Here is a 288,358-nt window from a genome sequence, read left to right as displayed (position 1 = left end):
CTATGGAGCAAGGACGTAGCCTCAAAAATCAACCTTTGCTCTATTTCTTTCAGAGGGGAATACGTGTTTGGGCCAGCCCTAGCTGAGTTACTAGAAAAAGCGAAAGACAAAAAAAAGACGCTGCCAGAACATTAGATGGCAAAAAAGCTGTCCTTTCGTCCCCCACAAAGTCTGCTCCCATATTATAGGGGAAGAGGGAAAACAAGACCCTGAAGCTATTCCAAGGCAGGTAGAGGCAAGAACATCCTATTCTCCCAGGGACAACATCAAAAGATACAATGACGTCAGAACAGTTGGGCTTTGGATCTCCAGATTCCTCTCCCAGTGGCAGCTGCTGACCCCAAATCAGTGGGTTCTACAATCTGTCCAAAATGGGATAAGGATTGAATTTTTGTCCAAACCTCCACAGATCTTAAGAACCTCTTTCATCTCGGGAGTCAAGGAGCGCCTTAACATTGTGGCTCAAAAAAACTCCTAACCGCAGGGGTAACCCAGTACCAGAAATAGTTTGCGGGGAAGACCATTTTTCTTGTGAGTTCCTTATGAAGAAGCCAAATGAGACCCACGGAATAATAAACTTAAAACCACTAAACATACATGTACGATACAAAAAGTTAAAGATGAAATCGCTGAAGATCACCATTCCATTAATAGAACAAGACTTTGTGATGGCAACCTTGAGCCTTCAGAATGCTTATTATCACATCCCCATTCATCTAGCACATCGGAAATATCTAAGGTTTACAGTGGGCCTTGGACATCGGAACTTCACTATCAATTCAATGTCCTTCCTTTCACAATTTCATTGGCCTCCCCAGGTATTCACCAAAATCATGACGGAAGTGATAGCATCCATCAGAAACCAGAATATTTGTGTTGTTCTGTACCTCAACGACTTGCTGGTAGTAGGCCCATAAGAACCAATTCTACAGGATCACATACGAGAGATTCTTCAGCTCTTTACACCCCTGGGGTGGCTGATTAAAGTATCAGAAATCCGATCTGATCTCTTCCACGAAGAAGATCTTAGGGATACTGCTAGATTTTCAGGAACAGATGCAATAAGAGATGCAAATCCAGATACGATCCAAGATAACAACTCTGCAAAATCAGAGGAAAACATCTCTAAGATTCACAATATCAACCTTAGGTTCCATGCCTTCTTACATCTGGCGGTGGCTTGGGCCCAGGCCCACACAAAAAGCTTACAAACCCACATCTTATCTTGTTGGGATGGTACCCCGGGATCCCTAAGCAGAACTATCCACCTATTGGGCCAAGAAAGAATATCACTCAGCTGTTGGCTCCATCCAAGAAATTTGAGCAGAGGAGTAGCCTGGGATCCAAATCCACTATCAACCGTCACAACAGACGCCAGTAGGAATGGATGGGTAGCCACAGTTTCCCATACCTCATTCCAAGAGATGTGGTCTCAAAACATCAGGTTTTGCTCATCCAATTTAAGGAATTAAAAGCGGTAGAGGAAGCAATAAAAGCTGCAGTAAACCTTGTAGAGAAAACTTATGTAAAAATATACTCGGACAATATAACCACAGTGGCTCATCTATGTTACCAAGGAGGCACGAGACACAAAAGCCTAAAAGCAATTTCAAGCAGGATTTTTGCTTGGGCAGAACTCTGAATCTGAACGACACCTGCCTGGCAGTGGATGCTTTCTCTCACCGCTGGAACTTCAAACTGGCATATGCCTTCCTGCCAATTCCTGTTCTGCCAAGAAAGTTGCAGAAAATCAGGAGAGGCAAAACAAAATTGATTCTGATAGCACCTTACTGACTGAGAAGAAGCTGGTTCGGCACCTTGAATAGTCTAAAAATAGATTGGGTTCCCTGGTTCTTCCATCAACCAGCAACCTCCATCAGGGGCCGAATTATCACCCAGATCCTCAAGCCTTAAAGCTTGCAGCCTGGCTTCTGAGTCCATCATCTTAAGGGCTAGGGGTCTCTCAGACAAAGTTGTAAATATACTCCAAAATAGCAGGAAGCCGGTAACCAATTCCATTTATAGCAAGACCTGGAAAACTTTCATATCCTGATGTGGCTCTAACACCGCAAATCTTTTACATCCGAACATGGCTCAAATTTTGGATTTTTTTTGCAGAGCGGACTGGAGAAGGGCCTAAAGACTAGCACTTTAAAAGTCCAAGTTGCAGCCTTCAGCTCATTCTTGGACCAGAGTCTAGCAGACCATCGCCGGGTGAAAAGATTTATGGTTGCATTGTTTCGGTTACAACCCCGAGTTGCCTGTTCATTCCAAACCTTGGATTTAAATGTGGTTCTCAAAGGGCTCACAATACGTCCATTTGAGCCTAGAGATGACATAGACTTTGCTAACAGGAAGGCTGTCTTCTGGGACAGTTTATTAATCACAACAGCAAGGAGAATGGATGAACTGCAGGCCCTCTCAACCAGAGAACCCTAGCTAAGAACTCTAAACAATAGAATCATTCTTTGAATGGATCCATCATATATGCCTAAGGTAATTTCGGAAATCCATATGTCCCAAGAAAGTGTTACCTTATTGTTGTCAAAATCCATCTAATAGCTTACTATTAGTAATTACTAAGGAATTCCGTATGAATGACTGTCGTCCATTATCTTCAAAGATCAAAATCCTGGAGGAAGGCTCAAAACCTCTTCATACTACATTGTGGACAAAATAAACACAAAAAGGCTTCAAAGAGCACAATGGTGAACTGGATCAAGAAGGCAATATGTGCAGTTTACGAAAACCAACAGCTGGTACATCCAGAAAAGTTCATGGCACACTCCACCAGAGGCGTATCTGTCTCATGGGGTGAAAGGGCAAGCGCCACTACTGAGCAGATCTGCAGAGCCGCTACATGGTCCTCGGTCCATACCTTTTCAAAACATTATAAGCTAGATCTGATGTCTAATACTGATTTGGCCTTTTGGAAGAAAAGTTCTCCAGGCCATTGTCCCTCCCTAAGAATTATTTGGCATTCCTCCTGTGGTGCTGTTGTGGAGGGTGACTAGAGAAAATAGAATTAGACTTACCGGTAATTTCATTGCTAGGAACCTTCCACGACAACACTTGTAATCGCAGCCTACTATTTCATTGTATAATTTGTTTAATGTAAATACGTTTTGAAGCATTCTTGCAGGTTTGGTCCTTTTATAAAAACACTAGGGAGAGGAAGTGCAGAGGGCTGTCTGACCTTTGTTTTTCATGTCCCTATTAGGGCAGAGAGTATTCTCCTGTGGTGCTGTTGTGGAAGGTTCCTAGAAATCAAATTACTAGTAAGTATAATTCTATTTTTGGCCACCAAGGTAAACGCTATGTCTGGCGCCAAACCAACACAGCTCATCACCCCAAGAACACCATGTGATAAGGTAGAGGCAGTATCATGCTTTGAGGATGTTTTTCGGCAGCAGGGACAGAAAAATGGTCCGAGGGGAAGATGAATGGTGCGAAAAACAGGGATATTCTTCAGCAAAACCTATTCCACTCTGTTAGTGATTTGACATTCTTTGCTCAAGAATATCCCTGTTTTTTGCACCATTCATCTTCCAATAAGACAATAAAGCATACTGCTAAAGCAACACTTGAGTGGTTTAAGGGGAAATGTGTAAATGTTTAGGAGACCTTAATCCAATTGAGAATCTGTGTTCAGACTTGGAGATTTCTGTTCACCAGAGGAAGCCATCTAACTGGAAGGAGCTGGAGCAGTTTTGCCCTGAGAAATAGGCAAAAATCCCAGTGGCAAGATGTGGAAAGCTCATAGAGACTTTCTCCAAACAACTTTCAGCTGTAATTACCGCAAAAGGAGGCTCTACAAAATACTGACTTTAGGAGTTTGAATAGTTACAGTATGCACACTGAAGTTTTCAGTTATTTTGTCCTATTCCCATTTTGTTCACTGTTGTAGGCAGGTTCTTTACAGGAACTAATGCAAACCCTAAACAAAAAAACACTGAAATTCCAGATTGTGAGGTAGCAAAACACAAAAAAATGTCAAGGGGGTTGAACACTTTTGCAAGCCACTGTCAATGTGAATGATGGCTACTGGGAAGAGACCCTTACTAAATATTAAAGATCCAGTATTTAAAGTCAATCTGACTCCATTCATGATGCCCAAACCCCAGGCAGCCTGAATCTGCTCCAGCCTATTGCACAATTGCAGCTCATTTTTTCTTTCTCTGCGGTTCAGAGAAAATATAAATTGATGATCCTGCCAGGGACCATAGAGAGAGACCGGACTAGTCCAGCTCCGCCACCCACTGGTTTCTCACCACACCTCTCTAAATGATTGACGGGTCTCTCTCATGTGACTAGTCTTGCCATGCTGAACTAGTCAGGTCTCTCCGGTCGCTGGATGGCATTTAAATCCTTGTTTTCTCTGTAACGCTGCAATGTTTTAGATAATACAAACCCAGCTGCCTGTGAATCTAGTGACAGGCTCCTTTTAAATGTTTTGTGATACTGTTCACTGCTTCATCAGAAGGGAGCTACATTGATGCAGTTATGACCCCACATAATTTGCACCATTAACTTGCGCCGATCAACCCCTTTCTAAACTTTTTTTTTTTCTTCTTCCTGAACAGATGCAAAATCGCTTGGTAAATTTTTAAGTTGGCCCTTGCTGGTCTTTATTCACTTAGATGTAATGATATATTCACGTGACCACTGCAGCCAGTCTCTGTTGCAAAATGAATAATTGGGCCTTGCGTTTATGCAGCAATCAGGAAGACATGTGGGCAGGGAGGACTTGGCACATTACGAAATCTCAGGAGCAGCAGGACAGATGAAGTGGAACCCAGCAGGGAAGGAAACGCAGGAAGTAGAGCACACCAAACATAGATGCCTAGAGACTCAATCCCAAGACACAGGAGTGTGTGTTACAAGTGGGCCTTAAATGGATCTAGTAAGATGTCATTGGTCCACGCAGGGCAGCCTGCAAAACCTGACATGGAGCACAACAGAGGGCCACAGAGACCCAGGAGAAGGAAGCAGAGTCCAAGTTAGATTTGTAAGGCTGCCGTCACACTAGCAGTATTTGGTCAGTATTTTACATCAGTATTTGTAAGCCAAAACCAGGAGTGGATGATAAATGCAGAAGTGGTGCATATGTTTATTATACTTTTCCTCTAATTGTTCCACTCCTGGTTTTGGCTTACAAATACTGATGTAAAATACTGACCAAATACTGCTAGTGTGACTGCAGCCTAACTTGGGACATTTCAATATTTTTTTTTATACTATGTCCACGCTGAACTTTCCTCTCATCTTGCATCTAACTCTCTCTTCGACAGCCTACAATCTGGCTTCCGTCCCCACCATTCCACTGGGACTGCCCTGACCAAACTTACGAACAACTTACAGCCAGAGCTAACAGACAATTCTCTATACTCCTCCTTCTAGCCCTGTCCTCTGCCTTCAACACAGTTGACCTCTGCCTCCTACTACAGATCCTCTCTTCCTTTGGTGTCAAAGACCTCGCCCTATCCTGGATCACCTCATACCTCACCAACCGCACATTTAGGGTTTCCTACTCCCATACTACCTCTTCATCTCACCCCCTCTCTGTTGGTGTCCCCCAAGTCTTTGTCCTAGGACCTCTTCTCAATCTATACCCTTGGGCTGGGACAACTCAAAGTCCTATGGCTTCCAGAACCATCTATATGCCGATGACACTCAGATCTACCTCTCTAGCCCAGATGTCACCTCTCTGCTCTCCAGAATCCTAGAGTGTATATCAGCCATATCCTCCTTCTTCTCCTCTCACTTCCTCAAACTCAATGTGGACAAAACCGAACTATTTATCATTCCTCCATCTCACACATCTTTCCTACCTAATCTATCACAATAAATGAAATCACACTTTCCCCTGTCCCGGTAATCCGCTGCCTCGGAGTAACCCTTGACTCTGCCCTGTCCTTTAAACTGCACATCCAAGCTCTTGCCACCTCCTGTCGCCTCCAGCTCAAAAATATTTCCAGAATCTGTCCTTTCCTCAACCCTCACTCTACCAAAATGCTTGTGCATCTCCCGTCTCGACTACTGGAACATCCTCCTTTGTGGCCTCCCTTCTAACACTCTCGCATCCCTCCAGTCCATCCTTAACTCTGCTGCCTGCCTAATTAATCTCTCTCCTTGCTACACTCCTGCTTCTGCCCTTTGCAAATCCCTTCACTGGCTCCCATTCCCCAGCATATCCAGTTTAAACTACTAACACTGACCTACAAAGCCATCCATAACCTGTCTCCTCCGTATATTTCCGAACTAATCTCTCAATATCTTCCCTCATGTAATCTCTGGTCCTCTCAAGACCTCCTTCTCTCCTCCACGCTTATTCGCTCCTCACCCAATTGCCTCCAAGACATCTCCCGAATATCCCCCATCCTCTGGAATTCTGTGCCCCAACACGTCCTTTTATCCACATTTGGATCCTTCAAATGCAACCTGAAAACCCACCTCTTCAAGAAAGCTTACAACCTGTAATGACCACATGACCACCTCAACACCATCGGAGCTACTGCAACCCTCAACCTACTGTCTCCTTCCCCAGAATCCTGTAGAATGTAATCCCTCTGTATCAGTTTGTCATTGTTAGTTTTGTTTACTGTAAGTGATATTTATATTTTGATGTAACCCCGTGTCATGTACAGCACCATGGAATTAATGGTGTTATATGAATAAAAAATAATAATAATACTATGGATAAGTGGACCCAAAAAACTGCTGAAAATTGTATCCAGCACACTGATTAGAATTAGCATTTATTTTTTTATTTTCAAGAAATTAAACTGATGTTTGAATGGGGCCTTGGATGCCACAGTCAATACTTTTCATTGGACCCCCAACTTTTAAGTGGCCTGTGGTGTAGTAGATTGTTCTTCGTGTATCAAGGGGTCTACAATTAGTATATATAGGAGCAAAGTTCTCCTCTTTGAGATAGAGAGATGTTTTAATCTAACAAAATGAAGTAGAATTTTATTTAATGGTGAGTGCGACCCTTTTCATTCTACACCATATTATCGGTTCTCAGTTTCTTTGGGTGGATTCAGATAGCGACATATCCCTCTGCAGAATCTCTATTCAGGTTGTGTGGTGAGACAACTCTTTTTAAATAGTTGAGATTTGTCAGTAGTTGGGTTTAGTATTATTTGTACAATTTACATTCATTTATTTTACTCCCTTACATAGCACCATTAATTCACTTTACAGACATCACTGTCCCCATTGGGGCTCACAATCTAGATTCCCTGTCAGTATGTCTTTGGAGTGTGGGAGGAAACCAGAGTACCTGAAGGAAATCCACGCAAACACGGTTAAACTTCTGTAAAGATATAGCTTCCAAATCCTGCACGCAGTGACATAGTGTGGTGTCACAGTAGAGCGATAGTGGGCACTAACATCACAGTACAGGTCTAATGCAACCAATAAAACTTTAGATTGTGAATCATGCAAATAGTCCATCTGGCTCGATCCCACATTGATCAATCAGAGCTTGCTGCGCAGTGCCCATGCTCTCCAATATCATCTTTTTCAAGCACCTACAAAGGACCGGAAAATGGCGCAATGGAAGAAAGTCGCCTTGTTTAATGAATAACACTTCCTTTTTATACCCTGTGGGCGCTCAAATGTTCGTGTGTCACTTAGTTTGGAAACGGATGGCCTAAGGGAAGAAGACCATCGGTTAGATCCACAGATGGCGGAAATTGTTTTCTCTGCGCAATTTCAGAAAACATGGCAAAAATACGCTAAGTGTGAACTTAGACATTTCCATAAGGCTGCAGTCATCAATGCATCCATGTTGGATGGCCAAGGAAAGGAAGAGTTGCATTTTGTTATATAATATTTATTTTCAGTTGTTTTTTATATGCTGGATAATCCCTGGTTTGTTTTATACTTTTTGGATGCATTTATCACGTACCTAGGAATAATAGACTCATCATGCACTACCTTTATGCCTGAGTGGTTAGGCCTCCCCTGGTAATAAATTAACTATGGCGATGTCATCTGACATGTGGTGAGAAATTGGTACAGTAAGGTACATATATTACAGAGTATCTGTCATGGGGGGTGCAAAATAAGATTCAGACCTCCAGAGCTTTTATGGTTTCTCTATAAGGGGTAACATTTCTTCTTTCGGAGAGTGACATGCCCAGCCTGGCATGTCAGAGTAAGGAGACTTATAAGCCATGCAGTGCTCCTCTTGGAAAGTAAATATACAAATAGTCTCTGCAGAGAGGAAGAGGGCTAGAATTCTACCAGCGCTGGAGTTCTAGTACCTTTCCTCTCTGAAGAGACTATTTGCATGTTTTTTGTATACATTACATTTATATTAGTTTTGTAAATGATCAGGACTTAGACAACCACGTAACAAAATGTGTACTGTCCTCATATGACCTGCTACTATGGCAGGATGAATGCATCTTTATGTAAGGGTGTTGACCAGAAAAGTTCCTCCACACCCCCTCACAAAAAGATGCATCACTGATCTGTATTATTGTATTGAACCAGGGAAGTTACTTGCTCCCCGAGGTATGTTCTGACTTGTTACATTAACTTCTATGTTTCCTAGTGTTTTGCGAATTAATCCGGGTGCTACTTCTTTATTATAAGGGCATTTTATGTAAAATACAATTTATTTTTTATTATGTATACCCCTCCTCACATGTAAAGCGCCAGGGAATAAATGGCGCTATAATAATAAATAATAATTGTTCTGTAGGCTTTGTGCTTTGATTTACAGCCTAAACGGTTGTGTTAAGAGTTTACGTGATAAGGTGGATATTCTAAGCGTGAGATCAAGGTGAGCAGCACGGACCAGAGACAATGATTCAGCAGAAAAAGAGAGCAAGTGGATCAGAACTGGGACAGCAGATGGGCAAGTGAAGCTGGAAACACTACATGCAGCTGGAGGATGGTCACATAGGTGCTGTTGGAGGATAGTCACAGCTGAGACATATATGCAGTCCAGAACTTGCAGCATGGATATAGATAATAGCAGAGAGATGTATATTCCAGAAACTTGCAGTAGTGATATGGTTGATAGCAGAAACCTATGCAATTAGTTGAGAGGGTAATCACAGGACTGAAGCCAGGAAATACAAGTTAGCTGCTGGTGAGATCACTAGTCTCCTATGCCTCAAGACTAATCCAGACAACTGTCTAGCTCCTAAAAACAAAAACGCATGGTAACTAGGTAATATACTTTCCTAAATACTAAGGCAACTGACTGAGCCAACAAAAAGCTTTGGATATGATGCCAGAGGAGTTTGTTGTGTTCCCAAAGTAACCAGGAGCAGACTAGTATAGAGGGAGCGGCCATAGAAGAAGCGAGCAGGGCTGACTCTGGGGCCTGGACAGGTGTGTAACATTACCCTCCCATCCTTTTAAGGACCCTCACAGAAGATTTATTAAATTAAGGAAAGGTTGCGTGGTGTGAAATCCTTTTAGGAATCCAGCATCTTTACCACTTTATCCCTTTAAATCAAATAAAAATTCTCACAACTCTTCTTACTGTTCAGGAATTTAGTGGCTCTCATACTCCATGTCAGGATCAGTGGCAAAAGTAGAAGCGGTCTTGACTATAGGAGATTATTTTTAGAGGAAGTAGTAAGGAGACCTAAAAAATATTGGGATTTTTTTTTACCATAGAAAGTAATTTCAGACAAAAATAATTGGATTGATTTGTTCAATAATTTGAAATAAACCAATGGTCTTATGATCCAATATTTATCACCAACTTTTTTTTTTTTTTTTTGTGCCTTGGCTGCATCTGCTGCCAAATTGGATTGCACTTCTATCCAAATGCCATGAATGTCCTGAGTGCAATGATTCCTAATTGGAGGTAGACACTTAGTAGTCCCAATTTAGCAAGACTAGCATTGTTTGTGTCGGTCTTGATGAGGTGGCGTGCTGGACACAGGTTCACGCTCGTTCCTGAATCTGGAGCAGCTGACGAGTGGTGTGTGCATCTATTTGCTACACCAGAAATCTGACTCCAGTGAGTGCTTGGAGAAACTGGTGTAAAAACACCAAAGTTGCAAAATGTAGGTGCAACTCCACATTGCACCTAAGTTTTGCATTTTTTTCCTAAGCTTTTACACCAGTATTCTGTCGTGATAGCTTTGATGAGTCAGACCCTTGGAGGCTGTCACCTGTATAGGTGTTTAATTGATATTTATTATCATTGGTGTGGTCCATAGAATCTTAGCGAATACCCGGTCCTGGCTGACATGTATTAGGCCGGGATCACACATACGCGAGATATGGCTGAGTCTCGCAGGTGAAAACCCAGCTCTGGCACCGGCAGTCCGGAGCGGAGCGTGCAGCTTCATGTATTGGTGTGCAGCTGCATGCTCCGCTCTGGAGTGCCGGCGCCAGAGCTGGGTTTTCACCTGCGAGACTCAGCCGTATCTCGCGTATGTGTGATCCCGGCCTTATAGTAAAGGGAAAACATAGGCAGTGACCTATTTCAGATTACACAAGCCTCCGCAGATTTTGGGATAATATTGGAGTCATATAAGGAGATTTTTGTTTACTTACCGTAAAATCTTTTTCTCCGAGCCACTCATTGGGGGACACAGGACCATGGGTGTTATGCTGCTGCCACTAGGAGGACACTAAGTAGACAGAAAGATTAACTCCTCCTCTGCAGCATACACCCCTTCACTGGATACAATTTGAACCAGTTCGGTAGTAAAGCAGTAGGAGCATGAACAAAGACAACTATGTCAAAACCAAAGAAGTAACAACAAGCCAAAACAGGCTAACAGGGTGGGTGCTGTGTCCCCCAATGAGTGGCTCGGAGAAAAAGATTTTACGGTAAGTAAACAAAAATCTCCTTTTCTCCTACGCCTCATTGGGGGACACAGGACCATGGGACGTACAAAAGCAGTCCCTGGGTGGGGAGCAATATGCTAAAACCCCATGTACCACTGGCTTACGGCTTAAGGAACTGCCGCTTGCAGAATGCGCCTGCCAAGGGCAGCGTCTGCAGAAGAGATGGAATGAATGTGGTAATGCTTGGTAAAAGTGTGCAAACTGGACCACGTCGCAGCCTTGCAGACCTGCTGTGCTGACGCCTGGTGCCGAATGGCCCACGAGGCGCCCACCGACCGAGTAGAATGAGCCTTGATCCCAGCTGGAATGGGAACACCTTTGACACGATAGGCTTCTTGAATGGCTGACCGAATCCATTTTGCCAGAGTGGCCTTTGAAGCAGGAGAACCCCTCCTGGGCCCCTCTGGAAGTACGAACAGGACGTCTGACGTGCGGAAGGGAGCCGTTCTTGAGACGTACCGACGAAGAGCCCTCACCACATCAAGAGTGTGTAGAGCCTTTTCGATGCGATGAACAGGAGCCGGGCAGAACGAAGGTAGAACAATCTCCTCATTGAGGTGGAAAGAGGAGACGACCTTGGGCAAAAAGGTGGGAGAGGTCCTCAATACCGCCTTGTCCGGATGAAAAATGAGAAAAGGAGGGTGGCAGGAGAGCGCAGCCAACTCCGAAACCCTTCTGATGGACGTGACGGCTACTAGGAAGACTACCTTCCAAGAAAGGAAGGTCAAGGAAACGTCCTGTAGCGGTTCGAAGGGATTCTCCTGAAGGGCTCCGAGAACCAAGTTGAGATCCCACGGATCCAAAGGTGACTTGTAGGGAGGCGCCACACGGGAAACTCCCTGGAAGAAGGTTTTCACCGGCAACCTATTGGCAATCTTCCGCTGGAAAAGGACTGACAATGCCGAAACCTGGCCCTTTAGGGAGCTAAGGGCAAGTCCCGACTCTAGTCCGGATTGAAGAAACTCCAGTATGGAAGGAATAGAAAATACTAGAGGAGATCGTCCCTGTGCATCGCACCATGAGAAAAAAAGTCGCCAGGTACGGTGGTAACTACGCATGGAAACAGGTTTCCTAGCTCTGATCATGGTGGAGGACACCGTGGGAGAAAACCCCGCTTGACCTAGAATCCAGGACTCAACGGCCAGGCCGTCAAAGACAGGGCCCTTGAGTTCTGGTGGTAAATTGGGCCCTGTGAAAGGAGATCCACGCGATCTGGAAGACGCCGGAGGACTTCGGACACCAACTGAACCAGTTCGGCGTACCATGCCCGACGCGGCCAGTCTGGCGCGACGAGAATCACCGGTACCCCCTCCGCCCTGATCTTTTTGATGACCCTCGGTAGCAGGGGAAGAGGGGGAAAAATGTACGGGAGACGGAATTGACGCCAAGGTAGGACCAGGGCGTCTACCCCGAGGGCCCGTGGGTCGAGGGACCGAGCAAGGAACTGAGGGACCTTGTTGTTCATCCTGGAAGCCATGAGGTCCACATCCGGGGTCCCCCAGCGATGGCAAATCTGCTGGAAGACCTCCGGGTGGAGGGACCACTCTCCGGAAGCGATGCCCTGGCGGCTGAGGAAGTCCGCCGCCCAATTTTCCACACCTGGAATGTGGATCGCCGAAATGGGCGAATGGTTCGACTCCGCCCAATGGAGGATGTGAGACACCTCGAGCATGGCCGTTTTGCTGCGAGTTCCGCCCTGACGGTTGATATATGCCACGGCCGTGGCATTGTCGGACTGTATTCTGACTGGATGACCTGCCAGAAGTCGGTGAAAGTGAAACAATGCCAGCCTGATAGCTCGAATCTCGAGGATATTGATGGCGAGACGAGACTCCTGAATGGACCACCGCCCCTGGGCTGTGTGCTGGTTGAAAACCGCTCCCCAGCCTATGAGACTGGCATCGGTGGTCACCACCAGCCACCGTACTGGGAGAAAGGACCTTCCCTGGGTTAGGGAGGACTTCAGCGTCCACCACCTGAGAGCCTTCCTGACCCGAGGGGACAGGATGAATCGCCGGTCGAGAGAGGACGGGTTGCCGTCCCAAGCCGACAGTAGCGCATGCTGCAGGGGACGGAGGTGAAACTGCGCAAATGGGACCGCTTCCATGGTCGCTACCATCTGCCCGAGAACTCGCATGCTGGCGCGAATGGAGTGGGATACTGGACGAGAAAGACGCTGGGCTCCCTGCTGCAAGGCCAAAACCTTGTCTTGAGGGAGTATGACCAGACCGCGGAAAGTGTCCAGTATCATCCCCAGGAAGGAGATTTGTTGAGCCGGAATTGGAGAAGATTTTTTGAAATTTATCTTCCACCCCAGGCGACAAAGAGTATCCACCGTAAGAGCGACGGACTCTTCGCACGCTGGGTAGGAAGGACCTTTTATCAATAGGTCGTCCAAGTACGGAATTACCACCACTCCCCTGGAATGAAGAATGGCCATGGCAGCCGCCATGACCTTCGTGAAAACTCTGGGAGCGGTGGCGAGACCAAAGGGCAAGGCCACGAATTGAAAGTGCTCCCCGCAAAAAGCGAAACGAAGGAACTGCTGATGCGGAGGGAAGATCGGTATGTGCAGGTAGGCGTCCTTGATGTCTATGGATGCCAGGAATTCTCCCTTTTCCATAGACGCGACCACAGAACGGAGGGACTCCATCCTGAAGTGTCGGATTTTTATAAATCTGTTTAGTAGTTTCAGGTCTAGGATCGGACGTAGTGATCCGTCCTTCTTTGGGACCACGAACAGATTTGAATAGAAACCCTTGAATCTTTGTTCTAGGGGGACCGGAATGATGACTCCGTCCCTTAGTAGTGCCCGTATTGCCTGGTGAAACGCTGTGTCCTTTGACCTTTGAGGGCAAGACTGGAAGAAACGTGTAGGGGGGAGGGAGGAAAATTCTATTTTGTATCCGGTGGACACCAGTTCTCTGACCCACTCGTCGGAAACGACTGAGAGCCAGGCCTGACGGAACAAGAGTAGGCGTCCGCCTACTTTGTTGGAGTCCACCGGATAATGCAAGGAGTCATTGGGCGGAGGATCCATGGGATGCGGATCCCTTAGGCCCGGGAGGTTTAGGTCTGGGTCTCCAGTTACGATTAGGTCTGTAAGAGACCTGGGTGCCTCGGCCACCGCGCGAACCTCTACCTGATGCGGGGGTAGAGGATGTAGAAGACCAGTTGGTATTGGACCGAAAAGGCCGAAATGGAGGTTGCTGCTGGTACCGAAAGGGCCGGGTAGGCTTTTGCTGGGGAAGAAATTTACTCTTCCCTCCGGTAGCATCCGAGATCATTTGATCCAATTTTTCTCCAAATAGCCGACCAGCCTGGTAAGGCAGGGCTGTTAGAGAACGTTTAGAAGCCGAATCTGCTCGCCAATCCCTGAGCCACAGGGCTCTCCTGATGGAAATTGTATTGGCGGCTGCCTGTGCAGCGCAATTGGCTGCGTCCATAGAGGCGTTGACTATGAAGTCTCCGGCCTGCGCTATCTGGTTAACCAGGATGCTGGCTTCTGGAGGTAAATCACTGGCTTGGATGTTAGAGGAAAGAGTCTCGGTCCAAGAGACCATAGCCTTAGCCACCCAAGAGGCGGCGAAAGATGGGAAGAGAGACGCTCCTGAGGCCTCGAAGGCGGAACGAGCCAGATAATCAATCTGGCGATCGGAGGGATTCTTAACGGAAGAACCGTCCGAAAGAGACAGGATGGTCTTGGACGCGAGGTGTGACACAGCAGGGTCCACCGAGGGAGACTGCAGCCAGTCCTTGACTAATTCCCGAGAAAAAGGGTATTTGGCCTCGATGGACTTTTGTCCAATGAAGCGTTTATCTGGGCGATCCCTATGTTTTTGTACAATCTCCTTAAAGTGAGGGTGAGTAACAAAAACATTTTTAACACGTTTAGTCTTTTTGAAAGACACCACATGTTCGGGCTCTGAAGCAGAGTCCTCAGTCACCTTCAGGGTCTTGTTTACCGCCTCAATGAGAGAGTCAAGGGACTCTTGGGAGGAGGGGGGGTCCTGAACGTAGGAGATGTCGGACTCATATTCAGAGTCATCCGAGTTTGGGGAAGGGGACCTGGAAGCAGCGCTTGCAGGTACTGAAGGGCCCGCTAGCTCTTGGTCAGGGGATGAAACGTGAACACGTTTTCTGGGACCCCGGGTAGAAAGTGAACGGGTACGCCCCCTACTGGTAGAAGAATCCATACCGTCGCTCCACGGTCCGACCTGGAGGGGGGCCCCGGAGGGAGTCAATTGCCCTGGCTAGGGAAGCCACAGATCGTGACAGAGAGGTTGCCCACTCAGGGGGGCTAGGCCCTACCGGGTCGACGGCTGCGGCATCGGTGACGGTACCGGCGTCGGCAAGGAGCGGCTGCACAGAGGGTGAGACGCAATCTGCACACAAAGGACTAGTGTGGGCTCGGGGCAGGGCCGCATTGCAGGTGGCACATACAGTGAAAAATACTGTGTGCTTCTTGTTACCCTTTTTTGTCTCCTTGGATTGAGACATAGTGCCTTAAGAACAGAGCGGGCAGTATTGCAGAGAAAGGGTTAAGCTTTCTTGGAGCAGCTTACCCACGGTCCTGTCTGTGTCCCCAGAGAGAGATATGGCGGTTCTTTCCAGGAGTTCTCCTTGGAGCGCTTGTAGAAGCGTGGGCTCCGTGCAGAGAGAGAGGAAATATGGCCCCCGAGATTAGGAGGGCGCCTCTCGTCCCAGACGAGAAGCGCCGATGAAGGGGGCGGAGCTACGGCCGTGGGAGTGGATTTGTCCCTTGCGGCCTACTCCGGCTGGAGAAGCCGGGGACTAAATTTATGAGGCCTGCCGACGATGTGCGGCGGCGGCCGCGACGGAGCGCCGCCGAGCACCACCGACCCCCGGTCGGCGGTGCCTCTCCCTGGGGACCCGGACCGCATCGCTGCCGCTGAGGGGGAGCAGGGGGGAGCCCCCTGAAGGTACTTACGGCCGCTATTGTTCCCGGATCTCACAGGTCTGCAGGGCGCTGCTGTGAGGATGTCATCTCAATCCATGCACCCTGGATGGGGATGGAGAGGCCCCTGATGTGCTGCTGTAGCAGAGGGGGGCTGCGGCACAACATCCCCTCCGGACTGCATACCCAGATTACATCGCTGTAATGCAAGGTCCTGGAGGGGGTTGGGGGGAAATCGGAACCAAAAAAGGAACCGTTGCCCTGGCGCAAACCTTATTCGTGCGCCATACGTCGCAGGAGAGGGACGGGGAGGTATACTCGCCGTGCTCGCCTGTTGATGGTTCGGGGGAGAGCGGACCTTATGAAAAAAAGGACCCGTCGCCCCCTTCACTCCGTTAAATAAAAAATTAAAAATTTACAGAAAATTAAAAATTAAAACAAAGTTGGGGTCTGGAAAAAAAGACCCAAGTGCCTCCTAAGACACTAAGCAAGAACTGGTTCAAATTGTATCCAGTGAAGGGGTGTATGCTGCAGAGGAGGAGTTAATCTTTCTGTCTACTTAGTGTCCTCCTAGTGGCAGCAGCATAACACCCATGGTCCTGTGTCCCCCAATGAGGCGTAGGAGAAATGACTACGTACAGAAAAAAAGTTTTGCAGTGACGCATTACTGAACCCAACGTGTGCATTGCGTTTATTTTCCCGAAGAAAAATATGTAGCCTTTTAAACTACCAGCAAAGTGAATGAAATTTCTGAAATCTGCACACGCAGCTTATTTTTTCCTTGCAGATCTGAATCTTTAAAGCATTTTTTTGAAAAATCTGCAATGTGTCGGCTCTGGGGGAGGGAGGTGGAAATGCATGCAAAAAACGGGTGCATTTTGCCTGCCAACACTGTTTTTCCAGCAGAGAAATTTGCTGCAAATACTAAACATGTGAACATGTCCTTGTAATATGCGGTAGCTACATCCATAAAATACAGGCCATCTGCCCCAGGAATAAAATCAAGATAAGCAAATCTATCTTTGGAGACTTTGGCGTCTCAACTTGGGTGAGCAAAAAGTAAACATACCCTCCCATTATGATCAGTAACTAAATTTTGTAGCTCCAAAACAAAAAACTTCATAACCTCTGCCTTATATCAGATCAATAATCCACTATGAAGAATTATATAGCCAAGCCGAGCATACATGTGTATGGGTTGTCTGATCTCTGTATTTAGATTTATAGCACCTTTCCTGTGTAAGCTGCTTATGCCATAAGCACTACTGAAAAAGAGATGCAGAACTGTGCGCTGATAACAAGCTAGATGGTCCCCCTCCAAGATAACAAGCTGGATGGTCCCCCTCTGAGAACTAGCTGAATGTCTGCCCAACCCGATAATGAGCTGGACGGCCCCCTCGCAATATCCCCCCCACCTCGAGTACACAGGACATGGTGTCCATGGTTTCCATAATGTTTTTTTTTTACATTTTGATTCATCTGAGCTTTCCATTTTGCCTCCGTCCATTATGAGTTTTGCCCAGAGAAGACTGTGGTGTTTCCGGATTGTGTTAACAAACTGTTTCTTCTTTGCTTTCACTTACATTTGTGCATTGCTCAATGACAATGATTTATGGAAGTATTCCTGAGCCCATACAGTAATCTGAACTACCAAATCAGGTCTGTTTTTAATGCAGTGCCACCTGAGGGCCCCTAAATCACAGGCATCTGATATTGGCCTTGACCCATATGCATAAGGGTTTCTCAAGAATATCTGAGTCATTTGATATCTACAGTCATGGCCAAAAGTATTGACACCCCTGCAATTCTGTCAGATAATACTCAGTTTCTTCCTGAAAATGATTGCAAACACAAATTCTTTGTTATTATTATCATTTAATTTGTCTTAAATGAAAAAACACAAAAGAGAATGAAGCAAAAAGCAAAACATTGATAATTTCACACAAAACTCCAAAAATGGGCCAGACAAAAGTATTGGCACCCTCAGCCTAATACTTGGTTGCACAACGTTTAGCCAAAATAACTGCGACCACCCGCTTCCGGTAACCATCAATGAGTTTCTTACAATGCTCTGCTAGAATTTTAGACCATTCTTCTTTGGCAAACTGCTCTAGTTCCCTGATATTTGAAGGGTGCCTTCTCCAAACTGCCATTTTTAGATCTCTCCCCAGGTGTTCTATCTGATTCAGGTCTGGACTCATTGCTTGCCACCTAAAAAGTCTCCAGTGCTTTCTCTCAAACCATTTTCTAGTGCTTTTTGAAGTGTGTTTTGGGTCATTGTCCTGCTGGAAGACCCATGACCTCCGAGGGAGACCCAGCTTTCTCACATTGGGCCCTACATTATGCTGCAAAATTTGTTGGTAGTCTTCAGACTTCATAATGCCATGCACACGGTCAAGCAGTCCAGTGCCAGAAGCCGCAAAGCCACCCCAAAACATCAGGGAACCTCCGCCATGTTTGACTGTAGGGACCATGTTCTTTTCTTTGAAAGCCTCTTTTTTTTCTCCTGTAAACTCTATGTTGATGCCTTTGCCCAAAAAGCTCTACTTTTGTCTCATCTGACAAGAGAACATTCTTCCAAAACATTTTAGGCTTCTTCAGGTAAATTTTGGCAAACTCCACCCTGGCTTATTTATGTCTCGGGGTAAGAAGTGGGGTCTTCCTGGGTCTCCTACCATGCAGTCCCTTTTCATTCAGATGCTGATGGATAGTAAGGGTTGACACTGTTGTACCCTCGGACTGCAGGGCAGCTTGAACTTGTTTGGATGTTAGTCGAGGCTCTTTATCCAACATCCGCACAATCTTGTGTTGAAATCTCTTGTCAATTTTTCTTTTCCGTCCACATCTAGGGAGGTTAGCCACAGTGCCATGGGCTTTAAACTTCTTGATGACACTGCGCACGGTAGACACAGGAACATTCAGGTCTTTGGAGATGGACTTGTAGCCTTGAGATTGCTCATGCTTCCTCACAATTTGGTTTCTCAAGTCCTCAGACAGTTCTTTGGTCTTCTTTCTTTTCTCCATGCTCAATGTGGTACACACAAGGACACAGGACAGAGGTTGAGTCAACTTTAATCCATGTCAACTGGCTGCAAGTGTGATTTAGTTATTGCCAACACCTGTTAGGTGCCACAGGTAAGTTACAGGTGCTGTTAATTACACAAATTAGAGAAGCATCACATGATTTTTCAAACAGTGCCAATACTTTTTTGTCTACCCCCTTTTTTATGTTTGGTGTGGAATTATATCCAATTTGGCTTTAGGGCAATTCTTTTTGTGTTTTTTCATTTAAGACAAATTAAATGAAGATAATAATACCAAAGAATTTGTGTTTGCAATCATTTTCAGGAAGAAACTGAGTATTATCTGACAGAATTGCAGGGGTGTGAATACTTTTGGCCATGACTGTATGTCCTGTAAATGGTGGTATATTCAAAGTGTTTACAATTTTAAGTTGAACATTTTTCTAAAATTTTTCCACACCTTTTAGATGCAGTTGTTCAGATTGGGGAACCTCCGACCACGTTTTCTTCTGAGAGAGACTGCCCCTCTAGCATACTCTTTTTATACAGTCATGTGACTTAATTGAAAATTAACCCTCCAGCTGTTTTTCATCAGTACCACTTACTTTTCCAGCCTTTTGTTAACCATGTCTCAACTTTGAGATGTGCTGTCGCCATCAATACTTTTTTTTTTTGCTGGGTACAGTATTGTGGAGAGCGCTTAGCTGCTGACTCCCCCCCGATTATGCTGACTGTTAGCCTAGCAGCCAGGTGTCAGTTGTATATGATTGCTGCTGGCAATCATATGCCAGAAGAAGTCACTCCATTCTGTAAGGCAGCATGTACAACAGTATTAAATGCATATAGTTTAGGATAAAACAATATAATACCATTTATTCTGCAGCACAGATACAACATCCATCTGACTAAAAACAAAAAAATAAAGTCCATTTTATTGAACATAGAAATGAGATTCTTCTCTAGCGAACTGGCAAATTACTCTTCTCCCATCCTGGCTGACGACATGGTGTAAGGTTGCAATGTGGAGCTCATCCACAACCAATAATCATTTCCTTTTAATAAATCTTCTCCGTTACCCTGTAAATGGTCTCCCTTCCTTAAGAGATGAGGTGTACAGAGTAGCCCAGATAATCTGGGTGGCCAGTTCATAACTCAGACAAGTCCACAATTAATACAGCAGCTTCACTGTGTCATAGTACCATTTTTCTCATGCTTCACTTTCAGGAACTCTGCCATGCTGGAAAAATATTTCTGATTCGCCTCAGCCACCTTCTTCTCTGCAGCGTGTGGGTTAACAATCTCGAGACCCTGAAGTGATACAATAATAAAATAAGTAGGAATACATAATACATGAAACATCAACATAAGCTGAAAAGAAAGTGCCAGCTCCTATAGTGCTGGCAAAACGCAGATAAAGAGCAACCACTTACTCAACAGGAGAGTGAATGTACCTCATATAAATTATTAACGGTTGGAGTTTATTTTTTTTTTCTAAGCCAATGTGGTCAAGGGTGGATACAAAACTAAAGAGATATTTCTTACGGAGTAGCAATGCAAAATATAAAGCGATGATAATAAAGTTTAATACAGCAGAGCTTACCTGAAGGGGCGTAAAGGCTACACTGGAAGCAGTACCCGAAGATCTGTCCCGTACTGTGGACTTTCCTCCATAAACCATGCTCTGCTTCTGTAGTGTACGCTGTTAAAAATGTGAAGATTGGAGGGAATGGTGAATGCAATTGTTAGAAGGCACAAACTAAATGAACGGTAAATGCCTGCGTTTCTCAGCTTACCTGTAATGTTTTAGAGATTCTGGCTTTGGTTGCTTCATTAACTTGTGCTTGCCGTATTCTTCCACTTCCAGACTTCCCAAGATGTCCTAAGCTGAAGCCCAAGTCTTCCTGATAGGCATCTTCTTCAATCTATGAGAGTCAAAAATCACATAAATTATTCTTTTATAGCATAGTTATATATCATAGTTAAGAGAAATAATGCATGATGCTAATAATTTTGCTTAAGTGGTGCTGTCCATGATGCTGGCCATGAATACCACCAGAGGTATAAAAAGTGACCCTGGGATAGAGAGCAATATGGTGACTGGGTTACTGTGCTACTATCCATCATATGGTTGTTTACATGGTCCACTTGATCTCATTTCTCACATTATGAATCTGCAAATCATTGGACATTGGCAGGAGTAACATGCTGGGAAGGGAGGAAAAGAAAGTGTCAACTCCTATAGTGCTGGCAGAATGCTAATGGAGAGGAACTGCTCACTCAAAAAGAGTGGATGGCAAATTACGGAGCAGGAGAATATGCATGGTTCCTGGACATAGACTGGCGAGTGGATGAAAAGCAGTTTTAACGTGTGGAGGATGAAGGCACAGATACCATGTTTTTCCACAGGTGTAGTGTAAATTAACAGGTCCACTTTAGACAGAGTTCACAGGTTGTGTATTTGTTGTGCACACAAAGTGGATGGGTTTTACCTTAAAGGGTTATTCCCATCTCCATCGATAGATAGGGTCAGATAGTCTTTTGCAATTTACTGCTTATTAATAGAAATGAGCAGATCACTTCATGCAACAGTGATCCATTGTCCAGGTCAGCGCTCTCTGGCCGTGGACAAGAACTCTGTGACTCCTTACCTTCTGGGATGCCACGCTTACTTATGATTGGCTGGGCTGACAAGATGTCACCAGAGGACGTTATACCAAGCCCAGCGAACCAAATGCCACGATGGGGAACCAGGACGCTCATGCCAACTGCAGATGTGTAGCTCATAAGCACTGCACTGTTTTTGAGACTTTTCACATGTCTTAGCCTTAAGGAACTGGGCAGACCGCTCTCCCACTGTTACGTTGAAACATCTTTGTGGGTAATGTGGCAAGTATCCCCATTTAAGATACCTGAAGACAAACTTGTGCTAACAAGCAGCCAGATAACAGCATGGCTGACCATAAGTGCTCACCTCCCCAAAGCTCATTCTATTAGCCTGTTTGCGGATTTCAGTCAGTCCAAGTCGTTCTTTCATTTTACGGTACCTGGGGGGGGGAGGGGGAGAAAGAATATATCATAATTGCATTGTTAAATATAGAAAAATAAAGAGAGTTAAAATACACTTTACCGGCGCCCGCCTCGTTTCTTTCTCTGTCCATCAAGAGGTGCTGGCAGAGGCTTCACCTGCTTGACAGGAGGAGGTTCTTGCCACTTATCAAACTTCCTTTCAATCTCCTCTTTTAGATCATAGCCGACCTGTAAAGATGAAAATCTAAGTGGTCAAAATCTACAAAAAATTATACATCTGTACATTATAAGAAAATAATTCATGAGACATGAAGGGACATGGGCACAACTATTATAGTCTGACAGCAAGACGACACGTCCACCAAGACGAGAGTCTTTTGTCACACCGTCCCCTCTGGATTACATGGATGTAATCAAGGACAGGGGTTAATATACGTGTAGCAAGTCCTGTTGATACCAACCTTTCCCTCAGTACTCTCATGAAAGCTGTCTACTCGTGCGGCCAAGGTGCATTTTGCAGACACCAGTCGTGCTGCCTTTCGATGCAAGTCCTAAAATGACATTAAGACAAAATACGTTCAGCCTCGACCACTACAGCTACAGCATGCAAAGCTTTCTATTGCTTACCGAGGGCAATAACTGGACGATGTCACTGTGGTAAATATAACCTGTATGAGGAAGGACAGAAGTGCTAGAAAAGCCAGATAAGGTTTTCCTCTGAGCTCCCAGGAGCATGACATTGCAGGCAGGCATCTTAGAGAGGTTTGTAAGACCACCAGCGATACCTGAAGAGGATGTGTTGTTAGTACACCTATGACCATCAAGTGCTGCACATATGATGGAAAAGTAGTACAGGACAATAAGCTTCATACATTACCCATTATCTTGGCTGCAGTTGAAGCCCCAACAATAATGGAGAGATTGGGAGCAATGAAGGACATGCGAGACTCCACGTACTCATAGATCCGGTGTTTGGACTGGTTTAGCTCCAGCGCCATGTCACATGCTTCTTCAATGCGTTCCAATTCCTCAAAAGTCAGCTGCTGCCTGTATACAAACCAGACATTAACAAAAATACAGCCGTAAGCACAGCATGGGATACAGAAAAGAACTGCCTGTGTATGGGCTTACCCCTGGGTAGTGGAGGCTGTTACACTCACAACCATGATGGTGGCATTGGTCAGAATTTGCTGGAGATTCTCATTATTCTTACATTTATCCAGATTGTTGCCCAACTCCTGAAATATAATAGTAAAATAAGGTTCATATTAGATGCAAGATCAGCTGCTCAGACCCGAATATCAGCTTTCATACAATGTCAGTGAACATTATAAATGGATTAACTCTGCATCCCTATCTTGAAAAAAAAAATAAGCAGAGGTTAGCCGGCACCTTCTTTGCTTTCAGGAGCTAAGCCTTCATTGTCTATGGGACTGCCGAGTGTGGTGGCGCTTGACTTTCCGGCAGTCTCATACAATGAATGGCGCAGAGGTCACACATGTGCACCTCTACTTTCAGGATGGAGCTGCGGAGCCCCGTACTGTGGATCGACAGGGGTCCCATCAATAGAGGAGAACTTCATATTTTGTGAATAAGCTTTTAAAAAGGGATATTGCATCTCTGTATTACACATGTTACTGTTTGGTTCAGGAGCCTCGTTACTGGTCCACACACTGCAGGCTATTTACAAAGATCTGAATTTAGACCCTCCCAAAAAAGTGAACAACAGATATGTGCACCTTTTTGACCCTTCACGTTAAACGGCACACCTACCTTCACTGTTCTTATGTAGTCCAAGGCATTTGGAACCAGAGACTCCAGCTCAGGAAACCGCTTTGAATACTTGTCTCTGATGAACTTGTGGATAATATCTAAATAAGAAAAAATACCTTACACGTCATAGAGTAGAGTTTGGCTCAACTTGTGGCTGCATCATATTGTAGTAAGAACATTAAAAAATGGTCCTGGACAACACCTTCTTTTTATTTATTTTTCAAATATGGACCTAAAAACTGACCGGCAGGTGGTTAACAGAGAAAACTACCTGCCTGTTCTACTGGACTGGCTCAGAGTGATCCCCGACTGCTCCACATCAACAGAACAGCACTTCTTCCGGGCGGCTCTGATGATGGGGCATGACGGGTGACATTATGCCAATTGACAGCCGGCTCCTCGCAGTTAGACAAAAGGAAGCTTGCTGTCAATCAGCATGTGGATGTGATGTCCGCAGAAGCCACTGAACTGCCAGTAGGAGCCGCCTGTGACTGCTCTGTACTGGTAGATTGGCACCGGGCACAACACACAGATAGTTAGCAACTACTTGCATGTTAGTTCTAAGGCCCATAGCAAAAAAAATAGTCATGGATAACCCCTTTAACCCCTTAGTGACCACCAATATGACTTTTTACTGAACTGCGATATAAGAGACTAGCATCCCCCGACGGGTGACAATCCAGCAGCTGTCAGCTGTACACTACAGCTGACAACTTGCTGCATCAGCCATGATCAGTGTTGTTACCGACTATAATCGTTTAACCCCTTAAATGCTGCTATCAATGACTACAAAATCTAAATGGATAACAGAGTGTGGGGGTGCCTTCTTTAACCCCATCAGCACCCTGAGACCTCTGATAGTCTGGTCCTGATGTTCACGGCCAAATAACGGCATTAAAGTCTGCCGGCTATAGCAGCCTGTTCAGAAGTCACCAGCATTTAGATTGTAAAAATACGTTTCTTCATTTCTGTTATGCCACTTTGCATTAATTCCTGAAAAGCACCTGAAGGGTTAATGAACTACCTGAAAGCATTCTGGATATGTTGAGGGGTGCGGTTTTAAAATAGTATCACTTTTGGAGGTTTCCAATGTATAGGACCCCCAAAGTCAATTCAAAACGTAATACATACATAAACACAGAAAATACAAACATAAATTTACCATTATCATAAAATACAATGTGTCACAAAAAAAAATAATCTCAAAATCAATGTGATATGGTGAAGTGTTCCAGAGTTATTACTACATAAAGTGACACTGGTCAGAATTAAAAAATATGGTCCAGTCACTGAGTGGTTAAAAGGCTGCACATGTGACTGCTCAGAATAAGCTGTCATGTCCTTACATGAGGAATAACACTTTCTGGCCATTACATTACTTCTATCCTGCATATTTTTTATTTTTATTTTTAAGTTTTCTCTCTGCTCTAGAAGCCACCACCTTTTTATTGTTTCCTTCCAGTTTCTCCCCCTCCCTTTTCCATAGGGTAGTATAGCGGGAGTAATTTTATCCCTTGCTGCAGACAAATTTGTAGACATATTTGAGCAGTTTGAGAATGAATGATCAAAGCAATAGACTAAGTCATTATTAAGTGGGAGAAAAAAGAAAAAGCACATTCCTCTAATAAGAGATTACCAAGCTTTTTATTTTTTTAATCTTCACTTGTACTGTTCATTTACGTGGAAATAAATTACTATTTAAATTTGTGACTTCATGTCTTAAATAAATATTTTAGTCCACCCTGATGAGCTTACTTAATTCATTTTCTATTTCCACAGTCAAATTGTTTGCATCCACAATCACTTTATACTCAGGTGCTGCTTCCACAGGTCCCATAACTGCAAGTCAGAAAAGAAAATCACATTAATACAAAGATATAAACAATCGTAATATTAGAACATAATTCACACTGAACAGGAAGCGACAGCAAATCTTGATATGCCATCAAATCAGGAGAGGCGTAAACTTCTATCATGTTATATCCCCTTCCTAATACAACGTAGGCTAAAAATAAAGGAGTTTTGTCAGCTTCTTCTGCAGCAGCTTGGAGGCTCCCCGGCCTCCTGCTCAATGACATCATCGCATTACATGCATGAAGTTTGCGCTCTAAGATGTGGCAAGAAGCAGCAGCTTTGCCTCTCCAGCTTCAGAAAAGCGCAGTCACTGAAGGTGGCAGAGTACAGTAATCAGATGAGTGATTACAAGCTCTATATCAAAGAGTTTGTAAGCATTGCACTCTGCCTAGGAGACTGCCCACCAATGACATTGCAGTGGTGGCCAGTAACCTTGGGTAAGAAAATAATTCCTCTGTTCTTAAAAACGAAAAGCATCTTTAAAGTGGTTGTCCAGTCCAAAATGATAAGCCTGTAGTCACTCTGTGTGACTGCAGGCTTATGAGTCCCCCAGAGCATGCACTGTGAGCTGTGGAAATTCACCTGTTTCTGAGACATTACCGAGTGTATGTTTGCGTTATACAAACTCTAGGCCAGAACCTCATTCCATACACTTGTATTATAATAATAATAATCTTTATTTATATAGCGCCAACATATTCCGCAGCGCTTTACAGTTTAACAGTTTCAAACAACAATCATAGGTAACAATGTTAGCAATACAATAATAAAGCACAATAAGATGACCCTGCCCGTGAGAGCTTACAATCTACAATGAGGTGGGGGAGATACAAAGTACAGGTGTGTATTTACAATGATGTATTTACAATGATGGTCCAGCCATCTTCAGGGGTGGGGGATAGATGGAGATTGTGAAAGGGTTACACACACACACACACACACACACACACACACACACACAAACATAAAATGACCTTGATTAGTTAATGTGGTAGGCAGCTCTGAACAAATGTGTTTTGAGGGAGCGACTAAAACTATGCAAGTTGTGGATGGTCCTAATATCTTGGGGTAGAGCATTCCAGAGGATTGGCGCAGCAGGGAAGAAGTCTTGGAGTCGGGAGTGGGAGGTACGGATTAATGCTGAGGTTAGTCGAAAGTCATTTGCAGAGCGCAGTGGTCGGTTAGGCCGATAGACCGAAATGAGGGAAGAGATGTATGGGGGTGCCGCACTGTGGAGAGCTTTGTGGGTGAGAACAAGAACTTTGAATTGCATCCTGTAATGAATGGGCAGCCAGTGTAATGACTGACGAAGAGCGGATGCATCTGAGAAATAATTAGCCAGATGGACAACCCTGGCTGCTGCATTAAGGATGGACTGGAGAGGGGAAAGTCGAATTGATCCAAGGCCGTGGCCACTAGTCAGCCACGTCCACCAGACGGCTGTGTCTCCAGTTGGGGTGTAGTGTCGGCTCAATACAAGTGTATGGAGCGAGGCCGCACCCACTAGTCGGGTTCTGGCCAGGAGTATGTATAACGCATACATACCCCTTGGTCCAGGCTCAGAAAACAGCGAATCCCCGCAGTCTGCAGTGTGTATGCTGGGGGGAATGGATAAGTCTGCAGTCACACAGAGTGACGGCAGACTTATCATTTTGCACCGAACAACCCCTTTAATAAGTAAATTGCAAAGCTGCTTGTTTTTAAAAGAGCTTTGCAATTGTCACCACTTATGATGATGTTGGGGATAACCATTTAACAATACCTTCAGATGCTTTTGGTTGTCTTTGGACATATTCATCGATCTTGTCAAGAATGTCTGAAAACTAAAAATATGAATCAAATTAGTATTCATTTTATCTTGAAAGAGTTTGAAAAATATCAACTACTAAAAGCAACAAAGATTAAAAAAGAAAAAGAAACACATCAAGGAGCCAATGTGCCTGAAACAAAAGTGATGGTCTTCAAACAAATTTTACTCGACCAGAAGTACAGAGGTGCACGCCACTACACGTCTTGCCCAGTTCACTGCGTGTACCTCTTAATTAATAAGGAGAATCCATCCCAACTCACCCCCTGATCAAGACCAGTGAAAAAAATTGCCGACCTTGATGAATCGGGGCCTTTGCTCTGAGGCTTCTTGGTGTCTGGATATTGTATGTGATGGTGTCCAAAGGAAAGCACAAAAATTGTGATGCTAGTCACTACTCATGTACAAGCCATGAGGTTGGGTAGTCAAGAGGATTCATCATGAACAAAGGGAAAAGGCAAAGGCATACTCAGATCACAGTCCGAGGTCAGAATTCCTGGAAGGATGGTCAATGGCAAAGTCCAAGGTTGGGCAACAAAGATCAAATACAGGAACAAAGCACAGAGCAAGTCCACATCATTTGAGCAAAACTGCCCAACCCTGATCTTTTGCCTTGATTAGTTTCCTTCCTGGAATTCTGACCTTGGACTGTGACATGACTACTCCTTTGCCATTGATCTATTTTGTACTCCTTTGCCTTGTCTCTTTGTATATGACGAGCCCTCTTGGTATCTGACCCCGGACCTCGTGACTACCCAAGCCTCAAGGGTTGTCAGTGAGTAGTGACTAGCATTACAGTCGGGAGATTTGACAAGTATTTTTCGACTTTTCTGAGACTCACCTGTTTGCTATCCCATAACTTCGCTATACTTTTCACTGACTCAGCATTAACATCCACCTGCATTTCCTCCTGTACTTCTTCAATGGTATCCAAGTCATCCTCATCTATTAAGTTGTCCTCTTCTTCATCTGCAGCCTCCTCCAGATCAGCTAGCAACTCGTCCGCCAGAGACATGTCTTATCACTGCGAGAAATAGCGAATTATGCTTTATAGCATTAATTCACTCATAGAAAAAACTTTTTTATCCTTATTGCTATGAATGTAGTAATACATCAGTAACCAGATTATACAGCTTTTATGTTACATACAAACCCAATAAACAGTGCTGCAGCACCACACAAGTCCTGTAACCAATGCAGCAGCACACCCACCACCCACATCCTGTAACGGGTGCAGCAGCAGCACCCCCACATCCTGTAACCGGTGCAGCACCACCACCCCCCACATCCTGTAACCGATGCAGCAGCAGCAGCAGCACCACCACCCCCCACATCCTGTAACCGGTGCAGCAGCAGCCCCCCCCCCCCCCCACACACACACATCCTGTAAACGATGCCGCAGTACCACCCCCCACATCCTGTAACCGTTGCAGCAGCAGCAGCACCACCACCCACATCCTGTAACCGGTGCAGCAGCACCACCACCACCCACATCCTGTAACCAGTGCAGCAGCAGCACCACACACATCCTGTAACCAGTGCAGCCCCACCACACACATCCTGTAACCAGTGCAGCAGCACCGCACACGTCCTGTAACAAGTGCAGCAGCACCACACACGTCCTGTAACCAGTGCAGCAGCACCACCACACACGTCCTGTAACCAGTGCAGCACCACCACCACACACGTCCTGTAACCGGTGCAGCAGCAGCACCACACACATCCTGTAACCAGTGCAGCACCACCAGCACCACACACGTCCTGTAACCGGTGCAGCAGCAGCACCACACACGTCCTGTAACCAGTGCAGCACCACCACCATCACCACCACACACATCCTGTAACCGGTGCAGCAGCACCACCACACACATCCTGTAACCGGTGCAGCACCACCACACACATCCTGTAACCAGTGCAGCAGCACCACCACACACATCCTGTAACCAGTGCAGCACCACCACCACCACCACACACGTCCTGTAACCGGTGCAGCAGCAGCACCACACACATCCTGTAACCAGTGCACCACCACCACACACATCCTGTAACCGGTGCAGCAGCAGCACCACACACATCCTGTAACCAGTGCACCACCACACACATCCTGTAACCAGTGCAGCACCACCACCACCACCACACACGTCCTGTAACCGGTGCAGCAGCAGCACCACACACATCCTGTAACCAGTGCACCACCACCACACACGTCCTGTAACCGGTGCAGCAGCAGCACCACACACATCCTGTAACCAGTGCACCACCACCACACACATGTCCTGTAACCAGTGCACCACCACCACACACATCCTGTAACCAGTGCACCACCACACACGTCCTGTAACCGGTGCAGCACCACCACCACACACATGTCCTGTAACCAGTGCACCACCACCACACACATCCTGTAACCAGTGCACCACCACCACACACATCCTGTAACCAGTGCACCACCACCACACACATCCTGTAACCGGTGAGGCAGCACCACCAACACCACCACACACATCCTAGAACTGGTGCAGCAGCTACACACACCTCCGCCCCACATTCTGCCATGATAACGCTCCGACATTATATCCCACTAGCAGACATCAGCGCAACATTTACCAATAGCAAGAAGCCTGGGAACAACTGGCAAAAATCTGTCCGACTTCTGTTCAACTAGAACCGGAAGTTGAGGCACGAAAATATGACGTCACTGCAGCGACAGAATCCGGAATGCTATCTGGCTTTCCAATTGGTCCGCAGATGCGCATGCGTACTCAAGCGAACGCTTTTATTGGTCGATCAGCTGATGTTTTTTTTTCTTTTTGTATGGTGTAACTTTATTTGTATACACCAGTGTTGCTTGGCTTCGATCACGCTGCACTTGGGAAGAAGGAGGACAGACGATGTGAACAGGTGCGTGCGGAGGAGGAGGATGACACGGTCCTGTCCTGTGGTGTCGGGGTAATGAGTGGAAGTGGCGTCTACCAGTGCTGCTGCTCGTGTGTGTCACAGAGACGTGTGTTGTGTCCAGTTGTCACCCCGCTCTGGCAGTAGTATCTCCCCTGGTGCAGGACCTGCTCCCATAAACGTGTGTATGGACTGGAGCACTTGCAGAGTAGGGGTAGATCTGTACATGTAAAATGTGCAGTGGGTGCTGGCAATGTGGGTGAGAGGGGTAACCTCCTCTGTGATCACCGCCACAAATTTGCAGCAGGATCCACAGGAGGATTAGTGGCGGATTCTTCCTTCCTAGTGGAGATGACATAATGGCGCCACACTGGGCTATTCCTTGATTTGCCTGAAGTCACAGCATAGAGGCTGTCAGTCAAGCAGGAGGAAATAGAGCTGGAGTGACAGATGCTTCAGATCTACCATAGCTCTTCAGCCTCATTTTGCATATCGATTCCAGCTTTGATTCCTCAATATTGGAGGAACCATGTAAAGGTATCACTGGGCTTGTCTGTAAAGGGCTACATGCACATATAATTAGTTTGGGAAGTGAAATCTTACAGAATCCCTTTAAATCACCAATCCACAGGTGACATACTAAGAACATGATCACTTGGGGTCCAGCTACTAAGAACCCCTGATCCCAAAGAACAATGTGAATTAATGGGGTTGTCTGGTTACAAGTTATCTCCTATCCACAAGAATGGACAACCTCATGTCCCATTGCTGGAATCCACACAGATTGGCAGAACAGGGAACTTTTATCCTCAGGTCAGATGTCGACTGCTGCTCCATTCATTCTCTATGAGGCTGCCGGAAAAAAGGCGAGTGCGGAATGAATGGAGCGGCGATCAAGCTTCCACGCTGCCGATAAAAGTTCCCCATTCTACCAGTCGGCGTGAGGGTCTGTTGATAGGTAATTGCTTGTTTTCACAGGACATCTCCTTTTAAGCCTAGAAAATCCCTTTAATTAAGGTGAAGGAGGGTCCACTGCTGCACTATCAGTATGGACAATGAACTGTGCAGCTGTCGCACATGCTCACTAGGACTGGGGACTGTGGCACTCTGCCCTTTTGAATGGGGGGGTCACAGCAACTGGACCCCCAGCATTTCTACATTATCTCTCCTGTCCAATAAAGTTGCTTCCCTGCAGCTTCCATTGTCAGACACAAGATGTCTTCTAACAGTAGAGTTTTGTATGGATGTGCTCCTGGACCTGGTGGTGTCCACCTTATAAAGGGGGCAATTTCGATAAGAGCTTTGAGGGCAACACCCTGAACCACATGTCTGCAAATAGAGATTCTGGTTTGGCTTTTATCCTAAGTCTTGTCAAGGCTCGTTAAAGGGTCGATATTGACTTGTAAGATTACTACTACTAATAGGTGGCGCCAGATTTCTAGTCCCCTTACTCTCTTAAGAGGCAATTTGCATATTTAACTTCCCAGACGAGCATTGCATGGCGTATAAGTCTCCTTACTCTAACATGCCAGGCGTGTCACTCTGCACAAGTAGAAACGTTACCCCTTAGACCCCACTCCAGAACCTCTCACCTAGCCAAATCCGATCTCATACTTTGCACTGATGAGGAACAACACCCTGAAACATGTGGCTGGAAATAGAGGTTCTGATTTGGCTTTTATCCAAAGTCACATGGCAAGGCTCGTTAAAGGGTCGATAATGATTTTTAGAATTGCTACTTCCAACAGGTGGCACTATAGAGTTCTAGTCCTCTTCCTCTCTGGAGAGGCAATTTGCATATCGCTTTTCAAAATCCAAATTAGTGAAGCTTCCAAGTAGATGAAGGTTGTGTTGGACTTCACGCTGTATAAATCTAAAATGCCCCCTTTTTTTTTTTTTTTTCTTTTTTTTTTGGTGTCTTAGAATTTCCATCATGGCTGCTGTAAACTTTGAGGAGTTTTCTGTGCCACCTGGATCTGAGCTCGCTCTTCCACCTCTGTTTGGTGGTAATATTTTAGAAAGTGAATTGGAGACAGAGGTTGAGTTTGTTGATGGAGGCCTGAGTGGCGACAACCTACAAGACGAGGAGGAAGAAGAGGCGCAGCAGCGCATGAGAGAGCTCAGTAGGAGAAAGTTTCTTGCCTTGAATCGCCGCTGCAAAGAAATTGAACAGGTTCGTACATGACTGTTTTTGCTGCCATCTTGCTATAATTTAAATATGTCCCGATTCATCATTTACGTATGTATGTGTGTGTATATGTATATGTGTGTATATATATATATATATATATATATATATATATATATATATATATATATATATATATATATATTATTGCCTAGAATACTACTTCCTGCAATTTGTGCCAACTTCCGTGGCTTTGTCCGGAGCTAATGTCCGGAGATAAGTGACGTCACCAGTGTCCTACACCCAGGCAGAGCACAGGGGCCCCAGGCAGCATATGGGGCCCCAGGCAGAGCACAGGGGCCCCAGGCAGCATATGGGGCCCCAGGCAGAGCACAGTGGTCGCAGGCAGAGCACAGGGGCCCCAGGCAGCCTATGGGGCCCCAGGCAGAGCACAGTGGCCCCAGGCAGCATATGGGGCCCCAGGCAGAGCACAGGGGCCCCAGGCAGCATATGGGGCCCCAGGCAGAGCACAGTGGCCCCAGGCAGAGCACAGTGGCCCCAGGCAGAGCACAGGGGCCCCAGGCAGAGCACAGGGGCCCCAGGCAGCATATGGGGCCCCAGGCAGAGCATATGGGGCCCCAGGCAGAGCATATGGGGCCCCAGGCAGAGCATATGGGGCCCCAGGCAGAGCATATGGGGCCCCAGGCAGCATATGGGGCCCCAGGCAGAGCACAGGGGCCCCAGGCAGAACATGGGGCCACAGGCAGAGCACAGGGTCCCCAGGCAGCATATGGGGCCCCAGGCAGCATATGGGGCCCCAGGCAGAGCACAGGGGCCCCAGGCAGCATATGGGGCCCCAGGCAGAGCACAGTGGCCCCAGGCAGCATATGGGGCCCCAGGCAGAGCACAGGGGCCCCAGGCAGAGCACAGTGGTCCCAGGCAGAGCACAGGGGCCCCAGGCAGCTTATGGGGCCCCAGGCAGAGCACAGTGGCCCCAGGCAGAACATGGGGCCCCAGGCAGAGCACAGTGGCCCCAGGCAGAGCACAGGGGCCCCAGGCAGAGCACAGTGGTCCCAGGCAGAGCACAGGGGCCCCAGGCAGCCTATGGGGCCCCAGGCAGAGCACAGTGGCCCCAGGCAGAACATGGGGCCCCAGGCAGAGCACAGGGGCCCCAGGCAGAGCACAGGGGCCCCAGGCAGCATATGGGGCCCCAGGCAGAGCACAGTGGTCCCAGGTAGAGCACAGGGGCCCCAGGCAGCCTATGGGGCCCCAGGCAGAGCACAGGGGCCCCAGGCAGCATATGGGGCCCCAGGCAGAGCACAGGGGCCCCAGGCAGAACATGGGGCCCCAGGCAGAGCACAGGGGCCCCAGGCAGCATATGGGGCCCCAGGCAGAGCACAGCGATATTTTGGACCACTGTGCGGTGTTTCAGACCCCCTGTGTGATGTCTGGGGCCCTGTTCTTAAGTATATTAAAGATTAAAGTAACGTATATTAAAGTATATTATAGATCAAATTTGACACGTTTATGAGCACCATTGAGTGATATACTCAAGAATGACATAATTTTTCAACATTTTATGGTTTCAAACTGTAAACACTCAGTTTTTTTTACTTCAACCAGAAAACCTTAACGGTTCATAAAAAAACTTGACTGTTCAGGATATGATAAAAGTCATAGTATTCTGAATCTTTAACTTATAAAGATACCTTTACATGGGGTGATTATTGGTTCCAGAGAGGCTTTCGGCCGATAATCGTACACATGGCTGGTGACAGGACAATACAATATAAACGTTCAAAGGTAAACACTGATAACATTAAAATCTAATATATAATTGCCTAGAATACTACTTCCGGCAATTTGTGCCAACTTCCGTGGCTTTGTCCGGAGATAATGTCCGGAGATAAGTGACGTCACCAGCGTCCTACACCCGCTCAGGGTGGACAAAGATATATGCCTTCGTGGTGCGCGGCACTTTTCTGATTGGTTGCCGCCTGCCGCGAGCGACCAATCAGAAATGTGCCGTACTGTCAAGAATTGTCAAGAGCTGGTGAGTGCAGCCATTTTTTGTTCTTTCTTACTATTATTTATTAATTGTATTATTCTTACATTTGAATAAATAAAGTATATATGGATTCTAGACTCCCGATTCTTTAGAATCGGGCTGCCATCTAGTGTGTATATATATATATATATATATATATATATATATATATATATATATATATATATATATATATATATATATTTATTACAGTACAGACCAAAAAGTTTGGACACACCTTCTCATTTAAAGATTTTTCTGTATTTTCATGACTGTGAAAATTGTACATTCACACTGAAGGCATCAAAACTATGAATTAACACGTGGAATTATATACTTAACAAAAAAGTGTGAAACAACTGAAAATATGTCTTATATTCTAGGTTCTTCAAAGTAGCCACCTTGTGCTTTGATGACTGCTTTGCACACTCTTGGCATTCTCTTGATGAGCTTCAAGAGGTAGTCACCGGGAATGGTCTTCCAACAATCTTGAAGGAGTTCCCAGAGATGCTTAGCACTTGTTGGCCCTTTCGCCTTCACTCTGCGGTCCAGCTCACCCCAAACCATCTCTATTGGGTTCAGGTCTGGTGACTGTGGAGGCCAGGTCATCTGGCGTAGCACCCCATCACTCTCCTTCTTGGTCAAATAGCCCTTACACAGCCTGGAGGTGTGTTTGTGGTCATTGTCCTGTTGAAAAATAAATGATGGTCCAACTAAATGCAAACCGGATGGAATAGCATGCCGCTGCAAGATGCTGTGGTAGCCATGCTGGTTCAGTATGCCTTCAATTTTGAATAAATCCCCAACAGTGTCACCAGCAAAGCACCCCCACACCATCACACCTCCTTCTCCATGCTACACAGTGGGAACCAGGCATGTAGAGTCCACCCGTTCACCTTTTCTGCTTCGCACAAAGACACAGTGGTTGGAACCAAAGATCTCAAATTTGGACTCATCAGACCAAAGCACAGATTTCCACTGGACTAATGTCCATTCCTTGTGTTCTTTAGCCCAAACAAGTCTCTTCTGCTTGTTGCCTGTCCTTAGCAGTGGTTTCCTAGCAGTGGTTTCCTAGCAGCTATTTTACCATGAAGGCCTGCTGCACAAAGTCTCCTCTTAACAGTTGTTGTATAGATGTGTCTGCTGCTAGAACTCTGTGTGGCATTGACCTGGTCTCTAATCTGAGCTGCTGTTAACCTGCGATTTCTGAGACTGGTGACTCGGATAAACTTATCCTCAGAAGCAGAGGTGACTCTTGGTCTTCCTTTGCTGGGGCGGTCCTCATGTGAGCCAATTTCTTTGTAGCGGTTGATGGTTTTTGCCACTGCACTTGGGGACACTTTCAAAGTTTTCCCAATTTTTCAGATTGACTGACCTTCATTTCTTAAAGTAATGATGGCTACTCTTTTTTTCTTTACTTAGCTTCTTTTTTCTTGCCATAATACAAATTCTAACAGTCTATTCAGTAGGACTATCAGCTGTGTATCCACCAGACTTCTGCACAACACAACTGATGGTCCCAACCCCATTTATAAGGCAAGAAATCCCACTTATTAAACCTGACAGGGCACACCTGTGAAGTGAAAACCATACCTGGTGACTACCTCTTGAAGCTCATCAAGAGAATGCCAAGAGTGTGCAAAGCAGTCATCAAAACAAAAGGTGGCTACTTTGAAGAACCTAGAATATAAGACATATTTTCAGTTGTTTCACACTTTTTTGTTAAGTATATAATTCCACATGTGTTTATTCATAATTTTGATGCCTTCAGTGTGAATGTACAATCTTCATCGCCATGAAAATACAGAAAAAACTTTAAATGAGGTGTGTCCAAACTTTTGGTCTGTAAAATATATATATATATATATATATATATATATATATATATATATATACACACACACACACACACACACACACACACACACACACACACACACACACACACACACACACACACACACACACACACACACACGTATTTGATCCCTTGCTGATTTTGTAAGTTTGTCCACTGACGAAGACATGAACACTATAATTTTAAGGGGAAGTTAATTTTAACATTGACAGAATATCAAAAATAAAATCCAGAAAATCATATTATATGAACGTATTTGCATTTTGCAGTGAGAAATAAGTATTTGATTCCTCTGGCAAACAAGACTTAATACTTGGTGGCAAAACCCTTGTTGGCAAGCACAGCAGTCAGACTTTTTTTGTAGTTGATGATAAAGTTTGTGTTACATGTCCACTCCTCTTTGCAGATCATCTCTAAATCATTAAGATTTTGAGGCTGTCGCTTGGCAACTCGGAGCTTCAACTCCCTACATAAGTTTTCTATGGGATTAAGGTCTGGAGACTGGCTAGGCCACTTCATGACCTTAATGTGCTTCTTTTTGAGGCACTCCTTTGTTGCCTTGGCTGTATGTTTTGAGTCATTGTCTTGCTGGAAGACCCAGCCACAACCCATTATTAATGTCCTGGCAGAGGGGAGGAGGTTGTCACTCAGGATTTTACGGTACATAACTCCATCCATTCTCCCATTGATGCGGTGAAGTAGTCATGTGCCCTTAGCAGAGAAACACCCCCATAATGTTGCCACCTCCATGCTTGACTGTGTTCTTTGGGTCATGGGCAGCATTTCTCCTCCAAACTCGGCGAGTTAATGCCAAAGACCTCAATTTTGTCTCATCTGACCCCAGCACCTTCTCCCAACCACTCACAGAATCATCCAGGTGTTCATTGGCAAACATCAGATGGACCTGCACATGTGCCTTCTTGAGCAGGGGGACCTTGCGGGCACTGCAGGATTTTAAACCTTTACAGCGTAATGTGTTACCAATGGTTTTCTTGGTGACTGTGGTCCCAGCTGTCTCAAGATCATTAACAAGTTTCCCCCGTGTAGTTTTAGGCTGATCTCACACCCTACTCATGATGAAGGATACCACACAAGGTGAGATTTTGCATGGTGCCAGATCGATGTTGATTGACAGTCATTTAGTATTTCTTCCATTTTCTTACTATTTTACCAACAGTTGTCTCCTTCTCACCCAGCATCTTACTTATGAGTTTGTAGCCCATTCCAGCTTTGTGCAGGTCTATGATCTTGTCCCTGACATCCTTAGAAAGCTCTTTGGTCTTGCCCATGTTGTAGAGGTTAGAGTCTGACTGATAGTCTGTGGACAGGCGTCTTTTATAAAGGTGACTATGTAAGACAGCTGTCTATAATGCAGGTAACGAGTTGATTTGGAACATCTAACTGGTCTGTAGGAGCCAGAACTCTTAATGGTTGGTAGCGGATCAAATACTTATTTCTCACTGCAAAATGCAAATAATGTATATAATTATACAATGTGATTTTCTGGATTTTATTTTTGATATTCTATCTCTCAATGTTAAAATTAACCTACCCTTAAAATTATAGACTGCTCAAGTCTTTCAGTGGGCAAACTTACGCAATCAGCAAGGGATCAAATACTTATTTCCTTCACTGTATAAATATATGTAAGTGTGTGGTTAGTACAGAGGGCGGCACATGACTTATTCCTTCCAAAGACCATATTGATATAGAATGAAGACCTGATGGAGAATGTTTTTTCTCCTACGCCTCATTGGGGGACACAGGACCATGGGTGTTATGCTGCTGCCACTAGGAGGACACTAGGTAATACAGAAAGAATAGCTCCTCCCTGCAGTATACACCCTCCTGCTGGCTCTCAGTGAACCAGTTCTTGCTTAGTGTCTGTAGGAGGCACTTGGGTCTGCTTTCAGACCCCATTTTTATTTTAGTTTTTTACTTTTTATTCTATTTTTTTCCCTTAACGGAGCGAATGGGGGCGACGGTTCCTTTCTAGGTTCCGATCTCCCCCGAATCATCAACAGGCAAGTACATGGAGCGTTCCTCCCATATCCTTTCCTGCAACGTTGGATGCCAGCCCTGAGCTCACCTTATGGGCGACGGTTCCTTCGCGTTCCAATCTCCCCCCTCCATAGCAGGCGACCACATGGAGTAGCCCTCCATCTACCTCTCCTGGAGCCAGGTGCATAGCCGGACATATGTATGGCGTCCGTGCAGCCCCCCTCTGCATCACCACTGATATAGCGGATGACACAAGGTGGCAGAAGCTCTCCACCCCCTCCCTGACTATGGCGACGGTGGATTGAGCATCGGCCCACCGCATCTACCGTGAGTACACTGCAGGGGCCGAGGCGCTAGGGGGGTCTTGGTCCCCGGGGTATGGAAGGTCCGCACCTCTAGCAGGGCATAAAGCCCGGACCCGTGGGTGGTCCGCAGTGCGGCTTTGCTATGAAGGAGCACGACTCAGGATGGCACTAATAGCGGTCGCGACGCTGCAGGCCACAACCACAAGTTTTTCAAATTTAGTCCCCGGCTTTTCCCCTTCATACAGGCCGGAGTTCTAGGCCATGCCCACCAGCAATTACCGCCACCCATCTTTTCTAGCGCTTCTCGTTCCCTGAGAAGCGCTCTCACAGATCTCGGCGGCCATCTTGGGACACCCACAGCGCTGATCCTGCAGCGCTGCTCCAGCTCTCCTAACCACAGCCTTCAGGACCATATATTGCGGACCTTCCCTGGGGACTCAAGACACAGGACCTGGGTAAGCTGCAGATACATAGCTTAACCCTTCGCCTTCTAGTAAGCGCTCTCCTCAAGGCTACTATATCTCAATCAAGGCCTCAAAAAGTCTGGGAAAACCCACACTGTATTTTTCGCTGCATGTACCTCTTGTAAGGTGTCATTACCCTGGGGTCACAATACTGCATTGTGCACAGCTTGTGAACCGGTGACCTGTTCAGGAATCACCTGTTACTGATACCGAACCCAGTGAGCCTGGTCCCCCTGAGTGGGCTACCTCTTACCCGGTCTATGTCTTCCCTGGCAAAAGCGTTAGACTTGTTCCGAGACCCTTCCTCTAACCAGGGCACTCTTACGGACGATGCTTCCGATCCTCAAAACCCCTCGTACTCTAGGGGTTGTACATTGCCAAGGAGCTCTCGCTCTTCCAGGAAAAGGACTCATGCCATTTCCCCAGACCATCACCGGGTTTCGGGTTCTGAGAGCTCCATTTCTCGCTCCCCTTCCATTGGGGCTAGCAGAGAACCTGTTTCAGAGGATGATTCTGACACGTCCCTAGATCAGGAATTTCAGCACGATCAGGAGACTCAACTCTCTCATTGAGTCAGTGAATAAGGTTTTGAAACTTGAGGAGGAACCTTTATCTAAAATGGATCATGTCATGTCCTTTAAAAGGACCAAGCGAGCTCAGAGTGTTCGCCACTCATCCCGAATTTAATGAAATCGTTGAATCTCACAGGATCCGTCCCGATAAACGATTCACAGGGCAGAAGCCCATGGAGTCAAAATATCCCTTTGCCCAGGATCTAAGAAAAGATTGGTCACAATCTCCCCCAGTAGATCCTCCGGTATCACGCCTGGCTACTAAATCTATTTTATCCTCTTCGGAGGGCGCCTCTATTAAAAACCCAACACGTTGGGTATGGCACGTTCAGCCTTTGAAGCCTCAGCAGCCGCACTCTTCCCATCTTTTTCTGCTACGTGGGTGGCTAAGGCTATGACCCACTGGGCTGAGGTCTTGTCTGCAGTGGTGCTGGATACCAGTCTTCCCCCCGAGATAGCAGGCCTCGCTACTCAGATGGCAAGAGCTGGAGATTTTGTAGTTACCGCGTCCCTGGACCCTGCTAACTGTGCTTCACAAGCAGCAGCAAACGCCATCACCATCTTATGGCTCAGGGGCTGGCGCGCGGATTCGGCTTCCAAAAAGTCATTGACTTCCCTTCCATATCAGAGCAGTCACCTTTTTGGCGAAAAGCTTGACCAATTAATTTCCGACGCCACTGGAGGGAAGAGTAAATTTCTTCCACAACAGAGACCCTTTCGGAACCAGCAGCAGCAGGCTCGGTCCCGATTTTTTTTTTTTCGCTTCAACTCAAATTGGTCCTCTACTTCCACATCTTCTGGACCTGGTCGGGCAGAACGTAGGGATAGAGGTCCCCAGACCTCTTTCAAACCTCCCCCTTCTTGGAGAGGCAGGCCTAGGCAGTCAGGGTCCAGGGGATCCAGACCGGGCAGGTCTCCCACACAATGACTCCCTGCGGTATCCGGAGGACACCCTCAAAGTATGCGGCCGCCTGCCTTCCTTCAGCGACGCGTGGCTCTCTGTCGTTCACAACGAATGGGTCTGCGACCTAGTGTCCTCCGGATACAAGATAGAATTCTCCTCTCTTCCACCAAATCGCTTTTTCCTATCTTCTCCTCCCAGGGCAAAGGCATCAGAGTTCTTCCAGGCCATAAGCTCTCTAAATGAAGACTGGGTTATTATCCCGGTTCCTCAAAGCAAAAGGTTTCAAGGTTTTTATTCAAACCTGTTCATTGTTCCAAAGAAGGAAACTGTACTGTACGGCCCATACTGGACCTAAAACTGCTGAACAAGTTCGTCAGGGTGCGACGGTTCCAGATGGAATCGCTTCGCTCTTTCATCGCCTCCATGGAGAAAGTAGAGTTCCTGGTGTCCATAGACATCCAGGACGCGTACCTCCACATTTCTATATTACCTTTTCACCAAAGGTTTCTTCGCTTTGCAGTTCCAGAAGATCACTTTCAGTTTGCTACTCTGCCCTTCGGCCTCGTCACCACTCCCAGGGTATTCACCAAGGTCATGGCGGCCGCCGTGGCCATCCTTCATACCCGAGGTGTGGTGGTGTTACCGTATCTAGACGACATCCTCATCAAAGGCCCCTCTTTCCGCACCTGCAAGGAGGCCGTGACCATCACAATAGATACTTTCTCGCCTGGGTTGGAAGATAAACTTCAAAAAATCTTCCCCAGTACCGGCTCAGCGAATTTCCTTTCTAGGAATGATACTGGACTCATCCCAGGGGTTGGTGCTTCTTCCCCGGAAAACATTACAATGGGAAGCTCAGAAGCTCTCCCAACCTCATACTCACTCTCTATGTTTCAGTATGAGAGTCCTCGGCAGGATGGTAGCTGCTATGGAGGCGGTCCCATTCGCTCAACTACACCTCCGCCCCTTACAACATGCTCTCCTGGCTGTGTAGGACAGGAACCCGTCCTCTCTCAATCGTCGTTTCCTCCTTCCCCAGCGAGTCAGACAGTCTCTCAGGTGGTGGACTTTGAAGTCCTCCCTGAATCAAGGGAAGTCTTTTTTCTCCCAGTACATTGGCTAGTTGTGACAAAAGATGCCAGTCTTCTGGGCTGGGGAGCAGTGTTCCACCATCACACTGCTCAGGGCCGCTGGTCTCTTCAGGAAGCACGCCTGCCCATCAACATCCTGGAAATACAGGCAATCAGGTTGGCTCTTCTCCAATTCCATCCCTTCCTGGCGGGTCGTCCCATCAGGATTCAGTCCGACAATGCCACGGCAGTGGCATACATCAACCGTCAGGGGGGAACACGCAGCAAGGCAGCCATGACCGAGGTAGGCCACATTCTCCGTGGGGCCGAGGAAAAACCGCTCAATGATCTCAGCGGTTAAAATTCCGGGAGTGGAAAATTGGGAGGCAGACTTCCTCAGCCGTCAAGGTCTCGACCCTGGAGAGTGGTCTCTCCATCTGCAGATCTTCCACCAGATCTGCTGTCGTTGGGGAACCCCGGATGTGGATCTGATGGCCTCACGGCTAAATTCCAAGGTTCCCAACTTCATAACTCGGTCCCATGATCCGGCAGCCATCGGGGCAGATTCACTCGTGGCATCAGTTCCAGCTTCCGTACATTTTTCCCCCACTTCCTTTACTGCCAAGAGTCATCAAGAAGATCAGAGCGGAGGGGATACCAGTAATCCTGATTGCGCCAGATGGGCCGCGCAGGGCCCGGTACGCCGAACTAGTTCAACTAGTCGTCGATGGCCCCTGGCGATTACCGAATCACACAGACCTCCTTTCACAGGGCCCCATTTATCACCAGAACTCCGAGGCACTGTGTTTGACGGCATGGCCGTTGAGTCCTGGGTGCTAACACAGGCAGGCTTCTCTCAGAAAGTCATTTCTACCATGATCAGCGCTAGAAAGCCTACGTCTATGCGTATATATCATTGCATTTGGAAGACCTTCTTCTCATGGTGCAAGGACCAAGGACGCTCTCCTCTTGAATTTTCCATTCCTTCCATCCTCGAATTCCTTCAGTCGGGTTTGGACTTAGCTCTCGCCCTTAGTTCTCTCAAAGGGCAGCCTTGTCAGTCCTGTTCCAACGTAGAATTGCCAACAGAATACAGGTGAAGACGTTCATTCAGAGAGTCTTCCATGTGGTGCCGCCCTATAAGATGCAGTTGGAACCATGGGACCCTAATTTGGTCCCCGGAGTCTTGCAGGAGGCCCCTTTTGAACCTCTGTAGGATGTTCCCTTGTCTTTTCTGTCATGGAAAGTTGCCTTCCTGGTTGCGGTCAGGTCCATCCGACGAGTCTTAGAACTGGCGGCTTTGTCTTGTCAAGCTCCTTTCCTCATTTTTCATCAGGATAAGGTGGTTTTGAGAACATCCCTGTCTTTTCTACCGAAAGTTGTCTCATCTTTCCACCTCAATGAGGAAACTGTCTTGCCTTCACTTTGCCCGGCACCAGTACATCGCACCGAGAAGACTCTTCACACACTGGACTTGGTTAGAGCTCTTAGGAAATACGTCTCGAGGACGGCGTCTTTCTGCAGGTCAGATGCCCTGTTTGTGCTCCCGGAAGGGCCAAGGAAAGGTCAAGCCGCTTCCAAAGCTATGATAGCCAAGTGGATTCGTTCAGCTATCCAGGAGTCATACCGAGTTAGAGGTCACTCCGTCCCAGTAGGGATTAAGGCTCATTCTACTGGGTCAGTGGGTGCGTCTTGGGCCATCCGGCACCAGGTGTCGGCAGCACAAGTCTGCAGAGCTGCGACTTGGTCCAGCCTGCATACGTTTACGAAACATTACCATGTCCATTCTCAGGCCTCGACAGATGCGTCCGTCGGCAGACGAATTTTACAGGCGGCAGTGCCGCATCTGTAACTTGTGGGTACAAGGAGGAATTGCAGTGGATTGTTTCCCACCCAGGGACTGCTTTAGGACGTCCCATGGTCCTGTGTCCCCCAATGAGGCGTAGGAGAAATAGGGATTTTTGTGTACTCACCGTAAAATCCTTTTCTCCGAGCCAATCATTGGGGGACACAGCACCCACCCTGTTAGCCTATTGGCTCTAGTTTTTTTCTGTGTTGACTTGGTTTTGACATAGTTCATTCTTGTTAAATGTTAAACTGCTACAGCTTTGTTACCGAACTGGTTCACTTAGAACCAGCAGGAGGGTGTATACTGCAGGGGAGGAGCTATTCTTTGTGTTAACTTGGTGTCCTCCTAGTGGAAGCAGCATAACACCCATGGTCCTGTGTCCCCCAATGATGATGGCTCGGAGAAAAGGATTTTACGGCGAGTACACAAAAATCCCTATTTTTTGCGACCTATATAACCAATTTCCACATCCATACCCCTGATTATATAATAAGATGCTGTTTGGTTTTTGGTTTTCTAGGTCAACGAGAGAATCCTGAACAGACTTCACCAGGTTCAGAAAATAACACGAAAGCTGAAACAAGAAAGGAGGTTGGTACTTTTCCATCACATTAATAAGAGTAGACCCTGTGCACACCACGCTGTATTCATCTGTCCAAGAATAGAAGACTTCTGATGGGTCAAGGTCCTGCACATAAGCGCATTCAAAGCAAGGGTCAGCATTGGCCCAGTTCAAGTGTGAGGCAGATCTCGATTCACCCTGATCTTTCCAACTCTTCCTTTGATCCTGAAAGTCATTATTTTTTCCCCCAACTATGCTGAATTATTGATCCCGACCATCCACAGAAGAGGGGACCCTTTTGGACACATTAGTGAAGGGCTATATTGCACAGATCTCATTCTCTCTTGCTTTGTACATATTTCAGATGCCTCATGAAAATCTTGGACTCCTACGGAGATGATTACAGACAGAGCCACCTCACCTTCTTACTTGAGGTATGACTACTTATGAGTTTTCTAAATTCATCCAAGATGGCCACCATCACCTGCAAACCGTCCTAAGCATAAATGAAGACTGGCTGTAGCCTGAAGAAACGCTGCTCTGGATGTGTCTCAACGTGTCGGGCTGAAGAGCTGCATTGCAAACTGATCTGCTCACTCCAACGGAATAGGACTACTAGGAAGAAAGCTTGGAGGCTTACGGAGCAGAATTACTTTTTCTCGCCACGTCTGTGTCCCTGTTGCAGACCTGTCAGGCGGAGTGTGCAGATCGGTTATGCCTGATCACAATCCTGCTCCTCAGCCTGACAAGGAAGACACAGTGTAATTAGCATTTCGTTAGGCTGCAACCTGTCCTAATGCATAACTGCTCCTCCTCTCCACACGGTGAGAGATGAGGCACTCAAGAATCCTGTTTTTCCTCACCCTAGTGCTGGATTCACATTACACTGCTCAGTACTGCTGTATGTCTTAAATGATGATGTTCCTTTGTCTGTACTACAGAATCAGGAATCCCTCTGTGTGTGCGCTGTTTATAGGAGACGACTTCACTCCAATGCTGGATTCACAGCTACACTGCTCAGTACTCCTATAATGTCCTAAATACTGCTGCTCTTCTCAGTCTGTACTACAGCAGCAGGAATCCCTCTTTGTGTGCGCTGTGCATATGAAACTCCTTCATGCCAAAGCTGGATTCACAGCTACACTGCTTAGTATTGATGTATAATGTATTCCTTGCTACTTCTCCTCCTTAGTCTGTACTACTGAGAAACAAGCAGGAATCCATCATGTGTGTGCTGTGGACAGGAAACATCATAACAGCTAGTCTCCATCCATTAGCTCAGAGAGAAAATTAGAGCCTGCAGAGAGGATACAGGTGACATGGCTAGGAATGGCATTTTTTCCATGTATACTAGATTTTTGAAAAGTTACAGGTGTGTTTTCAATTATAAACTACTTTGTAACCAATTTCTATACATTTACCAAGTTCCCTTAATTTTTTTTTTACAGGATGAAGGCACCCAAGCCTGTAATACACTCACCCCAATAAACTCTGAAAACGAGTTCCCAGATAATGAGGACTTAGCGAGGTGTCTAAGCGGACCTCCCCTTGGCTTAGAGGCTACCAGTCCAGAAAGCTCACCTCTTGTAGAAGGACCGCCAGCTAAAAAACGGAAAAAGATCAAAGAGGAGAAAGACCATGGGAAAAAAATAAGTCCGTCTCTTCTTCCATCAGAGCCACTTTTAGCACAGGTAAGGCAATGCAGAGTATACAGTAGGCATTCCCTTTAAGGGAATGTGTCATCAGAAAATCACTTATTTACATCAGGTCTTTGTATTGCATGTACACTTTAAACCCTTCACGACGTGACGTAAATTTAATTCATATGTAGTGTTCCTCCCTCCAACTGTCACGTGCAGGTAAGTATGCGTGTCCCGCATCTTTACCCTCACATGGCAGCTGATTTAATCAGCTGTCATGTGCCTTTAACAGGTGCGGGTGGAGCTCCACCTACAGCTGTTAACCAGTTAACACGCACCAGCCAGGCGAAAGTAGTAAATCTCACCCATCGGCGCCTGCTTCACGTGATTACGGGGTGCTGATGGCTTGCCTCGATCTGCAGAAGACCCCCGGTGACTGTCATTATGATCCTCCTGTGAACGCCGGCGTTCATAGATCGTGATTTTTGCTATACATAGCAGTGCTGGAGCACAGTCTCCTAAGGAAACTATTAAAGTTTTAAAAAAATATGAAAAAAATAAAGTTCAAATCACTCCCTCTTTTGTCCCATTGAAAATGCAATAAAAAAATACATTTAGTTTTGCTGCGTTTAGAAAGCCCGATCTATTCAAATATGAAGTAATAAGATCGGTAAAAAAAATAAAAACGCCAGAATTGTGTTTCTTTTGGCCACCGCAACATTGCAAAAAAAATTAGAGGCAATCAGAAGATCATATCTACCCCAAAATGGGATAAGTAAAAACATCAAATGAAGGCGCAAAAAAAATAAGGCCTGACATAACCCCATATCTTGAAAAATGGCGACAAGTCAAAAACTTCTTTTTTGTACAAATTTCAGAATTTTTTTCATCACTTAAATACTAAACAACTATACATGTTTGGTATCTGCGTACTCGTACTGACCTGAGGAATCACATTGCCAGGTCAGTTTTACCATATAGTGAACATAGTAAATAAAACAAAAACCACAATTGCACTTTTTTTGCAATTTCACCACGCTTGGAATTTTTTTTTTTCCTGTTTTCCAGTACCCTATATCAGAGGTGTCAAACTGCATTCCTCGAGGGCCGCCAACAGGTCATGTTTTCAGGATTTCTTTGTATTGCACAGGTGATAATTTAATCACCTGCACAGAATGATTCCAAGCACCTTGTGGAATGCTAAGGAAATCCTGAAACATGACCTGTTGGCGGCCCTCGAGGAATGCAGTTTGACACCTCTGCCCTATATGGTAAAAGTAATGGTATTGTCCAAAAGTACAACTCGTCCTGCAAAAGCAAGCCCTCATACGGCTATGGTAAAATATACATTATGGCTCTTGGGAGAAGAGGTGGGAAAATGGCCATGGCATGAAGGGCTTAAGATTTTATTTTCCATATCACAATCTGTATTAAAAATAAAAGTAAGAAATTCCAGTTTTCACACCGATCACTAGGACTTTTAGTTTTCTGTTTATTTAAAGGGGAAAACTTTCTCATATGCGGTTTTTACCATCCTTAAGTCCAGTGCCCAATCTCCACTGTGTGGAGACCCAATAATGGATGTACCAGTACATTCAATGTCAGGAAGGGTGTTGTGAATTTGCTTTTTGGCTCCCTCTAGTGGTTACTTGTGATTTGACTCTGGGTATGTCAGTCATCCCTTGTATGCTCACCTGGGCCGTTAGTTCAGGGGTGTTACTATATAAGCTCCCTGGACCTTCAGTTCTATGCCTGGCAACGTTGTAATCAGAGCTAATCTGTTGTGCTCTTGTCTACTGATCCTGGTTCCTGCTAGATTAAGCTAAGTCTGCTTTCTTGCTTTTTGCTATTTGTTTTTGTTTGCATTTTTGTCCAGCTTGTACTTAATCTGTATCCTGTCCTTGCTGGAAGCTCTAGGGAGCTGGTGTTCTCCCCCCGGGCCGTTAGACGGTTCGGGGGTTCTTGAATTTCCAGCGTGGATGTTTGATAGGGTTTTTGTTGACCATATAAGTTATCTTACTACATTCTGCTATTAGTAAGCGGGCCTCTCTTTGCTAAACCTAGTTCATTTCTATGTTTGTCATTTCCTCTTACCTCACCGTTATTATTTGTGGGGGGCTTGTATCCTACTTTTGGGGTCCTTTCTCTGGAGGCAAGAGAGGTCTTTGTTTCCCTCTTCTAGGGGTAGTTAGTCCTCCGGCTGGCACGAGACATCTAGCGACCAACGTAGGCATGTTCCCCGGCTACTTCTAGTGTTGGCGTTAGGAGTAGATATATGGTCAACCCAGTTACCACTGCCCTATGAGCTGGATTTTTGTACTTCGCAGACTTACCTATTTCTCTGAGACCCTCGCCATTGGGGTCATAACAGAAGGGGTTAATAGGGATGCCCTCCATTGAGTGGAGGGATATTCTGCACGAGCATAGTAATTTCGATCAAGAACAACATATCCAGCAGTGCCGCCATCACATGATAAAAGAATGGACATAGAGTACTTCTATGTAAATGTCAGATTATTGAATGATAGGTAGCCAAGCGTTTTAAGATTGGGCGCATCCTTTCTTACCAAAACCACTTGATTAAAATCCCTGAATACATGGGTCAAAGATTAGCTGCAGCTTTTGCCTGTGCCAATGATAGTTATATGGGTTCGTTCATGATGGGGTCTGCAGCAACCCTCCATTCTGCCTCGCAGAAGTTAAAGGGATTCTCCAGTGAAAACAAGTTATCGCCTATCCATAGCAGAGGTGATAGTGATTGATGGGGATCAGCACCAATTGGCAGAACAGGGCGCTCTTATCCCTGATGCAAAAGTTGGATGCCCGACCGCCGTGTCATTCATTCAGTGGTTCTGCCAGAAAAAGCCAAACACATTTCCTAGGAAAGCAGCGGTCGGACATCCAATCTTTTGCAATGGGGATAAAAGCACCCTGCTCTGCCGCTCGGCTCAGACACCTACCAATTTGAATAGGGAGCATTAATTCCTTCCTCCATTACTCACGTCTGTATCTCTCTGCTCCAGGTTAAGATTGAAGAGGATTACTTATGCGATGGAGACGAGGAGCTTAATCTGAGTTGGCGTCCTCTCAGTCCACGAGACAAGATTCTGCAATACACAAAGTTTTCCAGCCCGGATTTCGATTGATACATAAACCTACAATGTGATTACTACAGAAGTTGTGTTTTCAGCCGCCCTGGCAGCCATCGTTCAGTCTGGCAAGATCAGGTGGAATTCTGAATTAACGGACAAATGCGCCAATTTCTAGAAATCTGTGGTCGGCGTCTCTGGACCCGGATTATATGTGGACGGTGTCAGACAAGAGAAGCCTCCAACCCCTCGTCTGTGCATAATGATTGGTCTCCTGCTGCCCCCAGATACATTTCACCTCCGACGTGCCCTGTTATTTCAGCCATTTATCTGTCCACTATTTCAATACTATGAGAAGGGATCAGCGCGGGGCAGATCCGGCTTTTATACTTTTCTATGTGGATGTAATGTTTTCTGTACAGTCAATGTAGAGCGTCCGTGTGCACACATTTCATGGTGTCCAACGTATCTAATCTTATTTCTGTATGTTGCGACTTCCATCCTGGTATAATGGCCATACATCACTATGAAGAACACTTTCTTAAAATGCCATGATTTATTTTCTATACTATATTAAAAAACCCTCACGTGGCCGACTGTGCATTAAAGTGGTTAGGCACTTTTTTTTTTTTTACTTAATTGCATGTATTTGAGGGTACAATTCATTTTAGTAATTGGGTTTGATTAAAAAAAAAAATTGTACCATTTGCCTTTATCGCCGCTGTGATGCACTGTTTTATTTATGAGGTAACTCAGAATCCATCAGTGAGCTCCTTCTGGCAGGCCAAGAATTTTCTAGCTTTTTTTTTTTTTTTTTTTTTTAAATCTCAGCTGACTTATCACCACAGATCAAAGTAAAGTGTAAAGGAAAATAGTGCATTTTTTTTGTAGTTTTTAGCCCCAACTATAAATATTTCAAGTAAAAAAAAAAGCTGAACAGGAATGAATGGAGCTGTGGTCCCTTCTAACAGTTTGTCTAATGGATGGATATGGAGCAAGTTTCCAAAGCGCATCTGTCTGGAACAGTATCTGCTCAGGTTGAAAAAGCCCTTCCACTATCTGAAAGAGGACATACAGAGGATTTCATTGATGGAATCAAGATATTAAGAGATGAGCGAACCTGAACTAAGTTCATGGTTCGTACCAGACAGCCAGTGTTCAATGCTGCACTCCGAATCCCGGAAGTCTATTATAGTGTTCAGATTGGTATTCCGGGTGCACAGATGTCACTCGAATCCACAGTAACATTTTTCCATGGATTCGTGTGATGTCAGCGACCTGGAACGTCAAAATGCGTGAGAGGCGACGATGCCCATTACTGAAATAAATGAAGCACACCCCTATGACTAAATGAGCAGGTACGATCTATACATATCAAGTGCTTTTTGGACATGATTACAGTGCCGGTTTTAATGAAAAAAATGTTAGTGATGCACATTGCATCTCTAGCAACTCAATGGGGACAGTTCACATGCTAAAAATGATGTGACCGGTTCCCTTTCATTTTTTTTTTAGGGATTTTTCATGTTGTTTTTATTTTTGAGAAGGCACCAATCCTATAAACTGAAAAAGCGGTGTGCACATTCACTAATAAGGGATTTTAAATTTGGTTTAGAAAACCAGACAGTCCAATGAATGAACAGATATCACCACATTCACACAGCCAAAATGGATTCTTATGTCCCCCGCCCCCATACATAGTAGACTAGCGTCGGCCGCACCTGTATGGGAGCCTCAAACAATTTATTGTTGGGGAAATATTGCCATGTCTGATTTTGGACTGCTGATCATATGGTCTCCGAGAGACAAGCCGCTGCCAGATCTCTCTATAAGGCCAGGATCACACATACGCGAGATACGGCTGAGTCTCGCAGGTGAAAACCCAGATCTGGCGCCGGCACTCCGGAACGGAGCGTGCAGCTCCATGTATTGCTGTGCGGCTGCACGCTCCGCTCCGGAGTGCCGGCGCCAGAGGAGGGTTTTCACCTGCGAGACTCGGACGTATCTCGCATATGTGTGATCCCGGCTTAAGAGAGATGGCGGGTGAGCGATGGATCGCATGACAGCCATCTAATGTATATGGCGGCCTATAGAGCCAGCATATAATATAATAACATTACAGAGTAAAACGAAGCGTGCCTTCTATTGGGAAAGTAGGTTTATTGTGTTAACGATACCACAAAGGTAATTCTGGAAAACCGTATGTCCTTTACAAATCGCTCTTCCAGAAGAATAATTTACTCATATTTCTTCATTCCTGGCTGATGCCGTGCTTGGGTGCTGTGACCATCGGAAGTGATAACAAGCGGGAGTCCATAGAAGATTTCTGATGAGACACAGATGGGATCGTCACAATTACAGGTTCTTCAGCCAATCCAAATTAGGCCCAAGTTTATCACAGGGATGGCTGGGGATATCCGGCATGTTCCCGTCATCCCGAACTGGAACTGATAGAAAAGTACATTAATGAAACTATTAAGTTTATGTTTTAATCTTACTGTATCCCTGCCTGCAAAGAGGCAACCTGGTCTTGTATGTTGCATAAGCCCAACACCAAACTTTTTTTGGGGAAGCACATTAAAGGGCATCTGCGAGTAGGATCAGGCCGTCTACATGGGCATGTAGGTCATAAGAAGCTGAATAAAATGATACCTTGATATTGGAGATCAGACGTCTTATTCCAGGGAAATCCCTGTTTTTCTTAATGAGCTGTTAAGATCTATGTCCAGCCTATAGATCTTAAAAGCTCATTTACATATTAAGAAAAGCATGGATTTCTGGGGAATAGAACATCTGATCTCAGATATTAAGGTATCATTTTATTCAACTGTCCATCACCTACACTTTTTCAGGTATTTTTGGAGCTGACCGCCTTTAAAAAAAAAAAAAAAAAAAAAGTAGTGAAGTAAAAAGTATGAATATGGTGAAAATACAGTCAGTGATGTATTTGTCAACTTTTTTTTCTCCAAGAACTAGCAGAAGTTCTTGCCCAACACATACACTTCCATTCGTGGGTGCTGGTGCCCTTAGTACTGTCCAGTCAGAGACAGGAGACCTCTTACCTGGGTAACTGTAGGGTACAGCTTTGTTGTACATGGAGGCGTATTTCATATATGGACTAGCCAAAGGAACAATAGCGGCTGCAATGACAAAGATGACAAGTTATTTGGTCAGGACACGGCACACTCATGTACAATGGCAGTATGGGAGCGCTGACAAGCCCCCATACCTGAAATTAAAGGCGTTGTCCAACTTTAGGGACTTTTTTTTATTTTTTTATTTTACTTTTGTAATCAGGGCTAAAAATTATTTTTGCAATTGGGTTGCATTTAACATTTTGCACCATTTGTCTCCTATAGCCGCTGTACTGTACTGTCTATGACTGGCTGTAGAACGAGTTAACCGAGAATCTGTCAGTGAACCCACTTCTATGTTCTGCAGGTAGGGTTTAACTCTTAGACTTTTTCTGAGCTGATTTGTCACGTGCATCAGAGGTGAATGTGAGGTGAAAAAAAAAGCCCGTAAGAGCAGAACGGTGGAACATTTTTGATCACTTCCAATTGGCAAAATTACTTTTAGCCCTAAATACATGAATTTAGGTAAAAAAAATTTTTAAAAAAGTCCCCAAAAGAGAAAAAAAAACCTTTAAAGACAATCAATTGGGGCACACCAAGAGCGTAGGTTACCTCTGGTATTGTTGGTAATCTATGATAGAAAAGCCGGGGATGTTCACAGAGGTCAGCACCACTAGTGACATGACATCAAGATCTTGTGGTTAAAAAAAACCAAGATGTCAGTAAGATGAGCCCCCTGCAGCCCCCTCCAAACCCAATATATGGGGTCATGCAGGTCTTTGAAATGTAAAACTATAAACACCTTTATATCTTCTATCTGTTGCTGCCTTCCCAAATAACCAGTGTTTTCATTCATATGAATATGAGGCTTTAAGTGCTCTGGGTGTGACAGAGCACTCTCGGAGCCTCAGCCTCCAGAGGTTCTTTCCCCACCCAGCAGCAGCCCCTTTAGGTTGATTGATAGCTCACTGTCTGTGCGATATCAGGCAAGGGAATCAGATATAGATCTACCAATCAAGCTAAAGATTCTGGTGCTGGGCGGGGAAATAAGCTGAGAAGTGCTTTGTCATGCCAGGAGCACTTAAAGCCTCATTTGCATTAAAACGCTGATTTCTCAGGAATGCAGCAACAGATAGAATATATAAAGGTGTTGATGGAGTTATATTTCAAAGACCATATGTGCAGTTTGGGGATGGGAGGGGAGTTACCCTTACTGACAGATTGTGTTTAAATTTATAGCAATAAACTTCCAAAAAATGGCTTCTTAACAGTAATCGAGTATTCTCTCCTGCCCACAAGGTTCTCCTGACATGTCAGGTTTAATAAATACTGTACTTGGATGCCTCATGAAATGCTGATTTTGGGGCATCCTTTCCAGAACTCTACCTCGTGCTGTTCCTCCGTTATTACTCCTGGTAATGTATCAATGAATTGACAGCTGGGCGCCCGAGTCCCTTTGTGGGCAGGAGGAGTCCTTAGACTCTGCCAGCACTGTTTGGACCGTGCCTGCGCTATCTAGAGCAAGTCCCTATACACTCAGCCTTTATAACTGAACACCAGGAGGTCTTACCCAAAATCCCGATGCCAACGGACACAGTTACGACGGGTTCTTTGTTCCAGGCATTTTTGAGGAACGCTCCCATTCCTTGAGAAACAAAAACAAGAAAACACGATGAAGCGATTGACAGCAGCTGTGAAAGGATCAGGCACCAAAATTCAACATGCCCAATCATCTCTGCGACGGTCTTCATAGTTGGAGCCTAGTCCAGCAGCCATGGACTACTGACGGGAGCCCTGCAGGCCACCTCCTACCTCCAGGCATTCGCGGCTCCGCGACATCATCATCGAGGCATGAGGAACACACAACGTTCCGCAAAGCCAACCAGTCAGGAGAGAGGACTCCGACAGGTAGAGGGCAGTGTGCTGGGCTGCCATCCCGAGGGCAATGAGTACAGACCGGAGCGCTGCGCCAGGATCCTGGGGATTTATCTGCTCATCTTTCACTCAAACATATTTAAAAACATTTATAGGGAGTGTCTGTGTATGGGCGAACGCCTTTAAGACTGCTTTTCCTCACAAACGTGTGCCTGTATGTGTCTGATATAAATTACAGTGGTGTTAGAATTCATTGCTAATAAAGCTATTACAAAAAAAAATGCTATTGAGGAGAATCCCTGCTGCTGTCAGTACAGACAGACGGGCAATGACATGTCGTCACGGAGCCCTCTCACCCGGTGCCCGGCCGTGTACGAGCCAGCACCATGACGCCCATCACCTGTGAAGCACAAGAGTCTCCTTGACCCACACTTACTGGAGAACACAGCCATCTTTTTCTGCCACCGGAAGCGGAAGTGCGGCGAGGACGCGCTATGACTGCCGGGAATTGTAGTCTTCTATGTGTCAGAGGGCGGGGCTTATTTTCCGGACTCAACCTGGCAGTCTTGGTAGTGTAGATACGTCCGTCCTGACGATACAGAGACCAGAGGAGAGGGGAGTATTTAATTTTTTAATCAATGAGAAAATTATCTGGGCCATTATACTGTTTGGAGTGTATTATACTGTATGGAAGGCAATGTGGGGCCTATTATACTCTATGGAAGGCAATGTGGGGTATGTAATACTCTATAGAAGGCAATGTGGGGTCTATTATACTCTATAGCAGGCAATGTGGGGTCTATTATACTCTATAGAAGGCAATGTGGGGCTTATTATACTTTATAGAAGGGAATGTGGGACTTATACTCTATAGAAGGCAATGTGGGGCTTATTATACTCTATACAAAGCAATGTGGGACTTATTATACTTTATAGAAGGCAATGTGGGACTTATTATACTCTATAGCAGGCAATGTGGGGCTTATTATACTCTATACAAGGCAATGTGGGACTTATACTCTATAGAAGGCAATGTGGGGTCTATTATACTCTATAGAAGGCAATGTGGGGTCTATTATACTTTATAGAAGGGAATGTGGGACTTATACTCTATAGAAGGCAATGTTGGATCTATTATACTCTATAGAAGGCAATATGGGGCTTATTATACTCTATACAAAGCAATGTGGGACTTATTATACTTTATAGAAGGCAATGTGGGACTTATTATACTCTATAGCAGGCAATGTGGGGCTTATTATACTCTATACAAGGCAATGTGGGACTTATACTCTATAGAAGGCAATGTGGGGTCTATTATACTCTATAGAAGGCAATGTGGGGTCTATTATACTCTATAGAAGGCAATGTGGGGTCTATTATACTCTATAGAAGGCAATGTGGGGTCTGTTATACTCTATAGCAGGCAATGTGGGGTCTATTATACTCTATAGAAGGCAATGTGGGGTCTATTATACTCTATAGCAGGCAATGTGGGGCTTATTATACTCTATAGAAGGCAATGTGGGGCTTATTATACTTTATAGAAGGGAATGTGGGACTTATACTCTATAGAAGGCAATGTGGGGCTTATTATACTCTATACAAAGCAATGTGGGACTTATTATACTTTATAGAAGGGAATGTGGGACTTATACTCTATAGAAGGCAATGTGGGGCTTATTATACTTTATAGAAGGCAATGTGGGACTTATACTCTATAGAAGGCAATGTGGGGCTTATTATACTCTATACAAAGCAATGTGGGACTTATTATACTTTATAGAAGGCAATGTGGGACTTATTATACTCTATAGCAGGCAATGTGGGGCTTATTATACTCTATACAAGGCAATGTGGGACTTATACTCTATAGAAGGCAATGTGGGGTCTATTATACTCTATAGAAGGCAATGTGGGGTCTATTATACTTTATAGAAGGGAATGTGGGACTTATACTCTATAGAAGGCAATGTTGGATCTATTATACTCTATAGAAGGCAATATGGGGCTTATTATACTCTATACAAAGCAATGTGGGACTTATTATACTTTATAGAAGGCAATGTGGGACTTATTATACTCTATAGCAGGCAATGTGGGGCTTATTATACTCTATACAAGGCAATGTGGGACTTATACTCTATAGAAGGCAATGTGGGGTCTATTATACTCTATAGAAGGCAATGTGGGGTCTATTATACTCTATAGAAGGCAATGTGGGGTCTATTATACTCTATAGAAGGCAATGTGGGGTCTGTTATACTCTATAGCAGGCAATGTGGGGTCTATTATACTCTATAGAAGGCAATGTGGGGTCTATTATACTCTATAGCAGGGAATGTGGGGTCTATTATACTCTATAGAAGGCAATGTGGGGTCTGTTATACTCTATAGCAGGCAATGTGGGGCTTATTATACTCTATAGAAGGCAATGTGGGGTCTATTATACTCTATAGCAGGCAATGTGGGGCTTATTATACTCTATAGCAGGCAATGTGGGGCTTATTATACTCTATAGAAGGCAATGTGGGGCTTATTATACTCTATAGAAGGCAATATGGGGCTTATTATACTCTATACAAAGCAATGTGGGACTTATTATACTTTATAGAAGGCAATGTGGGACTTATTATACTCTATAGCAGGCAATGTGGGGCTTATTATACTCTATACAAGGCAATGTGGGACTTATACTCTATAGAAGGCAATGTGGGGTCTATTATACTCTATAGAAGGCAATGTGGGGTCTATTATACTCTATAGAAGGCAATGTGGGGTCTGTTATACTCTATAGCAGGCAATGTGGGGTCTATTATACTCTATAGAAGGCAATGTGGGGTCTATTATACGCTATAGCAGGGAATGTGGGGTCTATTATACTCTATAGAAGGCAATGTGGGGTCTGTTATACTCTATAGCAGGCAATGTGGGGTCTATTATACTCTATAGAAGGCAATGTGGGGTCTATTATACTCTATAGCAGGGAATGTGGGGTCTATTATACTCTATAGAAGGCAATGTGGGGTCTGTTATACTCTATAGCAGGCAATGTGGGGTCTATTATACTCTATAGAAGACAATGTGGGGTCTATTATACTCTATAGCAGGGAATGTGGGGTCTATTATACTCTATAGAAGGCAATGTGGGGTCTGTTATACTCTATAGCAGGCAATGTGGGGCTTATTATACTCTATAGAAGGCAATGTGGGGTCTATTATACTCTATAGCAGGCAATGTGGGGCTTATTATACTCTATAGCAGGCAATGTGGGGCTTATTATACTCTATAGAAGGCAATGTGGGGCTTATTATACTCTATAGAAGGCAATGTGGGGCTTATTATACTCTATAGAAGGCAATGTGGGGCTTATTATACTCTATAGAAGGCAATGTGGGGCTTGTTATACTCTATAGAAGGCAATGTGGGGCTTATTATACTCCATAGCAGGCAATGTGGGGCTTATTATACTCTATAGAAGGCAATGTGGGGTCTATTATACTCTATAGAAGGCAATGTGGGGCTTATTATACTCTATAGAAGGGAATGTGGGGTATGTAATACTCTATAGAAGGCAATGTGGGGCTTATTATACTCTATAGCAGGCAATGTGGGGCTTATTATACTCTATAGCAGGCAATGTGGGGCTTATTATACTCTATAGAAGGCAATGTGGGGCTTATTATACTCTATAGAAGGCAATGTGGGGCTTATTATACTCCATAGCAGGCAATGTGGGGCTTATTATACTCTATAGAAGGCAATGTGGGGTCTATTATACTCTATAGAAGGCAATGTGGGGCTTATTATACTCTATAGAAGGGAATGTGGGGTATGTAATACTCTATAGAAGGCAATGTGGGGCTTATTATACTCTATAGCAGGCAATGTGGGGCTTATTATACTCTATAGCAGGCAATGTGGGGCTTATTATACTCTATAGAAGGCAATGTGGGGCTTATACTCTATAGAAGGCAATGTGGGGCTTATACTCTATAGCAGGCAATGTGGGGCCTAATATACTCTATAGAAGGCAATGTGGGGCTTATTATACTCTAAAGAAGGCAATGTGGGGTCTATTATACTCTATAGCAGGCAATGTGGGGCTTATTATACTCTATAGAAGGCAATGTGGGGCTTATTATACTCTATAGCAGGCAATGTGGGGTCTATTATACTCTATAGCAGGCAATGTGGGGCTTATTATACTCTATAGAAGGCAATGTGGGGCTTATTATACTCTATAGAAGGCAATGTGGGGCTTATACTCTATAGCAGGCAATGTGGGGCCTATTATACTCTATAGAAGGCAATGTGGGGCTTATTATACTCTAAAGAAGGCAATGTGGGGTCTATTATACTCTATAGCAGGCAATGTGGGGCTTATTATACTCTATAGAAGGCAATGTGGGGCTTATTATACTCTATAGCAGGCAATGTGGGGCTTATTATACTCTATAGCATGCAATGTGGGGCTTATTATACTCTATAGAAGGCAATGTGGGGCTTATTATACTCTATAGAAGGCAATGTGGGGCTTATTATACTCTATAGAAGGCAATGTGGGGCCTATTATACTCTATAGAAGGCAATGTGGGGCTTATTATACTCTAAAGAAGGCAATGTGGGGTCTATTATACTCTATAGCAGGCAATGTGGGGCTTATTATACTCTATAGAAGGCAATGTGGGGCTTATTATACTCTATAGCAGGCAATGTGGGGTCTATTATACTCTATAGCAGGCAATGTGGGGCTTATTATACTCTATAGAAGGCAATGTGGGGCTTATTATACTCTATAGAAGGCAATGTGGGGCTTATACTCTATAGCAGGCAATGTGGGGCCTATTATACTCTATAGAAGGCAATGTGGGGCTTATTATACTCTAAAGAAGGCAATGTGGGGTCTATTATACTCTATAGCAGGCAATGTGGGGCTTATTATACTCTATAGAAGGCAATGTGGGGCTTATTATACTCTATAGCAGGCAATGTGGGGCTTATTATACTCTATAGCATGCAATGTGGGGCTTATTATACTCTATAGAAGGCAATGTGGGGCTTATTATACTCTATAGAAGGCAATGTGGGGCTTATTATACTCTATAGAAGGCAATGTGGGGCTTATTATACTCTATAGAAGGCAATGTGGGGCTTATTATACTCTATAGAAGGCAATGTGGGGCTTATTATACTCTATAGAAGGGAATGTGGGGCTTATTATACTGTTTTCAGGACTATGTGGGGCCCCTTATACTGTATGGAAGGCTATGTGGGGCCCTTTATATTATATAGAGAGCTATGTGGGGGGTCATTGTAATATTTGGAGGTTTATGTGGGGGTCATTATACAATATGGAAGGCTATGTGGGGGTCATTATACTATTTGTAGCTCTATATGGGGGTCATTTTACTGTATGAAAGGCAATGTGTGGCCCAGTATACTGTACGGAAGGCAATATGGGGATCTTTATATCATATGGAAGGTTATGTGGGGCTCTTTATACTATTTGGAGGGCTATGTGGGGGCCATTATAATATTTAGAGTGAGATGTGAGTTGTGAGCCTGTCAAGTATTATTAATATATATATATATATATTTTTTTTTTTTGGGGGGGGGGGGTCCAATTAGAACGTGCGCTATGGAGCCCCATGATTTCTGTGTATGACCCTGGCCCGGAAGTAGAAAAATTATACACACCCGCCCCACCTTATAAGGTACAGGACAGGAGAACATATCAGATTGTTAATGACCCTGTTCTTTAAAACTGATGACCTATCTATGCCATGAATATTATGTTAGGTGGGTGTAACTCAGTGCCCCTGTAGAGCGTTGGTGCGATTTGGCTGTGTCAATCCGGTAAATTGCATATTGCTTATGTGTCCCACACAAAGTCAATGTATCGTTAGTGGCCATTCTGGTGGCTTTGTCATATACAGGTGAATGGGATGTAAGGTGCACAGGGTGATGGTCATGGATGAGGGGCTGCTGTGTTCCCACACCCTGGCACCCTACAATTAATGAGTGTCGCATGTGCTATACATGTGGTGCAGACACTCTAGTTTCAGCCGCAGGCCTCCTCTGTCTCCAGGCTCCTGGATCCTGGAAAATCAGCACACAAATCAGGGGATGCCCACTTCTTAACAAACAGTTCAACTTTACTTAGCATCTTGAGGTCATTTGCAGTTACAGCACAGTACATTTCCACGTTCTCTATTTGTTCTGCTTGAGCTTTTCTCACTGGTATCTATGACCCTAGTGATACTTTGTCCGGCTTCACAGTTTCTATGGGTCCTGTCCTGTCTCTGTAATTGTTTTCTTGCCCGGCTTCCACTTGTTGGAAGGGAATAAGGCATGTTTCCCAGTGCCTGGTTCGGGCCGTAGGTCCCGAACATTGCAGGAATGTCCGCTGAGGACAGATGCCGACGTTCTCATACTAAAAAATAGTCCGTACTTCTCTGCCCTCCAGCCCTCTGGCCTTGAACTTCTGCTAATACTTTATCTTAGATTTAATCTCCAACTCACATCTGTCTCAGTAAAACCAGTAAGTGTTTCCTTATTAACTGACCCTGTCCCGTCCATTGGCTGGGGCTGACCCCAACTATATTAACTGTATAGTAACCTGCAAACCCACTTCCTATATCTAATATGTCCACAACTGAATCTTTCCTAATTTAAACTCTGAGCCCTATCCTATGCCTGATACTCGAAACTTAATCTTGTACTTCCCTCGATATGCTACACATAAATACCGTATATACTCGATTATAAGCCGAGATTTTCAACCCAAAAAAATGGGCTGAAAGTGCCCCTCTCGGCTTATACTCGAGTCATGGAAGGCGGGGGGTTGGCGGGTGAGGGGGAGCGACGCCTGTCAAATACTCATCAGCTCCCAGCGCGGTCCCCGCATGTCCCACACTCTTCGGGCGCTGCAGCTTCTTCCCCTGTCCAGCGGTCACTGGTACCGCTCATTAAAGTTATGAATATGGACTCCACTCCCATAGGGGTGGAGCCGCATATTCATTACTGTAATGAGCGGTGCCACGTGACCGCTCACTACAGAAAGAAGCTGCCGCTCCCGGAGACGTGGGACATGCAGGGACCGCGCCGGGAGCAGGTGAGTATGTCATATTCACCTTTCCGCGTTCCACCGCCGCCTCGTCTTCCGCGTCCTCTGCAGTGACTGTTCAGGTCAGAGGGCGCGATGACGTACTAGTGTGCGTGCCGCCCTCTGCCTGAACAGTCAGTGCAGAGAGACGGGATTCTGAGGAGCAGCGACGAGAGGTGAGTATGTCATTTTTATTTTTAGTGCAGCAGCAGCATTACATGTGGCACAATGCTTTATGGAGCGTCTATGGGGCCATAAAGAACTGTATGGAGCATTATATTGGGCATCTATGGGGCCATAACTGCATGGAGCATTATATGGGGCATCTATGGGGTCATAACTGCATGGAGCATTATATGGGGCATCTATGGGGCCATAACTGCATGGAGCATTATATGGAGCATCTATGGGGCCATAACTGCATGGAGCATTATATGGGGCATCTATAGGGCCATAACTGCATGGAGCATTATATGGGGCATCTATAGGGCCATAACTGCATGGAGCATTATATGGGGCATCTATGGGGCCATAAAAAACTGCATGAAGCATTATATGGAGCATCTATGGGGCCATAATGAACTGCATGGAGCATTATATGGAGCATTACATGGGGCCATAAAGAACTGCATGGAGCATTATATAGGGCATCTATTGGGCCATAATGAACTGCATGGAGCATTATTAGGGGCCATAAAGAACTGCATGGAGCATTATATGGGGCCATAACTGCATGTAGCATTATATGGGGCATCTATGGGGCCATAACTGCATGGAGCCTTATATGGAGCATTAGATGGGGCATCTATGGGGCCATAAAGAACTACATGGAACATTATATGGAGCATTACATGGGGCCATAAAGAACTGCATGGAGCATTATATGGAGCATCTATGGGTACAGAACTGCATGGAGCATTATATAGGGCCTATTTTGTATGGAGCATCTTATGGGGCCATAATGAACTGTATGGAGCATTATATGGGGCTCCTGATTCAATATGGATATTAACCCCTTCATGACCTTGCCGTTTTTTGCAATTCTGACCAGTGTCCCTTTATGAGGTAATAACTCAGGAACGCTTCAACGGATCCTAGCGATTCTGAGATTGTTTTTTCGTGACATATTGGGCTTCATGTTAGTGGTAAATTTAGGTCGATAATTTCTGAGTTTATTTGTGAAAAAAACGGAAATTTGGCAAAAATTTTGAAAATTTCGCAATTTTCACATTTTGAATTTTTATTCTGTTAAACCAGAGAGTTATGTGACACAAAATAGTTAATAAATAACATTTCCCACATGTCTACTTTACATCAGCACAATTTTGGAAACAAATTTTTTTTTTTGCTAGGAAGTTATAAGGGTTAAAATTTGACCAGTGATTTCTCATTTTTACAACAACATTTACAAAACCATTTTTTTTAGGGACCACCTCACATTTGAAGTCAGTTTGAGGGTTCTATATGGCTGAAAATACCCAAAAGTGACACCATTCTAAAAACTGCACCCCTCAAGGTGCTCAAAACCACATTCAAGAAGTTTATTAACCCTTCAGGTGTTTCACAGCAGCAGAAGCAACATGGAAGGAAAAAATGAACATTTAACTTTTTAGTCACAAAAATGATCTTTTAGCAACAATTTTTTTATTTTCCCAAGGGTAAAAGGAGAAACTGGACCACGGACGTTGTTGTCCAATTTGTCCTGAGTACGCTGATACCTCATATGTGGGGGTAAACCACTGTTTGGGCGCACGGCAGGGCTCGGAAGGGAAGGAGCGCCATTTGACTTTTTGAATTAAAAATTGGCTCCAATCTTTAGCGGACACCATGTCGCGTTTGGAGAGCCCCCGTGTGCCTAAACATTGGAGCTCCCCCACAAGTGACCACATTTTGGAAACTAGACCTCCCAAGGAACTAATCTAGATGTGTGGTGAGCACTTTGAACCCCCAAGTGCTTCACAGAAGTTTATAACGCAGAGCCATGAAAATAAAAAAATAATTTTTCTTTTCTCAAAAAAGATTTTTTAGCCCACAATTTTTTATTTTCCCAAGGGTAACAGGAGAAATTGGACCCCAAAAGTTGTTGTCCAGTTTCTCCTGAGTACGCTGATACCCCATATGTGGGGGTAAACCACTGTTTTGGCACACGTCGGGGTTCGGAAGGGAAGTAGTGACGTTTTGAAATGCAGACTTTGATGGAATGCTCTGCGGGCGTCAGGTTGCGTTTGCAGAGCCCCTGATGTGCCTAAACAGTAGGAACTCCCCACAATTGACTCCATTTTGGAAACTAGACCCCCAAGGGAACTTATCTAGATGTGTAGTGAGCACTTTGAACCCCCAAGTGCTTCACAGAAGTTTATAACGCAGAGCCGTGAAAATAATAAATGTGTTTCCTTTCCTCAAAAATATTTTTTTAGCCCAGAATTTTTTATTTTTGCAAGAGTAACAGGAGAAATTGGACCCCAAAAGTTGTTGTCCAGTTTCTCCTGAGTACGCTGATACCCCATATGTGGGGGTAAACCACTGTTTGGGCACATGCCGGGGCTCGGAAGGGAAGTAGTGACGTTTTGGAATGCAGACTTTGATGGAATGGTCTGCGGGCATCATGTTACGTTTGCAGAGCCCCTGATATGCCTAAACAGTAGAAACCCCCCACAAGTGACCCCATTTTGGAAACTAGACCCCCCAAGGAACTTATCTAGATGTGTGGTGAGCACTTTCAACCCCCAAGTGCTTCACAGAAGTTTATAACGCAGAGCCGTGAAAATAAAAAATAATTGTTCTTTCCTCAAAAATTATGTTTTAGCAAGTAATTTTTTATTTTTGCAAGGGTAACAGGAGAAATTGGACCCCAACAGTTGTTGCCCAGTTTGTCCTGAGTACGCTGGTACCCCAAATGTGGGGGTAAACCACTGTTTGGGCGCACGTCGGGGCTTGGAAGGGAAGTAGTGACATTTGAAATGCAGACTTTGATGGAATGGTCTGCGGGCGTCACATTGCATTTGCAGAGCCCCTGATGTGCCTAAACAGTAGAAACACCCCACAAGTGACCCCATTTTGGAAACTAGACCCCCGAAGGAACTTATCTAGATGTGTGGTGAGCACTTTCAACCCCCAAGTGCTTCACAGAAGTTTATAACGCAGAGCCGTGAAAATAAAAAATAATTGTTCTTTCCTCAAAAATTATGTTTTAGCAAGTAATTTTTTATTTTTGCAAGGGTAACAGGAGAAATTGGACCCCAACAGTTGTTGCCCAGTTTGTCCTGAGTACGCTGGTACCCCAAATGTGGGGGTAAACCACTGTTTGGGCGCACGTCGGGGCTTGGAAGGGCGGGAGCACCATTTGACTTTTTGAACGCAAGATTGGCTGGAATCAATGGTGGCGCCATGTTGCGTTTGGAGACCCCTGATGTGCCTAAACAGTGGAAACCCCTCAATTCTAACTTCAACACTAACCCCAACACACCCCTAATCCTAATCCCAACTGTAGCCATAACCCTAATCACAACCCTAACCCCAACACACCCCTAACCACAACCCTAACCGCAACACACCCGTAACCCTAATTCCAACCCTAATCCTAACCCTAATCCCAACCGTAACCCTAATCCCAACCCTAACCACAACTGTAACCCCAACACACCCCTAACCCTATCCGTAACCCTAACCACAAGCCGAATCTTAACCCTATTTCAAACCCTAGCCCTAATTCCAACCCTAACTCTAATTCCAACCCTAACCCTAAGGCTATGTGCCCACGTTGCGGATTCGTGTGAGATTTTTCCGCACGATTTTTGAAAGATCTGCAGGTAAAAGGCACTGCGTTTTACCTGCGGATTTACAGCAGATTTCCAGTGTTTTTTTGTGCGGATTTCACCTGCGGATTCCTATTGAGGAACAGGTGTAAAACGCTGCGGAATCCGCACAAAGAATTGACATGCTGCGGAAAATACAATGCAGCGTTTCTGCACGGAATTTTCCGCACCATGGGCACAGCGGATTTGGTTTTCCTTAGGTGTACATGGTACTGTAAACCTGATGGAAAACTGCTTCGAATTCGCAGCGGCCAATCCGCTGCGGATCCGCGGCCAATTCACTGCGGATCCGCGGCCAATCCGCTGCGGATCCGCGGCCAATCCGCTGCGGATCCGCGGCCAATCCGCTGCGGATCCGCGGCCAATCCGCTGCCGATCCGCTGCGGATCCGCGGCCGATCCGCTGCCGTTCCGCTGCCGATCCGCGGCCGATCCGCTGCCGATCCGCTGCAGATCCGCTGCCGATCCGCGGCCGATCCGCTGCCGATCCGCTGCAGATCCGCTGCCGATCCGCTGCCGATCCGCTGCGGATCCGCTGCCGATCCGCGGCCGATCCGCTGCCGATCCGCTGCGGATCCGCGGCCAATCCGCTGCCAATCCGCTGCGGATCCGCGGCCAATCCGCTGCCGATCCGCTGCGGATCCGCGGCCAATCCGCTGCCGATCCGCTGCGGATCCGCGGCCAATCCGCTGCCGATCCGCTGCGGATCCGCGGCCAATCCGCTGCCGATCCGCTGCGGATCTGCGGCCAATCCGCTGCCGATCCGCGGCCCATTCCGCTGCCAATCCGCTGCGGATCCGCGGCCAATCCGCTGCGGATCCGCGGCCGATCCGCTGCGGATCCGCGGCCGTTCCGCTGCCGATCCGCGGCCGATCCGCTGCCGATCCGCTGCCGATCCGCTGCCGATCCGCGGCCGATCCGCTGCCGATCCGCTGCCGATCCGCTGCCGATCCGCGGCCGATCCGCTGCGGATCCGCGGCCGATCCGCTCTGTGTGCACATGCCATAACCCTACCCCTAACCCTACCCGTAACCCTAACCCTACCCCTAACCCTACCCCTAGTTCTAACCCTAGTTCTAACCCTAACCCTAGTGGAAAAAGAAAAAAAAAATATTTTCTTTATTTTATTATTGTCCCTACCTATGGGGGTGATAAAGGGGGGGGTTTATTTATTATTTTTTTATTTTGATCGCTGTGATAGAACCTACCACAGCGATCAAAATGTACTTGTAATGAATCTGCCGGCCGGCAGATTCGGCAGGCGCACTGAGCATGCGCCCGCCATTTTGGAAGATGGCGGCGCCCAGCGAGGAGACGGACCGACACCGGGAGCCTCGGTAAGTATAAGGGGGGGGAGATCGGGGCACGGGGGGGGGGCGCGTCGGAGCACCGGGGGGTGACATAGGAGCAGGGGGGAGCGGGCAGGAGGACGGGGGAGCGGAGCACAGGATGGAGGGGACCGGACCCCATAACGGAGCACTGGGGGGCGATCGGTGGGGTGGGGGGGGGTCACTTCAGGTTTTCCAGCCATGGCCGATGGTATTGCAGCATCGGCCATGGCTGGATTGTAATATTTCACCAGTTTTTTAGGTGAAATATTACAAATCGCTCTGATTGGCAGTTTCACTTTCAACAGCCAATCAGAGCGATCGTAGCCACAGGGGGGGGGTGAAGCCACCCCCCCTGGGCTGAAGTACCACTCCCCCTCTCCCTGCAGATCGGGTAAAATAGGAGTTAACCCCTTCACCCGATCTGCAGGGACGCGATCATTCCATGACGCCACATAGGCGTCATGGGTCGGGAAGGGGTTAAAAAACACTTAACCTACTGATGTCTCAATTAATTTTACTTTTATTGGTACCTATTTTTATTTTTGACATTTACTGGTAGCTGCTGCATTTTCCACCCTAGGCTTATACTCGAGTCAATAAGTTTTCCCATTTTTTTGTTGCAAAATTAGGGTGGTCGGTTTATACTCGAGTACAGGTCCTTCTCAAAAAATTAGCATATAGTGTTAAATTTCATTATTTACCATAATGTAATGATTACAATTAAACTTTCATATATTATAGATTCATTATCCACCAACTGAAATTTGTCAGGTCTTTTATTGTTTTAATACTGATGATTTTGGCCTACAACTCCTGATATCCCAAAAAACCTGTCTCAATAAATTAGCATATCAAGAAAAGGTTCTCTAAACGACCTATTACCCTAATCTTCTGAATCAACTAATTAACTCTAAACACATGCAAAAGATACCTGAGGCTTTTAAAAACTCCCTGCCTGGTTCATTACTCAAAACCCCCATCATGGGTAAGACTAGCGACCTGACAGATGTCAAGAAGGCCATCATTGACACCCTCAAGCAAGAGGGTAAGACCCAGAAAGAAATTTCTCAACAAATAGGCTGTTCTCAGAGTGCTGTATCAAGGCACCTCAATGGTAAGTCTGTTGGAAGGAAACAATGTGGCAGAAAACGCTGTACAACGAGAAGAGGTGACCGGACCCTGAGGAAGATTGTGGAGAAGGACCGATTCCAGACCTTGGGGAACCTGAGGAAGCAGTGGACTGAGTCTGGTGTGGAAACATCCAGAGCCACCGTGCACAGGCGTGTGCAGGAAATGGGCTACAGGTGCCGCATTCCCCAGGTAAAGCCACTTTTGAACCATAAACAGCGGCAGAAGCGCCTGACCTGGGCTACAGAGAAGCAGCACTGGACTGTTGCTAAGTGGTCCCAAGTACTTTTTTCTGATGAAAGCAAATTTTGCATGTTATTCGGAAATCAAGGTGCCAGAGTCTGGAGGAAGACTGGGGAGAAGGAAATGCCAAAATGCCTGAAGTCCAGTGTCAAGTACCCAGTCAGTGATGGTGTGGGGTGCCATGTCAGCTGCTGGTGTTGGTCCACTGTGTTTCATCAAGGGCAGGGTCAATGCAGCTAGCTATCAGGAGATTTTGGAGCACTTCATGCTTCCTGGCACCTGCTCACAGTGCCAAAACCACTGGTAAATGGTTTACTGACCATGGTATTACTGTGCTCAATTGGCCTGCCAACTCTCCTGACCTGAACCCCATAGAGAATCTGTGGGATATTGTGAAGAGAAAGTTGAGAGACGCAAGACCCAACACTCTGGATGAGCTTAAAGGGACACTGTCACCTGAATTTGGAGGGAAAAATCTTTAGACCTAGGGGCGGGGTTTTCGGGTGTTTGATGCACCCTTTCCTTACCCGCCGGCTGCATGCTGGCGGAAATATTGGATTGAAGTTCATTCTCTGTCCTCCGTAGTACATGCCTGCACAAGGCAAGATAGCCTTGTGCAGGCATGTACTACGGAGGACAGAGAATGAACTTCAATCCAACATTGCCGCCAGCATGCAGCCGGCGGGTAAGGAAAGGGTGCATCAAACACCCGAAAACCCCGCCCCTAGGTCTAAAGATTGTTCCCTCCAAATTCAGGTGACAGTGTCCCTTTAAGGCCGCTATTGAAGCATCCTGGGCCTCCATAACATCTCAGCAGTGTCACAGGCTGATTGCCTCCATGCCACGCCGCATTGAAGCAGTCATTTCTGCCAAAGGATTCCCGACCAAGTATTGAGTGCATAACTGAACATTATTATTTGATGGTTTTTTTGTTTGTTATTAAAAAACACTTTTATTTGATTGGACGGTTGAAATATGCTAATTTATTGAGACAGGTTTTTTGGGTTATCAGGAGTTGTAGGCCAAAATCATCAGTATTAAAACAATAAAAGACCTGACAAATTTCAGTTGGTGGATAATGAATCTATAATATATGAAAGTTTAATTGTAATCATTACATTATGGTAAATAATGAAATTTAACACTATATGCTAATTTTTTGAGAAGGACCTGTATATACGGTAGATACATTAATCACAATACATTACGTTAACTGAGTACATTAGTGCCTATGAAACTCTATGCAGTTTTACATTTTAATACAATTACAAAAATACAATAAAATCACACACTTTGCATAAACACTGTTTTGAGAGGCATATGACTGCCCCTGTCACACCCTTAGAGGGACACCACTGCCAATGCCAAGAGCAGACACTTCTAACCTTGCAGCACTGTGCAGTACAGAACAGTCACAGCCACTTCCAACAGTAGATTTAGGGTATGTGCACACGTTGCGGATTTCTTGCAGAAATTTCCTGAAGAAAACCGGAAATTTTCTGCAAGAAATCCGCATTTTTTTTTTTGCGTTTTTTTTCCGTTTTTTTCGCGTTTTTTTCGCATTCTGCAAGCGTAATTAGCTTGCAGAATGCTAAAGTTTTCCAAGCGATCTGTAGCATCGCTTGGAAAACTGACTGACAAGTTGGTCACACTTGTCAAACATACTGTTTGACAAGTGTGACCAACTTTTTACTATAGATGCAGCTTATGCAGCATCTATAGTAAAAGATAGAATGTTTAAAAATAATAATAAAAAAATAAAAAAATGCTTATACTCACCCAGACATCTCCTCACCGGCGTCCGTTCGTCTTCCTATATCTGGTCTGTGCGCACAGGACCTTCCGTGACGTCACGGTCACGTGAGCGGTCACATGACCGCTCACGACCAATCACAGGACAGTGACGTCATCGGCAAGGTCCTTCGCCGCACATCAGCTACAGGAACCGAAGCGACAGCGTGCAGTGGAGGCGGGAAGACATCGAGGGTGAGTATATCGCTATTTTTTATTTTAATTCTTATTTTTTGACCACTTATATGGTGCCCAGTGCGTGGAGGAGAGTCTCCTCTCCTCCACCCTGGGTACCAACCGCACATAATCTGCTTACTTCCCGCATGGTGGGCACAGCCCCGTGCGGGAAGTAAGCAGATCAATGGACCCCTAGGTGTGCGGAATCCCCTGCAATTCCGCATTTTAATGAACATGTTGCTTTTTTTTCCGCGATGCGATTTTTTCGCGGAAAAAAAGGCTACATTTGCACAAAAAATGCGGAATACACTTAAAATAATGGGAGGCATATGTAAGCGTTTTTTTCGCGTTTTTATCATGTTTTTATAGCGAAAAAAACGCGAAAAATACTTAACGTGTGCACATGGCCTAAAGGGGGTCTCCGGTGACACGTTATCACTTACCTAGGGAATAGGTGATAATTTGATAATTAGTGGTACAACCTCTGAGACTGTCACTGATTGGCCAATCGGATAACTTTTATTTAGTTGGAATGGCAGTGAGCGTGCTGGACTGCCGCTCCATTCTTATTAATGTGTTTGGCTTTTCCAGCAGCCCTATAAAAAATCAAAGTATCGGTTCTTGGGGAAAAAGTCTTCCCCTTCTGCTGATTGGTGCGTGTCTCAGCAGTCAGACACCCTGAGGCCATGTGCACACGTTCAGTATTTTTCGCGTTTTTTTTCATGTTTTTTCGCTATAAAAGCGCGAAAAAACCCCTAACATATGCCTCCCATTATTTTCAGGGTATTCCGCATTTTTTGTGCAAATGTTGCATTTTTTTCCGCGAAAAAATCGCATCGCGGAAAAAAAAGCAACATGTTCATTAACCCCTTCACCCCCGGAGCTTTTTCCGTTTTCGTTTTTCGCTACCCTCCTTCCCAGAGCCATAACTTTTTTATTTTTCCGTCAATTTGGCCATGTGAGGGCTTATTTTTTGCGGGACGAGTTGTACTTTTGAACGACATCATTGGTTTTAGCATGTCGTGTACTAGAAAACGGGAAAAAAATTCCAAGTGCAGTGAAATTGCAAAAAAAGTGCAATCCCACACTTGTTTTTTGCTTGCCTATTTTGCTAGGTTCACTAAATGCTAAAACTGACCTGCCATTATGATTCTCCAGGTCACTACGAGTTCATAGACACCTAACATGACTAGGTTATTTTTCACCTAAGTGGTGAAAAAAAATTCCAAACTTTGCAAAAAACAAAACAAAACAAAATTGCGCCATTTTCCGATACTCGTAGCGTCTCCATTTTTCGTAATCTGGGGTCAGGTGAGGGCTTATTTTTTGCGTGCCGAGCTGGCGTTTTTAATGATAGAATTTTGGTGTAGATACGTTCTTTTGATCGCCCGTTATTGCATTTTAATGCAATGTCGTCGCGACCAAAAAAACGTAAATCTGGCGTTTCGAATTTTTTTCTCATTACGCCATTTAGCGATCAGGTTAATGCTTTTTTTTATTGATAGATCGGGCGATTCTGAACGCGGCGATACCAAATATGTGTAGGTTGGGGTTTTTTTTATTGATTTATTTTGATTGGGGCGAAAGGGGGGTGATTTAAACTTTTATATTTTTTTTATTTTTTTCACATTTTTAAAAACTTTTTTTTTTTACTTTTGCCATGCTTCTATAGCCTCCATGGGAGGCTAGAAGCAGGCACAGCCCGATCGGCTCTGCTATGCAGCAGTGATCATAAGATCGCTGCTACACAGCAGATTTGCAGGTGTGCTGTGAGCGCCGACCACAGGGGGGCGCTCACAGCCACCGGCAATCAGTAACCATAGAGGTCTCAAGGACCTCTATGGTTACAATGGAGGAGCATCGCCGATCCCCGATCATGTGACGGGGGTCGGCGATGCGCTCATATCCGGCCGCACGGCCGGATGCGGTAGTTAAATGCCGCTGTCTGCGTTTGACAGCGGCATTTAACTAGTTAATAGCGGCGGGTGATCGCGATTTCACCCGCCGCTATTGCGCGCACATGTCAGCTGTAAAAAACAGCTGACATGTCGCGACTTTGATGTGCGCTCACCGCCGGAGCGCACATCAAAACGGGGGTCCCGACATGTGACGTACTATACCGTCACATGTCGGGAAGGGGTTAAATTTGCGGAATTGCGGGGATTCCGCACACCTAGGAATGGATTGATCTGCTTACTTCCCGCACGGGGCTGTTCACACCATGCGGGAAGTAAGCAGATTATGTGCGGTTGGTACCCAGGGTGGAGGAGAGGAGACTCTCCTCCACGGACTGGGCACCATATAATTGGTAAAAAAAAAAAGAATTAAAATAAAAAATAGTGATATACTCACCTTCGATGGCCCCGGAGTCTTCCCGCCTCTCAGGTGCATGCTGCCGCTTCGGTTCCTATAGCTGGTGTGTGGTGAAGGACCTGCGATGATGTCGCGGTCTTGTGGTTGGTCGCGAGAACGGTCATGTGACCGCTCACGTGACCGCGACGTCATCGAAGGTCCTGCACACACACAGCATCTATAGGAACGGACGCCGCTGAGGAGATCGGCTGTCTGCAGGTGAGTATAACCATTTTTTTAATTTTTGTAATTACTTTTAAACATTCTATCTTTTACTATAGATACTGCATAAGCAGCATCTAGAGTAAAAAGTTGGTCACACTTGTCAAACACTATGTTTGACAAGTGTGACCAACCTATCAGTCAGTTTTCCAAGTGATGCTACAGATCGCTTGGAAAACTTTAGCATTCTGCAAGCTAATTTCGCTTGCAAAATGCTAAAAAAACCGCGAAAAAAACGGGAAAGAAACGCAAAAAAAAAAAGCGGATTTCTTGCAGAAAATTTCTAGTTTTCTTCAGGAAATTTCTGCAAGAAATCCTGACGTGTGCACATACCCTCAGATCAGTCATTTATCTCCTCTTCTACGGCTCAGAGATAACATTTTCACTAGATTATCTGCTAGGGTGCAAAAAGTTGGTCAAAAAGATTAGCAGGACTTTAGTCTGTGGGCACAAGACCTGACCCTGTGAGGCTCTATCACACCATTTTTGTCAGAAACCCAGGCTCTTCATTCAATTAAGTCATTGTTGCAGCTCACAGGGCTGGCTAATCAATTTCACTGTAACTAATTAGGAGAACTATACTACATTTCTAATTGGAGATATTTGCTAATATTACTACACCTACTACATACTGGGATAGGATCTTGGAGATGGAAATATAGCTTTAATTACATAGTTTCCTCCTTGATTGTATATAACACCCTCCTTGTTACATAGCATCCTTTCTAGCTATATACTGCGCCATTCCTCCTCATGGGTCTGATAACGGGGGTGTACATGATATCAGTGTCCTGACTGCAGGGGGCAGCGTTGCAGCAGATCCACATCCCCCGCTGTGCCGCATCCAGTGTATCCAGTCCAGGCAATGCTCTGTGAGCTGACTAGTTCCCTGCTGCACTGACACAACGTAACAAACCCTCTCCTCTATTATATCACAATTTTCTGATTTAAGAAACCTATTCTCTGTTCTTTGAGGTGATTCTGAGGTAATAGAGGACGGAGCGGCTCAGTGTTCTCATTTATTACCCGAAATGGAGGAAAGCCCCAGCGTCTCCTGCTGAGGACCCGACACTCCCAGGAATCAGAGCAATTAGCTGATTTATCCCCATAGGATATAACGATATCGGGGCTCATCCAGCTTTATCTCATGTGTGACAGTGATCCCCAAACTCCAGTCCTCACGGCCCCAACACATCATGGTGTCAGGATTTCCTTCATTTTGCACCGGAGATGGAATTATTATTGAGGCCTCAGAAGCTGCCGCAGGTTCTCTCCCCCGAGAAATACGAAGGAAATCCTGGCACCATGATGTGTTGGGGCCGTGAGGCCTGGAGTGTGGGGGACACTGCTGTATGCGCCCACCAGACATAGGGGGCAGTATAATAATGACTACATGGACGAGCAATGGAATAAAGACAACACAAAGATATAGGGGTAAAAAGAAGATTTTATTTATAAATGAGCTTATTATATATTATATATTATGTATATGTGTAAATTATTCATCTGTCAGACTAAACCTATCTATGGGCCGTGTTGGTCCAAAGGAAGGCGAAAACCCCCTGTGAGGAATCGGCCAATTATCCTCATATCAGGGGGGAAAATTCCTTCCTGACCCCAAATAAAGTATGGCAGTCAGAATAAATCCCAGGATCAAGGGCTGATAGCTAATGTGTATATGTAAGTTTAATTTAAAAATATATATTATTTCAAATTAAAAGTAATTTCTATTTTTGAGCTAATTTACGTTTATATTTGTGTCGACTAAATTATTGTAAATACAAAATATTATATTATTATTTTACATAAATTATATTTTTTTTATTATAAACATAAGAAACTACTTATTTATTCTATTTTACTAAACCTATTTATGGGCCGTGTTGATCCAGAGGAAGGCGAAAACCCCCTGTGAGGAATCGGCCAATTATCCTCATGTCAGGGGGGAAAATTCCTTCCTGACCCCAAATATGGCGATCAGAATGAAGCCCAAAGATCAAAGGCCGATACCTAACCTGTGTAATGTACCTAACCTGTGTAATGTACCTGAGCTATGTAATGTAACTGTCATGAGAAAAAAATAAAAATAATTTTTATTTACATGTACTAATTATCATTTATATTTTTGGGAACTAATTTTTCTATTAAACAAAGAAAATTAAATTTTTTATAATTTTTTTTTTTAATGTTACTAGTGTGTGTGATTCTACTTATTAATCTTTTATACTAAACCTATTTAGGGCCGTGTAGATCCAGAGGAAGGCGAAAACCCCCTATGAGGAATGGGCCAATTGTCCTCATATTAGGGGGAAAAATTCCTTCCTGACCCCAAATATGGCGATCAGATTAAATCCCAGGATCAGAAGCCGATCTATGTCCTACATCTATGTGCTGATATGTACTGTGTGCTATGTGTGTGCCTGTACTGATGATGTAGTGTGGGGACCTGCACTGACCATGTAGTGTGGGTGATGTGTGATGGGTGCGATACTTACCAGGCCTGTGCTAAGGTGAGTTCAGGGATAATGGCCGCTCCTTACATGCTGCTGCTCAGCGGCCCCAGGACTGAAAGGTGCGACTATTGTTCCTGAACTCACCAGATGGAAACTTAGCACAGGCCGCTCCTGGGGTAGACGATCTTCGGGCTGGAGGGATGTTAGATGCCAGCCCAGGACGTCAAGGGCCTGAGGCAGCAATGGCAGTGGTCCGGCATGAAGATGGTATAGAGAGATGATGTTGAAGGGCAGCCGAGGTGACGTACAGCAGCAGAGATGTGAGGCACGGGTCAGGAGGCATGAAGTTCTGGGCAGTTGGCACGGGCTCATCCTGCAAGACATAAGAGGAAGACAGTAAATCTTCTATCTACGGGATCTTCTGTTATATTAGGGGAATGGTCTTTATAATGAACCATTCCACTATATAACATCAGATACAATGTACTGATATAATAGGTGTCTTGTGGGTACATCGGTCACTCACCAGATGGTCGTGGATTCTTTCACAGTCCAGATCTTTTCATCCACCTAAGAAAAATAGAAACATAAAGTCACTGTTAGAAAAAGTGAAAAAAGGCAAGATCGATGATGATGATCATCACAATGGGAGAACAGCACCTGATGAGTGTTATCCCCAGAGGAGGAGATACTTACCGGGTCCAGCTTGGTGACGCATACGTAAATCCGGCCACGGGGTGAAGGACTGTGTGCTCCGGCCACTGCAGATGGTGGTTCTCCAGAACTGGCCTGAATGGTGTAAATGGTGGCTCTACTCTCCTTTCCTCCAGATCCTCCCAGCCGATGGTGGTAAAGAATCGATGTTCTCTGATGTTCCCGCTCACACCCAGGCGTGTCTGAGGGTCTTTGCGCAGCAGCTTCTTGATGAGATGTTTCGCGTCAGCATCAAGCCAAGATGGAAATTTTGGCTTCTCATTGATGATGGCTTTGAAAACCATTTGTTTGACGGGGCCGTTGTAAAATGGGTATCGTCCTGCTGCCATCCTGGACACCACGATCCCCAGGCTCCACCAGTCCACTGCTGCGCCGTATCGTTTTCTGCGATGCACCTCAGGGGCCATGTAATGGAAAGTGCCCGTCACTCCAGAGATGTTTTTGGAGGAGGAGACGCCATCTTGGGCAAGCCCAAGGTCGATGATACGGATGTGGCCATCTGCATCCAACATGATGTTATGCGGCTTTATGTCTCTGCAATGAAAGAAGAAAACAAAATAAGAAATCTGTCCAGTGATACAAGAGATGGAAAATGGGTCACTACAAAATACGGCAGAATAGGCGGCAGGACACCAGGGAAGGCGGGGGCCATATCTACAGCATGTAAAGGGGGCAGAGAGAAGGAGGAAAGTTCTGCTTACCGGTGGACGATGTTGTGTCCGTGGAGGAACTGGAGGCCACTTACTATCTCTGCTGTGTAGAATCTGATGGAGAGAACAGAGTGCAGAATCAATGTCATGAAATCCTTCTCTGGCAATCCCCAAATACCATGGCACCCCACCTCCTGCTCCCAGCACCCTAAATATATGCCCTGCCAGTGCTCCCCTAGCTGCACCCGGACCTCAGTACTTTTCCCATCTCCTTAGTTCTGTTTTAGGCACATTTTCCTCTTTCTCACCTCACATTGCTGATGTTCAGGCAGCCGCACATCCTGATCAAATCCTCCAGGCTGCCACCGGACAGGTACTCCATGATGAAATATGCCCTGTGCTGAGACTGGTGTGCGGCATAGAGTTGGCACAGGAATGGGCAGTGTCTGGCCGCCAGGAGTATCCGCCGCTCTCTCATGATGGTGTCCTCATTGTCCCTTTTGCTGATCATTTTGACGGCCACGTTGATGTTACTGCCGGGGACAGATGCCAGGACCACCTGAAAAACACAAATGGAGAATACTTAGAAGGTGTCTGCAGGGGTGGAAGGATCTGGATTTTATAGTCCACAAGGCGTATGAGAAAACTGAGTGGTCGCTCAGTCTGCTGGTGACCAGGACCATGTAGAGGAGCAGATCTATCAGCACAATGCACTGCCTGCTCCATGGATGGGCTATGGAGAGGTCTTAATGAACATTCATCATTTTTATCTGACAAATCAATAATACACATAAAAATTAAGCAATTTTTGTAATACATTTTTTTAAGAGAAATCTGCTTCTTTCTTTGCCAGGGCTGATTTTCAGTTTTAAAAATTCTCTTATTTCCTGGTAAAAATCTACATTCAGTGAAGACAGACCGTTACATTACTGAGAGGAGATGACAGTTGGTGCCAATAATATGCTATTTAAAAGGAATGGGGGAGGGAGGAGTTTTGCATTTAGCCCCTCCCCTGTACATAGAGTACTATCAGCACCAACTGTCATGCTTTGATTTGGCATTAGTATGGTCCTGATATCATTGATTATCTAGATTTAATAAAAACATAGAGACAAATGTATGTACAATATGGCAGCCTGATAGGAGCCAATATGGACGATGACATGTAAAACAACAATGTCCCCTGCCCTCTACAGCTGTGACCCCTGAGATGAACTCTCCAGTATACAAGAATACCCGGTTATAGCAGCACTAGCCCTAACTATGGTGATGTCTTATACCTCATCTCACAGTAAAACACTACAATGAGCAATAACAAAGCAAGACATGGCTGATAACAGTGAGCAATGCATGGGGATATAACACAGATATAAGCTTTCAAATAAATACACAAATATGTAGGCCTTACTTTGCCAAAGGCGCCTCTACCCAGGACCTGGTGGATGTTGAAGCGGCTGATGTTAAGCCTGGCATAGGGGCCGGATGATCCAGGGTCTCCGCTGCATCCAGGTGTTGGCTCCTCCAACCCGTTGTCTCGTCTCCTCTTCTTCGTGATCTTCTGTAATCCGGTCACGCTGTCCTCTTCTCTCTTCCGCTTCTCCTCGCTCCTCTTCTCGCTCTCTTCTCCTCGTCCAGTAGTCGCCATTCTCAGTAATCTCTTCCCGCCTGTAGACCTCGGTCCAATCACTTCAGCCGACAGTTGAAAGTAAACGGCAGTTGGTCGTGTGCAGGTGACCAGAGGTCAGAGGTGACGGAACCCTCAGGTGGCTCCTGCCAGGCAGCGGCTCCTGGCCCTGCTCTGCCCTATACACTGAGATGTGGGCATCATGGATGACAGTTTAGAGTCCACAGGAACGGCAGAGAACTTCATGGCGACTGTTAGTGATGTTTTTTTTTACATTTATTCTCATATACATCAGGAATAATATAAAAAAGTCATATAAAAAATACTATTAATTTTCTGGCTCTTCCCCTTACCTATGTAATCCTTCTATATTGCAGATTTTTTTTTCATCTCATTATATGATGACACTTTTTATATGCCGTACTTATGGATTATTTTTCTATTGCATTATACACTGATTATTGATGATTAATTCTATTATTAAACAACTACAATGTTGTCAGTCAATGCAAAAGGTAATAAGCGTAAGATCTGAATATCTAAGAAAGTAAAAGTGAGGGTTTTGTATTTCTTAGGAGAATAACAACAAGTGCAGAATTATTGGGCAACTAAATAAAACATATATATTTTCCAACTCAATTGTTTATTTTCATCTGTTATGTTACAACAAGAATAATAACCGAACAACTCAATATGTACAAAATATATTTCTGACGTTTCAAAAATATCAGTGACCAATGTAGTAATATAGCCGCCCTTCTATTCAATAAGAATCATAAGATCCATCCATGGAGCCTGTCAGTTTCTTAATCTGTTGACGATCAACTTCATGGGCAGCACCAACCACAGCCGCCCAGACACTTATAAGACAGGAGTGGTTATCCTTCCTGTACATCTTCTATTTAAGATGGGCCCACAAGTTCTCCTATGTGTTAAAGCAAAAATAAATATAAACATACACATAATCGGTATCATCGCCTCCGGAACGATTCGAAATATAAAACTTCACATCAGTTCTATACAGAGAACACAGTAAAAAAATGAATAATAGAAAACATGCTAACATTGAACCTCTGGAATGTAATCAAGAGGATGATGGATAGTCACAAGCCATCAAAACAAAGAAGAACTGCTTACATTTCTGCTCCAGAAGCAGTGTGAAAGACTGGTGGAAAGCATGCCAAGACGCATGAAAGCTGTGATTACAAATCATGGTTATTCCACAAAATATTGATTTCTAAACTCTTCCCAAGTCACTGTAAAACATCAGCATTGTTGCTTCTAAATGATTATGAACTTGTTTTCTTTGCATTATTTCAGGTCTGAAAGCACAGGTTTTTTTATTGTGACCATTTTTCTTGGTCAGAAAAAAAAAATGTGTTTGCTTGGAAATTCAGAGACATATTGTCAGAAGTTTATAGAATAAATGAACAATTTAAATTTTACTCAAATATATACCTATAAAGAGAAAATCAGGCAAACTGAACATTTTGCAGTGGTCTCTTAATTTTTTCCAGAGCTGTATAAATCGGGTGTCGCTGTAATCGTACTGACCCAAACAAATCTATCTTATAATAGTCACTGCACAAAAAAATGTAAAAACAATAACTGAATTGCTGTTTTTTGTTTATTCTGTGTCTGACAAATATGAATAAAAAGCGATAAAAAAATGTTATGTGCCCGAAAATGGTGCCAAAAAAATCTACAACTCGTCTCGCAAAAAATAAGCCTCATACAGCTGTGTTGGCCAAAAAATAAAAAAGTCATATCTCTCACAATTAGTGATGGGCGAATCCATGGACGTTCGGGTCCGGCGGGTTCAGCCGAACATTTAAAAAAAGTTTGGTTTGGGTCCAGAGCAGTACGCGAACCCAACCCGGACCCTATTCTGTTTAGGTACAGGTTGAAAACCACTTATTGCACACATGGATTATGCCGTGGGGCAGTATGTCATACTGATGAGAGATATGGTTGGTTTTTCTTTTTTACAGTGCTTCAGTGGTATATGGGCGTTAGGTGTTTATTATTTTCTCTATTTTCTGTTTTCTTACAGGGGAAGGCTACTTTCAGACATAGCGCATTTTTGAGCGCTATTTTGCGGGCGCTTTTCAAAAATGCGCAATGTCATTTTCGTCTGCCGGCAAAGTGAATGAGAAATTCACTTTGCCGTTCAGACACACCGCAAAAAAACGCGGCGCTTTTGTCTGCAAACACGCCGGCGTAAAAAGAATTGACATGTCAATTCTTTACGCAGCGGCGTGTCTGCGTATCCCCATAGGGCCCCATATTAACGTGCACACACAGCGCCTTTGTCCTGGGTGTCGGCGTCTTTGTACGGAGGGGTTGACACCCAGGACCGGACGTGACGTCGGACAGGAAGAGGGAAGCCCCCGCCCCCCAGTGAAGCAGCATGGATAAATGAATGAGCATAAACGTGGGGCTGCTGATCGAGACGGTAAGTATCCCCCGTGTGTGCCCCCCCTGTGCGTGTGTCCCCCCACTGTGTGTGTGCCGTGTGCGCCCTGTGTGTGTGCCGTGTCCCCCCCGCCCCCCCCCGTGTGTATGTATGGGTATGTGCTGGGTGTGCTGGGTCTGCTGCGGGGGGTGGGGTGGTCTTTGGTGTGTGTGTGTGTGTGTGTGTGTCTCTGTGTGCAGGCATTGTCCGATGGGACTACAAGTCCCATCGGGCTCTGCCTGCTACAGTGACAGTCAGTGACACAGTAGCCAATGATGGGACAGTAGTAGTCCCATCATCCGGCTAATGTGTTGAATGTAAAAAAAAAACAACAACAAAAAAAAAAACACACATATACAGTACATACACACATACAGAACATGCGCCGACATGCGCCACGCAACGGCATGCGCCATGCGACGACATGCGCCACGCGACGGCATGCGCCATGCGACGGCGTACGACGCCATGCGACGACATGCGCCATGCGACGACATGCGCCGACATGCGCCACGCAACGGCATGCGCCATGCGACGACATGCGCCACGCAACGGCATGCGCCATGCGACGGCATGCGCCACGCGACGGCATGCGCTATGCGACTGCATGCGCCATGCGACGGCGTACGACGACATGCGCCATGCGGCGCCATGCGATGGCATGCGACGACATGCGCATACATACATACAGACATACAGTACATACATACAGACATACAGTACATATAACATAGATTACATACTCACCATCACTTGTCACTTTGATCCCCGAAGCCAGTGTCATAAAAAATATTAAAATAATAAACAACCAATATACTCCCTGATCCGCAGAAATCCAATTAAAACGAGTGTCCCACGACGATCTCCCGTGGAGAACAGGAGCATCTGCTGATGCGACCACTCTCCAGGGGCTCCAGGAAGACAATGAGGGGAGGAAGGTATCCTTCCACAATGTATTCCCCACAATGTATTCCTACGCCCCTGTGAGAAAATAGTCCCTAGTTTCACTTTATGGCATGCTGTATGAGAAAGTTCCCACGCAGCTTTTTGCCATAAAGTGAGACCAGTAAACTATAGTAACCTCAGTGATGCACTGCAGGAGCCATTGTCCTTAAATACGTGGCACGTGGCACTTACATACGTGGCACTTATATACATGGCACGTGGCACTTACATACGTGGCACTTACATACGTGGCACGTGGCACTTAAATACGTGGCACGTGGCACTTACATACGTGGCACGTGGCACTTACATACGTGGCACTTACATACGTGGCACTTACATACGTGGCACGTGGCACTTAAATACGTGGCACGTGGCACTTAAATACGTGGCACGTGGCACTTACATACGTGGCACTTACATACGTGGCACTTACATACGTGGCACTTACATACGTGGCACGTGGCACTTAAATACGTGGCACGTGGCACTTAAATACGTGGCACGTGGCACTTACATACGTGGCACTTACATACGTGGCACTTACATACGTGGCACTTACATACGTGGCACGTGGCACTTACATACGTGGCACTTACATACGTGGCACGTGGCACTTAAATACGTGGCACGTGGCACTTAAATACGTGGCACTTACATACGTGGCATGTGGCACTTAAATACGTGGCACTTAAATACGTGGCACGTGGCACTGAAATACGTGGCACGTGGCACTTAAATACGTAAAATATATTAAAATAATTTTATAAAATTGTGAAAGCGGGGAATACCCCATCCTGCATGGAAACCCCCGTTCTTTAAAAAAAAAAAAAAAAATTCAGTGAATTGTGAAAGAAGGGAATCCACCTCCTGCATGGATACCCCCTTTTCTGAATTTTTTTTTTTTTCGTATTCATTACACAGTGAAAGCGGGGAATCCACAGTCTTGCAGGGAAGGCCCATTTGTTTGTTTTTTTTGGTGTTTTTTTTGTAATAAAAAGGCGTAAGCGTAGAATCCCTATTTATTTCCAATTTGGTTTTTAAACCTAGCAAAATATTTATTAAAAAAAACGCTCTTCACTGGATTTTCTGTCCCGTGTGTGTCCCCTGTGCGTGTGTGTCCCGTATGCGTGTGAAGGTAATAACAAGCAGTTGGGGTTGTCATTCCTCAGCAGCCTGTGTTACTTTTTCTGCCTCTATCAAGTTTGTCAAATTTTGTGTGTATAACTAATAGTAGTTAATGTTTTACCTTTTTTAGGTTCAAAACTTCCCATGTCTTTGGGATAAGGGGTGCCGGGAGTTTTCCAACAAATATACAAAAACTGCTTCCTGGCACAAGGTCTGTGTCACCCTCTATCCCCTGTACGAGTCATACACAAAGGAGCGGCAAAAAGAAACTTGTAAATATTTTCCATTTTGGAGGAGTATTTTTGAATTTCTTGTCTGTATGTAGTTGAATAGTATATTAATAGGTTCAATTTTTCACTTTTTAGTTTCAGCCTTGAAAACCCGCTGGAGGTCGGTGAGGGACAGATTTACACGGTCACGGTCAGAAGCACCAAGTGGCTCTGCGGCACCTGCTTCTCAAGGGCGTTTTGAACAGGAACTCCAATTTTTAAACGGCAGTCTACATTACCGACCGTAAGTATCAGTAACGTCTTTAATTTTGAATAGAAAATAAAATGTATTAAAACTATTGTTTTGATGTTTCTCTTTACAGAACCATAGGCAATGTCCAGCCGATGACCGAAATCCCGGCCACAGCAACAACTCCAGTGTATGAACATGCTTCACAGCCTGCTACCAGCTCTCTTCCAAATGAGCCAAGGCCTGACCCTTCTACCCAAAATGATGATCTGCCCCTCTCCGAGACTAGTTCATTGGCATCGCCACCACCGCCACCAACACCACCTCCACCTCCAGCCTCAACACAGAGGAAGAGGAAAAGAGGCTCTTCAAAGGAGGATGAGGAGACGGCTGCCTTGGCAAGGGCAATTTCTCTAATTGATCGCCAACCTGAAGAGGATCAATTCTCAGCATATGGAACCACTCTAGCTTCCAGAATGCGTACTATGTCCCCCGAGGTCCAGGACTCCTGCATGACGTATCTTTCAATGGCGGTGACATGTTTTAAGAAGTATCCGCATATAAATCCAACCTTTGAAGAAATGGTTTGTTCACTAAACCACATCTGGCATCCACCGACGCCGACTCCTCTTGCACCTGCAGCAGCATTCAATAAACCTCTGCCATCTGCTCCAAGTGCTGCTGCAGGTGCACCAACATCCAGAGTAGTAGCCCAGTCTGAAGAACACCATCCAGACTGGAGCTACTACTCATATTCACAAAGCCTATATGAGGACCAGTAGGCATAATGTTGCTTTTCATGTTTAAAACGCCATGATGTCCAAGTCCACTCCTCAGTTTCCGCCAAGAGGGCATGTTTCCAGCTCTGATTAGTGTTGCGCAAGTGCCGAATGACTCACCGTCAGTGGTGACGGGGAAAGGGCCTTGCGCAATACTAATGAAAGCTGGAAGCATGCCCTCCTGGCGGCAATTAATGAGTGGACTTGGACATCCACAGGTTTATAATCCCATTTTGGGGATGTTTACAGTGTTTACGTGTGGAATTTTGTTAATAACAAAAAAAAACAACAAATCATTCTATTCTCAATTTTATTAGAAAAGTTTTTCAATTTTGACAGTTACTACAAATAAATATTTGAACTTTTAACTATGATGTAGTCTGCTTCTTTGATTTGTCGACCATGGCCAAAAATACACATTACATAACACCCACTTGCCATGAATAGAGGACACCCCCTAGAAATCAGATATACTACGAGGGGAACTGCTGAATAGAAGGCACTCTATATCTATGGTAGAAGAACTCACAGGAGTGTCAGGAGTAACGTACAGCAAACAATGTGGAGTACCGGAAAACTCCAGTGTTAACTCCAGTGTGTATTGTATTCTGAGTCATAAAGACAGGAAATGACCTCAATGACTCTTTTTTTTTTCACCTTTTTTTTTTTTTCAAACAAACTTTAATTTCAGTACACAATGCTGAAAAAAACGCAGCTGCAAAAAACGCAGCAAAAAACGCAGCAAAAAACGCAGTGTGTGAAAGCAGCTGCGTTTTTTGCCTGCGTAAAAAAACGCAGGTAAAGCAGCAGCAAAATACGCGCGCGTAAAAATACGCAGCAAATATGCTGTGTGTGAAAGTAGCCGAAGAGGTCTTTAGTGAAACGGGCGTAAGGTGAGTATAACTTTGTTTTTTATTTTTAAATAAAACAGTAAAACGGTGTGCATTTTTATTTAAAATAAAGGACTTTATTCTGGCTGTGAGTTTAATTACAATCAGACAATGGGGTTAGTAATGGATAGGCGTCTGATTTGTGGGTTGGATGTCAGGGGCCATAAAACAGCTGACATCAACCCCACAAATATTAGCCCCACTTCCCACCGCCATCTAATAGGTGTGCCTTTTCTGGGGCGGCTGCGGGCTGCTATTTTTAAGCTGGGGGGGAGGGGGGTGGGGGAATATCAATTGCCCCTACCAGCCTGAGAATACCAGCCCACAGCTGTCTGCTTTAGCCTGGCTGGTTGTCAAAAATAGGGTGGACCACACTGTTTTTTTAAATTATTTAACCCCTTAACGACCTCCGATACGCCTTTTAACGGCGGCCGCTAAGGGTACTTAAACCACAGCGCCGTTAATTAACGGCGCTGTGGAAAAAGTGAATAGCGCCCCCCAGAGTCGGATTTTCTCTGGGGTCTCGGTTGCCGAGGGTAGCCGAGACCCCAGAGAACATGATTCGGGGGGTTTTTACCGACCCCCGAGTTGCGATCGCCGGTAATTAACCGTTTACCGGCGGTCGCAACAAAAAAAAAAAAAACGCGATTTGCCGTTTAATTTCTCTGTCCTCCGATGTGATCGCACATCGGAGGACAGAGAAATGTGGTCCCCGATGGCCCCCAATAGCCCCCCAATACTTACCTACCTCCCCCGGTGCTCCTCGTGTCTCCCCATGGGCGCCGCCATCTTTTTTCCGGGAAAAAATGGCGGGCGCACGCGCAGTGCGCCCGCCGCCCGGCACCCGGATGTTCTTTGGGGTCTCGACCCCAAAGAACATGATCGGGGTCGATTTGCACCGACCCCTGCTTTGCGATCGCCGGTAATTAACAGTTTACCGGCGACCGCAAAAAAAAAAAAAAAAAAGCGATCAGTTATTTCTCTGTCCTCTGATGTGATCGCACATCAGAGGACAGAGAAATAGGGGGATTCGGGGACCCTATCATACTCACCCGGGGTCCCTGGGTCCTCTTCTGTCTTCTCCTGCCAGCCGGCTTTTTCATCATGGCGGGCGCAGTGCGCCCGCCATCTGCTGCCATCTGCCGGCCGGCAGGAGAAGACAAGTTGGGGCTAAAATTAGGGTTAGGGTTAGGGTTAGAGTTAGGGTTAGGGTTAGAGTTAGGGTTAGGGTTGGGGCTAAATTTAGGGTTAGGGCTAGGGTTAGGGTTAGGCTACTTTCACACTAGCGTTTTTTGGCTTCCGTCGCAATGCGTCGTTGGAGAAAAAACGCATCCTGCAAAAGTGCTTGCAGGATGCGTTTTTTCTCCATTGGCTTGCATTAGCGACGCATTGCGACGGATTGCCACATGTCGCATCCGTCGTGCGACGGATGCGTCGTGCTTCGGCGGACCGTCGACACAAAAAAAACTACATGTAACTTTTTTGTGCGACGTGTCCCACATATTTCAGTGCCACGTGCCACGTATTTAAGTGACACGTGCCACGTGCCACATATTTCAGTGCCACGTATCAAAGTGCCACGTGCCACGTATCAAAGTGCCACGTGCCACGTATCAAAGTGCCACGTGCTACGTATCAAAGTGCCACGTGCCACATATTTCAGTGCCACGTATCAAAGTGCCACGTGCCACGTATCAAAGTGCCACGTGCCACATCTTTCAGTGCCACGTGCCACGTATTTAAGAGACACGTGCCACGTATCAGAGTGCCACGTGCCACATATTTCAGTGCCACGTGCCACGTATTTAAGTGACACGTGCCACGTATCAAAGTGCCACGTGCCACATATTTCAGTGCCACGTATCAAAGTGCCACGTATCAAAGTGCCACGTGCCACGTATCAAAGTGCCACGTGCCACGTATCAAAGTGCCACGTGCCACATATTTCAGTGCCACGTACCACGTATCAAAGTGCCACGTGCCACGTATCAAAGTGCCACGTGCCACATCTTTCAGTGCCACGTGCCACGTATTTAAGAGACACGTGCCACGTATCAAAGTGCCACGTGCCACATATTTCAGTGCCACGTGCCACGTATTTAAGTGACACGTGCCACGTATCAAAGTGCCACGTATCACGTATTTCAGTGCCACGTATTTAAGTGACACGTATCACGTATAAGTGCCACGTGTCACGTATTTAATTGCCACATATTTAAGTGCCACGTATCAAGATTTTCCATGGAGAACAGACACATCCAGAGATATGTCTGCTCTCCACGGCTGCAGCAACACACTGACAGGAGCCATAGTTCCTGTCGGTGTGTCACTGCACATGCGCGAGCGAGTTTACCGGCGGTCATTGACCCCGGCACTCTCGCTTAACGGCAGTGCTGCGTGGGAAAGTTCAACGCAGCTGTACTGCTGTTAACCGAGACGCCGGAGTCATTGAACTCCGGAACAGTACGCGATACACTGCTAGGAGCTTCGCTCCTGGCAGTGTATCGCCGGAGAGCAGCCGATCGGCGTGGGACACTCGTTTTATGGATTCTGCGGACAGGGAGTATGAATTTGGTTTATTATTTTTGGATTTTTTCCTGGAGGATCGAGGGCTTCGCCTACAAGTGTGCTGTTGGTGAGTATATACTCTGTGTTATATGTTGTATGTACTGTGTGTCATGTATGTGTATTGTGTGTAGGTGTTTTGTGTAACTTTACAATTGTGCTAAGTCGCCGGACACAGGGACAACTCTCCCATCCTAATACCGGATGGGAGTAGTAGTCCCATACGGCGACTTAGCACAATGGTGGCACTAGCGTCGCATGGGGACACACACACGCACACACACGCACACACATGCACACACACACACACAGAAGGACTCCATGCTGCTTCACTGGGGGGCGGGGGCTTCCCTCTTCCTGTCCGACGTCACGTCCGGTCCTGGGTGTCAACCCCTCCGTACAAAGACGCCGACACCCAGGACAAAGGCGCTGTGTGTGGAAGGTAATATGGGGCCCTAGGGGGATACGCAGACACGCCGCTGCGTAAAGAATTGACATGTCAATTCTTTTTACGCCGGCGTGTTTGCAGACAAAAGCGCCGCGTTTTTTTGCGGTGTGTCTGAACGGCAAAGTGAATTTCTCATTCACTTTGCCGGCAGACGAAAATGACATTGCGCATTTTTGAAAAGCGCCCGCAAAATAGCGCTCAAAAATGCGCTATGTCTGAAAGTAGCCTAAGGCTTCTTTCACACTTGCGTCGGTACGGGGCGGTCGCAATGCGTCGGCCCGATGTACCGACGCACGTTGTGAAAATTGTGCACAACGTGGGCAGCGGATGCAGTTTTTCAACGCATCCGCTGCCCAGTCTATGTCCTGGGGAGGAGGGGGCAGAGTTACGGCCACGCATCCGCGGAAATGGCGGACGCGACGTACAAAAAAAAGGTTACATTGAACTTTTTTTGTGACGACGGGGGCTAAAGTTATGGTTAGGGTTGGGGCTAAAGTTAGGGTTGGGGCTAAAGTTAGGGTTAGAGTTGGGATTATGGTTAGGGTTTGGATTAGGGTTGGGATTAGTGTTACGTTTGGGATTAGGGTTGGGATTAGGGTTGGGATTAGGGTTAGGGGTGTGTTGGATTTAGGGTTTTGATTAGGGTTATGGTTAGGGTTGAGATTAGGGCTGTTTTGGGGTTAGGGTTGTGATTATCGTTAGGGTTGTGATTAGGATTATGGATCGGGTTGAGATTAGGGTTAGGGCTGTGTTGGGGTTAGGGTTGGAGTTAGAATTGGGGGGTTTCCACTGTTTAGGTACATCAGGGGGTCTCCAAACACGACAGCCAATTTTGCGCTAAAAAAGTCAAATGGTACTCTCTCCCTTCTGAGCTCTGCCGTGCGCCCAAACAGTGGTTTACCCCCACATATGGGGCATCAGCGTACTCGGGATAAATTGGACAACAACTTTTGGGGTCCAATTTCTCCTGTTACCCTTGTGAAAATAAAAACTTGGGGGCTAAAAATCTTTTTTGTTGGAAAAAAATATATTTTTTTATTTTCACTACTCTGCATTATAAATTTCTGTGAAGCACTTGAGCTTTCAAAGTTCTCACCACATATCTAGATAAGTTCCTTAGGGGGTCTAGTTTCCAAAATTTGGTCACTTGTGGGGGTTTCTACTGTTTAGGTACATTAGGGGTCTGCAAACGCAACATAACGCCCGCAGACAATTCTATCAAAGTCTGCATTGCAAAATGGCGCTCCTTCCCTTCCGAGCTCTGCCGTGCGCCCAAACAGTGGTTTACCCCCACATATGGGGTACCAGCATACTCAGGACAAATTGGACAACAACTTTTGGGGTCCAATTTCTCTTGTTACCCTTGTGAAAATAAAAATTTGGGGGCTAAAAAAATCTTTTTTGTGGGAAAAAAAATATTTTTTATTTTCACTACTCTGCATTATAAACTTCTGTGAAGCACTTGGGCATTCAAAGTTCTCACCACATATCTAGATAAGTTCCTTGGGGGGTCTATTTTCCAAAATGGGGTCACTTGTTGGGGGTTTCTACTGTTTAGGTACATTAGGGGTCTGCAAAGGCAACATAACGCCCGCAGACAATTCTATCAAAGTCTGCATTCCAAAATGGCACTCCTTCCCTTCCGAGCTCTGCCATGCGCCCAAACAGTGGTTTACCCCCACATATGGGGTACCAGCATACTCAGGACAAATTGGACAACAACTTTTGGGGTCCAATTTCTCTTGTTACCCTTGTGAAAATAAAAACTTGGGGGCTAAAAAATCTTTATTGTTAAAAAATATATATTTTTTATTTTCACGACTCTGCATTATAAACTTCTGTGATGCACTTGGGCATTCAAAGTTCTCACTACACATCTAGATAAGTTCCATGGGGGGTCTAGTTTCCAAAATGGGGTCACTTTTGGGGGGTTTCTGCTGTTTAGGCACATCAGGGGCTCTCCAAACGCGACATGGCGTCCGATCTCAATTCCAGTCAATTTTGCATTGAAAAGTCAAATGGCGCTCCTTTGCTTCCGAGCTCAGCCATGCGCCCAAACAGTGGTTTACCCCCACATATGGGGTGTCGGCGTACTCAAGACAAATTGTACAACAGCTTCTGGGGTCCATTTTCTCCTGTTACCCTTGGTAAAATAAAAATTTGGAGGCAAAAAGATCATTTTTGTAGAAAAAATGCGATTTTTTTATTTTCACGGCTCTACGTTATAAACTTCTGTGAAGCACCTGGGGGTTTAAAGTGCTCACCACACATCTAGATAAGTTCCTTAAGGGGTCTAGTTTCCAAAATGGTGTCATATGTGGGGGGTCTCTACTGTTTAGGCACATCAGCGGCTCTCCAAACGTGACATGGCGTCCGATCTCAATTCCAGCCAATTCTACATTGAAAAAGTAAAACGACACTCCTTCTCTTCCAAGCTCTGCGGTGCGCCCAAACAGTGGTTTACCCCCATATATGGGGTATCGACGTACTCAGGAGAAATTGCACAACAACTTTTGTGGTCTAATTTCTCCTGTTACCCTTGTGAAAATAAAAATTTTGGGGCAAAAAGATCATTTTTGTAGAAAAAATGAGATTTTTTATTTTCACGGCTCTACGTTATAAACTTCTGTGAAGCACTTGGGGGTTCAAAGTGCTCACCACACATCTAGATAAGTTCCTTGGGGGGTCTAGTTTCCAAAATGGTATCACTTGTGGGGGGTTTCCACTGTTTAGGCACATCAGGGACTCTCCAAACGCGACATGGCATCCGATCTCAATTCCAGCCAATTCTGCATTGAAAAAGTCAAACGGTGCTCCTTCACTTCCAAGCTCTGCGGTGCGCCCAAACAGTGGTTTACCTCCACATATGGGGTATCGACGTACTCAGGAGAAATTGCACAACAACTTTTGTGGTCTAATTTCTCCTGTTACCCTTGTGAAAATAAAAATTTTGGGGCAAAAAGATCATTTTTGTAGAAAAAATGAGATTTTTTATTTTCATGGCTCTACGTTATAAACTTCTGTGAAGCACTTGGGGGTTCAAAGTGCTCACCACACATCTAGATAAGTTCCTTGGGGGGTCTAGTTTCCAAAATGGTATCACTTGTGGGGGGTTTCCACTGTTTAGGCACATCAGGGACTCTCCAAACGCGACATGGCATCCGATCTCAATTCCAGCCAATTCTGCATTGAAAAAGTCAAACGGTGCTCCTTCACTTCCAAGCTCTGCGGTGCGCCCAAACAGTGGTTTACCTCCACATATGGGGTATCGACGTACTCAGGAGAAATTGCACAACAACTTTTGTGGTCTAATTTCTCCTGTTACCCTTGTGAAAATAAGAATTTGTGGGCGAAAAAATCATTTTTGTGAAAACAAATGCGATTTTTTATTTTCACGGCTCTACGTTATAAACTTCTGTGAAGCACTTGGGGGTTCAAAGTGCTCACCACACATCTAGATAAGTTCCTTGGGGGGTCTAGTTTCCAAAATGGTGTCACTTGTGGGGGGTTTCCACTGTTTAGGCACATTAGGGGCTCTCCAAACGCGACATGGCGTCCGATCTCAATTCCAGCCAATTCTGCATTGAAACAGTCAAACGGTGCTCCTTCACTTCCAAGCTCTGCGGTGCGCCCAAACAGTGGTTTACCTCCACATATGGGGTATCGGCGTACTCAGGAAAAATTGCACAACAAAATTTGTGGTTAAATTTCTGTTTTTACACTTGTGAAAATTAAAAAAAATGGTTCTGAAGTAAAATGTTTGCAAAAAAAAGTAAAATGTTAATTTTTTTCTTCCACATTGTTTTAGTTCCTGTGAAGTACGTAAAGGGTTAATAAACTTCTTGAATGTGGTTTTGAGCAGCTTGAGGGGTGCAGTTTTTAGAATGGTGTCACACTTGGTTATTTTCTATCATATAGACCCCTCAAAATCACTTCAAAGGTGATGTGGTCCCTAAAAAAAACATGGTGTTGTAAAAATGAGAAATTGCTGGTCAACTTTTAACCCTTATAACTCCCTAACAAAAAAAAAAATTGTTTCCAAAATTGTGCTGATTTAAAGTAGACATGTGAGAAATGTTATTTATTAACTATTTTTTGTGACATATCTCTCTGATTTAAGGGCATAAAAATACAAAGTTTGAAAATTGCAAAATTTTAAAAATTTTCGCCATATTTCCATTTTTTTCATAAATAATCGCAAGTAATATCGAAGAAATGTTACCACTAACTTGAAGTACAACATGTCACGAAAAAACAATCTCAGAATCAGCGGGATCCGATAAAGCGTTCCAGAGTTATAACCTCATAAAGTGACACTGGTCAGAATTGTAAAAATTGGCTCGGTCATTAAGTACCAAATTGGCTCTGTCACTAAGGGGTTAAATAATTTTAAAAAGTGGCGTGGGGACCCCTCTATTCTTGATTCCCTGACGTGATAACGCTGATAGTTGAGGGTTGTAGCCCGCACCTGTCAGTTTTGCGTCCCTGGTTATCAAAAATAGAGGGGAACCCAAGCCGGTTTTATTTATTTATTTTTAGCACGGGCATCGGCTGATGAATAGTCCCATCAGTCGCCGCCTGCTCTTGCTATTACTAGCGGTAGCAGGAGTAGGCTGATGGGAGCAGATGAGGGTTATACCATGTATGGTGGCACAATGTGTGGGGCGCTACAATGTATAGAGGCGCTACAATCTATGGGCACTAAACTGGCATATTTGTAATTCTCCAGAATAAAGCCTGGCGTGGATGTTGCAAAATAATCACTGCAGCTGGACATGAATTGATTGAGAGGTGCAGTTTCTACATGGGGTCACTTGTAGTTTTTTTTCTGCTGTTTTGGCACCTTAGGGGATCTACTTTTCTGTCACCTGAAAACTTTTCTAACAAAATCTGTGCTCCAAAAGCCAAAGTATGCTCTTTCCTTCTCAGCCCTGACATGTGGCCTAACCGTGGTTTCTGACAACATATGGGGCATCACCACCACATTCAGGTGAAATTGTGCAGTACCTTTTTGGGTCCGATTTCACCCATTAAAATTCATGTAACATACATTTTTTTACCACTAAAATGTTATATTTCCAAGTTCCAATATTATAAAATCCTGTGAGGCACCTGTGGATTCAAAATACTCGCTGCACCCCTAGATTAAGCCCTTAAGCAGTGAAATATACAATAGGGGGTCACTTGGGGGTTTCTACTGATCTGGTACCTTAGGGACTTGGCTAATGGCGCTCACAATCTGCGTTCTAAAAGCCAAGTTTCGCTCCTTCCAATCCAATCCCTGCCAAGCGCTCAAACAGTAGTGTTCAGCTACATATAGGGTACTGCCACGTTCAGAACAATTGCATAATTTCTTGAAGAAACTATAGTGCAAAGTTCATAGAATAAGCCCACAGAACCTTCAGGATCTGAAAAGTATTTTTGTGGAAGAATGGGCCAAAATTATATCTGAGCAATGCCTGCAACTAGTTTCTCCATACAGGAGGCGTCTTGAAGCTGTCATCACCAATAAAGGCTTATATACAAAGCATTAAATACATTTCAGTAAGCGTGTTCAATACTTTTTTCCTGAATAGATTTGATTGCTTTGCCTGTGTGGATTGAATGAGTTGTTACTGACATCTGGTGAGAATTTCATGTTAATAGTAAGATCTGCGAATATTTCAATGTTCGATTCTGTTACGATTGCCGAATTTGCAATATTCGCCAATTAATTTGTTGAATATTCGCTGAACATAGCGGAACGCCATTCATGTCAATGACAGCCAAAAACGAACGCATGCACAGCACCTTATAACAGCCCCAAATGCTTCCAAAACACATCAAATGAGGTACAGACACCAGGAAAGTGGCCTCAATTCACCCACAGTACACATTTTAGCATGGCACTGCAGCAATCAGCCAGGCATGAGGAATCTGGGTCTGGGACAGCATTTACAGCTTTCAATTGAACGTCGCAGTAAGACGAGGTGGGTGAGGGATCAGTGCAGGCCCCTTTGCTGGGAGCCCTGACACCACATGCAACACCTCTACCTGCTTTCATGCTGAGCCACACTCAGGTGGCAAAAATATCAGTTTTGTAGACTACCAATGTGAGAAAAATTTAAGGATAGTAACACAGATAGTTGAGTCCAAGGAAGTGGGGGCCTGATGTCTTGGAGGCCTATTGTTACTGGCAAAACGTATGAAGGAGACCCAACCAGGAGTGTTCACATTTCCAAAAATTATTGCCAGACAATACCAAAGTGGCATCAATTTCACCACAGTATAGATAGTATAATACAACCAACAGGTCTTCCACTACACCCAATCCAGCAGATCGACACCCAACCAGGAGTGTTCACATTTAAACTAATGAGGGCCTTATGCCACAAAAGTGGCATCAATTTCACCTCAGTAGAAATAGTACAATAGGGACTGACAGGTCTTCCACTACACCCAATCCAGTATACCACATAGGAAATGTGGATTACGTCCGCGCTGCCCCGGTAATGAAATTCCAGAGGAGTGATGAAGTTTAAAGGTGGTTTATTCAACGCGTTTCAAGGTCATTAGGACCCCTTCTTCAGGGAATACCACATACAACATACATAGGTAGTGCACTTACATTGCTTAAATACATACTGGATTAAAAAAAACAAACGGCGCCAAATAGTCAGATGACACATGGTGTCAAAGTTCATAGTTAACAAACAGTTAATAAATCACAGTCAGTACAGAATTAATAATATTCCTTAAAGAATGACCCTGTGTTAATCTATCCATTTTCATTTACAGGACATCACACCAAAAGGAAGAAAAAAATGTAGTCCTTTGGAATGAGTTGGCTTCTCAAACCTACCTAAAAGATTGCCTTTATTTATTTAAGTAACATTCTCTCTGGTTTCTAACCTTTTTTATGTACTATTACTGGTGTCAGATAAAGGCCATTATTTAATGAATTAATATACTAAAAAGAAATTTCTCCCATCATTTAGCGGTAAAATAAGGAAATAGTCCTCTGCAGATTGTTTGTGCTGTTTGATTAATGTAGTAATTGTTCTTTAGAGAATCCCTTCTGATGGATCGCCTTTGTGTGAAGCTGGTGTCTTATCTGCTTGGTGATGTGATCCTGTTGGTCTCTGCGGCATGGTGCACGGTGCTGGGGCTCTTCCTCTCTGCCACCATGGCTACTGACAGACCAACCACCCTTCCTCTTTTTAGCTTCTTTTTAGCTTTATTCGTTCATAAAAATAACAATATACTGTATATATAGACAACCGATTTGGAGACACAATTTTTTTTTTTAAGAATTAAAGATTTATTTTTACTTTCTTAAGATAATAAATGTCAGTTTTTAATAGAAATTTCAATGCAACAGTTGTTAACCTCTTCTGGCACTTTTGAAAGAGATCCTCTGCGCAGTCAAGTGGCTTGGATACTAGGCAACTGACTCCGATGATTTGAAAGTCCATTTTTTTCAAGTTCTGGCCTAATCTGAATGATATACAACCGCCTAGCTAACTAGCTAAAATCTTGCTAACAGTGCCAGTGTCAGGAGCAGCCTCTCTGCGCTGTTACAGGGTCAAAATGGCACTAAAACAAGATGTCCACTCTTTATATGTAGAGGGACATGTGATTTCAGCAGCCAATGACTCAAGCTGTAGTGTCGGGACATTGTGGGTGTTTCCAGCTCCCTGATTGGCTAGCCGCAATGTGAACACATAAAGTTAGGGAAAAAAAAAGACTGCTGTGCTTCCAAGAGCGCCGCGCCTCTGAGCTCTGCAAACCCCTCATCAAACACGTGCCAAACGCTCATGATACACCACCATTATTGGTGCTAAGGTGCTTAAAATACTTTTGTGGCAACGTAAATATTTTCCCGCACTTTTTACTGAATGTTACCAATTTTTTTTTTCCGATTTTATCAAATTTTGCTTGTCTTTCAGATCTGGAATCCGGATGTTCCATAATCGTGCCAAATTTATGTTTGGCTATCGTTTTCTGAATAAATTAGCTAATCACTAGTTAATAGCACCTTTACAAATAGATTTATGTAGAATATTGGTGTCGTGTTCAATATTTATTGAACACCCTGGATATTTGCAGTTATTGTATCGTTTGCCTTGTTAGAAACAGAACTTTATAAATCAATTAATAGTATTTTGACCTCTGTGATTTTATACACAAGAATATATTGTATAAATTTGGTGACAATTGCTCGGGCCCCACATTTGTTTCTATACAGGCACAATATCTGCTCCCATTGGACTGCTCGTCTTCTGCATTAGTCTTATGTATTCATCTTGTCCTGTTATATAGATGACACATTACTCTCAGAGATGTAATCCATTTGTGTCACCAATCAAAAAGATGCCAAGATTGGTGAAAACCGTTTTCTTCTTTTTTCTGCACATGTACATTCATGGAGGCAGAATGAGATTTTATCTGAATATTTGGCATTTTGCACATGTCTATATATAAAGAAAAGCATACATTAGATCATTACCCGGAGATGGTTTCTATGTCTTCTGCATTTCATTGTTATAGTCATTCTCCAAGGTAAGAAGCGCAGCAGTTACAAGCTCTTTGCTGTAGAGCTGACGAGCGCTGCTCTGATGTTGGCCAGATCAGTGGATGCTACCAGCTTCAGTACTTCTGTGATCCGATGCTGCTGAGACAAAGGTGCATGAGATTCCCATACATGTCAGAAGCAAAAACATGAGTAAGAAGACAGGCATCTGAAACGCATCATGGTTTTTAGAGATGAAGTTGCAATTTCCTTTCTCTATTTTTGCACAATAAAGTTTGGCTTTTATAGAAGACTCTGATGCTGGATCACTGTTTTTGCTCCTGCCGACCTCTTCCCCATTACAAGTCTCTGTTCATGCATCTTTTTATGGGTGCAGTGACTTTTTTGCCTTTTTGATTATATACATGTCATCCATTTTACTGGATCTGTAATATATTTATTTCTCTATCCCCCATGAGAGCACCACGGAGAGAGGGGATCCGCCCTTCAGGGACAGGGAACCTACAGATAATAGGGCCGTACTTCTCCCTCGCATCAGTTGGTTTCCTGTCCCTAAGGGACGGGTAACCCTTAGGCTTCTTTCACACTAGCGTTACCGACGCTAACAGTGAATGCGCCGCACAACGGGGGCAGCGGATGCATTTTTCCAGCGCATCCGCTACCCCATTGTGAGATGCGGGGAGGTGGGGGCGTTTTTTGCTCCCGGCGGACCGCCACAACACGGCGCAACCGTCTCACGACGGTTGCAACGTGTGTCAATGCGTCGCTAATGTTAGTCTATGGGGCAAAAACGCATCCTGCAGACAAATTTGCAGGATGCGTTTTTTCCCCTAAATGACGCATTGCGACGTATTGAAAAAAACGTCAGTGTGAAAGTAGCCTTAGTTGAATGTATCCAGGGCCGTATTTGCCACTAGGCACTCGAAGGCACGTGCCTAGGGCGGGGACGATGCGGGGGGCGGAACCTGAGCAAGTGAGGAAGTTTTTTTTTTTTTCACCTCCGAGTCCCGACCGCCCCAACCCCCGCCCGCCCCCCCCCCCGGGCCCAACCTCCCACCCACCCTCTGACCGCCAACCCCCCGCCTCCCCCCGCCCTCCTTGAAGACGATACTCACCCTGCTCCAGCGATGCCTGGTCTCAGCTTCTGTAGCGCGTCCTGAGTGAGCGGTCACGTGGTACCGCTCATTAAGGCTCATGAATATGCGCATATTCATGATCTTAATGAGCGGTATCTCGTGACCGCTCGCGCAGGAAGAAGGTGCTGCGCCTGTGCGCCGGGAGTCGGGACAGAGCCGGAAGGATGTTGGCGCGCCCGCTCGGTGTGAGACAGCTGACAGGTGAGTATGAGGGACAGAGGACAGGGGGATGAAGGAGGACGGTAAGCCACCCGCGCCATGCAAGATGGGAGAAGGAGCGGGAGCGGAGGGGGGTGGTGGAGAGATGAGCCATGCATAGGGGGGGTGGGTGGATATATGAGCCATGCATGGGGGGGTGGAGAGATGAGCCATGCATACAGGGGGGGGTGGAGAGATGAGCCATGCATACAGGGAGGGTGGAGAGATGAGCCATGCATACGGGGGGGTGGAGAGATGAGCCATGCATACAGAGGGGGGGTGGAGAGATGAGCCATGCATACGGGGGGGTGGAGAGATGAGCCATGCATAGGGGGGAATATGAGTCATGCATACAAGAGGTGGGGGGGATATGAGCCATGTATACAGGAGGAGGGGAATATGAGCCATGCATACAGGGGGGGAATTATGAGCCATGCATACAGGAGGTGGGGGGGAATTATGAGCCATGCATATAGAGGGGGTAATTATGAGCCATGCATACATGGGGGGATATGAGCCATGCATACAGGAGGGGGGGGAATATGAGCCATGCAAACAGGAGGGAGGGGGGAATATGAGCCATGCATACAGGAGGAGGGGAGAATATGAGCCATGCATATGGGATGGGAGGAAGATGAGCCATGCATACAAGATGGGAGGGGGGCATTATACACTATTGAGTATCATGTGGGGTCATTATACAGTATTGAACATCATGTGGGGTCATTATACAGTATGGAGCATCATGTGTGGCCATTATACAGTATGGAGCATCATGTGCGGTCATTATACAGTATGGAGCATCATGTGTGGCCCTTATAAAGTATGGAGCATCATGTGTGGCCATTATACAGTAATGAACATTATGTGGGGTCATTATACAGTATGGAGCATCATGTGTGGCCATTATACAGTATTGAACATCATGTGGGGTCATTATACAGTATGGAGCATCATGTGTGGCCCTTATAAAGTATGGAGCATCATGTGTGGCCATTATACAGTAATGAACATTATGTGGGGTCATTATACAGTATGGAGCATCATGTGTGGCCATTATACAGTATTGAACATCATGTGGGGTCATTATACAGTATGGAGCATCATGTGTGGCCCTTATAAAGTATGGAGCATCATGTGTGGCCATTATACAGTAATGAACATTATGTGGGGTCATTATACAGTATGGAGCATCATGTGTGGCCATTATACAGTATTGAACATCATGTGTGGCCATTATACAGTATGGAGTATCATGTGTGGCCATTATACAGTATGGAGCATCATGTGCGGTCATTATACAGTATTGAACATCATATGGGGTCATTATACAGTATGGAGCATCATGTGTGGCCATTATACAGTATTGAACATCATGTGGGGTTATTATACAGTGTGGAGCATCATGTGTGGCCATTATACATTATGGAGCATTGTGTGGCCATATTTTTTATTGGTTATAATTATTGTATATGAAACAGTGTGATCAGCAGTGTTAAATGGGTGTGGTTGGGACTTGGATATGGGTGTGACTAGTTGTGAAATGCGTGCGGTCAGAGGCGTGGCCTAAAATTTGCCTACTACGTGCGCCGCAACCTTTATACCTCTTTCCCTTCAAGAGTTGAGAGGTATGGTACCGCATTTGCCAGATCACAGCAAGTGCCGCAAATACCATAGGGAATGAATGAAGCCAAACGCAGTGTTGCCGTAAGTGATCCGTTACGCGGCAGATGTGAAAAAACTGCTGCAAAAGGCGACTTTCACATCAGCGATTCTTGCCAAAGTCACTGCCGATAGTGTCATACTCACCAATGGGGAGGCAGCGCTAAAAGTGCCTAGGGCAGCAGAAACTCTAAATACGGCCCTGAATGTATCGCACTTGTTTATGACCTCATAAGTTGTCATGATTACTACTACTGGGGCTATTACAGATGCCGGGCCCAAGTATTAACCCTCTCATCATTGGTTATTCACGTTCATTATAATAGACGCAAATAATTGCCCCTGTGTCACGATCCATTTTTGGATTTGTGTCAACTCTGGTTCCACTCAGTTTAAAACTTTTTTTTTTTTCCTTTTGGACCATCTAGGGTTAATACCAATTTCCACACCCCCCCCCCCCCCCCCCGTGCTCAGCCTACATGCTGAGCTAACGTTTTTAAAGATATAGTTTGGTGCAGATACGTTCTAATCATCGCCCGTTATTGCATTTAATGCAATGTCGCAGTGACCAAAAAAAGTAATTATTGCGTTTCAAATTTTTTTCTCGCTATGCCGTTTAGCGATCAGGTTAATAGCTAAACGGCCAGTGCACTAGCCAGGGTAGTAATAGGTGACTACTAGGCAAGGTATCCTGACGGCGGCGAGGGGACCTAGGACCATAAAAAAGACCTAGGACCATAGTTTGAATTTTATCTTCAAAGTTATACATTTTCTATTGCTAGGCTATGTATAACTCACAATATCATGTTTTGTTAGAAAAGTATCCAGACCTTGTATAAAAGCTGTTATAGTGTCGGCCATTACTATCTCTTGTGGTCGGCATTCCACAGTCTGACTGCTCTAACTGTAAAGAACCCTTTCATTTTTAGCCGCCAGAATTGACTTTCCTCCACACGTAACAAATGTTCCATTACTCTTTGTAAAGTCCTGAAAAGTGATGTGTCACGTGCCTGTACTATGCATTGACCACATATGTATTTACACATATAAATGAGATCTTGTATTAATGTAGTAATCTAGTTACCACCTTTGAACTGACTCTAAATTCCAAATATCTTTTTTAAAATGTGGAGCCCAGATTGGATCCAATATCTAAGTTGTGGCCTTACGAGGGTTTTGTACAGGGGTAATGATACGTTTGGATCTCAGGATTTTCTCCCTAAGGCCGGAGACACACTGGTGCGAGAGACGGCCGAGTCTCGCTGGTTAAAAGCAAGCTGTGGCACCTGCATTCCGGAGCGGAGCGTGCGGCTCCATAGCAATACATGGAGCTGCACGCTCAGCTCCGGAATGCAGGTGCCACAGCTTGCTTTTAACCAGCGAGACTCGGCCGTCTCTCGCACCAGTGTGTCTCCGGCCTAAGGCTATGTCTCCACGCTCAGGATGGCCGGCGGTATCGCCGCAGCGGCGAAGCCGCTCGGCGCTAAGCCCCGCCCCCTTTCTGGGACGCGATGGTGCCGGATGTGTACAGTACACATCAGTACAGTACACATCCGGGATCATCGCACCCCTCGCCATAGGGCCCTGTGATATGCCTTGCAGGGACGCTGCGTCCCCGCAAGGTGTACGGACATGCTGCGATCTGAAAAGACGCGCAGCATGTCCGGAGTCGCAGGGCCGCCGCGTGCGGGTTTCCACGCATAGTGGAGACGGGATTTCATAAAATCCCCTCCACTATGCTGGAACATCTGGACGCTGCTTGTTTGACGCTGCAGCGTCAAACAAGCAGCGTTTACTTACCGTGGAAACATACCCTAAGGCTGCCGTCACACGCTCAGTATTTGGTCAGTATTTTACCTCATTATTTGTTAGGCTAGGTTCACATTGCGTTAGGGCAATCCGTTTAGCGCTAGCGGATTGCGCTAACGCAATGTATTTTTCGGGGCCGCATTTAGGGGTCGCGTTAACGTCCCCGCTCTCGCAGATCCCCGCAATCTCCCCAACGTCCCCGATCTCGCAGAGCGGGGAACGGACCTCGGGCGCGCCGCGGACGCTGCAAGCAGCGTCCGCGGCGCGTCACAAAAGAACGGCACATCGCTACCGCGAGCCGAAAAAGGCACGCGCTAGCGATGTGCTACAGGCGAAATTTACATTGCTGTCAATGGGCGCGCTAACGGACCCGTTGCACGGCGTTAATTGCGACATTTTCGCCGTGCAACGCTGTCCGTTAGCGATCACCCACTAACGCAATGTGAACCTAGCCTAAGCCAAAACCAGGAGTGAGTGATAAATGCAGGAGTGGTGCATATGTTTCTATTATACTTTTCCTCTGATTGTTCCACTCCTGGTTTTGGCTTACAAATACTGATGTAAAATACTGACCAAATACTGAGCGTGTGACGGCAGCCTAAAAACCTTGTTTGCTTTTGCAGCAACGATTAGTGATACCAGATTTATATTTTTTTATGCTTTGCTATTTTTACACACTAAAAAACAATATAAATGAATTTGTTTTTGCATCACCATATTCTGAGAGCTGTAACTTTTTTAGTTTTTTGCCAAATGAGCCACGTAAGTGCTTGTTTGTGGGACGATTTGGTAATTTCATTTTATACTATTTTTTTTTTTTTTAATACGACTTTTTATTGCTTCTTGTTCACTATTTTGTGACTCAGTATGATGAAAAAGCAACTTTTTTTTTTTTTACGATGTTTGTCATACTAAATAAATAATGTGCCAGTTTTATACAGCGGGTCGATCTGGACGTGGTGATACCAATGATGTGTACTTTTTTTTGTATGTTTTACTTTTTTACAGTACATATTTTTTTTTAAGCTTATTACACGTTCACTGTGGGACATGTAGAATCTTTAATTTGATCTCTGGTCTCACACACTGGAGTACTCGTGTACAGCAGTGCATGAGACGGTCAGTGACTCACTGACACAGCCTGTAAGAGCCAACTTATGGCTGGATCTCACAGGCCACATACCCTGGGGTCATCACATGACCTCAGGGTACCATGGTAACCATTGGGACCAGTGATTCTCAATGTGGGGTTTCACTGTTATGAAGGGGGTCACGAAGCCCCCTTCATAAAAAACTTAAATACTGCTGTTGTGATTTGACAGCAGTATTTGAGGGGTTAATCTGCCCCAGTCCGGGTCCGATACTACTGGGTGTCAGCTGTCATATACATCTGAAATCAACGGGAATCTGAGAGGAATCTGGCCAGAGGCTTCGAGGGGCCCATGGGCAGATTGCCTTCATCATAAGCGGCATGCCGAGCTCCTCTGCCTACGGTGGAAAATGGCAGCGGAGTCGGAGGATCACGTCCTCAGTTTCCTGCCCGGCACTTTCTCTGTGACACAGAGGCGCGATAGCACTGTGCGCGTCATGTAGAAAGTTCCCGGCAAGAAGAAGGAAGCGATGCTGTGGTGGGGGACCAAACAGAGATGTCAGTGAGTGAATGTGTGTGTGTTTTTATAGTATGGTAAATTGGGGAGGCAAAACACTGTAGGAGCAATACAGTGGGGAGGGCAGTACACTGGGGGGGACAATACACGGGGGGGGCAATACACTGGGGGGGGGCGATGCACTGGCAGTAACAATATTGGGGAGGCAATATACTGGGGTGAGCAATACACTGGGGGAACAATATAGTGGGAGAGTAATACACTGGAGAGGCAATACACTGGGGGGGCAATACACGGGGGGCAATACACGGGGGGCAATACACGGGGAGGGCAATACACTGGCAGGAACAATATTGGGGAGGCAATACACTGGGGTGAGCAACACACTGGGGAGGAAATACAGTGGGGAGGTCCAGCTATTAGGTTGAGGGGGCAATCACTTTTTCACACAGGAGCCTTGTAGGTTTGGATTTTTTTCCCTAAATAAATAATGTCTAATATTTACATTTGTTTGGTGATCGGAAGCATTTAAGTGGAACAAACATGCAAAAGAATAGGAAATCGGGAAGGGGCAAACACTTTTTCACACAACTGTATGTCAGATGATCCTTCTTTTCTCCTGCCATCATGCGGTATTTATGCACTATAGCACCTTGTTTATGATATGCTGCATATTTTTTGATACTTTGGATTGATTTTTTTATCTGGCTTATAATATTTCTAATATTTGTGATTTATATTTACACATGGGTACACATTCTGTTTTTTCTTCCCCCTTGTACATGCAATTTTAATCTATCTTGATTAGTAATGTGCGAGAACTAAAATGCTCGGGTCGAGCAAGTTGGAATACTCGGGTACTAGACCCGAGCAACGAGCCCAATGTAAGTCTATGGGAAACCCGAGTATTTTTACCGTGATCCCCCCCCCGGGGTCCTTTTAAGGTCTAAAAACATCTGAAAATGATGCAAACACTGCTCAAATGACACAGGAACATCATGGGGATTGCCCCTGGAAGCATTCCTGACTCCTAGGTCACAGCTGTAAACATTGTTGTCGGAGTTTCACGCCATTTTTACAGGTGCACCAAAAAACATACAAAAATTAAACCAAAATAGATTTTGCTGGGAAATATGTTAAGGTGCATCCTTTCCAGGGTAATGACTTGTATATAAGGCAAAATAATTAACCCCCGACCCAAATGTTCCTCCACCACTTGGGCTATGTTCACACGCAGCGTTTGATGTGTTTTTCAACTTTTACATTGCTTTCAACCAATGCAAATGCATTCACTGGGAATTGTCATTGTAACTTTTAACATCCCTAGCTGGCCATGTGGTGTATGACACATAAGGAGACCCATCTTGTTTCATTTATGAAGGAGGGACTCTTAAAGTCACAAAGCCTATTTTTAGAGGGGCATCTGGCAGCATTAATATTCTTAAAGGGCCATTATTAAACACTGGGTCTCCTATGCTGTTATTGCCTATGAAGTGAGTGGCTGGGCTGCCAAGAATTACGACGCACCCCATTATCCCTTTCACGAGAGGTACAGGAGGGCCTCCTGAAAAAATGTTGCCTCGAATGCAAGGCCTGCCCTGCTATCAAGTCATATGCACCCCAAGAATCCTTCGAACCCAGGTACTGGATGGCCACAGGAAAATCCACTTCACATTATTCATTTTGTAATCCCATAATCAAATATTTAATGGGGATCATAGATACCCTTGTGAAATTGACTGGCTTTAGCAGAAAGGAACACGTTATCCCTGGTTAGTGGCGGGGGATGATGAGGTGTTGAGGAAGGTCTTATTAAAAACTAGGCCCAATTTAAAGGAGCAGGTCTCCTAGACTTGTAATGCCCATACACTAAGTATATGGGTTGACAAAGATTTCCCCCTAGGGGAGTAAATTTTTTTTTTGTTTGGTTTCAAATTAGTAACGGGCATCATAAAAACACCATTGCACAAAAATTGAGTGACTTTTGCATCACGGAATACGTTCACCCTAGTGTTGTAGTGGTTGTGGATGATGAGGATAAGGAGGTCTGGTGTAATACAGTCATCACCTGTGCGAACAGCAGCAACCAGAGATGGCTTACACTGCTGCTGATGTGACCATCTAAATTCAGCTGGCACTCTCACACAGCTGTAGGGAAATATAACTTCCATTGCTCAATCATTCTGGTGCTCATTGCACCCCAGACAAAATGATCACAGGTTCAGGTCCTGAGGGGACATTGAAAATAACGTAAGTACAATTAAAACTGTAAGAAAAATCCTAAAGAACAATTATTTTTACCAAGCCCCAAAAAGGGATCAAAATCTAAGACTCTTGGACCCATACATTTCATGTTAGAATTGCCATTTTTGTGTCCCCCCCCCCCCAAAAAAAAAAAAAAAAAAAAACAATCAAGATGGTGTGAAACTGCAGGAGTGCACAAGAAAGTAAGCTGTCACATGACTTCAGCAGAAAAACGAAGAGTTAAGATCCCAAAAAATGGCAACACAAACCAATTAATTTTTGCAAAGCTCTCTTTTTTTTCCACTGAAAACCGTACATTATTGGTTTAATCGTACCGACCTGGAGAAACATATTTTCAGGTTATCATTACACATCATAAACGCCGCAAAAACAAAACCCAAAATGCAGTCATGAATTTGCTGATTTTTTGTTTTTGTTTGCCACCATTCTTTCACCCCACCCATTAATGACCGCCAATATGCTCTGAAACAGCAGCCATTAAGGGGCCCTATTCCAAAGCTCCATTTTAAACCTCAATGAGGACAATTCCACAGGAGACAGCTGTATATGACGGGTGACACCCTGCGGCATCAGCCCCAACTGGTTTTGGAACTGACCTGAGCTGATTAAAGCAGGGTCTAATAATGGACTGAGTCAGTGAGACCCTGACAGGTCTCATGCACTGCAGTACATGAGTATTACAATGTATGACATCAGCGATCAAAGTAAAAAATATACATGTCACACAGTGGGACTAAGTGAAGAAGTAAAAAAAATGAAATTGCATAAAAAAGGTAAAAAAAAATACAAAAAAAGCTCTCACAAATCCCAACAGCCCATTTTGCTACTAAGAAACTAAAAACGCAGACATATTCCATTAAAACTAGGGTTGAGCGACTTTTACTTTTTTAGGATCGAGTCGGGTTTCATGAAACCCGACTTTCTCAAAAGTCGGATCGTGTGAAATCGGCCGATTATTGTGAAAAGTCAGGGGGCCGACCGAAACACGAAACCCAATGCAAGTCAATGGAGATTTTTTTTTTTCTTCTTCTCTTCCTCTCTCTCTTGGCGGGGAAAGCGTCACATGAAACGCGACTTTGGCGCGAAGATCGCCGACCGCATGGCCGGGTGGGATCAGGTCGGGTTTCATGAAACCCGACTTTGCTGAAAGTCGGCGATTTTTGAAAATGTCCGATCCGTTTCGCTCAACCCTAGTTAAAACAAAAGAAAAGAAAAAAAAAATATGATATGAAAAAGTACTATCCTAATCAAAAAGATATAATTAATTTTGAAGGAGAACTGATGCCTTATTTTATCCAAATCCTCATTAAAAAAGGAAGTTGATGTCATATAGCCACTAGGTGGCAATATCATCAATAAAAAGTGCCTGTGCTAGCAGAGGACGTCATAGGACATGTGTATAAGTAAATGTGATAGATATGTTAGTCTTCGTCAGTAAGTTTTATGTCAATGGCCAGCAAAAGTTAAAAGTGCTAAATGAGAGCTATCTGCAGAGGTGAATAGGCAATAATAGTATACCGGTATGGTCAGCCGCTGTGTGAAGGTGCAAGGGAGCTCCTACCTCCAAACCTGACGTGCATGTTTCGCCCAGCTTCTTCGGGGGAAGGGCGAAACGTGCCATGGCCTGGCACCCCAGCTTCAGCGTCTTCCTTAACACACATTCTGACTGTCCCTTCTCTTGGTCGCCAAATCTTCTCCCGTTGTGATACTCTTGCCTTTTATACTGGGGAACTACGTCATTAAGGTGAACTAAGCCGTTGTTCCATCCAAATTTGTCCCTCCGGAAACTCTCCCAATTCTGGTCAGTTCCGCAGGGTCCATTTGGACAGTAAATGGCAGTCCTCCTGCACAAGTGCCTCACAGCGCTGAGGATTTTTATTGTTTACAGTATGTCACATCCTCTTACATTCTTCCCACCTTTTTAGCTCACCAGTCTTGTTGCCCATCCTCCGGTCCCTTCGAGGGTGGTGTTGCCAACTCTTGCAGCTTCATAGGCACAGTCATCCATTCTTCCTCATCACTGATAGCTCTACCATGGGTGGCAACATATTGTTCTTCTGGGGACCTTGTTCCTCCGAATCCATCCACTTCAGAAGAGCAAGGACGGAGTATTTTGCAATCCAACACTCAAGTCTGAGCCTCTTCGTCTCCCTCGGGTCGGAACTCATAGATTGGGTTTCCAGGGTGTACTTTCCTCACTACTCAGTAGGGCAATGCCTCCCTGCGGTAGTCCAGTTTGTTCTTAGGCTGTTTGGCCCACACTAGCACATGGTCACCCAGCTTGAGTGACTCTTCCTGCGTTGGGGACCTGTCAAAATGTTCGACTTCTCTAAACTTCTGCTCTACCTGCCGCCTCATCGTCTGCAATCCGTGTATATGTACTTGGACCCAGGTTTTTGGGCTACTTCCTGGATAAGTGGCTTCCGGATCCAACTCTGTTATCTCTGGATTCCTCCAACCAAACATCCATATACACGAATGAAGTCCCGTCAGAAGGCTTTGGCCGCTACCTGGTCCTGAGTTGTGGTTTGAGCAACGAGCACCCAAGCATTTAATGCTCGTTCATCTAGCAGTCTACAGTGCTAACCACTGAGCCTCTACGTTTTCAGAGTTTTTCAATGTGTCACGAACATTATATGATGCTACGCAAGAAGGAATACACAGGTTTGGGTTAATTAACATAAACTGATTTAGTGGTGCAGATTGAGGCATAAAAAAAGCCACAAAACCAGTTCTTTAATATTCAGCCCTCACTGTGACTCGACCCTTCTAAATGACATAGAACAATATGAGAGCAATAAATAGAAGCACGCAGTCATGGAATGGTGATGACGAACACTAGAATACAATTGAGGGACACCAGAAGGTCAACATCTGATACTGGTTCAAAAAAAGGGGATAACTACAGATGGAAAAATTGCCCAATAAGTACAGACTACAGAACTATGGGATACTAGTAACATGCTATTATACATTTTACCACCAGGTGTCAGTATTGTAACATTTCTGTTAATACATAGCGCAGCTCCAATCATGGCTACAGTTCCCTCTACAGTTGCTTTCTAAATCTAATACATCTTAATGGGGTGCAGAGGGCTTTTACACAAAGTTTTGTATCTTTTCAAAATTCAGTGGATAGTTGTTATTTACAAATCTATAGTAAAAATGTTCTAATGTCCACACAGAAAATGCAGATTGCCAAAAAAAATGTTGCGGAGTATAAGTTGGTAAGCATTCAACGTCCAGGAGCGTGTTCACGCTGGCCATTTAACAGACAAGAAAGAAAAAAAAATGAACATATACCCTGCTATATGTAAGTAAAAAGTTCTAGTGCATATAAATAACATTACATAGGGCACAAAGTGAAAAAAAAAAAAGCATAAAAGCCATCCCACCGGGACAAGGTGTTCCCAAATCAGGACGATCCTATACTATGTCCAATATTAAAACCTTATCGTTTGTCAAAAGCGACCTCAATGTGAATAAGAATAGAAAATGCACCATGCTTGAGTTAGATTTTTGTGAATTTCTTTCTCTATGGAATGTAAAAAAATGGGAAAAAGACTATGAAATGTCACAAAATAAAAATAAAGCCTCAAAACAAACATGAAAAAAAAGTACATTCTAAAACACAGGAAAAAAGGATTTAAGAGTTATCTCAACTTCTTAAATGGGTAAAGACAACAGACCACCGCTGCAGTCGGTGGTCGGTTTCCTGGGAAAAGAGCCCACTTGCAAGCTGTTTGCTCTATCCAGCCATTTTCCCGAAGCCTACTGCAGGCATACCGTAAGGCTCTGCTCCCAAGAAGCGCAGTATCGCCCTGCCCCTGCCGGCACCGCCGGCCTCCTGAAGCAGCGACCCTGCCTCCTGTGACCCCGCTCCACCGCCCTCCCGTTAAGATCACTCTGAATTATAAGATGCACCCCTGTTTTCCTCCCAAATTTGGAGAAAAAAAAGGGCGTCTTACAGAGGCGTAGCTAGGGTTTCAACTTAGGGGGAGGCGAAACATCTGAGTGGGCCCCTAACCAGCTAACCCTGATTACAGCTACGGTTGCGCACTCTAATTGTGAATATAGGGGAACCACAGAATATGACTGCACTGTTATTGAAAATAAACACTGGTCAACAGCATTTTTGGTGCCAAAGATATTTCATCGAATTTAGGGTATTTTTGGGGTGCTGATTCTGAATATGTCATCAGTTTTGCCAGATTGGCTCAAGTTTTTGAGATTTTTGGTATCTTATTTATAGCACTTGTTGGTAAATGCGACGCATCATCTCATTAATTTCTTTGGATTAGTACTTGAACTGAGCAGTTCTCAATATAGTTTTGTGTTAATTAGTGTTCTAAAAGTTTGTTCATAGCTTGATTTTTGCACTAACTTTATGTTGTTGTCTGTTTTCCAGTGAAAAGCATTAACTCATCAAGAAGAAGTTGTCTTAACGATCCAGACTCATTCTGTTACATTTGTGGTGAATACACACTGCCAAAACATAGAAGAAACATAACAGACTTCGTAAAAAAAGTGTATTTTGCCTATTTTGGGATTATGCTTGGGGACCAAGACAAGTTTTGGGCACCACACATAGTGTGCAAAGCATGTATCGAATTATTACGAAAATGGAGCAAAGGACAAAGAAAAAGCTTCAAATTTGGTGTTCCAATGGTGTGGAGAGAGCCAAAAAATCATCATGATGACTGTTATTTATGGTAAACACAGGTACAGGCACATCTTCACAATGAGGGACAGGCCTTCTTGCAGATTCCATGTTACTCCCATTTTCGTTTCTTATGCTTATTGAATCCTTGCACTTGCACTGCACAGAAATAACAGTCATCATGATGATTTTTTGGCTCTCTCCACACCATTGGAACACCAAATTTGAAGCTTTTTCTTTGTCCTTTGCTCCATTTTCGTAATAATTCGATACATGCTTTGCACACTATGTGTGGTGCCCAAAACTTGTCTTGGTCCCCAAGCATAACCCCAAAATAGGCAAAATACACTTTTTTTACGAAGTCTATTATGTTTCTTCTATGTTTTGGCAGTGTGTATTCACCACAAATGTAACAGAATGAGTCTGGATCGTTAAGACAACTTCTTCTTGATGAGTTCATGCTTTTCACTGGAAAACAGACAACAACATAAAGTTAGTGCAAAAATCAAGCTATGAACAAACTTTTAGAACACTAATTAACACAAAACTATATTGAGAACTGCTCAGTTCAAGTACTAATCCAAAGAAATTAATGAGATGATGCGTCGCATTTACCAACAAGTGCTATAAATAAGATACCAAAAATGTCAAAAACTTGAGCCAATCTGGCAAAACTGATAGCATATTCAGAATCAGCACCCCAAAAATACCCCAAATTCATTAAAATATTTTGGACACCAGAAAAATAATTTTTTTTTGTTGACCTGTGAAATCTATATACAAAAACGAACGTTGACTTTACCGCCATATTGTGACCATATGCAACTTTGATGGTCACAATACTCTGAGTGCCCCTATAACAATGATGCTTAAGTGCCCACTCAACATTTAATAATGTCCCCTAACTTCCCCCATGTACTACTCCATTATACACAGTATGGTGAGCTTAAAGCTTCCCTATACACAGTATAAGGCTCCCACTGCTCCCCTATACACCGTATGATGTTCTCACTGCTCCCCTCTCCCTCTACACAGTATGAGCCCAATGCTCAGTATAATGCTGACAGAACTCCACTATAGAAAAGTATAATGCCTCCCAGAGCTCCCCTACATACAGTGTAATGGGCCAACAGCTCCCATATGCACAATATGCATTCACAGCTCCCTTATACACAGTATGATTGGCCCACAGCTCCCTTATACACAGTATGATGGGCCCGCAGCTCCCTTATACACAGTATGATGGGCCCGCAGCTCCCTTATACACAGTATGATGGACCCGCAGCTCCCTTATACACAGTATGATGAGCCCACAGCTCCCTTATACACAGTATGATTGGCCCGCAGCTCCCGTATACACAGTATGATGGGCCCGCAGCTCCCTTATACACAGTATGATGGGCCCGCAGCTCCCTTATACACAGTATGATTGGCCTGCAGCTCCCGTATACACAGTATGATGGGCCCGCAGCTCCCTTATACACAGTATGATGGGCCCGCAGCTCCCTTATACACAGTATGATGGGCCCACAGCTCCCTTATACACAGTATGATTGGCCTGCAGCTCCCGTATACACAGTATGATGGGCCCGCAGCTCCCTTATACACAGTATGATGGGCCCGCAGCTCCCTTATACACAGTATGATGGGCCCACAGCTCCCTTATACACAGTATGATTGGCCTGCAGCTCCCGTATACACAGTATGATGGGCCCGCAGCTCCCTTATACACAGTATGATGGACCCGCAGCTCCCTTATACATAGTATGATTGGCCCGCAGCTCCCTTATACACAGTATGATGGACTCACAGCTCCCTGTCATGATTTGGATGCCCCTGTCATTTACTCATCCTCCGGCGTAATCACTATTTTGTGGCACTGCTGCAGTGCCGCAGCTCAAACTTGTGAGCGCAGCTTTTGACTGGCCAGAAGTTAGACGCTATGTCACAAGCGCTCAATGTAAGACTATGAGGCTATGTGCACTTGTTGCGGATTCCTGTGTTTTTTGTGCAGATTTCACCTGCGTTTTACCACCTGCGGAATCCTATACAGGAGCAGGTGTAAAACGCTGTGGAATCCTCAAAAAGAATTGACATGCTACGGAAAATACAACGCAGCGTTTCCGGGCGGCATTTTCCGCACCATGGGCACTGCGGATTTGGTTTTCCATAAGTTTACATGGCACTGTAAACCAGATGGAAAACTGCTGTGAATCCGCAGCGGCCAATCCGCAACGTGTGCACATAGCCTGAGAGTGAGAAGGAGGCCAGAACGAGGCTCCCACAGACTCGCATTGATTAGTGACCTCTGCGCTGCTCCATGAAACACTGGAGCCTCGGACAGGTCACAAACTGCAGGAGACGGAGCCGAGCAGAGACAAAAACCGATGAAAACGCCAGAAGGTGAGTATCAGACAGGGGGCAGGGGACGGGGATTTTCAGCACCGCTCCAGCAGTGAAATAAAAAATAATGCTGGAGTGGTGCTGTAAATGTGATGCAGCTCTTGGTTATTGTATGCGGGCTTCGTATACTAATACTCATAAAAGACCCAGGTGGTACGTATCAAAAGCCCACTACCCCCCATCTCCAGCCTCCCCAGACAGCAAATATTACATGTGATGAAGTACATATAATATCAGAACTAAACATTATAATATTCAGCCCCCAGTGACCTGTCCCCCTCCCCCACCTTCTGCCCTCACAGCCCCCAAATGGTCTTACATTCACCCCCCAGTACCCTGTCCCCCCTCACTCACTTTCCGCCCCCACAATACCCCAACGGTCTCACAGTGACATACCTGAATTTAATAAACCTGATAAGTCCCATCCCCACTTACTGATGAAGTTTGCACTGCAGGCAGGACCAGGAAGTGTGAGTGAAATGCAAGCTGTGGGCACTAGGACCCAGCGTGCCTGAGCCAATCCCAGCGTGCACAGAGTGAAGGAAAACTGCAGCCAGGAAAAGCTTCATGATCGGTCAGACAGGCGAAACCATTCACTGCAGGGGGGAGACTGCAGCCGGCCACTGTACTAGCAGCGTGCAGAGTCTCGGTCAGACGGGAGCAGACATTACACTGCTCTGCTCCTATGCGGTGCTCTGCCTCGTCATATAAGTGTCCCTGCCCTGGCTCCCAGTGGGCCCCTTCATGTGACAGGGCCCAGGGCGATGGCCCCCTCTGCCCCCCCAGTAGCTACGCTACTGGCGTCTTATAATCTGAATATGGCAGCTTATATTGACCACACAGTAAACACATTTAGGATAGCAATGTTTCCAAAAATGCTTTGCAAAAGTCTGCTAAGTCTTTAGCATTCTTTCACAGGGGCCCACCGGAGGATTCTCCGCTTCACCTGTGGGCCAGTCCAAGCTTGCACCTACTAGTGCCAAGTAATGCCATCATAAGGGATGCTGGCCCTATAAATTTACTCCAGGTGCACAGCTGCCCAATGCTCCTATCTCTGTGTGTTGGCTGCAGTGGTGAAGAACGTATCACCACTGCAGACAATCATTGAGCTTAGCAGCTTTGTCAATGTAGACATTGCAGCTCTAAATTCAGGGATTGTCTGCAGCAGTGATGTGCAGTGTCAGAGAGTGCAAGTAGCTGCTTTGTCTGTTATTTTACACATATAAAAGTGTTTGGGGACCTGTTGTAATAAATTGGAAAATCATTTTAGGCTACGTTCCCTCAATGAGCTTTTGGTGAATTTTTGACGCTGCACAATTTTGATGCTTCCTGGTATTTGGCTTTATCAAAACTTTATTGACAGTCATGTGCGGATTACATGCGTTTTTGATATGTTTCCACCTTGGAAACGCACTGAAAATGCATGTGAGTATTTTACCTGTGGATTTTCCTCCCCTCATGCAAGTCTATGGGAAAATTCTCCACAGAAATCTCCGCGTACCTGCAAGAGAAATTGGCATTCTGTGTATTTGAAACACGCACTGCAGGTCAGTTTACACGGAGTAAAAAAGAAGCGCAGTGAGAAGGAGATTTCTTTAGATTCCATCCACTTTGCCAGAACGGGAAGATGCAGTGTGAAAAATGCACCAAAAGTTCATTGTGGGAACACAGCCTTATAGAAATCTCATGACCACTACGCTTATTTTTTTACCCAGTGTAAAGTGACCTGCGGTATGTATTTCAAATCCGCAACATGTCACTTTCTCATGTGGGGAAAATCTGCAGGAAAAACATGTACATGCGTTTTCCATGGCGGAAACGCATTAAAAACGCATGCGATCCGTATCTAACTGTATCAATAAAGTTTTGTCAAAGACAAATATCAGGAAGTTTCAAAAACAAAGCAGCTTTATTTAAACCATGACACACCAAAAAGAGACAAAAAAACGCATGTGCGGAACCGCAAGTGACCTAATTTAAGTAATGGGTGCAGAAATTCTTCAGTTTCAAAAATTCCCCAAAAGCTCATCGTGTGAACGTAGCCTTAAGTGCTTGGACCGGCAGCTGCCAGAGATCTGCAGTGGTTGCCTCCACAGACTAGGATGTGGCTATTCATTATTAGGGCTCGATCACACGAGCGAATAAATAAGATGAGGGCAATCCGATAAAAAAATCAGATGGCACTTAGCCCAGTGTTATACAATGGGACAGTGCACATCTGCAATTGTTTTCTCATGCCGATTCAGTGTGCTTTGAATGGCTGCGAGAATCAGATTGCATACAGCCATGCAAGTATATGGACACATGTGAAACGTCGCACTGCACTCGCATGTCACCCGAGTGCAGTGCAATTCCCTCGGACGCCGTCAGCAGAGAAGTGGAGAAATTACTTTCTCTGTCTCCTCTGCACTGGTGCTGTGATTCTCTGATGTCAGAGCACTGACACTCGGACTTGTAGCAGAGCTGGAGCCGAGGGTCATTAGCTTATCACATGTTATACGCCGGTGTGAATCCGGCCTAAGGTGAGGACTCGGGGCGGGACTTTAGGACGGAAGTACCACATGATGCGAAACGGTCTGTGCAGGTTGATATCCTACTATAGTATGAGCGTGAAGGCTCCTATCCTACAGTGAGATTTTGGTGAGTTTTTGATGTTGCAGATTTTCTGCACCCATTAAGCAAAACGGGTTACTTGCATTTTTTTTTAAACATGCAGCTTCAAAAACTCATTGTGGGAATGTAGCCCTATTGATTAACAGCAGAAAAGTGCACCGGATTATTTTCTACTGCTGGAATTGAGTATTCCATCTCTTCTGGAACACTGAGCACCGTTCCTGGGTATTCACCTTTGCCCAATTGAAGTTTTGCACAGCTGTGTCCAGGAGAAACAATGGACTAGTTCTTGAATTTTTTTTGCTATGGATGTGACCTTATTGGGGCCATTGCTACTTTCTTGGTGACATCACGTATATGGGTGGGTTGCTTAGTACACTGTAGGTCACCAGCTATCATTGGGATTTAATATTGGCAAATGGTGGGACACAGATGTTTGGTACTATCCCTACAAAGTTGTCATGCAATAACACAAGTCTTTTAAACAAAGCACAAATTTTGGAGTTTAAGCACCTATGAGACTTTGGTGGAGGCAGTGTCAGAATTGTTAGGTGTCTGAGTCTTAGCCAGGCTAATACCAGACACCTAACTTTCCTGACTCTGCCTCCACCATTCCTACAGATTGACTTGACAAAGGCCTCAACAGACCAAAACTTCAGGTCCTCATCTTTATCTCATCGGTTCCTTCTTCAGTGCTGAAGTCATTTTCCTGCTATCCTATTGTGTCAGGAGCTCTCTAGCAGGGAGGTTCCTTCACTCACCCGCAGGGTCCCAAAGGATATTCACATAGTAGTACTCTGCAATCTGTGTGATTAATGTGATGCAAGTTACTACTCATGGACTAGCCTTGAGACAGAGCGGTCAAGAAGTCCAAGGTCAAAAGCCAGGAAGATACGTCATAAACTGAAGGAAGAGACAAAGGCGAAGTCAGATAACGTTCCATGTCAGAATACCAGGAGGATAGTGGATCAGAGGAGAAGGGGTTAATCAGATGGATGGTCAAAACAAGATTCAAGTTCAGGCAATGAAAGCTCTACCAACAGAAGGTAAGACATGGAAAGATAAATCACACAGTAACTGGATGTGGAGCGCCCCTAGGGGGCCGTGGGGTACTCGGTACCGGGTCCTTCGGTTAACAAGGGGATGTCACGATGGCTGACCCGGTCCGTGGCCCTGGGACGTCCGTATAAAAGGGAAAGGTCTTTAAAGGGATAGAGTTTATGTTCGTGACGCCACTGTGGTATTCGGTCAGGGTGACCGACGCTGTTTTAAGGGGTCTGCTGGGGTGATGTTATGGCAGCTAGATGGTATACCTTCCCACAGGTGAAGTATATCACCAGGGCTTCCCGGTGTGTAAATGGTGGTATGGTGAAAGGCGCAGAGAAGAACGAGGACACAAGGTTGCAGTCTCTTTATCTTTTACTGAAGGTTTCAGCATCCACAGTCCAGAGCACCAGATCACAGGGCAGGCAGAGTCCGGCCACTTTGGAGGCAAGTCCAAAGTCCCCTTGTCCTGGTGGAAATCAGTAGCCTTCCCTTGCGCTGCGGTGGTGTAGTCCCTTACTGCCTATGGCTTCACATAAGGGTCTCACAGATGCGATGTTTCGCTCCCTCTGTTCCCCGTATAGGATAGGACAAAACCCATATGACTGGTGACTTGAGCCTGTTTATAGGGTCTCTTAGATAACCCGGCTCTATGGGTGTCACCGTGCCTCCTGGGTGTAGGTGCGGACAGGTAACCTGCAATTAGCTGTCCTGCCGGTCTCTGAAATAAGGCGTAGAGGTCCTTACTCCCTCGGTGTTCCGGGTACCGGGGTTCTGCGCCTCAGAAGGAGGCAGCCTGTTCGAGGCTGGTCCCCTTCTGGTATCCTCTCCTTTGCTTTGACTTCCTTCACGCTCGCTGCAATACAATTCTGCCTTTCAATGTCTCTTTCTGGGAGCTGCAGCTCTGAGGGCATGCACAGCTCCGTTGACCCTCTGTCCTCCTCAGACTACCATCTGGAACTGACTGAGCTGAGCTCAGCCAGCAACTAACTTCTGTCTGGAACAGACTGACCTTCCCTACAGACTACCAGTTATATATATGTGGGGAGTGACCTAATAAATAGGAGCAAAAGCTCCCCCTGGTGGCCTGGAGTGTGAATGTGTGGCATGTTTGTGATACCTGGATGCAGTTATCCTTTCTTGCCTCCAAACGTAGCATCACTCTCCCCTGGAGGAAAGCAATACCACTGTGACGACCAGGACCCTGGGGCACCGCAGATGTATGCCTGGCAGAGGTCTGGGAGTAACAGACAAGTTAAGCAGCCTGGCATTCGCCTGTGACAATGAACACCTGAAGCCAGCTAGTGGCTCCCAGTCTCAGATTGGATAGCCGAGCTATGAATGAACAAACTGACAGCTCAGCAGCACGCCACTGCACCAGACTGGAAGACTGAGCTGTCAATCAAAATACTGACAGCTTTAGTACTCCCCTGTATCAGATTGGATGGCTGAGCTGTCAGTAACTGCAACCCAGACACACACTGAGGGGTGGAACCGTGACACTTAGCAGTCCCAATGTGGCTCTCACTCATCAGAAGCCACTTTAGCCTGTCTCTTCCTAGTTGCTTACTGCACTCTCCTGCAGTTTAGCTGGGCACTTCTTTCATAAGCTTGCCTGTACCAACTTCTTCACATACAGCTCTTCACAGCTGGTATTCAGTTCCTTGAAATTTTAAACTCACCTAGATTTCTTCTTGGTTGGCTCTCGACAGTAATGCACCCTGGAACCTACAGTTTAGCATCCAGACTCCACATGTGGTCTCAGCCACGCACTCTCTGACTTCCTGTTTTGCAGGCCACTTATAGTCCATGGCCCTAAAGTGGCATTTAAAAGCTACAAATAACATTACGGGTAGAAACGAAACTATTTTTTAATTTCTTTTATGGCATCATATTCCACAGCACTTTACAGACTTCATCATTGTCCCCACTGGGGCTTACAATCAAGATCTCCTTTCAGCAGGTCTTTGGAGTGTGGGAGGAAACCAGAGTACTCAATGGAAGCCCACACAAATTCCGTGCAAATGTTGTCCTTGGTGGGATTTAAACCCAGGACCCCAGTGATGCAAGGCCATCATATTGCCCAATACAGTACACAAACACATAATGTATGTACAGCGCTGTGGTTTATGACAGCGCCATATAAGCAATGCATAATAATAATAGCTGGAAGGCATATACAATAGCAAGCATAAGAAAACTGTTTGCACACAGGAAAATAAAGAACACTGGGAAAATTATCATACCCTGTATGTCAGTTTTCTGATGTAAAAAAAGTTAACAAATTTGTCCTCAGATTAAAAAAAAAAAAATTGTACGATTTTGTGCTTTTCTGCTTTCTTAGGCCTGTCCCACACGTCCAGATAATTCCGGTACCGGAAAAAGTCGGTACCTGAGTTATCCGTGTCCGTGTGCCCGTGAGCTCACGTAGGCCATACGTGCGGCACACGTGTGCCGCCCGTGTGCCGAGTGGGTACGGAGCGTGTGGTACCCACGCGTGTGGTACACTGCATCGTGCTGAAGCCGCGATTCATATCTTCTGTACAGCAGCGTTTTCTGCATAGAAGATATGAATAATAGTGTTTAAAAGAAAGATCTATGTGTCCGCCGCCCCCCCACCCCCTGTGCGCCCCCCCGCTGTTCTGAAAATACTCACCCGCTTCCCTCGTTGGCTGTCGATGCTTCCTGGTCTGACCGCGCCTTCTACTGTATGCGGTCACGTGGGGCCGCTCATTTACAGTCATGAATAGGCGGCTCCACCCCTATGGGAGGTGGAGCCACCTATTCATGACTCTAATCGGCGGCCCCACGTGACCGCATACAGTAGAAGGGGCGGCCAGCACAGAACACTGCGAGGGAGGCGGGTGAGTATTTTCAGAACAGCGGGGGGGCGCACAGGGGGTGGGAGGGCGGTGGACACATAGATCTTTCTTTTAAACACTATTATTCATATCTTCTATGCAGCAAACGCTGCTGCAGAGAAGATATGAATGGCAGCTTCAGCACCATGTGGGGGGGACAGCGCTTACTGTAGCGCTGTTTCCTGCACGCCACACGGACTGCACACGGAGAAGGTCCGTGTGTGGTCTGTGTTTTACACAGACCCATTGACTTTAATGGGTCCGTGTAATATGTGCGCTCCCACGAACACTGACATGTCTCCGTGTTTGGCACACGGAGACACGGTCCGCAAAAAATCAATGACATCTGCACAGATGCATTGATTTTAATGGGTCTACGTGTGTCAGTGGCTCCGGTACGTGAGGAAACTGTCACCTCACGTACCGGAGCCACTGACGTGTGAAACCGGCCTTAGCATTTTTAACACATAATTAATTAAATCAAGCGTTGTGCATCCACTGGAATTAGTAGACTGATATACTGTATATGACACACAACTACATTATTATGATAAAATATCAACTCTTTATTTATTATAAGTCAGCAAAGTAATGATATGAGTAAGGGAAAAATATCCACAATTAGAATAAAATTTGCAGGAAGCGGGCTTTTAATAACATGGGTTATATAAAAATCAATTATATAATTTTTTATTTTGTACACCAATTAAAGATAAATAGCAAGGACCAAAGAATTATTTCATAAATTAACAGGGATAAACAGATTTATAAAATGATCTATTATTAATAAAAGTAAAATAAAATAATAATAATAAATTAACAAAGGGTCAAAATTAATAAATAACAATTGGTGCATCACAAGATTGTATGGTCAACGAAAATAAAGGTGCATATGTGCAGCACAAATTTTATTCTAATCCTGGATTTTTTTCCGTTACTCATTTTATCATTACTTTGCTGATTTGTAATAAAGAAAGAGTTGATATTTTATCACAATAATGTAGTTGTGAGTCATATATATAGGTTTTCTGAGCATTTTAGTAAAAAAGTGATGATGGTTGATGCAGATTTCCTGCTGCTGGTTCTGATTTTTACTTACCCTTTAGGCTCCAGTATGGGTGCTGATGTTATGGTTGGGAAAGTGACAGGATGTGATGACAGAACAAGTGCAGAATGCACCTGATTTAAAAAATAAGTGCAGAAATTCTGCAACATTAAAAACTCCCCAAAAGCTCATGTCGGACATGTGGCGTTCTAGTGGAAAGTTGGGTGAAGTGTATGCACAAACGTTTTCTGGAAGAAAACCTCTTTAAGCTTGCCAGGTACCACTATAGCCCTGTGTCCACCTGAAAAAAAAAATATTGGAGAGGGTACTGCACAACAATTAAACCTTTACATATTGTACATTGCACAAAAAAAATAACTTTTATCTTTGTGTGCAAAATAACAGCATTCTGTTATTATAATCAGTAGAGGGCTGATCTGCATACATCTTTAAATGACTTCTAATGACTTAAGTGTCTTTTTTACAGATCGATAAATCCATTTTTAGGGAGGAGAAAATTAAAACATCAGTTTCACTGAGAGATCAGGTTACAGCTGTTACCCATAATTGAGCAGAGAGGAGGAGAGAAGAGCTGCAGAAAGATAGATAAGCCACACAGATGCTACTACTTCTACAAAGTGATGTGCTAGCTAAACAGTGCTGGACTCACACCAAGAGAGCTGGAGCAGGGTTCAAGGAAAATGGCAATTAGCGATGGAGCCTAAAGAGAGTAAAATTGCTGAAAAATGCAAGATACAAATTAAATAATAGAGAGAAATAAAGTCATTCCTTGTGTATAGACAGGAAAACTTATTCGGAAAATTTACCCAGAATGATAGGTACAATTTAATAATTCCCGTGCCTTGATTAAGCTCTAGTCTAGTCTATTATTCTCATCGAACAATAAAACTTTGATGCTGCTCTGCCAGAAGAATAACTTCGGAAGTGAATTTCGTGCTTTTCTTAGGCTCACAATGTCACAATGATATTTCCTTCTGAACATGAGCAGTTAATCCAAAGGCTCGCTTTGATGTATTTGTTCACAGCTTGTGGCCAGTACAATCTCTGCACGGTTCCATGTGTGGCAAGGAATCCCTGCCGAGGGGAAACCGCCGGGTCAGAAGAACATTCTGTATTTCAGATGATTTTTTTCACATACCGGAAATAAAACCTGAAAGAACAGTAAACAGGTTGATTAGTTGTCACATGTAGTGTTCAAAAATTAAATATCACAAGATACCGTCAATACCATATATAATACTACGTGCCTGTGCTACATACTACGTGGGCTGTGCTATATACTACCTGGCTGTGTTATATACTGCGTGGGCTGTGTTATATACTATGTGGCTGTGCAGTATACTACGTGGCTATGCTATATACTACATGGGCTGTTATATACTACGTGGCTGTGCTATATACTACATGGCTGTGTTATATACTACTTGGCTGTGCTATATACTACGTGGGCTGTGCTATATACTATGTGGCTGTACTATATACTGCGTGGGCTGTGTTATATACTGCGTGGGCTGTGTTATATACTGCATGGGCGGTGTTATATACTATGTGGCTGTGCAATATAATACGTGGCTATGCTATATACTACGTGGCTGTGCTATATACTATGTGGGCTGTGCTATATACTACGTGACTGTGTTACATACTGCATGGGCTGTGTTATATACTGCGTGGGCTGTGTTATATACTATGTGGCTGTGCAATATACTACGTGGCTATGCTATATACTACGTGGCCTCTTATATACTACGTGGCTGTGCTATATACTACTTGGGCTGTGTTATATACTACATGGCTGTGCATTCTAGAATACCCGATGCGTTAGAATCGGGCCACCATCTAGTATATATATACAATGCCTACAAGTAGTATTCAACCCCCTGCAGATTTAGCAGGTTTAATAAGATGCAAATAAGTTAGAGCCTTCAAACTTCAAACAAGAGCAGGATTTATTAACAGATGCATAAATCTTACAAACGAAAAAGTTTTGTTGCTCAGTTAAATTTTTATAAATTTTAAACATAAAAGTGTGGGTCAATAATTATTCAACCCCTAGGTTTAATATTTTGTGGAATAACCTTTGTTTGCAATTACAGCTAATAATCGTCTTTTATAAGACCTGATCAGGCCGGCACAGGTCTCTGGAGTTATCTTGGCCCACTCCTCCATGCAGATCTTCTCCAAGTTATCTAGGTTCTTTGGGTGTCTCATGTGGACTTTAATCTTGAGCTCCTTCCACAAGTTTTCAATTGGGTTAAGGTCAGGAGACTGACTAGGCCACTGCAACACCTTGATTTTTTGCCTCTTGAACCAGGCCTTGGTTTTCTTGGCTGTGTGCTTTGGGTCGTTGTCTTGTTGGAAGATGAAATGACGACCCATCTTAAGATCCTTGATGGAGGAGCAGAGGTTCTTGGCCAAAATCTCCAGGTAGGCCGTGCTATCCATCTTCCCATAGATGCGGACCAGATGGCCAGGCCCCTTGGCTGAGAAACAGCCCCACAGCATGATTCTGCCACCACCATGCTTGACTGTAGGGATGGTATTCTTGGGGTCGTATGCAGTGCCATCCAGTCTCCAAACGTCACGTGTGTGGTTGGCACCAAAGATCTCGATCTTGGTCTCATCAGACCAGAGAACCTTGAACCAGTCAGTCTCAGAGTCCTCCAAGTGATCATGAGCAAACTGTAGACGAGCCTTGACATGACGCTTTGAAAGTAAAGGTACCTTACGGGCTCGTCTGGAATGGAGACCATTGCGGTGGAGTATGTTACTTATGGTATTGACTGAAACCAATGTCCCCACTGCCATGAGATCTTCCCGGAGCTCCTTCCTTGTTGTCCTTGGGTTAGCCTTGACTCTTCGGACAAGCCTGGCCTCGGCACGGGAGGAAACTTTCAAAGGCTGTCCAGGCCGTGGAAGGCTAACAGTAGTTCCATAAGCCTTCCACTTCCGGATGATGCTCCCAACAGTGGAGACAGGTAGGCCCAACTCCTTGGAAAGGGTTTTGTACCCCTTGCCAGCCTTGTGACCCTCCACGATCTTGTCTCTGATGGCCTTGGAATGCTCCTTTGTCTTTCCCATGTTGACCATGTATGAGTAGTGTTGAGCGATACCGTCCGATACTTGAAAGTATCGGTATCGGATAGTATCGGCCGATACCCAAAAAGTATTGGATATCGCCGATACCGATACCCGATACCAATACAAGTCAATGGGACACCAAGTATCGGAAGGTATCCTGATGGTTCCCAGGGTCTGAAGGAGAGGAAACTCTCCTTCAGGCCCTGGGATCCATATTAATGTGTAAAATAAAGAATTAAAATAAAAAATATTGATATACTCACCTCTCCGGAGGCTCCTGCACCTCACCGCTGTTAACCGGCAGCCTTCTTTGCTTAAAATGAGCGCGTTTAGGGCCTTCCATGACGTCACGGCTTCTGATTGGTCGCGTGCGCTCATGTGACCGCCAGGCGACCAATCACAAGCCGTGACGTCATTCTCAGGTCCTAAATTCCTAGAATTAGGAATTTTGGACCTGAGAATGACGTCACGGCTTGTGATTGGTCGCGTGGCGGTCACATGAGCGGCACGCGACCAATCAGAAGTCGTGACGTCATGGAAGGTGCTGAACGCGCTCATTTTAAGCAAAGCAGGCTGCCGGTTACTACCAGGGCGCGTCAGAGGGTGAGTATATCCCTATTTTTTATTTTAATTCTTTATTTTTTACATGGATATGGATCCCAGGGCCTGAAGGAGAGTTTCCTCTCCTTCAAACCCTGGGAACCATACACTGGGAACTTCCGATTCCGATTCCCGATACCACAAAAGTATCGGATCTCGGTATCGGAATTCCGATACCGCAAGTATCAGCCGATACCCGATACTTGCGGTATCGGAATGCTCAAAACTATGTATGAGTGCTGTTCACAAGTTTGGGGAGGGTCTTAAATAGTCAGAAAAGGCTGGAAAAAGAGATAATTAATCCAAACATGTGAAGCTCATTGTTCTTTGTGCCTGAACTACTTCTTAATACTTTAGGGGAACCAAACAGAATTCTGGTGGGTTGAGGGGTTGAATAATAAATGACCCTCTGAAAAGACTTTTCACAATTTAAAAAAAATAAATAAACAAAGAAATAACATTCTTTTTTGCTGCAGTGCATTTCACACTTCCAGGCTGATCTACAGTCCAAATGTCACAATGCCAAGTTAATTCCAAATGTGTAAACCTGCTAAATCTGCAGGGGGTTGAATACTACTTGTAGGCACTGTGTGTATATATATATATATATATATATATATATATATATATATATATATATATATACATACATACATACATACATACATACATACGGTGTAAGGGGTCACAGAGACTGTCTTATGCTCCAAGCACGTCCCGTTCTAACATTGGTAAATGTTGACTGTATTTAACTGTATATTTCTTAATGCTGTTAAATGTACTATTGTATATACGATATTTTATTCATGTAGGGAAAGTGTAGTACCCAAGTTGATACACTAGAGGGGGCACTGTAGGACAGTAATAACATAGATAGGAACTTAGAATAGGAACTAGTTGACATAGGAGGGGCCAGCTGTGGGTAAGCCAGGAAGATTTCCTGATTGGTGTGAGTAGGGCCAAGGAGCCCAGACAGTTCAGCAGGGCCTTAGAGCTCGGGCAACACAATGGGCCCGTAGCGTTGAAAGCGAGAAGCCCAGTCATCCAAGGCCAGAAATTGCAGCAGCACAGGGATGCAGGTGGCTCTATCATGTGGCAGCTTACTAGGTGGGCAGATTCCCTTATGTCTGGTGCAAAGTGGACAGGGGAATGCCTAAGAGTAGTGAAGCTGGACAGAGAAGACGCTGCAGTACCGGACAAAACGGTACGACCTGGGAACGTGCTGAAGGACATGAGGGAGAGCACAGGGAAAGTGAAGTAAGTGATCCATGTGGAACCTTATGTCGATGCTGTAATGGATTTGGATGTGCTGAGAAAAGCAACCAGTAAAGTTACACATTTAAAGTTGGAACTGGACTCTGTCTCTATTTGTGTGCAATCGTTGGGAGTGAGCCTGCAGCAGATCAGAGGTGACCCTGATGGTTTGGAAAATGGAGAACAGGTACGCTGACAAAAGTACATTGTATTCATGTGACGGAGGGCCAGGGTGTGCTGAAGCAGCCACCATTGATAGCCAATACTACAGCCCTGGCACCCCTCACACAGGCACGTGCTCAAGGGTAACAAGAAACAATGAGAATACAGTGAAATATAGCACAATCAGAACACAGTAACACAATTATGCAAGATACCTTTACAGCGATATATATATTTACACTCTGCTTTATAGAGTACTATCTTAGATATTGTCTAGTTCCAAGTCCCCAACCTAACGGGTGTCACTTTCACTACTTGGCCTGTCACTGTTATCTTACTCTAGTAGGCTCCAAACGTCACACAGTGTTGTGAATTTACCTTTTGGCTCCCTCTAGTGGCTACTAGTGATTTTTCTCTGGGTATGTCTATCATCCCTTGTATGCTCACCTGGGTCGTTAGGTCAGGGGTGTTGCTATATAAGCTCCCTGGACCTTCAGTTCAATGCCTGGCAACGTTGATATCAGAGCTAATCTGTAGTGCTCTTGTCTACTGATCCTGGTTCCTGCGTTATTAAGCTAAGTCCGCTTTCTTGCTTTTTGCTATTTGTTTTTGTTTGCATTTTTGTCCAGCTTGTTCATTATCTGTATCCTTTCCTTGCTGGAAGCTCTAGGGAGGCTGGAGTTCTCCCCCCGGGCCGTTAGACGGTTCGGGGGTTCTTGAATCTCCAGTGTGGAATTTTGTTAGGGTTTTTGTTGACCATATAAGTTATCTTACTACATTCTGCTATTAGTAAGCGGGCCTCTCTTTGCTAAACCTAGTTCATCTCTGTGTTTGTCATTTCCTCTTTCCTCACCGTTATTATTTGTGGGGGGCTTGTATCCTACTTTTGGGGTCTATTCTCTGGAGGCAAGAGAGGTCTTTGTTTTCCTCTTCTAGGGGTAGTTAGTCCTCCGGCTGGCGCGAGACATCTAGCGACCAACGTAGGCATGTTCCCCGGCTACTTCTAGTGTTGGCGTTAGGAGTAGATATATGGTCAACCCAGTTACCACTGCCCTATGAGCTGGATTTTTGTACTTCGCAGACTGGCTGATATCTCTGAGACCCTCGCCATTGGGGTCATAACAGTTTGCCAGGCCCAATATTAAATGTTAAATGCATTGCAGAAGCGGGATTATAAGAAAGAAAGTTCTGAGTTTTTTTTTTCTCTCTCTCTCATTTTTTTTTCTTTTCCCCTTTAACTCTGAGTGGCTTGTGATTGCTGCAGACATGAATGTCCAGACCTTGATTACAAGTGTGGACCAGCTTGCTGCTCGTGTGCAGGGTATACAAGATTATGTTATCAGAAATCCTATGTCAGAACCTAAGATACCGATTCCTGAACCATTTTCCGGAGACCGATTTAAATTTAGAAATTTCAGGAATAATTGTAAATTGTTTTTGTCCCTGAGACCCTGTTCATCTGGAGACTCCGCTCAGCAAGTAAAAATTGTTATTTCTTTTTTACGGGGCGACCCTCAGGATTGGGCCTTCTCGCTGGCGCCAGGAGATCCGGCATTGGCTGACATTGATGCGTTTTTTCTGGCGCTCGGTTTGCTTTATGAGGAACCCAATCTTGAGATTCAGGCAGAAAAAGCCTTGCTGGCGATGTCTCAGGGCCAGGACGAGGCCGAAGTGTATTGCCAAAAATTTCGGAAATGGTCCGTGCTGACCCAGTGGAACGAGTGTGCATTGGCTGCAAATTTTAGAAATGGCCTTTCTGAAGCCATTAAGAATGTGATGGTGGGTTTTCCCATTCCCACAGGTCTGAATGATTCTATGGCCCTGGCTATTCAAATCGACCGGCGGTTGCGGGAGCGCAAAACCGCAAATCCTCTCATGGTGTTGTCTGAACAGGCACCTGATTTAATGCAATGTGATAGAATCCTGACTAGAAATGAGCGGAAAATTCATAGACGCCAGAATGGCTTGTGTTACTACTGTGGTGATTCTACACATGTTATCTCAGCATGCTCTAAACGTCTTACTAAGGTTGTTAGTCCGGTCGCCATTGGTAATTTGCAACCTAAATTTATTCTATCTGTAACTTTGATTTGCTCACTGTCATCGTATCCTGTCATGGCGTTTGTGGACTCAGGTGCTGCCCTGAGCCTTATGGATCTGTCATTTGCCAAGCGCTGCGGATTTGTGCTTGAGCCATTGGAAAATCCTATCCCTCTTAGGGGTATTGACTCTACGCCATTGGCAAAAAATAAACCGCAGTTTTGGACACAGGTTACCATGTGCATGACTCCCGAACATCGGGAGGTAATACGTTTTCTTGTTCTACATAAAATGCATGATTTGGTTGTTTTGGGTTTGCCATGGTTACAGACCCATAATCCAGTCTTGGACTGGAAGGCTATGTCAGTGTCAAGCTGGGGCTGCCATGGAATTCACGGAGATTCCCTGCCCTTGTCTATTGCATCTTCTACGCCTTCGGAAGTTCCGGCGTATTTGTCTGATTATCAGGATGTCTTCAGCGAGTCTAAGTCCAGTGCACTGCCTCCTCATAGGGAATGTGACTGTGCAATAGATTTGATTCCTGGCAGTAAGTTTCCTAAGGGGAGACTGTTTAATCTGTCGGTACCTGAACATACCGCGATGCGTTCATATATCAAGGAGTCTCTTGAGAAGGGGCATATCCGTCCTTCTTCTTCCCCTCTTGGTGCGGGATTCTTTTTTGTGGCCAAAAAGGACGGATCTTTGAGGCCTTGTATTGACTATCGGCTTTTAAATAAGATCACTGTCAAATTTCAGTATCCTTTGCCGCTGTTGTCAGATTTGTTTGCCCGGATTAAAGGTGCCAAGTGGTTCACCAAGATAGACCTTCGTGGTGCGTACAACCTTGTGCGCATTAGGCAGGGCGATGAATGGAAAACCGCATTCAATACGCCCGAAGGTCATTTTGAGTACTTGGTGATGCCATTTGGGCTCTCTAATGCACCTTCAGTTTTTCAGTCCTTCATGCATGACATTTTCCGGAAGTATCTGGATAAATTTTTGATTGTTTATCTGGATGATATTCTGTTTTTTTCTGATGATTGGGACTCGCATGTGGAGCAGGTCAGGATGGTTTTTGAGATTCTGCGTGAAAATTCTTTGTTTGTAAAAGGCTCAAAGTGTCTCTTTGGTGTACAGAAGGTTCCCTTTTTGGGGTTCATTTTTTCCCCTTCTGCTGTGGAGATGGATCCAGTCAAGGTCCGAGCTATTCATGATTGGACTCAACCCTCGTCAGTTAAGAGTCTTCAGAAGTTCTTGGGTTTTGCTAACTTCTACCGTCGTTTTATCGCAAATTTCTCTAGCGTTGTTAAACCGCTGACGGATATGACCAAGAAAGGCTCTGATGTAGCTAACTGGGCTCCTGCTGCCGTGGAGGCTTTCCAGGAGTTGAAACGCCGGTTTACTTCGGCGCCTGTTTTGTGTCAGCCTGACGTCTCACTTCCCTTTCAGGTTGAGGTGGATGCTTCGGAGATTGGGGCAGGGGCCGTTTTGTCGCAGAGAGGCCCTGGTTGCTCTACTATGAGACCTTGTGCCTTTTTCTCTAGGAAATTTTCGCCGGCAGAGCGAAATTATGATGTGGGCAATCGGGAGTTGTTGGCCATGAAGTGGGCATTTGAGGAGTGGCGTCATTGGCTCGAGGGTGCTAAGCATCGTGTGGTGGTCTTGACTGATCACAAAAATTTGATGTATCTCGAGTCTGCTAAACGCCTGAATCCTAGACAGGCCCGCTGGTCATTGTTTTTCTCCCGTTTTGACTTTGTGGTCTCGTATTTACCAGGTTCTAAGAATGTGAAGGCCGATGCTCTGTCTAGGAGCTTTGTGCCTGATGCTCCTGGAGTCGCTGAACCTGAGGGTATTCTTAAGGAAGGAGTTATCTTGTCAGCTATTTCTCCAGATCTGCGACGTGTGTTGCAGAGATTTCAGGCTGGTAGGCCTGACTCTTGTCCACCTGACAGATTGTTTGTGCCTGCTAAATGGACCAGCAGAGTCATTTCCGAGGTTCATTCCTCAGTGTTGGCAGGGCACCCGGGAATTTTTGGAACCAGAGATCTGGTGGCCAGGTCCTTTTGGTGGCCTTCCTTGTCAAGGGATGTGCGGTCATTTGTTCAGTCCTGTGGTACTTGTGCTCGAGCTAAGCCTTGCTGTTCTCGTGCCAGCGGGTTGCTCTTGCCCTTGCCTGTCCCGAAGAGACCTTGGACACACATCTCTATGGATTTCATTTCGGATCTTCCGGTGTCTAAGGGCATGTCTGTCATCTGGGTGATATGTGATCGTTTCTCCAAGATGGTCCATCTGGTTCCTTTGCCTAAGCTGCCTTCCTCTTCTGATCTGGTTCCTGTGTTCTTCCAGAACGTGGTTCGTTTGCACGGCATTCCTGAGAATATTGTGTCGGACAGAGGATCCCAGTTTGTTTCCAGGTTCTGGCGATCCTTTTGTGGTAGGATGGGCATTGATTTGTCGTTTTCCTCCGCTTTTCATCCACAGACTAACGGACAAACGGAACGAACTAATCAGACTCTGGAGGCGTATTTGAGGTGTTTTGTCTCTTCTGATCAGGATGATTGGGTGACCTTCTTGCCGTTGGCTGAATTTGCCCTTAATAATCGGGCTAGTTCTGCCACCTTGGTTTCGCCATTTTTCTGCAACTCCGGTTTCCATCCTCGTTTTTCCTCGGGACATGTGGAGCCTTCTGACTGTCCTGGAGTGGATTCTGTGGTGGATAGGTTGCAGCGGATCTGGAATCATGTGGTGGACAACTTGAAGTTGTCACAGGAGAAGGCTCAGCGTTTTGCCAACCGCCGCCACGGTGTGGGTCCCCGACTTCGTGTTGGGGATTTGGTATGGCTGTCTTCTCGATTTGTTCCTATGAAGGTCTCCTCTCCCAAATTTAAGCCTCGATTCATTGGTCCTTACAGGATATTGGAGATCCTTAATCCTGTGTCCTTTCGCCTGGATCTTCCGGTGTCGTTTGCCATTCACAACGTATTTCATAGGTCCTTGTTGCGGCGGTACGTTGTGCCTGTGGTTCCTTCTGCTGAGCCTCCTGCTCCGGTGTTGGTTGAGGGCGAGTTGGAGTACGTGGTGGAGAAGATCTTAGATTCTCGTCTCTCCAGGCGGAGGCTTCAGTACCTGGTCAAGTGGAAGGGCTATGGTCAGGAGGATAATTCCTGGGTGGTCGCCTCTGATGTGCATGCGGCCGATTTAGTTCGTGCCTTTCACGCCGCTCATCCTGATCGCCCTGGTGGTCTTGGTGAGGGTTCGGTGACCCCTCACTAAGGGGGGGGTACTGTTGTGAATTTACCTTTTGGCTCCCTCTAGTGGCTACTAGTGATTTTTCTCTGGGTATGTCTATCATCCCTTGTATGCTCACCTGGGTCGTTAGGTCAGGGGTGTTGCTATATAAGCTCCCTGGACCTTCAGTTCAATGCCTGGCAACGTTGATATCAGAGCTAATCTGTAGTGCTCTTGTCTACTGATCCTGGTTCCTGCGTTATTAAGCTAAGTCCGCTTTCTTGCTTTTTGCTATTTGTTTTTGTTTGCATTTTTGTCCAGCTTGTTCATTATCTGTATCCTTTCCTTGCTGGAAGCTCTAGGGAGGCTGGAGTTCTCCCCCCGGGCCGTTAGACGGTTCGGGGGTTCTTGAATCTCCAGTGTGGAATTTTGTTAGGGTTTTTGTTGACCATATAAGTTATCTTACTACATTCTGCTATTAGTAAGCGGGCCTCTCTTTGCTAAACCTAGTTCATCTCTGTGTTTGTCATTTCCTCTTTCCTCACCGTTATTATTTGTGGGGGGCTTGTATCCTACTTTTGGGGTCTATTCTCTGGAGGCAAGAGAGGTCTTTGTTTTCCTCTTCTAGGGGTAGTTAGTCCTCCGGCTGGCGCGAGACATCTAGCGACCAACGTAGGCATGTTCCCCGGCTACTTCTAGTGTTGGCGTTAGGAGTAGATATATGGTCAACCCAGTTACCACTGCCCTATGAGCTGGATTTTTGTACTTCGCAGACTTGCTGATATCTCTGAGACCCTCGCCATTGGGGTCATAACACACAGGCCCTAACAGGGGTCACCGGTATTTTCCGCTAGGCTGAAAGTCCCGGCTTAGTGAGTTACTTGGCACACAGTATGTTTGTCACACTGCCATCTTCGTTCATTAAAGCATGGCCCCCGGCCCACAGTCTACACAATATGTCTTCGCTGGAAATAACAGCTCTCATATGAACATTCCCTTTTGCAGCCCGGTCATCTTCCTCGGCCCTAGCTTGGCTCGCTCAATTCGGATCTCACAGCCCTTGTCTCTGGTCACTCGGATCTTGTCACCCGAACCTTCTCCCGGAGCTCGGCACTCTGTCCTGGCTTGGCTCACTGGTAATAGTATCTGTAAGCCATCTCCACAGCACTTCACATCCATCCATCCATCCAGGTGTCAACTCCTCCTCTTCCCGGGCTTTAATAATTATTACCTGCACCACAGCTGTCACCTGACCAGATGTCTTCTTCAATATCCTACCTACAGGAACATGCACTTCACTCTTGGGTTCCTACTGCTGTAATTCTTTTTTGCTTTCACTTTTTCTATAGTCTTTGACCAGCAGATGGCGGTGTTCGCTTGCAGCTACTCTGCCAGTCCTTAACTGCGTGCGTCCTCTCTCTTGTTCATCTCCTTACAGCAGCATGAAGGTTACAGATTCCTTGTAAGTGTGAACAAACCCCTTAGGATGGATTTTTTTCTGGCCAAACCTATCTCATCCAGTTTAACCAAACCATAGAATTTCTGGAATGTCTATGACCATAACGTAATATGTCCAATAATAATTTTCTGCAGCCAAGAAAGTAACATAACATCATTTATGTATGACAACTAAAAAACCTAGGTGCTCAGAACAAGCTCGCTATGCTTCATGAAACATGAAAGAAGTCAGTTTTCTGTACATACAGAATTAATCCAATACAACTTATTTTAAATCTGCACAGATTTTTAGATATTGCACTTTTAATGATGACTATCCCCCACTGCTCCCCACCAGGACACCCTGTACCCTCCCTTACCACTGGACCCATCCTCCAGTAGTTCTAACGCTGTTGGTCAAGCATGTTCAGATGCACCTAATGACCCTGTGTAATAACACAACTGACAGGTTGGAATAATAGTCATTTTTATTTCAATGGCGCCAAAATATTCCGCAGCATTTTACATTTCAGAGGGGACTTGTACAGACAAAAAAGACATAGAGTAGACACATAATTCAACAGATACTGAGAGGACTAAGTGCCCTGTTGGCCCGCTACAATTTATGATAGTTCAGCTATGCTTTGCTAAAGATCCCACTGATGCACCTAATGACCCTATCTAATTCTCTAATTCATGAAAAACAAGTGCACCTATGACCCTATCTAATAAAACATCTCCCAGACCCTCTCAAAGTATCCTCATTGACCCGACAGCTATGTTGTAGAACATCTCAGCTATTTTATGTTCACCTATGCATGCAGAAGAGCGCATGATTATACTCTGAAGATCCCCAGGAGCCACCAATGAAATGTAACATTTGTAAATGGTAATGAATATTGGTCAAATAGTGGGTCACAGTTGCTACCTTCAAAACAAACAATAGTCACTTCAGCCATATAAATAAAAATTATATTGAGATCTATCTATGTTTATTAGGGAGCACAAAGGAAAACAAAGGAGGGCCTGCAGCACTTAAAGGGAACCTGTCACCCCCCCCCCCCCCCAGGCGTTTTTAACTAAAAGAGCCACCTTGTGCAGCAGTAATGCTGCATTCTGACAAGGTGGCTCTTTTAGTTCTGGGTGCTGTAACTGCCAAAATAATCCGTTTTGTAATTTGTCCTAAATACCTTTCTTCAGTCCTGGAGGCAGGCCTTTCTCCCCTGCTGCAGACGCCACACAGCCGTCACTCAAATCTTCTTGGTGCCGGGCGCCGCCCCCTCAGCGCTGTTTTGAAATGATCCGGCGCCTGCGCTCTTTTCTCCTGCCTTGGGCAGGCGCAGTGAGCGCTGCCCGTCCTATGTCCTCATATGTAGTCTAGATGACTGCGCCTGCGCGGCTGCCCTGCCTGTGAATCCCAGCCCCGCAGTGTCTTCTGATTTATTCACACTGCGGGGCTGGGATTCACAGGCAGGGCGGCCGCACAGGCGCAGTCAGCTAGACTACATATGAGGACAGAGGACGGGCAGCGCTCACTGCGCCTGCCCAAGGCAGGAGAAAAGAGCGCAGGCGCCGCATCATTTCAAAACAGCGGTGAGGGGGCGGCGCCCAGCGCCAAGAAGATGTGAGTGACGGCTGTGTGGCGTCTACAGCAGGGGGGAAAGGCCTGCCTCCAGGACTGAAGAAAGGTATTTAGGACAAATTACAAAACGGATTATTTCTGCAGTTACAGCACCCAGAACTAAAAGAGCCACCTTGTCAGAATGCAGCATTACTGCTGCACAAGGTGGCTCTTTTAGTTAAAAACGCCTGGGGGGGTGACAGGTTCCCTTTAACTGGAGCCGGGTGCTGCTGGGAAATGTAGTTTTAGCAGATAAGAATAGGACTACCCATTCAGCTCTGTAAAGCTGCATGCACCGAGGGTCAGAAGCATATGAAAACAGACACAAAAGAGAATATTATATGTAAAAGTCATGTATTTACTGCGTTTTGCGAAATACATTGCCATTGTGGGAAAAATGCTAAGATATTGGATGGCCAAGTCATTTTCTTTCACATTGGCAGATTGTGTGGTCATTGGGTCACTGCATGATGCAATGTGAAAAAAAAAAAACAAGAAAGCAGAAGTGGCATGTGCTGTGCCCCTAGTCTTCCCTGGAAGTAGAAGTGATTTGTTTTCCCATGTAGATTGTGTAACTCCTAATTGAGCGTTTTGTGCTCTGATTGCCAATTCAGCCACTGCAAAGTACATAGAAATGCTGACAATTTCTAAGTCTCCTCTTCTAGACTCCTTTAATAGAGAGGAAAAAAAATTACCAAGCGCTTGAAGGTATCACGATTAGTGATGAGCGCATGTGCTGGGATAAGGTGTTATCTGAGCATGCTCGGGTGCTAACTGAGTGTCTTCGGCGTGCTCGAAAAATATGTTCAAGTCCACGCGGCTGCATGTCTCGAGGTTGTTTGACAGCTACAACACATGCATGAGACAGACGTGAGACATGCAGCAGCAGGGACTCGAACATAGTTTTTGAGCATGCCAAAGACACTCGGTTAGCACCCGAGCATGCTCAGATAACACCTTATCCTGGGTTGTTCACTCATCACTAATCACAATGCCATTTATAACTTTCTGGGTGATTTTCTACAACCAACTTTAAAGATAGAAACTTCTATTTAAAATGGAATCAGGAGTCATACTGCTCGAACCTCGGCATCCCGATTATATCCCTATATATCGATCGTGCATGCTCAGCCGAGTGGAAAACGCCTATGCAGTGCCCCAGAGTCCTGGTCGTTGCAGTACTGTTGCTCTGCCACTAAGGGGAGTGATGGTATGTCCGATGGCACTTAAGGAGTTCACCTAACCAGGTATCACAGACACCAATACACTTCATAGTCTGGCCTCCAGGGGGAGCAAAGGGCGCTATGTATTAGGCCACTCCTCACAATCTGGTAAAACTGGGGGTTAGATAGGAAGTTAGTTAGAAGCTGACTGGGTTGGAACCAGGCAACATCCTGTGGCAGAGGGTGTTGCGGGGAAAGATTCAGGGGGGTCCCTGTCAGGGGTGGGATCCTGACAGAGGCCTAGCGAACAAGATAGAACGTTAAGGAACCGCACCTGCACTACATCGCGGCGGTATCTCAAGAAACGACAAGAAGCGAGGTTTATTGTGGAGAAGTGAGAAACGAGATCACAGCAAAAAGGAGATAACACCAGTAGGAGTCGTGCCGTAAGATCGAGGCAGCATCCTAGTGAGGCGCGTAGCCGGTGGCCGGAACGCTGAGGAAGTATTAGGCTCCAAGCATTACTTCAAACCAGTGGCAGGACAGTTAATTTTAGGTTGGCTTTCTCACCTAAATCACCTAAGCAGACATAGGGGGCAACATTTGGAGAGGGGCGACACTAGGGTCCCAGAAGAACTCCAGGCCTACCCATCATACGGGTGCATCCTAGCCATATCATCTGGGGGACGGAGAAGAACATCAGAACAGATACGAGTTGTGAGAAAGAAGAACATCAGAAGCAGACACAACAGTTGTGAGGACTATCCCGTGGTGCTCAGCAGGGAGGTACTACAACACACAGGCGCTAGAAGGTAGGCACAGATTTCCACCTGCAAAGGAAGCTCTGGAGATGCCTTCGGACCGGCCGGTCTCAGCCAGCCCTGTTAGCAGTACTCTGGATTGCGGATCCTGAAGCCTTCAGTAAAGAGGTAAAGAGACTGCAACCCTGTGTCCTCGTTATTCACCGCACTTTGCACCACGTACCATCATCACACCTTTCATTGGACGCCCCTTAGCAGGGTCACGGACCGGGTCTAGCCACCGTGACAACCCCAGGACTGAGACAGAGAGGCACGGTACCGAGTACCCCGCGGCCCTGCGACAGTGGGGGCGCTCCACCTAAAGAATGGACATGTCACTTCCTTTATCTGAAGCGGTTAAAAGACTGAACACATGCACAGCAAGTTGTTTTTAGATGCGTTTTATATATACACACATATACTGTATATATATATATATCTATATATATATAGATATATATATATATGTTCATTCTTTTGAGCGCTTTCTGATGGGTTTTTCAGATGGTCTCAGTGACAGAATCTGCATTAAAAAGACATTGTGTGCATACACCCTCCTGACATGTATTGTGTATAGCTCGGTGATTGCTCTATTATAACTGTGATTGTAATTATCAGATTCCACTGTAGACTCTTTTGGAGCGACCAATTAGATCACTTCTTGCTAAATCTAACCTGCAGTCACAAAATGAAAGCTTGAATCTGATTGGTTGTTAAGGATAACTGCTCTATTGCTTGTTTGTCTCTCAGTGGTTGCTATAGGTTACACGGTAGGCTATCCTGTAGCTGCTGCCTAATGTGACCAATCAGTTCACTTCTAGCATAATCTAACCTGCAGTCACAAAAATTAAATCTGGAATCTGATTGGTTGTTATGGACAGATGCTCTTTAGCTTGTCGGCCTCTCAGTGGATGCTATAGGTTACAAGATGGACAACAGCTTCATAAGAGCCTTATTCGACCAATGAGATTACTTCTTTCATTATTTAACTTCAGTCACAAAATTAAAACTGAATTCTAATTGGTTGGTATGGACAACTGCTCTACTATTGCTTGCCCATCTCTAATTGGCTGCTGTAGAAAGGTCTCCTATGGCAGCCAATGAGATCACTTCTTGCATTATCTAACCTCACTCACAAAATGAAAGCTGGAATCTGATTGGTTGTTATGGACAAAATGCTCTATTGCTTGTCCATCTCTCATTGGTTTCTGTAAGTAATAATGTCTCCCGTGGCAGCCAATGAGATCACTTCTTGCATGATCCAACCTGCGGTCACAAAACAGAAGCTGGAAACTGGTTGTTATGGATATCTGTGCTGACTTCTGTCTACACTAGTATACACTAGTATAGCCAGCCTTCTTGTATGTTTCAGGTATTTTGTAAAATCTGGGCCTGGTACCAATGAACTGGATACATTGTCCCCCTTAATTAAATTAATCTAGAATTTTATACCAATGGGTGGTGAAGAAAAAATTACATTTTTATCACAATTACGTTGTTTTAGCCAAAGATTTTACATTTTTACACTGGTAAAATTGATAAAAATGACCCCACAATTTGTCCCACAATTTACGCTGAACGTGGCAATACTGCATGTGTGGCTATACTGTACTGCTTGGCCACACAGAGAGACTGTGGAGGGAAGGAGCGCTGTCATGATTCCCCAATGGCATGGGAACATCAGAAACACAAAATAACAGACTAGCCCTCGGGTGATGGAAACTCAAGCTGACCGTGACCTAAATCTACCACACAACTAACAGTAGCCAGGAAGCATTCCTACGGCTGCCTAGATGCCATGCGCCAGCCGGAGAACTAACTACGCCTGGAAGAGGAAGGAACAGACCTGGCTTACCTCTAGTGAAATTCCCCAAAGATGATAGTAGCCCCCACATATATTAACGGTGAGTTCAGAGGAAAAGACATACACAGTATGAAGGTAGATTTAGCAAAGCGAGGTCCACTTACTAGATAGAGGAAGGATACAAAAGAGGACTTCACGGTCAGCTGAAAAACCCTTTCAAAAACCCATCCTGAAATTACTTTAAGACTCCTGTGTCAACTCATGACACAGGAGTGGCAATTTCAGTCCACAAGAGCTTCCAGTAACAGGAAATGACAAACTGTAAACTGGACAAAAAATACAAAACAAAAAGGACAAGAGTCCACTTAGCTGATCAGCAGACTGGTAGCAGGAACATGCAACTGAAAGACTCAGGTTACAATGATGACCGGGAAGGAAGTGACTGGAGAGCAAGGCTAAATAGGGAACTCCCAAAACTGATGGAAGCAGGTGAGCTGAGGCAGAAAAGAACACACAAGTCTCCAGTACCACCAGCCACCACTAGGGGAGCCCAAAAAGCGGATCACAACAGTACCCCCCCTTAAGGAGGGGGCACCGAACCCTCACAAGAACCGCCAGGGCGACCTGGATGAGCTCTATGAAAGGCACGAACCAAATCCGAGGCATGAACATCAGAGGCAGTTACCCAAGAATTATCTTCCTGACCATAGCCCTTCCATTTAACCAGATACTGGAGTCTCCGCCTGGAAATACGGGAGTCCAAGATCTTCTCTATAACGTACTCCAATTCACCCTCAACCAGCACAGGAGCAGGAGGCTCAGCAGAAGGAACCACCGGCACCTCGTATCTCCGCAACAACGACCGATGGAACACATTATGGATAGCGAAAGATGCCGGGAGGTCCAAACGAAAGGAAACAGGGTTAATAATCTCCAAAATCCTATAGGGACCGATGAACCGAGGCTTAAATTTAGGAGAAGAAACCCTCATTGGGACAAAACGGGAAGACAACCACACCAAGTCCCCAACACGAAGGCGAGGACCAACCCGACGCTGGCGGTTAGCAAACCGCTGAGTCCTCTCCTGGGACAAATTCAAATTGTCCACCACTTGTTCCCAAATCCGATACAACCGATCCACCACAGCATCTACTCCAGGACAATCCGAAGACTCCGCCTGACCAGAAGAAAAACGGGGATGAAACCCCGAATTGCAAAAGAAAGGGGAAACCAAAGTGGCCGAACTAGCCCGATTATTAAGAGCAAACTCCGCCAACGGCAAAAAGGCAACCCAATCATCCTGATCCGCAGACACAAAACACCTCAAATACGTCTCCAAAGTCTGATTAGTTCGCTCCGTCTGGCCATTAGTCTGAGGATGGAAGGCAGACGAAAAAGACAAATCAATGCCCAACCTGGCACAGAATGCCCGCCAAAATCTAGAAACGAACTGGGTACCCCTATCAGAAACGATATTTTCAGGAATACCATGCAAGCGAACCACATTTTGAAAAAACAAAGGAACCAACTCAGACGAGGAAGGCAACTTCGGCAATGGCACCAAATGAACCATCTTAGAAAAACGGTCACACACCACCCAGATAACAGACATCCTCTGAGAGACAGGAAGATCAGAAATAAAGTCCATCGAGATGTGCGTCCAAGGCCTCTTCGGAATAGGCAAGGGCAACAACAACCCGCTAGCCCTAGAACAACAAGGCTTGGCCCGAGCACACACATCACAAGACTGCACAAAAACACGCACATCTCGAGACAGAGATGGCCACCAGAAGGATCTAGCCACCAAATCCCTGGTACCAAAAATTCCAGGATGACCCGCCAGCGTAGAAGAATGAACCTCCGAGATGACTCTACTGGTCCAATCATCAGGAACAAACAGTCTACCAGGTGGACAGCGATCAGGTCTATCCGCCTGAAACTCTTGCAAAGCACGTCGCAGATCTGGGGAAATAGCGGATAATATCACCCCATCCTTAAGGATACCTGTAGGTTCCAAATCACCAGGGGAATCAGGCTCAAAACTCCTAGAAAGGGCATCTGCCTTCACATTCTTAGAACCTGGTAGATATGAGACCACAAAATTAAACCGAGAGAAAAACAACGACCAGCGCGCCTGTCTAGGATTCAGGCGCCTGGCAGACTCAAGATAAATCAGATTCTTGTGATCATTCAAAACCACCACCTGATGTCTAGCACCCTCAAGCCAATGACGCCACTCCTCAAATGCCCACTTCATGGCCAAAAGCTCCCGATTACCGACATCATAATTTCTTTCGGCGGCAGAAAATTTTCGAGAAAAGAACGCACAAGGTCTCATCACTGAGCAATCGGAACTTTTCTGCGACAAAACCGCCCCCGCTCCGATCTCGGAAGCATCGACCTCAACCTGAAAGGGGAGAGAGACATCAGGCTGGCGCAACACAGGGGCAGACGAAAAGCGGCGCTTAAGTTCCCGAAAGGCCTCCACAGCGGCAGAGGACCAATTGGCAACATCAGCACCCTTCTTAGTCAAATCCGTAAGAGGCTTAGCAACACCAGAAAAACCAGTTATAAATCGACGATAAAAATTAGCAAAGCCCAAGAACTTCTGAAGACCCTTTAGAGAAGTAGGCTGCGTCCAGTCACAAATAGCCCGAACCTTGACAGGGTCCATCTCAACAGAAGAAGGGGAAAAAATGTACCCCAAAAAGGAAATCTTTTGAACCCCAAAAACACACTTAGAACCCTTTACACACAGAGAATTCTCCCGCAAGACCTGAAAAACCCTCCTGACCTGCTGAACATGAGACTCCCAGTCCTCAGAAAAAATCAAAATATCGTCCAAATACACAATCATAAATTTATCCAGATATTCACGGAAAATATCATGCATAAAGGACTGAAAAACTGAAGGTGCATTGGAAAGGCCGAAAGGCATTACTAAATACTCAAAGTGGCCCTCAGGCGTATTAAATGCGGTTTTCCACTCATCCCCTTGCTTAATTCGCACCAAATTATACGCCCCACGGAGATCAATCTTGGAGAACCACTTAGCCCCCCTTATGCGAGCAAACAAATCAGTAAGCAGCGGCAACGGATACTGATATTTGACAGTAATTTTATTCAGGAGTCGATAATCAATACAAGGCCTCAGCGAGCCATCCTTTTTAGAGACAAAGAAAAACCCAGCTCCTAAAGGTGATGAAGAAGGACGAATATGTCCCTTTTCCAGGGACTCCTTAACATACTCTCGCATGGCAGCATGCTCAGGTACAGATAGGTTAAACAAACGACCCTTTGGAAATTTACTGCCTGGAATCAGATCTATGGCGCAATCACACTCTCTGTGGGGAGGGAGAGAACCAATTTTAGGCTCTTCAAAAATATCCCCAAAATCCGACAAAAATGCCGGAACCTCAGAGGGAATAGATGACGAGATAGAAACCAAAGGTATGTCCCCATGAGCCCCCCGACATCCCCAGCTTAACACAGACATAGTTTTCCAGTCCAGTACTGGGTTATGAGATTGCAACCATGGTAATCCAAGCACTAACACATCATGTAAATTATGCAACACGAGGAAGCGAATCACCTCCTGATGGTCTGGAGTCATACGCATAGTCACTTGCGTCCAGAACTGTGGTCTATTACAAGCCAGAGGTGTAGAATCAATACCCTTCAGAGGTATAGGAACTTCCAGAGGCTCCAAATCAAACCCACAGCGCCTGGCGAAGGACCAATCCATGAGACTCAGAGCGGCGCCAGAGTCCACATAGGCATCCACGGTAATAACTGATAATGAACAAATCAGAGTTACAGACAGAAGAAATTTAGACTGTAAAGTGCCAATAGAAACAGACTTGTCAACCTTCCTAGTACGTTTAGAGCATGCTGATATAACATGCGCGGAATCACCACAGTAGAAGCACAAGCCATTTTTGCGCCTATAATTCTGCCGCTCGCTTCTTGACAGAATTCTGTCACATTGCATTTTCTCTGGCGTCCCTTCAGAAGATACCGCCAAATGGTGCACGGGTTTGCGCTCCCGCAAACGCCGATCAATCTGAATCGCCATTGTGATGGACTCATTCAGACCTGTGGGCGTAGGAAACCCCACCATGACATCCTTAACGGCATCAGAAAGGCCTTCTCTGAAAATTGCCGTTAGGGCACACTCATTCCACTGAGTAAGCACAGACCATTTACGAAATTTTTGGCAGTATATCTCAGCTTCATCTTGCCCTTGAGACAGGGCTATTAAAGCTTTTTCAGCTTGAATCTCCAAATTAGGTTCCTCATACAGCAACCCTAAAGCCAGAAAAAACGCATCCACATTGAGCAACGCAGGATCCCCTGGTGTCAATGAAAATGCCCAATTTTGAGGGTCACCTCGCAGCAAAGAAATCACAATCTTAACCTGCTGAACAGGATCTCCAGAGGAGTGAGGTCTGAGAGAAAGGAATAATTTACAATTACATTTGAAATTCAGAAACCGAGATCTATCTCCGGAAAATACCTCTGGTGTAGGAATCTTAGGTTCAGAAATAGGAGTACGTATAACATAATCTTGTAAATTCTGAACCTTCGTAGCAAGATTATTTAAACCTGCAGCCAAACTCTGAGAGTCCATCCTTAAACCGGAGAGATCAGAGCCATTCAAGGATTAGAAGGAGAGAAAGGCAAGGCTGTAAATAGAGCAGAAATACAACTGAGCCAACTAAGTAGCAAACATGTGAGGAAAAAAAAAAAAAAAAAAATCTACAGACTTCTTTTACTCTCCTTTCTTCTGCCAATTACTTTAACAGTGGCCGGTCATACTGTCATGATTCCCCAATGGCATGGGAACATCAGAAACACAAAATAACAGACTAGCCCTCGGGTGATGGAAACTCAAGCTGACCGTGACCTAAATCTACCACACAACTAACAGTAGCCAGGAAGCATTCCTACGGCTGCCTAGATGCCATGCGCCAGCCGGAGAACTAACTACGCCTGGAAGAGGAAGGAACAGACCTGGCTTACCTCTAGTGAAATTCCCCAAAGATGATAGTAGCCCCCACATATATTAACGGTGAGTTCAGAGGAAAAGACATACACAGTATGAAGGTAGATTTAGCAAAGCGAGGTCCACTTACTAGATAGAGGAAGGATACAAAAGAGGACTTCACGGTCAGCTGAAAAACCCTTTCAAAAACCCATCCTGAAATTACTTTAAGACTCCTGTGTCAACTCATGACACAGGAGTGGCAATTTCAGTCCACAAGAGCTTCCAGTAACAGGAAATGACAAACTGTAAACTGGACAAAAAAGTGGCCAAACATGTGAACACTAAAAGCTGTTTAGGCACACTGGTGCTCAGAAGGGAGGTGGCATTTGGATTTGGAAGCGCAAAATACTCTCTTTCTTTTGGGGTGCGAGGAGACGTTTTGCTTTTCCAAAGCCTTTGTGCTACCAGTAACGTGGAAGCCTCCTTTATTTACAGATGATGGACCTGAATGGGGACAGGTTTTTTTTGTGGATTGAGTCGAAGCTTTTGTAGGGAACTTTTTATATAATGTTTGGGATCACATTTATCCTGCACTCTACCCTGAGCACTTACTGTACATTACAGTTCCCATCTAAATCTCTGAATGACATGATTCAGATGAAACCCGTAGGTGATCCAATCACTATAATAATTCTGCAGAGTTACTCTGGCCTCTGTTCAGCTGTGTCCTTCTTTTCAAAGGTGCACAAAACTGTGTCCGACTGCACTTTTATGCACGCCTAAAAACAACAGACACCGCTTTATCATAGGTCAGATGGCGTTCACAGTGCCATCATCTGCCTCATTATAGGGAATCTTCCTCCAGAGTTTTTTTCCGAATCATGTATTTCAGACATTTACACAGAAACCCCAGTGTAAGTGCTCAGCGCAGAGCGTAGGATAAATATGAGCCGAGCCTTACTGCAATTTTTGAGTGGCAGAATAAATAAATCAACAGCAGATGAAAAATTGGTTTTATTTATTTATTTTGTTTTTTATGTTTGGCTGCTATCGCACACTAAAAAAATGCTTTTTTATTGCAAAAACAAGCTTTTGCATCTCCATATTTTGAGAGCTATAATTTTTTAAATATTTCTGCCGACAGTCATGTTAGTCTTGTTTTTTGCGGGACATGTTGATGTTTTTTTTGGCACCATTTTCGGGCACATACCAACATTTTTTTTATCAATTTGTTTTCCAATTTTTGAGAAGCAGAATGAGCAAAATCCAGCAACTCAGGAATTGTTTTTTGTTTGTTTTTATGCTGTTCACCATGTGGTAAAAGTAATAAGGAATCTTTATTCTTCCAGTCAGTATGATTACAGCGATACCACATTTATATAATTTTTTGCCGCTTTTACATAATAAAAACTATTTTATAGAAAAAAGAATTGTTTTTGCATCACTATATTCTGAGAGCTATAACTTTTTTTTATTTTTCTGCTGACGGAGCTGTATGGCGACTTGTTTTTTGAGGGACAAGATGACGTTTTTAGAGATTCCATATTTATTTACATTTGTCCTTTTGATCGTGTTTTATTCCATTTTTAATTCGGAGGTATAATGATAAAGCATTGTTTTTTGCCTAGTTTTAATTTATTCATTTTTTTTTTACTTAAGGAGTTAACTAGTGTGACAGTTTTAAAGTTGGGGCATTCCGGATGCGGCAATACCAAATATGTGTACTTTTTATATCTATAAAGATATATTTATTAGTATAATATTATTTTAATTTTTTTATATTTTTTTGTGATATTTTTTAAGAAAATATTTTTACAATTTTTTTTAATTTTTTTACTTTTTTCACTTATCCCATCTGTCACTTCAACTTTGGTTAGACTGATCGCTGGTATAATGCATTGTAATTCTTTATACCAGTCAGTATTACACTGACTCTTAGATCGTACTCTCAGTATGGTCTAACAGGCTTACCATAGCTGGCTGACTCTGAGGTTATCATGATGACCTCGGGTTCCGATGACATCACAGGGGCACCGATCGAATGGAAGAGGTAGCCCCCTTCCTCTCCTAGCCTCCCAAATGCTGCAATCGATATAGATCACAGCATGTAGGAGGTCAAACAGCCAGGAGGTGCAGGCACTGCTTTTGGCAGTGACAGCCAGGTCGTTTGTTTTGGCACAGCTGCTGACAGGTTTCCTATAAACACAGCCTTAAGCCTCATTCAGATGTCCTTCAAACATGGTCTGAGTATGAACTGCGATGCCTGGACCATCCGCGAATCTTCAGACTGGACCTAGACAGACTCATAGGCATATATAATTCTGCTACGTTTGGGTTGAGAAAACCGCGGCTGATCCATGCACCCAGACCCAGATTTGCATTCAGACCGTGTTTTATGGACATATGAATGAGGCTTTAGTCATGTCAATGTGACCCCCACTTATGTGGCTATGGGTAAACAGATGGCAACAATTCTTCACTGCTGTTTTGTCACACACCCTATCTGTATAGTGTATTATAAAAAATCTTGTTTTTTTTCTATTACTAAGATGATTCATCCCAAAATGGTTGGTGCATTGCATTCCCTGCTTCGGCTTTTATACAGGCGATGATAAGCTGTGCTATACTATGTGATGTATTTTACTCGGTGATGTGTTGTGCATGGTATGGCTGTGCTATACTATGTGATATGCAAATTGCAGAGAGGAAGAGGATTAGAACTCTAGTGTCACCTATTGGAAGTAGCAATCCAAAATGTCAATATCGACTCTTGTCATATGACAGGATAAAAGCCAAACCAGAATCTCCATTTGTAGACACTGTGTTTCGGGGGCGTTGCCCCTCATTGGTGCAAAGTTTGAGATCTGATTTGGCTTCTGACTGTGACCTAAGAGGTAATGTTTCTCCTTGTGGAGAGTAACAAGCTTGGCATGCCAGTGTGAGAAGTCTTGTAAGCCATGTAATGCTCCTCTGGTAAATTAAATGTGCAATATTTGCATATTTATTTTCACAGAGGACATTGCAAGGCTCATAAGTCTCCTCACACTGGCATGCCAAGCTTGTCACTCTCCACAAGGAAATTCTCTCTTCAGAAAGGAAGAGGACTAGAACTCTAGTGCCACCTATAGGAAGTAGCAATCCTAGAAGTCAATATCGACTCTCTAACGAGCCTTGTCACATGACTTGGGTCTAAAAGCCAAAACCAAAATCTCAATTTGCAGACACTGTGTTTCGGGGTACTGCCCCTCGTCAGTGCAAAGGGTGAGATCTGGTTTGGCTAGGTAAGAGGCGTCTGACCGGGATCCAAGGGGTAACGTTCCTCCTTGTGGATAGTGACATGTCAAGCCTGACATGCCGAGGTGAGGAGAAACATTACCCCTAAGATACTATGCGATGTAATAGCTGCAGGGACTTATTAGGAAGTTCGCCTGGTCGGGCCTGATGCTTTTACATTGTGTAAAATAGCAGAAAAGCATTTTTGGTGATTTACGTGAATCGAATCGCAAATTGTTTGAATTCTCCGGATTCAGCGCTTTTCCTAAAATTTGTTACAAATTAGATTTGCATTGAATCAATTTGCTCATCTTATTAGGCCTTCACAGCGGATTAGAGTTTTTCCACCCATCCTCCCCAATGTAGAACTGCAAGTTTCAGCAAGTTTCCTATGCATGTTGCTATAATGTAGGAGTGACATTGTACTTGCAATGTGACAGCGCAGCTCCACTACTTGTAGAACCAGACTGACACACAACACAGGCTGACTCCCACATTATGCACATGCCCTCCCTAGTAGGAGGAACTGTAGGCGGCCAGTGAGCTCTGGAGGGGGGAGTTCTGCTTTGTGAATCATTCAACAGAGGGTGAAGTCCTAAAGTTTGTAGTTTACATTGTATCACAGGGACCCAGACATCTGCCTTGCTGAATTTCATCCCTTCGCTTTCACCCTTTGTTACAAGGACGTGTATTGCTCTCCGGTGAGTAAATAATAGTTTAGTGTTGGAGATCTACAGCGTAAACATTTTACATGTTGGTCTGTTTAATAATGAATGGTGCAACAATGGATTCATGTATTAGATGTCTGATTACTGTATTTACCAAATAGTTACGCAAATTTTTGCTATTGCAACAGATAAGTGAAAATTGCTACATATAGGGAAAAATTGTTGTTATGATATAGATCAAGAATATATTGTTTACATCTTGTTTCAATGTAGATACTATATTGTAAGTCCAAGACACCTTCAATATAGGTGCAAAAAGGGAAAAGAGAATAGGCCAAACAAATACAGCATTGTTATTGTCCCCTCTCATATTAGACCTGTGTACATTGACCCATGATAGGATACACTTTAGCCCGTCTGTCTCTTTCGGGGCAGTAAACTTTATTTTTACGTCTGTTATCAGAATTTGAACTTCTTCAAAGCAGATGTTAAGCAAACGTCAGACCTCAAGACTTGTGAAATACATTTCCCCAACCAGTAAATGATGATGCGAGCGCTCAAAGGCCAGCGAGTGTAAGCCGATGGATGAATTATTCAAATGGTTTAATGAGTGATACAATGTCCTGGCAACATTTGCCTTGCAGATACTCATATTGAGCGCCGCTTGCGTCGTCCTCTAGAGAAATCCTTGATGTCTGTGTTTCATTAGAATAAGAAATGTACACATGCTTCATAGTTAGAGTAAGTCATATTTGGGTCATCTGAAGTTTCCTATTCCTAAGCAGCTTTTTGATGTTCCGCCGCTGGGGGAAAAAAAATGGATGCCTGTTATCAATTTTGAACTTTTTCGCTGAAAGTTTAAAGTTTTGTTCTGTTTTACTTTAATGGTATAGTAAAACACTCAAGGTCTTTTTGACGGGACATCTGGATTGGTAAAAGTTTGTAATATTCGGACTTGACTTGCTAGAAAGCATGTGCGGGAGTGTTATGTGCTAGGGGTGAGGGCAAAGCTATGGAGTAAAAAATATATATTTTCCACGAATGGAAAAAAAATTAATTACTTCTCTGCCTTCCGAGAAGATATCAGGGAAATAGCTGTAAGGCCACGTTCACTTGTTCAGTATTTGGTCAGTATTTTACATCCGTATTTGTAAGCCAAAACCAGGAGAGGAAAAGTATAATAGCAACACGTCACCACTTCTGTATTTTTCACCCACTCCTGGTTTTGGCTTACAAATGCTGATGTAATACTGACCAAATACTGAACGTGTCCTAACAGTGATATTTCTGATAGTTCTCCATTCAATTTATATAATTTTGTCCTAAGAGGACGTATCCCCTCTTAAACTCTGACTGTAAGATACTTTTAGTAGCTCAGAAGTGCAGTCTAATTGGTTCAATAAAAATGATTCTTTCAAGGGATTAAACCAAGCCCTCACATCTCTATTCTAGTCCCCAGTGGTTTTTGCTTTTGGGTCCTGTCTCGACCCACCGTATATGGCCAGAAATTTTCACTCTACAAATTATGAGAACAGAAAATCCTCAAATGTGGAAAATGTCTTAAAGTGCGCTAATCCTGATATCCAGTGTACACATTCTGAGGATATCCATGGCTGACTGTTAAAGATTCTCGCCAGGCTGCCCCTTCCTTTAATATTTGTAGCTCTATTCTTATCGTTGGTTTAGTTACTTGTTGTTTAGACCTGTTGTACCCAAAAATTAGCACATGCTGTTGACTGATTTACTGGTGAGAATCTGCAATTATACAACAGACAAGCTACAGAATAAAGTTTAGTGGAAATGACTTGCAGCAACCTGAGCCCCTGATGAAGCGTAGGTGGGTTTAAGATCTATGACTTGTAATGGACAATTCAGATATACAGTTGATCCAATCACTGACCTTACATGTGCCCTAATAAAGCAAAGCATGAACTTCCTGTAGAAGGTACATTTCATGTTTAGGTTAGGGCTACATGGTGACTTTGGCTGCAAGAGGTCACGCAGCGAAACATCGTTACATGCCGCTGCTACATCTAAGCAGAATGCAAGTGAATGAGGATGCGTTGGGACCTGTAATGTACCGTGACTGTGACAAACATATAAAAAAAGTCAAAATCAAATTTTTATTGTGCCCTACTGTGTCGTTACACTGCAGGTTGCAAGATGAGCCCATTTTTTTGCATTATGCTGCAGAGTAGTAGCGGTATGTAAGTTTTTTTTGGGTAAATGGCTGAGTTGACATGGAATTGTCTTGGACTTTAGGTGACCATGCACCTTCTCAATCTATCTTTCCTTACGCCTCCATGCACATGCACTCTTTGCTACATTGAGCATGCATGTCTTCTGTATGGGAAGAGAAGAATATGCTGCTGCCAGACATCTCTGATGGCGGCTTCACTTCAGTGAGAAGGAAGACCGGATCGCTAGAGTAGCAGTTCTCTAAGGAATAAAGGAATCACACACTAAACTACTGCAATCAACACAAATACAGCAAAGTAAATGAATCCAACAAAGTCTATCACCAGCAAGGGACACCAGTAAGGGAAGGTATTTAAAGCTGCACCCAAAAGGCGATAGGGCAGATAAACAGGGTAAATGAAAAACTCCTGGTACCCAAAACCGACGGAAAGAAAATGTGTATCTGTTGTGGCTCAGCGGAAAGAGACGCCAATCAGAGAATCAAGGGTTCGACTCCAGAAGTATGAGAATCTTCTGTCCGAGGGTCAGATGACTTGCAATATAGAAGACTATCTGATATATAAGGGCTGTGTTGTAATGGTGCCTACACGTCTACATAAAGCCTTACCCATGGGGACCACCTATTAACAGACTATTTTTCCAATTTAGTAAGATATCCTTTTTCGTTTAGGTCCTATTTATATACAATTAAAAAGATCCCCGTAACTGACAATGGAAAAAAACACTATTTTGCAGTTATGTAAACTTTTGTGCCAAGACCAGCACTGTTAGTCTGCACTAGTTTAATTGCATGAAGTCCTTTCTGTTCTGCTATTTTTCCGAAAACCGAGCAGCAGATGTTTTCTCTTTACTTGTGCATATCTGTGACAGGGTGGGGGATTTCTCTGTTGGTTGCCCATCATTCGGCATCGCTAGTAAAATAGCTATGCATATGACACATGTTATCATTTGACTGTAATGCTCCAGCGTGCTCTTAAAGGGAAGCAATCATCAGAAAATTATCTGCTGTTTAAATCAGGTTTTTTGCTTTACTTTGATTTTTTGCCAATATTTTTACATATTGCAATCTCTTAAAAATGAAGAATACAAATGTTGTAATTTTTACTGGTGGTACTTTAGGTCCTAGCTCCCTGTTGTTTCTGGAAATTCGCCCACATTGGTTAGATCCAGTTCTTATCCTTTGTCTTGAAGCACCTAATGAAGGTGTACAAAGTTCATTGCGAATGGTGAAGAAGCATGGTCAGCTGTGACATCACGTATTGTGAATGGTAGATCCTGTGTTATCATCTGTATAGATGTGTTACCGGTCATAGTAATCCTGTCTCTGATGATAATGAGACTGCTGAAAACACTTCCTACAAGAAGCATGAGTCCAAAAAAGTCCCAGTGGCCAGTATGAAAATTGCAAGATGATCTAATTATTTGTTGTTTTTTTTTTTTTTATTAAGATTATAATATATAAAAAAAGCAAAATGTTTTTAAAATACATGTAACACAAAAATCTGATCTCATTTTCTAATGAGAGTTTCCTTTTAAAATGGCTGACTTTTCTGGACCCTTTAAATGAGGGCGATCAGCTGATTGCGAGCAGATGAAAGCTGTAATGGCCTGTGTTGGGGCACTGTAATATTACATGGCACCCTTTCAAATAAATGGGCAATTATGTAATGCACGGTTTAGTTAACAGGACCAGCGTTTCCCTCCATTGCTGTTTACGGAGGAGGGGTTGCAACTGGGTAAGCCCTCTCAATGATGTTCCTCACCCAAAGTAATACATTTTTCAAGGAGCACTAATCACTAAGATCAAAGTAATATATGACGCCCCCTTCCCCGACCAAGATCCAATCTGTCTATCTCCAACAGTGATGTCCGCATCACCAGTTACTATTGTGCCTTCACGGTTGGAGAGCACCAGCTTCCATGAGTGATGGAACGTCATTGCCTTGAACTCCCTTTTACCCTCTGGATGGTGTCAGTGGTTGTCAATCGCATTGTATCATGGCTGAGAAGATTCATAAAGAGTGGTATCGAAGCGACATGATGACATCACCTCCTGTTGTGACATTTCTCTTAAGTCAAGGTTGCTAGGAAAACTGATTCAATCCAGATTATATGGAAAAGTTTACTTATAAGAGTAACAGCTAAAGTTCATGATTCAGTGGTGCATGCCTTAATTATACAAGAAATTGTAGATGATTATGTGCATTAGTCATGTGCTTCTGATACATGTTTGAGCATAAATGGTGGTGTGACTGAAGGTCTTTTTGTTCTAAAAGGTTTTTCTATAACATTCATGGCTTATTGGTGTCTAATAAGTTGCGTCCAAGCCCTCAACCACCACTGATCCCGAGATATGGAAGCAGCTCACCTGAATCTACCATAGAGTATAGTACAGAATACCAAAATAATCTCACTAACGAGAGCAGGGGACGTCCATCATCATAATTTGTGGGTGTCCATATGGCCTTGTCTCAAGTTGGACTTTCGGTAGTGCACCGCTCTCCATTGTCTTGGCTTCCAACATGATAAACAGTTCACACCTCCACCATGGTTGTACTGCTGGCCTAAACTATGATATGTCCGATTCTGCAAGCAGAGGCAGCTTAGCCTCTACGTCGTCGGAGGAACGCAGTGACATTGAAGCAATTTGGCTAGCTTCAGAGGATTGATTACAAGCAGTATAGCACTTGTAAGCACTACATTCCTTGCCTAGGAGACCAGCCACCACTGATGGACTGCTGAAGTGGTGGATAAAGTAGACAATGAGAAATAAACAATACAATTAAAAATCCCTCCATTCTTGAGAATGGAGAGTATTTTTTAAAAATAGGTAAATTGCAAAGCTGTTTGTGCTTACAAACCCTTTAAACTATGTTACCCATTTAAAAACATGAAAATAAAGGGACATTCACACTACAAGAAAGTCGTGAACAGGCATTATTAAAAATGCTCTTTTCTTGATTATCTTGCCATGTAAACAGGCTACCGACCACCTGATGAACGAGCGAAAAGCTTGTTGGTTGGGTGAAATGATTTTTTGTGCAGCACAAAAGATCATCATTTTCAGTAGTGCATAGTCCTGCGTAAACAGGACTTGCATTGCTGAGAACCATGGTTGTCTATGAGCACTGAGAGATCTAGTATAGATCACTCAGTGTGCATCATTTACTTTGGTCTGTCTGTGAAACAGGTGTTTGAACATCCGACCATCGGCAAAAAGTTACCGATCAGTGGTCATATCGTTTTGCAGGTTGGTCGATGTAAATGGACGTTAACTCTTGCTGTGGGGTTCAACTGCTGGGACCCACACATATCTGAAGAAAAGGACCCTGAAATGCCATGTAACAAAGGATCAGTGACCACGCAGGCGCTCAACCACTCCATTCATTGTCAATCGGACTGTCGAGTACAGAGCTTGGTCTTCTCTACACAATCCCATAGACAATGAATAGCGCAGTTACATTGCGCTTGGCCTTTGATCCATTCTAAAGGGGTATTCCAGGGCTCTATTCTTTTTTATCAGTGAGGGTCCCCCCAGTGGTGATCAAACTATCACCTATCCTGGGGACAGGTCATAGCTTGCCGATTTGGAAAAAAACCTTTAAGATCATTTCAAGACTTGCCGAGAAGTTGTGAGCAGTGTAATACATAGATACAACACTGGTTCTCTAGTGTGTATACTTTGGTTGAGTAATAAGTAGCCTTTCATGTGTTTTTTTTTAATGTGACACTAGGACTTTATGTAGTCACTTTTTATAAGTTGTCACATTCAAACATTTACTTATAAAATTGTAAAAGTCACAAGATGTCCCGTACTGTTAGATCTGAAGCCCAGACATTGATGTCATTGTTTTACACAGACATCAAAGAAACATATATTAAAGTGAATATATTGGAATATAGCTGGGAAACTAAATACTAGACCCGGATCTGTTATAATAAAACCAGCCTGAGCAAGAGAAAAGCGTTCTGTATGGATATATTTAACATAAATCCATAATATACTGTATATGTAAGGTTGTATTCATACTTTCAAAAGAGGATTCGCTAGGAGCCTTTGTTGTCAATCTTGGCAGATTTGGCACTGCATGTAATGCGGCTCTTCCTGCCAAATTACCATGAAAAATGATGGAACCCGAAAGACCCCATTATAAGAGAATGCCTACATCGGCACTGGTAGTATCTAAAGTATGATTCCAAGCATTATTGGACTAAATTGTAACAAGCCCGGCAATTTAAGCAAGGGTGGTAATGTCATGCACCCTGGCAGTAGCTGCTGATGAATGGGGTTTAACTAGTGATTAAGCAAAATTCTGCCGAAACCACAGGGTAAGTGTAGCAAGATCAATCTTTGTCTAGTCACATGTCAACTTGGACCTTGTATTGTGACGTCTGCTTCAGTCATCAGGCACCACCATATTAAATTTGTGGGTGGCACTGGTGATGTTGGACCAGAAGGTACACCAGCCTCAATGGCCGGACAAAACCTGTGCCACCCAGAACTTTGGTCAGTGTAGGAGTGTGGAGTAATCATTTCCTTTATGTTTCCAATGGAACAACACCACACCCTACTAAAGCTCTTACCTTACTGTTCGGAGCTACCTGATATAGCTTTTACTAGTTCTGGTTCAGTTCTCTTGCAGAGCTCCTGATCAGCCTCTTTGATTGACGTTCAGAATTTGGTACTTTTCTGTTTAATGATTTTGTTCTTTTTTCCATTCCTGTTTTTTTTACCTGGTGATTTGACCATTTCTGCCAACTTGCTCCACCGGCCAATAGCTACTCTATGTAGTCAACCCAGGGCTTTTGAGTCCACATCATGTACACGGGTTGAATGGTGAAGGTTGAGGCTACCCTAGGATGTGGTAGTTGAAGATGCTAGTGCAAAGATTGTCTGTGGAAGCCCTATTTAGAGCTGCCTGGTGACCACAGACCGAGACACGTTTTATGTCCAGAGGGAAGAAAAGCTTAGTTAAGACTCTGAAAAGACCATATGTAGTACTTTGTTACTTGGTCCAAATGTTTATTCTCTTGGACAACTACAGGTTTTAAGATTCAAACATGTTTGGCATCACTTAACTTTGGGGAACAAAGGATTGTTATGCTACTAAGTCTAAATTGAGGGCCTTGATTTCTGCCTCAAGGTTAGACTCTGTCTACATTTAATTATTGGGAGATTGGAATTCAAGTGTCCATTGGAGAAGTACATGGGTGATCCTTCTCTACTGGTATACATGGCGTGTGAAAACCTATAGTGGTGTAATGTTATCTGTGACATCTGCAATCACACCCATCTTCACATTGACTTTAATGTAGTAAATGATGGATGGAAAATATTCAGACATGTTACTAAATGGACGACAATAGACAAATGTGTAAACTTTCCAAAAATAAGGTCATACATTTGTTTTATAGTCAAATACTAAGTATCAGAACAGATAGATGTGAAAACTCTCAAGAGACCAACACATGAGAAGGATGAAAGTACATCATCAACGCAACAGTTTGTTTCCTGTCACCGGTGGTTTCCTGATCAGTATCTTAACATATACATTTTGTTTTCTGATGCTATACCGTAGATCAAAACACATTTGCAGGTTAACCATAAGTGAACTTGTTCTTGAAATTTAGAGAATTGCAAAAAAGCAATCCACATATATATACTGTATATATAATGCTGTGACTGGAGTTGCTCCTCTAATCATAGAAAGGGGCGACTGGTGAGAAATAAAAGTTCTCAAAGCCATTTGTACCATCGAATGTTCTATTTGTGATACAGGATACACAGGCAGTGTACAGACTAGATGATGATAATTTTATTTATATAGCACCAACATAGTCTGTAGCACTTTACAACTACGCGAGGACAAGTAGAAAGAATAAAGACTGTACAGAGTAATATATTGTTCAGCAGTTACAGGAGGAGTGAGGGTCCGGCTCACAAGCTACAATCTATAAAGAAATAGGGAGACACAGTAGGTAAAACATGCTGCCAAGTACGGTCCATCCATCCTTATAATAAATAGTCGTTATGATATAAATATGCATGATCCGGTCATCAACCAGGATCTCCAGTACAGTCACCAAGTGCTATTGGGTCCATGGATGATGTGGAGACAGATGAATAAGAGAGACCATATTCTGAAGAAAATTTAGAAAGTGGGAAGAGGCAAGAGTTACATTAGTGAATTGAGGTGATAGGACTGTCTATAGAGATGTGTTTTTTTAAAGCACACTTAAAAATAAGTTGGCCAAATATTAGTCCTATTGTCAGGGGTAGTGCATTCCAGAAAACTGGAGAGAAGTCTTAGAGACAGAGATGTGAGGTTTGGAATTATGAAAGACGTTTGTCTTAGATCAGTTGCAGAATGGAGAGCACTGGTAGGGAGATAGAAAGAGATGAGGGTGGAGATGTAGGATGGTGCAGCACTGTGCAGATCTTTGTGGGTGAGAGCGATAAGTTTGTATTGTATTCTATAGCAGATGGGTAACCAGTGCAAGGACTGGCTCAAGGTGGAGGAATCAGTGAAGCAGCTGGACAGATATACCACAATGGCTGCTGCATTCAGAGCGGGTTGGAGAGGAGAAAGGTTAGTAAGAGGGAGACCGATCAGTAGAGAGTTGCAGTATTCCTGATGAGAATGAATAAGCCACAGTATGAGTTTTTGCAGTTTCAAAAGTGAGAAAAGGTCAGATGTTGGAGATGTTTTTAAGATGCAGATGACATAAACAAGCGAGTGATCTGATGATAGGAAGAAAGGAAAGTGTCAAATATGACTCCAAGACATCAAGCATGCTGCTTTGGAATTATGGATGATCCATCCTTAGGCAATTGCAATATCGGGTATGGGTAGGTTAATGGAGGAAACACGAGAAGTTCATCAAGACTGGCAGAACCCCAGGTCAAATATACAAGTTTGGATTTCTCCAATTTTTGGGAAACCAGAATGTGATGATTTCTTTTATACCACTGTTAAGCAATTCTAATGAATGGGCTACCACATGATACATGGCTGAAGTCCTCTAGAGTGGCTAATAAAGCGGGATCCTGTGTAATGGAACCCTCTATGAAGCTCATATCTGCTATAAGAGCATATAGACCCATGGTGCCGATAGATTAACCCTTTTCATACTACCTCCTGTAGGGGACAGGCTGCCATGTTCTTTTACCCAACGTAGGGAGGAGTACTGGCTGTGCCATACATCTCTAGCACTTGTATAAGGTGACCACAATAAATATATAATTTATCATTATTTTAATTTGGTTTTTTAAGTCTTTATTTATTAAAATCACAATCCAGCCGCATGGTTGATGCTTTAACTAGATTTTGCATTCTACCCCCATAAAAAAACAGTACTTTCTTTGAAACTGTGAGTTTTTAAAGTATTACAACCATGCGTTTTCCATTTGGAAAGCTGAAGATTTAAAGGCCCCAAGTGAGTCTACAGCGCGAACGTTCCTCTGGAAACTGGGTCAGATTTTCAGCATTTCTGCGAAAAGTACAATGGTTACTATATAAGTGCGGAGCTTAGTTTACACTTCTCAAGGAAATGTGCCACAAATAGCTGGAGGGAATTTGTAGAACTTTACTGGCTTAAAAAGCAGGGCCCCAAACAATGAGCACAAACCCCATTCATTCAGTTAGGAACCACCCTATTATATTATCAGTCCTTTTAAAACATGGATATTCTGTATCAAGCCCGACAAAAGGAAAGCTGCTCCATTCAAAGCCACTGTTGCCACCCTTTTGGCATGGCTTTAAGAACGTCTCTTGTGTTGGCACGTGATCATCACAGAGGAAGAAGGGGGCTGTCTGACTGCTCTTTTCAGCAGCTAAGCCAGTCCCATTCCCACACCTGATAGATACATAGACAAGGTTTAGACTTGGCAATTGAAATGGCAGCATGGTGACTCAGTGGTTAACACAGTGGCTCAGTGGTTAGCAGTGCAGCCTTGCAGAGCTGGGATCCTAGGTTCAAATTCCACCAAGGACAACATCTGCAAGGAGTTTGTATGTTCTCCACATGTTTATGTGGGTTTCCTCTCTCCAGTTTCCTTCCACACTCCAAAGACATACTGATAGGGATTGTACAAAACCTAAGATAGAAACAAATTGAACATATAACCTGATGTAAGGAAATAGTAATAGTACATGTAAATAACATGGAGTACTTAGTAAACACTGTTTTTAATCAAAAAAGCGTAAAAGCCATCCCACCGCGACAAGGTGCACCCCAATCGGAAGGTCCTATCCTCTAGTATTAAAACCTCACCAAGTGTGGGTGGGGCAGAGGAGAATTAGGGTCCAACTGGTCAAACACTTGCCCGTGGAAATCTACAGTTGTGGCCAAAAGTATTGACACCCCTGCAATTCTGTCAGATAATACTCAGTTTCTTCCTGAAAATGATTGCAAACACAAATTCTTTGGTATTATTATCTTCATTTAATTTATCTTAAATGAAAAAACACAAAAGAGAATGAAGCAAAAAGCAAAACAGTGATCATTTCACACAAAACTCCAAAAATGGGCCAGACAAAAGTATTGGCACCCTTTAGCCAAAATAACTGCGACCAACCGCTTCCAGTAACCATCAATGAGTTTCTTACAATGCTCTGCTGGAATTTTAGACCATTCTTCTTTGGCAAACTGCTCCAGGTCCCTGATATTTGAAGGGTACCTTCTCCAAACTGCCATTTTTAGCTCTCTCCACAGGTGTTCTATGGGATTCAGGTCTGGACGCATTGCTGGCCACCTTAGAAGTCTCCAGTGCTTTCTCTCAAACCATTTTCTAGTGCTTTTTGAAGTGTGTTTTGGGTCATTGTCCTGCTGGAAGACCCATGACCTCTGAGGGAGACCCAGCTTTCTCACACTGGGCCCTACATTATGCTGCAAAATTTGTTGGTAGTCTTCAGACTTCATAATGCCATGCACATGGTCAAGCAGTCCAGTGCCAGAGGCAGCAAAGCAACCCCAAAACATGTTCTTTTCTTTGAATGCCTCTTTTTTTCTCCTGTAAACTCTATGTTGATGCCTTTGCCCAAAAAGCTCTACTTTTGTCTCATTTGACCAGAGAACATTCTTCCAAAACGTTTTAGGCTTTTTCAGGTAAGTTTTGGCAAACTCCAGCCTGGCTTTTTTATGTCTCGGGGTAAGAAGTAGGGTCTTCCTGGGTTTCCTACCATACAGTCCCTTTTCATTCAGACACCGACGGATAGTACGGGTTGACACTGTTGTACCCTCGGACTGCAGGGCAGCTTGAACTTGTTTGGATGTTAGTCGAGGTTCTTTATCCAACATCCGCACAATCTTGCGTTGAAATCTCTTGTCAATTTTTCTTTTCCGCCCACATCTAGGGAGGTTAGCCACAGTGCCATGGGCTTTAAACTTCTTGATGACACTGCACACGGTAGACACAGAAACATTCAGGTCTTTGGAGATGGACTTGTAGCCTTGAGATTGCTCATGCTTCCTCACAATTTGGTTTCTCAAGTCCTCAGACAGTTCTTTGGTCTTCTTTCTTTTCTCCATGCTCAATGTGATGCACACAAGGACACAGGACAGAGGTTGAGTCAACTTTAATCCATGTCAACTGGCTGCAAGTGTGATTTAGTTATTGCCAACACCTGTTAGGTGCCACAGGTAAGTTACAGGTGCTGTTAATTACACAAATTAGAGAAGCATCACATGATTTTTCCAACAGTGCCAATACTTTTGTCCACCCCCTTTTTATGTTTGTTGTGGAATTATATCCAATTTGGCTTTAGGACAATTCTTTTTGTGTTTTTTCATTTAAGACAAATTAAATGAAGATAATAATAACAAAGAATTTGTGTTTGCAATCATTTTCAGGAAGAAACTGAGTATTTTCTGACAGAATTGCAGGGGTGTCAATACTTTTGGCCACAACTGTATATAAATGAAATGCTTAGCTCAAAAAAGGAGCCATACCCCTGTTTGTACAAACTACAAAAAACGGCAGCAAAACCAAAGAAATGAGCCGGAGCACAAGTTCTTATACATGCAAAGTATAAGAGCATGTTCACACTGTGGGCATTTAACAGATAAAACCTAAAATATAATAAAATGAGCTTATACCCTGTAGTAAGTGAATAAATAGTAACTGTACATATAGGGTACATGGTGAACACTGTTTTTGATGTTAAAACCATTCCACCGCGACAAGTTGAACCTCAATCGGGACAGTCCTATCTTCTAGTATTAAAACCTCACCTAGTGTCAGTTGACTTCAATGTAGATGGGGTCCTGTTGTGAATTCCGTTCTCGAACTCCATCCTAAGTTTAAGCCTCGTTTCATTGGTCCTTATAAGATTTCTGAAATTCTTAATCCTGTATCATTTCGTTTGGCCCTTCCTGCTTTTGCCATCCATAATGTGTTCCATAGGTCGTTGCTGCAGAGATATGTGGCGCCTATGGTTCCCTCCGTTGATCCTCCTGCTCCGGTGTTGGTCGAGGGGGAGTTGGAGTATGTGGTGGAGAAGATTTTGGATTCTCGTATTTCGAGACGAAAACTTCAGTACTTGGTCAAATGGAAGGGCTATGGTCAGGAGGATAATTCCTGGGTTGTTGCCTCTGATGTCCATGCTGCCGATTTAGTTCGTGCCTTTCATTTGGCTCGTCCTGATCGGCCTGGGGGCTCTGGTGAGGGTTCGGTGACCCCTCCTCAAGGGGGGGTACTGTTGTGAATTCCGTTCTCGAACTCCCTCCTGTGGTCATGAATGGTACTTCGGTGAGTTCTGTCCGTGGACTCCCTCTGGTGGCTGTGAGTGGAGCTGCTGGTTCTGAGATTCTTTCTCCAGCTGCCCTCGTTTGGGGCTAGGCTGATTCTCTATTTAACTCCACTCAGATCGTTACTCCATGCCAGCTGTCAATGTTCTAGTACTGGTTCAGATCTCTCCTGGATCTTTCTGAGGACCTGTCTACTCCAGCACAAGCTAAGTTCCTGCTTGTTCATTTGTTACATATGGTTTTTCTTGCTAAGTTCTAGTCCAGCTTGCTATCATGAAACTACCTGGCTAGCTGGAAGCTCTGGGGGTGCAGAGTGGCACCACCGCATCGTGAGTCGGTGCGGGGGTATTTTTTGCACACTCTGCGTGGTTTTTGTAGCTTTTTGTGTTGACCGCAAAGATCCCTTTTCTATCCTCAATCTGTTTAGTTAGACTGGCCTCTCTTTGCTAAAACCTATTTCATCCTGTGTTTGTGATTTCCTCTTATCTCACAGTCAATACTTGTGGGGGGGCTGCTTTTACCTTTGGGGAAATTTCTCTGAGGCAAGTAAGGCTTTGTTTCCTTTCTTTAGGGGTAGTTAGCTCTTAGGCTGTGAAGAGGCATCTAGGCAGAGTCAGGCACGCTCCACGGCTGTTTCTAGTTGTGTTGATAGGAGTAGGGTTTGCGGTCAGCAGAGTTCCCATTTCCCCAGAGCTCGTCCTGATTCCGTGTTTAACTATCAGGTCATTCCTGGTGCACCTAACCACCAGGTCCATAACAGGGTCCAACTGGTCAGACACGTGGCCACTATTTACAACTGATTTATGTTTGAGAAACCACTATAACAGTATCCTTGTATGTTGTATCAAAGCAAATTTTGTTACTTTTAACTAATCTTTTGTTTATATAAATATTATTTAATCATTCTAAAAAAAATAGCTTCAACTTTGTAATACACTTTAGGTTTCAATTCCGTGCGATTTTCAAGATTTTAGCTTTCTGTAATTAAATGGAAAATTCTTATTTACCGTATATCCAGAGAGACTTCTGACCGCTTGGGAGTTTTCTATAGTTATCATTCTGGGTGCAAATCTGCCTGGACTCCAGGTTGGTCCTTTCATCTATTCTCATACATTGTGGCAAGAAATCAGGACAGGATACAATTGAACTGATGCTTTTGAACTAAGCTCCCATCACTTTGCCTCCATTGTTTTCTAGTCTAGGCGAATCTTAACCTGATCTATACAGGTTGTCAAAATGTTTTGATTCGCTGACAAGAAAATTAGATCCAAAAAAACTTCGAAGAATTAAATAACAGTGTATATTAACATTCCCTATATTTTACATTTGAATGAATAGCAATTTTTACCGATAATTGTATTGTCTGAATGAGTTCTGATTGCCGCTCGCAGGCGTTTGCCAAATTCCAAAATGTCAGCATAATTCGAAGACAGGCTGTCCTAAAACAGTCTATTCCCATTGCAGCTTTCATGTACTAGGGGAAGGGTATAGGTTAGAAATGCTCCCACATTAAAATAGCCCGGGGCATGGAAAAAATGGAAACTCAGTGCGTTATGAGTCATGGAGCTGTGACAATATGCAATCAGTTATCGCATATTTTTTTTGCCAAACTGTGTTTAAAAGTCCTGTTTAAAATCCATGCAGAAATTAAAACATGGATACAGTTTACTAAGTTATAATGGGAAACATCAATTGGACTTGATTTATCTCTTGCGCCCAATGACTTAAAGGGATTGTCTCAAAAAGCAGCAGCAGATGTAATTAAATAGAAAATACTTGCCTTTTACATTCCTGCTGGTCCAGTATTGTCTTGAGTCGCCAAGGCATCTCCAGTGAGGGCAGTGATTGCCTGCAGCGGTCATGTGTACATGAATAGCACATGAGTACGGTAGAAAAGCAAACACGTGAACAGAGTGCATCCTTCCTCTTTGATTAGCCGACCAGGCGGGATGTAATCCTTGCTGCATGATGCACACGTGATATCGCAGCCTGGCCAGCTTATCAAAATATCAACAGGTAGGAGGCATTTTGCACGGCTCCCATCTAGCGGCCATGGAGCACTGATCTGGCCGCTATACCAGAGACCTCCAAATGTAAAACACTGAACATGGGAAAGAAGTTTTCAATCGAAAGAGGTCAAAATGGACAACTCTATTAAAGGGCTTGTCCAGGCTTGGGGTACAAGTCTGCAGTCACTCTATGTGACTGCAGACTTGTTAATCTTCACAGCGTGTACAATGTGTGCTGTCAGGATTCTCCTGTGTCAACGCATACCTTCAGCCACATTCCGACTAGACGTGTCCGGCTTTACTCAGTTTCCATGTATTAAGCAAGGTCATGCACGTCTAGTTGGCATGTGACTGCTTGTAGGCAAATCGGATAATTGGCATCACACACCAGAGAATAATGATAGCGCACACTGTGCACGCTGTGAGGATTCACAAATGTGCAGTCACATAGAGTGATTGCATACTTGGACAATTCCTTTTGACTGTATACAAATCATTTCAACCTTTTTCTAGACATTAGATAAATAAGGGTGGATCATCCTGTTGTTGGAGTAGAGAAGGATCGGGCATATAGGATTTGAGTATGTTCCATCTTCAATCGCAGCTGCCAAAGGTTTATATCCCATACATAGTAGACGGTTGCAAAAAAATCACTTGAATGCAGAAATCTCTGCACGTTGCAGAAACAACCCATTATGTATGGGAGGAAGTTCAAAACCTGTAAATTTTGTGGCTGTCTAACAGCCATGAAACATGCGGCCGCGAGGACTCGAACTTGTCACTCGAGCACCCGCGATACTCGGTGCATACCCGAGGAACCTAGGCAAACTGGAGTACCGAGCACCCGCCCTCATGACTAAGTGGAATTAGTAGGAGATGTAGTTACTTCACCTCTGATTTCTTGTTACTCATCCTATCAGTGAATGCAGCTTTCCCTTCCTTTCTATAAATATGGTTTGCGTGAAATAGAAGATAAAGAGCTTTCTGTCGCGGCGTGAGCTGTATTCTGTGAGTAAGCCCCGCTGCTGAGAGCCGTCTTTGTTGCTCCAAGAGGCCTCTTCCAGGCCTGAAGGCGTAATGTGGGGAGTCACAATGTGCCTTTAAATAGTCCAAATTAGTGTAATGACGTGTTCAGCATTTTGTATCGTTCTGTGAGCATTTCTATTGGTGTCGCACATTGCAGCCAAGCCGCACCATAAACATAGTAAATAACTTTTACAAGAACACATGATTAAATGCAGAAATGCATCTTTAAACAAACAAAGGCGTGAGTTAAAGGGCTATTCCCATCTCCAAGTTCCTATCCCAATATGTAGTAGGTGTAATAATAATATTAGCAAATACCCCCAATTAGAAATATAGTATAGTTCTTCTGATTAGCTTTGTCACTTACCTCATGCGGGGCAATGCAGTTGCTTAGGCATCCATGGTTATGACCACTCATATAGTAACAGGCAGGCAGTTGTTAGTGGTTGTAAGTCGTAACCATGGATTTCTAAGTTACCCACACAAAGGTAAGCGACATAGCTAATCAGAAGAACTATACTACATTTCTAATTGTATTTGCTAATATTATTATTATTATTACTACTACACCTACTACATATTGGGATAGAATCTTGGAGATGGGAATACCCCTTTAAGCCCCTTAAGGCCTGCCATACACTTTAGATAGCTGTCAGCTGAAAGATCGTTTGGTTGACAGCTAGCTCTCCCAAGTCACCCATACACAGGTACGTGTCCAAACAGACATCATCTGTTAATTCTACAACCCAGATCTTTCTTACCCTCACATCATCTACCAGAAAAGACCCCCATATGCATTAAATAATTGGCCAAATGTGCCAAAATCATCAGGTTGCTTGTAGCATGTGGATTAGATTTGGTAGAATATGATCCACTTTGCTGCTACTGTAATACGCTTTGGATTTTCTGTGAGCAAATTCTGATTGAAAATGTGCATATCCACCACGTGTGAGCATACCATATGGCAGTGCAATGTGTCAGGCTACTTGTATTGGAAAGAATTTTCTTTGCATTGCATCGACTTTTCTTTAACAAAAAGCAGTTCATCATTTAAGTCCATCAATAATAGATCACAGATGGATGTGTATAAATATTTAATAAACCAAGCACAGTGGAATGTGTTATCTGGGTTCTTAAACCGTCCTATAATATGCTATAGAAACTGTCGGTATATACTTGTAGTCCCCAGATCTTTACTTTTCCTGCTGTAAATGTTTATGTCGGAACCATTTTTAATACTACAAAATTACATTTTTTAGCCAACAGCTCTCAGAAGGCAGATTACCATTATTATACATGAAGAATAATCAATATTACCCCTATATATGTCTTAAAGACATGCAGAATGTTGACTGTCATTTCTTCTTATGTCTGGTATCAGGCTTGTGCATGCTCAACCAGAACGGGAAACTGTCCGTTACTGATAACCGAAGCTTCTGCTCTAACGGCAGAGACGGGACAGAAGTCATTCATTTCAGTACTGTATTTTCCCTTAGAAAGGGACCACATTTTACAATACAGTGGGGCCCCTTTTGCTTTTTCCTAGTAACCTCATGGCATATTCACTGTACGTTTCCTTTGACATCTAAGTCAGTCTTTGGTTCTCGTGCCTCTCAGATGGTCTGCCTTCACGGGGTTTACCATACTCTACGTTGAGAATGTTGAACAAAAGCAAAAGTCTGTGATATACTTATATATGTCAGATGAGTGAGGGTCTCATCTTTAGGATTCTCCCCAATTGGAAAGCCAAATATTTCTAATCCCTTAATGTGGTTGTCTCAAATTTGGAAGGTATCCCCTATCCCTATCCATAGTGGATAACGTCCCAATTGCTGGACATCTGACTACTGGGATCTCCACTGATCCCAAGAAGTGGGTGTGAATGGAGCAGGGGCGATCATACCCACTGCCACTCCACTCATCAATAATGTGACTCCTGCCGGGCTCGTCTTTGGCATTCCCATATGGAGAAAAAGTGTACATGATCGACCTCCACTCCATTCACATGGAGCAAAGAGCCCAGGTTCTCTGGACTGGTATAGGGGCTCAGCGATTGGAAAGTTATCTCTTTTCCAATAAGTAAGGGATAACTACTACGCTTGACACTATGCCTTTAAAAGACTTCTGTTTAGTGGGTGAGTGGATACCCAACAATCACCAGAACTGTTGTCCAATAGGTTCTATTTTTCCCAACCACAAGATCAGGACCACGAGGAGTGGAATGTAACGCAGATCGAAAATGCACCATGATCGAAATTCAAAGTCTTGGCGTTGACAGAAATGCCTTAAAGGGGAATTACACTGTTAATTAAATTTTAAGAATAAGCTGCACTGTGTGTGTATGAGGAATAACACTATTTCTGGCCATTATAGGGCTGGTATGGTATTTTTCCAAAGTTTTGCCCTCTCCAGGCTTTATTCCTTATTTGCAGTTGTCTCTGAGCTAATGGGAGGAGACTAGACACTATGATGTCTCCAATACACAGCACACAGAAAAAGGGATTCCAGTTCTATTTTCCTTTGGTAGCACTCAGACAGAAGCAGCAGAGGCTTGGAGAAAATAATACAGCAATACTGATCCGTGTTTCTGTGAATCCAGCTCTGCGGGAAGCTGGTTAGAATCAACAGGATCTGTTTATCTGCCCCTCAGTCTGCATCTTACTCCTTCTCTTCCCCCTCTATAAAGGAGAATATGAGTTTTAAGCTGACACAAGCTTGGACTGGGTTTTCTTTTTCAGATCAGATGATAAGTTTAGGAAGCGGCAGGGGAGGAAAAAGGCCAAGAAGTGGCTCTCAAGTGGAGAAAGAAGCAAATATTATAACAAAATTGTACTATCGATTTTTCTCAATGTTTATTGAAAGTACAGTGTCCAATTCATATAAAGTCATTTTTGGAAATACCCATAACTGGTGATGAAATATAAATATATCCATCAATTTCCCACTGTTATTGCAGCAAATCACCTGGTAATTTCTCTTAAATTAAGAAAATACTTTTTACTTGCGTTTCAAGCCCTAATCTGTTGCATATTGGGGAATATCCCAGGATCATGGAGAGTGTACGGAGCTGAAGAACCTGGAACGCTTCTTTTGTAGTCGTTACTCATGCGAGTTCATCCTAGGTGAATGTGTATGCTGGATGGGAAACACTTGAAATTACGCAGTTGCAGGGCTGTGTTAGTACAAAGTGCACCAATCCAGAGGTACAGTACATGTCTCCGTGGCTGGAGGAGAGGGGGATTTTATATCTGGCAGTTGCCAGAGGGTCTGGGAGACATTACACAGCAAATCGCTGCTGCTGACGGTGCAACTAGAGGGAAGGATTTATTACTTGCACCTTTGTGGACGTGTAAGGCAAGGCAATGATCCCTAGGTGTATAGAGTTAATGCTCAGTTCTGCTTCTTCCATTTCTTCTATTTCTTAATTATTTTTTTTTCTTTCGCCTCTTAATATCATATGCCGAAAGAAGATTTTTTTTTTTCCAAACCAGAGCTTTCAGGAAGTTGAGACTGGAAAATTTCATTTGGTAGTGTTGCTTGCCAAGTGGAAATAAGAACCAGAGGGTTCAGAAAACACGTGTCCCCCTCTCCAATTTACCCCTCCCTGATATTATATTTTCCATCGTTCAGTACAGGCAAGAAGGGGCGGCTGCTTAATGATCTGTGTAAAGGTGATTTCATTGTTATGATCAGTTATCAATAGATATCAACTGTATATGTCCAGATACAAAGTGCTACTGAGTGCATGGGAGATGTGGGACAAGATGGTAGAAAGGAGCAGATTATGGGGAGAAATGCAGTAAGGGGAGCTGAAAACAGCTACGGTAAATTAATGAGGTGATGTGATAGGTCAGCCCCAAAGAGATGTGATTTTAGGGAACACTTAAAATTATAGACACTTAGAATTAATAGGACTATGTGGGGTAGTGCGCTCCAGAGACCTGGTGTAGCATACTTGATCCCCCCTCAAAATTACATGATGGCCTCCAAAGACCCCCCAACACACACATCTCTCCAGGCACAGTATGATGGCCCACAGCCCCCACACATACACTGTGTTCCAAATTATTATGCAAATTAGATTTAAGTGTGATAAAGATTTAATTGTTTTGTTTTTCAAATAAACTCGTGGATGGTATTGTGTCTCAGGGCTCAATGGATCACTGAAATCAATCTTAAACACATGGGATAATTAGTTTTCCAGGTGATTCTAATTAAAGGAAAACTACTTAAAAATGATGTTCCACATTATTAAGCAGGTCACAGTTTTCAAGTAACATGGGAAAGAAAAAGGATTTCTCTGCTGCTGAAAAGCATCAAATAGTGCAATGCCTTGGTGAAGGGATGAAAACATTAGAAATTTCCCGAAAACGTAAGCGTGATCATCGTACTGTTAAGAGATTTGTGACTGTATCTGAGCACAGATGTGTTTGTGCTGATAAAGGCATAATGAGGAAGATTTCTGCCAGGCAAGTTCATCGGATTAAGAGAGCAGCTGCTAAAAAGCCATTGCAAAGCAGCAAACAGATATTTGAAGCTGCTGGTGCCTCTGGAGTCCCTCGAACCTCAAGGTGTAGGCTCCTTCAAAGGCTTGCTGTGGTGCATAAACCTACTATTCGGCCACCCTTAAACAGTGTTCACAAGAAGAAATGGTTGCATTGGGCCCACACATACATGAAGACTAATTTCCAAACATTCTTGTTTACTGATAAGTGTTGAGCAACCCTGGATGGTCCAAATGGATGGAGTAGTGGATGGTTGGTGGATGTCCACCATGTCCCAACAAGGCTGCAACAACAGCAAGGAGGTGGAGGAGTCATGTTTTGGGCCGGAATCATGGAGAAACAGCTGGTAGGGCCCTTTAAGGTTCCTGAAGGTGTGACAATGACCTCTGCAAAGTATATAGAGTTTCTGACTGACAACTTTCCTCCATGGTATAAAAAGCAGAAATGTGCCTTCAGGAGCAAAATCATCTTCATGCATGACAATGCACCATCTCATGCTGCAAAGAATACCTCTGAGTCATTGGCTGCTATGGACATAAATGGAGATAAACTCATGGTGTGGCCACCATCTTCCCCTGTCCTCAACCCTATAGAGAACCTTTGGAGTATCATCAAGAAAAAGGTCTATGAGGGTGGGAGGCAGTTCGCATCAAAACATTAGCTCTGGGAGGCTATTCTGACTTCATGCAAAGAAATACAAAAAGTAACTCTCCGAAAACTCACAAGTTCAATGGATGCAAGAATTGTGAAGGTGATATCAGAGAAGGGTTCCTATGTTAACATGTAAGGCTACTTTCACATTAGCGTTTTAATCTGCAGCGTTTAATCCGCAAACGCAAGGACACGAAAAAACGCATGAAAACGCGTGTAAACGCAGCGTTTTTAAAACGCTTACGGTTACCGCATGCGTCATTAAAATGCAGCGTTTACATGCTTTTGCTTGCGTTTTCCATGCGTTTGCATTTTTTGTGCGCGTGTCGCAAAAATTTACCAGAGAAAAATTCTAGATGCAAGAACCAGCCAATGGGACTACAGAGGGCGTGTATTATGTGAAATCTATATATAGACCCTAGGACAGCTGAAATCTTCAGATTTTGCTCCTGTGTCCTGTGAGAAGATGGATCTTCACTGTTGTGAATTTGGATTCTGGGCTCCCCCGGTGGCTACTGGTGGAATTGAACTGGTGTTTTCATCTTCTCTGTTCACCTGTTCCCATCAAGATGTGGGAGTCGCTATATAACCTTGCTGCTCTGTTAGTTGCTTGCCGGTCAACAATGTTATCAGAAGCCTCTCTGTGCTTGTTCCTGCTCCTAGACAACTACTAGATAAGTTGGACTCTTGTCCATGTTTGTTTTTGCATTTTTGTTCCAGTTCACAGCTGTAGTTTCGTTACTGTGTCTGGAAAGCTCTTGTGAACAGTAATTGCCACTCTGGTGTTATGAGTTAATGCCAGAGTTTTAAAGTAATTTCTGGATGGTGTTTTGATAGGGTTTTCAGCTGACCATGAAAGTGTCCTTTCTGTCTTCTGCTATGTAGTAAGTGGACCTCAAATTTGCTAAACCTATTTTCATACTACGTTTGTTATTTCATCTTTATTCACCGCCAATACATGTGGGGGGCCTCTGTCTCCTTTCGGGGTATTTCTCTAGAGGTGAGCTAGGACTTATATTTTCCTCTGCTAGCATTATTTAGTCCTCCGGCTGGTGCTGGGCATCTAGAATCAACGTAGGCATGCTACCCGGCCACTGCTAGTTGTGCGTTAGGTTTAGTTCATGGTCAGCTCAGTTCCCATCTTCCAAGAGCTCGTTCCTATATATGCTTAGGCTATGTTCTCTTGCCATTGAGATCATGACAGTTTGACCGGCCCACTAAAGGGTTAAAATCCTTGGCTGAGAAAGGAGAGAAATAAGAAGTCTGCTGAGAATTTTTTTTTTTTTTCTTCTCCTTCTAATCTTTGAATGGCTCTGTGTCCACCTGTTTGTAATGGATCTTCAGAGTGTAACTGCAGGTTTGAATAATCTCGCCACGAAGGTACAAAATTTGCAAGACTTTGTTTGTCATGCACCTGTATCTGAGCCGAGAATTCCTTTGCCAGAATTTTTCTCGGGGAATAGATCTGGGTTTCAGAATTTTCGAAATAATTGCAAATTATTTTTGTCCCTGAAATTTCGCTCTGCCGGAGACCCTGCACAGCAGGTCAGGATTGTGATTTCCTTGCTCCGGGGCGACCCTCAAGACTGGGCTTTTTCATTGACACCAGGGGATCCTGCGTTGCTCAATGTGGATGCGTTTTTTCTGGCCTTGGGGTTGCTTTATGACGAACCTCATTTGGAGCTTCAGGCAGAAAAAACTTTGATGTCCCTATCTCAGGGGCAAGATGAAGCGGAAGTTTACTGTCAAAGATTCCGTAAATGGTCTGTGCTTACTCAGTGGAATGAGTGCGCCCTGGCGGCGACTTTCAGAGAGGGTCTCTCTGATGCCATTAAGGATGTTATGGTGGGGTTCCCTGTGCCTGCGGGTCTGAATGAGTCCATGACAATGGCTATTCAGATCGATAGGCGTTTGCGGGAGCGCAAACCAGTGCACCATCTGGCGGTGTCCACTGAGAAGTCGCCAGAGAGTATGCAGTGTGATAGAATTCTGTCCCGAAGCGAGCGGCAGAATTTTAGACGGAAAAATGGGTTGTGTTTCTATTGTGGTGATTCTACTCATGTTATATCAGCATGCTCTAAGCGCACTAAAAAGCTTGATAAATCTGTTTCCATTTGCACCTTACCGTCTAAGTTTATTCTATCTGTGACCCTAATTTGCTCTTTGTCATCTATTACCACGGACGCCTATGTCGACTCTGGCGCCGCTTTGAGTCTTATGGATTGGTCCTTTGCCAAACGCTGTGGGTATGATTTAGAGCCTTTGGAGACTCTTATTCCTCTGAAGGGGATTGACTCCACCCCATTGGCTAATAATAAACCACAATACTGGACACAAGTAACTATGCGTATTAATCCGGATCACCAGGAGATTATTCGCTTTCTGGTGCTGTATAATCTACATGATGATTTGGTGCTAGGATTGCCTTGGCTGCAATCTCACAACCCAGTCCTCGACTGGAGAGCTATGTCTGTGTTGAGCTGGGGATGTAAGGGGGCTCATGGGGATGTACCTGTGGTTTCCATTTCATCATCTATTCCCTCTGAAATTCCTGAGTTCCTGTCTGACTATCGTGACGTCTTTGAAGAATCCAAGCTTGGTTCATTACCTCCGCACCGAGAGTGCGATTGTGCCATAGATTTAATCCCGGGTAGTAAATACCCAAAGGGTCGTTTATTTAATCTGTCTGTGCCTGAACATGCTGCTATGCGAGAATATATAAAGGAGTCCTTGGAAAAGGGACATATTCGTCCATCGTCATCTCCCTTAGGAGCCGGTTTTTTCTTTGTGTTAAAAAAAGACGGCTCTTTGAGACCATGTATCGATTATCGGCTTTTGAATAAAATCACTGTAAAATATCAATACCCATTGCCGTTGCTGACTGATTTGTTTGCTCGCATAAAGGGGGCCAAGTGGTTCTCTAAGATTGATCTTCGTGGGGCGTATAATTTGGTGCGAATCAGGCAGGGGGATGAGTGGAAAACCGCATTTAATACGCCCGAGGGCCACTTTGAGTATTTAGTGATGCCTTTTGGTCTTTCAAATGCTCCGTCAGTTTTCCAGTCCTTTATGCATGATATTTTTCGCGATTATTTGGATAAATTTATGATTGTGTATCTGGATGATATTCTGATTTTTTCGGATGACTGGGACTCTCATGTCCAGCAAGTCAGGAGGGTTTTCCAGGTTTTGCGGTCTAATTCTTTTTGTGTGAAGGGTTCTAAGTGTGTTTTTGGGGTACAGAGGATTTCCTTTTTGGGATATATTTTTTCTCCCTCTTCCATTGAAATGGATCCTGTCAAGGTTCAAGCTATTTGTGATTGGACGCAGCCCTCTTCTCTTAAGAGTCTTCAGAAATTTTTGGGCTTTGCTAACTTTTATCGTCGATTTATTGCTGGTTTTTCGGATATTGCTAAGCCATTGACCGATTTGACTAAGAAGGGTGCTGATGTTGCTGATTGGTCCCCTGACGCTGTGGAGGCCTTTCGGGAGCTTAAGCGCCGTTTTTCCTCTGCCCCTGTGTTGCGTCAGCCTGATGTTGCTCTACCTTTTCAGGTTGAGGTCGACGCTTCTGAGATCGGAGCTGGGGCAGTGTTGTCGCAGAAAAGTTCTGACTGCTCCGTGATGAGGCTTTGTGCCTTCTTTTCCCGTAAATTTTCGCCCGCTGAGCGGAATTATGATGTTGGGAATCGGGAGCTTTTGGCCATGAAGTGGGCTTTTGAGGAGTGGCGCCATTGGCTTGAGGGGGCCAGACATCAGGTGGTGGTATTGACTGACCACAAAAACTTGATTTATCTTGAGACCGCCAGGCGCCTGAATCCTAGACAGGCGCGCTGGTCATTATTTTTCTCTCGGTTTAATTTTGTGGTGTCATACCTACCGGGTTCTAAGAATGTTAAGGCGGATGCCCTTTCTAGGAGTTTTGAGCCTGACTCGCCTGGTAACTCTGAGCCCACAGGTATCCTTAAGGATGGAGTGGTATTGTCAGCCGTTTCTCCAGACCTGCGGCGGGCCTTGCAGGAGTTTCAGGCGGATAGACCGGATCGTTGCCCACCTGATAAACTGTTTGTTCCTGATGATTGGACCAGTAGAGTCATCTCTGAGGTTCATTCTTCTGCGTTGGCAGGTCATCCTGGCATTTTTGGTACCAGGGATTTGGTGGCAAGGTCCTTCTGGTGGCCTTCCCTGTCACGAGATGTGCGAGGCTTTGTGCAGTCTTGTGACGTTTGTGCTCGGGCCAAGCCTTGTTGCTCTCGGGCTAGTGGATTATTGTTGCCCTTGCCTATTCCTAAGAGGCCTTGGACGCACATCTCGATGGATTTTATTTCAGATCTGCCTGTTTCTCAGAAGATGTCTGTCATCTGGGTGGTGTGTGACCGTTTCTCTAAGATGGTCCATTTGGTTCCTCTGCCCAAGTTGCCTTCTTCTTCCGAGTTGGTTCCTCTGTTTTTTCAAAATGTTGTTCGTTTGCATGGTATTCCTGAGAATATCATTTCTGACAGAGGGACCCAATTCGTGTCTAGATTTTGGCGGGCATTCTGTGCTAGGATGGGCATAGATTTATCTTTTTCGTCCGCTTTCCATCCTCAGACGAATGGCCAGACCGAGCGGACTAATCAGACCCTGGAGACATATCTGAGGTGTTTTGTGTCTGCTGACCAGGATGATTGGGTTGCTTTTTTGCCATTGGCAGAGTTCGCTCTCAATAATCGGGCCAGCTCTGCCACTTTGGTGTCCCCGTTTTTCTGTAATTCGGGGTTTCATCCTCGATTTTCCTCTGGTCAGGTGGAATCTTCGGATTGTCCTGGAGTGGATGCTGTGGTGGAGAGATTGCATCAGATCTGGGGGCAGGTGGTGGACAATTTGAGGTTGTCCCAGGAGAAGACTCAGCTTTTTGCCAACCGCCACCGTCGTGTTGGTCCTCGGCTTTGTGTTGGGGATTTGGTGTGGTTGTCTTCTCGTTTTGTCCCTATGAGGGTCTCTTCTCCTAAGTTTAAGCCTCGGTTCATCGGCCCGTATAAGATATTGGAGATTCTTAACCCTGTTTCCTTCCGTTTGGACCTCCCTGCATCCTTTTCTATTCATAACGTTTTTCATCGGTCATTATTGCGCAGGTATGAGGTACCGGTTGTGCCTTCCGTTGAGCCTCCTGCTCCGGTGTTGGTTGAGGGTGAGTTGGAGTACGTTGTGGAGAAAATCTTAGACTCTCGTGTTTCCAGACGGAGACTCCAGTATCTGGTCAAGTGGAAGGGATACGGCCAGGAGGATAATTCTTGGGTGAATGCATCTGATGTTCATGCCTCTGATCTGGTTCGTGCCTTTCATAGGGCCCATCCTGATCGCCCTGGTGGTTCTGGTGAGGGTTCGGTGCCCCCTCCTTGAGGGGGGGGTACTGTTGTGAATTTGGATTCTGGGCTCCCCCGGTGGCTACTGGTGGAATTGAACTGGTGTTTTCATCTTCTCTGTTCACCTGTTCCCATCAAGATGTGGGAGTCGCTATATAACCTTGCTGCTCTGTTAGTTGCTTGCCGGTCAACAATGTTATCAGAAGCCTCTCTGTGCTTGTTCCTGCTCCTAGACAACTACTAGATAAGTTGGACTCTTGTCCATGTTTGTTTTTGCATTTTTGTTCCAGTTCACAGCTGTAGTTTCGTTACTGTGTCTGGAAAGCTCTTGTGAACAGTAATTGCCACTCTGGTGTTATGAGTTAATGCCAGAGTTTTAAAGTAATTTCTGGATGGTGTTTTGATAGGGTTTTCAGCTGACCATGAAAGTGTCCTTTCTGTCTTCTGCTATGTAGTAAGTGGACCTCAAATTTGCTAAACCTATTTTCATACTACGTTTGTTATTTCATCTTTATTCACCGCCAATACATGTGGGGGGCCTCTGTCTCCTTTCGGGGTATTTCTCTAGAGGTGAGCTAGGACTTATATTTTCCTCTGCTAGCATTATTTAGTCCTCCGGCTGGTGCTGGGCATCTAGAATCAACGTAGGCATGCTACCCGGCCACTGCTAGTTGTGCGTTAGGTTTAGTTCATGGTCAGCTCAGTTCCCATCTTCCAAGAGCTCGTTCCTATATATGCTTAGGCTATGTTCTCTTGCCATTGAGATCATGACACTTCACATGGATAGCTATTACTTCAAACTGGATCTGAGCATCAAGATTTTTCTGGCATGTGCGTTTGCTTGGGAGCAACACCGAAACCGGGAAAGACAGAGAAGGACAAGGCGTAGGCGGTTTTGGCAACACCCCATTGTAGAACTGCGTGAGAGCCGTGGTGCATATCACACCCTGTATGGTGAGCTCAATGAGAACCCAGAAAAATTCCCGGAATATACCAGGATGTCACAAGACTCTTTCCGGGATTTGCTTGATCGTGTCCAAAGAGCCATCCGGAGACAGGACACACAGCTCCGTAGAGCCATTCCACCAGCGGAACGTCTCCTGGTTACCTTAAGGTACGTAATAATTCTAAACAAAAGCTACCCAAAATTTTTTGCAGGTCTGATGTTTTTTTGCCTATTTTGTAAATTATTTTTTCTTACTACAGATTTCTTGCAACTGGAGAGAGCTTGTCATCCCTTCATTTCCAGTACCGCCTTGGGATTTCCACGCTGTCCGGAATTGTTTTTGAAACCTGCCGGGCTTTATGGACCATTCTCCGTGAGGAATTTATACCCATACCCACGGAGGACATGTGGAAAGAAATTGCTGACAAATTTTGGACTGTTTGTGATTTTCCCAACTGTTTGGGTGCGGTGGATGGGAAGCACATCCGGATTACCAAACCAGCCAGAACGGGATCACAGTTCTTCAACTACAAAAAATATTTTTCAGTAGTTCTTATGGCAATAGCCGATGCGGACTGTCGCTTCATTGCTGTGGACATTGGTGCTTTTGGCCGTGGCAACGATTCACAGACTTTTAAAACCTCTGATATGGGCCGACGTGTTTATGGCAAAAATTTTAATTTCCCACAGCCACGACCACTCCCCTACACTCAAGGCCCACCGCTGCCATTTGTAATGGTTGGGGATGAGGCCTTTCAGATGAGTGAAAATCTCCTGAAGCCCTATTCAAGTCGGGACTTGAACCGCACAAAACGGATCTATAACTACAGACTAACCAGGGCACGCAGAACAGTAGAGTGTGCCTTTGGGATTATGGTGTCCAAATGGCGCATTCTAGCAACTGCAATAAATCTAAAAATGGAGACAGTGGATGAGGTGGTTAAAGCCTGTGTGGTTCTCCACAATTTCATTCTGGCTAAGGAGCGACCCACCATAGAACTTGATGAACCTGTTGCAAACCCTTTGCCTGATTACCGTCATCACCCGCTGCGGTCAACAGTTGAAGTAGGCCACATGCGGGACCAATTTGCAGCGTTTTTTGATTCTGACATTGGACGTGTGCCATGGCAGGACAATATGGTGTAAAATGTACTGCTGGTTTCGGGTCTGCAAATTTATGTTTGGAATGTTAATGTTTTTTCTAATAAAATAATTGTGATTTACTTTCTTCACCATGTCTCCTATCTATTTCCTTAACAAACCACTTTGGGTTTTTGGGCTTAGGTTGTTGACGTAATTGAGTCCTGTCTTGGTTCACCATTAGCTATTTGCCGCAGACTGTATAGACGATGTCCGTTATTGTCGCAGTATTTGTCCAGTACTTAACATCAGTATTTGTAAGCCAAAACCAGGAGCGGTAGTTAAATTCTTTTAGTGGTGCATATCTGTTTATTGTACTTTTCCTCACATAGTTCCACTCCAGGTTTAGGCTTACAAATAGTGCTGTAAAATACAGAGCGAATACTGACAGTGTGACGGCAGCCTACACCAGAGATCTATAGTCATCAAGTCAGGTGTCTGAACTAATGAATTCATGATGCTAATTGCTCTTGAATTCATTTTTCCTGACACTTGTCCGGGTGAGTATAGATATGCCATGTATGACGTACATTGTTCCTTCACTTTGTGTGAAATATATGTATATGTACCAATAAGATAAAATGGAGGTAATACAATGCATTTCTAAAATCAGCAGGTCAGGGGTCATAAATAATGTTTCTGATAAGACACGACCTGTTGAGTATAGTTGTGCTGTGTATTACCACCATTTTGTCTTCTGTGTGCGACCAAAAGTCACGGAGTAAACAGAAAGAACTGTTTTTGGAGAAAATACAAGTGTTATTTTTGGGGGCAACCTCATATCTCTCAACCAAACACACACCAAGCTTCAGTGTTCTGCTAAGTAAGTACTGGAGGTTGGAGGTGGCCCCCAAAAAAGTGTTTGATGCATTATTTGTTATTGGCGCACGGTGTGTGGTGACGGCGGCGAAATACACAATTAACCAAACCTTATTGGGGCAAAACACAGGTTTATTAAACACACACAAACCAAAAAATTAACTGCGCCTGCTTGGGGTTGAGTGCCGATATTGTGGGGTGTCCAGTTGTGAGGTCTGGCTTATTGTAGCCGACATAGGGGTGGCAGGAGAAGGCGCTATGAAGCTGCTGGGGTCAGGAAATTCCGGGATTGGGCTAGACACATGAGAGGGCTGAGACACACTGGAAGGGTGAGACAAACCAGACATTACAGACACATTGGGAGGTGAGGGGGGAGGGATAGCTATTGTTTTTTGCTTTTTTTTGCCTTTCCCCTTCCTTGTTTGGCGCGGGTTAGTTGTTGTGGTGGCAGGGAACGCCAGGGCAGGGTCCAGCAACGGCACCCTTGTGGTGGTGCCAGGAAATGCCAGGGCAGGCTCCGGCAATGGCAGTCTTGTTGTGGTGGCGGGGAACGCCAGGCCAGGGTCAGGCAATGGCAGTCTTGTTGTGGTGGCGGGGAACGCCAGGCCAGGGTCCGGCAACGGCAGTCTTGTTGTGGTGGCGGGGAACGCCAGGCCAGGGTCCGGCAACGGCAGTCTTGTGGTGGTGGTGGGGAACGCCAGGCCAGGGTCCTGTGGCGGAACTCTTGTGGTGGTAGCGGGGAACGCCAGACCAGGGTCCTGCGGCGGAACTCTTGTGGTGGTAGCGGGGAACGCCAGACCAGGGTCCTGCGGCGGCAGCATGGTGGTGGCAGTGGAGGAGGCCCAAGCAGGAGCAGCAGTTGTCATGGTGGTGGCGGTGGGCTGACCCACTGCACTGGGCATGGTGGTGGTGCTATAATACGGTCCGGCAGTGTTTGGAATGGAGGTGGCCGTGCAGTGGTATGCAGCAGATGTCGGCATTGATGTAAAGCGTGACAGTGTGGGCACTGTTGGAAATGCCCCCACTGTCTGCTGAAAATACCGACTCTGCTGCATAGCCTGCACGTAAGCAGCATTGCAGGCCTGCATAACAGTAATCTGGAGCTCAGGACTAAGGTGTTCCGACATGCCCTGTTCTATCTGATTAAAAAAATGATGTGCTGGCCTCTGGAGGTCGGCTTTCACTTGGGCAAGGGCTGTGGTTACCTCCTGGATACGTGTGCTCATATGACTAATGGCAGTATCCAGTCGGTCACCCATCGCCTTGAGTCCCTCATGGAAGACCGAGCTCAAGTGCAAAAACTCGGGCATGAGTGACCTGTCCGCGGCCCTCTGCCGCTGCCGGGAGGAGCCCATAAAAAATTGGCTAGAGGCAGAGGACTGGGGAAGGGGAACACCTGATGGACCAGCTTCCTGGTCTCCAGGTTGTGTGGCAGGCCCACTTGCTGCAGCGCTGGAGGATGGCTGGGACGGGTCCGTGGCTGACTGATGAAGGACCGCTCCAGAACCTGGGCCAACAGTGGAGCTCCAAGTGCTGCGGAAAAAAAAAAAATATTACAAAACATTTACAAAAAGATAACTGAACAGTTAGATACACATTCAGATAGGGAAAGGTCACACTAACACTATTTGTAGTGAATTTTACATCAGAATTTGCAAGCCAGGAGTTCAACAGTAGGAATAAAAGTTTCATAAAACAACATGCTATACTTCTGCATGCATCGACCAGTCCTTGGGGATTACAAAAACTGATGTAAACTATGAAGAGACGATGGAGGCAATACAAGCCATATCTCTATACAAGGTATTGGGAAGCCAAAACCTGGAGAGGAACTATGAGGGAAAGTATTCAAAGAACACGTACCCCACTTCTGCATCTATCAATCACTCAAGGTTTTGGATTACAAATACTGATGGGAAATACGAATTGACGACAGAGGACATACAAGCCACCTGTATACTCACCAGGACAAGTGTCAGGAAAAATGAATTGAGGAGCCATTGGCATCCTGAATTCATTATTTCTGACACCTAACTTGCTGAGTATAGATCTGTTGTGCAGGCTGCCGTCACACTCTCAGTATTTGCTCAGTATTTCAAATCAGTATTGGTAAGCCAAAACCTGGAGAGGAACTATGTGAGGGAAAGTATTCAAAGAACACGTACCCCACTTCTGCATCTATCAATCACTCAAGGTTTTGGATTACAAATACTGATGGGAAATACGAATTGACGACAGAGGACATACAAGCCACCTGTATACTCACCAGGACAAGTGTCAGGAAAAATGAATTGAGGAGCCATTGGCATCCTGAATTCATTATTTCTGACACCTAACTTGCTGAGTATAGATCTGTTGTGCAGGCTGCCGTCACACTCTCAGTATTTGCTCAGTATTTCAAATCAGTATTGGTAAGCCAAAACCTGGAGAGGAACTATGTGAGGGAAAGTATTCAAAGAACACGTACCCCACTTCTGCATCTATCAATCACTCAAGGTTTTGGATTACAAATACTGATGGGAAATACGAATTGACGACAGAGGACATACAAGCCACCTGTATACTCACCAGGACAAGTGTCAGGAAAAATGAATTGAGGAGCCATTGGCATCCTGAATTCATTATTTCTGACACCTAACTTGCTGAGTATAGATCTGTTGTGCAGGCTGCCGTCACACTCTCAGTATTTGCTCAGTATTTCAAATCAGTATTGGTAAGCCAAAACCTGGAGAGGAACTATGTGAGGGAAAGTATTCAAAGAACACGTACCCCACTTCTGCATCTATCAATCACTCAAGGTTTTGGATTACAAATACTGATTTGAAATAATGACCCACAAAAAATTGCATTATACACCACTTTTTTTTTTCTTTTTTAACCAATATACTTACGTTCTTTGTGCAAGGACTGGTCTCAAAAACGCAAGGATGCGGTGGTACTTGTATTTGCGTATCCTTGCTGCAGAACCACTTGGAAGCTGGCTCTCTTGGCGCAGGTCCTTGTTGAAGCGGTCCTTCATCGATCTCCAACGTGTTTTCACTTTTGACACTGTTGGCAAAACAAAACATAATAGTTAGGACAATGGTCTTTTGACCGTGGTCACACAACTGTATGTGCTGTGAAAAAGTAATGACTTTCTCTCATCATACACAGTTGTGTGAGCATGGCCAAGGTATTGACTACATCACACTGCATTGCGATACTTACCAAATGCAGAACGGACCCGAGCCGGGGCATTGGCCCAGCCATCCCACAACGCTGCGGCCACCTCATTCCAAAGCCTCCGGATCGTCACATTGTTGGCGTGCAGTGGATCCCGGGTGTCCCACAATGCGACTCGCTCGTGAACCAGGGAGATGAGGTGTTCATTCTCAATTAGGTCCTCATCCTCCTCTGGAACCTAACAACAAAAAGTACATTAATATAGGAGGCGTTCACATACGGAAGACAGAAAACAGAATCAGAGGAATGGCATGAATATTGAAGTAAAAAAAAACACTGGTGCTGAAGCAAAAGGGAAAGAAAGAGAGAAGTAGAAAGAAATGAAGATTCAAGAATTATAAAGTGAGGATACAATACACATTCAGCCAGCTATACTTACACGATGCCGCCGTGTCGCCCGACCGTGACTATGCTCCTCCTGCCCAGTCTCCTGCCCAGTCTCTTCCGCTGTAGAAGAAGTGGTCTGAAAAAGGGAAAATATACATTGTCATGTGTAGATGTGACAGTGAATACAATCTGAGGAGGTGAATACTCACTTCGCTGACATGTTCCCCTTGTGCAGGCCCAGGCGTTTCCTCATCAGAAGAAGAAGACATTCTGATGTGTGCAGAAAGAAAGGAATGACAGAAATTAGGGCATATAGACACAGATTATAGAAAAGAAATGCATTGGATAGGATATACTCACATAGTTCTGAGGCTTGTTTGCTGATCCAAGGGGCTGTGGGGCGTCTCGTCTGCAAGGCAGTCTGATGAGTAGTGACCTGCAACTGTCCACACCCTCCCTTTATCACCTTGTATGTGGGGGGTGGCTTATCAGTGTCTAGACATGTTTTTCTCAATTGAGACGCATGCGTCGGCAAACGCAAGCAAACGCATGTACTGAAAAACGCATGCGTTTACATAGACTACAATGCGTTTTTTTGGCGCAAACCTTGCGCAATCAGCCGCATACGTTTCCAGGCGGCAAAATGACGCCTCTAAAAATTACTACATGTTGCATTTCCGCGCCAAGACGCAGACGGCTAGACGACGCATGCGTCGTCAAACGCGGCAAAACGCGAACATAGAAAAACGCATGCGTCTATAATGTTAAAGATAGGAATACACAACGCATGCAGATATTTGCGGAAGAAACGCTGCGGACACAACCGCAAATGTGAAAGCGGCCTAACTTGGCCTGTTAGGATGTTTTGGAGTTAAATAGCTTTTTGTTCAGTGAATGTGACCTCCTAATGCTGCACATTCCACAAATGTGCATTTTCAGTTCTTTAAAACATATCAAATGTTTAGAAATTCTACTGTGCCTAATAATTTAGAACAGTGCATTTTGAGTTTTTATTCATTTTGGAGATTATACTGTTATCATTGGGAGGTTTCTCCAATATAATTCGATGTATACTCTAACGGGTGATGACTTTTATTAGACTGACTGTCATTTGCACCGACCATTTAGGAAAATCAGAGAAAAATGTCATTTGCCTAATAATTTGGAACATAGTGTATAATGTTCCCCATAGCCCAACCACATAGTATGATGCCCCCACAGCATCACCCACACATATTGATGCCCCTCACAAGTCCCATCACTCTGTATGAAGGCCCTCTAAGCCTTCCTATATAGTATGATGACCCCACAGCTTCCCCACACACAGTTTGATGACTCTGCAGCCCCCCCCCCCCACACACACACAGTATGATGGCCCCCTCAGGCACCCTACACAGTATGATGTCATCATAGCATCCCACATAGTATGAAGGCTTTACCTCCCACCCAACCCAATATGATGTTTCTACAGCCCCTACACAGTATGATGCTGATGGCTCACTATTCCACCATTGTATTCAACTGTATCCAATTTCTGGGTATGCAGATATAATTGAAATTGTGGCGTGGAGGGTGCAGTGTTTTGTGGCAAACCGGGCCCAATGGCAACCATGTGGCCAGCAGCTCTTAGTGGTACGCCACTGCCTCTCATGGCTACTTACTCCAGGCTTCTGTTCTACACAGTTTGTCCCAGACTTTCACGCACTTCTTTGATTTCGGTTTGGGTTGACTTATTGGTTCTTGTTATTGTCAGAATTCTGCCTGTATAAAACATCTCTAATATTAATCACGATAAAAGGCGCTACTCTTGGGGCCCCACATCACTGGTGGACACAGACATAAAAGGGCCCCTGTGTAAGAACAATATATGGGCCCTTTGCAGCCAAAGATCTCCTAAAAATGCAAAATTGCACCTGCTTTGCAGGTAGAAATGGACCCCCTTACCTCTTGGTCACCGGTACGACCACACCGGTTGCACCAATGATATGTCCTAACATGCCCCCCACACAATAGTTTGTTGTCAGCCAAGTAATGGTTTGGCCAATCATTCAGCAGGTAGTTATCTCTCCCAACTTCTCCATATACAGGAGCACTTGCTCCATTCAGTGCCCATGTGTTCAGTATAAGAGAACCGCTGCCAGACTCCAGCTTATTTTGCTTGAGAGTCGACATTTTATCCTTATGCTTTGATGGCGGCTTTGTCAGTAGATAGCACAGTACGTGCACTTTGTGAGTTATCTGTGTCCATCTAGGAGAGAACTTGATCCATGTCATACACTTAATAAAATGTCTCCAAATGGAAATCTAGCAACAGGCGTTCCTCTTGGCTTAAACAAATAAATGCATCATTGTGTGCAGAGGAAATATCCCCAAGCGTATATAGCCTGAAGCCATATGAACACTAGCAGACAAATCTCTGAGTGTGCTCGTCATCGGATGCCGCAACAGAGACTTACAGAAAGCGAAGTAGATCTTAATCAATCTCCGACAGCACTACATGAGGAAGGAAGACAAGGGTCATGATGATGGGAGCATAGAACCACATTACAAATGCAGCACTTTTATATTGTCTATACCAAGTCCCTTGAGTGATTGACTGCCATGTGACATTACTTACGCCCCATCTATTCCTCCTGACCTGTAAAGGTCTTGAATGTTCGGCCAAAGTGATGTTTCAACCATCAAATATCAACCTACTTTGCGTTGGGTTGGGTGACGGTCACATACATTAAAGGGTTGTTTCCATCTCAGCATTTCATGGTTGCTGTGGAAATATTCATGTCTAAACACCAGCTACCGGAGGTTGGGACTATGGAAACAGACTAGCAGACTGTGCTAAAGTGTTTCCATAAAGTCCACATACACATTTGATAAAAATTGGCCAATCCTGCCAGTGTTCCCGCCTGTGGTGGAGTCAGGAGAGATAGTGGTCATCTGAACGATCATTTGTCCAACCGCTATCTAATGTCTATGGAGGCCTTAAGTCCCATTTTAGAGCAGCCCACTCAGTAATTACTATAGCCCCAACCACTTGTATCCGGTTCATAGAAATGAAATTTCAGTCTGGGCCATGAATTCCCGAGAAGCACATTAGGTAAATTATGGTGCAATCTGGGTGAAAGATGAACATAAGCCCTAACGACTGGTGGCAGTAAAGGATCGCTCATCATCAACTTGTCTGCTGATTGTCAGTTGTTTAGTAGCCTGTTTACACTGGCCAACTGCACTTTGAATGTGCACTGAACTATCTGTGTGCATAGGGCAATGTGCTGCCGAGAACAATGCTCTTTTGTGCAGCAGAAAAGATCATTTCATCCAATGAACAAGCGTTTTGCTCGTTCATCAGATTATCGGCAACCTGTTTACATAGCAAGATTATCGTGAAATGAAAGTTCCTAGAAACCCTGTTCAAGATAATCTTTTAGCGTAAATGCACCTTAAATGAGTTGTCTGGCCTTAGGCTATAAAGTCTGCAGTGAATCCTCACACCACGTGCACTGCAAGGATTCTCCGGAGCAGGCGGCCATGTGTCCACACATATGTGATTTGCATACTCCCGGCCACATTTCAACTAGACTTTGCTCAATACATGTGCATTGAGTGAAGCCGTGCACGTCTAGTCGGCATGTGACCACATATAAGCAAGTGCCCCCAGTTTTCGGCGCCGGCACTAGAGAATCCTCATAGAGTGCAGAGTGTAAAACTGTAGACTAATGCCGGACAACCCCTTTAAGTGAAGATCTCACATATATCTTCCCCATTGTGGTTTCTAATAGTGATGAGTGAGTGTACTCGTTGCATGGGTTTTCCCGATCACACTCGGGTGGTCTCCGAGTATTTGTTAGTGTTCGGAGATTTAGTCTTCCTTGTTGCAGCTGCATGATTTACATCTTCTAGCCAGCCTGAGTACATGTGGGGGGTTGCCTGGTTGCTGGGGACCTCCACATGTAATCAAGCTGTCTAGTAGCCGCAAATCATCCAGCTGCAGCAAGGAAAACTAAATCTCCGAGCAGTCACAAATACTCGGAGACCACCCGAGCGTGATCGGGAAAACCCGAGCAACGAGTTTACTCGCTCATCATTAGTTTCTAACATAAATCTAGAGCCGGTAAAGAATTCTCGTAGATTTGTTGTGAGACCTTCTTTGCGTAAGAATAGATTCCAATGCACTAGGTCCATTTTTATAAGAGCGTAGCAGATAAGCAGATGATTACCGAGGTTGAAAGTAACCTTATGTTTCCTGCACTCTGATGAAAGATTTATTTTAATCTCTCTGCACATATGAAATCTGCCCTACAGATGTGCCTAGTTATGTGACTTTATGCCATGTATTGCACAGCTGACCCATCTATTAATATAACGCACCCATTTCATATTTAGGGGTCATGCTACAGTTTGCAAAAACTGATTAATAAGACAATTTTGCTGCCTCCATGGCATACATGTAATAGTCCTACTTATGTAAATCACCCCAGATCTTTTGTAATAACATATGTACTTAGTATAGTAAAGTCATATGACAATATCATTTCTTGAAAGCTGCTTTGTAAATGCAAATATAATAATCCCATGGCAAATCCATCCTGTTTTATCATATCTTTGCATATGGTATCATTCTTTCTAAAGCTCAAATGCCAGCATATATCTAACAATAATAAAGAAAAGGAAAACTGAATATCTGCCAAACAAAATGTAAAAGACCACAGGAGAGATTTACTGAGAGCAAGATAATCTTCTGTACATAGCACTGCAAACACACATTCAATACCGTTATTGTAAGTTCTTCCATTATTGTAGCCGCCCTGTTCCAGTAAGTCTACTGCATTCACTGGTCAAAGAAAACATAGCAACTTTTTTCTTAAAGAGGGAAAAAAGAGGTGAAATATATTGTTCTACAAGATGCAAAGATCATAAAAGTAGGGTTTTAGCCATTCTGATCACACATATGAGGATAAATCAGGACACACATCCAGTCACCTTGGAAGCGGGGTCAGGTTTTTCCTTTTGAGAGTTAAGGTGCATTTCTACTGGCCAACTCACAGCCTCCAATCGGTTACACGAAAGCCAATCAGCATTTGTTTAATAGCCTGTTTTCCCGTGAGAACAGATTAATCAGTAATAGATCGTTTTGTGTGCATAGACTATCATTTTTATTGCCAGTACATGTCTACCAAGAGGGATGATTTTTAAGCCATCATAAAAATGATTTCACCCAACGAGCAATTTTTAAGTCAGAGTAAAAATCATTTCACCCAACGAGCAATTTTTAAGCAAGCTTAAAAATCATTTCACCCAACGAACAAGTGTTTTGCTTGTTCGTCAAGTGATTTGTGGCTTGCCTACACCGCCCGATATTAGGAAAACTAGTGTTCCATGGAACGCTCATTTTAGATGATCTAATAGCTTGAACCCTTGGATATTTACCCTGCAGAAAGACAAAGCCAAACTTTTTCCATGTGCCACAAAATGGTTCTTTAAGTAAAACCATAATTGTCTATTAGGTCACAATATCTCTGTACATACAGGATCTGAAGCAACATGCTGTAATTTTTTTCAGTCATAAAAAAATTAACAAAATCAGACAGACATACCTTCATATGAAACCAGAGGCATACTGGGAATGGTAGTAATCCCTAGAAGTGTATGGGTGCGCAGTATTGCATCTCGGTACACTCTACGTGTAATAAGGCCATAGGTATGACATCTAAGGTGAACTGTGCTTTTCATATTAACGTTTTATTCATTTGCTAATCAAGAGACCATTTGCCATGGGAAGTTTCCATTCAGTAAATAGTATAAAACACATTATGAACAACTAATTGACCAGGCAGTTTTTATTTTAAGAAAGCTGTCCCACCAGGAAAACCGCTGGAGGGCCTATAGTGGCCTTAGATAGGAGGCCTCTAAGCAAATCGAGGCTCTGGATTCAAAATACAGAGAACTTCAATATTTATGTTATCACCCATTCTTTCATATAAGTGACAATCTATACTACATTTTATGCCACAGTTCTGGTGATTACTTGGTAATTGCCTTTAGTTCCAGCAACCAAATGCTTGTTATCTAAGGTATGTAAGGTCACTGTTAGATCTGATGACTTTCACTATCAATTATAATTTCATAAATGTGTTGTCAAAATTTCAAAACACAAGATAAACCTTTCAAAGATAATCTACTGCAAATGGTGTTATACTTATTTAACCTGTTTCCTAGTCACCAGCAGTAGAGTAAAGGCCTCCATACACATTAAAATAACATCGGCCAAACCCTCCGACATGACCCTCTGGTGTGACATCCATATTAGTACCTGGCCCTTCTGTTCCTGCTTCTATCACTGGGCAGCATTGGGGTGACAATAAGGTGATCCTGTGTAGTTCTCAGGGACATGTGTTGCCATCTAGGCATGAAGCTTGCGAGTTAACATCTGTCTTTGGTTTGTGTTAGCACCCTGCTGTTAGCCCTGGGCTGCTTTAAGACCTTGACTCCCCACATCTACATTGCCAGTTATAAGTTCTGCTTGACCTGTTTTGTTCCTGTTGCTCAGCCCCTGTCCTCATAAGTAGATTGCTGTGATTTTACCTCGGCCCATATTTTGTCTACCATTTTGCTTGTTTTTTTTGCTCTTGTTCTTGATCTCCTGGTATCAGTTCGGCTTCCTTTCTACTTTTGCCAGAATATGCCACTGGACAGGCTACCATGCATAGTGCCCCCTTGACTGATTGGTTCTGCTGCCAGTTTACTGTGTATGGTGGTTCCCTGTCTCTTCTCCCAACAGATGATGTTGGGGAAGATAGGTATCCAATAAGCTGCCACCAGAGATGTCTGGCATTGGCTTTCTCATAGAGAACATAAGAACACTCTTGCACATAGGTGAGTGGGGTGAAATTGCATGCCAGTCCACAGTTTGGCCCACACTGTCTAAAGTGTATGGTGGGCCTAAGTGCCAAAGTTGTCTTTAGACTTTTCTTCACCTCTGTCAAACATTAAATTTGCTAACCTAATTCTGTAAATTGGCCAAGCCTGGTCACGAACAACTGGGGCACAGCCCACCAAGTCGCCCTATCCGCTCCTCTGCAACTAGAGAAGCATCATCTCTCTATCATTTGAACCCTTAATAAGCAGAAAAGTTGTCCATGTTCTCTTAGATTGAAATATGTGTAGCCAATGATTATTATTTACCAAAGAGCTGAAAACCCTATTTCTTGCCTAGTTGGTCATGTTGTGCATGAAATGACCACTACCGTCTCCCCAAGGTTCTAGAAAAAAGCAGAATTAATGAGTATGTTCTTAAGACAGATTCCGGAGGTTATCACAGTAGTGTGTAATGACCTCTAGGCTCAGATCAGTAAACTGCCTTAGATGTTATCAGGTACCCACATAAACAAGGATTTTATAGCTAGTAAATAGAAACAAAACCTATGTGCCTATATAATGTTACTGATTTCTGGAATGGTAAGGGCATTAAAGAGAATTTTCAGACTCACTGGTGACTCAGTTACTTTACAAGGCAATGAACTGGCCCTGCAACACCCCAGAAGTATTAGGCCACATCGGTCCCGTCATAGAGCTATAATAGCCGATTTGTATTTGCAGTGAGGTAAGGATTACCGTATGTTGTCATGGTGTTTTTTTCATGCTTATTTAGCTGTGGAATTTTCGCATATTATGTGCTGAACCTTGTGTGAAAAATGGCTAGAAAATATGTCCGATTGCTATTCATACAACCACATTTATTGCGATGTGGCTTACCATCAAATTCTCAGAATTATTTTATTTTATAGTATTGAAAATGTAAAGATTTATAGTTCACGTCATGGAAAAATACAAGGTATAATAAAATAAGGGGAAATTGGCAGTTCCTTAAAAAGTTCCTTAAAAAAGCGACTTTCGACAAGCTTAGGTCTATGTGGGTTTTTTTTATCAGTGGGGAAGTCGCCTCATACAGACACCATCATGATTCATAATAATAATATAAATATAGGGCAATTTTCCCTGATGTAATATATTCATGTTGAAATTCATTTTGTACAATTACTCTTAAAAACACAACAAATGGGTCTTAAATTGTGGTGGATATAGATCCAATTGTTTGACTTGTAACCTGATTCCACGTATACTCCACATTGGGTCACCATTTCTTAGTTTTGCACCAGGGGAGGCTCTAAATGCTGCATGACCTACTAGTGGTGCGTAACATGCAATTTTGCTCGTAATGGCGGAGGAGAACAAACCACCACCTGACACTTCGGCAGCAGCTAATCTTCCCTGAGAAGGAAAGAATCAGCACTTTGAAATCCAACTGCCCAATTCTTCTTTATTCCAATATCTACCATCAGAATACACATCTGTGTGTCCAGATTTATTAAGACTTGCGTTTCGCACACCAGACTTAATCAGGGGCGTACAGGAATAGGATACATCAAATTCATTAACAGGAACATACCACTTAATTAATTTGGCACATCTTATAAATGGCGTGTGTCTCCATATGCCTTTCAAGAAATGTTACTTCAGTCAAAGACTAATCACTAAATGTCCAAATATGATGACTGGCACTTCTCAATACATACTAATCAAAACTCGGTCTGACCTAACCAAAACAGCCGAAAACAAAGCGATCCAGAGTAGAAAAGTCAAATTAAAGCTTTATTGTGAACAACTTATATCACATGCATAAATGCCCAAGTGCAGCGCCCCAGAGTCCTGGTCGTTGCAGTACTGATGCTCCGCCACTAAAGGGAGTGATGGTACGTCTGATGGCACTGAAGGAGTTCACCTGACCAGGTATCACAGACACCAATACACTTTATAGTCTGGCCTCCAGGGGGAGCTAAGGGTGCTATGTATTAGGCCACTCCTCACAATCTGGTAAAACTGGGGGTTAGATAGAAAGTTAGGGAGAAGCTGACTGGGTTGGAACCAGGCAACATCCTGTGGCAGAGGGTGTTGCAGAGGAAGATTCAGGGGGGTCCCTGTCAGGGGTGGGATCCTGACAGAGGCCTAGCGAACAGGAAAGAACGTTAAGGAACCGCGCCTGCACTACATCGCGGCGGTATCTCAAGAAAGGACAAGAAGCGAGGTTTATTGTGGAGAGTGAGAAACGAGATCAAAGCAGAAAGGAGATAACACTAGTAGGAGTCATGCTGTAAGATCGAGGCAACATCCTATTGAGGCGCGTAGCCGGTGGCCGGAACGCCGAGGAAGTATTGGGCTCCAAGCATTACTTCAAACCAACGGCAGGACAGTTAATTATAGGTTGGCTGTCTCACATAAATCACCTAAGCAGACATAAGGGGCAACTGTGGGAGAGGGGCGTCACTAGGGTCCCGGAAGAACTCCAGGCCTACCCGTCATACGGGTGCGTCCTATCCATATCATCTGGGGGACGGAGAAGAACATCAGAACAGACATAAGTTGTGGGAAAGAACATCAGAAACAGACACAACAGTTGTGAGGACTATCCCCTGGTGCTCAGCAGGGAAGTACTACAACACACAGGCGCTAGAAGGTAGGCACAGATTTCCACCTGCAAAGGGAACTATGGAGGTGCCATCGGACCGGCCGGTCTCAGACAGCCCTGTTAACCGTACTCTGGATTGAGGACCTTGAAGCCTTCAGTAAAGAGGTAAAGAGACTGCAACCCTGTGTCCTCGTTATTCATCGCGACCTGCACCACGCACCACCACTTACAACTTTCATTGGACGCCCCTTAGCAGGGTCACGGACCGGGTCTAGCCACTGTGACAACCCCAGAACTGAGACCAAGAAGCCCGGTACCGAGTACCCCGCGGCCCTGCGTCTGGGGGCGCTCCTCAAGCACCATAACAAAGTGGGAAGCCGAAAAATATATGTATCAGACTCAATAGTCCGTAATGCTGAGTAGTTACCATGTATCCCTTAAACCTGTCCTGTACATCCTCAGTTGCTGCAGCATACATGTAGTACAAATATAAACAACAGATAAAGGTGATATCTACCTGTGACACAGCGTCCCACCTCACCCCAACGCGCGTTTCGCAACCAGCTTCTTCCGGGGGCGTGTTTGGGGTGGGTAAGTGTGGGGTTCTGTTATGATCCTTAGTGGTTGCGGATCACAAATTATTCCAGCTAAGTAACATACATAGGACAAGCTCTAGGGAGGTGGCAAACTGGACTGACCGCAAATCTGAACCTATCCAAACACACTAGAAGTAGCCGGTGAACGTGTCTAAAAATCCTAGACGTCTCGAGCCAGCCTGAGGAACTAACTACCCCTAGAGAGAAAGAAAGACCTCTCTTGCCTCCAGAGAAATAATCCCCAAAGATATAGAAGCCCTCAACATATAATAACGGTGAGGTAAGAGGAAGGCACATACACAGGGGTGAAAACAGATTTAGCAAATGAGGCCCACTAATACTAGATAGCAGAAAATAGTAAAGGGGTCTGTGCGGTCAGTAAAAAACCCTTACAAAATATCCACACTGAGATTTCAAGAACCCCCGCACCAACTAACGGTGTGGGGGGAGAAACTCAGTCCCCTAGAGCAACCAGCAAGCGAGAAAATCACATTTTAGCGAGCTGGACTAAAAACATAATAAATGCTGATAATCAAAAAATGATCAAACAAAAACTTAGCTTGTCTTGGAGAGACTGGGAGCAAGGTAGTCACAAGGAATCTGAAGAGCACTGAATACATTGAGAGCAGGCAAGGAACTGAGTATCCAGGTGAGCTAAATAAGAAACCAACCAAGGATAATGAACCAGCTGATGCTGCCAACCTGCAGAAAGACAACACTACACAGTACCGCTTGTGACCACTAGAGGGAGCCCAAAAACAGAGTTCACAACAGTACCCCCCCTTGAGGAGGGGTCACCGAACCCTCATCAAGACCCCCAGGGCGATCAGGACGAGCCGCGTGGAAGGCACGAACCAAATCGGCCGCATGAACATCAGAGGCGACAACCCAGGAATTATCCTCCTGACCATAGCCCTTCCACTTCACCAAATACTGAAGCCTTCGTCTAGAGATACGAGAATCCAAAATCTTCTCCACCATGTACTCCAATTCGCCCTCGACCAGCACCGGAGCAGGAGGCTCAACAGAGGGAACCACAGGTACCACATACCTCCGCAACAAAGACCTATGTAACACATTATGAATGGCAAACGATGCTGGGAGATCCAAACAAAAAGACACCGGGTTAAGGATTTCCAAGATCTTATAAGGACCGATGAAGCGAGGCTTGAATTTAGGAGAGGAGACCTTCATAGGAACATACCGAGAAGACAGCCACACCAAATCCCCAACACGAAGTCGGGAACCCACACCGCGACGGCGGTTGGCAAAGCGCTGAGCCTTCTCTTGTGACAACCTCAAATTGTCCACCACATGGTTCCAAATCTGCTGCAACCTATCCACCACAGAATCCACCCCAGGACAGTCAGAAGGCTCAACCTGACCTGAGGAAAAACGAGGATGGAAACCAGAATTGCAGAAAAAAGGCGAAACCAAAGTAGCAGAACTAGCCCGATTATTAAGGGCAAACTCGGCCAATGGCAAAAAAGTCACCCAATCATCCTGATCAGCAGAAACAAAACATCTCAAATAAGTTTCCAACGTCTGATTAGTTCGCTCGTTTTGGCCATTAGTCTGAGGATGGAAGGCCGACGAAAAAGACAAATCAATGCCCATCTTAGCACAAAAAGTCTGCCAAAACCTGGACACAAACTGGGATCCTCTATCAGACACAATATTTTCAGGAATGCCGTGCAAGCGAACCACATTCTGAAAAAATAGAGGAACCAAATCGGAGGAAGAAGGCAACTTAGGCAAGGGCACCAAATGGACCATCTTGGAAAAACGATCACACACCACCCAGATGACAGACATTTTCTGAGATACCGGAAGATCCGAAATAAAATCCATGGAAATGTGCGTCCAAGGCCTTTTCGGAATAGGCAAAGGCAAAAGCAAACCGCTGGCACGAGAACAGCAAGGCTTAGCCCGAGCACAAATCCCACAAGACTGCACAAAGGAACGCACATCCCGCGACAAGGAAGGCCACCAGAAGGACCTAGCCACCAAATCTCTGGTACCAAAAATCCCAGGATGACCCGCAAACACCGAAGAATGAACCTCGGAAATAACTCTGCTGGTCCATCTATCCGGGACAAACAGTCTCTCTGGTGGACAACGGTCAGGTCTATCCGCCTGAAATTTCTGCAGCACTCGTCGCAAATCTGGGGAAATGGCAGACAAAATCACTCCCTCTCTGAGAATACCAGCTGGCTCAGAAACTCCCGGAGAGTCAGGCACAAAACTCCTAGAAAGAGCATCAGCTTTCACGTTCTTCGAACCAGGCAGATATGAGACCACGAAGTTGAAACGGGAGAAAAACAACGACCAACGAGCCTGTCTAAGATTCAGGCGCTTGGCAGATTCAAGGTAAATCAGATTTTTGTGATCAGTCAAGACCACCACACGATGTTTAGCTCCTTCGAGCCAAAGTCGCCACTCCTCAAATGCCCACTTCATAGCCAACAACTCCCGATTACCAACATCATAATTCCGCTCGGCAGGCGAAAACTTTCTTGAAAAGAAAGCACATGGTTTCATCACAGAGCCATCAGAGCTTCTCTGCGACAAAACAGCCCCTGCTCCAATCTCAGAAGCATCAACCTCGACCTGGAAGGGGAGAGAGACATCTGGCTGACATAAGACTGGAGCTGAAGAAAACCGGTGCTTCAGCTCCCGAAAGGCCTCCACGGCCGCAGGAGACCAATTAGTCACATCAGAACCCTTCTTGGTCAAATCCGTCAAAGGTTTAACCACGCTAGAAAAATTAGCGATGAAACGACGGTAAAAATTAGCAAAACCCAAGAACTTCTGAAGACTCTTAACAGACGTGGGCTGAGTCCAGTCATGAATAGCCTGGACCTTGACTGGGTCCATCTCCACAGTAGAAGGAGAAAAAATAAAACCCAAAAAGGAGACCTTCTGTACTCCGAAGAGGCATTTTGAGCCCTTCACAAATAAAGCATTAGCACGCAGGACCTGAAACACCATCCTGACGTGCTTCACATGGGACTCCCAATCATCAGAAAAGACCAAAATGTCATCAAGATAAACAATCATAAATTTATCCAGATATTCTCGGAAGATGTCATGCATGAAAGACTGAAACACAGAAGGAGCATTAGAGAGTCCAAAAGGCATCACCAAGTACTCAAAATGGCCTTCAGGCGTATTAAATGCTGTTTTCCATTCATCTCCCTGCTTAATGCGCACAAGGTTATACGCACCATGGAGATCTATCTTGGTGAGCCAACTGGCACCCTTAATCCGAGCAAACAAATCAGACAATAGTGGTAAAGGATACTGAAATTTGACTGTGATTTTATTCAGAAGACGATAATCTATACAAGGTCTCAAAGAACCGTCCTTCTTGGCCACAAAAAAAAATCCTGCACCAAGAGGGGAAGAGGATGGGCGAATATGTCACTTCTCCAAAGACTCCTTTATATAACTCCGCATCGCGGCATGCTCTGGTATAGACAGATTAAAAAGTTGTCCCTTAGGGAATTTACTACCAGGAATTAAATTTATAGCACAGTCACAATCCCTATGAGGAGGCAGGGCACTGGACATCAAATACATCCTGGTAGTCAGACAAAAACTCAGGGACCTCAGAAGGAGTGGAAGAAGCAATAGACACCAACGGAGCATCGCCATGAATTCCCTGACAACCCCAACTTGACACAGACATAGCTTTCCAATCTAAAACTGGATTATGAGCCTGCAGCCATGGCAGACCCAAAACGACAACATCATGCAAATTATGCAGAACAAGAAAGCGAATCACCTCCTGATGTACGGGAGTCATGCACATGGTCATTTGCGTCCAATACTGAGGCTTATTCTCAGCCAATGGCGTAGTATCAATTCCCCTCAGAGGAATAGGAAATTCCAAAGGCTCCAGGACAAAACCACAGCGCCTGGCAAACGACAAATCCATCTGATTCAGGGCAGCACCCGAATCCACAAAAGCCATAACCGGGTAGGACGACAAAGAACAAATCAAAGTAACAGACAAAATAAATTTAGGCTGCATAGTACCAATGGTGACAGGTTTAGCGATTTTTTTTTAAGCGTTTAGAGCATGCTGAGATAACATGAGTAGAATCACCACAGTAAAAGCACAACCCATTTTGACGTCTATGACTTTGTCGCTCAATTCTGGTCAGAGTTCGGTCACATTGCATAGACTCAGGTCTCTATTCAGAAAACACCGCCAAAGGATGAGCAGATTTGCGCTCCCTCAAACGCCGATCAACCTGAATGGCTAAAGCCATAGAATCACTCAGACTTGTAGGGGTGGGAAACCCCACCATAACATTCTTAACGGCCTCAGAAAGACCTTCTCTGAAATTTGCAGCCAGGGCACACTCATTCCATTGAGTAAGCACCGACCATTTCCGAAATTTTTGACAATACACCTCTGCTTCATCCTGACCTTGAGAGATAGCCAGCAACGCTTTTTCTGCCTGATTCTCAAGATTAGGCTCCTCATAAAGCAATCCAAGAGCCAGAAAAAATGCATCTACATTAAGCAATGCAGGATCTCCTGGCGCGAAAGAGAAAGCCCAATCTTGAGGGTCGCCACGCAACAAGGAGATAACAATTTTAACTTGCTGAGCGGAATCACCAGAGGAACGAGGTCTCAGAGACAGAAATAACTTACAATTATTCTTAAAGTTTAGAAACCTAGATCTATCACCAGAAAACAACTCCGGAATGGGTATCTTTGGTTCTGACATAGGGCTATGAATAACAAAATCCTGAATACTTTGTACCCGTGCAGTCAGATGATCCACACTAGAAGTCAGAGTCTGAACATTCATGTCTGCAGCTGAGCTCAAAACCACCCAGAGTTCAAGGGGATGAAAGAAGCTAAACAGACTGCAGCAACGGAAAAGCGGGAGGAAAAAAAAAATGTACTCAGGTCTTCTTTTTATCCCACTTCTACGATGCATTAAACACTTTAGGGCCTGCTCTACTGTTATGATCCTTAGTGGTTGCGGATCACAAATTACTCCAGCTAAGTAACATACATAGGACAAGCTCTAGGGAGGTGGCAAACTGGACTGACCGCAAATCTGAACCTATCCAAACACACTAGAAGTAGCTGGTGAATGTGTCTAAAAATCCTAGACGTTTCGAGCCAGCCTGAAGAACTAACTACCCCTAGAGAGAAAGAAAGACCTCTCTTGCCTCCAGAGAAATAATCCCCAAAGATATAGAAGCCCTCAACATATAATAACGGTGAGGTAAGAGGAAGGCACATACACAGGGGTGAAAACAGATTTAGCAAATGAGGCCCACTAATACTAGATAGCAGAAAATAGTAAAGGGGTCTGTGCGGTCAGTAAAAAACCCTTACAAAATATCCACACTGAGATTTCAAGAACCCCCGCACCAACTAACGGTGTGGGGGGAGAAACTCAGTCCCCTAGAGCAACCAGCAAGCGAGAAAATCACATTTTAGTGAGCTGGACTAAAAACATAATAAATGCTGATAATCAAAAAATGATCAAACAAAAACTTAGCTTGTCTTGGAGAGACTGGGAGCAAGGTAGTCACAAGGAATCTGAAGAGCACTGAATACATTGAGAGCAGGCAAGGAACTGAGTATCCAGGTGAGCTAAATAAGAAACCAACCAAGGATAATGAACCAGCTGATGCTGCCAACCTGCAGAACGACAACACTACACAGTACCGCTTGTGACCACTAGAGGGAGCCCAAAAACAGAGTTCACAACAGGGTTCTTATCGTACCCTAACGCCAATCCGATGTCGGAATAAAATCATGTGACCGGGAGTGTGACGCGGTGCCCACTGGGTCCATTCGGCGCATGCACCGCCTATACCTGCTCCCTGAAGTAAAGGTCACTTCCGGACCTGCGCTTATTGGAACGCATGCTGGTACGCAAGCGATCCAAATCAGAGCGCATCCGGAACTGAGCAGGGCAGGAGGCTGGCGCATGCGCACAACCCTGTGGACTCGTACCATTGCCAGAGAAAACGTACTGAACATAAGACAAGCCCTAAATTAGTTACAGGAGATATGCGGTGAATAGAATCTAATAAACGGTAATACTAAGTGTATACAGAATGTGTTAGACATAATTCTATTGCAATCTATTAAAAATCACCTTATATTTGTATTACATAATAAGAAGGAAGTGAAGTGATTACCTGTCCTCATCTTAGTGAACATTTATCAAATATTTCTCTATGTTTGGCGAGTCTAAAAAGTGAAAACGTGCATACTCTCACTTCTAATACCTATTGCACTAATAATGGCCGTGCATACTAATTATAGTGCATATATTGTGCCTCTAAAGTGCCAATTAGAATAAAGTGACCGTGCGGAATGCATACAAAGTAATTTATTAAAAATTAAATCTAAAATCATCTAATAAAAGACTGTTACAAATAAAGTGCATACATCGGTAACCCCCCCCACCCCGCCTATACCTGCTCCCTTACCAGGTATAGGCGGTGCATGCGCCGAATGGACCCAGTGGGCACCGCATCACACTCCCGGTCACATGATTTTATTCCGACATCAGATTGGCGTTAGGGTACGATAAGAACCCCGCACTTACCCACCCCAAACACGCCCCCGGAAGAAGCTGGTTGCGTTGGGGTGAGGTGGGACACTGTCACAGGTAGATATCACCTTTATCTGTTGTTTATATTTGTACTACATGTATACTGCAGCAACTGAGGATGTACAGGACAGGTTTAAGGGATACATGGTAACTACTCTGCATTATGGACTATTGAGTCTGATACATATATTTTTCGGCTCCCCACTTTGTTATGGTGCTTGGGCATTTATGCATGTGATATAAGTTGTTCACAATAAAGCTTTAATTTGACTTTTCTACTCTGAATCGCTTTGTTTTCGGCTGTTTTGGTTAGGTCAGACCGAGTTTTGTCCAGTCAAAGACTGCAGTAATATTTCTAGCCTATTTCTGGCCTCATTTTCCATGAATGTGGAAGGTGGTCATAGCCACACCATGGCTCAATTTTTGCACAACTCCACGCGTTTTGCACCACGTTGATATATTGGACACTAGTTGTTTGACTTGGCCTGCCAAATAGGTGAAATCAACCAACATGAATCAAATAGGTTTGACCCCTTTAGACCACCTTGTGGTTGAATCTAATACATGTGGATATTCTATGTAAAAGACACACCCATTAAACTAAAGTTAGCCGAACCCGACAATATCAGCAGGATGAGCCAGCAGTCTAATAAGTATGGGGGTCTTTCGACTTTCCCCTGATAGATGATGTCGGGGGAGGTAAGGGTTGGGCAGATGCTTCATAACTGCGGAACTAAGCTGATCTTTCTGAATTGTGTCGAGTAGAACCGAAGCCTTAGTTCCATGAAACACTGAATGAATCAGTTTCCTTGAAGACCAAAAATAGTTGACCGTACAGTCATGGTGTTATCCTCCTTGAAATTCTGATGGTTAAGACTTCTTTGTATAGTAATAGTATTGGAGGGGAACTTTGGGAATGTTTCTGAGAACAAAGAAACGTAAGATAAGAAGACTGAAACTTCCAACAACAAACACTGGGATGTATTTATTATTAGAGAAAGTTTGAACATATGAGCAATAATCTGTCTATCTGCCAAAGGCAACATCACAGCTGTGGGTTGGAAGCAATGGTAATGTTACAAGCACGAGTATATAATATATACATTCATGTGATGTCCGATTTGCATGCGGAATGTAGCTACAAGCGGTTCAGAGATTCTAGAGGTTCCCACCCACCCCCGGGCCCTGTTTGAATCTGTGCAGCAAACCCCCCACCCAGGGCCCTGTTTCAATCTGTGCAGCAACCCCCCCACCCCCGGGGTCTGTTTCAATCTGTGCAGCAAACCCCCCCACCCCTGGGCCCTGTTTGAATCTGTGCAGCAAACCCCCCTACCCCGGGCCCTGTTTGAATCCGTGATGTGCAGCAAACCCCCCACCCCCGGGCCCTGTTTGAATCTGGGCAGCAAACCCCCCCGCCCCCGGGCCCTGTTTGAATCTGTGCAGCAAACCCCCCACCCCGGGCCCTGTTTCAATCCGGGCAGCAAACCCCCCCCCCCCCCCCGCCCCCAGGCCCTGTTTGAATCTGTGCGGCAAACCTCCCACCCCGGGCCCTGTTTCAATCCGTGCAGCAAACCCCCCCACCCCCGGCCCCTGTTTGAATCTGTGCAGCAAACCCCCCTCCCCGGGCCCTGTTTGAATCCGTGCTGTGCAGCAAACCCCCCCACCCCCGAGCCCTGTTTGAATCCGGGCAGCAACCCCCCCCCACACCCGGGCCCTGTTTGAATCCGGGCAGCAAACCCCCTTTCCCCCGGACCCTGTTTGAATGTGGGCTAAGCCTAGAGTCAGCTCACGCGGCACGCCTCATGGTACTCACCCTGCTCGCCCGCCGCCTCCACCTGCTCGTCCGTCCGGTCTGCAGCTGCAGCAGCCTGGACGTCGACCTCGGCCCGTTCTGCCAGTGTCCCCCATCGCCTCGTCCGGTCTCTCATCGTCCGGTGGTCCCCCGCTGTCGGCTGCCGCCTGCCTCTTCTGCTCCTCCATCTGCTCCGCCGTCCGCAGCCACGTGGCACACTGCACGCTGCTCTGCTCCGTAATGAGGAAGTGGAGCAGGGCAGCGTGTGACGTCACGAACTGGCCCATGATGCACTGGGCCGCGGGTGGCGGCTTAAAGCTACAGCGCTGGCAGCCTGAATAAAATGTCAGAGGGGCCCGAGCGGAGCGCGGACCAGGCTGCCAGGGTGCTCGGGGCTGGGTCCCCCTTTTTGCTCCTCATCACCGGGCCCCATACTGCAGTAATGGCTGTAATGCCCTGATTGCGGCCCTGCAATACAAGTCCATGGGAAAGCTCAAAAGTTGCCCGGAAGATGGCCGGATGTCTTTTGGAGTGCTTAGCTGTAGTTTTTGCTTGAAAAATGCTCACATTTTTTTTCATTATTAAATGGAGTGAAAACAAAAATGACAAAAAAAATGACAGTAAAAAAGATGTCACAAATACTTTGGGAAAACCCTCCAAAAAAATCCCTGTTGAGGGCAGAGCAAAGTACTGCAGTGCGCAGGTGCAGGGAAAGGTCAGAGAGGCCCAGCGCCTGCACACTGCAGTACTTTGCTCTGCCCTCAACAGGGCAGACAAAGTACACCTGCGCCGGAACCGCAGCGTGAAGACAAGAAGAGGACGTCATTGTAAGAAGATGGGAAGCCCCGGACCGGACCGCACCAGGACCGCCCCTGGGTGAGTATAATCTAACCTCTTTTTCTCATCTTTCAGGATACATCGGGGGCTTATCTACAGCATTCCAGAATGCTGTAGATAAGCCCCTGATGCCAGTGGGCTTAGCTCACCTTCGATTTTGGGGGTGACAGGTTCCCTTTAACAAGCCAATAAATGTCCAAACAAGCTCTAGTGAGAACTCTTGTCTCTAATCTTTGACCTGTGCAAACATGGCAGCAACCAGCTCGTTCATCAACTGATTGCATCTTTTATGCAGCCTAAAAACTATTAACGATCGATACAAAATATTAACCTGTGCTGCGGAAAATATGCCAGCTATTTGGGGATCGAACAATCAAATTAACAATCATTAGTTCCCACACATCAGCCTGGGATGTCATCTACAAGTGGGAAATCCCTTTTTCACAATACCAAAGTTCAACATTGACACTATAAGAATTTGTACTGATAGTCCCTTTCATCTGTGTCTCCAGTGTATTCATTTGTGTCTCGTTAGTGATTTAAATAAATCTCTGGGTTTATGAAAGATGTACCATATGAAACCATATGTTCTAGGGATAGTAAAACTAGGAGAGTCACTTGTAGAGAAGGATCTGGGTGTACTGGTACATCACAGAATAAATAACAGCGTGCAACGTCAATGAGGGAGATTAAAACTAGGAGAGTCACTTGTAAAGGAGGATCTGGATGTACTGGTAGATCACAGTAAATAACAGCATGCAATGTCAATGAGGGAGAGTAAAACAAGGAGAGTCACTTGTAGAGAAGGATCTGGATGTCCTTATAGATCACAGACTACATGATGTTATTTAATGTCAGTCATGGAGAGTAAAACTAGGAGAGTCACTTGTAGAGAAGGATCTGGATGTCCTTATAGATCACAGACTAAATAACATCATGTAGTGTCAATCAGGGAGACTAAAACTAGGAGAGTCACTTGTAGAGGAGGATCTGGGTGTACTTGTAGATCAGACTAAATAACTGTGTGCAGTGTCAATCATGGACAGTAAAACTAGGAGAGTCACTTGTAGAGAAGGATCTGGATGTCCTTATAGATCACAGACTAAATAACATCATGTAATGTCAATCAGGGAGAGTAAAACTAGGAGAGTCACTTGTAGAGAAGGATCTGGATGTCCTTATAGATCACAGACTAAATAACATCATGTAATGTCAATCAGGGAGAGTAAAACTAGGAGAGTCACTTGTAGAGAAGGATCTGGATGTCCTTATAGATCACAGACTAAATAACATCATGTAGTGTCAATCAGGGAGAGTAAAACTAGGAGAGTCACTTGTAGAGAAGGATCTGGATGTCCTTATAGATCAGACTAAATAACATCATGTAATGTCAATCAGGGAGAGTAAAACTAGGAGAGTCACTTGTAGAGAAGGATCTGGATGTCCTTATAGATCACAGACTAAATAACATCATGTAATGTCAATCAGGGAGAGTAAAACTAGGAGAGTCGCTTGTAGAGGAGGATCTGGGTGGACTTGTAGATCGCAGACTAAGTAACTGCGTGCAATGTCAATCAGTAATTTCTAAGACCAGCAGGATACTGTCATGTATTAGAAGAGGCATGGACTCACTGGACAGGGATGTCATACAGACACTTTAGAAAGTGTTAGTGTGACCTCAATTCTTGGCGTTATATTTTAGGGGGCTCTGGAGTCAACTGAAATGCAAAGAGCCACAAAACTGATATAGGCAATGTAGAATCTTATTCTTGAGGATATCATAAACAAGTAAAAGTCTTGGGAAGAAAAAAAATAAATAAAAATAAATAAAATATATATATATATATATATATATATATATATATATATATATATATATATATATAGTTCACGCCGTTCAGGCATTAAAGCCCTTTTTTTTCAATTTTTTTTGTGCTGTCTTTCTTTATATATATATATATATATATATATATATATATATATATATATATATATATATATATATATATATATATATATATATATATATATATATATATATATATATATATATATATATAGCCCATAAAAATAAAGTATGATGTTTCATGTAAAATATCCTCATAATTCAAGTGGACACTCTATCTGCCTGGAGGAAGAAGGTTCAAACTCCAGGAGCAGCATGGCTACTTTACTATACTTTACTATACTTTACTATAGGATCTGCTCACAACTGGAATAAATGACTGTTCCAAGAAAAGGCTGAGATGATGATATAAAAGAAAGCAACGTCAATCTTATGTAAATGTATAGAAGTCTCTTTCTGAAGGGAAGGGAACTTTTAATTAGTAATAGATATTTCTCACTCATCTGCACTGCAGAACAAAGCGTAAGATAAGTAACTGGTCACTTCCTTTTTGACATAATTGCAGTTCCCCAAAATGTACATTACCTCGGTGCGTATTTATCGTACCGGAAACCCCATGGACTATACTGGGTCTCAAATATAGAAATAGACACTGGGCTAGGTGTCCTTTCATTTTCATTGACTGCTGCTTTTTGGAATAAGGTTAGAGAAGGCTGAGTTTTTATAAAGCTGGGAAATCTGCATCACCTGGCCAACTGAGTCATGAATGTAAAAGTCCCGGACAACCCCTTTAACTCCCATTCATTAACAGTCACTGCTCAATTTTTGGATGGTAATGCCCCTACCCCTTTATTGGGATCAATAGTAGTAGACCTGCATTAGGCAATTTTTTAGGACATGTAATATAATTAATTTTACTTGACTAAATATGTCTGGTAGATTTATAAACAATGAATGGATCAATGGAGTGGTGGTGCCCAAGCTTCACTGTCTCCTCATCCAGAAGGGGCTCTGCAGATCTCTATTTTAGGGATTTGTTGGATCCCACTGGTTGGACCCCCGGTTATCATCTATCCTATGGATAGTTAATAACTTTCAAACTCAATACAAACCTTATAGCATAAACATCTAGGTTAAGAAAATTTTCATAATGGATACAACAAGATGATGGTAATTGCGAGGTATCTGATAGAAGATATTTGTGAGAAGCATTTTCTATACAAAAAAAAACAAGAAAAAAAACACCAGCACTGTAAATTGTACAATGAATAGGGATAGGGAGACACCGTAAATCTTACTGTTTCTATACTAAAATCCAGCTTAGTGTACTTTTGCTTTCGAATGCACATTGACCGGTCAGTTATATTTCAAAGGTCATTAAAACAAGAATGTAACTCTTCTCTGCGCTTCCAGACCTGGGGCTGAAACAAGCAACTCCCCTTGTTCTGCACCTGCTGACATCAATCTCTTTCCATTTTCCTGTTGTTCGTTCCTTTCACCATTTCCTATCGTGAAGAGTTCAATAACAAAAGCAAATGGCTTGCTCATTGAGTTTACAGCTTATAGGGGAGTTCCTCCATCTGCACCTAATAGATTTAGTTGTTTGCTCATATCAAAGATAATTTCCCCTTAAAATCAAAAAGTCTGGAAGGAAAATGTCTCATATGCCAAGGTCGTGAAATCAGGGGGAAGCACCCCATTGTTGCAATCTGTGCACCACATAGGGGCCCAAGAGGTAAAGGGGCATTTCCGCTCACAAAGGAGGTGGAATTGTGCAATATGATGAGCTCAGGGGTCCTTTTCTGTCTGTGTCCACCAGTGTGTGAAGTGAAGGCATAACACTAGAATTTTATGATTGGTGGGGATCTAACCTTCAAATCTCCCCGTGAACTTGGGAGAGGGTGAGAGAGTGTTGCAGAACTGGCGTAGTGATGTGTCCCATTATAATTTTTCCCTGCACAGTGGCCACACAGCTATGTACGGATCTGGAACTGGCTTCATGTCAATTTTTTTTTTTTAACCACCTTCAGCTGAATTTTTCGAGCCATGGCACTTCATGGATGAATGCTCTGTAGGAAGATCTATCTTGTGCAAGCCTAAATAGGGCCACCATGGTTTTCTCCACCATTATCCTGATAGTATCAAGCCATCGGTTTGCCGGTTTTCCACTTTGCCTTATTTATATTCTTCTGACCATGATGTCCTTCTCCAGTGATTGCTCTCTTTGTATCATGTGTCCAAAGAGACAAGTCATAGCTTGGTCAGTATCGACCCTTTTAAGAGCAACGCCTAACCATTAGAAGCCAAACCTGAAACTCCATTTGCAGACACATGTTTCGATGTGGGGAAGGGGTGGGGTTGTACCAATCATCAGTGCAAAGCAGGCAACTGGTTTGGCCAGCTGAGAGGTCTTTGACGGGGGATCTAAGGGGTAAAGTTTCTCTGTGGATATCGCCAACTGCAAACAGTGATCCTGAAAACCTCTGTTGTAACTTTTCTTGAGTCTAAATGCATGATCTCTATCATGGTCTCCCTTCCACTGCATAGTGTTTATAACACTGTTCTCTTTGCCAATTCGGCTGTCTGAGCAAGTTTAGGAGACTGAGTCATTACAAATGGCACACAGCAATTCTGTCTGCAGATACTTAATTTTTTCTCCTTAGTTTCCCTCTTGCTCTTAGCTTTCCAGATCTCTTTGGCATTCTTCTTCACTCATACTGTACAACATCTGTGACCCTTCCTTCACCTTTGCAAGGGAACACGCACATAAAGAACGAGGTCTAGGTGAATAATGGAGTCCATGTGCTACAATCTGTATTTCCACATCTCCTGTTGGATCAGTCTTTCATACAATTAGGCCATCCCTTCCATCAACATTTACATCCACATTTACATTACATACCCACTAAATTATTCATGGCGGTAATCATGCAGGACCTGGATTGGTGGACGTCAAGCTGCGGTTAATATTCCATGCTTTAAGACTTGCGATACTCTCCAGAGGACATTCAACTCAAGACGTTGAAGATTACAAGTTAACTAGTTTGGAATAGCCATTAAGTCCATTATGTTAACACGATAATTGCAGTATATGGGTCTCCCCCCAGAATAATAACACATAATCACCTAATGATCTTTAGGTATTTTCATTGCAGGAATGTAAAGAAATCTCTGAATATGTTTTCAGTTCTTGAATAAAAAATAAAGTGGTAGTAATATTCATCTGATTATTTTCTAAGTTCGTCAAGACTTTTTTTTTTTAAAGAGATACCGAATACTTAATTCCTTTCATCAATAACAACCGCTGATATGCCTTTTAACGGCGGCAGTAAAGTGTACTTATTCCTTAGTGCCGCTTTTTAGCAGCACTGAGAAATAAGGTTCTAGCGCCCCCAGCGTCGGAAAATCTCCGGGGTCTCGGCCGAGACCCCGAAGAACATGATTCAGGTTGGTTTTTACCATCCCCAGTGTTGCAATCACTGTTTTTCACCGAATAACGTTGACCGCAAAAAAAAGTCTGATTTCCCATTTATTTCTCTCTCCTCTGATATGATCTAGCACATCAGACGAGAGAAAAATGGGTGTCCCCGAGCCCCCCCAATACCTCTGGTGTCCCCCGGTCCCTCCGGCTCTGTCCTCCGGTCCTCACCGTCTTCTTCCGGGAAGAAAATGGTTGGTGCATGCGCAGTGCGCCTGCCGAGATCTACTGGCCGGCACCCGTCAACAATAATAATAATAATAATAATAATAATTTTTATTTATATAGCGCCAACATATTCCGCAGCGCTTTACAACTTATAGAGGGGACTTGTACAGACAATAGACATTACAGCATAACAGAAATCACAGTTCAAATTAGATACCAGGAGGAATGAGGGCCCTGCTCGCAAGCTTACAAACTATGAGGAAAAGGGGAGACACGAGAGGTGGATGGTAACAATTGCTTTAGTTATTTGGACCAGCCATAGTGTAAGGCTCGGGTGTTCATGTAAAGCTGCATGAACCAGTTAACAGCCTAAGTATGTAGCAGTACAGACACAGAGGCTATTAACTGCATAAAGTGTATGAGAACATGATGCGAGGAACCAGATTGTGTTTTTTTTTTCTTTTCTATTTTTAATAGGCCACACAGGGATAGTTAGGTTAATGCGTTGAGGCGGTAGGTCAGTCTGAACAAATGCGTTTTTAGGGCACGCTTAAAACTGTGGGGATTGGGGATTAATCGTATTAACCTAGGTAGTGCATTCCAAAGAATCGGCGCAGCACGTGTAAAGTCTTGGAGACGGGAGTGGGAGGTTCTGATTATTGAGGTTGCTAACTTGAGGTCATTAGCGGAGCGGAGGGCACGGGTAGGGTGGTAGACTGAGACCAGAGAGGAGATGTAGGGTGGTGCTGAGCCATGGAGTGCTTTGTGGATGAGGGTAGTAGTTTTGTACTGGATTCTGGAGTGGATGGGTAGCCAGTGTAATGACTGGCACAAGGTAGAGGCATCGGTGTAACGGTTGGTGAGGAATATGATCCTGGCAGCAGCATTCAGGACAGATTGGAGCGGGGAGAGTTTGGTAAGAGGGAGGCCGATTAGTAGAGAGTTACAATAGTTCAGACGGGAATGAATAAGAGAAACAGTAAGAGTTTTTGCAGAGTCGAAAGTAAGAAAAGGGCGAATTCTAGAAATGTTTTTGAGATGCAGATAAGAAGAGCGAGCCAGTGATCGGATGTGGGGGGTGAATGAAAGCTCGGAATCAAGGATGACCCCAAGGCAGCGGGAATGTTGTTTTGGAGTAATGGTGGAACCGCACACGGAGATGGCAATGTCAGGCAAAGGTAGGTTAGTAGAGGGAGAGAACACGAGGAGTTCAGTTTTTGACAGGTTCAGTTTCAGATAGAGGGAGGGAGGGAGATTTCTCCTGTTGGTTCATTTTGATTACTGTGATAGACCCTATCACAGTGATCAATATAAAAAAATAGTAAATCAAACCACCCCTTTATCACCCCCTTAGTTAGGTAAAAATAATAAAATAATTTTTTTCTGTTCGGGTTATGGTTGGGTTTATAGCTACAGTTGTGGCCAAAAGTATTGACACCCCTAAAATTCTGTCAGATAATACTCAGTTTCTTCCTGAAAATGATTACAAACACAAATTCTTTGGTATTATTATCTTCATTTAATTTGTCTTAAATGAAAAAACACAAAAGAGAATGAAGCAAAAAGCAAAACATTGATCATTTCACACAAAACTCCAAAAATGGGCCAGACAAAAGTATTGGCACCCTCAGCCTAATACTTGGTTGCACAACCTTTAGCCAAAATAACTGTGACCAACCGCTTCCGGTAACCATCAATGAGTTTCTTACAATGCTCTGCTGGAATTTTAGACCATTCTTCTTTGGCAAACTGCTCCAGGTCCCTGATATTTGAAGGGTGCCTTCTCCAAACTGCCATTTTTAGATCTCTCCACAGGTGTTCTATGGGATTCAGGCCTGGACTCATTGCTGGCCACCTTAGAAGTCTCCAGTGCTCTAGTGCTCTAGTGCTTTTTGAAGTGTGTTTTAGGTCATTGTCCTGCTGGAAGACCCATGACCTCTGAGGGAGACCCAGCTTTCTCACACTGGGCCCTACATTATGCTGCAAAATTTGTTGGTAGTCTTCAGACTTCATAATGCCATGCCCACGATCAAGCAGTCCAGTGCCAGAGGCAGCAAAGCAACCCCAAAACATCAGGGAACCTCCACCATGTTTGACTGTAGGGACCGTGTTCTTTTCTTTGAATGCCTCTGTTTTTCTCCTGTAAACTCTATGTTGATGCCTTTGCCCAAAAAGCTCTATTTATGTCTCATCTGACCAGAGAACATTCTTCCAAAACGTTTTAGGCTTTTTCAGGTAAGTTTTGGCAAACTCCAGCCCGGCTTTTTTATGTCTCGGGGTAAGAAGTGGGCTCTTCCTGGGTCTCCTACCATACAGTCCCTTTTCATTCAGATGCCGATGGATAGTACGAGTTGACACTGTTGTACCCTTGGACTGCAGGGCATCTTGAACTTGTTTGGATGTTAGTCGAGATTCTTTGTCCAACATCCGCACAATCTTGCGTTGAAATCTCTTGTCAATTTTTCTTTTCCGTCCACATCTAGGGAGGTTAGCCACAGTGCCATGGGCTTTAAACTTCTTGATGACACTGCGCACGGTAGACACAGGAACATTCAGGTCTTTGGAGATGGACTTGTAGCCTTGAGATTGCTCATGCTTCCTCACAATTTGGTTTCTCAAGTCCTCAGACAGTTCTTTGGTCTTCTTTCTTTTCTCCATTCTCAATGTGGTACACACAAGGACACAGGACAGAGGTTGAGTCAACTTTAATCCATGTCAACTGGCTGCAAGTGTGATTTAGCTATTGCCAACACCTGTTAGGTGCCACAGATACGTTACAGGTGCTGTTAATTACACAAATTAGAGAAGCATCACATGATTTTTCGAACAGTGCCAATACTTTTGTCCACCCCCTTTTTTATGTTTGGTGTGGAATTATATCCAATTTGGCTTTAGGACAATTCTTTTTGTGTTTTTTTCATTTAAGACAAATTAAATGAAGATAATAATACCAAAGAATTTGTGTTTGCAATCATTTTCAGGAAGAAACTGAGTATTATCTGACAGAATTGCAGGGGTGTCAATACTTTTGGCCACAACAGTAGGGTTAGGGTTGGGGCTAGGGTTAGGGTTGTGTTGGGGTTACAGTTGTGGTGTTGGGGTTATGTTTGTGGTGTGGGGGTTACGGTTGTGGTGTTGAGGTTAGGGTTGTGTTGACGTTAGGGTTGTGTTAGGGGTTACGGTTGTGTTGGGGTTACAGTTGGAGTGTTGGGGTTATAGTTGGAGTGTTGGGGTTAGGGTGGTGTTGGAGTTGGGGTTGTGGTTAGGGTTGAGATTAGGGTCAAGGGTAGGGCTATGTTAGGGTTGGAGTTAGAATTGGGGGATTTCCACTGTTTAGGTACAGCAGGGGTCTCCAAACGTGCCCGCCATTAATTCCAGACAATTTTGGGTCCAAAAAGTCAAACAATGCTCCCTTCCTTCTGAGCCCTGCTATGCACCCAAGCAGTGGCTTTCCCCCACATACGGGGTATGACTGTACTCAGGAGAAATTGCACAACAAATGTTGTGGTCCATTTTCTTTTGTTACCCTTGTGGAAATAAAAAAAGTTTAGGTCTAAAGTAAATTTTTTGTGAAAAAAGTGAAATGTTCATTTTTACCTTCCACATTGCTTTAGTTCTCGTGAAACACCTGAAGGGATAATAACTTCTTAAATGTGGGTTTGAGCACCTTGAGGGGTGCAGTTTTTAGAATGATTTAAGGGCACAAAAATTTAAAATTTTAAAATTGCAACTTTTTCAAAAATTTTTGCCAAATTTCCATTTTTTTCATAAATAAACGCAAGTCATATTGAATAAATTTTACCACTAACATGAAGCACAATATGTCACGAAGAAACAAACTCAAAATCAGTGGGATACGTTGATGCGTTCCAGAGCTACAACCTCATAAAGCGACAGTGGACAGAATTGTAAAAATTGGCATGGTCATTAAGGGGTTAACAAGCAATCTGAGACCTCTCAGAAAAGCGTGGCTCAGATCAATTATCATCCATAAAATAATTTGTTTTTTACTGTTAAGTAGTTTAGAATACATTCTAGGTTAGCTCTCTCTGTTTAAATCAGAAGAGCGCAGCCTACAAGGCAAGGGCCACATACAATGCCATTCTGTGTGGCCCCCAGCCCAGTAGAGATGGCTGTGCATGAATGTGGCTTATTCTATTGTAGTTCATAACATATTGGTCAACTTTTAAGGATGCCCTTCCCTTCCCCTCCATGCCCCTTCCATGCTATTTAGATGTGCATTTTGATGTCAAAACTTCATCTGATGACAGTCCATCTCAGCATCATGCACATGAAATTTTCTGGTGGTCTTTAAGGTCCCGTTTTTTTTCGGCACCTTCCAAAAAAAGTTGGCAAGCATGGTTTATGAGGGATGTGAAACATTTGCCTGTTTCCATCTCTCATAACTACAATCGAGTAGCCCTAAATCTAAGGTTTCAAGCTGCATTGTCAATATTTTTAAGAAAGAGGAGTATGTACCAGCAGATAGTTTATTACATATTTGCAAATTTTTACAGATACCCTTCATGAATGAAATTGGCACCAAAGTACAAAGTGCAGTACTCAAAATAGCCACCCTTAGCTATGCCTCTTTTTCCATGTCTCTCCTATGCCTTCTTGGTGTGTATTTGATGATGCATCTCCAACTGTTGACAGATCATCCTCCAGCGTCCCGCATAAGAAAAACTCCAAAAGTGCTGAGGTTTTGAAAACCTTTAGTGGCACCTTTGAAAATTACCAACTCTCTTGGCTGTCCTATAGGTGTCCCTTCTTTCTGAGAGTCTCTCAATGGAGTACCCAAAAATCCAGCAGTTCAATCTACATTGACTCTTTTTTTAAAAAAAGAACTAGATGCCAGAAGATAGTTTATTAAATACTTGCCAACTTTTAGGGATGACTTTACAGGCGGCCATTGATGTCAGAGCACAAAGCACTCATTTTAGCTATGCCCTTTTACAGGCCACTCTAAATGTGCATTTAGATGATGGGGCTCCATCTGTTGCATCTCACAGAAGAAACCATCCAGAAGAGCTGCTTTCCTGGAAATTTGGGAAGGCTTTGGTAGCAGTTCTTCTGACTGCCTGGGATGTGTCACCTTTTTGTGGGATTTTCTCAAACATTCTAAATAATATAGAGACCATATCGCTCTCTTCAGTGGTTGTTGTTGTTTTCTAGATTTTCTTTAAAAAATCAACTGGTCCCTGGTCTTAATTTTAAAAAAATTATTGCACTGATAATCACAGGTATCGAAGAGGCTTCTTTGTGTTCACTGACTGAGGATAGTCACACAAGTTTCAGCAACAAGTTGTCATTTTCTCCCCCTTGTTCATCATAGATTTGCAGACCCGTTCAGTTAATGAGATCACAGTATAGAGGGAAGAATACAGGTAGTCGTAAGTATCATCTACAGTAGTAGGAGGTGATATTCTAATGACCTTCTAGATGTGGAGTATGTGGTTTGTGCAGGTGTCTCCTGTTTTGCATGTTGATGAAAGCCTTTTCTAGAAAATGGAAATATTATATTTTCAACCTTTTATGATAAAAGTACATCAAAAAGCTAAAAGAAGGATGAAGAATTTACAAAGAAAGAACTTGAAACCAACGGAGAAGTCATGTCATCTTAATGTTCCTTCCATGCACCCTTCATGCAGCATGTATACAGAAAAGAGGGGGCTCAATAACAAAGGTCAAAATGTGCCTCCATTATGATGTTGAGTTTTTCCACTAAGGGCAGGAGTACCTTGGTGTTTGTTCCTTCACCACGCACTTCCCATAACCCTTCGAGACGTTTCCCGCTTTCTTTCTAACTATACATGGAGCGGCCCCCAAATGCAGGGCAACGGGGTACTCGGTACCGGGTCTCTCTCTCTGTTCTGGGGATGTCACGGTGGCCTGACCCGGTCCGTGGCCCTGCTAAGGGGCGCCCAATTAAAAATGTAGGTGACGGTGTAGGTCGCAGTAAATAACGAGGACACAGGGTTGCAGTCTCTTTACCTCTTTACTGAAGGCTTCGGCATCCACAATCCAGAGCACTGCTAACAGGGCTGTCTGAGACCGGCCGGTCCGAAGGCACATCCAGAGTTCCCTTTACAGGTGGAAATCAGTGACCTTCCTACCAGCGCCTGTGTGTTGTAGTACTTCCCTGCTGAGCACCACGGGATAGTCCTCACAACTGTCGTGTATGTTTCTGTTCTTTCTCTCCGTCCCCCAGATGATATGGATAGGACGTACCCGTATGACGCCCCTCTCCCACAATTGCCTCCGTTGTCTTCGTTAGGTGTAAAGGTGAGACAGCCAACCTAAAGTTAACTGCCCGGCCGTAGTTCAAAGTAATGCGTAGAGTCTCTTACTTCCTCGGCGTTCCGGCCGCCGGCTACACGTCTCAGAAGGATGTTGCTGATCTTGAGGCACGACTCCTTCTGGTTCTATCTCCTTTGTGCTGTGATCTCGTTTCTCACTTCTCCACAATATACTTCGCTTCGTGTCCTTTCTTAGGAGTCTGCCGCTATAAGGCACGGCTCCGAAACAGACTGTCTGTGCTAGGCCGCTGTCAGGATCCCACCCCTGACAGGTCCTCTCTCGAACTCTCCCCAGCTACTTTCTGTCTAACTTCCTATCCAACCCCCCAGTTTTACCCATGTGTGAGGAGTGGCCTAATAGATAGGACCTTTTGCGCCCCCTGGCGGCCGGAGTGTGAAGTGTAATGTGTGTCTGTGATACCTGCAAGGTGAACTCTTTTAGTGCAATCAGACGTACCATCACTCCCCCTGGTGGAAGAGCGACGTTACTGCAACAACCAGACTCTGGGGCACTGCATACAATTTCTACAGAGAGGAGAGTCCTGCACAAGTGCTTGCCAGCTAGTAAGAAGGGCGACAGGGCCAACCAAGGCTAGACCCATTTTTTACATGGGTGTTCAGCCATCTTCATGGTCTTCATCTGGTTTGTATTTCAATCTGATTTTCTACCTACTGATAATCTACCCATTACATATAATGACCATTATTACTGGGGAATGGACTTCCGTCTAATAAATACATTAATGTGGAGTAAAACCAAAGTGTGTGCAATTGTTTCTGCTCCGTAGTTGATTACGCTGCCTTTTCCTTCTTCTTACTTCTATAGAATTGCTAATCTGTTTTAGTTCTCATTGTTGTATAAAATCAATTTAATTTTTTTTTACGCCATTATTTTTATGGGTTTTGGATAAACCAGGTTCATACATCAAAGTAGATCTCAATGCTGGTACACTGGACTCACATGGGGCTTGATTTGCATAAGGGCACTATATTTAAAGTGATTAATAGTGTTTTGGAACGGTTCTCCTAAAGTGCAGTAGACAACCTGAGTCAGCTGTTTAATGATAAGAGACCCCGGAGGATATACATTTAGTCAATAACATAAGCTTTTAGAAACACATGACTGCTTATCATTTGGGAAATGGAAATATTATTTGAAGCACTTTGGGTCTATAATTGTGTTATCTAATATACAAACTTAGCTAAAAATAATATTGGTAGCAGCCAAATATCCTATATGGCAAACATCTCATAGAAAGAGTCTTGGACTGGCCCACAGGAGAGCAGGAGAATCTCCCGGTGGGCCTCTGTGCAGATTCCTTAAACTCTTACATAAAGTAGTAGTTGGCATAAGACTCTCGACAAAAACAGCATCTCATCGTTCATTTAAGAAACGACCCAGTTTATTATTATATAGATGCAGAGGTAACATTTTCATTGAGAGTAATGTAATATTTAGATTTAGCTGAACAGTGGGCCTCCAGAGCCAATGTAATCTTTGTCACCCTAGTCGAAGTATGCTTTATGGCAGTGACTGCACTGAGATTCAGATTCCCCGTTCTTATAGTGATATGAATCTTTGGGTCTTCAGATTCCCCGTTCTTATAGTGCTGTGAATCTTTACATAGCTTTTCAACCAGAAGATCTGCAATATTGGTTAGCAATGAAAATTAGAAAAATAAAAAACCTTAAGGTCCCTGTACTCATTTGACTAATGTCGATATCAACGGATATGGCTGACACACCAATGTTAATGGGGGTGCCGACCAACTGAATTTCGGGGAGAGGTCAGTGGGACATTTCTGATTTTGGACTGTCGATTACTTTGTTCTCCAAGAGCTAAGCCACCAGCAGATGTGTATTGGTGGCTTTCTCGTAGAGAACACATGAGCTCGGCCGAACGAGCACTCATGTGTATGGAGAGAAGGCTGAGATGGCCGTCAGCCGAACAATCAGCCAAAACATCGTTCAGCCAGCAGTCCTCTAATATGGGTGGCTGACTTTAAGGTCATTACAAGGGACAGAAAAGCCAAGACTGCTAACCTTTTCTGGCCTGGAATCAAGACCTACCATAACGTGAACGAAAATTTTGTTCTGTGTCCACAAAGCTGAGGAAGCAAAAGAGAACAGACACTGTTTGCTCATCTTCCATTTTACATAAACTGTATACAATTATATACATTGAAAATGGACGACACAATAGAATAATGTCCGCACAATGACGAGTATGTAACTTTGTTTTTGTACAGGAGGAAAGAGAAGATGGCTATGAAAGGCTGCCTGAGTGTGACAAAATATTTCCTGTTTGTCTTCAACCTATTTTTCTTTGTGAGTACCATGTGGATTTCATTTTTTTACATTTCCATATTACAGTTTAAAAATATATTATTTTATGGACTCTTAAGTCTGTAATTCTTGAGTGACGTAATAACCTCTCACATTTTCTGGGTTACAAAATATCTTAAGTCTATTAATGAATACAGCAAATATACAAAAATTTTGCACCATTTTCTCATATTCCTGAACTATCAAGTCTCTAAATAAACAAACTAAAGCCACTATTCATCAAGCAGTTTATGCTACAAATTAGTAAAGTAAAAATTTTCACGCAACTCAAAATTGCATGAAAATTTAGCATCTTTTGGAATTTTTACGCCAAATGCTTCTTAATGAATCTGACACATTTTTCTTTAGCTCACGCTTCATTAAGACTGGCGTGCAAAAACCCAATCTTAATGTATTGGGGTCTAACTTTTTTATTAATAATACAAAACCATGTTTGGGTTTATAAATTTTGAACTAAATCTAAAATGCTCTTTATTTTTGCCCTATACTGTTTTTGTGCCTTTTTAAAGCAAAAAGCTTGCATGTTCCGTTAAAATCTTACATAATTTGTGCAAAAATTTAAGGCATGCAATCACTTCGGGTGGAGGGGAGGGAGTTGCTGGAGTATATTTTCACAAAAATAAATCAACTTTTGAAAAAGTAATAAATGATGAATTGGCAGTAAACATCTGGAAAATGAAAACAAAGGCAAAATTTGCAAACCTAAAATTCCAAGGGCTCACTAAGCCCTCACCCAGCCCAAGATCCCGAAAAACAGATACACTACAGGTCTCGGAAAATGGAGTCAAAAAAAAAAGAACCTTTGGATTTTTTTTCACCACTTAAAAAAAAAAGACCTTATACATTTTTGTTATCAACGTACTCATACTGACCTGGAGAATCATAATGGCAAGTCAGTTTTCGCATTTAGTGAACATCGTAAAAAAAATCCTGTTTTCCAGTACAGTATATGGTAAAACTAATGGTGTTCAAAAGTACAAATCGTTCTGCAAATAACAAGCCCTCACATGGCCATATTGACAGCAAAAAAAAGTTACGGCTCTGGGAAGAAGGGGAGCGAAAAACGAAAAAGCAGAAAATCTCACAAGGGCCCAAGAGGTCAGGGGGCCAAAATCCAGCTCCAAAACATGAGTGCATTATGATGAAGGGTCCATATCTTGTTTTTGCACAGGGGCCCTCTTCTGTCTGTGTCCGCTAGTGCTCCTAGTCATTGATTCCTTTGGTCCTCTTACAATCTTTTCCTCGCATAGTGGTTTTGGAATACAATTCACTCTCTTTATGCTTTTTTCGTTGCCATTCTTTTTATGGCTCAATTTTACCTCTTATTGGATTCGATATCAAATTCTTACACGTTTTTACAGCTTGTCTAATACGCATCCAGAACTGACCAGGCACGGCGCCTGAAACAACCGACGAGCGATATGGGCTGATGCCCGTTCCTGACAATGGTCTGCCGCTATAACTTCATAAATCGAGAATACACTGTCATGGACTGAACTGTTGCTGCATATTTCCTGTAAAGTTTTCCTAAAGGACACTCTGATGAGCTTGGCAACATTTTAGTAACATGCTTTATCCATGAATGGTGTTCAAGCTTTTAGACATTTTCTCAGAAACAATATTAAGAAACCTAGAAATTTTCCGGGTGTGGTACACAAGTATTAAAACTATGCTTGGCAAAGGGGACGATTTTGGATGGTGTTTTATATGAACTCTTCACCATGACTGTATAACCCATATTAAGGCTATACTGTAACGAAGATCTTTAACTTTACATAATTTTTTTAGTATTTCCACACTATTGTACAACATTGATAAGCAGTAGCGGGAGCCCTGAAATAAATCAAAATGGGCCCTCCCACTAGGGTGCCAGGTGTCGCCACCTATTACAGTATCACCTGGTCTCTATTTATCCCTTGTGCCACTTTCCATAACTATTGGGCCTTTACCTGTCTCCTTTTTTATTGTATATTTTTCTGAATAAATTCTGCACAAGTTCCCAACACCCAGTAAAAGGGCCCCATAGTATTCCGGCAATCCTCCTCTTTGGTATGTATCAGTGGCGTAACTTGAAGCTTGTAGACCCCAATGCAATAGCTCCAATGGGACCCCCAATTATTGAAAGTCTTTAATAGTAATGGTCTTTTCTAGTGACGAGCGAACGTGCTGGAATAAGGCGTTATCCGAGCTCGGATGCCAACAGAGTGTCTTGGGCGTGTTTGAAAAATATGTTTGATTCCCCGTGCCTGTATGTCTCGCGACTGTTCAACAGCCACAACACATGTAGGGATTGACTAACAAATAGGATATCCCTGCATGTGTTGAGGCTGTCTAACAGCCACGAGACATGCCAGCGCGGGGAATCGAACATATTTTGCAAGCACACCCAAGATATTCGGTTAGCCCTTGAACATGCTCGGATAACGCCTTTTCAGAGCACATTCGCTCATCACTAGTCTTTTCATATAGGCCAAAGAGACCTTTTTGGTCACCTAGGCTCAAAGATCCAGGTACGATTGCATCCCTTGCAGCTATTATAGTTACGCTCCTGGTATGTATGCCTTTATTGGTCGCTAACATATCTTTGTAAAGTACACTAATACTATTTTCTTAATTATTTGCACCAAGAAAAATTCATTTATTATACTAACCTATAATTAGATGCCGGATGCTAGTTCTGGATTCTTAGCTTATATTTACTCTTGTGTTTGGTCATTTTTCCTCTCTGCTCTGTCAACGTCTGCAGGATAACAATAGGTCATGAAATACTAGTGACCAGAAGAACATTAGTTCTACGAAAGAGGAAGTGTGTTACCCTCTCTTATAATGATCCAATACTGTACTCTGCTACGCTAGCTCTGCACTAAAGGGAAGGCGCCGCCATGATGGTCATATGTCAGCTGTGCACCAGACTTCTGCTTTCCATGTGGGTCATTGAACTCTTTGATGGAAGAATTTTCGGCCTGTTGGTTGTCTGGACCAATCCCAAGAAAGGACAGAGGAAAAGTGGCAGCCACCAATTTACATTGAATATGTGAATGAATGCAGTGTAAGTGTAAGATGCCCAAGCGAGGTAGTCATGGGCGAGCTTCGGTCCCCACTCCCTCTGGCATTCTACAGACAAGTTGTGTCCCAGTCCTGGTGTGCTGCTAAGTATGTGGTGCTTTCCACTTACTTCTGGCTTGCAGGCCTCTGCTGACTCCAGGAATCCTTCTTATGGTACCAGGGCAGCAATTAATCCAGGACGTTCTTAAAAAACAAACTTTAACTTTGTTAATGGCAGTTTGTACGGTATTTACTGGCAGATACAAAGGATAAGGCCCAATGAGTTGTCATCTTTCCCACAGGTACTGGATACAACTTCAGCCCTGGTTCTCGGTATAGATGGCATGTCCCTCTCTCTCTCTGGCTTTCCTAGCCCTAGAGAATCTTCCTCACCTCTATCAGTATATCCAGATTGCAATACCTTCCATCCCATGCAGTCTGAGTGCATCTTTCCCTGTATCTTCACAAGCTTAGTGTGCCTCTGTCCCCAACATCATCTCAAGGTTACCCCAGGCCATTAGACAGAATGTCACGGAAGGGTATTTATGGAAATCCACTGCCCCGAGTATTAGGCCCACGCTGTGCCTGGCAGCCCAGGCCTGCTGCCCTTGCATTGACTGACTTGTCACTTCCTGCACTTGCCACTAATGCTCAGATCCCCCTCCCAAACTGGGCTGGCCACTAGTTAACCCTGTCCCAGCTAACTGCAGCCCCAGTGGGTATCATAACTTTACCACATACAAGAGCATCAAATACATTTGATCATTGAGTGTTAGGGAGCAAACTATCAACTCCCACAACTGTTACATAAGAACCCACGTACTTGTAAGACGGTCAATTTTGGGTGTATGACTTGTGACCCTTAACGTGGTACAACACTTTGAAGACAGCACAGTGACTAACAAGGACACAGCAAGATTTAACTGCAATGGTCATTTACGCAATATGAGCCAACTGACAGAATGGTCACCTTCTCTCCCACTAGGGAGACATTCTGGAGGCACAGATCTTGTTGGTTACAAAACAGAGTTGAGAAACTCTATTTTAATTGCTGAGTTCTCAGTTCTTTAGGCTCAATAATAGCCACTGTCCAGAGTTGGCCTGTGGCATAGGGGTTGTCTGTAACCACTCTGTTGGATCTGAAGGTTAGTATTACTTTAACAAGACCAACTCCAACCATGGATCCTTCTCGCTGTTCGAATTGTAGACAATTGTATCAAGGGTGTGTCATTTCACTCAATACACTCATTAGCTCACTGTATCAGTGCCAATACAACTGCCCAATTAAAAGGCACGAGCACCAGCCAATGTGCAGCACTAAATGACTGTCAATTGACAACCTGTTTGTGGGCAAATGTTGCTGTTGTCTTTGGCAGCGCAAGTCCTACTTTTATATTACAATCAGCATAACAGAGTGAAATCAGCTGCCTTGTCCTCATTAACACTTTCTCATAAGTTTTGGCAGGGCTGAAATTCACTGGAAATAGGGTTTATGTGATTAAGTTAAATTTTATGGCAAGAAATGACTTTGCAACATTTTGAAATTCATCTGATCACTCCTCGGAACAATCTAAAGTTAATACAAATTTCCGCTATAAAAACTGAAGTGGCAAACTTTGAGAAAAACTAAATTTTTGTCAGTCTCAAAACTTTTAGCCCAAACTGTACTATTTTTCTGAAATCTAAATTACAGGCATAGTTCACATGCTGGCTGGTCGGGCCAGTATATAAACTTCCACTCAAGCGTGAAAAGCCTTTCTGCCATGTAAAAATATACCAGCATTATGATTGACACATTATAAGTGGGGGCCCCTTACAGGTTTTGTATTGGGGTCCAAGAATTTGAAGTTATGTTTCTGAAACATAACTTCTAAATGTTGCATTTCCTATTTTCATCAGCACTGTTTTTTTCATAGACCGTGAAACAGTCTGTAACTTGCTTGCAGGATCCCAGGGCGAGTGTGGGAACATTGTCTTCCTCTTTCCTTTACTGCTCTATATCTAGAATTTGTCTGCTGATAACTGGAGCCATTCCATCTCTCACAATACATTAAATGGATTCACCTTTTTTGCCAACCCATTGGGTACTTGACAATAAGATTACAAAGCATCCCCTGTTGAGATCCCCAGTGATTAGCTTTTTTATATGAGGAAACCTCATGACAGTGCATGTACAATTTCCCTACAGTGCCACCAGAGGGGAAATAAACTATTGCACAGTTTCCATCTGTGTAATGCAAAATAGGACTGGTCCTCCAAAGAAACAGATTGTCATGATTCCATCCCTCATTGTGTCTGGGATACAATTATTGACAGCTCAGCAGTTCAATCTGGTATAGGGACTTGTTGAGCTGTCAGTGTGTTGATTGACAGCTCGACTATCCAATCTGAGACTGTGAGGCGCTGGCTGTATCCAAGTGTTCATTGTCCCAGGTGATTGCCATGCTACTTAACTGAGCTGTTTCTTCCAGACCTCTGCCAGACCTACATTCAGATAGTAAGGTTTGTTTCCTCTGTGCCTCAAGTTCATTATGTTGATCTTTCGTTGCCTGACCATGGATCTCGTTCTGACCATCCGTCTGTTTAACCCCTTCTGTTCTGATCCACTATCCTGGTATTCTTACCCTAGAACATTACCTGACTACGTTTTTGTCTCTTCCTTCTATTTATGACATACCCTCCTGGCTTCTGACCTTGGACTTCTTGATAATCCTGACTCATGGCTTGGCAATGAAAAGTGACCAGCGTCACACAGATGCTTTTTGCAATTCTTCACTTTTGGCTGGAAAATAAGGATCCCCTCTCTATAAATTCATAATTCCTTAGAAAAGACATTTTAAAAATGTTTTTTCTTATTTGTATGACCCTTTACGAGGAGAATACCGATGGGTAAATCAATAATGAAGTCACTGGAAAAGGAACATTTAACTGGTGATGTAGACACAGCTCATACATAGTCTGATCTTTTCTATGGTTGCGAAACCTGGACGATAAAGAAACAAGACAGAAGAAGAATCGACTCATTCGAAATATGGTGCTGGAGAAGGACGTTGTCAATACCATGGATGGCAAGAAGAACAAACAAATCAAATTTGGAACAAATCAAGCCAGATATGTTACTCGAAGCAAGGATCACCAAGCTATGACTTGCCTACTGTGGACACATCATATGAAGAGAGCAATCACTGGAGAAAGACATCATGGAAGAATAGAAGGAACAAGGCAAAGAGGAAGACCAACAACCAAATTGCTTGATACTATCAACATAACAGAGGAGAAGACCCTGGTGGACCTATCTTGGCATTTACAATATCAAACGTCCTACAGATCATTCATCCATCACATTGCCATGTCTCGAGATTGAGCCAAAGGCCATTAAAAAAAAGAAGACCCCTTAAGAGGGCTTCTGCTTTTGTAGTTCAGCTATTGTATGCAAAACATATGCAAATACGAGTAACTTGCGGCAAATTGTTTGTGCAGGCTAATCTATCACAGATAAGATGTTGGTTAGGATATTACTGGACCTTCTATTGATTTATCGAGTGACTGTATGTTCTGTTCCTGACAGGTCCTGGGAGGCGTGCTCTTATGTTTTGGACTCTGGATCCTGTTTGACAGGAGCAGTTTTGCCTCTATGATAGGTGAGTGAGATCATTTTTGGAGAGGCTCTGTTGCTTACATGCCATGTCTTTTTGTTTACATCCACAAAGAGTAAGAGAGCTTTTTGGCTGGACTCAGCTGTCATTAAAATTGTGGTCTTCTTTCTGTCAGCATTAACCTATTCTTTCCTGGAGAGTTATATAATAACACACATTATCCTTACTACTAACCAGATATTAGCACAAAAGACTTTATACATCTTTTAGAGTGGGTAGGAAGCATACAAAATATCACAAAAGTGAGTACACCCCTCACATTTTTGAAAATAGTTTATTATATCTTTTCATGGGACATGACTGAAGACCTGAAACTTTGATACAATGTAGGCAGTGTACCACTTGTCTCCAGACCTAAACCCTATTGGATACACCAGTACTCCGGTGCTGACACAGGGTGTGCTTGACAGAAAGTATACACTTGTATCGAGCGAGTCTGCACATGTCTAGTTGGCATGTGACTGTACTTGTGGTCATGCACCCGCCCCCGACACTGGAGAATCCTGACAGCGCACAGTGTGCACTCAGTAGGATTCATAAGTTTGCAGTTCCATAAAGTGAATGCAGACTTGAACTTCAAATCTGGACAACGCCTTCATGTCAATTTCCTTTTTTTGTAAAGTGGGCTCCTTAAAGATAAAGAGATCACAATTTCTCTACCTACTAGGGCATCCGGTGATCAGTTATAATCTGTGGGGTAAATCTAGGACATATATCCAATTTCCCTACCGCAAAAGGAAAATTAATTGTCCATTTTATTTTAATTAAATTAATGTCTTTAGGACAAAAGGTTTTTTGGAATTCAATTTTATGAAAACTTTTTGCACTATTTTGCATTTACAGGCTCTTTATTTTCCTGTGATCTGCAGTCATAAATCAACTGAGAGGAGCTCATGAAAAGAGATAAAATGAGTTAGAAACGTTCCCATTGGACCATCAGAACGAGCTCACTACTGAAGTCTCAGGTGACTCATTCTGCAGCCAGCAATACAGAGGTGATAGAAGATAAATGGCGCAACATTTTTAATTAAACCCAATTAGAAAAATTATTTTTAGCCCAAAACACATGCAGTTAAATGAGATTTAGTTTTTCTGTATTTATGCAATTTCTCGATTTGCGGGCAGGTTCATTAAAGGTGAAACTATGTTGTTGCATAAACTTACAATCTTTTGAACACACTATTCAATCATTCGATCCCATAGAATAAGTGAGCCAGGCTGAGATAAAACAGCTCAATTATGAAGTTCAGACATGAGAAAATAGAGACATAAGGATAAAGAAAGGGAATTAAGGCCCTGCTCCAACTTGCAGGAATCTTTGTAGTTCGATCCCCCCAGGCTAGGGCTGAAATCTTCAGAAATAAAGCGGAGTCATTCAGCTCTTCATATTTATGTAACCTGTTTCTCCCCTCTCGCTCCCCGTCTTTCCTCCCTCAGGGTCTTCTACTCCTACCTTGAAGATTTGGTCCTATGTGTTCTCAGGAGTCGGGATCCTTACCATGCTGCTGGGATTTCTGGGATGTCTAGGTTCATTAAAAGAGATCAAGTGTCTCCTTGGATTTGTAAGCAAACTTTTATTTCTGTTCATTCGGTGTACATAACATCTGAGTTGTTTGCCAGAGATTATTTATGTCATTGATGAATCTTCAGAAAACCTGAAAACCTAGTGTAAGCGAACAAGGTCATAAAGAGCTAAAGGGAAGAACTAGTACACCTGACAGTAGAGCAGCGCCACCGTTATCCATAGACTTTGTCTGGTATTGCCCCAGTGACCAAAATCAGACAAAAGAAGCATTTCTGGAAAATGGCAGCCATGTTTTACTCTTATACAACTCCTAGAATGGCTTATTCCACAAGATCAACACCTTTCCGCATGTAGACATCATTAAAGGGAGCCTGTCTTGTTGAAAATAGTATCTGATCTGCAGGCAGGATGTTATAGAGCAGGAGGAGCTGATCAGATTGACATACATTTTGTTGGAAAAGTATCAGTAAAGCTTGAATTTTATTCATTGATATCCCTGGTGTTTGTATGTATATGAGTCCAGTGGGCGGGCCTGCTCAGTGATTGGCAGTCTTCCCTGTACTCTGCATGTCAAACACTAAATAGGCCCGCCCACTGGACCATATACATACATACACCAGGGATTTCCATGAATAAAATACAAGTTATACTGAATCTCTTCCAACAAACCTATATATCATTCTGCTCAGCTTCGCCTTCTATACAACGTGCTGTTCTCAGATCGGACTTCTTGTATAACGTGGCAGTTTTCCTTTAAGGGGGTTCCCCTATTTGAAACCTTTTACCTAAAGCCTGGCACCAATCTATTACATAGACACTGTCGGTAACAGTCATGAATTGTCCCAATTTTTTTTAAACAGTTCAAGCAAATTTAGAGATGACCCTGGGCAGGAAGGGGCATGGTTTGCATTAACCCCATCCAAAATTGACATATTGCCTGCTTTGGGGTGTTTAGGGGCAAACTTTAATTTCTCTTTTATTATTCACAGAGTAGTTGGTAGGTATAAAATTAGCTCTCACCCACCTGTACGAAGTAGCTACCCTATAAGTTGAAGTCTGACCCCGTAACATGACTAAGAATATGAGCCAATCTAAAAAGAGAGAGACACAAGTAGTAAGAGACACCCAACTGCAGACTGCTGTTTAGGATTATTGCCCCTTATCAGGACAAAACACAACTCCCAGATCATAAAATAAAGCCTCATTCAAATGTCGATTTTTTTTTCTATGCAAGAAAGAACATAGCTCATTTTTATTAGAGTGCTAAATCCAATTTTCATCCAATTTTGGTCTGTGTTTAATATTACCACGAGTATAGCATTTGTTTTTCTCGTATGTAAAAAAACCCAAAACCAAAATAAAACAATTCCAACTTTTTCCTGCCACGTGGAAAGCATAGTTAGAACATGTTAGTGATGCACAGACATGTGAATGGGGCCTAACGCATTATTGCATGTTCTTCAAGCTACTTGTAAAACATCTACCAATTCAAAGCAATGGGAAACAAATAAAAAACATAAAGTATAATTTAAGGAGGGGTTGTCAAATCTCATGGACAACACAGGTGACGCCAAGAAAATCCTTGATTGCAACAATCCCCAACATTTTATCTGCCATACCACTGAGCCTTTGCATCCAAACTCATACAGGTAGTGAGAAGGAGCCATGATTGGGGCTTGATTTATCCCCAAAAGATTGTGATTATGACAATAATTCCTGTCTTCTGCACAATGGTTTTAAAAAGTTTGCAAAAAAATTAAAGTTTCTAAACAAATGTGTTCGAACTTAGTGTGAACTTAGGCTATAAAAATATTTTAAAAGTCCAAATGATAGGAAGCACACACATCTTCTTAAAATAAAATAGTTAAACACAACAGCCAAAAATTAAAAAAGGCAAAAAAGAAATATCGGCTGCGCTCCCAAGCAACATGTTTCAGACCTCCATGGTCTTGGCTTGACAAAGGACCTTGTTGGTCTGAAACATGTTGCTTGGGAGCGCAGCCGATATTTCTTTTCTGCCCTTTTAATTTTTGTGCTATTATATTTAACTATTTTTTGTGCCTTTTATACTACTGGATTAATGAAAGCAATTCTTTTAAGAAGTGAGTGATGCCTATCATTTGGACTGTTGCTATTACTGGAGTATTTTGCTAATTGCTCCTTTTTTAGAAGAATATAATGTATACTTTCAATTTCTGAAAGTTTGACGATACACTATACACTGTACACACATTTAACTGTATCCCATAAAGTTTTATGCTCTAAGAGTTTAATAGTATTACAATAAATTCAGAGCCTAAAATCTACTTTCTCTAGACGTATGGAATTAACTACTAATGTCGTATAGACGGGAGAAAAAAAATGTTATTTCAGGAAGCACGTATTCCATGAACAGACAAAACGGTAATAATAAAATCATGGACACTTGGCAGTGGTAAAGACTTCCAACATCTGCTGTCAATACAGTCCCATGTATGTCGTAGATGTGACTGCAGCAGAAAAATATGGAGGCCATCTGTTTAGGTCAATTTCTAAATCAGCCTGTATGTAAACCTAATTTCCATGCAGTTACTTTAGGAAAAAATTACTGGAGCCAAAAAACTTTTGTTTGGTCATCTGGAAGTCATAAAGAATTTTAGCTAAGAATCATGGTGTCTTGGGATTTGATTTGTAACCTTAAATCAGGTTTCCACCGTGTAACATGAAGTCAATTTTGAAAAGTCAGTGAGTTCCAAGTGCACTAATGCAGATCCATCTAAGGAAATTGCTGTATATATATATATATATATATATATATATATATATATATATATACAGTGCCTAAAAGTAGTATTCAACCCCCTGCAGATTTAGCAGGTTTAATAAGATGCAAATAAGTTAGAGCCTTCAAACTTTTCAAACAAGAGCAGGATTTATCAACAGATGCATAAATCTTACAAACCAAAAAGTTTTGTTGCTCAGTTAAATTTTTATAAATTTTAAACATAAAAGTGTGGGTCAATTATTATTCAACCCCTAGGTTTAATATTTTGTGGAATAACCTTTGTTTGCAATTACAGCTAATAATCGTCTTTTATAAGACCTGATCAGGCCGGCACAGGTCTCTGGAGTTATCTTGGCCCACTCCTCCATGCAGATCTTCTCCGTTATCTAGGTTCTTTGGGTGTCTCATGTGGACTTTAATCTTGAGCTCCTTCCACAAGTTTTCAATTGGGTTAAGGTCAGGAGACTGACTAGGCCACTGCAACACCTTGATTTTTTGCCTCTTGAACCAGGCCTTGGTTTTCTTGGCTGTGTGCTTTGGGTCGTTGTCTTGTTAGAAGATGAAATGACGACCCATCTTAAGATCCTTGATGGAGTAGCGGAGGTTCTTGGCCAAAATCTCCAGGTAGGCCGTGCTATCCATCTTCCCATGGATGCGGACCAGATGGCCAGGCCCCATGGCTGAGAAACAGCCCCACAGCATGATGCTGCCACCACCATGCTTGACTGTAGGGATGGTATTCTTGGGGTCGTATGCAGTGCCATCCAGTCTCCAAACGTCACGTGTGTGGTTGGCACCAAAGATCTCGATCTTGGTCTCATCAGACCAGAGAACCTTGAACCAGTCAGTCTCAGAGTCCTCCAAGTGATCATGAGCAAACTGTAGACGAGCCTTGACATGACACTTTGAAAGTAAAGGTACCTTACGGGCTCGTCTGGAACGGAGACCATTGCGGTGGAGTACGTTACTTATGGTATTGACTGAAACCAATGTCCCCACTGCCATGAGATCTTCAAGGAGCTCCTTCCTTGTTGTCCTTGGGTTAGCCTTGACTCTTCGGACAAGCCTGGCCTCGGCACGGGAGGAAACTTTCAAAGGCTGTCCAGGCCGTGGAAGGCTAACAGTAGTTCCATAAGCCTTCCACTTCCGGATGATGCTCCAAACAGTGGAGACAGGTAGGCCCAACTCCTTGGAAAGGGTTTTGTACCCCTTGCCAGCCTTGTGACCCTCCACGATCTTGTCTCTGATGGCCTTGGAATGCTCCTTTGTCTTTCCCATGTTGACCATGTTTGAGTGCTGTTCCCAAGTTTGGGGAGGGTCTTAAATAGTCAGAAAAGGGTGGAAAAAGAGATAATTAATCCAAACATGTGAAGCTCATTGTTCTTTGTGCCTGAACTACTTCTTAATACTTTAGGGGAACCAAACTGAATTCTGGTGGGTTGAGGGGTTGAATAATAAATGACCCTCTGAAAAAACTTTTCCCAATTAAAAAAAAAAATAAACAAAGAAATAACATTCTTTTTTGCTGCAGTGCATTTCACACTTCCAGGCTGATCTACAGTCCAAATGTCACAATGCCAAGTTAATTCCAAATGTGTAAACTTGCTAAATCTGCAGGGGGTTGAATACTAGTTGTAGGCACTGTGTATATATATATATATATATATATATATATATATATATATATATATATATATATATATATATATATATATATATGCTTTCTGATTCTGCAAATGTCAGCTTTGGTGAACATGGAAGTGAATGTGTAAAGTCACTCTGTTCGTGATAGCCTTGCAGCTCTTAATAGGGCTTTCACTGACAGTCCATCTAGCAGGTCCAAGAAGAATGCTGGCCTGCACCGTTTAACCCTCTACAGGGCTCTGGACTTACACAAGGCTTCGGTAGATGGAGTGGCTGCTGGCCATTGGAGCGAGTTGGCAGAGGAGGGTCATGTAAGCCTGGTCAGAGAAGTCAGAAAACAAAGGCACAGGTCCAAACAGTCCAAGATCAGCAACTAAATAACACACAGGATCAGGAATGTGTATAGGGACAGAACTAGGTCAGATATAACCTATAACTGGCAACTGCAGGAAGGCAGCTTAGGGCTTATATAGTGTGCTTCCCGGCGTTCCCGCCCAAGCTTTCTGCAGATCATCATTAAGGTTTAATGTTTATGTCGTACATTTGCTAACATGTGAGGCAGCTGTATACACAGAATATATTATTTGAATTGATTACTGTGCCCAGAATAGATTTTATAAACCCAATTTGGATACCAGTGATATATAATTGACTAATATATATTGACTTATATACACCAGATTCCTTGATAGGGTGTTGATCCAGGGACCTAGTCTGATTACCGTACGTGGAGACGTGAAGGAATTTTTTTTCCCCAATGTGGAGCTTACTGTTTGTCACATTTTTTTTTTGCCTTCCTCTGGATCAACATGTTAGGGCATGTTAGGTTAGGATATGGGTTGAACTAGATGGACCTAAAATCTTCCTTCAACCTTAAAAACTATATTAGGCCGGTTTCACACGTCAGTGTCTCCGGTACGTGTGGTGACAGTTTTCTCACGTACCGGAGACACTGACACAAGTAGACCCATTCAAATGAGTGGGTTTATGCACATGTCAGCATGTTATGACGGACCATGTGTCTGTGTGCAAAACACGCAGACATGTCCGTTTTTACCCGGACACACATGCCGCCAAACGTGCACACGGAGAACAGTGTACACTGTCCTCCGTGCGCACGGACAGCCGCCCGGGAAGCAGCGCTACACTAAGCGCTGTTCCCCTGCTTGTGGTGCTGAATGCGGCTTTCATCCATTGTCCCCGTCTCTGCCGGCATCAGCGCAAGCAGGAGTCAATGAATGAAAGAAAAACCCGACATGGGGTCCCCCTATGTTTTTCAACCAACCCGGCAAAACTCACAGGTGTAGGCTGCTATTCTCAGGCTGGTAAGGGGCCATGGATATGGGCCCCCCAGCCTAAAAACAGCAGCCCGCAGCTGCCCAGAAAAGGCGCATCTATTAGTTGCGCCAATTCTGAAGCTTTGCCCAGTTCTTCCCACTTGCCCTGTAGAGGTAGCAAGTGGGGTATTGAGAGGTTAATGTCACCTTCCTATTGTAAGGTGACATTAAGCTGGCTTAGTAATGGAAAGGCGTCAATAAGACACCTCTCCATTACTAATCCTATAGTTGTTAAAGGGTTAATAAAACACCACACAGTTAGAATAAAGTCTTTTAATGAAATCAGACACAACAAAGTTTCCCATCTGTATTAGAGTGCCATTCCAAGTGAAGCCCTCCATCTCCTGTAAAAAATGTCAAAATATACCCATACCTGTCCGGCGTACAGTCAGTCCCACGCAGTAATCCATATCTAGGGTAATGTACAGTTTACAACCGAGAGTGGTGCTAACGCGACCACTTCCGGCTGTAAACTACTGGGGAATGAATGATAAGCAGGCACAGACTCAGTGACGTCACCGCTAGTTACTGAGCCTGCACCCGCAGCGTCTTATTCATTCCCCAGTAATTTACAGCCAGGAGCGGTCACATTTGCACCGCTCCCGGTTGTAAACTGTACATTCCCCTAGATATGGATTACTGTGTGGGACTGACTGTACGCCGGACAGGTATAGGTATATTGTTGGTTTATTATTTTGACATTTTTTAGTAACTCGTAGTATTACATACTAAGGAAAGAATGCACTTAAAGGGGTTATCTGAGACTTTTTTTAACTATGGGCCTAAGAACTAACAGGCAAGTAGTTGCTACCTACCTGTCCGTTGTGCCCAGCGCTGATCTCTGCCGAAACAGAGCCGTCATAGACCACTCCTGCCAGTGATATAGTAGTTTCCGCTGATGTCACGTCGACAGAAAAGAGCTCCTCTTCCACTCTGCTCCCTTGATGGAGCGTGACAGCTGATGTCATGCTGAGTGACAGTCAGCTACCTGCAGTCAATCAGCATGACGTTGGCAGTCACACCCCGTCGACAAAGCAGCCCAGTAAAGATGCAGCTGCTTTGTTGATGAGGGACAGCTGAATCGCAAGCAGGAGCGGTCAATGACTGCACTGTGATGGCACTGGGTAAAATGGGCAGCTAGTTAGCAAATACCTGCCTGTTAGTTTTTAGGTCTATATTAAAAATATAACCTTGGATAGCCTCTTTAAAGAAGGTAGATCAAGGATTGGAGTCATGTTCCCCTAGTATCGACCTTTCCTTAAAATGTTCCTTTTGACCAGTACCCCAGTTTAGTCTGTCTTGTAACAGTGACTTAAGACCACAAACCAATCATCATTACTAATGTATGTAATCTTTTAGGAAAAATACCAAAAATAAAAGGCCGAAAACAGATGTCTTCATGTACCTTCTGCAGAAAAGCAGAAGAGAGAGGTGATATCCTACACCTTTCATTATATAATTAATCACATTATTGTCCTCAGGTCTTGCACTCATTTTAAATGAATGAGACTATTGTTCACGGTTATCCATTGAGCTCGTTCTTGCAATACCATGAGCAGGAACTTCATAAGAGACGCTGTGTGAATGTAATCTCCTGGGAAAGAGAATGGGGATTGGGTCTATTGTCTGTGCAGCAGGGTGTGCAGGATTAATCCGCATCGAATCATTTCCTGATCTTTGGCTATAATATGAGTAGAGACATATTCACACTAAAGCCACCCGTACATTCATTGTCGGACTGGGGTGCCAAGGGCCCACCAATAACCAAATACAAGGCCCCAATTGTAAGCTACATGCAAATGTGACGTTTTCCTCAATCATAAATGTATATCACAAAGATTAATAAAAGATTAATAAATTAATAAGATGCTGCCTCTGTCTGTACATAGTGATTCCAGTATATTGTGCCAAGTACTGGTCATATAAGAGGGTGGTGGACTACTTATGCACAGCGGCCCACCGGAGGATTCTCCTGTTCTCCTGTGGTCCAGTCCAAGCCTGCATTACATAGCTATTGGCCGTCTAATGGTTCAGCCGGCAGCGCTCTAATCCTACTCTCCAATAAACAGGAGCACTGCTCAGTGCTCCGTGCTCTCTATGAGAGAGAGAGTTGTTGCCAGACATCTCTGATGATGGGTAACCTCTTAGAGAACAGAAGGATCAACAATCCTAGGATCCTTATCTCCTCCGACAATCATCTATTTTTGTGCACTATTTTTGTGAGTGCCAGACTCAATGTGATTTATCAGTGATTAGGGATCAATCTCTCCCCCTTACCCACTCTCTCTCCCTCTCTCTCTCTCCCTCTCATCCTCTCTCACTTCCCCTCCCTCTCTCTCCATCCCTCTTTCTCCACCCCTGTACTCCCGTTGGATCGCACTCGGAATAAATATACGTCATTTGCACAAAGCCATATGGTGTTGTCCTGTTTTGATGTGTTTAAATAACAGTTACAGACTTTTATTTTCATACATTAGACAGCATCAGCAAGACAGCACAATATTTTTTTACAGAAAAAGAAGCAAACTGAAATCAGTGTAGTTGTTGGTCACACTCAACTGTACTGAGTTTTTGTATTTATTGTGCAAAAAAAAAAATCCTTAGAGAATTACCTGTCACTGTCTACTTCACAAAGGGTGCCTGTTGCAAAAAAAATTATTTTGCACATTTGTTTTACTATTCAAATTTTACATTCGTTCATGCTACACCAATTCGGCACTTTTTTGCAGCTTTATGTTGGCTTTTTGGAAATGTACTTACCTAACATTTCTTATGTCATTGTTTTGGAAGAAATTTGAGTTTTCTAAAAAAATAGGTTTTTTTATTTTTAAATGTAGATTTTTACCTGTGCTAACTGCAAGTCTGGTTTTGCACACTACTAATTCAATTTGACAACCGTACACATGACACCTAAATATTTGAATAATTTAATTCCGAAGACAGCAAATGGTAGAACTAATATGTTCATGTTGCTGCTTGGCTAATTGCAGAATTGCAGTTCTGTTACATAATACTATTTAATATTGTTTATTTTTTTTTCAGTATTTTGCATTCCTTCTTCTGCTGTTTGCTGCTCAGATTACTGTGGGTGTTCTCATATACACACAGCGGTCCCCCGTAAGTACTGACATATACTCAATGATGGTCTAGATATTATTGAAAGCCTGTTATAAGATCTCTTCAGACGTCCATTTTTCACATGTGGTTTTCGTGGATAGAGCACATACCCATTAAAGTCTCTGGCCATGTTCACATCTGATTTTTATTTTTTGCAGACATTTTTTTTTTTCATCTATTTTCAGGATCTATTCCATTAGTGAAAAAAAGGGATAGCACTCGTATACCATCTGAATGCTGTCCATTTTTTTACTGTTTAATAGACAAGAGAAACTTGTGAAATTTTGGGGGGTTTGCATTTAAGAAAATGGATTTCACACTGAAGCTAATAAAGGACACACGGGTCAAAAATGGATGAAATTAATAATAAATTGACCCTTTTTTTTTCCTTGTACACAAAACAAAAAAGAACGTCTGAATTAGTCCTTAATAAGATTATAGATTTACTTTATTTAGGCAGAAGGACTCGTATTAATGCAAAATTTTATTTTAAGCAACTTCCTGATATAATGTAATTATTGAAGCCTCCAAAAATTAAATTCCCAAAATTGTCTATGGGTACAAATGGCAGAATAGATTGAAGGGTAAAGGTATTCAGTCAGCAGTTCTTTGCTATTTAATCTGAGAGCAACATGATGTAGAGGCTGAGATCCTGATTACAGGGATGTGTCACTTATTAGGCTGTGTGCTGTAGTTTCAATACAATTTGTGTTTTATCAGCAGGAGATTATCTTTGGAGGACTAGGTGTCCTGTGCAGGCAGTCCAGCTAATCTGTGTAACCACTCCCCCTCCACTGATTGGCAGCTTGCTGACATTGTACACAAGAAGCTGCCAATCAGGGGTGTGGGCGGGGTTATAAAGGGCTCAGCATTCTGATCACTGCTACATCTACAGCAGAGAAAACAGAGATTTTATCAAAACTGCACAAAGTAGTCTAGTAAGTGACATATCACTGGAATCAGGGTCTCCGCCCCTATATCATTCTGTTCTCTGATTCCATAGCAAAAACCTGCTGACAAATTCCCTTTAAAAGAATTTAAGAAAAAAAACAAATTGTGGTTTAATTCCCCTCCCCAGGCGCAGCGCTGAGTCTCTACCATTGCTGCCGGTGTCTGTTATTGTCTGCAGCGCTGATGTCAAGTTGATGGTGCTGCAAACAATCACAGGGGCCACTGCCCTCATCCTGTACAGATTTGCCAAGCTCAGTTATTGGCTGTAGTCCTATGGGTGTGACGTCAGCGTGGTAGACAAGAACAGACAACGGGAGCAACCACAGAGACTCAGCACTGGGCCTGGGGAGGGTGAGTAAAGCACATATTTGTTTTTTTTAAAACAACTGCACCTGGGAGAGTGGGGTTTTCTAAAACCATAAAACCACTTTATTAATAATTCTGACAACAGAAATGTGATGATATCAACAGCTACATCATAACACATAAGTCTTTCTTCTTTTTACAGATAAATATTGCTGTGGGAAAATATGTGGAAAATATTATCATGAACTATGACATTATGACAAACCAAACAGAACAACGGGAAGGTTTGGATTTTGCACAGGAGCAGGTACGCTCGTCTGAGCCTTTCCACACTGCAGTAAGGTCTTTAGAAGATCTTCTAGTCCTTCCATGGTCCTTCACGGTAATGGCCATCACTGCCCTATCTCTACTCCGAGGTGTAACTTGAAGCTTCGGGATCCTTTTATAACATCTTGCCATGTGCATTTATAATACCTTCTTATATGACAGAGGGGGCTTCAGAGACCCTCAGGCTTTATGCCCAAAGTGCGACTTGTACCCCCTGCACCACTTTCAGTTACTCTCCAGCCTCTTTTGCACACAGTAGTTGTATGGCGCCCCTCTACACTATGGTCAATAACTAGGGCTTCAAAATAAAACCTAGGTAGATCAAATTACTATTAATACAAGGGAACGTCGTTTCCACCCAAATACTTTTTGCTTCTATATTAACCATTGCACGTTATTGGGAGAAAAACACTAAAATTGCATTAAGAGAAATTGTAGTCACTGTGAAAAGCAAATGCTCCCAATAATCACTTATAAAGACCAAACTATCATCAATATTAAAAAAAAAATGGAATACTTGGACCCGAATAGAAGACATTGCATTACCCAATAAAGGGAGTTATCCAGGACTAAATTATTTTTTTGTAGGCAAAAAAATCTCAGCACCGAAATGACCATGGCGAACGAAGACCTTAATGCAATAAATGAATATTTTACTTGGATCCAGCCAGAAAAGATCCAACATTTTGACCAATAATGGTCTTTATCATAGACTTTGGGTGCTCCATGTTAATAGTGTATCTCTTTTTCGTCTGGGCTGCTCTGTCGACGAGGCGTAACTGCCTGCCAAAAAGATGCTGATTGACAGCCGGACAGTTAGGCAGTGGGGAGCCGGCTGTCAATCAGTATGATGTCAGCAGTCAAACCCCATCAACAGGGCAGTCCAGAAGAGAAGCCGCTTCTCTGTCATCGTGTCGTCAGCGGAATCCACAGAATCACCTGCAGGAGCAATCAGTGACCTACCTGCCTGTTAAGGTACCTTCACACGAAACGACATTATAACGATATCGCTAGCAATCCGTGACGTTGCAGCGTCCTCGCTAGCGATATCGTTTCGTTTGACACGCAGCAGCGATCAGGATCCTGCTGTGATATCGTTGGTCGGAGCTAGAAGTCCAGAACTTTATTTGGTCGTCCGATCGCTGTGTATCGTTGTGTTTGAAAGCAAAAGCAACGATACCAGCGATATTTTACACTGGTAACCAGGGTAAACATCGGGTTACTAAGCGCAGGGCCGCGCTTAGTTACCCGATGTTTACCCTGGTTACTAGCGTAAAATGTAAAAAAAACAAACAGCACATACTCACATTGCGTCCCCTGCAGTCTGCTTCCTCCTCTGACTCAGCGCCGCAAAGTGAAAGTGAAAGCAGCACAGCGGTGACGTCACCGCTCTGCTCTCACTGTACGGCGCTCAGTCAGTCAGGAAGTGGACGCAGGGGGACGTGAATGTAAGTATGTGCTGTTTGTTTTTTTTAGATTTTACGCTGGTAACCAGGGTAAACATCGGGTTACTAAGCGCGGCCCTGCGCTTAGTTACCCGATGTTTACCCTGGTTACCAGGGGACCTCGGCATAGTTGATCGCTGGAGAGCGGTCTGTGTGACAGCTCTCCAGCGACCAAACAGCGACGCTGCAGCGATCGACATCGTTGTCGCTATCGCTGCAGCGTCGCTTCGTGTGAAGGTACCTTTAGTTCTGAGGTCAATATTAAGAAATGAATACAGTCCTGGACAACCCCTTTAATTGATTCAATTAACACCTATTAGAGTTGAGCAAAAATATTTGCTGGAACTTGGTGATGATTCCTGGTCCTCAGACAAGATTTCTGCGAACCTCCCCCTACTTGTCGGTGTCGCAAGCTCCCCTCCTGATTATCCTTCCAAAAAAATGTTGAGAGAAGTGCTACTTTTTGTAAAATAGACAAAATACTTTAATATCTTCCGATTAGTAGCCCCAGTGCCTTTGTCATGTGCGCGTCGTGCCACAACTATGATGCTGCTCTGGACCTCGTAATCAGATGAGGAGCTGGGATAATCGGCACATAAGAGAAAGTGCTCAGGGCTCTAGTCCAGGAACCACTGGGCCAACTTTCTGCATATCTTTTTGCTCAGCTCTAATTTTCATGTATTATACCTATATCTGAGAATATTCTCATATATATGTACTAGCTATTGAACGCGTTCTACGCCCGGGTGGCGAGCATTTATAATGGTATATGGTCTCCATCCTGGTATGTGCTGCTCCCATCTTGCTCTCCCATCCTGTCATGTGCTGCTCCATCCTGCGCCCCCATCCTGTCATGTGGTGCTCCCATCCTGCGCCCCCATCCTGTCATGTGCTGCTCCATCCTGCATCCCCATCCTGTCATGTGCTCCCATCCTGCGCCCCCATCCTGTATTGTGCTGCTCCATCCTGCATCCCCATCCTGTCATGTGCTGCTCCATCCTGCCTCTCCATCCTGTCATGTGCTCCCATCCTGCGCCCCCATCCTGTGATATGCTGCTCCATCCTACACCCCCATCCTGTCATGTGTGTGCGCCCCCATTCTCTCATGTGCTGCTCCCATCCTGTGCCCCCATTCTGTCATGTGCTGCTCCCATCCTGTGCCCCCTATCTGTTGTAATGTGCTGCACCCATTCTGCCTGTTCCTGTTTCCATTCTGCCATATGTTGCTCTCATCTTTCTCTCTCCGGCTCTACTGTGCTGAGTGCGGGCGGCTGTGCGTGGCTGTGCTGAGTGTCGGCGGCTGTGCGTGGCTGTGCTGAGTGCCGGCGGCTGTGCTGAGTGCCGGCGGCTGTGCTGAGTGCGGGCGGCTGTGCTGAGTGCGGGCGGCTGTGCTGAGTGCGGGCGGCTGTGCTGAGTGCGGGAGGCTGTGCTGAGTGCGGGAGGCTGTGCGTGGCTGTGCTGAGTGCGGGCGGCTGTGCTGAGTGCGGGCGGCTGTGCTGAGTGCGGGCGGCTGTGCGTGGCGGTGCTGAGTGCGGGCGGCTGTGCGTGGCGGTGCTGAGTGTGGGCGGCTGCGCGTGGCGGTGCTGAGTGCGGGCGGCTGTGCGTGGCGGTGCTGAGTGCGGGCGGCTGTGCTGAGTGCGGGCGGCTGTGCGTGGGGGTGCTGAGTGCGAGCGGCTGTGCGTGGCGGTGCTGAGTGCGAGCGGCTGTGCGTGGCGGTGCTGAGTGCGGGCGGCTGTGCGTGGCGGTGGTGAGTGCGAGCGGCTGTGCGTGGCTGTGCTGAGTGCGGGCCGCTGTGCGTGGCGGTGCTGAGAGCGGGCGGCTGTGCGTGGCGGTGGTGAGTGCGGGCGGCTGTGCGTGGCTGTGCTGAGTGCGGGCGGCTGTGCGTGGCGGTGGTGAGTGCCGGCGGCTGTGCGTGGCTGTGCTGAGTGCGGGCGGCTGTGCGTGGCGGTGCTGAGTGCGGGCGGCTGTGCGTGGCGGTGCTGAGTGCGGGCGGCTGTGCGTGGCGGTGCTGAGTGCGGGCGGCTGTGCGTGGCGGTGCTGAGTGCGGGCGGCTGTGCGTGGGGGTGCTGAGTGCGAGCGGCTGTGCGTGGCGGTGCTGAGTGCGAGCGGCTGTGCGTGGCGGTGCTGAGTGCGAGCGGCTGTGCGTGGCTGTGCTGAGTGCGGGCGGCTGTGCGTGGCGGTGCTGAGTGCGGGCGGCTGTGTGTGGCGGTGCTGAGTGCGAGCGGCTGTGCGTGGCGGTGCTGAGTGCGAGCGGCTGTGCGTGGCGGTGCTGAGTGCGAGCGGCTGTGCGTGGCGGTGCTGAGTGCGGGCGGCTGTGCGTGGCTGTGCTGAGTGCGGGCGGCTGTGCGTGGCGGTGCTGAGTGCGAGCGGCTGTGCGTGGCGGTGCTGAGTGCGAGCGGCTGTGCGTGGCGGTGCTGAGTGCGGGCGGCTGTGCGTGGCGGTGCTGAGTGCGGGCGGCTGTGCGTGGCGGTGCTGAGTGCGGGCGGCTGTGCGTGGCGGTGCTGAGTGCGGACAGCTGTGTGTGGCGGTGCTGAGTGCGGGCGGCTGTGTGTGGCGGTGCTGAGTGCGGGCGGCCGTGCGTGGCAGTGCTGAGTGCGGGCGGCCGTGCGTGGCGGTGCTGAGTGCGGGCGGCTGTGCGTGGCGGTGCTGAGTGCGGGCGGCTGTGCGTGGCGGTGGTGAGTGCGGGCGGCTGTGCGTGGCGGTGGTGAGTGCAGGCGGCTGTGCGGGGTGGTGCTGAGAGTGCGGGCGGCTGTGCTGGGCGCCGAGTGCTGGGGGCCTGAGCAAGCGGGGACACCGGCGCGCTGTGGGGGTCAGGTGCCGGAGTCGCCACTAGCTCAGGCCCCCAGCACTTGCTATATTTACCTGTCAGTGTCCCCCGTTCCACTGCTGCGCGCCTCTCTGTCTTCCAGGGTCCTCTGCCTGTGACTGTTCAGTCAGAGGGCGGCGCGCATTAAGCGCGTCATCGCGCCCTCTGAACTGAACGTCGCAGGCAGAGGATGTGGAGGATGGAGCAGTGCGCAGCAGTGGAACGGGACATGTAAATATTGCATACTCACCCTCCTGGCTCGTCCCTGCTTCTCCGTTGGAGATCGCGGTGTGCGTTCAGTGCTTACGCATACCGCGATCTCCTGGGAGCGTCACTCTGTGGGGTCCAGACTGCGCCGGCGCTTGCGCAGTCTATAAAGGCTTCGGACAGAGTGACGCTTCCAGCGTTATATTATAGATAATAAGATAAATACTCAGATAAGTACTGTTGTTCCCAATGGTATAGCAATTTTGGAGCATCTCATAAGATTCTAGATCTTAGGTTCCTTTGTTATTCCTCCTGGAAATTTATTAATAAATTGACATCTGGGTGTTACCAGTTGGGGTCGTGTTCCTACAAAGTCTAACACTATCCCGTCACGCTATGTAGGGACACCCTCCCAACTGGTAACGCCCAGATGTGATTTGTTTAATAAGTTTTAGGAGAAAAAATAGAGGCACAGAATAATGTGCTTCATATGATGGGGGATGCAAGTATTTAGTAAAATAGGAGAGATGATTCACCCTTTTGGTTTAAAGAGCAGCACCGGACCAGATCCTTACGAACCTCCTCCTACTTTCTGGCGTTCCAAGCTCCTCTCACGACTATCCTTCCAAAAAATGTTGGAAGAAGCGCTACTTCCCATTTTTTTTCTTACAGATGGGGTGACCAATGTGATTAATATAAGGGCTCCCAAAATGATGATGAGAATCATAGGGCTCGGAGAAGCACAGGGACCTGTTTCGCCATCAGATAATAGTGACCGGTACCAAATGTAGCATCACTATCCATTGCCCTCTCGTTACAGATGAGCTGCTGTGGTTGGTTCACACCTGAGGACTGGATGAAAAATCCGAAAATCTATGAAAATTCGTCAGTCAACTTGTATCCCTGCTCCTGCAGAAATGCGTCTTCCTTAATTGTGAACCCAAGTGGCAATGGCACCAATAATTCTATTGACATCTCCAACCCCCTGCCTGAGCAAAAAAGTGGACTCTGTGTAGCCCCTGGAAGGAATAATTGGCCTGTATATAAGACAGTAAGTGTAGCCCACCTATAGATTTAAAGGGACTTAACATGAAACTAAACTTAAAAAAAAATGTTGTTGTTGTGCAGCTTATGTAAAGTGCTCTTAAGTATGGGGATCGAGACCCCAATGGACCCTCAAACTAAGGGCTCATTCAGACGAGCGAACTATACATGTACTTTATGACTAAAAATCAGACAATACACTGACCAATGTAAATCAGTAGGACTGTTTTAATGGCAGATTTTTGACACAGACCAATGAGACTCACCCATTCAAGTTTATGGGTGAGCAAAAAATGAAACCGAACCTGTAAGAAACATGCGGATTATATCTAATTTTTGAGATTACATTGTCATCATTAACCTAGGAAACTGTATTTGACCATGTACATTTAAAAATGTTGATGTATAAAATTGGATATGACATGGATATCACATGGACGTAAAATATGGACACAGGATATGCAGCGCCCCAGAGTCCTGGTCGTTGCAGTACTGTGGCTCCGCCACTATGGGGAGCTATGGTGCGTCCGATGGCACTGAAGGAGTTCATCTGACCAGGTATCACAGACACCAATACATTTCACAGCCGGGCCTCCGGGGGGAGCTAAGGGTGCTATTCATTAGGCCACTCCCCACCATAGTGGGTAAACTGGGGGTCAGGCAGGAAGTTAGATCAGAAAGCTGACTGGGTTGGAACCAGGCAACACCTTGTGGCAGAGGGTGTTGTAGGGGAAGATACAGTAGGGTCTCTGTCAGGGGTGGGATCCTGACAGAGGCTTGGCAACGAGAACGAACGTAACGGGACCGTGCCTGCTCCGGGTAGCGGCGGTGCCCAAGAAAGGATTAGAAGAGAGATAGATTGTGCTGAGTGAGAAACGGGATCACGCAAAGGAGAAATACCAGTAGGAGTCGTGCTGTAAGACCGAAGCAACATCCTACTGAGGCGCAATACCGGTGGCCGGAACGCCGAGGGAGTAGAACAACATTCAGCTTCAAGCAATACTCCAAACAGCGGCAGGACAGTCAGTCTCAGGCGGGCTGTCTAACTCAAATCACCTATGAAGTCTTGGGAGGCAATTGTGGGAGAGGGGCGTCTCTAGGGTCCCGGAAGAACTCCAGGCCTACCCGTCAAACGGGTGCCGTTCCTACCCGAACCTCAGGGAGGGACGGAGGATTAGCAGAACATCATCTAGTCGAGTTGTGAGGGAACATCAGAAACAGACACAACAGTTGTGGGGGACTTTCCGTAAGCACAGCAGGGAAGGACTACAACACATAGCGCTAGGGGGAAGGCACAGATTTCCTCCTGTGAAGAGAACTCTGGAAGTGTCATTGGACCGGCCGGACTTGCGCAGCCTGGTGAGCCGTATTCTGGATTGAGGACCCAGAGATCTTCAGTAAAGAGGTAAAGAGACTGCAACCTGGTGTCCTCATTATTTATCGCGACCTGCACCCCACAACTGCACCGTTACAACACCACTTATTGCACCGGACGTCCCCCACTGACAGACAGGGCCACGGACCGGGTCTAGCCACCGTGACAACCCCAGGACTGAGATCCCAGAGGCCCGGCTCCGGGTACCCCTCGGCCCTGCGGCGGTGTGGGGGCGCTCCAGATACCACACAGATACGGATAAAAATTGGTTCTCGTTTTCTGGATGAAAATCATTGTTCATATGCTCCTGTGAAGCACTCAACTGGAGGGATGGACACAAACTTTCCATTATGGTCATACATCCCTTCTGCCCTTCGTTTGGGCAATTAAAGCAATCTATTTTCAAGCTGGAAAGCTATCCCCTATCCATGTGCTAGGCTATTACTTCCAAATCGCTGGGGTCTGACTGCTGGCACCCCCCACCAATCCTAACAACCAGTGCCAGACTGTGTTTGCTAAGGCCCACCAGTAACATTGATTCTTAAGGCCCACTGTTCAGCTTCATGTAAAAATCACCTGATTCTAGTACACAAATTTACTTTTGCTTCTATGTAATATTATCTTGGCTATCTAATTTTAATGATTGATTAGTTGATACCTTTTCCCGCAAATTGTGGATCAAGTGTAATAGCACTGCTCTTTAGCAATCCTTCACAGGGGCGGCCTACCCGAGGATTCTCCTGCTCTCCTGTGATCCAGTCCAAGATTCTTGAACTCTGAAGACCCAGTGTAAATGTTGCGGTGGTTGATCATGCTCACTGCCCCTCCTTTTTTTTTCTTAATGGGACCTCCAGAGATTGCCAAGCACTGCACTTGGTTGGTCTTTGGCACTTCCATAATAATGAATGGAGCAGTCATGCACATGGTTGACCTCCGCTCCATTCACACAGCCCTGGTTCTCCGGATTGGTGAAGGGTCCAGTGGATGGACTCTCTCAACGGATAAGTGATAGCTTTTAAACTTGAGAATATTCCTTTAAAACAGGCAAAAACATTTATTGATTTACACTTTAAATATCTATGGAATATTTTAAGATAGGCCTTCAATGCTCAACTGGTCAGGTTCTGACCAGAGCAAAACAGTGCATTGGAAGAGGGACCATTGCTAGTCAGCACTACGTGCTCCAAAAATAATATACATCTGTAGAACTAATGTACTATATGCCTTTTTTATGCTTCCTTTGGTAGCTCTTATAATTTATAGCTTTAGCATGATCAATAAAAAAATATACACTTTCATGTAAAGTACTAAACTTGTTGATTTTAGTAATATTTTTCAGTGTTTTTATTTTTTAAGTAATTTTCTTCTTTCCTATTTTAGGGCTGCATGAACAGTATTCAGACATTTATAACCAATAATTTCATCTGTATTATTGGAGTATGCATAGGTATCGCCTTGTTAGAGGTGAGTAGTATTACATGATATTCACTTATTATATTCACATTCATTCGGCACTTCTAGTCATCAGAACTTCTTAAAAGGGTGTGACTGCAGACTTGTGAATCCTCACAATGCGCACAGTGCTCGCTGTCAGGATTCTCCTGTGTAATTTACACACTTCTGGCCACATTCTGACCAGACTGTGTCCAGTCTCTCTCAATTCATTTGTATTGAGCGATGCTGTGTGACTGCATGTATGCAAATCACATATGTGTTGTTACGTGCCCGACCCCTCCCTGGGCCACAGAATCCTCACAGTGCATAGTGTGACTGCCTACTAAAGGTAACTTCACACTCAGCAACTTTACAACGAGAACGACAATGATCCGTGACATTGCAGCGTCCTGGATAGCGATCTCGTTGTGTTTGACACGCAGCAGCGATCTGGATCCCGCTGTGATATCGCTGGTCAGAGCTAGAAGTCCAGAACTTTATTTCGTCGCTGATGACCCGCTGTCAGTGTTCACTTGTAACCAGGGGACTTCGGCATAGTTGAAGACAGTTTCAACGATGCCGAAGTCGTTCCCCTGATCGTTGGTCGCTGGAGAGAGCTGTCTGTGTGACAGTTCCCCAGCGACCACACAACGACTTACCAACGATCACGGCCTAAGTCGTTTGATGTAACGGTACCTTTAGACCCTAAGCCTGGACAACCTCATTATCGCCCATGCACTGTAGATTTATGACAACCAAATGATTGTTCACCTGATCACTATCTGCCCAACTCTCAATACACTGAAACACTCGTTCTGCCAAGTTGGTGTTCTCTATGAGAAAGCTGCTGCCACACACCTCTGGTAGCGGCTTATCCTTTACAGACCAAAAGGATCAACAGTTGAAATTGGACATACCGGATCCTAAGCTGGACACCAATGATAAAGTTACCATTGTTTGTATGGCAAATGGGCAATATCAGATGATCACATGGATAATCTCCTACTGTGACACTAAAAACCACCATACACGAGACTGTGGCAACATTGGTGGGGTTAGTTGAACGTCAGTGGCATCAGAACCATGTCATTTGTGAGATGCACCAGTGCAGTCGACAAGGCAAGGGAGAACCCGAGACACCAACAGTCATTAGTAATGTTGAGCGAATATACTCGTTACTCGAGATTTCTCGAGCATGCTCGGGTGTCCTCCGAGTATATTTTAGTGCTCGGAGATTTAGTTTTTCTTGCCACAGCTGAATGATTTACATCTGTTAGCCAGCATAAGTACATGTGGAGATTCCCTAGCAACCAGGCAACCCCCACATGTACTTATGCTGGCTAACAGATGTAAATCATTCAGCTGCGGCAAGAAAAACTAAATCTCCGAGCACTAAAAAATACTCAGAGGACACCTGAGCATGCTCGAGAAATCTTGAGTAACGAGTATATTCGCTCATCACTAGACATTAGTACTTTTTACATCATCCAGTTGAATAGTATTTTTTGCCATGATTTACTCATAATTGGGACAAAAAGTAGATTGCATATTTTGGGGGGCCAAAACAAGTACTTGCATATGTTGTAAATGCACCCTAAAATTAGATTTGCCCAGTGGATCTTTCATGTAGAAAATTTGATGCGTATTTGCTATATAATCCATGGCAGAAATTTGAGATTGACCCTCGGATTTCTGCAGCGGATTAGTAGCTTGAACCGCTCTTGGTCCACATGTGTGGACCGCTCTTGGTCCATCTGCGTGTAGGTACCCAATATGGTTTTAGGGTGTAAATCAAATGAAAACCCCTTCATACATTCACTTATTGTATTGGTTTTCTACTTATTGGCTATGTAGAGCTCCCTCTGGAACATACCCTGGTGGCAGAAGTGGCAACCCAAGTCATCAGACATCACACCATCTTTGACAGCATAACAAAGACCACATGCTAGGTAGTTGATGTCTTAGGCTACTTTCACACTAGCGTCGGGCTCGGCCCATCGCGGTGCGTCGGGCCGAGGTTCCCGACACTAGTGTTGTCTCCGCCGCACAACGGGGGCAGCGGATGCATTTTTCCAGCGCATCCGCTGCCCCATTGTGAGGTGTGGGGAAGTGCGGGGAGGTGGGGGCGGAGTTCCGGCCGCGCATGCGCGGTCGGAAAAAGCGGACCGTCGTGAGCAAAAAACGTTACATGTAGCGTTTTTTGGTCCCGACGGTCCGCCACAACACGGCGCAACCGTCGCACGACGGTTGCGACGTGTGTCAATCCGTCGCAATACGTCGCTTAATGTAAGTCTATGGGGAAAAAACGCATCCTGCAAGCACTTTTGCAGGATGCGTTTTTTCGGCAAAACGACGCATTATGGCGGATTGCAGTTAACGCTAGTGTGAAAGTAGCCTTACAACAACTAAAAATAAAAAACAAGACACTATTATAGCTGATCAGAATAGCAGATATTTGTCTAAATTATTTACCAGAAGTTTGGAAAACTTGAAGACACAGCCTGTTATGACAGATGGTAATGACATTGTCCATGGTGATCGGTGAAGATAGTATGTAAAGTCATCCACATGAAAGATGTTAACCATTCTACATCTATGATACTACTTTTTTTTTTTTTAAATGCATTGTCATGTACATTATTCTTATGTATCATCATTTATATTTTGGATTGAGGAAGTTTCATGTGGTGCAGGGTTATTTACTGAGCCGAGAGGAAGCTGCACTACTTACCGGATTTGTCACTTACTGTTATTTTTACAAATGATTTTTACAAATGTGCAGGATGTGAGCTCACACCTGCTGTCGCGGGGATTTACGGTCTTTTCACATGTCTAAAAACAGACAGTTTCACTATAGAATATTTACATTATTTTGAGAGGCTCCCACATCCTCTTTCATCACACCAGGAATAAAAGACTAATACTAACCATTGTACTAACCATTGTACTTTGCCTATCAGTTTCTCCAGTTTATCGGCCACATACTGGCTTTGGTTCTAGAGAAAAGATTAATGAGAAGTTCTTCAGATGATATCCTGTTCTTCCCAGTCAGGTTATGTCTTGTGTGACCTTTGGTTTGTTTGCTGTGTAGAGGTCATTTACTATTCACTTCCAGACCACTTTAAAAATCTTTTGTGGTGTATCCATGTACTATTACACGTGTGCATATATAAACTTGTGTGTATATACAGAGCCTATTATAATTACATATGATAATTACTTTAAACTAACTTTTGGACTCTATTTTCCATTTTTTTTATCTAAATATTTACGAAATAATTTGTCCTGAATAATTCACATTATTACGGCGGTCAGAAAATGTTTCCCATCCAGAAATTGCCTGAAAGCAAACCTGTCAGCAGGATTATGCTAAGTAAACTACAGGCATTGTAGTGTTGCTGCTGTTATACTGATTAAAATGATACCTTGGTAGAAGAAATCTGTTTTGTGGTTCTTGTGTATTCAGTGTTAGAAGTTTTCAGTTAATGATATGCTCGCGCTCTGAGGTGGGACTGTAGGCAGAGTCTCATCTTCTTGCTCTCAGGCAGAGAAACCAAGAAGAAAGCTGCCCACAGGCCGCCCCGAAGCACAATCAGGTTCCTCATCATAGAGACATGGAGAGAGACTGTTTGTACCTTCGGGCGGCCTGTGGGCTGGTCTCTTTTTGGTTTCTCTGCCTGAGATCAGGAAGATAAGACTCTGTCTACAGTCCCACCCCGGAGCATGAGCATATTATTAACTGAAAACTTCTAACACTGATTACACAAGAACCACAAAACTAATCTCCTCACCCCAGGTATCCTTTTAATAAGTGTAACAATGTCAACATGATAATGCCTGTACTTTACTGTGCTGGTTTGTTTTAATAACAAACGAGTATTACTCACCTTCACCAGGTCTAGTGCATACTTTGCAGCACTGAATTCTACAGCACTGCAGTCACTCACCTAATACACGAGGCCTCACTTCTCTTACCTAATTCACGAGGCCTCACTTCTCTTACCTAATACACGAGGCCTCACTTCTCTTACCTAATACACGAGGCCTCACTTCTCTTACCTAATACACAAGGCCTCAATTCTCTTACCTAATACACGAGGCCTCACTTCTCTTACCTAATACATGAGGCCTCACTTCTCTTACCTAATACATGAGGCCTCACTTCTCTTACCTAATACACGAGGCCTTACTTTTCGTACCTAATACACGAGGCCTCACTTCTCTTACCTAATACACGAGGCCTCACTTCTCTTACCTAATACACGAGGCCTCACTTCTCCTCTTATCTAATACACGAGGCCTCACTTCTCTTACCTAATACGCGAGGCCTCACTTCTCTTACCTAATACGCGAGGCCTCACTTCTCTTACCTAATACACGAGGCCTCACTTCTCTTACCTAATACACGAGGCCTCACTTCTCTTACCTAATACACGAGGCCTCACTTCTCTTACCTAATACACGAGGCCTCACTTCTCTTACCTAATACGCGAGGCCTCACTTCTCTTACCTAATACGCGAGGCCTCACTTCTCTTACCTAATACACGATGCCTCACTTCTCTTATCTAATACACGAGGCCTCACTTCTCTTACCTAATACACGAGACCTCACTTCTCTTACCTAATACACGAGGCCTCACTTCTCTTACCTAATACACGAGGCCTCACTTCTCCTCTTACCTAATACACGAGGTCTCACTTCCCTTAATACGTGACGCTTCTCTTACTTTCAGAATATTACTATGGGAAACACTAAAAAATGATTAATAAGGGATGAATTTAGAGATACAAAAAATATCATACATATGAGCGGACATGTTTAAGGGCAACTTTCCCTGCTGGTAAATGTGGTAAGAACATAACTACACACTAACACTGCAACTTTGTTCTTGTGGTCGTCACTAACCACTCAATCAGACTGACTTAAGGATAATATGACGTGGTATAATCATAACCATATGTGCGGCTGTGCTGGTCTCTCACCCAGATGGTCGGCACTTGGAGCAAGCATGGCAACTCTAGGTTATATCCCCTCTGAAATTCTGTAAATTGCATTGCGGTTGCCAAGTTGCACACGGTTTCTTTTAGTATTTTAGACACTTTCTGCAAAAGTTTATTTTCTCTAGTTGTTTTTCTTCGTTTTGTATTGTTCCACACCTGCTCAAAATGATTCTCTTCTCTTTCATGATTGCACAGTCTGCTTTCTGTTCCTCTTTTGTTTCCTTGTGTCGCTGACCCCCTATCTGCTCAGTGCATGTTGTGAACCTCATCAGCACATGATGGCGGGTGGGCAGGCTGAAACTTTCCACCTTCCTGTTCTGTGACCTGTTCACAATAGTCTGTCATTTTTGGGTAAACCCTGCAAAAACCGATGGACAATGTGAAGAATAGTTAGCCCTAGAGTGATGAAGCAAAAACATCACATCGTAACAAATATATTTTGTACTTTCCAGTATCGGATTAAAGTTAAACTTGGGTCATAGCCACATTAAAGCAACAGTGAACTTAGAAATTAATGATTCTATGAAATACGAAAAAGTGTCCTCTCTGCTAATTAGTCTGCAGCATTTTCTGCATGGTCCTGAAACAGTCAGTCTTGCAGAAATCCTGCAGTGAACACAGTGGTTAATCGCCTGCTGATGTGTTCCATTCTTGGGTGGTGACTGGCTAATGCCCTCCCTAGTCAAGTGGGTGATGCTTAGTAATCTTTTGTGCAAGGAATCTTCTACTGCAGTCAGTTGTCCGATAGCCACACACAGGAAAGTGAAGAGGAGGACATAGCCAAATTCTTAAAAATGACAGGGAAGATATCTTTATATAATTTTCAGTGTTATATGCAATATGAGATAAAATAATGTGAAAGAAAAGCCAGAAATTACAGGAGGAAGTGGAATTGTTTTTGCATTTTCAATGTTTAGTGTTCCTTAATCTCAATAATTATTTTATGAGTGATTAGAACGCCCGCCAGGGCCGTGGGGTACTAGGTACCGGGTCCGGTACTTAAAGGGATGTGTCACGGCGGCAGCGACCCAGTCCGTGACCCTGGGCTCCCAATGAAAGGGGATTTGAAATGAGAATTAAAGTTTGTGTTCGTGACGCCACCTGTGATATTCGGTCAGGGATGACTGACGCTGCTTAAAGGGGTCCTCTGAGGTGATGATGTGGCAGCAGGGATGGTATGGCTTCCCACAGGTGAAGCTGGTTTCCAGGGCTCCCGGTGTAGTAGGGACAGATGGTAGGTGATGTAGAAAGAAACGGAGGACACAGGGTTGCAGTCTCTTTACCTCTTTACTGAAGGGTTCAGGCATCCACAGTCCAGTCTCAGGTGCTGGTATGGTCCAGCCGGCTTGGAAGCTAACCTGGAATTCCCCTTACCAGGTGGGGTTAGAAGCCTTCCCTCTAGTGCTGTGGTGTAGTCCCTTGCTGCCTTATGCCTCACACAAGGTCCTCACGCTTTCTCTGTCCCCCTTGCAGGTAGGACACTAACCCATATGACAAGTGGCTCGAGCCTTTTTACAGGATCTCTATCATGACCCAGGCTTCTCTGTGTCACTGTGTCTTTGGGTTTTGGGGTGGACAGGTGACTTGAAGTGCAGCTGTCCTGTCGGTTTCTGCTGTGAGACATGCAGTACTGCACAACCTCGGTCTTCCGGCTACCGGTATCTGCGCTCAGCATGGAGGAAGCCCAGTCGCAGCTTCTCTCTCCAGCTCCTCACTCTCCTGCGCTTCACTTCCCCTTCATGCTCTCTACAATCTGTTCTGCTTTCCTTTCTCTCTCTTTCCAGGAGCTGCAGCATCTCACGTGGCTGCACGGCCCCTCCCTTCTTCTCTCAGACTCTCTGCCTCAGACTGCTCCAGTCTGCTATCTGGCATTCACTGACTCCTCACACCAACTGACTACTTTCCCTCCAAACCAGAATATATATAGGGGATCCACCCATAAACTGAATCAGAGGTCCCCCTTCTGGCCTGGAGTATGAACATGTTGCATGTTTGTTCTTACCTGATAAAAGGAATCCTTCATCGCTTCCAAGCGTGACATCACTCTCCCCGTGAGGAAAGCAATGCCACTGTAACAACCAGGAACCTGGGGTGTTACATGATTCCTTAACATACTAAAATTATTAAAATAGTAATATACAGGTGCTTCTCACTAAATTAGAATATCATCAAAAAGTTAATTTATTTCAGTTCTTCAATACAAAAAGTGAAACTCATATATTATTTAGAGTCATTACAAATAGAGAAATAAAACACTTGAAATATATTACTGTTAATGTTGATGATTATGCCTTACAGCCATTGAAAACCCAAAAGTCATTATCTTAGTAAATTAGAATAATTACCGCAACAAAAAACACCCGCAAAGGCTTCCTAAGCATTTATCAAGGTCCCTTAGTCTGTTTCAGTAGGCTCCACAATCATGGGGAATGTTGCTGACTTGACAGATCTCCAGAAGGCAGTCACTGACACACTCCACAAAGAGGGTAAGACACAAAAGGTCATTGCTAAATAAGCTGGCTGTTCACAGAGTGCTGTATCCAAGCATATTAATAGACCGGGATAACCACAACCGGGATAACCACAACCTGGAAATCATTCTTAACCCCTTCCCGACATGTGACGGAATAGTACGTCACATGTCGGGACCCCCGCTTTGATGTGCGCTCCGGCGGTGAGCGCACATCAAAGTCGCGACATGTCAGCTGTTTTTTACAGCTGACATGTGCGCGCAATAGCGGCGGGTGAAATCGCGATCACCCGCCGCTATTAACTAGTTAAATGCCGCTGTCAAACTCAGACAGCGGCATTTAACTACCGCATCCGGCCGTGCGGCCGGATATGAGCGCATCGCCGACCCCCGTCACATGATCGGAGGTCGGCGATGCTTGTACATTGTAACCATAGAGGTCCTGGAGACCTCTATGGTTACTGATCGCCGGTGGCTGTGAGCGCCCCCCTGTGGTCGGCGCTCACAGCACACCTGCATTTTAGCTACATAACAGCGATCTGATGATCGCTGTTATGTAGCAGAGCCGATCGGGCTGTGCCTGCTTCTAGCCTCCCATGGAGGCTATAGAAGCATGGTAAAAGTTAAAAAAAAAAGTAAAAAAAAATGTGAAAAAAATAAAAAAAATATAAAAGTTTAAATCACCCCCCTTTCGCCCCAATCAAAATAAATCAATAAAAAAAAAACCCAACCTACACATATTTGGTATCGCCGCGTTCAGAATCGCCCGATCTATCAATAAAAAAAAAGCATTAACCTGATCGCTAAACGGCGTAATGAAAAAAAAAATCGAAACGCCAGATTTACGTTTTTTTGGTCGCCACAACATTGCATTAAAATGCAATAACGGGCGATCAAAAGAACGTATCTGCACCAAAATGCTATCATTAAAAATGCCAGCTCGGCACGCAAAAAATAAGCCCTCACCCGACCCCAGATCACGAAAAATGGAGACGCTACGGGTATCGGAAAATGGCGCAATTTTATTTATTTATTTTTTTGCAAAGTTTGGAATTTTTTTTCACCACTTAGGTAAAAAAGAACCTAGTCATGTTAGGTGTCTATGAACTCGTACTGACCTGGAGAATCATAATGGCAGGTCAGTTTTAGCATTTAGTGAACCTAGCAAAATAGGCAAGCAAAAAACAAGTGTGGGATTGCACTTTTTTTGCAATTTCACTGCACTTGGAATTTTTTTCCCGTTTTCTAGTACACGACATGGTAAAACCAATGATGTCGTTCAAAAGTACAACTCGTCCCGCAAAAAATAAGCCCTCACATGGCCAAATTGACAGAAAAATAAAAAAGTTATGGCTCTGGGAAGGAGGGGAGCGAAAAACGAAAACGGAAAAACGGAAAAAGCTCCGGGGGTGAAGGGGTTAAGAAAAGGTCATTAACAAATTTGGGGGAGATTCACAAGGAGTGGACTGCTGCTGGAGTCATTGCTTCAAGAGCCACCATACACAGACATATCCAGGACATGGGCTACAAGTGTCGCATTCGTTGTGTCAAGCCACTCATAACCAATAGACAACGCCAGAAGCGTCTTACCTGGGCCAAGGAGAAAAAGAACCGGACTGTTGCTCAGTGGTCCAAGGTGTTGTTTTCAGATGAAAGTAAATTTTGCATTTCATTTGGAAATCCTGGTCCCAGAGTCTGGAGGAAGAGTGGAGAGGCCACAATCCAAGCTGCTGGAGGTCTAGCGTGAAGTTTCCACAATCAGTGATGGTTTGGGGAGCTATGTCATCTGCTGGTGTAGGCCCACTATGTTTTATCAAGCGCAGCCATCTACAAGGAAATTTTAGAGCACTTCATGCTTCCCTCTGCCGACAAGCTTTTTGGAGATGGAAATTTCATTGTCTAGCAGGACATGGCTCCTGTCCACACTGCCAAAAGTACCAATAAAAACAACAGTATCACTGTGCTTCATTGGCTAGCAAACTCACCTGACCTTAACCCCACAGAGAATCTATGGGTTATTGTCAAGAGGAAGATGAGACACCAGACCCAACAATGCAGATGAGCTGAAGGCTATCAAAGCAACCTGGGCTTCCATAACGCCTCAGCAGTGCCACAGGCTGATCACCTCCATGCCACGCAGCATTTACTGAACATACATTTCAGTAGGCCATCATTTTGGATTTTAAAATCATTTTTCAAGCTGGTGTTATAAAGTATTCTAATTTACTGAGATAATGACTTTTGAGTTTTCATTGGCTGTAAGCCATAATCATCAACATTAACAGAAATAAACACTTGAAATACATCACTCTGTTTGTAATGACTCTACATTAATATGAGTTTTCACTTTTGGTATTGAAGAACTAAAATAAATTAACTTTTTGATTATGTTCTAATTTAATGAGAAGCACTTGCATTTGGAATACCAGGACAGAAATGTTTCTAGACTTTCTTTCCCTATCTTTGAAAGGATTGTGTTGCACATGCTGGGCAGCAGATACTTCCAAAGAGGCAATGAGCAAAGAAATAGCAGCGCAAAAGAAGAGTAATGGCAGCACTAAAGCCTGCCATACACATTATATATCTGTCAGCTGAGTGGTGGGTTGAACAGTAGCCATCTCGGTTGTCTCTCCGATACACAGGCGCACTTGTTCAGCCTGTGTTGTTTATGAGAGAGCCATCACTAGACATGTTGGGTAGTGGCTTATCTCTGGGAGACAATACAAAATTAGACATGCCTGATAGAGATTTCCTCTGACGATGAATTGTCCAGGGCTGTCCTACACATTAGATAGTTATTCGAACTGGTGGGTTAGTCCGACATTAATCTAATGTGCATGGGGGCTTTAGCTCAGTGATGTAACATCTGGACTCCTATGTTTCTTGGGAGCTGTACTTACAGCAGCATAGGCTAACAGCTGTCAATTTAGTTCAGTAGACCTGTGGAGGATCAGCAATTAGGCATTTAGCTTAATAAGGTCCTTGTACTCCTATCTGAAAAAGGCTTCCTGCTTCTGCTCTTGTGAGATTCCGATCATTTTGCTGTTCAGAATTTCTGAAGTATTGGATGTTGGATTAACCCCATAGTATCATGGACTGGAAGCCTGTAGTCCGCTCCCAATGCCATACAAAAAGGCATTTGTATCTGTAGATCATCAGTAAGGGGGGCTGTAATTGTAGGACATGGTAGTTTCTTCCAGGAAACTGTGCCGCTGTTCTTCATGGGTTGGGCGTGGTATTGTAGGTGATCCCTCTGAAATAGCCGAGGCTGAGCCATAATTCAGACACAGTCTATAGACAAGAGTTGTGCTGTTTATTCTTCTATGTCTGTGTGTTTGCAGTGATGGTTTTTGCTTTGTTTGCCACTATCACGGTATATATATTTTATACTTGCCTAACAGTAAACCTGTAAATCACTGAGCTAATATCTGCAGTTTTTTCTGTCCTTGCTCTACAGAGACTTTTATTCGGAGTACTGGCAAGGTAATTAACATGGACAAAAATGACTGATGTGGCTTTTTGACCTTCTAGCCTGGAGTCTGTATCACTTCTTAGTCCTCACCTTGGCTATATATTTAACTTCTAGATAACAATGAAAAAAACGCCAATATTTCCATCAGTGGCATCACAATATCCGGTGCTTCTGTTGCTGTTGCTTTGTGCTAAATGATGGCTACTGTGCCGAATTTGTTCAGAGGATAGAGCATATTTGCCAAGTCTCCTGGAAAAAGAAGGGATCTCCCATATTGATAGGAGATTGGGCAGGGCTCCCTGCCGCCACATATAACACCTGCTAAGCAACATTTTCAGGTAGAAAAGAGTAAGATATATTATGCACTGTGTAAAGGATTACTATATCACCAGATACCAACAATACCAAAGCGCCACCATTTCCACCATGCTGCTCACAGGTTCTCCTACATCTACATTTGTTTGGAAGCTGATATAATTTATTCATTCCATAATATATAAGCTAGGATAATACATATAGTTCTATTTTTAAGCTAAACACAAATATAGATAGAATAAAGAGAGATATCTGTGCAGTGCACAAATATGAGAGTATCAGGGAAGGAGCGTTACTTGTCCCAGGTGGTGGTCAAGCCCATCACCTCGTGCAACCGACAACAGTGCAAAATATAAATGTGAGGGTGACCATAAGCTGTACTATCCCACCGGCCGGCTGGCATTGGGCTGCAGTGTACCCCAAGAGGGTAATGCAATAGAGAACAGGAGAGCAGTAGTAGTGACCTTATTGCACTTATTTATCATAAAGAATTACAGTAATAAATTGAGAACACCAACCCACCCAAGTCCCATTACAGAGAGAGAAGAACAGAAAGAGAAAGGAAAGAAAGACATGAAAGGAAGGGAGGAAGGAAAAAATGGAAGGAAAGGAAGGGAAGGAAGACGGAAAGAAAGGCAGGGAGGAAAGGAAGGGAAAGCTAGTAGTATTTTTTAATTGTACATATGAATCAAAAACAATTATAGTACAAAAAAAGAGGATAGCAATAATCACCTGCCCAAATCTCATTAAATCCTCCTACTGGAGAGAGAGAAAGAGGAAGAGAAGAGAGGAAGGGAAGGAAGGGGAAGAACGGAAGGAAGGAAAAGAAAGGAGGAAAGGAAAAAAGGGAAGGAAGGCAGGAATGAAAGAAAGAAATAAAGAAAAAAGAAAGAAAGAGAGAGAAGCATTGTAGGAAAGAAAGAAAGAAAAATGAGCATAGTTGAATTCAAACCATGTTTACCAGAAGGAAGAAAAGGTAAGGAGAGAAAGAAAGAGAGACAGAAAGAAACTGAAGGAGAGATTGTAGGAAGGAATAATTAAGACCTTGTTTGCGGGTTGTAGTGCACAAAGTTAGGTGGTGATGTCTCTGTTGTACAGGGGCACAGGCATAGGAGTTACACAACAGCAGCACGTTCACTGGATGGCGGGGTACGGGGCAGTTCTCTTGGGCTCTGTATGAACCTCTCTGGTGTTCGGCTCCACACACTTCCCCCGTTCCTATAAAGGTGCTCCCCTCCCCGCTTGCTCTAGGAAAGTCCTCATCTAATGTAGCGGAGCAGCATCCTGACCTCTGCGGTCTCTGCCCCATCCACATCACTATAGGGCCGTTCCCCTGTGGACACTTGAGCAGCGTTCTTCATGTCTTCATGTCAGTGTTCTTCGTGTTCTTCATATCTCCATGAGGATATGCAGCCAATAAGACTACATCACATTCAGACTTTTCTTTTGTTATCGGAAGCTTTCATCATCTCAGACCCCACCAGGGCGCTGTCAGGGCTCTCGCCTGGCCTGTGGCCTCCAGCTAACTAGAAACTTCTGTGGTGTGAGCAGATAAAATGTGGGACATTCCCTGTGCTGGTTATAACGTGATGACGTGATCTCATAGTCAGCTTCTTTCTGTCTGCACAAAACCTGAATATACGAGTCATTGCCACCACTAATGTACGGTATATAATTTTTTCAATATACATAGTAGTACGAGTTAATGTAATATTTGGCCCTTTGCCACCATTGATCCTCATGGGGGCACCTACTCCCTCCATTAAACTTTTGAACCTCCCCCCGTAGCAGGACAGCTGTGATGTGAGGCCCCTGCAGTGAACTAGACCCAATGTGCTGCACCTGTTGTAATAGCTGAGGTCATTTAATAGACAGTCGGTAACATTTATTAGTGATGCTGTACAAAATGTAAGAAAACAAATACAAATACACCAAAATACTTGTAAAAAATTTTTAAATTGCACCTTGTCATTCTTTACAAGAGTTTAAAAGGGTTGTCTGGGACTTTAACATTGATGGAGTTATCCATAGGATAGGTGATCAATGTCTGATTGGAGGGGGTGCGACGCTCGGCACCTCCGCCAATCAGCTGTTCCCTGTGTCGGCAGTGGCCGGAACTCCACAGCACAGCTCCATCGGCGGTATAGTGGCTGTGACTGGTACTGCACTTACGCCCCTTAATCACTAGGGGGTGGATGTGCAGTACCCGGCTATGGACACTATTGCGTCAGCGGAGTTGTGTAGCTCCATAACAGAGCAGTTTTGGCTGCCGCCGACACCAGGAACACCCCCACTGATCTAATATTGATGACTAATAGTGATGAGCGAATATACTCGTTACTCGAGATTTCTCGAGCATGCTTGGGGGTCCTCCGAGTATTTTTTAGTGCTCGGAGATTTAGTTTTTCTTGCCGCAGCTGAATGACTTACATCTGTTAGCCAGTATAAGTACATGTGGGGATTCCCTAGCAACCAGGCAACCCCCACATGTACTTATGCTGGCTAACAGATGTAAATCATTCAGCTGCGGCAAGAAAAACTAAATCTCCGAGCACTAAAAAATACTTGGAGGACCCCCAAGCATGCTCGAGAAATCTCGAGTAACGAGTATATTCGCTCATCACTAATGACTAACCCTAAGGATAGGCCATCAATGTTAACCTCTTTCTCATGCAAAGTAAGCTGCGGAGACACCATCACGTGTTTCTCAACGCAAGCAATGAATAGCCAGGCCTTTCTCCGGGAAGGAACAACCACGGGAAGGGCAGCATCCAATAAAGGAGAATATCCAATAAAGGAAGACCACCTATGCCAAGCATGGTATCCATCCACAAACAGCTGTTTCGGGTTTTTTGCCCCTCATCAGTGTGGAGTAGGAAACTGGCTATTAGGAGCAGTGCCTGGTGAAAGGCTATGAAGGAACAGATGAATGACCTCGGGGAGACCAAAGCATCCAACACTGCGGAGACACCATCACGTGTTTCTCAACGCAGTGATCCAGAACACTGCCCCCATCTTTCTGACCTCGGACGGGATAGTACAAAAATGTTAGTAAAAAAAATGTGAAAAAAATAAAAAAAATATAAAAGTTTAAATCACCCCCCTTTTGCCCCAATCAAAATAAATCAATTAAAAAAAAATCACACCTACACATATTTGGTATCGCCGCGTTCAGAATCACCCGATCTATCAATAAAAAAAAGCATTAACCTGATCGCTAAACGGCGTAGCGAGAAAAAAATTAGAAATGCAAGAATTACGTTTTTTTGGTCGCCCCGACATTGCATTAAAATGCAATAACGGGCGATCAAAAGAACATATCTGCACCGAAATGGTATCATTAAAAACACCAGCTCGGCGCGCAAAAAATAAGCCCTCAACCGACCCCAGATCATGAAAAATTAAGATGCTACGAGCAATTTTTTTTTTTTTTAGCAAAGTTTGGAATTTTTTTTCACCACTTAGATAAAAAATAACCTACTCATGTTAGGTGTCTTAGGTGTCTATGAACTCATAATGACCTGGAGAATCATCATGGCAGGTAAGTTTTAGCATTTAGTGAACCTAGCAAAAAAGCCAAGCAAAAAACAAGTGTGGGACTGCACTTTTTTTGCAATTTCACCGCACTTGGAATTTTTTTTTCCGTTTTCTAGTACAGAACATGGTAAAACCAATGATGTCGTTCAAAAGTACAACTCGTCCCGCAAAAAATAAGCCCTCACATGGCCAAATTGACGGAAAAATAAAAAAGTTATGGCTCTGGGAAGGAGGGGAGTGAAAAACGAACACGGAAAAATGGAAAATCCCAAGGTCATGAAGGGGTTAAAGTCCCCGACAACCCCTTTAAAAAACACAGAAGAAAAAATCTGCTCTCCACACATAGTAGCGACATGGGAGAAGTGATTTGCATTAACTTCCTCCTGCCAAAATCAGCGACCGATTTCACATGTACTCGATGCCACCATATTACATTTTTCTCATTTGGCTGTTCACACAATTTTTGCATTTTTTTTTCTCGTCATACGTGAGGCTTAATTTTCATATAATTTTCCTATTTCTGATATTGGTATAAAATGTAAAGAAAAACTGCAAAATACATGTCTACTTTTCACCGCTAAAAATCATTCAAAATTGAGTTCCCTTTTCCGTCAAAATTATTTCTATATGTTGGACATAATTTATTTTTTTCGAAGGGGGCAAAACTGTAAACACTGATTCAGATTGGCAATGACTTTATTTTTAGTTCAGTTTTTTTCTTTCTCTTTTTATTTCACACATTGGTGTGAATTAAATAAAAAATAATGATATTAAATAATACATACGGTACATTAGTGAATAAATAAAGTATATAATAATAAATAACAAAATAAAAAAAATATATAAATAAGTAAATTAATAATATGTCCCCCATAAGATCTTAAAGGATATTTTGGGGGTCATTTTAACATTCATTTTTATTACTGATTTATCCTGTAACTTCGGATGGTATATTAGACACAGTTACAGGGGAAATTAAGCCTCGTGGCTGCATAGCATGACCCACCAACTCATGCTCACTTCAACCAGAAATCACATGAGCAACTGGTTCAGAATTTAGGAGGTAAACCTGGTAATAAACAATGCTTTTCTTCTCTGTGAAGAGTCCGGCTCCCGACCCCTGCAGCTGCATGATCTCATACAAGCTGCTAACTCTGCACTGACATTTTATAATGTCAGTGCAAAGTAAAGAGTGGCCTGATCAGATGTTTACAGTCTGTGGGCAATACAAAAGTAGTTCTATGCTGTGAATTTTTTTCATTATTTTTTTAACCATTTTACCCCAGTTATATATTTTTCTCTAATCTCACAGTATGTTATATGGTTAAGAAAATGGTGTCATTCAAAACTACAACTTGTCTTGCAAAAAAACAAGCCCTCATGCATCTAATATAACAGAAAGATGCTATTTTTCTAGCTCGGATCGATGCCCAGCGACATCTCTAACATGTATATCCTTTCTCATCTCTTCCGCAGCTCTTTGTCATGACGTTGTCGATGTGTCTGTGTAGGAATCTGGACCAAAACTACAACAAGCTCGCCCGCTATTCCTAAAAGACTGTTCAGCTTCTTGGCACTGCCCAAGAAAGAGGAGAATGGAAACTGCGCATCCAACCAAAACAAAAAAACTGCATGCTCCTGCTCATCTTGTTGATGGCACAAGTCCTTCCCTATTGATGGTCAATTTGTGAAAAGTTTGAAGCTTCAGGACTTCATGCAAGGTCCTACATCATCTCTTTGTGGACAGCAGGCTCTGCTCACCGTTCAGTCCCCATTAGCCCCATATTTTGGAATATTTAATACCTTACCAATTGCAGTATTTAGCCCCAGGGGATGAACTCTGAACTGCCAGGCAATCAATCCTCCTTGAGCTCCTTTTTTATGCACCTACTATTGTCACTTTTTTAAGACAATAGTGACATCTAGAGGTCATTGTGTGTATAACAAAGTCTTTTTAAATTTTTTTTTCTTCCGATGTTACAAGGATCAAAATATAGATCCAACCAACAATACAAAAAAAAAGTTATTCTAAGGAATAGGTTACTATTGTATATAGATATACATGTGGTTCACATAGTCATACGTGTGTTGTTCTGTTGTGACTTGCGCAGTGGTTGTGATTGTTCTTTATGCCTGTTTTATACAAATATAAGTCATCATCCAACTCTTGAATCTGAATTTTTAGAATTTATATGCAATTATCAAATTCCATTGAGATATAATTTGTGTGTTACATTCCTATACCAGCCATTTCATTACTTGTCAAGGCATCCCAACAAGTGTGACAGGTGTAAGATAGAAAAGTGTACATAAATATTGAGGTGCAATTACTTTTGCAACTTTTTTTTATCTTTTCCACAATTTATCAAAAGTGGCAGCAAACTGGCACCATAGAGAACTGTATAAGAATCAATTTATAACAAGTCCACGAGCTTTAGACCAAACTCAGAAAATTGTGACTGGTGGTCCGGGTCTGGTCCATGATTTCTGGACTCCCTGGAATTGTTCTTCATGCAGTTCTCTAAAAATACTTAGTGAAAATAAATAGTATAACACATAGTAGTTCTGATAGTTTTGGTTAATGCGAACAAATCTAAAATATTCATGATCAACTCTTGTGTACTGCATGTGAATAAAATGATATGAATAATTTATGATGTGTTATTTATAGGTGATTTAATGAGCGCACTGTACAGATTTTCTCGGATGAGCGCTATCCATGGTTTTCACAGATAACTCACACCCCAAGATATTTTATGGTACCGTGCACATGTCTGATTTTATTTCCTAGGACCCAATGGTTCACGGCCAAAATATCAGAGACATGTAAGATGGCAGTGCAAGTTTGTTGTGAAAAAAAAATGGACAGCACTTGGATGACATCAGAGTGCAGTCCGATTTTCACTGATTGTCACAATGGAGAAGATGGTGACACTTTCTCTCCACTTCCGAGAAAAATCTGATTGGATCAAACTCTGCTAATCGGACCACTTTTCTCGGGTATGGAGAAATTGGTCGTGTGCACCTACTATTGTAAATATAATAAAGGAGGAACTGGGCCCATATAGAGGGGTTCCCCAAAAAGTTTAACCCCGACAACCACTTCCTTAGAGGAGCCACTATTATATCTTATAAAAAGGAGAAGGGGATGAGCATGCTTTGTCCTAGGAATAAGGATTTACATGATCTGGCATCAGAAGGGGAAACCTACTTTGAGTTTTGGGGCTCCTTCTTTATCAATTATTTACCCTGCCCAGGGTCCTTGAACCCACCACCATCCAGCCATATAGAACAGGTGCATGTCGCCTTGTGTCATTTATGCATGTAGTTACATGTGCAGATAGATCCTAGTCTTTGTGTCTCTCTAGGGCAGTGTTTGTCAACTCCGGTCCTCAAGACCCACCAACAGGTCAAGTTTTCAAGATTTCCTTAGTATTGCATAGGTGATAATTTCATCACCTGCTCAAGCATTAATTCCATCACCCATGCAATACTAAGGAAATCTTAGAAACATGACCTGTTGGTGGGTCTTGAGGACTGGAGTTGAGAAACACTGCTCTAGGGGCTTGTGCACACAACTGATTTTCGTGGACAGGCGCTATCTGTGGTTTTCACGGAGAGAACTCACATCTATGATATTCTATGGGGCTGTGCACATGTCTGTGCAATGAGTGATCATGGAAAAAATGAGGAACATGTCTGATTTTGATCCTAGTGTCGGGTCAAAATCGTCAATGCAAGTCTATGGGTCCATTTTTTTTTTCTAGGAGATGTCAGAGAGGGACATTTGGCAGACAGACCGGGACCCAAATCCAGAACTGTCCTATCTGGGATGGTTGGGACCTGGGGATTATATTTTGTTCCTTCATTCACAGTCGGAGCCGCCAGAACTTTCTCATCTTTATGTAGTGTCACTATACGACATCCGGCTTCTGGTGTCTGTAAGGTCGTGTTCACACGCTGCAGAAATCATCCCCAGATCATAGTTTAATTTTCAGCTTTGCCCAACACCTGGTCGTCTAATGGTTAGACGGAGACCTGAGAGGCATATAAGCCACAGTGTCTTGCACCCACTGTGAAATTTGGTGGAGGATCGGTGATGATCTGGGGATGCTTCAAGCAAGGCTGGAATTGGGCAGGTTAATCTTTGCGAAGGACAAATGAATCAAGCCGCATACAAGGTTATCCTGGAAAAACAGTTGATTCCTTCCGCTCAGGCAATGTTCCCCAACTCTGAGGACTGGTTTTTCCAGCAGGACAAAGCGCCGTGACACACAGCTAGGTCAATCAAGGTGTGGATGAAGGACCACCACATCAAATCCTTGTCATGGCCAGCCCAATCTCCAGACCTGAACCCCATTGAAAACCTCTGGAATGTAATCAAGAGGATGATGGATAGTCACAAGCCATCAAAGAAGAACTGCTGAAATTTCTGTACCAGGAGTGGCATAAGGTCACCCAAAAGCAGTGTGACAGACTGGTGGAAAGCATGCCAAGACACATGAAAGCTGTGATTAAAAATCATGGTTATTCCACAAAATATTGATTTATGAACTCTTCCTGAGTTAAAACATTAGTACTGTTGTTTTTAAATGTTTATGAACTTGAGTTTTTTTGCATTATTTGAGGTCTGCAAGCAATGCATTTTGGGGGGTTATTTTGACCATTTCTAATTTTTCAGAAAATAAATACAAAATTTATTGCTGGAACTTCGGAGACATGTTGTCAGTAGTTTATAGAATAAAAGAACAATTTACATTTTACTCAAAAATATACCTATAAAGAGAAAAATCAGACAAACTGAACATTTTGCAGTGATCTCTTAATTTTTGCCAGAGCTGTATGTGGTAATAACTCTGGAACGCTTCGATAAATCCCAGTGATTTTGAGATAGTTTTTTCGTGACACTTTATACTTTATGATAATGGTAAATATAGGTCGATATGTTTTGTGTTTATTTATAAAAAAATATCAGAAGTTTGAGAAAAATGTTAAAAAAATTTGCAATTTTTTAACTTTGAATGATTATTCCTTTAATCCAGATAGTCATCCCACAGCAAAACATTAATAAATAACATTTCCCACATGCCTGCTTTACATCAGCACCATTTGTAAAATGTTTTTATCTTGTTAGCATTTTAAGAGGTTTAAAAATGTAGCAGCAATTTTTCATTTTTTCAAGAAAATTTACAAAATTTATGTTTTAGGGACCTATTATCCATGTTTGAAGTGCCCTTAGGGGTCCCATATATTGGGAAACCTCCAAACATTATAACATTTTAAAAGCGGCACCCCCTGACATATTGAAAACTGCAGTCAGGTAGTTTATTAACCATTCAGGTGATTTTCAGGAATTAATGCAAAGTGGCATGACAGAAATGAAAATGTGTGTTTTTACCACCTAAATGCCTCTAACTTCTGAACAGATTACTATAGCCGTCAGACTCTAAGGCTGCTATTTGGTCATGAATTGCCATGGCAAACATCAGGACCACACAATCATGATCTGAGGGCACCAATTTGGAGAAAGAGGAAGCCCCCTCACTCTGTTAACCATTTATAATGATGTAGTCACTATTGACAGCAGCATCTAAGGGGTTAAACAGATTTGGACGGTGCAAACACTGATCGTGGCTGATGCAGCAAGTTGTCAGCTATAGTGTACAACCGACAGCTGCTGGATTGTCACCTGTATGGGGATGGTATTCTCTTATATCTCAGGTCAATTAAAAGATGTATTGGTGGTTATTAAGGGGTTAAAAAGGGTTCCCCCTAAGATAACCGCTAAAGTCACTCAGGAGGGGGAGTGGAGTGAATATACAGGGGAGACCTCTGAGGAAGAAGAGGCCCATATGGGAGATCACCCTCCGCTATCATGGGTGAAATTTTTTTCACGTTTTCCCTCAAAGGACTATTTTAAATCGTTGCTAGCAGAAGTTAAAGATGCATGCAGATCTGAAATTGCCTGTGTACGTCAGGACCTGCAGCTTTTGTCTGGTCGGATTGATTCTTTGAAGGGGGACCATGACATTACCAGATCTCACTTGGCTGAACTACACCAGACATCTATTTTACAGGAAAATACTGTTAAACAACTTCAGGTTCAATTGGAAGATCTGGATAATCGCGCAGGAGATGTAACATTAGAATGAGAGGCGTTCCAGAATCAAAGGAACAAGAAAATACCAAAATAATTCTACAGGATAGACGTCTCTGCCTCAACGTCTCTGTCTCTGCCTATTAAGTTTGATAGAGCTCATAGGGCCCTACAGCCCAAAGGATTGTCACATTACCCATGAGATATTATCTGCTGTCTCCATGATTTTGAAGTCAAGGAACTAATTATGACGAGAGCCAACTTGATACTGTATCAAGGAAATGTGGTCCAGTTGTTCCCAGATTTGTCGCATATTGCCCTGCAAAAAAGGCGTCATTTCAAGCCCTTATTGACCATACTGAAGGATCTTTGGATTCCATACTGATGAGGTTTCCCCTTTGCTTTAATAGCCCGGAGAGAGGGAATATCGGCAACCCTGCGCTCCCTGGAGGATCTCCTGGCTTTTTGTGACTCATTGGGGCTTCAGATCCCTAAGATTGTTGATTGGGACGCTCCTGGTCCTGAAGGTCCACCACCACCTCTGGTCTGGTCCCAGAAAAGAAGAAAGGAACGAGGAGGCTTGGGCCCCAGGGGAGGCAAAAGAGTATCATCCACTAATGGACTTCGCTGATTCTTCTTAGATTTAACCAAACCTGTTAATTGTTTTCTAAATTACAGGAGTCAACATATTCAAGTTGCTTTTGTCTCTCTAGCAGTTTTAGCTAGAGCAGGCTTATTTTTATATTGTTTCTTAAGAAATTGAAAGTCGTTCAAATTGTGTGCGGATATTACCATAGAATAGGGTTGCCATTTGCTTGGGGGGAGCCCAGGTCTGTTCTGCTTGAAAGATTCTTCCTTTTTTTCTCTCCTCTGAGCAGATTACATTTTGTAGTAACTTTTCCTGGGGCTACGCTGTTTTATTTCACTTGTTCTCTTAGTGGGTTCATTTTGCTTTGCAGGAATAGCCTTGGGCCAGGTAATTTGGTCCTGGGAAATAAGGTTCCTTTTTTTTTAATGGTGCAATTGTTTATTTTTTCTTTTGTCTTGTCTTATCCTTGTTGTTCCCCTGCCCTCGTGTTTTCTTCCCACCCATTTGTTTTTATGCAGCTTCTTGTTCGAGTAACATGGGACATCCTGGAAAGTATGGCTTGTCACTGTACACTGGTGGTCGTGGGAGAGGAGGTGGTTTCCGGGTTCTCCGATGTTGTGAGTACCTCATACACACACTATGGTTCGCATAATATCACTGAATGTTAGGGATCTCAATTCCCTCAGGAAAAGGAGGCTCACTCTTCAGGAAATGAAGTCTCGGAGGGCTGACATAGTCTTTTTACAAAAGACTAATTTTGATAAATCTAGTACTTTCAAGTTTGCCTTTAATTCCTTCCCTGTGTCCTATTCTGCCTTTAACAATAACAAGAAGGGTGGAGTGGCAATATTGATATCTTTGGGTGGTCCATTACTGAAAATAAATAAATAAAACACATTGATCCGGGGGGTAGGTTTGTGGTGTTGGAAGCTTCTTTGAGGGGTAGACCTGTCATTTCATGTAATCTATATGCTCCAAATACTGGACAGATCAGGTTTTTGCGTAGCGTGCCCTCTTTGATCCAAAAACTTACGCCGGGTGCCTTACTAATTGGAGGTGATTTTAATGTCCCTTTCTCTGAGGTATTTGATAGACAATCTGTCACCAATAAGCCTGTACCAATGAATTTAATTAGCGTGGCGAGGGACTTTAGGAAATTAATCAGGGCTAATTCCCTGTTTGATTTGTGGAGAATTGAGCAACCTAAGGATAGGACCTTTTCCTTTTTTCCCCTCCTTATCATACCCATACTAGAATTGATTTCTTTTTTGCTAACATAGTAACCCTTAGGATGATGAAGAAGGTTGAGATGGGTCAAATCACTTGGTCTGATCACGCCCCGGTTGTATTGGACCTCAAATCCACTCAACTGTACACGAAGGCTTGTCATTGGAGGTTGAATGAGTTCCTAATTAATGACCCAACTATTCGGGAGATCCTATTGGACCACCTCACCGACTTCAGTTTCCTCTCCCTCAGTTCTGTGGGAAGCCCATAAGGCCATTATAAGAGGTTGTTGTATTAAGGAGGGAACCAGATTAAAAAGGAATGAAACATTTGAATTTAACAAACTAACCTCTCAATTAGTCAAAGAGGAATGTAAGTTGGCCGATTCTCCATCTTTGAGGGTACATTTGGGAAAGTAGTAGGAATAAGAAATAGTCTAAAAGATCTTTCTATGCGTAAAGTTGAAAAGCTACTTCTTTATACAAAACAAAAATATTACGAAAAAGATAAAGCCCATTCATTACTGGCTAGGTTATTGAAGGAAAGGGCTTCGTCCTCTCACCCCCAGGCCCTTAGGGGAGCTGATGGTGTGATCCATTACAATCTAACTGAAATCTCAAATTTATTTCTTTTTTTATTTCTATCGTAAATTGTATATGGAGCGCCCCCATGGGGCCATGGGGTACTCGGTACCGGGTCCTGTGGTTCATAGGGGGATGGCACGGTGGCTGACCCGGTCCGTGGCCCTGGGACGTCCGTGTAAAAGGGAAAGGTCTTTAAAGGGATATGTTCGTGACGCCACCTGTGGTATTCGGTCAGGGTGACTGACGCTGCTTTAAGGGGTCCACTGGGGTAATGTTATGGCAGCTAGATGGTATACCTTCCCACAGGTGAAGTATGTCCCCAGGGCTTCCCAGTGTGTAAATGGTGGATGGTGAGAGGTGCAGTGAAGAACAAGGACACAAGGTTGCAGTCTCTTTACCTTTACTGAAGGCTTGAGCATCCACCGTCCAGAGCACCGGATCACAGGGCAGACAGAGTCCAGATGGTTTGGAGGCAAGTCCAGAGTCCCCTTGTCCAGGTAGAAATCAGTAGCCTTCCTCTAGCGCTGCTGTTGTAGTCCCTTACTGCAAAGCTTCTCATAAGGTCCTCACAGATGTTATAGATGTTATGTCTCTCTCTCTGTCCCCCGGATAGGATAGGACAAACCCGTATGACCGGTGGCTTGAGGTGTTTTACAGGGACTCTATCATGCCCCAGCCTCTAAGGGGTGCCACCTTGCCTCCTGGGTATAGGGCGGGCAGGTAACGTGAAATTAGCTGTCCTGCCGGTCTCTGAAGCAAGGCATAAAGGATCGTTGCTCCCTCGGTGTTCCGGCTACCGGGATCCTGCGCCTCAGAAGGAGGCAGCATGTGTAGAGGTGATCCCCTTCTGGTGTCCACTCCTTTGCTATGACCTCTTTCACCCTCTCTGCAATACAGTTCTCCTTCAGTGTCTCTTTCTGGAAGCTGCAGCTCTCAGGGCATGCACAGCTCCGTGTCCTTCTGTCTCGATCTCTGACAGGATCCCACCCCTGCCAGAGACCAACTACCTGAGCGAAGCTCATCCAGCAACCAACCCACTATCTCTCCAGGTCACCAGTTTTACCTAAGTGTGGGGAGTGACCTAGTAAATAGGAGCAGAGCTCCCCCTGGTGGCCTGGAGTGTGAAATGTGATGCATGTTTGTGATACCTGGATGCGGTTGTCCTTCTTTGCCTCCAAATGTAACACCACTCCCCCCTAGAGGAGAATGATATTACTGCAATGACCAGGACCCTGGGGCGCTGCATATAACCTTCAGGATACCATTCCTTTAATTAGGGCTGAAAGAGATAATGAAAAATTTTCTATCAAATTTAAACCTTCTACCCCGAGTCTTTGTTGTCTCTGGGTTATAACCAAAGAGAGATTGTGGGCGTTTTGAAGGATCTTCTGTTGGGCAAGTCCCCAGGACCGGATGAGTTGACATATTACAAAACTTTTCTAGAGGAGCTTTCCCCTCATATGGTTAAACTATTTAGCTCCTTCTTGGAGGGCGTTCCCATTCCAGATACGTTGTCACACTCTTATTTAGTTTTTATCCCAAAAAACTGGAAGGTATCCCTTAGACTGCTCAAATTATAGACCACTTGCTTTACTTAATTCCGTCACTTCTGGGTGAGCTGAGGCGATTAATGGATAGGTGGATGCCACTCTCGCTCTCATTAATAGGCCGTATAGCTTCAATCAGTTTGCTTAACGTTTCCCCTAAAGGGATGAGGAAAAATTCAGCCAGGTTGTTACTTCATATTCTCACTGCAGCTAGGTGTCTGATTGCTCTTAAGTGGATGCAGTCTTCCCCTCCATCTCAGCAGCACTTATTGAATAGAATAGCTGACATTCGCAGGATGGAGTGTATGGTAGCTTTGATGTAAGCGAAAATGGACAATTTTGACTCTGTTTTGGCCCCTTGGGATTATTACTGGGCCCAGAGCAATGGTTAAGGTTTCCCCTGTCTCATCTTATATATTATGGAACCTGCATCTCTCCCCCCTCCTTTACTCTTGTTGTGTACATCTTGTTTTTCATTTTTTTTCGTGGGATTTATCATTATTATTATTATTTTATTCTCATTTAATTTAATTTATCCTTTAAATTGAATTTCGGTACATTGCATACTGGAGTTAACTAACAGAGGCGTTAGAAGTCTATGTTTATATGAATGTCAGTATTTCTGAACTTAATGCTTGATCTTACTATTTAGCACTTCAGCGCTAGAGGTTGTATTACACTTTATTTGTATAACATTTCTTCATTCTGGAGGCTTATCTGGTTCAATTTTTGTATGAAGATACTGACTTTCACTGTTTTTTCGGACGTTTGTCCAATTGTTAAACTAAAAATTTTTTCAATAAAAATTTACAGTTAAAAAAAAAAGCAACTACATTTTTTTTCTTGCTTTTTTTCAGTCTCCCTATTGAAGCTTTTAAATAAATAAAAAAATCACAAAAACTGAACTGTCCAGTAGCGTCTTTAGATGCACAGGGGGTGCAGTTTTCATGAAATCACATTCACTTTGCTTGGACAGTTAAGCACAGCAGAATTTCTGTAGAAATAAATGCAGCAAAAAAACTGCAGCTTTTATGCTATATTTGAACACAGCCTAAGGGTTTGTGCACATGTTGCAGGTTTGTCGCATTTTTATCTTGCCAGATTTGTCACAAAACCTGAATGATTTCCTATTATCAGCAAAGTGAAATCTCATGCACACGTCGCTTATTTTTCCTCGCTGATTTGCAGCAGAATTAAATCTGCACCATGTCAATACTAATGAGTGGGGAAAAATCTGCAATTTGTGTAGGGTGAGATGTGGCAATAGGGATAGCATATGGCAGGCATCTAGTCAGGGATTATTGCCTTATAAATTACACTGGTCAACAGCATTTTTGGTGCCAAAGATATTTCATCGAATTTAGGGTATTTTTGGGGTGCTGATTCTGAATATGTCATCAGTTTTGCCAGATTGGCTCAAGTTTTTGAGATTTTTGGTATCTTATTTATAGCACTTGTTGGTAAATGCGACGCATCATCTCATTAATTTCTTTGGATTAGTACTTGAACTGAGCAGTTCTCAATATAGTTTTGTGTTAATTAGTGTTCTAAAAGTTTGTTCATAGCTTGATTTTTGCACTAACTTTATGTTGTTGTCTGTTTTCCAGTGAAAAGCATGAACTCATCAAGAAGAAGTTGTCTTAACGATCCAGACTCATTCTGTTACATTTGTGGTGAATACACACTGCCAAAACATAGAAGAAACATAACAGACTTCGTAAAAAAAGTGTATTTTGCCTATTTTGGGGTTATGCTTGGGGACCAAGACAAGTTTTGGGCACCACACATAGTGTGCAAAGCATGTATCGAATTATTACGAAAATGGAGCAAAGGACAAAGAAAAAGCTTCAAATTTGGTGTTCCAATGGTGTGGAGAGAGCCAAAAAATCATCATGATGACTGTTATTTATGGTAAACACAGGTACAGGCACATCTTCACAATGAGGGACAGGCCTTCTTGCAGATTCCATGTTACTCCCATTTTCGTTTCTTATGCTTATTGAATCCTTGCACTTGCACTGCACAGAAATAACAGTCATCATGATGATTTTTTGGCTCTCTCCACACCATTGGAACACCAAATTTGAAGCTTTTTCTTTGTCCTTTGCTCCATTTTCGTAATAATTCGATACATGCTTTGCACACTATGTGTGGTGCCCAAAACTTGTCTTGGTCCCCAAGCATAACCCCAAAATAGGCAAAATACACTTTTTTTACGGTCTGTTATGTTTCTTCTATGTTTTGGCAGTGTGTATTCACCACAAATGTAACAGAATGAGTCTGGATCGTTAAGACAACTTCTTCTTGATGAGTTCATGCTTTTCACTGGAAAACAGACAACAACATAAAGTTAGTGCAAAAATCAAGCTATGAACAAACTTTTAGAACACTAATTAACACAAAACTACACTCACCGGCCACTTTATTAGGTACACCTGTCCAACTTCTTGTTAACACTTAATTTCTAATCAGCCAATCACATGGCGGCAACTCAGTGCATTTAGGCATGTAGACATGGTCAAGACAATCTCCTGCAGTTCAAACCGAGCATCAGTATGGGGAAGAAAGGTGATTTGAGTGCCTTTGAACGTGGCATGGTTGTTGGTGCCAGAAGGGCTGGTCTGAGTATTTCAGAAACTGCTGATCTACTGGGATTTTCACGCACAACCATCTCTAGGGTTTACAGAGAATGGTCCGAAAAAGAAAAAAAATCCAGTGAGCGGCAGTTCTGTGGGCGGAAATGCCTTGTTGATGCCAGAGGTCAGAGGAGAATGGGCAGACTGGTTCGAGCTGATAGAAAGGCAACAGTGACTCAAATCGCCACCCGTTACAACCAAGGTAGGCCTAAGAGCATCTCTGAACGCACAGTGCGTCGAACTTTGAGGCAGATGGGCTACAGCAGCAGAAGACCACACCGGGTACCACTCCTTTCAGCTAAGAACAGGAAACTGAGGCTACAATTTGTACAAGCTCATCGAAATTGGACAGTAGAAGATTGGAAAAACGTTGCTTGGTCTGATGAGTCTCGATTTCTGCTGCGACATTCGGATGGTAGGGTCAGAATTTGGCGTAAACAACATGAAAGCATGGATCCATCCTGCCTTGTATGGAGCATCTTTGGGATGTGCAGCCGACAAATCTGCGGCAACTGTGTGATGCCATCATGTCAATATGGACCAAAATCTCTGAGGAATGCTTCCAGCACCTTGTTGAATCTATGCCACGAAGAATTGAGGCAGTTCTGAAGGCAAAAGGGGGTCCAACCCGTTACTAGCATGGTGTACCTAATAAAGTGGCCGGTGAGTGTATATTGAGAACTGCTCAGTTCAAGTACTAATCCAAAGAAATTAATGAGATGATGCGACGCATTTACCAACAAGTGCTATAAATAAGATACCAAAAATGTCAAAAACTTGAGCCAATCTGGCAAAACTGATGACATATTCAGAATCAGCACCCCAAAAATACCCCAAATTCATTAAAATATTTTGGACACCAGGAAAAAAAATTTTTTTTGTTGACCTGTGTTATCATCCTTGCTGTTGCAACCTAAATAAAAATATCAAGATAACATCTCTTCATTTCCCTATTAATACCACTGTTAGCTGTGTTTATTGTAGGCATAGGAGCTAGGTATCCTCTGTTGGAAATGAGTGTTCATTCTGGTCACATCTCACACATCTCTTACACAGTCCATAACTTGATTGCCTTTTTCCATACACTCATTGACAGATTTGAGTTTTTTTTTATGGTGATCTGTTCTCAAATTCATCAAAGCAGGCAAAATGAACTGATTTAATGTCTCCATGCACAGTTTCTCTGTAGCATCTGTATGTAAGGCTACGTTCACATTTGCGTTGTTGGGCGCAGCGTCGGTGACGCAACCAACAACGCATGTACACAACACAGCGTTTTGCGACGCATGCGTTGTCATAAGATAGTAAAGATCAGGAATTTCGGCGCAGGGAAAACGCTACAAGTAGCGTCCTCTGCGCCCTGTCTTGTGCGTCAATATGACGCATGTGTCGTAAAACGCATTACAACGCATACCGGCACATGTCCATGCGCCCCCCATGTTAAAGATAGGGGCGCATGACGCATGCGTCGGTATCCGTTGACGTCGCTGCGCCCAACAACGCAAATGTGAACGTAGCCTAAGAGGTAGTGGTGGGAGACTTTATGCAACTGGAGAGCTGGAATTACCACTCCTGAACTCTCCAGTACTTTGTTTCCAACCATTGCTGGGTACTTCTTGCAGTATGTTTTGGGTCATTGTTATGCTGAAAGACCCATGACCTAGGCTGCAAACCCAGCTTTCTCACAATGTTTTAGGAATCTTCACATTTCATGATACCTTGCACAGTTAAGCCACCCAGTACCAGATTCGGCAAAACAAGCCTAAAATAGCTTTGAACCTCCACCATATTTGTCTATTACTGTGTTCTTTTATTTGTAGGCCTCATTCCATCTACAGTAAACAGTAGAATGATGTGCTTTAGGCTGCCGTCACACTAGCAGTATTTGGTCAGTATTTTACATCAGTATTTGTAAGCCAAAACGAGGAGTGGAACAAATAGAGGAAAAGTATAATAGAGACATATGCACCACTCCTGTATTTATCACCCACTCCTGGTTTTGGCTTACAAATACTGATGTAAAATACTGACCAAATACTGCTAGTGTGACGGCAGCCTAACCAAAAAGCTCCATCTTGGTTTCATCTGTCCATCTTACGTCTTTCTCGAAGCCTATGGCACGCGCTCACATACTGCGCTGCTATCTCCACCATGCTCTCTTCTTCCCCCAGCAGGATATATGTTTTCTCTTCCCCCTTCATGGAGCTGAAACCCGGGAAGAGATCGGAGAGTCTGCTGAAGTGTGTCCCTCGCTGCTGAGTATTTGATGCAATGTAGCAGGAAGTGGGTCTCATCCTCCAGGTCACAGTGTAGGAACAGTCTGTCCTCCCTGGGCTTGTAGCTTTGTTTGTGCCGGCTGACCACGATGGCCAGATTGTGGGCACTGAGTTTATACCGGCTCAGGATCTGGAGGTCTCCGGGATCCGAGAGTTTCTCCAGTACATATACACATACATACGTATACACATACATAAACTACAGTTCTAAAGTTTAGGGTCACCCAGACAATTTTGTGTTTTCCATGAAAACTTATATTTTTATTAATCAAATGAGTTGCCAAATGAATTGAAAATCTAGTCCAGACATTGACAAGGTTCGAAAAAAAGATTTTTATTTGAAATAATAATTTTCTCCTTCAAACTTTGCTTTCGTCAAAAAATGCTCCCTTTGCAGCAATTCCAGCATTGCAGACCTTTGGCATTCTAGTAGATAATTTGCTGAGGTAATCTGGAGAAATTTCACCACATGCTTCCAGAAGCACCTCCCACAAGTTGGTTTGTCTTGATGGGCACTTTTTGCGCACCATATGGTCAAACTGCTCCCACAACAGCTCAATGGGGTTGAGATCTGGTGACTGCGCTGGCCACTCTATTACAGATAGAATACCAGCTGCCTGCTTCTGCCCTAAATAGTTCTTGCATAATTTGGAGGTGTGCTGTGGATCATTGTCCTGTTGTAGGATGAAATTGGCTCCAATCCAGCGCTGTCCACAGGGTATGGCATGGCATTGCAAAATGGAGTGATAGCCTTCCTTATTCAATATCCCTTTTACCTTGTAAAATTTCTCCCACTTTACCAGCACCAAAGCAACCCCAGACCATCACATTACCTCCACCATGCTTGACAGATGGCGTCAGGCACTCTTCCAGCATCTTTTCAGTTGTTCTGCATCTCACAAATGTTCTTCTGTGTGATCCAAACACCTCAAACTTGGGTTTGTCTGTCCATAACACTTTTTTCCCAATCTTCCTCTGTCCAAAGTCTTTGTTCTTTTGCCCATATTAATCTTTTCCTTTTATTAGCCAGTCTCAGATACGGCTTTTTCTTTGCTACTCTGCCCTAAAGGCCAGCATCCCGGAGTCGCATCTTCACTGTAGATGTTGACACTGGTGTTTTGCGTGTACTATTTAACCCCTTCATGACCCAGCCTATTTTGGCCTTAATGACCTTGCCGTTTTTTGCAATTCTGACCAGTGTCCCTTTATGAGGTAATAACTCAGGAACGCTTCAACGGATCCTAGCGATTCTGAGATTGTTTTTTCGTGACATATTGGGCTTCATGTTAGTGGTAAATTTAGGTCGATAATTTTTGAGTTTATTTGTGAAAAAAACGGAAATTTGGCAAAAAATTTGAAAATTTCGCAATTTTCACATTTTGAATTTTTATTCTGTTAAACCAGAGAGTTATGTGACACAAAATAGTTAATAAATAACGTTTCCCACATGTCTACTTTACATCAGCACAATTTTGGAAACAATTTTTTTTTTTGCTAGGAAGTTATAAGGGTTAAAATTTGACCAGTGATTTCTCATTTTTACAACAAAATTTACAAAACCATTTTTTTTAGGGACCACCTCACATTTGAAGTCATTTTGAGGGTTCTATATGGCTGAAAATACCCAAAAGTGACACCATTCTAAAAACTGCACCCCTCAAGGTGCTCAAAACCACATTCAAGAAGTTTATTAACCCTTCAGGTGTTTCACAGCAGCAGAAGCAACATGGAAGTAAAAAATGAACATTTAACTTTTTAGTCACAAAAATGATCTTTTAGCAACAATTTTTTTATTTTCCCAAGGGTAAAAGGAGAAACTGGACCAGGGACGTTGTTGTCCAATTTGTCCTGAGTACGCTGATACCTCATATGTGGGGGTAAACCACTGTTTGGGCGCACGGCAGAACTCGGAAGGGAAGGAGCGCCATTTGACTTTTTGAATGAAAAATTGGCTCCAATCTTTAGCGGACACCATGTCGCGTTTGGAGAGCCCCCATGTGCCTAAACATTGGAGCTCCCCCACAAGTGACCACATTTTGGAAACTAGACCCCCCAAGGAACTTATCTAGAAGCATAGTGAGCACTTTAAACCCCCAGGTGCTTCACAAATTGATCCGTAAAAATGAAAAAGTACTTTTTTTTCACAAAAAAATTATTTTAGCCTCAATTTTTTCATTTTCACATGGGCAACAGGATAAAATGGATCCTAAATTTTGTTGGGCAATTTCTCCTGAGTACACCAATACCTCACATGTGGGGGTAAACCACTGTTTGGGCACATGGTAAGGCTCGGAAGGGAAGGAGCGCCATTTGACTTTTTGAATGGAAAATTATCTCCATCGTTAGCGGACACCATGTCACGTTTGGAAAGCCCCTGTGTGCCTAAACATTGGAGCTCCTCCACAAGTGACCCCATTTTGGAAACTAGACCCCCCAAGGAACTCATCCAGAGGCATAGTGAGCACTTTAAACCCCCAGGTGCTTCACAAATTGATCCGCAAAAATGAAAAAGTACTTTTTTTTCACACAAAATTTCTTTTAGCCTCAATTCTTTCATTTTCACATGGGCAACAGGATAAAATGGATCCTAAAATTTGTTGGGCAATTTCTCCTGAGTATGCCGATACCTCATATGTGGGGGTAAACCACTGTTTGGGTGCACGGCAAGGCTCGGAAGGGGAGGCGTGCCATTTGACTTTTTGAATGGAAAATTAGCTCCAATCGTTAGCGGACACCATGTCGCGTTTGGAGAGCCCCTGTGTGCCTAAACATTGGAGCTCCCCTACAAGTGACCCCATTTTGGAAACTAGACCCCCCAAGAAACTTATCTAGATGCATAGTGAGCACTTATAACCCCCAGGTGCTTCACAGAAGTTTATAACGCAGAGCCGTGAAAATAAAAAAATAATTTTTCTTTCCTCAAAAATGATTTTTAGCCCAGAATTTTTTATTTTCCCAAGGGTAATAGGAGAAATTGGACCCCAAATGTTGTTGTCCAGTTTGTTCTGAGTACGATGATACCCCATATGTGGGGGTAAACCACTGTTTGGGCGCACGGCAGGGCTCGGAAGGGAAGGCACGCCATTTGGCTTTTTGAATGGAAAATTAGCTCCAATCATTAGCGGACACCATGTCGCGTTTGGAGAGCCCCTGTGTGCCTAAACATTGGAGCTCCCGCACAAGTGACCCCATTTTGGAAACTAGACCTCCCAAGGAACTAATCTAGATGTGTGGTGAGCACTTTGAACCCCCAAGTGCTTCACAGAAGTTTATAACGCAGAGCCATGAAAATAAAAAATAATTTTTCTTTTCTCAAAAATGATTTTTAGCCCACAATTTTTTATTTTCCCAAGGGTAACAGGAGAAATTGGACCCCAAAAGTTGTTGTCCAGTTTCTCCTGAGTACGCTGATACCCCATATGTGGGGGTAAACCACGGTTTTGGCACACGTCGGGGTTCGGAAGGGAAGTAGTGACGTTTTGAAATGCAGACTTTGATGGAATGCTCTGCGGGCGTCAGGTTGCGTTTGCAGAGCCCCTGATGTGCCTAAACAGTAGGAACTCCCCACAATTGACTCCATTTTGGAAACTAGACCCCCAAGGGAACTTATCTAGATGTGTAGTGAGCACTTTGAACCCCCAAGTGCTTCACAGAAGTTTATAACGCAGAGCCGTGAAAATAATAAATGTGTTTCTTTTCCTCAAAAATATTTTTTTAGCCCAGAATTTTTTATTTTTGCAAGAGTAACAGGAGAAATTGGACCCCAAAAGTTGTTGTCCAGTTTCTCCTGAGTACGCTGATACCCCATATGTGGGGGTAAACCACTGTTTGGGCACATGCCGGGGCTCGGAAGGGAAGTAGTGACGTTTTGGAATGCAGACTTTGATGGAATGGTCTGCGGGCATCATGTTACGTTTGCAGAGCCCCTGATATGCCTAAACAGTAGAAACCCCCCACAAGTGACCCCATTTTGGAAACTAGACCCCCCAAGGAACTTATCTAGATGTGTGGTGAGCACGTTCAACCCCCAAGTGCTTCACAGAAGTTTACAACGCAGAGCCGTGAAAATAAAAAATCATTTTTCTTTCCTCAAAAAAGATGTTTTAGCAAGCAATTTTTTATTTTCACAAGGGTAACAGGAGAATTTGGACCCCAATATTTGTTGCCCAGTTTGTTGTGAGTACGCTGATACCCCATATGTGGGGGTAAACCACTGTTTGGGCACACGTCAGGGCTCAGAAGGGAAGTAGTGACATTTGAAATGCAGACTTTGATGGAATGGTCTGCGGGCGTCACATTGCATTTGCAGAGCCCCTGATGTGCCTAACCAGTAGAAACACCCCACAAGTGACCCCATTTTGGAAACTAGACCCCCGAAGGAACTTATCTAGATGTGTGGTGAGCACTTTCAACCCCCAAGTGCTTCACAGAAGTTTACAACGCAGAGCCGTGAAAATAAAAAATCATTTTTCTTTCCTCAAAAAAGATGTTTTAGCAAGCAATTTTTTATTTTCACAAGGGTAACAGGAGAATTTGGACCCCAATATTTGTTGCCCAGTTTGTTGTGAGTACGCTGATACCCCATATGTGGGGGTAAACCACTGTTTGGGCACACGTCAGGGCTCAGAAGGGAAGTAGTGACATTTGAAATGCAGACTTTGATGGAATGGTCTGCGGGCGTCACATTGCATTTGCAGAGCCCCTGATGTGCCTAACCAGTAGAAACACCCCAACAACGCAGAGCCGTGAAAATAAAAAATAATTGTTCTTTCCTCAAAAATTATGTTTTAGCAAGTAATTTTTTATTTTTGCAAGGGTAACAGGAGAAATTAGACCCCAACAGTTGTTGCCCAGTTTGTCCTGAGTACGCTGGTACCCCAAATGTGGGGGTAAACCACTGTTTGGGCGCACGTCGGGGCTTGGAAGGGCGGGAGCACCATTTGACTTTTTGAACGCAAGATTGGCTGGAATCAATGGTGGCGCCATGTTGCGTTTGGAGACCCCTGATGTGCCTAAACAGTGGAAACCCCTCAATTCTAACTTCAACACTAACCCCAACACACCCCTAATCCTAATCCCAACTGTAGCCATAACCCTAATCACAACCTTAACCCCAACACACCCCTAACCACAACCCTAACCGCAACACACCCGTAACCCTAATTCCAACCCTAATCCTAACCCTAATCCCAACCGTAACCCTAATCCCAACCCTAACCACAACTGTAACCCCAACACACCCCTAACCCTATCCGTAACCCTAACCACAAGCCTAATCTTAACCCTATTTCAAACCCTAGCCCTAATTCCAACCCTATCTCTAATCCTAACCCTAAGGCTATGTGCCCACGTTGCGGATTCGTGTGAGATTTTTCCGCACGATTTTTGAAAAATCTGCAGGTAAAAGGCACTGTGTTTTACCTGCGGATTTACAGCAGATTTCCAGTGTTTTTTTTGTGCAGATTTCACCTGCGGATTCCTATTGAGGAACAGGTGTAAAACGCTGCGGAATCCGCACAAAGAATTGACATGCTGCGGAAAATACAACGCAGCGTTTCTGCACGGAATTTTCCGCACCATGGGCACAGCGGATTTGGTTTTCCATAGGTGTACATGGTACTGTAAACCTGATGGAAAACTGCTTCGAATTCGCAGCGGCCAATCCGCTGCGGATCCGCTGCCAATCCGCGGCCAATCCGCTGCGGATCCGCGGCCAATCCGCTGCGGATCCGCGGCCAATCCGCTGCGGATCCGCTGCCAATCCGCTGCGGATCCGCGGCCAATCCGCTGCGGATCTGCGGCCGATCCGCTGCCGATCCGCTGCGGATCCGCGGCCGATCCGCTCTGTGTGCACATGCCATAACCCTACCCCTAACCCTAACCCTACCCGTAACCCTAACCCTACCCCTAACCCTACCCCTAGTTCTAACCCTAGTTCTAACCCTAACCCTAGTGGAAAAAGAAAAAAAAATATTTTCTTTATTTTATTATTGTCACTACCTATGGGGGTGATAAAGGGGGGGGTTTATTTATTATTTTTTTATTTTGATCGCTGTGATAGAACCTACCACAGCGATCAAAATGTACCTCTAATGAATCTGCCGGCCGGCGGGCGCACTGAGCATGCGCCCGCCATTTTGGAAGATGGCGGCGCCCATGATGGAGGCGGACGGGGACCGGGAGCCTCGGTAAGTATAAGGGGGGGGAGATCGGGGCACGAGGGGGGCGTCGGAGCACGGGGGGGTGACATAGGAGCAGGGGGGGAGCGGGCAGGAGGACGGGGGAGCGGACAGCAGGACGGGGGAGCCGGCAGGCGGACGGAGGGGACCGGACCCTATAACGGAGCACTGGGGGGGCGATCGGTGGGGTGTGGGGGGGTCACATTAGTGTTTCCAGCCATGGCCGATGATATTGCAGCATCGGCCATGGCTGGATTGTAATATTTCACCAGTTTTTTAGGTGAAATATTACAAATCGCTCTGATTGGCAGTTTCACTTTCAACAGCCAATCAGAGCGATCGTAGCCACGGGGGGGTGAAGCCACCCCCCCTGGGCTGAAGTACCACTCCCCCTCTCCCTGCAGATCGGGTAAAATAGGAGTTAACCCTTTCACCCGATCTGCAGGGATGCGATCTTTCCATGACGCCACATAGGCGTCATAGGTCGGATTGGCACGGGTTTTCATGACGCCTACGTGGCGTCAAAGGTCGGGAAGGGGTTAATGAAACTGCCAGTTGAGGACCTGTGAGGCGCTGATTTCTCAAACGACAGACTCTAATGTACTTGTCTTGTTGCTCAGTTGTGCAGCGGGGCCTCCCACTTCTCTTTCTATTCTGGTTAGAGCCTGTTTGTGCTCTCCTCTGAAGGGAGTAGTACACACCATTGTAGGAAATCTTCAGTTTCTTGGCAATTTCTCACATGGAATAGCCTTCATTTCTAAGAACAAGAATAGACTGTCGAGTTTCACATGGAAGTTTTTTTTCTGGCCATTTTGAGAGTTTAATGGACCCAACAAATGTAATGCTCCAGATTCTTAACTAGCTCAAAGGAAGGTCAGGTTTATAGGTTCGCTAATCAGCCAAACTGTTTTCAGCTGTGGTAACACATTTGCACAAGGGTTTTCAAGGGTATTCTAACCATCCATTTGCCTTCTTAGACAGTTAGCAAACACAAAGTATCATAAGAACACTGGAGCGATGGTTGTTGGAAATGGGCCTCTATACACCTATGAAGATATTTCATTACAAACCAGATGTTTGCAGCTAGAATAGTCATTTACCTCATTAACAATGTACAGAGTGTATTTCTGAATCATTTAATATTAGCTTCACTGGAAAAAATGTGCTTTTCTTTTAAAAATAAGGAAATTTCTAAGTGACCCTAAACTTTGGAGTGTGTGTGTGTATGTGTGTGTGTATGTGTATATACACGCACACATATATACATACATACATACAGTCATGGCCAAAAGTATTGACACCCCTGCAATTCTGTCAGATAATACTCAGTTTCTTCCTGAAAATTATTGCAATCACAAATTCTTTGGTATTATTATCTTCTTTTAATTTGTCTTAAATGAAAAAACACGAAAGAGAATTAAGCAAAAAGCAAAACATTGATCATTTCACACAAAACTCCAAAAATGGGCCAGACAAAAGTATTGGCACCCTCAGCCTAATACTTGGTTGCACAACCTTTAGCCAAAATAACTGCGACCAACCGCTTCCGGTAACCATCAATGAGTTTCTTACAATGCTCTGCTGGAATTTTAGACCATTCTTCTTTGGCAAACTACTCCAGGTCCCTGATATTTGAAGGGTGCCTTCTCCAAACTGCCATTTTTAGATCTCTCCACAGGTGTTCTATGGGATTCAGGTCTGGACTCCTTGCTGGCCACCTTAGAAGTCTCCAGTGCCTTCTCGCAAACAATTTTCTAGTGCTTTTTGAAGTGTGTTTTGGGTCATTGTCCTGCTGGAAGACCCATGACTTCTGAGGGAGACCCAGCTTTCTCCCACTGGGCCCTACATTATGCTGCAAAATTTGTTGGTAGTCTTCAGACTTCATAATGCCATACACACGGTCAAGCAGTCCAGTGCCAGAGGCAGCAAAGCAACCCCAAAACATCAGGGAACCTCCGCCATGTTTGACTGTAGGGACTGTGTTCTTTTCTTTGAATGCCTATTTTTTTCTCCTGTAAACTCTATGTTGATGCCTTTGCCCAAAAAGCTCTACTTTTGTCTCATCTGACCAGAGAACATTCTTCCAAAACGTTTTAGGCTTTTTCAGGTAAGTTTTGGCAAACTCCGGCCTGGCTTTTTTATGTCTTGGGGTAAGAAGTGGGGTCTTCCTGGGTCTCCTACCATACAGTCCCTTTTCATTCAGACGCCGACGGATAGTATGGGTTGACACTGATGTACCCTCGGACTGCAGGGCAGCTTGAACTTGTTTTGATGTTAGTCGAGGTTCTTTATCCAACATCCGCACAATCTTGCGTTGAAATCTCTTGTCAATTTTTCTTTTCCGTCCACATCTAGGGAGGTTAGCGACAGTGCCATGGGCTTTAAACTTCTTGATGACACTGCGCACGGTAGACACAGGAACATTCAGGTCTTTGGAGATGGACTTGTAGCCTTGAGATTGCTCATGCTTCCTCACAATTTGGTTTCTCAAGTCCTCAGACAGTTCTTTGGTCTTCTTTCTTTTCTCCATGCTCAATGTGGTACACACAAGGACACAGGACAGAGGTTGAGTCAACTTTAATCCATGTCAACTGGCTGCAAGTGTGATTTAGTTATTGCCAACACCTGTTAGGTGCCACAGGTAAGTTACAGGTGCTGTTAATTACACAAATTAGAGAAGCATCACATGATTTTTCGAACAGTGCCAATACTTTTGTCCACCCTCTTTTTTGGTGTGGAATTATATCCAATTTGGCTTTAGGACAATTCTTTTTGTGTTTTTTTTCATTTAAGACAAATTAAATGAAGATAATAATAGCAAAGAATTTGTGTTTGCAATCATTTTCAGGAAGAAACTGAGTATTATCTGACAGCATTGCAGGGGTGTCAATACTTTTGGCCATGACTGTACATACATACATACATACATGCACAGTGCCTTGAGAAAGTATTCGGCTCCCTGGAACTTTTCAACCTTTTCCCACATATCATGCTTCAAACATAAAGATACCAAATGTAAATTTTTGGTGAAGATTCAACAACAAGTGGAACACAATTGTGAAGTTGAATGAAATTTATGGGTTATTTGAAAATTTTTGTGGAAATTCAAAAGCTGAGAAGTGAGACCACTGCAAAATGTTCCGTTTGTCTGATTTTTCTCTTTATAGGTATATTTTTGAGTAAAATATAAGCTGTTCATTTATTCTGCAAACTTCTAACATGTCTTCAAATTTCCAAGCAATACATTTTGTATTTTTTTTTCTGAAAAGGAGAAATGGTCAAAAAAATAATAAAAAGTGCTTTCAGACCTCAAATAATGCAAAGAAAACAAGTCCATAATGATTTAGATACAACAATACTAATGTTTTAACTCAGGAAGAGTTCAGAAATCAGTATTTTGTGGAATAACCATGATCTTTAGGCCGGGGACACACTTAACGTATAAAAAAACGGTCCGTTTTTCACGGCCGAGAATCGCACAAATGTTTCAAAAACAGTGATCCGTGTGCAGTGCGAGGATGCGATTTCCTCGCATCAAATGATCCGTGTGACATCCGTATGCCGAGATTTTCTCGCAAGCTTGCAAAACCGACATCTAATGGATTTATGTGCTCAAATGTTCGGGAAAACATATATACAGTGTGTATATATATATATATATACAGGGGCGGACCTACCGCCGGTTCAACCGGTGCAGTCGCACCGGGGCCCGGAGGTGGAGGGGGGCCCTTGCAGGCAGGGACATACAGGGGCCCGGCTTTGTGCTGCTGCAGTAGATCGGTGCACGGGTGCAGGCCCCGCACTGTATTAGCAGTGTACAAGTGCCGGCCGGCATCCTCCTATTGCAGACACAGCAGGAGCCTGTGTGTCTGCTGATCTGACGTCACCTGCGCGCCGGAGAGGAGAGATGAGGTTAGTAGAAAGCCATGGGGTCCCGGGCAGGAGGTATGTGACGGGCTTCATCTCACTCCTGCTTTCTTATCTGCTTTCTGTAGAGGATCTCTCTGTACTGTGAGATTTATTGCACCACCTTCAGTTTACATACAGATAAGGTCCCGGCTCCAGCGTCACCCGATCTGCATGTAAGCTGAAGCTGCAGCAATAAGTCACAGTGATCCTCACCCTGCACTGTGTGACCCTGAGCCCGGCTCCAGGACATCCCACATTATATAGCAGATATATATTTGTACTATGTGCACATATATAGTGTTATGTGCACTGAGCACTGACCAGGCTGCAGGAACTCACATTATAATATAGTATATTATAATAATGTGACTTCCTGCAGCCTGGTCAGTGCTCAGTGCACATAACACTATATATGGGCACATAGTACAGTGCACAGTATATACAGTATGGAGCATCATGTGCGGCCATTATACAGTATTGAGCATCATGTGCGGTCAATATACAGTATGGAGCATCATGTGCGGTCATTATACAGTATGGAGCATGATGTGCAGTCATTATACAGTATGGAGCATCATGTGCAGTCATTATACAGTATGGAGCATCATGTGCGGTCATTATACAGTATGGAGCATCATGTGCAGTCATTATACAGTATGGAGCATGATGTGCAGTCATTATACAGTATGGAGCATCATGTGCAGTCATTATACAGTATGGAGCATCATGTGCGGTCAATATACAGTATGGAGCATCATGTGCAGTCATTATACAGTATGGAGCATGATGTGCAGTCATTATACAGTATGGAGCATCATGTGCGGCCATTATACAGTATGGAGCATCATGTGCGGTCATTATACAGTATGGAGCATCATGTGTGGCCATTATACAGTATGGAGCATCATGTGCGGTCATTATACAGTATGGAGCATTATCTGCGGTCATTATACAGTATTGACCATCATGTGTGGCCATTATACAGTATGGAGCACTGTGTGGCCATATTTTTTTATTTATAATTATTCTTTATGAAAGTGTGATCAGCAGTGCTAAATGGGTGTGGTTGGGACGTGGATATGGGTGTGACTAGTTATGAATGGGTGTGGCCAGAGGCGTGGCCTAAAATTTGTTGCGCGCCGCAAGCTTTGTCCCTCTTTCCCATCTTCAAAAGTTGGGAGGTATGATGCTGGGCAGGGAGGGGGGCCCAGACACATTTCTTGCACAGGGGCCCAAAGCTGTCAGTGTCCGCCACTGTATATATATATATATATATATATATATATATATATATATATATATATATATATATATATATATATATATAATGTCATTGAGACACATATATATATATTCTGTATTTAGATTTCATTCAGCGCGATATCTGTGAAAAGCCGGTAATTCAATTGCCGGCTTTGCATTTCTCCTTCACAAACCCGACAGGATATGAGACATGGTTTACATACAGTAAACCATCTCATATCCCCCTTTTTTTTGCATATTCCACACTACTAATGTTAGTAGTGTGTATGTGCAAAATTTCAGCGCTGTAGCTGCTAAAATAAAGGGTTAAATGGCGGAAAAAATTGGCGTGGGCTCCCGCGGAATTTTCTCCGCCAGAGTGGTAAAGCCAGTGACTGAGGGCAGAAATTAATAGCCTAGAGAGGGTCCATGGTTATTGGCCCCCCCCTGGCTAAAAACATCTGCCCCCAGCCACCCCAGAAAAGGCACATCTGGAAGATGCGCCTATTCTGGCACTTGGCCACTCTCTTCCCACTCCCTGTAGCGGTGGGCTATGTGGTAATGAAGGGTTAATGCCACCTTGCTATTGGAAGGTGACATTAAGCCAGATTAATAATGGAGAGGTGTCAATTATGACACCTATCCATTATTAATCCAATTGTTTGAAAGGGTTAAAAAACACACACACACACACACATGATTTAAAAGTATTTTAATGAAATAAACACACAGGTTGTTTTAATATTTTATTGCTCTCTCAATCCATTTTCAGACCCTCGCTTGGCAAAACAATAAACACACAATATACATATGCAGTGCCCCAGAGTCCTGGTCGTTGCAGTACTGTGGCTCCGCCACTATGGGGAGCTATGGTGCGTCTGATGGCACTGAAGGAGTTCATCTGATCAGGTATCACAGACACCAATACATTTCACAGCTGGGCCTCCGGGGGGAGCTAAGGGTGCTATTCATTAGGCCACTCCCAACCATAGTGGGTAAACTGGGGGTCAGGCAGGAAGTTAGATCAGAAAGCTGACTGGGTTGGAACCAGGCAACACCTTGTGGCAGAGGGTGTTGTGGGGGAAGATACAGTAGGGTCTCTGTCAGGGGTGGGATCCTGACAGAGGCTTGGCAACAAGAAAGAACGTAACGGGACCGTGCCTGCTCCGGGTAGCGGCAGTCCCCAAGAAAGGATAAGAAGCGAGATAGATTGTGCTGAGTGAGAAACGAGATCACGCAAAGGAGAAATACCAGTAGGAGTCGTGCTGTAAGACCGAAGCAACATCCTACTGAGGCGCACTACCGGTGGCCGGAACGCCGAGGGAGTAGAATAATATTCAGCTTCAAGCAATACTCCAAACCGCGGCAGGACAGTCAGTCTAAGGCGGGCTGTCTAACACATATCACCTATGCAGTCTTGGGGGGCAACTTGTGGAGAGGGGCGACTCTAGGGTCCCGGAAGAGCTCCGAGCCTACCCGTCAAACGGGTGCCGTCCCAACCAGAACATCAGGGAGGGACGGAGGATTAGCAGAGCATCATCTAATCGAGTTGTGAGGGAACATCAGAAACAGACACAACAGTTGTGGGGTACTTTCCGTAAGCACAGCAGGGAAGGACCACAACACATAGCGCTAGTAGGAAGGCACCGATTTCCACCTGTGAAGAGAACTCTGGAGGTGCCATTGGACCGGCCGGACTTGCGCAGCCTGGTGAACCGTGTTCCGGACTGAGGACCCAGAGATCTTCAGTAAAGAGGTAAAGAGACTGCAACCTGGTGTCCTCGTTATTTACTGCACCGCACCACCACAGCATCCCCACCATCATCCACACCTACTATTCACTGTGCGCCCCACGGCAGGGTCAAGGACCGGGGCCTAGCCACCGTGACAACCCCAGAGCAGAGACTCAGAGGCCCGGTACCGGGTACCCCTCGGCCCTGCGGCAGTGGGGGCGCCACAACTTGGCGTCACGAACAGGATCTACTTAAGCCTGAAGAATCGGGTCATGTGTGCCTTGGAACTATGATTTATGGTGCTTGGACTGTACTTTATTGCAAGGACTGTACTGCGCCATTTGCCGCCAAAATCCGCCGCCATTGCAGCGCTGAGGAGAGCGCAGGAAGAGAAGAGGGGCATGAAGTGGGCGTAGGCAAGCTGGAGAGCGCGAACAGCAATGGCCGCCCAGTCCAAATATTTCTGTGTCCTGAGGACGTGCCCGTCAACAGCTGAGGTCCGCCTCCTGATCCTGTTTGGAGGGTGGAGACCATGGAGACGGGGCCGCCCACGAAAGAGACCGCGGGAAGAAGACATTGGAGAGGAGACAAAGATGGTGACGCCGGAGGCACCGCGCGGGAATGGTCGAACCCGGAGAGAGGCTGGACAACCCGAGGTGGCTCAGGATACGCCGTCACTGCGGAAGCTGACCCTGACGGAGCCAGCGATGGGCCGACCCCCCCGGCCGCCGTCGGAAGAGTGTATGGCCTCAGCCGAGGCCCGGCGGATCGCTGCCCGCCTGGAGGCCGATGCCCGTGTGACTGCTCGGCTGGGCCAGCCCACGGAGGTCTGCTTGTCTCCGATGTCCCCTGCTCCTCTCAACCCGGTCGCGGCTGAAAGTGCGCCGCAGACACCGGGCCTGAAGCTCATGCCTGAGGCCGAGCACCTGCGGCGCTTGATGGCTGCATGGCGAGCCCGACCACAACCGGTAACCCAGGTTGACTTAACCACTGTCGAGGAGCCCCCCTTGTCCCACTGGGGTGTAGTGGTCTCCTTCAACCCCCGACATGGGCGCGGGGTTATCCAGGAGATCGGGGAGCCGCTGCAAGTTCACGTGGACCGAGAGGAGGTGGAACCTTGCAGTGGAAGGTTTGATCGTGACCTGGAGCCGGGTGATGCCGTCACTTACACCAGGTGGAGGAGAGCAACCGGCGAAGCAGGCTGGATGGCGCGGGGCGTCCAGCGGTGCGTTGCGCTCCAGGCCCCGCTGTAGCTCCCGAAGATAAATTTCCCGCCAAAAAGACAACGGAACCTGATCCTGTGGAGCAGCGAGGGACCCGGGCCTACCGTGCACCGTGGGGGCGTGCTGGATCCTCGGTAAAAAGAACCTCCCGGCGAGGGATCCTGTCGTTGTTGGGGCGGGACCCGATCCTTGAACCAGCAGGACGACCCGTTGGTCTGGTGATGCCCGGGAGGAAACCATCTTCCTCCCCGAAAAACGAGTAAGCATAATGCTTTAAAGATGTACATAGTTTTTAATTGTTTGTCTCCTGATTTTTGCTGTTGAACCCGTCCAGGGTTAACTCTTAAGGGGATCCTTCTGTGGACCTGGGATCCCTATTGTTTTGCTTTTGTTTGTTTTTCTAAAGTTTTGCACAAAGTTTACAGAACTGCTGAAATCATGAACAGTGCATGATCCGAACTTCTTGTATATAGTTTGCACCTTATTAAAGGCGCTCCCTACTGGTTTTACTTAAAGAAGGATTCTTTGTGAAGATACCACACTGGAACCTTTGCTGAGTATGGACTGGTAGCTTGAGAAGGCGTGCTACCTCATAGAAACTTGGTCCCTTCTTAAAGGGGATGTTCATTTGTTTCGCTTAAACTGTGATATTGCTTAAGATAGGAAGCAATAATGTCTTGACCAAAGAAAGAGATGATAATGTCGACATGAGAAAGTTATATGTATTTAATTAGTTAATTGTGAAGAAATACTGATGATGTTCTCTGAGAAGAAAAAGGTGACAGATAGAAGAAGGATGCAGTGGGCCCGTAGGGATAGATGTGGTGTCCAGCATGCACGATAGAAAGATAATGAGAAGGCTTAATGTTCAATAGAAAATGTTTTGATAATGTTGATAGATAGTTAGGATAGAAGGTAAACCCTGAGTCCTCATAGGAGTCATGTAGAGATGGCTCAGTGCTCTTAAACTGAAAGTAATGTTATGTTCTATACTGTGTATAGTAGTTGAAAAGGCAGTAGGCCCTGGCTGAACGGGGCGGTCCTGTAATTGAAAGGAGAGGCAGAAGGTCTGGTGCCGATAGGACAGGCGGTCCTGCAGATCTAAAGAAGGGGAATGAAAAAGTTAAACTACCTTATAATGTGATTATAGGAGGGTCTTTAGTGGATACAGAGTGTATGTCCTTAAAGGCAATGTTAAATTATTGTTCAACAATTTTGCACTTAGTAGAATACCCGGTGGGGTAACAGGAGTTATTTATAGCCTGTAATTTATAATGTTAACCATGTTTGTAACGTTCAAGTGTCCTTACCTCCCATAAAGGGAAGCCTGTTCAAGTATACTTATTGCTATTGCACTCAACAAAACTGTATGTCTTTTTGCTAACTTGTATTGTTGTTTTCTTCCCAGTCCCGGAGTACTGTGTTTAACCAGGGGGGAGTGCAGCGCCCCAGAGTCCTGGTCGTTGCAGTACTGTGGCTCCGCCACTATGGGGAGCTATGGTGCGTCTGATGGCACTGAAGGAGTTCATCTGATCAGGTATCACAGACACCAATACATTTCACAGCTGGGCCTCCGGGGGGAGCTAAGGGTGCTATTCATTAGGCCACTCCCCACCATAGTGGGTAAACTGGGGGTCAGGCAGGAAGTTAGATCAGAAAGCTGACTGGGTTGGAACCAGGCAACACCTTGTGGCAGAGGGTGTTGTGGGGGAAGATACAGTAGGGTCTCTGTCAGGGGTGGGATCCTGACAGAGGCTTGGCAACAAGAAAGAACGTAACGGGACCGTGCCTGCTCCGGGTAGCGGCAGTCCCCAAGAAAGGATAAGAAGCGAGATAGATTGTGCTGAGTGAGAAACGAGATCACGCAAAGGAGAAATACCAGTAGGAGTCGTGCTGTAAGACCGAAGCAACATCCTACTGAGGCGCACTACCGGTGGCCGGAACGCCGAGGGAGTAGAATAATATTCAGCTTCAAGCAATACTCCAAACCGCGGCAGGACAGTCAGTCTAAGGCGGGCTGTCTAACACATATCACCTATGCAGTCTTGGGGGGCAACTTGTGGAGAGGGGCAACTCTAGGGTCCCGGAAGAGCTCCGAGCCTACCCGTCAAACGGGTGCCGTCCCAACCAGAACATCAGGGAGGGACGGAGGATTAGCAGAACATCATCTAATCGAGTTGTGAGGGAACATCAGAAACAGACACAACAGTTGTGGGGTACTTTCCGTAAGCACAGCAGGGAAGGACCACAACACATAGCGCTAGTAGGAAGGCACCGATTTCCACCTGTGAAGAGAACTCTGGAGGTGCCATTGGACCGGCCGGACTTGCGCAGCCTGGTGAACCGTGTTCCGGACTGAGGACCCAGAGATCTTCAGTAAAGAGGTAAAGAGACTGCAACCTGGTGTCCTCGTTATTTACTGCACCGCACCACCACAGCATCCCCACCATCATCCACACCTACTATTCACTGTGCGCCCCACGGCAGGGTCACGGACCGGGGCCTAGCCACCGTGACAACCCCAGAGCAGAGACTCAGAGGCCCGGTACCGGGTACTCCTCGGCCCTGCAGCAGTGGGGGCGCCACACATACCTTCTCTGATGTCCTATCACGTCCCACGAGGTAATCCATCTGGAGGGGTTAACTAATATTACAGGCACGAGCTGCGATAAACCACTCGCTCGTGCCTGTAATCCCCGGGTGCTGAAAGGAAAGCAGGATCTGTACTTACATTCAGTCGCAGTGATGCGCCCCTGCTGGATGTTCTCATGAACTGCAGCCTGGGAACTTTTTCCCACGCTCCAGGTCATATGAGGACATCCACCAGGGGGCGCATCACCGCGACTGAAGGAAATGTAGGTCAATGACCTACATTTCCTTCATTCGCCGGGGAATTACAAGCACAGCTGCTTTTGCAGGGCTCCTGCTTGTAAATTATTTTAACCCCTTCAGATGGATTACCTCGTGGGACGTGATAGGACATCAGAGAAGGTATGTATATTGTGTGTTTATTGTTTTGCCAAGCGAGGGTCTGAAAATGGATTGAGAGAGCAATAAAATATTAAAACAACTGCTGTGTTTATTTCATTAAAATACTTTTAAATCATGTGTGTGTGTGTGTTTTTTAACCCTTTCAAACAATTGGATTAATAATGGATAGGTGTCATAATTGACACCTCTCCATTATTAATCTGGCTTAATGTCACCTTCCAATAGCAAGGTGGCATTAACCCTTCCTTACCCCATATCCCACCGCTACAGGGAGTGGGAAGAGAGTGGCCAAGTGCCAGAATAGGCGCATCTTCCAGATGTGCCTTTTCTGGGGTGGCTGGGGGCAGATGTTTTTAGCCACGGGGGGGCCAATAACCATGGACCCTCTCCTGGCTATTAATATCTGCCCTCAGTCACTGGCTTTACCATTCTGGCGGAGAAAATTGCGCGGGAGCCCACGCCAATTTTTTCCGCCATTTAACCCTTTATTTTAGCAGCTACTGCGGCCAAATTTTGCACATACACACTACTAACATTATTAGTGTGGAATATGCAAAAAAAATTGGATATGAGATGGTTTACTGTATGTAACCATGTCTCATATCCTGTCGGGTTTGTGAAGGAGAAATGCAAAGCCGGCAATTGAATTACCGGCTTTTCTATAGAACACCGCTGCGTATTTCTCGCAATGCACACGCATGGTCCGTGTGTAATCCGATTTTTTCTCGCACCCATAGACTTGCATTGGCGAGTCTCGGCCGAGATACGCTGACAATCGCAGCCTGCTGCGATTTCCCTCGGATCCGAAATACGGTGGAGAAAATATTGGATGATGGGAGCTGAACCATAGATTAACATTGGGCCGAGTGCTATGCGATTTTTTATCGCATAGCACTCGTCCATATTACGGTCTAGTGTGACCCCGGCCTTAATCACAGCTTTCATGCGTTTTGCTTTCCACCAGACTTTCACACTGCTTCTGACGCAGAAATGTAAGCAGTTCTTCTTTGTTTGATGGCTTGTGACTATACATCATCCTCCTGATTACATTCCAGAGGTTTTCAATCAATTGGCTTCAGGTCTGGAGATTGGGCTGCCCATGGCAGGGGTTTTAGTGTAATGGCCTCTTAATTTTTGCCAGAGCTGTGGCTGTGTGTGTGTGTGTGTGTTTTATTTATTTTTTTATTTTTTTTACACACATATACACACACTGTTCACAATAACAATCCGCTGTGCCTTGTAAAATTAAAACTTCAGTATCTGGTCCTGATCACACAGGACTCTCAAGTCACTAATGTTTTTCTATGTAGTCAATCAGGTGGCAACTTAAAATCAATGGAACTTTTTGGTTTTGAGTGGAGAAGCAGTTGGCCTAAAGGTGACCAAACATCACACAAACATGACAGCTAGGAGATGAAGCAGTGAAAAAATGAAAGATATCAATGATGAGTAAAACACGGGATTACATTTAATCTCATAACGATACATTGTTGTGTAGTTTGCAGGTTTTGTTTCTTTTAACATTTTTAAAGCAATAGCAATCAATAACCATGGCTGAAGTTTTGGACTTTACCATGCAGCAGGAGAAAAACTAAGGCGATTGTAAATTGGACCTCTGTAGAACAAGCTGTGGGTTCTAGATTCTTTTCTTTACGGTGTCGGATTGGGGAGCCAAGGACCCAGCAGTAATCAACTCCAGGACCCCACTTTTCAGCTACATGTAAGTGAGACAGTGAGACATTATCCTCAATTACTAATATATGTAACAATGCTCTGGGTAGATTGATAAATTAATAAGATGCTGCCACTGTTTGTACATAGTGATTCAAGTATATAGTGCCAGGTACTGCTCATATAAGAGAGTGGTGGCCCACCGGAGGATTCTCCTGTTCTGCTGTGGGCCAGTCCAAGCCTGGGACAAGAACTGGTGTTAGAGTAGGGAAGGGGTTAATGTCTTCAGGCCTGCCAAATCTTGTAGGCTGTGGTAGATCTCACCAACTGTTCAGAAGGAAGAACTGATGAGGAGTGTGAGTAAGTTGGGAGGACAGACGGAATGTCTTTTACTTATTGTGCAGGTATGAATTCTGCTATTTGCTGTTATGTATGAACTGCCTAAATTTACAGAACACCTATATTCATGAAGAGTATAAAATACATTTGGTTTTTTTGCCCTATGTTTCTAATACGTACATTATATGTTGTGTATATAGGCAGAGTGTAGTACCAAGTTAGTCCACTAGATGGGGACACCTAAGCTCAACACTGTATATAGTTATCTCATGGGAGAAGTCAGCTGTGGTCAAGTCAGGAGCATTTCCTGAAAGTGTTCAGTGAAGACTGGGAGCTGGTACAGTTCAGAGGGACCAGGGAGCCCCAGGCGTCCCAAGGGGTTTAAGAGCCCAGGACAGCGCAGCAGATACGCAGTGTCTTATGAACAGGGCCCGGCCGTCCAGTGCCAGTGGGTCAGAGAGTTACAGCAAAAGAAGAAGTGCAGCAAGATAGAGACGCAGGTCGCTCCGAAAATTTGGCAGCTATCTACATGGGTTAAAGCCCTTCTGTCTGGGGTGAAACAGACAAGGGAACTCTAAGAGTAGTTATGCTGGACAGGGAGGATGCTGCAGTACCGAACGGTTCGGTACGACCCGGGGAAGCCCAGGAAGGAATAAGAGAAGACATAGGGAAAGTAAAAGATGCGAACGATGCCGTACTCTGTGTTGATGCTGTGACTGATGTGGCTGTGGTGCAATTGAAACCGAGTAAAGCAGAAGGTATGCAAGAAAAGGGACATTGTTTAAATGTGACAGGAGGCCAGGGCGTGCTAAGCCTGATATACTCAGCCACGACGATGGCCCTGCCTATGCCTCTCACAGACACTCCGACAAATATTGGAGATTGGTGTAAATCACAAACTGTGCATTTCTTATTCTCACCTGACTCTTAAAAACCTTCTAAATTGGAGTTAGGGTTGCTTGATCACATTCTTTAAAAAAAAAAAGTCTTGTTTTATGTGTCTAAAACCCCTAAAGCAGTAAATATAGAAACAAAGATATTATTTTGCGTGTCACCTATCCGCAATATTAATTTTTAAAGTGGTTGTCCAGGCTTGGAGTACAAGTTTGCAGTCACTCTGCGTGACTGCGAACTTGTGGATCCTCATAGAGCGCAGTGCGCACGCTGTCAGGAGT

The 288,358-nt window shown here is 44.3% G+C and overlaps 6 protein-coding genes across 8 annotated transcripts; 2 read left to right on the top strand and 4 right to left on the bottom strand.

Annotated features, from left to right (window-relative positions):
* Positions 1-19,620: 19,620 nt before the first annotated feature.
* Positions 19,621-29,985, bottom strand: PRPF31 (pre-mRNA processing factor 31). The gene is made up of 14 exons (XM_077259583.1): positions 29,843-29,985; positions 28,077-28,259; positions 27,191-27,251; positions 25,330-25,413; positions 23,575-23,672; positions 22,933-23,039; positions 22,679-22,848; positions 22,429-22,586; positions 22,263-22,352; positions 21,902-22,029; positions 21,746-21,818; positions 20,568-20,696; positions 20,375-20,473; positions 19,621-20,082 (listed from the first exon to the last, which is right to left on the bottom strand). Exons 2-14 carry the CDS (start codon positions 28,248-28,250, stop codon positions 19,957-19,959), a joined length of 1,497 nt encoding a protein of 498 aa, XP_077115698.1. The 5' UTR covers positions 28,251-28,259; positions 29,843-29,985; the 3' UTR covers positions 19,621-19,956.
* Position 29,986: 1 nt separating this feature from the next.
* Positions 29,987-49,496, top strand: TFPT (TCF3 fusion partner). Its single transcript, XM_077259585.1, has 6 exons — positions 29,987-30,136; positions 32,054-32,303; positions 43,849-43,919; positions 44,255-44,324; positions 45,339-45,581; positions 48,554-49,496. Exons 1-6 carry the CDS (start codon positions 30,030-30,032, stop codon positions 48,674-48,676), a joined length of 864 nt encoding a protein of 287 aa, XP_077115700.1. The 5' UTR covers positions 29,987-30,029; the 3' UTR covers positions 48,677-49,496.
* A 1,263-nt stretch (positions 49,497-50,759) lies between these two features.
* NDUFA3 (NADH:ubiquinone oxidoreductase subunit A3) lies at positions 50,760-54,135 on the bottom strand. 3 transcript variants are annotated; one of them, XM_077259581.1, is made up of 4 exons: positions 54,005-54,135; positions 53,264-53,338; positions 51,682-51,759; positions 50,760-51,066 (listed from the first exon to the last, which is right to left on the bottom strand). In XM_077259581.1, exons 1-4 carry the CDS (start codon positions 54,018-54,020, stop codon positions 50,975-50,977), a joined length of 261 nt encoding a protein of 86 aa, XP_077115696.1. In that variant the 5' UTR covers positions 54,021-54,135; the 3' UTR covers positions 50,760-50,974. The 3 variants fall into 3 exon arrangements, with proteins under 3 accessions (XP_077115696.1, XP_077115695.1, XP_077115697.1); XM_077259580.1 differs by having other exon boundaries at positions 53,969-54,035; XM_077259582.1 differs by lacking the exon at positions 54,005-54,135 and adding an exon at positions 53,925-53,976.
* An 18,871-nt stretch (positions 54,136-73,006) lies between these two features.
* Positions 73,007-77,583, bottom strand: LOC143770199 (protein kinase C delta type-like). Its single transcript, XM_077259579.1, has 6 exons — positions 76,961-77,583; positions 75,861-76,111; positions 75,604-75,666; positions 74,885-75,436; positions 74,715-74,758; positions 73,007-74,561 (listed from the first exon to the last, which is right to left on the bottom strand). Exons 1-5 carry the CDS (start codon positions 77,195-77,197, stop codon positions 74,734-74,736), a joined length of 1,128 nt encoding a protein of 375 aa, XP_077115694.1. The 5' UTR covers positions 77,198-77,583; the 3' UTR covers positions 73,007-74,561; positions 74,715-74,733.
* Positions 77,584-144,664: 67,081 nt separating this feature from the next.
* Positions 144,665-254,899, top strand: CD37 (CD37 molecule). The gene is made up of 9 exons (XM_077259578.1): positions 144,665-144,835; positions 211,065-211,143; positions 217,775-217,847; positions 219,300-219,424; positions 228,175-228,249; positions 229,709-229,813; positions 235,112-235,342; positions 238,091-238,174; positions 254,417-254,899. The coding sequence occupies exons 2-9, from the start codon at positions 211,078-211,080 to the stop codon at positions 254,492-254,494; spliced, it is 837 nt and encodes a 278-aa protein (XP_077115693.1). The 5' UTR covers positions 144,665-144,835; positions 211,065-211,077; the 3' UTR covers positions 254,495-254,899.
* LOC143767770 (uncharacterized) lies at positions 174,191-179,912 on the bottom strand. The gene is made up of 4 exons (XM_077256293.1): positions 179,685-179,912; positions 177,399-177,591; positions 177,083-177,239; positions 174,191-175,724 (listed from the first exon to the last, which is right to left on the bottom strand). The coding sequence occupies exons 1-4, from the start codon at positions 179,910-179,912 to the stop codon at positions 174,350-174,352; spliced, it is 1,953 nt and encodes a 650-aa protein (XP_077112408.1). The 3' UTR covers positions 174,191-174,349.
* Positions 254,900-288,358: the final 33,459 nt, after the last annotated feature.

The sequence above is a fragment of the Ranitomeya variabilis genome, chromosome 4 (assembly GCF_051348905.1).
Source record: "Ranitomeya variabilis isolate aRanVar5 chromosome 4, aRanVar5.hap1, whole genome shotgun sequence".
NCBI classification, from domain to species: Eukaryota; Metazoa; Chordata; class Amphibia; order Anura; family Dendrobatidae; genus Ranitomeya; species Ranitomeya variabilis.
The sequence above is the reverse complement of the archived record's forward strand: the minus strand, read 5'-3'. Positions and strand labels throughout refer to the sequence as shown.

Bases quoted from the DNA above. Each gene is read 5' to 3' on its own strand.
- LOC143770199 (XM_077259579.1), bottom strand. From the start codon at position 77,197: ATGGCGACTACTGGACGAGGAGAAGAGAGCGAGAAGAGGAGCGAGGAG. The intron at 76,112-76,960 runs GTAAGGCCTACA...TGTGTTTTTCAG, and splicing joins GTAGAGGCGCCTTTGGCAAA to GTGGTCCTGGCATCTGTCCC. The intron at 74,759-74,884 runs GTAAGTATCTCC...TATTTTTCTTAG, and splicing joins GCGTCACCAAGCTGGACCCG to GTGGATGAAAAGATCTGGAC.
- LOC143767770 (XM_077256293.1), bottom strand. From the start codon at position 179,912: ATGTCGACTCTCAAGCAAAATAAGCTGGAGTCTGGCAGCGGTTCTCTT. The intron at 177,592-179,684 runs GTAAGGGGGTCC...TTTTGTTGTTAG, and splicing joins GTCGTACCGGTGACCAAGAG to GTTCCAGAGGAGGATGAGGA. The intron at 177,240-177,398 runs GTAAGTATCGCA...TTTTGCCAACAG, and splicing joins TCGGGTCCGTTCTGCATTTG to TGTCAAAAGTGAAAACACGT.
- CD37 (XM_077259578.1), top strand. From the start codon at position 211,078: ATGGCTATGAAAGGCTGCCTGAGTGTGACAAAATATTTCCTGTTTGTC. The intron at 217,848-219,299 runs GTGAGTGAGATC...TTCCTCCCTCAG, and splicing joins CAGTTTTGCCTCTATGATAG to GGTCTTCTACTCCTACCTTG. The intron at 229,814-235,111 runs GTACGCTCGTCT...CTCTCGTTACAG, and splicing joins TGGATTTTGCACAGGAGCAG to ATGAGCTGCTGTGGTTGGTT.
- TFPT (XM_077259585.1), top strand. From the start codon at position 30,030: ATGTTTTTTTTTCTTTTTGTATGGTGTAACTTTATTTGTATACACCAG. The intron at 30,137-32,053 runs GTGCGTGCGGAG...TTGGTGTCTTAG, and splicing joins AGGACAGACGATGTGAACAG to AATTTCCATCATGGCTGCTG. The intron at 45,582-48,553 runs GTAAGGCAATGC...TCTCTGCTCCAG, and splicing joins CAGAGCCACTTTTAGCACAG to GTTAAGATTGAAGAGGATTA.
- NDUFA3 (XM_077259580.1), bottom strand. From the start codon at position 54,020: ATGGCTGTGTTCTCCAGTAAGTGTGGGTCAAGGAGACTCTTGTGCTTC. The intron at 51,760-53,263 runs GTAAGACCTCCT...TTGTCATTGCAG, and splicing joins CGTTGGCATCGGGATTTTGG to CCGCTATTGTTCCTTTGGCT. The intron at 51,067-51,681 runs GTAAGAGGTCTC...CTTTTCTATCAG, and splicing joins TGTACCCTACAGTTACCCAG to TTCCAGTTCGGGATGACGGG.
- PRPF31 (XM_077259583.1), bottom strand. From the start codon at position 28,250: ATGTCTCTGGCGGACGAGTTGCTAGCTGATCTGGAGGAGGCTGCAGAT. The intron at 23,673-25,329 runs GTAAGCTCATCA...TTTCTTATTTAG, and splicing joins GGAAATAGAAAATGAATTAA to ATATTATCCACAAGTTCATC. The intron at 20,083-20,374 runs GTAAGCTCTGCT...GTATCACTTCAG, and splicing joins TAGCCTTTACGCCCCTTCAG to GGTCTCGAGATTGTTAACCC.